The 288,358-nt window shown below is 47.3% G+C and overlaps 1 protein-coding gene across 6 annotated transcripts; it reads right to left on the reverse strand.

The window, feature by feature from the left end:
• Window positions 1-16,085: 16,085 nt before the first annotated feature.
• On the reverse strand, window positions 16,086-139,501 carry U2AF1 (U2 small nuclear RNA auxiliary factor 1). 6 transcript variants are annotated; one of them, XM_078656389.1, is made up of 9 exons: window positions 139,379-139,501; window positions 131,036-131,123; window positions 104,248-104,314; window positions 77,607-77,678; window positions 76,843-76,892; window positions 75,810-75,908; window positions 74,590-74,723; window positions 48,630-48,722; window positions 16,086-16,466 (listed from the first exon to the last, which is right to left on the reverse strand). In XM_078656389.1, the coding sequence occupies exons 1-9, from the start codon at window positions 139,420-139,422 to the stop codon at window positions 16,328-16,330; spliced, it is 786 nt and encodes a 261-aa protein (XP_078512515.1). In that variant the 5' UTR covers window positions 139,423-139,501; the 3' UTR covers window positions 16,086-16,327. The 6 variants fall into 6 exon arrangements, with proteins under 6 accessions (XP_078512515.1, XP_078512516.1, XP_078512517.1 ...); XM_078656390.1 differs by lacking the exon at window positions 104,248-104,314 and adding an exon at window positions 105,802-105,868; XM_078656391.1 differs by lacking the exon at window positions 104,248-104,314 and adding an exon at window positions 109,156-109,241.
• Window positions 139,502-288,358: the final 148,857 nt, after the last annotated feature.

The following is a 288,358-nucleotide window of genomic DNA, read 5'->3' on the forward strand; positions in this document are numbered from 1 at the left end:
TCCCAAAAGTCTGAAAGAGCGACCCCTGACACGTTGGAGTTTCGTGCGGGGGACCACTACTAAATGTTGACCTAAGGAGCAGAGATTGCGCTGGGGGGTGGAGGGTGTTAGAAGCGGACGGAGGAGTTCAGGGCCATCAGTTTTGAGGATTTTAAAGGCAGTGGTGAGGGCCTTAAATTGGATTCGGGCTTCCACTGGAAGCCAGTGGAGTCTTTGTATGGTGGCTCTAGCAGAGCATCTTCTAGGAAGGCCAACTATTGCCCTGGCCGCAAAATTCTGAATTCGTTAAAGCCTGGTTGTCTCAGCTTTGTTAGCGCCCAACAGTAGGACGCTAGCATAGTCTAACCGGGAAAGGATGGTGGATTGGACTATGAGCTTCCGTGTTTTGGGGTCGAAGAACCCTAGAATGGAATTAAGGCTTCTCAGCAGCCCGATACACGTAGCTGCTACTCTTTTGGTGTGAGTTTGGTAGCTCAGCGAGGAGTCCAACCAAACTCCCAGGTTTTTTACCAGAGATTTAGAAGGAGGGATGGGGCCCAGCAAGGGGGGCCACCAATGGTCACTCCAACAACTGGGGTTCTTACCCAGGAGCAGCACCTCGGTTTTCCCTGCGTTCAATTGTAAGCAGTTAGCCGTCATCCAATGGGCGACTGCAGCCAGTCCATCCCTGAATCTCGTGGCAGAGGTTGAGGGCGACTCAGTGAGGGTAATTGCCAGCTGTGTCGTCGGCGTACGACACCAGCGTGAGGTCCTATTCTTTGGCCACTGCCGCGAGAGGCTGCACATACAGGTTAAAAAGGGATGGACTGAGAGCCGAACCCTGCGGAACTCCTTGGCCGATAGAGTGTGATCGGGAGGTGAACAGGGGTGCTGAGACACGGAAGGATCTGCTCGTCAGGAACGAGCAGAACCATTCGAGGGCCAGATCACTGATCCCTATGTTTTTCAGGCGACTCAGTAAGATATTATGGGAAACCGTGTCAAAGGCTGCGCTGAGATCGAGGAGTATCAGCGCAGCACTTTGACCGGCATCTAGTACCCTCCAGAGATATTCGGTGGTGGATAGAAGGGCGGACTCCGTACTATGCCCTGGCCTGAACCCGTGTTGGGAAGGGTCCAAGATTTTATTTTGGGCCATGTGGTCTGATAGTACGGTGTTAGCATGGGCTTCTGCTAGTTTGGACACCCAGGGGAGCAGTGAGATGGGCCTATAGTTCTCCGGCTTTGTGGGGTCCAGGGTAGGCTTTTTGATAATGGGAGTGACTCATGCCTGTTTCCAACATGTAGGAACGGTTGCCGAGGAGAAGGAGAGGTTGAGGAGTGTGGCCAGGGATGGAAGAAAGAAGTCCAGAGCCTCTAAAAATTTAGCCGGTCTCATGGGATCTGAAGGGGCACCGGATTTCACCTTTCTACAGAGTTTAGCTAGATCCTAGTGAGAGATAGCAGGTAAACAAGTAAGTCTGGTGCCTCTAAAGGGGGAGTTGGAGGAACTAGTGCAATCAGAAGGATTCTGTGAGAAGGTGTTATCAATTTTCCTCACCTTTTCAATAAAGAAGGTGGCGAGGTCCTCACACTGCTGAGTGGAAGAGATACACGAGGCAGGGTTGCCACAGTTTTGCAGCTTTTGAACCAGTTTAAAAATGGTTTTCGTAGGGTTGGAGCTGGAGTCGATTTCCTTGGCATAGAAGGATGCGCGGGCCGCGCGTATAGCTTTATGATATGATTTAAGTTTGGACAGGTAAAAAGCTTTGTCCTTGTCCTTATAGTCTTTTCTCCAGTAACGTTCAGCTACTTTGCATTCCTTTCTAAGAAGTTTCAAATTTTCATCATACCATGGATTAGAGGGGGTGCTACGTCCTCTAGTCCATTTGGCAGGTATGAGGGCGTCGAGTCCTTTAGTGATCCAATCCTGAAAGGAGGCATACGACGTATTGATGTCGTTAGTGGTTGCGAGGTTAGGTTCTCCTAAGATAGCGGAGAGATCCTTATTTTGGAGTTTATGCCAGGGCCGTTTAATACAGGAGGAAGGCGAAACCTTGTTGGATTGGGTATCGGCAGATATCACAAATTTGATGAGAAAGTGGTCAGTCCAACCGCTAGGAGATTACTGATGGTAGGATCCGAGGTGGAGTCAAAGTGGAGGTTTAGGTCTCCCAAAATAGTAAAGTTGGCGGAGCTCATAACCAGAGCGTGAGCTACCTCTAAAAGTTCCTCCGTAAATTTAGAGGTGGGCCCCGGGGGTCGGTAGATGAAAAGGCCAGAGAGGGAGAAATGAGGGCTAGTGGTAATTTAGAAACGGGCGCACTCACATCCCGTGATGTCTTCCTTCAGAAAGGAGCAAGAGTATGGCGTTCTGTAGATAACGGCAATGCCGCCTCCCCTAGAGTCTCTATTGATGGATATCATAGAGAATCCATCCGGCAACGTAAGGTTAGGAATGCTGGTTAGCTCGTCCTTGATCCAGGTTTCGCACAAGAATAATATGTCTGGGTTCTCATCGGTCAATAGAGTATTTTCCTCAGGATGGTGCTTTACCAGGGACCTGACATTAAGCTGAAAAATCGTGAGCAGCGTATGTTTTCTTATACTGGCTTTGTGTCGAAGTAGGCTCGGCTTAGATATGACTAAGTTACAGGATTTACAATGAAGATCAGTCTGTCCAATGCAGCCCACTAGCTTGTCACAGCGTTGGCCCGGGTTAAGTGCAAGGAGATAGTTTTTATCATAGTGGTATGCCGTCCGTGTAATTTGAGCATGGGGACCGGCGAGAGGCGATGACTTGGCGATGACGGGCGAAGACGGGCTTGCCTTAGGCGCGCCTTTGGCACGCAAACGGCACGCCCGCTGCGCCCGTCCGCTGCACGTACGGTGAAAGCACATACTTTATCGAGGGAGAGGGGGCGATGGGTGTGGCCTCCAAGGGGGCATGGCCTATCTGCACGCCAGCAATGGCGCCGTGAATTGTTTGTAGTTTGTAAGTCCGCTGACAGCGCAGAGACAGCTGTGCGGTGTGCTCAGGATCCGAGTCCTGTGGTGCCTGGGCAGGTAGGTGCTTTTAAAATCAGCAATATTTATAAGTGACACACAAAATTTTAAAAAGAATTACAGCTAACTCCCGGCTTTCGCCTCAGGAGGATACGAGGTTCTGGCAGACAGCGCTTGAATTCAGCGTTATATACCGAGCGAAAAAGGGGGCGTGGCCTCCAAGGGGGCGTGGCCTATCTGCACGCCAGCAATGGGGCCGTGAATGGTTTGTAGTTTGTAAGTCCGCTGACAGTGCAGAGACAGCTGTGCGGTGTGCTCAGGATCCGAGTCCTGTGGTGCCTGGGCAGGTAGGTGCTTTTAAAATCAGCAATATTTATAAGTGACACACAAAATTTTAAAAAGAATTACAGCTAACTCCCGGCTTCCGCCTCAGGAGGATACGAGGTTCACAAGCTAGGATTTGATTTGAAGGAAGATGTATTGTCTGCTCCAGTCTGTTTGGAGCCTCCTCTATAGAAGGAGCGACAAAAAAGAGCTTCTAGCTTGTGTGGATTGCAAAGCTCCCATAGATTTGGCTGTATCGGTATCTTTCTTTATTTTCTCAAGTGCTGTGTCTACCTCTGGTCCAAACAATTGATGTTGGTAGAATGGCTGATTTAAGATGGTAGTTTGAACTTCCTGCTTCAATCCTGAAATGCGTAGACACGCATGACGTCTAAGTAGGACACTAGTGTTTACAGCTCTAGATGCAGTGTCTGCTACATCAAGTACGCACTTGATTGAGGCATTTCAAATTAATTTGCCTTCTTGTATAAGGTTGTTTACCTGCGCCTTATATTGGTCATGTAGATGTAGTAATGTCTCTAACTGATCCTAGTGAGCCCTGTCATATCTTGCAAGGAGGGCTTGTGTGTTAGCAATATGCCATTTATTGGTAGCTTGTGCAGCTATCCTTTTGCCTGAAGCATCTATTACCTTAAGTTCTTTATCAGGGGGTGGTGCTTCACCTGATGTCTGAGTTTGCTCTTTTTCTAGCATTTGACACGACTAGGGAATCTAATAGTAGCTGTCCTTTAATGTAGGCTGGATCCCCAGGTGCAGGCCTGTACTTTTTCTCAATTCTAGGGTTTAGAATCATTCCCGGAAAGAATCTTTAAATACTTCTGGAACATGTTTGATGACCCCTTTAATCAAAGGAAGAATTTGAACAGACCTTTGTGATTGTTCAAACTTGTCTAATAAAAAGTCTTCCTCTGCCTCATCTGAATGCATGGTGACCCCATGATAGATGGCAGCCTGTAAGAACTGGGACCACCAGTTCCCCGGGGGTAGCTTGGCTCGAGCAGGTAGGCAACAAGGGGCTTACGTGTAAAGTAGCTACACAACACATTCATCCACTGAGACAATATGTGTGCGCAATAATGGAGACCACACCAGTACTTTTGACTAAAATCAGTAGCTTTTATATAGGATTCCAGTCGGGTAATCAATTCATCAACATTTCCTAGAATACTTCTCTAAAGTATTTTCATCATGGGAGCAAAGGTAACAATTCATCAAATAACATAGCCTGTCGCAATAACCTTTTCATCACGTAAAGTGGGTACTTCCATCAATCATGCACCAGCATTTCATGTAGTGAGCATGAGCACTGCCTTCTATATGAATAAACAGTTCATTACAGGTGAATCATTAAATCATTGCATGGAGGCTGACAACCCCCTTGTGTAGGACTAACCACTTCGGGATGAATCAACAAGACTTCAGGCATGAACAATTGATTAGACATAAGTCTGTCACCAGGCATAAACGGTCAATTAGGCCTGAATCACCTTGTTATCACACAGGGCCTAAACAGTGAATCAGTCGTAAACAGTTAATTAAGTATAAACCTGTCCCCAGGCATAAACAGTTAATTAGCCCGAGTAACGCGGTTGTCAATCCAGGCCTCACAGTCACTAGAAGGTTCATTGGGGCCCAACGGGGCCCAGTCACCATTTCCCCGGGGGAGGGGCGAACTTGGCGCCTTGTCCGGCCTTCCGCCCTCCTCCTCTGGGGTTACCTTATGTCTTCGGCCCTCCGGGGCCCTTGCGATGGCTCTGGGGATTGGGGAGGGGCTCCGGCCCTCCCTTGGGCCTCACTCGGCCCAGCACTGTGAAGGGGCAGATGCGGGGCGCCGGCGCCCGTGGGGGGGCAGGCCCAGCGTGTGGGGTAGATGGGAGGGGGCTCTCGTGCTCCTCGGCCCCCTCCACGACGAGTCTGGGCTTCCCTGGGTGCCGGGCCTCGCTGCGAAAGGCGCGGTGCTGGCAGCCAATGGCTGCGCGGTTCTGGCGGGGCCGTGGCCAATGACGCGGCCGGCGTCCCCCGTCACGTGCTGCAGGCAGAGGATGACTTCGGGCCTAGCGCGGCCTGGTGTGCTCGGTGCGGTGGCCCTCTCCTGACATACGGGGGCCGCCGGGGGGGGCGGAGCACGATGACGGCGCGGCCTGTTGAGGATTCCGGCGGCCCTCTCCTGACACAGAGGGCCGCGGCGGGGGCACAATTGACAGCGCTGGAGCCACGGGCAAAAGGATCGGCTTCAAAGGGCGCCTCAGGAGGGCGCGAACAGCTCCGGGCCGCGGCGGTGAGTCACCTGGCCAGCGCCTCACACGGGGCACACACGTGGGGCGATCTAGCGCTGGGGCCACTTTACAGCGCTCATGGCAGGCATGACATGGGGGCACACCCAGCCATTCTTGACAGGACAGGCAGTCTAGGTCACAGCGCTTGACAGGGGAGCAGATTACAGCGCTTCTCAGGCAATTCGAGGGGATGCAGGCAGGTCAGGAATCAGAGCAATTCAGTCAGGGGGAGGCAGGCAGGACAGCATAGGCACAGATGGAGGCAGGGAGTAGCCGGGGCATCCCAGTCCAGCACCTGGTCGATCCCCCAGTAGGCTCTGTAGGAAGGGCAACTAGTCTTCTCGGCGCTTGGATGGTTCTGCGCCCTTATGAGGTGGTTTCTTGAAGAGGGGGGGGGGGGGGTCTTGAATTGGAGGTTTACAAGTTTCCTCAGGTCACTGAAGATGGTCCCTGGGTTCCCCTACCGCCGGGCCAGATCGGTGGGCTAGCCTAGGATACCTCACTCAACTTAAGAGGCAGCACCTAAGTCCTGTCACTCCCAGTGGCATAAGTCCCTCACTAGGCCCTACCGCCTAAATCTCCTGCGTGGGTCCCCCAGGTCAGTGATGCCCCAACTGACTAAAAAAGTTCCCTCCCTTGCTTAAGTATGCCCAGGTCAGGTGACCACTTTTCTAAGGCGGCAAAAATAGGCTCCGCCTTTCTTCTGGAAGGTTCCAGGAGCTTCCCCACTCTACCTATGGGCAGGCGATGGCAGGCTGGCATTGCAACAATGTATGGGGTCCCAGCCAGCTCCTGGCAACTAGGGTGCTACACTAAAAGACCACGCTGCAGTAGCAGGGGCCAGTGGCAGCCATGTTTGGAGTAGAGAGCACCTGCACCCTAACATGGATTGGCCATGGAAAGGTGCCCGGAGACCTAAGGGCCAACAAAAAGAAGGTGGGAAAAATGAGGCAAGGGAGAAAAAAATAGGGAAAGACCACCCTAGGGCTGACAGGTCTAACAGGCGTCCCCCCCAGCCGAAAGACGGGAGAGCTACCCAGCCTCTAGGGAGTTCTCGTCACTAAGGCGGAAAAACCGGGAGAGACCGTCAGCATTGGCGTGGTCAGCTCCGGGCCGATGTTACACCCCAAAGTCCATCCCCTGTAGGGAAATGGACCACCTTAGCAACTTGGGATTTTCGCCTCTCATTTGCATGAGCCAGCGAAGGGGACGGTGGTCGGTTTGAATTAGGAAGTGAGAGCCAAAAAGGTATGGCCTCAGCTTCTTCAAGGCCCAGACCACAGCGAAGGCTTCTCGCTCGATGGTATTCCATCGCCTTCCCGAGGTAAGAGTCTTCTGGAGATGAAGGCCACAGGTTGGTCTTGGCCGTCATCGTTGAGTTGCGAAAGCACGGCGCCTACACCATGCTCTGAGGCATCCGTCTGCACGATGAATTCTTTTTGGAAGTCCGGAGTGGCCAGCACCGGAGCGGTGCACATCGCGCGCTTCAGTGTTTCAAATGCCTCCTGGCAAGCAGCCGTCCAGATCACCTTGCGTGGCTGCTTTTTGGACGTCAACTCGGTCAAGGGGGCCACGATGGTGCCATATCCCTTGACGAACCTGCGGTAGTATCCAGTGAGGCCGAGGAAAGCTCGGACCTCAGTCTGAATTTTTGGCCTGGAGGGGCTGCACCTTACCCCCGCCCACCAGGTGTCCCAGGTAGACAGATCCCTGTCCAATCTGGCACTTGCTAGCCTTGATGGTGAGGCCAGCAAAGCCTGCAGCACCTCCTGGAGATGCTGCAGATAGTCCTCCCAGGTGTTACTGAAGACAGCTATGTCATCCAGGTACGCCGCTGAGAAGGACTCCAGGCCAGATAGCACCTGGTTCACCAACCACTGGAAAGTGGCCGGAGCATTCTTGAGCCCGAAGGGCATCACTCAGAATTGGAAGTGGCCCTCGGGGGTGGAGAACGCTGTCTTCTCCTTCGCTCCATCGGCCATGGCAATCTGCCAGTACCCTGATGTCAAGTCGATGGTGCTGAGGTACTTGGCTGCTGCCAGCCGGTCAATCAACTCATCTGCCCATGGGATCGGGTGAGCATCTGTCTTGGTGACAGAGTTCAATCCCTGATAGTCCACACAGAACCGAAGTTCTGGTGTGGTGCACGGCGGGGCCGCTTTTGGTACCAACACGACCAGACTAGCCCACGGGCTGCTGGAGGGTTCGATCACCCCCAGCTCCAGCATTTTGGCCACCTCACCCTGGATGCTGTTCTTCACCTTCTTGGACAGCCGGTAAGACCTGTTTTTTACTGGCGGACTGTCCCCTGTGTCCACATCATGGGTACACAGATGTGTAATTCCAGGCGTGAGGGAGAACAACGAGGCGTGCTGTGCCAATACCTGGCGGCAGTCCCTCTGTTGCTCTGGGGTCAAGGATGGGGAGAGGACAACTCCCTCCACTGAACCATCCTTCTCCTGGGCCGCCAGAAGGTCAGGAAGAGGCTCACTCTCCTCCTCCTCGCTCCCATCCGTCACCATGAGGAGAGCAAACTCTGATCGCTCATGGTGAGGCTTCAGGCGGTTGATGTGGAGCACCCGATGGGGCTGACGGGGGGGGGGGGGTCTTCAAGTCAACGACGTAGGTGGTCTGGCCTCGATGTTCCACAATCTGGTACGGACTAGTCCACCGGTCCTGGGGGGCACTAAGCTCCCCAGGCTCCATGACCCACACCTTCTGTCCAGCGTCCAACTCCACCGTCCGAGCGTTGCGATCATACCACTCCTTCATGACAGCTTGGCTAGCCTCTAAGTTGTCTGAGGCTTCCTTCCACAGCTTCGCCATCTGGCTGCGGAATGCCAGCATGTAGCTGACGACATCACGGGGAAGCTTCTTCGAAGTCTTCTCCCACCCCTCCATAGAGCAGTTCGAAGGGGCTGAACCCGACTCCCTTCTGTGGTACCTCGCGGTACGAAAACAGCAGGCAAGGGAGGAGGATGTCCCATTTCCGCCTCAAGTCCTCTGGCAGGTTCCGGATCATCCCCTTCAAGGTCTTGTTGAAGCGCTCTACGAGCCCGTTAGTCTGGGGTTGGTAAGGAGTGGAGTACCGATAGGTCACTCCACACTCCTTCCACATGGCCTGCATGTAGGCCGACATGAAGATTGTGCCCCTGTTCGACACCACAACCTTGGGGAATCCCACTCAGGTAAATATCCCCATCAGGGCCCGCGTCACCACAGGTGCAGTAACAGTCCTCAGAGGAATAGCCTCCGGGTACCGAGTGGCGTGGTCCACTGACACCAAGATGAACCGGTGTCCCGCAGAGGTCGGAGGGTCCAACGGCCCAACAATGTCGATACCGACCCGCTCAAAAGGGGTCCCAACCACCGGGAGCGGTTCCAATGGGGCCTTCACTTTGGTCCCCGTCTTGCCACTTGCCTGGCAAGTCTTGCAGGTCTTGCAGTAGGTGTCAGAGGAAACTCATCCTGGGCCAGTAAAAATGTGGGACTAGCCACGCAAAGGTCTTGTCCTGGCCCAGGTGTCCAGCCAAGGGTATCTCATGCGCCAATTCCAACAAAAAGGCCCGGTAGCACTGGGGGACCACTAAGCCCCTCAAGGATCCATGCTCCGGAACCTTGGACTCACTGTAAAGGAGGCCATCCTCCCAATACACGTGAAAACTGCCGGTCTCCTGATCAGCCGCTTTGGCTTCGGCCTGTCGCCGCATGCCTTCAAGCGTGGGGCACTCCTTCTGCGCCCGACAGAATTCCTCCCGGGTAGGCCCACCTTCCACATGACACTCGGCAAGGGTCGGCAAGTCCCCCACGGGAACGACATCCACCTCCACGGACTCCGGGGGTGTCCTCCACAGCACTCTCCTCTTCACGACCAGCATTGGGTTGGGCCGTTGTCTCAGGCTCCAACCCGGGTTGAGCTTCTTGCCGGGCAGCCATGGACCGCGTGACCACGCAAGTCCACCCTGGTAACCCCAGCATCTCAGTGTGGGCCTTAAACTCCACTTCCTTCCAGGCGGTATGTTCTAGGTCATTACCCAGCAGACAGTCCACAGGCAAGGCAGGGCTTATCGCACTCTCAACGGGCCTTTCACTCCTCCCCACTCAAAGGGAACCTGAGCCACGGGATAGTAGCTCATACTGCCGTCAGCCAACACGGCCGGATGGAACACATCAGGTACTACTTGCTCAGGGGATACCAGCCGCCTCACTAAGGTGGTCATGCTGGCACCTGTGTCCCTCAGAGCGTCCATCTCCTCCCCATTGACCTTCACCCTCTGCAGGTACTTAGCAGTATTCGATGGTAAGGGCGTCACTGGGACCATCTCTCTATCCCCGAGTGAAACCAGGGTCAGGCCTGTCCACTCCCCTTCCCTATCTAGGGGCAGCTCCATCCCAAGCGCTACACTGGCCACCCCGGGACTCTTGCCACCAGTGGGGGCTGGGGGTCGTTTGCGACACTGGGAATCTCCCTTGTAGTGTCCGACCTCTCCGCACTCATAGCACCGGACCACTTTTGGCTGCTGACTCTTGTCAGGGTAAGTGGGTTTTGGGGAACGGGACTGAGGTGGGGTACCTACTCCTCTCCCAAACTGCCTAGTTTGTGGGCCTCGTGAGAACTCCGTCTTTTAATCTCCACCCTCTTTCTTCTGGGGGGCGCCCTGTCCGCCTTTCAGGCCATCTCCCCCTGGGCCCTTGTGTAACACCCGGGTGCTAACCCAGATATCCGCCTCCTCCGCAGGCTCACGGGGATCAGTAAGCTTGCGGTCCACCAGATGTTGGCACAGCTCCGGAAAACACTTATCCAAGAGGTGCTCTCAAAAAAAGATTGTACAGGCCCTCATAATCATGCACCTCGCTGCCACGCACCCAACCATCCAGAGTCTTATGGGCATAGTCAAAAAAATCCACCCAATTCTGCGTGGACAGCTTGTGGCTGCCACGGAACTTCTGGCGATACCTTTCGGGGTTGAGGCCAAACTTTTTAATGAGCGCCTCCTTCATGGGGGAATACCTGAACTGGTCCGCCTTATCCAAGTACAGGAGGGTGTACCTGACGTCGGGAAAAATACAACAGTTGAGGCCACCTCCCCAATGTTTCTCGGGCACTCCATGGGCGGTCAAGGCCACTTCATACGCCTCCAACCACCTAGCAATGTCATCCCCCTTGGTGTAGCTCGCTATCACCTCCTTAGGTAACCAGAATCTGGGCTCCTGCTGAGCCCCTGGTACGCTGCCACCATTAGGACTTCCTGGCGCACCCAACTGTAATGCTCTCAGCTCCATTTCCTTGAGCTGAAGCTCGTGCGCCAACTTCCTTTTCTCCATAGCTAATCTTTCTCTCCAAAGCAAGCTTCTTATCTTCCCTTTCTCTCTCCCTCTCCCTCTCGTGCTCTAGCTTGGCAAGCTCCCACTTCATTCGCCTCTCCTCCCTCCTGTCCTCATACTCCTGCGACGCCACACTCCCCCTAGACACACTACTCCCTGCCCCGGAACGTCTTCCTGGCAACACATTGTCGGACATATCAATGTTGAGCAGGCCTGGGTCTTCCGAAGTGTCCGCCTCCCTTTGTGTGACCTGTCCCTACTGTTCCCCATCCTCTCGCTCTCCTGGGTGGGCCCTTACCCATGCCCTCAAGGCGGTGCGGAGATCTTCCTTTGCGGCTCTCCGCCCAACCGGCACCCCCATCCCCTGACAAAATTCCCTTAACTGCACTACCGTGTGCCTATCAAGGTCAGCCAGCTGGAACTCCATTTTGTCAGGTGGGGACCCAGGTAACTTGAAGGAAAGATGCTAGGACGTGGGTAACATTGCTGGGTCAACACAGGTCCCTACACAATCTGCAGGCTAGACAGTAGGGGGGGGGGTCAATTGAGTAAGCTTGTAGGCACGATAGGTGTCCAACTAATTGCAGCGCACTCTGTCCCACTGGAGGGTGCTGGGTAGCTACAGGTCCTGAATCCCACCGCTCGCCTCCAATGTAAGAACTGGGACCACCAGTTCCCCCGGGGGTAGCTTGGCTCAAGCAGGTAGGCAACAAGGGGCTTACGTGTAAAGTAGCTACACAACACACTCATCCACTGAGACAATAAGTGTGCGCAATAATGGAGACCACACCAGTACTTTTGATTAAAATCAGTAGATTTTATATAGGATTCCAGTCAGGGTGATCAATTCATCAACATTTCCTAGAATACTTCACTAAAGCATTTTCATCATGGGAGCAAAGGTAGTAATTCATCAAATAACAGCCTGTCGCAATAACCTTTTCATCACGTAAAGTGGGTACTTCCATCAATCATGCACCAGCATTTCATGTAGTGAGAATGAGCACTGCCTCCTATATGAATAAACAGTTCATTACAGGTGAATCATTAAATCATTGCATGGAGGCTGGCAACCCCCTTGTGTATGACTAACCACTTTGGGATGAATCAACAAGACTTCAGGCATGAACAATTGATTAGACATAAGTCTGTCACCAGGCATAAACAGTCAATTAGGCCTGAATCACCTTGTTATCAAACAGGGCCTAAACAGTGAATCAGGCGTAAACAGTTAATTAAGTATAAACCTGTCCCCAGGCATAAACAGTTAATTAGCCCGAGTAACCCGGTTGTCAATCCAGGCCTCACAGTCACTAGAAGGTTCATTGGGACACAACGGGGCCCAGTCACCGTTTCCCCGGGGGAGGGGTGAACTTGGAGCCTTGTCCGGCCTTCCGCCCTCCTCCCCTGGGGTTACCTTATGTCTTCGGCCCTCCGGCGCCCTTGCGATGGCTCTGGGTATTGGGGAGGGGCTCTGTCCCACCCGTGGGCCTCACTCGGCCGAGCGCTGTGAAGGGGCAGATGCGGGGCGCCGGTGCCCATGGGGGGGCAGGCTCAGCGTGTGGGGCAGATCGGAGGGGGCTCTCGTGCTCCTCGGCCCCCTCCGCGACGAGTCTGGGCTTCCCCGGGTGCCGGGCCTCGCTGCGAAAGGCGCGGTGCTGGAAGCCAATGGCTGTGCGGCTCTGGCGGGGGCGTGGCGATGACGCGGCTGGCGTCCCCCGTCACGTGCTGCAGGCAGAGGATGACTTCGGGCCTAGTGCGGCCTGGTGTGCTCGGTGCGGCGGCCCTCTCCTGACATACGGGGGCCACCGAGGGGGGGCACGATGATAGCGCGGGACCTGCGAGGGCGCCGAGAGGCAGGGGGACTTCGGGCCCAGCGCGGCCTGTTGAGGATTCCGGCGGCCGTCTCCTGACACCGAGGGCCGCCGCGGGAGCACAATTGACGGCGCTGGAGCCACGGGCAAAAGGATCGGCTTCACTGGGCGCCTTAGGAGGGCGCGAACAGCTCCGGCCTGCGGCGGTGAGTCACCTGGCCAGCACCTCACACGGGGCACACACGTGGGGCGATCTAGCGCTAGGGCCACTTTACAGCGCTCGTGGCAGGCATGACAAGGAGACACACCCAGCCATTCTTGACAGGACAGGCAGTCTAGGTCACAGCGCTTGACAGGGGAGCAGATTACAGCGCTTCTCAGGCAATTCGAGGGGATGCAGGCAGGTCAGGAATCAGAGCAATTCAGTCAGGGGGAGGCAGGCAGGACAGCATAGGCCCAGATGGAGGCAGGGAGTACGCAGGGGCAGCACGGTCCAGTACCTGGTCGATCCCCCAGTAGGCGCTGTAGGAAGTAGTCTTCTCGGCGCTTGGATGGTTCTGCGCCCTTATGAGGTGGTTTCTTGAAGGGGGGGGGGTCTTGAGTCCTGGGTTCCCCTACTGCCGGGCAGATCGGTGGACTAGCCTAGGATACCTCACTCAACTTAAGAGGCAGCACCTAAGTCCTGTCACTCCCAGTGGCATAAGTCCCTCACTAGGCCCTACCGCCTAAATCTCCTGCGTGGGTCCCCCAGGTCAGTGATGCCCCAACTGACTAAAAAAGTTCCCTCCCTTGCTTAAGTATGCCCAGGTCAGGTGACCACTCTCTAAGGCGGCAAAAATAGGCTCCACCTTTCTTCTGGAAGGTTCCAGGAGCTTCCCTACTCTACCTATGGGCAGGCGATGGCAGGCTGGCATTGCAACAATGTATGGGGTCCCAGCCAGCTCCTGGCAACTAGGGTGCTACACTAAAAGACCACGCTGCAGTAGCAGGGGCCAGTGGCAGCCATGTTTGGAGTAGAGAGCACCTGCACCCTAACATGGATTGGCCATGGAAAGGTGCCCGGAGACCTAAGGACCAACAAAAAGAAGGTGGGAAAAATGAGGCAAGGGCGAAAAAAATAGGGAAAGACCACCCTAGGGCTGACAGGTCTAACACAGCCCTATTCAGTAAGTGCCCAAAACCAATGTTGTCTTCTAGGGGAGAAGGTTTTGATGGATATGAATGAGGGTCAGGAATATCTGGCACATCTTGTGGGTTTGGGTACTCCCAATCTGGATCATCAACAGGGTAGGGAAAAGGCTCATCTGGGTCTCCCCCTCCCCCTATGCTATACTCATCATTTGGAGGTGTATGTGGTGAAGAATGAGGAGGAGAGTTTTCAGGAGGTTTCAGTACTGAAGAAATTGGCTTCGGAGTGGAAGCTGGTCTCGTCGGCCTCGAGGCGTCAGACGCTGGCTTCATATTTTTGTCTTTAAAAGTCGACTGTTTCGGAGCCAGGACTTCTTTCGGTGCAGAGGGAGCTGGTGGGATCGGCACATGCGGCTTGCTCGGTAAGGAGCTACCGGAAGGCTTGAGTATTTTCTTCGGAGCCGGGCTCGATGGCGTGGCTTTAGAAGTGTTTTTTCGGTCACAATTGGTTGAGTGTTGACCTTTGCCTTCGATTTGGGTGGTGGGTATGGGGCAGTAGTACTCACGCGCTGACCCGATAGTATGGAGTCATCGGAGTCGTCTGCCTCGGATACGATTTGGAGATAGTCTGAATCTTCTTCGGGAACGAGCGGAACTTCTTCATCGAAGATATCCACTGATTCTGGAGCCGATCTCTGCATGTCGTGTCGACGGGATCGAAAGGACGCACAGGCTGTGCAGCTGGATTAGTCGTGTTCTGGCGATAAGCACAGGTTACAGACCTCGTGATGGTCACTGTGTGAAAACTTTGCTCCACACTTGGGGCATCTTTTGAATGGCGTCCTTTCCATGAGGTGTAGGCCTCACGGCGTGGATAGGCCCGACGGCCCTCGTTGACGACCGGAATCGAGCTGATGAGTCGAGTCGACGTTTATCGTTATCGAAAGTAGTTTGGTGAAGTTTGAATACGTTTTTACCCGTCGAAGTACTTGAAAAGTAGATTTCGAACCGGAGCGGAAAAGCTTCATCCGGACCCAGTGGCGGAAAAAAACAATCGAAGGATGGAGCCCATGCGCACTATCGTCCAAGGGAGGAGTCACCTTTCTCGTGACTACAAAAGACTTATTACAAGACGACAACAACATGCAAACATTCGAGCCCAACACCAGGTGGCGATCTAATGCTCCGTATACATTCTGCAGCACATATGCCTCGAACACAATATTTTTATACAAATAAGTCTGAGTTCCGTCCTTGAGTGTGTGACATCATTTCTTGCCTGAGAGCGGACCATAAATGCTTAACACTACCCTCTGATAAAGCCTTACTGCTCGCCCACACTACGACAAATAGAGAGTAAGGTGCTATCTACTTTTACATCTGCCTACCTTTGGGGTTCCACTGGACTCTGTGAACACTACACCTCATTTTGGCATAGTGTATACAGAGGCAACTTCCTACTTGTGCCCAAGGCACAAAAAAGGTTGAATAGCTGCAGGCAGCATGACCGACTGAGAATGTGCGTCACCTATGCTGCCCCTTATTTAGTAGTGTCACTGAGCATCTGCACTATCTTACCTGCACAATCACATCGAGCGTATCCCTGCAGATCCCTTTCTAACACTAACAAGACACTTTTGTACATGTTGATATGATCATGAGCTCTCATTGTGATGAAAAAAACATTACTCAACTTTTTGAATGGAGGTCATTTTTGGCACTTATTATCAGACTCCAGAGTGCTTTACAGTTGGCCAGCTTTGGAAAAGATGATTCCATGTGCACTTATCAATTTGACCAGTTCTGTCATTTACCTACACACTAAAGTTTTTATCTTGTAGCCACCTATTCATGGACTTATGAGGTCAAATATTCGTTGGAGCTTTTCCCAGTTAGCGTGCATTTTAATAACTCCTAATTTCCTTTTGAATACATGTATAACTGTTCTCTTCTCTCAGAGTGAAAATCTGGGCTTGGCTCAGCTGCCGGGAATAACATGTACCCAAGTGTGAGTCAAGGAGTCGATGATGGGGTAGGGCTGGGACCTCTCTGAAAGACATAGCTCTGTAACCTTCCAGTCCTGAGACAAGAGGTCAGTCACTATTGGGCATGCACATGCTGGCGGTGTGTCTCCCTCTTTCAAGACGGAGTAACCTGCCAACACCAAGTTTGCAGTACATACTTCTGGATGAAATCAACACTTTAATAATAATGCTTTTATGTGTAATAATTTTAATGCAAAAACATACATAAAGGAACAAATATGACATTAAAAAGGTTCAAACAAGAAAAAAGATTGCACAAAAAATACGGGATCACTACAAAGATTTTATTCAGAAGCCCATCTTTAAAAAAAAAAAAAAAAAAGCCTGGCCCCTTCCCCTTTTACGAACTGGTTTGGTCGCAGACTACAACAAATTCTAGCAGACACATGGTAAAAAAAATTGACTTGGCTCAGAACCGTCCCGATCGTTCTCTGGATCGCCTTCTGTCCCGGTCTCTTCCTCCAGGGATACCCCCAATGCCGCCGCCTCCTCGGCCGCGGTCCCTTGACCTGGTGCGGCGCTCACGAGACCTCGACCTGGTTCTGTGTCTGTTAAGAGATGAGACATATCCAACACGTGAGCAAACGGAGAGGTCAACCCTGGGTGATTTTGTACTTCATCCTCCACAAGTGGCAAAGAAAAAAGAAAAGCCCGAAAACTTTACTTACCTGCAACACTATTTTGTCACTGTGAATATCTTCATTAAAGACTGAATTGATCTTCTGGGAGGCGGAATTCGGAAGATCATTTGAAACAGAAAACTCTCTCTCCAAACAATTAAGAAAAACCAAGCTTTGATAACGGCAGGGCTCGAAAAATCCAAAAACTTGTACTAGTTCTACAGGTCTAGTACCTTGAAAAATCTCGACTTAACTGCAAGCTACTTGACCTCCATCTCTGAAAGCAAAGCAAATGTGACTAGATAACAAGATTGAAAGGCATCGTTATTGCTAATTAACTATGTGAGCAATAAAAATGCCTTTAAATATTTTTATCAGGTCACATTTGCTGTTTTCTGAGACAGAGGACAAAAGTTAGTTTGTCTTCCTACTCACCAGAAAGGGCAAGTAGGACCTAAAAACAGCTCGCCCTCGTTAAATTTAGCTCGCATATGCGAGCGGTCGAGTGGATTTTTCGAGCCCTGAAAGGAGACCTCTGCTTTGCATAGAAAACGTTTTAGGAAATAAATATAAAAATAGCAGCATTGGTACTGAACATTTACGAAAGGGAACACTAGCCTTGGCAAAGTCTATAGGTCAATGTTTTTTAGCCATATTGCACAGAAGGAGATCCGCATGGCTGAAAGGAAGCAACATAAAAGATATGGTGCAATCAACAGAGGCCGAGTCAACTTTTATTTATTTCTTTTTTAAGCGTTTTTTACATGTTGCACAGTAGCCGATTTCAAAACATGGCTGATAAGAAAATAAATAAATAAAAAGCACTGATGTACCCAGTGTTGACTGAGTAATAGCTCTTATTTTCTTTACGTTCAGCCATGATGCACAGCGACTGCGCTGCAACATGGCTAAAGAAAAAAAAAACACTGGCAAAGCCAATAGATCTTGCATAGACGAGACCTTTTGGCTTTGACAATGCTTGCTGCTTGGCCTTTGCAGCTCAAGTAAACACTGCTTATTGACATCTTACTTGCCTCTTAATGAAGATGACATGAGCGCATTTCTCTCTCATTCTTTGTTTTTCTTTTTCAAACTAGCTTATTTTTTCTCAATTCCAACACAGGCTTTCCTAGCATTCCGCAGAATGGCAGGACCGGATGTAGAATACGGCGCTGTACAAGGACGGCGCCTATCCTCATCTCGTGACACTACCCTTTGAAGGGTGGACAACATTGAGCTGTCCCAGTGGAAACCAATGAATTGCTCTGTTGGGAAAGTCGTGGGAGTTTCTTTGTGGGCAAGGGGAGGCTTGGTGCCTGCCGTAGGACCCTCGTGGCAAGTTTGGGATTGTGGAAACATGACAGCTAGGGCTCTCCTACCAATCACGTGTAATTTCTGAGTTTCTGCTCAGCGCGGGGACACACCGTTGGTGAAACCAGGCGCAAATGCTGATGATGATGTTGGACAACAATTACTGCCGGCTTTTGTTGATTATATGCCCCAGCCTAAAGCCCGTAGCAAAAATAACACGTAAAGCACAGGCTAATGCAAATGGACAGGGAAGAGGAGTGTGTTTGGAAGGAAGGTTGAAATGTCTTTCATGGAGCCCTTTATGCAGCAGATTATTAACCCCTTCCGTGCGGGGCTGTTCCCCCCGCTGTGCTGGGGGGCGGGGCGCGTACAGCGCCCCGGTGCTCGTGACGAGCTGAGCTCGTCATGGCCACACCCGTTCCAATGGAACGCTCAGCACTGCAGGGGAATCAGCTCAACATGCGAGCGTTCCACGGAACAGGCGCGGTCATGACGAGCCCCCCCCACCACAGTTTAGAACTGGTTATATGCAAATCGGTCTTGACCCTGTGCCTCATGAGAACAGTCCAGCCAAACTGCCAAGCCAGGTCTTCACTGGACCGGAATCAACCTTACGTATAAAGTTTTGATTGAGGGACGCATGGCTGCCAATATGATGGCAATTTCAAGGTTCAAAGTACTCCTCTACCAAGCCAGTGGTCCCTGGACCGGAAACAAGCATCCTGGGACAAGTTTCAGGGTAACAACCCATATCAGCCATGCTAGCTTGAATCCAGTGGCAAAGTGAGCAAGGGACCAACGTCTGGGCATACCCTGTCAACTTAGGGCGAACAAAGCAAACACAAGGAGATGGTGGATGGAGCACTGAAACTTTTCAATTACTCTCCCCCAGTCACAGATCTGGATCGAATCCATCATCATTTTTTTCCACACTTCGCCACCCAAGATCAGACCCAGCCATTTGCATATTAGTTTTGACCCTGTTCTCATGGGAACAGTCCAGCCCAAACTGCCAAGCCATGTCTTCCCTGGACCGGAATCAACCTTACGTATACAGATTTGACTGACGGACGCATTGGAACAATATGATTGCAATTTCAAGGTCCAAAGTATTCCTCTACTGCTGCTCAATCTCAGACCAGGGAGGTGTACGGTATGCAGGATTAGGGGCAGACCCCTGTCATGATGCGGAAACAGTAGACCCTCCTGAAGGCCCAGTGTTGGACAGGCCACATGAAGGGCTCGCTCCCTCCCCGCAGGACAGGGCCCGGGCCACCGTCAGCACCATTGCCCGGCCCAGCCGCCATCTTGGACACGGCACAACGCGGCCGCGCGGCCTCAGCCCGACCCCAACCCTGGGCCTGGCAAGGCCCCGACATCCCGGCACCACCCTCCACCCAGGAGGTGAACGGCCCACTTGGCAGGTCAATGGGAGTACGAAGTGTCGATGGCTCTCCCCCGCCAGGTGCCGAGCACCCCCAGCCTCCTCGGGCGCTGGCTCCACCCCCCTGCTGGGTGTCTGGACTCCCTCATCCCAGACCTCCCGACCTCCAAGAGCGAGGGTCCGGACATCAAAGGGCGCCAGACCTATAACTGAGGCAGCCCCAGGACAGGAAGGCAGTTGTATCCTGGAGTCGAGAGACACCGCGACAAACTCATCCTTGACGGACTGCTGGCGCTGCCACAGCCCTGCCTTGTGAACTATTGTCCGGCCTGCTGGCGCTGCCGCGGCCCTCTGCAACCTTCATCCTCGTGGGACCTGCTGGCGCTGCCGCGGCCCTCTGCAACCTTCATCCTCGTGGGACCTGCTGGCGCTGCCGCGGCCCTCTGCAACCTTCATCCTCGTTGGGACCTGCTGGCGCTGCCGCGGCCCGTAGTAACTTTCATCCTCGTGGGACCTGCTGGCGCTGCAGCGGCCCGTTGCAACCTGCATTCTCGTGGGACCTGCTGGCGCTGCCGCGGCCCGTTGTAACCTTCATCCTCGTTGGGACCTGCTGGCGCTGCCGCGGCCCGTTACCACCTACGACCCCTTCGGGACCGGCCGGCGCTGCCGCGGTCTGACCCATCCGAACACCGAGCTCGAGGATTGTGAGCTATCACCGTTACACCTCCGTACCCGTGGGTACCAAGACTGTCCCGCTACCCCCTTCCCTTACTAGAGACTAGAGTTGAGAGGATCATCGTGTCCTGATCGCCTTGTATCGTACCACTCTACTACCAGAAGTGCCTATAAAAGGTGTTACCCTGATCTTTGTGTGGTGTCCATCTGTGGGGGGGAAGTTACCTGTCTGTGCGATCACTGTGCTCGGCCGACCCTCCAGGTCCCCGTCTAACATTGGTGGCTAGCGGCGCGATCCGAACCAACGCGTACCGTACAGACAGTAACTCACCCCACGACTAAAACCACAATGACGACCAAAGAGAGCGGATCGGCGGAGAAGTTCCAGATGGAAAAGCTGGAGGAATACAACCACCGAGAGCTCAAACAATTTTGCATGGACTTAGGCATTGCTACCACCGGGCTAAGCACAAAAGAAGACTTCAAAAACGCCCTAGAAGCCTGGACAGAGACAAATACCGCCACCCCCCGGGACCCCGCAGCCCCGGAAGTCAACACCACCCGGACGGAGGAACGGAGAACAGGCCCCTCCCGTGAAGAGATCCAAGAGCGGGAAAAAAATAGATTACACGAGTTAGACTTGGCACGACTCAGATTAGACGGAGAATTGAAACTGGCGGAACAAAAAATTAACTTAGAACACTTACGGCTCAGAGAAGAGCGAGAGGAAAAACAGAGACAGAGAGATCTCGAAGAAAAAAGACTGGCATACGAGCACGAGTGCAAACTAGCAGAGATAGAAATACGCAAACTGAACAAAAACCTAGGGGTGCCCGAGCAACCGCACTCCCCGGGTCCTACCGAGCAGAAGGTCCACATCCCCAAGGATGTGGTCCGAGAATATCACCGGAACGACGACATACAGCAGTGGTTCAAGGCCTATGAGATTGCCATGACCGCCCACCGGGTCGCTCGAAGTGACTGGGGAGCCGGTCTATGGGGGAGATTCATCAACGAGGGTCGTGATGCCCTGCTGCAGCTTCCGGACCATCAAATGACGTCCTATGACCATATGAAGGCCGCCCTCCTCAATCGATATGGGCTTACACCCGAAATGTACCGCCAGAGGTTCCGCAACTGCACCCGGATCCCAGGTACAACGTGGTTGGAATACGTGAACTATTTCAGCCGAGCCTTCGAGGGGTGGATCAAGGGTAACAACGTAACCACTTACGAACAACTCTTCAATCTCATTGTGTGGGAGCACCTCTCCAACAACTGCTTCGTCGAGCTCAGGCAGCACCTCCTCGACAGTAAACTGACTGAACCCCGGCAGCTCGCCACCGAGGCTGACCGGTGGGAGAGCACCCGAGTGACCCGGGGTGGGCCGAATGAGCAGAACAGAACCAACCAAGGTCATCATCGTCCCCGAGGAGGAGGAGGAGGCCCGGGCCGGGGCAGAGACGCCGTCCCGGCCGCACCCACTAACGCCACCCCGGCCCCAGCAGGCCGGGGAAACCCCCCGATGCGCCCGGGGTTCCGAGCTAACGTGACGTGTCATCGATGCCAGCGAGTCGGCCACTACGCCAGTGACCCGACCTGCCCGAAGAACCAGGCCCCCGGGCCCCGCCAGATGGCGGCCGCCGCCCTGGGAGAAGAACAAGTCTCCGAAGACACGGAGACCTATGAGTCGGAGCAGTTCGAGTGGGAACCCGCCGCCATGACCCTGGCATGCCTAGGAGGAAGAGACATGGTCCCGCGGACTCCCCTGCCCGCCAACACTCGGAAGTACAGCCAATGGGTGAGCATCAATGGGCGCAAGGCCGAGGCCCTGCGTGACACCGGGGCCAGTGTGACGGCCGTCCGCTGTCACCTGGTGACCCCAGAACAAATCCTACCAAACGTACTTTGCCCCGTCCGATCGGCAGATAACTCGGAGAGCCTGTGTCGGATGGCCTGCGTCCCCTTCGAATAGGGAGGAGTGTCCGGCATGCTGAAAGTAACTGTCCGTGACGATGCCCCCGTAGACTGCCTCCTGGGGAACGATCTCGAGAGCTCCCCGTGGGCCGCTGTGGCAAGAAGAGAGCATCTGGGGATGTTGGGTCTCCCGGACTGGGCGTGCGTAACCACCCGGTCCATGGCCACCCACACCATCCCTAGACCAGAAGAACCAGAATGGGCAGCACCTCCGCCCTCGATCACTCCGGAAGAAGACTTCCTCCAGACCGACCACCCGGACCCCACCCCAGAGGGGTCCACACAGCCCCCCGAGCTTCCCGACCTGGCTCAGTGGCGTCAAGAAGGGGGGCCCACCCAGGAACAATTCCGGCAGGAGCAAAAGACCTGCCCCTCCCTCGAGGGATTGCGACAGCAAGCGCTCGCCCAGAGCCAAGGAGACACCACCGGGGCCCACTGGGTTTATTGGGACAATGATCTCTTGTACAGCGAACAGAAAATCGCAGAACTGGGGGCCGGGCGAGTGCTGGTGGTGCCCCTCCACTTCAGAGACTTCCTGTTGAACCTAGCCCATGATGTCCCCCTGGCCGGGCACCTGGGCCAAGACAAGACCTACCACCGCCTGGTGACTCACTTTTTTTGGCCCAAAATGAGAAATGACGTATCCAACCATTGCCGGTCCTGCCCGACCTGCCAGGCCAGTGGGAAGAGCGGCCGCAAACTCAAGGCACCCCTACAACCATTCCCCGTGGTGACCACCCCGTTCGAAAGGGTGGGAATAGACATCGTGGGGCCCCTGGACCCCCGAACAGCACAGGGGCATCGCTTCATCCTGGTCCTGGTGGACCACGCCACCCGCTATCCTGAGGCGGTCCCCCTTCGTACTATAACAGCCCCAGTAGTGGGTCGAGCCTTGATGGGGATCTTCTCTCGAGTGGGCTTCCCCCGGGAAGTCGTCAGCGACAGGGGTACGAACTTCATTTTAAAGTATATGAAATCCCTCTGGCAGCAGTGCGGAGTCACTTACCGCTTCACCACCCCCTATCACCCCCAGGGGAACGGACTAGTCGAGCGGTTCAACCGCACCCTCAAGGGGATGATCATGGGGCTGGAAGAACCCCTACGCCGCCAGTGGGACGTGCTACTACCGTGCCTCCTCTTCGCCTACCGAGAAGTCCCCCAGAAGTCCCTCGGCTTCAGCCCCTTCGAACTCCTGTACGGACACCCCGTTCGCGGGCCTCTCAGCCTAGTGAAGGAGGAATGGGAGATGGCCCCCCTAAAGACCCCCCCGGACGTCTACAAATACCTCCTGACCCTCCGCAATCAGACCCGGAAATTCAGGGAAATCGCTAAAGCCAATCTGGAGGCCAGTCAAGAGGACATGAAGAAGTGGTACGACCAACATGCCTCCTCCATCGAGTTTGAACCGGGTCAGCAGGTATGGGTGATGTCCCCCAGCGAGCCGTGTGCCTTGCAAGACAAATGGACGGGGCCCTTCAAGGTGATCGAGCGCAGGAGTCCCGTCACCTATCTCATCGACCTGGAGTCCCCCAGGAACCCCCTCCGGGTCCTCCACGCCAACAGGCTCAAACCCCACTTCATGCGCTCAGAACTCAGCCTGCTGATGGCGACCGACAGTGGTACGGAAGGAGACTCCGAGCCCCTCCCTGACCTACTGAGGACTCGGGAAAGGGATGGCTCGGTGGACGGGGTCCGACTCTCCGAGGCCCTGACTCCAGAGCAGCGTCAAGATTGCCGGGCCCTCCTGCTGCCGTTCGCAAACCTGTTCTCCCTCGCACCCGGAGTCACCTCCTGGTGCCTGCACGACGTGGACACGGGGGACAGCCCTCCTGTCCGACACCGGGCGTACCGAGTACCGGATCGGGTACGTACATGCATCCAAGAAGAAGTCTCCAAGATGCTCGCCCTCGGGGTCATCGAGCCTTCGGACAGTCCCTGGGTCAGCCCGGTCGTCCTGGTCCCCAAGGCCGCGGCACCGGGCACCACACCGGAGCTCCGATTCTGCATCGACTATCGGGGGCTGAACGCGGTCACCCGAACCGACGCTCACCCTATCCCCCGCGCAGATGAACTAGTCGACCGCATGGGGGCAGCCCGCTACCTAAGCATCTTTGACCTGACAGCGGGCTACTGGCAGATCGGCCCCACCCCCAGGGCCCAAGAACGTTCCGCTTTCTCCACCCCGGACGGACACTACCACTTCAGAGTGATGCCCTTCGGCATGAAGAACGCTCCAGCCACCTTTCAAAGACTGGTGAACCAGGTATTGGCGGGCCTCGAAGAATTCAGCGCCGCCTACCTGGACGACATCGCGGTATACAGCCGCCACTGGGCAGACCACCTCCACCACCTCCGAGAGGTCCTGCAGGCCCTCCAACAGGCCGGCCTCACCATAAAGGCCAGCAAGTGCCAAATCGGCCAGGGGTCCGTAACCTACCTCGGACACCAAGTGGGGAGCGGTCTGGTGCCCCCCCTCCAACTCAAGGTAGCTGCCATCCGGTCCTGGCAACCCCCCGAGACACAAACAGAGGTCCGAGCCTTCCTGGGGCTCACCGGATACTACCGGCGGTTTGTGAGGGACTATGGCAGCATTGTGGGGCCCCTCACGGAACTCACGTCCAAGAACAGCCCAAAGAGAGTCAACTGGACGCCCGACTGTCAAGCAGCCTTCGAGACGCTGAAGGCCGCCATGTGCACCGCTCCTGTACTCCAGGCCCCCGACTACAGCCGCGAGTTCATCGTGCAGACCGATGCCTCCGACCATGGTATTGGGGCCGTCCTCTCCCAACTGAACACCGAAGGGGTGGACTAACCAGTGGCCTTCATCAGCAGGCGCCTACTGCCCCGAGAACAGCGCTGGAGCACCATTGAGCGAGAGGCCTTCGCTGTGGTATGGGCCCTCAAGAAGCTCCGGCCGTACCTCTTCGGAACCCATTTCCGGGTACAGACGGACCATCGGCCCCTGCAATGGCTCATGCAGATGCGGGGGGAGAACCCCAAACTATTGCGATGGTCCATCTCCCTGCAGGGGATGGACTTCACTGTGGAGCATCGCCCTGGCCAAGACCACGCCAACGCGGATGGCCTGTCCCGCTTTTTCCGCCTCGACGAGGAAAGTCCCCAAGAAGATGGGTGACTCTCCCCGCCTTCAGCTGGGGGGGACGCATGTTGGACAGGCCACATGAAGGGCTCGCTCCCTCCCCGCAGGACAGGGCCCGGGCCACCGTCAGCACCATTGCCCGGCCCAGCCGCCATCTTGGACACGGCACCACGCGGCCGCGCGGCCTCAGCCCGACCCCAACCCTGGGCCTGGCCAGGCCCCGACATCCCGGCACCACCCTCCACCCAGGAGGTGAACGGCCCACTTGGCAGGTCAATGGGAGTACGAAGTGTCGATGGCTCTCCCCCGCCAGGTGCCGAGCACCCCCAGCCTCCTCGGGTGCTGGCTCCACCCCCCTGCTGGGTGTCTGGACTCCCTCATCCCAGACCTCCCGACCTCCAAGAGCGAGGGTCCGGACATCAAAGGGCGCCAGACCTATAACTGAGGCAGCCCCAGGACAGGAAGGCAGTTGTATCCTGGAGTCGAGAGACACCGCGACGAACTCATCCTTGACGGACTGCTGGCGCTGCCACAGCCCTGCCTTGTGAACTATTGTCCGGCCTGCTGGCGCTGCCGCGGCCCTCTGCAACCTTCATCCTCGTGGGACCTGCTGGCGCTGCCGCGGCCCTCTGCAACCTTCATCCTCGTGGGACCTGCTGGCGCTGCCGCGGCCCTCTGCAACCTTCATCCTCGTTGGGACCTGCTGGCGCTGCCGCGGCCCGTAGTAACTTTCATCCTCGTGGGACCTGCTGGCGCTGCCGCGGCCCGTTGCAACCTGCATTCTCGTGGGACCTGCTGGCGCTGCCGCGGCCCGTTGTAACCTTCATCCTCGTTGGGACCTGCTGGCGCTGCCGCGGCCCGTTACCACCTACGACCCCTTCGGGACCGGCCGGCGCTGCCGCGGTCTGACCCATCCGAACACTGAGCTCGAGGATTGTGAGCTATCACCGTTACACCTCCGTACCCGTGGGTACCAAGACTGTCCCGCTACCCCCTTCCCTTACTAGAGACTAGAGTTGAGAGGATCATCGTGTCCTGATCGCCTTGTATCGTACCACTCTACTACCAGAAGTGCCTATAAAAGGTGTTACCCTGATCTTTGTGTGGTGTCCATCTGTGGGGGGGAAGTTACCTGTCTGTGCGATCACTGTGCTCGGCCGACCCTCCAGGTCCCCGTCTAACACCCAGCCTGATCCCAAGACCGATGCTCATTCCCTGGAGTTCGGGACACCATATTCTCCATGCCCGATCTGGAGCCACTAGGATGACCTGGCCCGGCAGTCCTGATCTTTATCAATACTCTGACACACAGAGGTATTGTCAGGAAGGTATATAAAAGTCCTGGGGTCCACTTTACATGGAATAAATCTGAGTAAGACACCTTGGAAACACCAACAAACATAAGTGCTGATATTGTGTGTTCTTGGCTGTGGCACAAAGATCGGGCCACGGTTCTCCCCACTAGCAGAAAAGCCCCCGCCCCACCTGCAGATGAAACTTCTATTTGTGATCCTTAATGCAATTGCTCTCACATTCAGGTATCCCGCAAGGTGGCCAGTCACCAGAAAAATCAGTTAGCAGTCCAGTCATGTCCAAAGACGCAAAGCCTCAAGGCACATGGTACACAACCCCACCCTGCTTGTTGCAGTACCATATTGCTGCTGGGTTGTCCGTGAGCGCCTGTACCAGCTTTACTTTGATGGAGGGCAGGAAGTCTTTAAACACTAAGCGGATGGCTTTCAGCTCCAGGAGCCGGGCCTCTGCTGGAGACGAGATGCCTCTAATCTTCGCCTCTTCCAGATGGCTACCCCGATCTAGAAGCAATGCATCAATCAGAACTGTGTGTTCCAGGTGGGGTAACAAGAGGGGCCTGTGGTTAACCTAATCACAGTTTTGCAGACATCACTGCATTTCCACTTCTGTCTCCCCAGAAATCTGGACCGGATCAGAAAGACCCTCCTTGTGCGGAGCCCACTGGGAGTTTAGATCTCACTGCAGATCCCACATATCACACCTGGCATTGCTTGACCATCTTGATGCAGGTGGCCATCAGTCCCAGCAGCCAAACAGTCATCCTCACTGAGATAAAGGACAGAGGCCGAAACATCTGGTTTATAGCCCATTTGTCCTGCCTCTCTCCGCTCTGGGAGATGGGTGCGATTATGCACCCTGTCCTGAATGGCTCCAGTGAAGTGGAGTATCTGGGAAGGAGTCAAGTGAGACTGCGACACACTGATAGTGAACCAAAAGGATTGCAGGAGGTTTGCCGAAGTGTAGAGATGTTTGACGACTGCCTGGGGCGAGCCTGCCTTCAAGAGCAAGTTTTCGATGGTAGGGGAAAGATTGAAATCCCGACCTCTGAAGACGTGCTGCTACCGCTGCCATCACTTTCATGAACACTCGAGAAGTGCCGGCACAGTAAATTCTAAATGCTTGTGGCCTACTGAACACAGCAGGTAATACTCCTAGGCCTGTACGACAGGGATCTGGAAATAAGCGACCACAAAGGCCCTGGGATGGCGTAAATTATACCAGGACCCATTTGTCATCTTGATTGTAATACAAATGGTCTATCTCTTTCTACACATTCTCTAGGGATCACCGCCTCCTCCTCCTTAATTACAAATGCTTTAGCAGCCCTTGGTTCACGCATGTTCAGGCCTCCTTTGTTTCTCCACCTCCAGGGAACTCATTCAGTATCAGGGGTTGCGATTGGAGATGAGCACCCTGAACCAGTCTTTTCACAGAGTCTTTTCATAAGTAGTCTCAAATGGGACAGAAGCGACCATCCTATACCAACACCACAAAGTACCAAGAACAACTGCAACCAACTTCTGGTGAAGTGATCCTCCATCAACTGGTTCGGGGATGGTGGAAAGTGCGGAGAGATCAAGAAGTTGTAAATCGTCACCTGCTGATCAATTTGAAGGAACCCTCTGCCTGAAGTTACTGCCTGCAATCCTGGCAGAACGTGTTGGGTTCGGCCCTCAATCGGGTGGCTGTGTGTTATAGAAGGCACGCTAAAAAGTAATGGATGGGACAGGAGCTGGAGAGCAGAAGACTGGGTCACACACTGTCCATGTTGCTCTTTTCTAGGGGTATGACAACCGCGGCCACGAAAAGGCTGGGGAGATTGTGGCACAAGCTGAGGCTGTTGGCGATAAAGGAGACCCCTACCAAAGCCACAGAGGGGGCAAAACCGCTGATTCAGTTAACATGGAGCAGAAAAGCCTAGAAGGGGTGCTGTAGCCCTGCTATCTTTGAAGCACCCCAGGGCAGAGTCTGCTTTTTTACCAAAACCCGGGAGCAATTGAACGGCATGTGCTTGAGACTGGCCCGGATGCCTCCTGCAAAGCAAGTGGACCACATCCAGGCATGCCTACAAATGGCCAAAATGGTACCAATAGCACTGCCAGGTGAGTCCGTCGCATCCATTCTGCAACAATTGGTAAACATGGCCATATTAAAATCCTCCTGCATGGCCTGGGAAAGTATGGGCGGGCTTGCGTACATCATGGACAATGATTGAAAAACTGAGTCCCAAATGACAGTATCGGCATAAGATGCAGCTGCCATACTTTGTGGGAAGCTTGTTTCCGGTCCAGGGAAGGCATGGCTTGGCAGTTCGGGCTGGACTGTTCCCATGAGGCACAGGGTCAGACTGATTTGCATATGGACATGTCTGAACTGGGGTGGCAGAGTGCGCTAAAGAACGGTGATGGATTAAACCCAGATCTGTTGACTGGGTGTGAGTGTTTGATTGGTTCAGTTGCTCCGTCCATCACCACCCCCTTTTGTAACGCTATGCTTTGAGCGAGGGCTAAACCGGTAGAGGAAAAAAAATAATTTGCCACAACAAAAGCCGAGACATGCCTAGAAGGGCACAACTCTGAATGAAAAAGCACCACACCATGTGATGCAGGAAGGTCTTATTTCGGAGAATGTCAATGATATAAAATTCACTACAAGGATGCGCAACAGAAAACTAAAGCGAGAGAACACTAACGGGCATAGACGACTCACCCCCCCCCCCCCCCCCCAACCCCCTATGGCCGCCTACTGCACTGGGGTTCCCAAGCGGAAATAGGTCACTCTTACCTGGGACTCCTTATGGCAGGGAAATCATTGAACGTGCGGGAATCTCCTGAACATTGAATGCTGTAGAGAGGCCTGTAGCAGTTACCCAGGAACCTACAACTAAAATGGCTCCACTTGTAAATGGAATGAGTGCACTGGATCTGCATAATCCCTCTTGAGGATTTAGCCAAATTGTGATCATCCTTGGAGTGACCCCCACTACTAAAGTGCATTCAGAAACCCGCCAAGTATGCAAAATTCTTCAGGTACCACAGGACCCCAAGCTATCGGCTCAGGTGCTTTACCGGCTATGTCTCCGTAAAACCATATTACTGAATTCCCACCGTGGATGGGCAAGCGATGGCCCGAGGAGGAGAACGCTGCACTGGAAGAGACGAGTGCTGTGAACCTGAATGCCATGACTATTATCCAGTCCTATAGGTTAAGTGAGAAGACCTCTGCCCCACGATGAAATAAGATCTGCATGCAGTAACAGTCCCTTCATTGCCAAGATTCGGGAACAGTTCATTTAAAAGCCTCAGCCAAAGTATATTACAAAAACTCAGCACATAGTCCAATAAAAGTTTCCCAGAAAAAAACACAATTTGTGCAGATCAGTTTAAAAAAACTGTTGTCAGAACTTAAACGTTTTGCTTGTATAAGGCAGACGAAACACGTTTTTTAACCAAATAAAAACATTCAAAATTTTAGAAAGGTTATTTAAGTAAGACAATGAACAAAACAGCCCTGCCCCAAAAAACTGAAAAAGTGTCACAAGTAGTTTATCCTTATCGGATAGGAAAAATACTGAACTTGGTCAGAATGGTTGACAATGCATGGAGAGGGGAACAGAAGGAGAGCGTTTTATTTTGGAGAATTTTGTTTTTGATCCTGCCTGGGAATGCAGGCAATTTCCATTCAGTCGGGAAGGTGGGAGAGAAAGCCAAAAAAGACTAAGAAGAGAAACTCGCATCATTCGAGATCTTTCAACAGGGTGTAATCATGAGAGGCAGCCCTGGTGCCGACAGGACACCAGAGCAAATGAGTCAATACAAAATATTGATCCAAGTGTGGTCAGATCGCAAAATATGCTTTTTTTTTTGTATATGCCATCGCACACAAAATAACCAACGTCTACTTTAAATTGATATGCCCAAATAATAAATATAAAAGTGAAAACTAAACTGGATATTAAAATTACTCAAGCTGATCTTATTGAAGTTACATTAAAACAAACAAAAGGTGACCTGTTTAAATAGCTTCCTAACTAAAATAGAGTTTAGAAAGGGGGCTTATCTGCAAATAGTATCCTTTACCAGGACAGTACGGGAGGATCTTGTTCGGTACAGTGAGGGTAAACCGCTCAGATCATGGACACAGGGGCTGTACTGGGAGGGTTGACTGCTCAAACGTGTTCATGTGGATGCTAAAAAATATTGAGAGGGTAAATTGCGCACAACATAGGCTCAGGTGAGGTTCTAAGATACTTCTGAGGGAAGACTGCGCACAACATAGGCTCAGGTGACGTTCTAAGATACTTCTGAGGGTAGACTGCGCACAACATAGGCTCAGGTGACGTTCTAAGATACTTCTGAGGGTAGACTGCGCACAACATAGGCTCAGGTGATGTTCTGAGATACTTCTGAGGGTACACTGCGCACAACAAAGGCTCAGGTGAGGTTCTGAGATACTTCTGAGGGTAGACTGCGCACAACATAGGCTCAGGTGATGTTTTAAGATACTTCTGAGGGTAGACTGTGCACAACATTGGCTCAGGTGATGTTCTGAGATACTTCTGAGGGTAGACTGCCCACAACATAAGCTCAGGTGATGTTCTGAGATACTTCTGAGGGTAGACTCCGCACAACATAAGCTCAGGTGACGTTCTAAGATACTTCTGAGGGTAGACTGCGCACAACATAGGCTCAAGTGATGTTCTGAGATACTTCTGAAGGTAGACTGCCCACAACATAAGCTCAGGTGATGTTCTGAGATACTTCTGAGGGTAGACTGCGCACAACATAAGCTCAGGTGATGTTCTGAGATACTTCTGAGGGTAGACTCCGCACACGATAAGCTCAGGTGACGTTCTAAGATACTTCTGAGGGTAGACTGCGCACAACATAAGCTCAGGTGAAGTTCTAAGATACTTCTGAGGGTAGACTGCCCACAACAGAGGCTCAGGTGAAGTTCTAAGATACTTCTGAGGGTAGACTGCCCACAACATAAGCTCAGGTGATGTTCTAAGATACTTCTGAGGGTAGACTGCGTACAACATAGGCACAGGTGAAGATCTAACATACTTCTGAGGGTAGACTGCGCACAACATAGGCTCAGGTGATGTTTTAAGATACTTCTGAGGGTAGACTGCACACAACATAGGCTCAGGTGATGTTCTAAGATACTTCTGAGGGTAGACTGCGTACAACATAGGCACAGGTGAAGATCTAACATACTTCTGAGGGTAGACTGCGCACAACATAGGCTCAGGTGATTTTCTAAGATACTTCTGAGGGTAGACTGCGTACAACATACGCTCAGGTGATGTTCTAAGCCTTCTGAGGGCAGACTGCGCACAACATAGGCTCAGGTGATGTTTTAAGACACTTCTGAGGGTAGACTGCCCACAACAGAGGCTCAGGTGAAGTTCTAAGATACTTCTGAGGGTAGACTGCCCACAACATAAGTTCAGGTGATGTTCTAAGATACTTCTGAGGGTAGACTGCCCACAACAGAGGCTCAGGTGATGTTCTGAGATACTTCTGAGGGTAGACTGCACACAACATAGGCTAAGGTGATGTTCTAAGATACTTCTGAGGGTAGACTGCGTACAACATACGCTCAGGTGAAGTTCTAAGATACTTCTGAGGGTAGACTGCGCACAACATAGGCTCAGGTGAAGTTCTAAGATACTTCTGAGGGTAGACTGCGCACAACATAGGCTCAGGTGATTTTCTAAGATACTTCTGAGGGTAGACTGCGCACAACATAAGCTCAGGTGATGTTCTGAGATACTTCTGAGGGTAGACTCCGCACACGATAAGCTCAGGTGACGTTCTAAGATACTTCTGAGGGTAGACTGCGCACAACATAGGCACAGGTGAAGATCTAACATACTTCTGAGGGTAGACTGCGCACAACATAGGCTCAGGTGATGTTCTAAGATACTTCTGAGGGTAGACTGCACACAACATAGGCTCAGGTGATGTTCTAGGATACTTCTGAGGGTAGACTGCGTACAACATAGGCACAGGTGAAGATCTAACATACTTCTGAGGGTAGACTGCGCACAACATAGGCTCAGGTGATTTTCTAAGATACTTCTGAGGGTAGACTGCGCACAACATACGCTCAGGTGATGTTCTGAGATACTTCTGAGGGCAGACTGCGCACAACATAGGCTCAGGTGATGTTTTAAGATACTTCTGAGGGTAGACTGCGCACAACATAAGCTCCGGTGAAGTTCTAAGATACTTCTGAGGGTAGACTGCTCACAACAGAGGCTCAGGTGAAGTTCTAAGATACTTCTGAGGGTAGACTGCCCACAACATAAGCTCAGGTGATGTTCTAAGATACTTCTGAGGGTAGACTGCCCACAACATAAGCTCAGGTGATGTTCTAAGATACTTCTGAGGGTAGACTGCGCACAACATAGGCTCAGGTGATGTTTTAAGATACTTCTGAGGGTAGACTGCCCACAACATAGGCTCAGGTGATGTTCTGAGATACTTCTGAGGGTAGACTGCGCACAACATACGCTCAGGTGATGTTCTGAGATACTTCTGAGGGCAGACTGCGCACAACATAGGCTCAGGTGATGTTTTAAGATACTTCTGAGGGTAGACTGCGCACAACATAAGCTCAGGTGAAGTTCTAAGATACTTCTGAGGGTAGACTGCCCACAACAGAGGCTCAGGTGATTTTAAGATACTTCTGAGGGTAGACTGCGCACAACATACGCTCAGGTGATGTTCTGAGATACTTCTGAGGGCAGACTGCGCACAACATAGGCTCAGGTGATGTTTTAAGATACTTCTGAGGGTAGACTGCGCACAACATAAGCTCAGGTGATGTTCTAAGATACTTCTGAGGGTAGACTGCCCACAACAGAGGCTCAGGTGAAGTTCTAAGATACTTCTGAGGGTAGACTGCGCACAACATAGGCTCAGGTGATGTTCTAAGATACTTCTGAGGGTAGACTGCGCACAACATAGGCTCAGGTGATGTTCTAAGATACTTCTGAGGGTAGACTGCCCACAACATAAGCTCAGGTGATGTTCTAAGATACTTCTATGGGTAGACTGCGCACAACATAGGCTCAGGTGATGTTCTAAGATACTTCTGAGGGTAGACTGCGCACAACATAAGCTCAGGTGATGTTCTAAGATACTTCCGAGGGTAGACTGCGCACAACATAAGCTCAGGTGAAGGTCTAAGATACTTCTGAGGGTAGACTGCCCACAACAGAGGCTCAGGTGAAGTTCTAAGATACTTCTGAGGGTAGACTGCCCACAACATAAGCTCAGGTGATGTTCTAAGATACTTCTGAGGGTAGACTGCGCACAACATAAGCTCAGGTGAAGTTCTAAGATACTTCCGAGGGTAGACTGCACACAACATAGGCTCAGGTGATGTTCTGAGATACTTCTGAGGGTAGACTGCGCACAACATAAGCTCAGGTGAAGTTCTAAGATACTTCCGAGGGTAGACTGCGCACAACATAGGCTCAGGTGATGTTCTGAGATACTTCTGAGGGTAGACTGCGCACAACATTTATTTATTTATTTTTATTTTGAAAGTTTTATATAGCGCGGACAAGATCTTCGCAGATATCAGAGCGCTTTACAAAGAATAGTACATGAGGGAGTATAGTCAGACAGATAAATCAATAGGTCAAAACAGTACAACTAGGTGGCTACAAAGCCAATCCTGTGAGTAATAAAACAGCTAATACAAATAATCAAAATAAACAAATCGATGCAGAGTATTAACAGTGTCTGAGATAAAAGCTCAAGTGTATTTTGCCATGAGGATAGTTTTTACTTCATTTTTAAAGAGTGTAGTGGAAGAGATAAGCCTGATTTCGGGCGGGAGTGAGTTCCAGATCCTAGGAGCCATTCCTGAGAAGGAGCGCTTATGTTTTTTCCTTCCGGAATCTTCGAGGTTTCAGCAGAAGATTGTTTGTGCCTCTAGTGTTTCTAACTCCGCCAGAGATTGTCAGTTTCTGAGCGAGGTATCCGGGTGAGTTTAGGTGTACCGCCTTGTGTGTCATGCAGGCGATTTTCAAGTGTATTCAGGCTTCAAAAGGCAGCCAGTTCAGGGATTTCAAGTCAGGGGTAATATGGGAGTGCTTTTTTGACCCAGTGATGAGTCTCGCTGCAGTGTTTAGAGAAGCTCTCAGGGGTGCGGTTGTAGTTAGTGGGAGTCCGCAGAGGGCGGTGCTGCCGTATTCAATTCGAGGGATGACTAGTGCTTGTACTGCCGTTTGGAAGTCTTTGGCTGGGAGGAAGGGTTTAAGTTTCCTCAGAGTATTGATCTGGAAGTTCGCTCCCTTTGTTGCCTTGCTGATATGTTGCTGCATGTTGAGATTGGTGTCGAGTGTTATGCCTAAAGATTTTGCTGAGTCCACGATGGTCGGTTGGACATTGAGTGCGGTTAGGTGTTTAAGCCAAGTTTGAGTGGTGGAGATCTTCGTTGGAGGTGAGATCAGCAGGAACTCTGTTTTCAGGGCATTGAGTTTGAGATGATTATCGGCAAGCCAGGATTGGGTGCATCGGATCGTTGAGTTCAGGAGCAAGATGTCTTTGGGGGACTGTACTTTGAGATAAAGTTGGGTGTCATCAGCGTACATGTGAAACTGTACATTGGATGCTTGTAGCAAGGTGGTGAGCGGTTCCATGACTAGGTTGAACAGAGTTGGGGATAGAGAGGATCCTTGGGGGACGCCTAGCGTTACGGGTATTGGCGAGGACATCAGGTTGTTGCTCTTGAATTTCTGCGACCTGTTGTGAAGAAAGGAAGTGAACCACTTTAGAACAGTTCCAGATAAACCCATTCTAGCGTTTAGTAGTTCTAGTAAGTTCTCATGTTTAACGGTGTCGAATGCTGAAGAGAGATCAAGGAGGATGAGGAGGCAGGTCTCGTTTTGGTCTAGCATTTGAAGTGCGTCGTCAATTATGTGGGTCATAGCAGTTTCTGTACTGTGTCCTGCTCGGAAGCCTGATTGGTGAGGGTTGAGGAGATCAAATTGTTCAATGTGTTTAGTCAATTGTAGTTGCGCACATTTTTCCAGCAGTTTGGCGAGAGTGGGAATATTGGTAATGGGACGGTAATTGTTGAGATCAGAGGGGTCGGCTGTAGGTTTCTTTAGAAGAGGTGTGACCTGGCCAACTTTAAGGGAATCAGGTATGCTTCCTTGTTGGAGAGAACTGTTGATAATTTTAGTCCAGAGAGGGAGCAGCAAAGGGGTGAAGTCTTTTACTGCGTTAGCTGGAAGGGGGTCCGTAAGGTGATTGGATGGTTTCAGGGTGCTGAGCAGTTTGCCAATTTCTCCTTCCGAGTATGTGCCAAAGGTTGACCAAGTAGCATTGTTTTTTGGTTCAGTGGGTGCTAGGCACTGGGGTTTGGAGTAGAGGCTTGCATCAATGAGGAGATCGCTCTTTATGTTGTCAGTTTTTTGGATAAAGAAAGCAGCGAAGTCTTCACAGGAGGGTGCCTCACGCCCAGTGTTGAGTGGTTGGGGTTGATCCTTGGATTGTGTTCTAATTAGCTCAAACAGTTTTCTCGGGCGGTTTTTTGCTTGGTCGAGCTGGGCTGAAGAAGTCTGATTTTGAGCGTTTTATTTTCCTGAAGTAGGCGTTTCTCTTTTTCTTCAGATCTTTTAGGTGCATTGCAGAGGGAGCTGATCTCCAGGTACGCTCTGCCAATCGCATGTCTCGTCTATCCTCATTGAGACTCCCGTCGTACCATGGATTGGAGATTTTAGTAGAAGCTCTTTTTAGCTGCAACGGTGCAGCCTCATTAATTATTGAGGTCATAGCGTTGAGATAATGGTCAGTCAGGGTTTGAACGTCCGTAGGGCCTGTCGGTGGGAGTAGGAGGTTGCAACTGTTAGGGGGCAAACTTCCTGCTTTGAGTTTTTTCAAGTCTCTTTTCCAGACTTTGGGCTTGGAGAGTTGAGCCGGGTTAATTTTAACTTTTTCATTGATAAAGAATGTGACAATATGATGATCTGACCAGTCACAGGGTTGGATGGACTCGAGTTGGATAGAGTCCTCTTTGGAGATGATCAGGTCGAGGATAGAACCTTTCTCGTGGGTCGGGCTGTTGCATATTTGGGTGAGGTTAAGGGCATCGAGGAAGTTTTTAAGACTATTTACCACCGCGTCATTGCGATCGTTCCAGTGGAGGTTGAAGTCACCAAGATATATTTGGGTGAGCTGCCTTCCGGAATTGGTTGAGATCATATCCATGATTTGTTGGGAAAAGGAGAAGTTGTCCCTGGGTGGGTGGTAGATGCTGTGAAGCGAGCATATCGGTTTGCCCTCACTAATAATGTCAAGGCAGATGTATTCGCAGCATGTTGGGGATGGTAGGGAGGTGGAATTGACTTTCTTAACAGAGAGGTTGTTCCTGTAGATGCACGCAATTCCACCACCTATTTTGCCTACTCTGTCGAGCCTGATAATGTGGTAGTTGGGGGGAACCAGAATGTCCATTATAGGTGTCGAAGATTCAGTTAGCCAGGTTTCAGTCAGAATGATTAGGTCAAGGTCCAGCGATAAGAGGAGGTCAGCAATGGCGGCGGAGTGTTTCGTGGCCGATCTGCAGTTGAGGAGGGTGCATTTGAGACGGGGTGTATTGAGGGTAGTAGATGGTTCTAGAGAGAGAGGGACTTTTCTAAGGTTATTGGGGATGGAGAATCTGCTGTTTAGTGTGGGGGATCTACGGAGGTTTGAGTGTATCGTGGGAATGTTGAGGTGTGGGGTGGTTGTGTTATTTTGGGGTGCTGTGTTATTTTGGGGGGCTGGGTCATAGGAGCGGAGAAGGGTGAGTGTGTCGAGGTCAGAAGTTGCGTTGTGTGTGCGACGAGGGCGACTGTTGCGATTGCGAGCTGGGATTGAGGTCAGGTTGGGGGAGAGTTTAGTGAGAGAGTTAATCGGAAGGGTGGGGGACAAGTTGTGCGGGGAGGTGTATTTGTGTGAGGGGTTGCAGGGGCGGTGAGGGGGACGAGGGCAGTTACTGCGCCTCTGACCAGGGATTGACGCCCGTTGTAGGGCTTGTTGAGTGACGGAGTCTGCCGGAGGGGTAGGGGACAAGTTGGGAGGGGAGGTGGGTGTGAGTGAGGGGTGTAAGGGGTGTGTGGAGAGTAGTTCTTTGATGATGTGTATGTCTTCTTTGATCTGAGTGAGGGTGGCCATGATGTAGTCCATCGTGGGGTAGGTGTTGGAGGGGGTGGTGGGGGACAGAGGTGAATGGCTGACCCGGGAATTTGTGTGCAGGTGGGAGAGTAGGCTGGTGTTCGAGCAGGTCTGCGTTGTGTTGGTGTACGGGATGGTGTTAGGGAGGTGAGATGTTTTTGGCGGGAGGGGTGTGGCTGGAGTAGGAAGGAGGTTGGTGGTATGAGTGAGGGCATTGATGGTAGGCGGGGAGGACAAAGTGTAAGCTGGGAGAATGTTAGTCGTGGTGAGGGTAATGAGGGCTGAGAGTAGGAGGGCCCAAGATGGTCCTATTGTGGGGAGGGGGTGTTAAATTAAGAGGGGAGGTGAGTTCTGCGTAGTTGGTTGGGGGGAAATGGGGACTCAGAATGGGGGGGTGTAAAGGGGGGGATTTGTCTAGGTGCGTGATGTTCTGGTGCTGGACTAGGTTAGGTGTGTTGTGGGTGGGAGCTGTGCCGTCAGGGGTGAGCCGAGTGTTAATGCCCGCTGTAGGTGTGAGAGGGGTGTTGATGGTATGTGTGGAGGTCCGAGGGTTGGTAGAAGGGGTGGGAGTGTGAGTGGTGTATGAGGGGGAGCGATCTGTGTCTGTGTTTGAGTCGTATGTTACATCTGTCTGGTGCTGAACTGGGATAGAGGTGTTGTGGGTGGGAGATGCGAGGTCAGGGGTGGTAGGTGTGTCCCTGATTGAGGAGTATGTAGCTGTGAGGTCATGGTTGGTGCGACTGGAGGAGATATGAGTGTTGGTCCGTGATTTGGAGAGGTGCTCTTTAAAAGTGGGGAACAGATTGTCTATTAGTTCCAGGTTCCTGTCTGTGGATTGGGATAGGACAATCCCGTTATTGTAAATGGTGATGGTGGCTCTGCCTGGAAAGAATAGGGATGGTGTGATGGAGAGAGTTAGGCTGTGAGCGGATTTCCTGGTGGAGGAGACGGTGAGTAGGGTGAGGAACGCTTTTCTCCATTGAGCTCTGCGTGAGGTGTGGAAGATGATATCAGTGTTCAGGGATCCATTGACCGGTGAGAAGGAGGTGTCAGCAAAGGGGGTTTCAGGGTGTGACCTAAGGAAGTTGTGTTTAAAGCGTTTAGCAGCTTTTTTGGTGAGTGACGGTGGGTAGTTGATTTTATATGTGTGATTGCCGATAGGATCCATGTCGCAATGATTGTTTAGTTGGGTATGGGAGAATGCACTATAGTGGTACACATGTGCAGAAAAACCAGGATCTACAGTAGGTTACACAGTACAAACTTACACAGTATAGAGTAGTACTAGTGATCCATCAACATAACCCAAGTGTAAGAATGTGCGAGGAAACAAAAACATACAGAAGTTGTAAAGTACAGGTTATAAAGTACACGAGTGGCACTAGTGATCAACCTTTGCATGAATCAAAAATCAAAAATCAAACGTAACATTAGTTAGCACCCAACATATATGAGGTAGCAATCTGTGCATTACAAATGTTCAGAATACAGGTAGAAGTGACACTAGTGAGCAATCAGAAATATATGGGGTAGCAATCGGTGATTTACGGGAGAGAGGAGTGAGAATGGATGCAGGTTGCAGAACTGTGCAGAATAGTGTAGACTGCAGAGGAAGCATGCGATATATGAGGAAGCAATCGGTGCATAACAGGAGAGAAAAATGGGGATGGGTGCAGGTTGCGTAAATGTGCAAAAATAGTGCAGAATACAGGTGTGAGTATACTACTGGTCGAATATAAGAACAGAATACAGGTGTAACCAGTGTTGTGCATGAATAAAAAATGACATTAGTTAGCAACCAAGGTATTTGAGGTAGCAGCCTGTGCATTGCAAGAGTTCAAAATACAGGTAGCAGAATAATACTGCAATAATAGGCAGACATTCTTTCATATATGAGGTAGCAATCTGTGCATTACAAGTGTTCAAAATTTAGGTAGAAATATAATACTGCAATAATAGGCCAACATTCTTTCACAAGAAGGTCTAGATACATAACTGAGCATAGTACTCGGTAGTTGAGCTTAGTCAAAGATGATAAGTTCTTAGTGTGTGATCAGATAATGATGTAAATGACTAGTCCAGGATGGCCGCCCAGGAGAGAGACTAGTCTAATCTAACATGGCCGCCAAATAGGTGTAATAGAGCCAGTAGTCCTCTGTTTGTTGCTGTTGCTTAGATAGCAGAGAGGAGCAGTTTCCCTTCAATCATGCAGGCAGGGAGCATAGGGGCGGGGATTTCATTTTCTGTTTGAGCAAGCAATGCTCAAGGCTAGCTGGGAGGAATTCTTATCTCAGTGTGGGGGAGTTAAGCTGAGGAGCCTCATGGACATCAGAGGTACGAGGGGATTTATTGCTACAGCTTTATGGCCCCAGCCATTTTAGGGAGGTAGTTATTTTTTAAAAAGTGAGCAGGCGGGTGGGGGAAATAAATACCTTAAGTCTCTGTGTGCCTGTTGAGTCTGCCAGCAGAATTTTTCAGCATTGTTTTAGACCAAGATTGGCTCAATACCTTCAGATTCCTTGATATATGTGAATTGCAAATTGTATACATTGAATTTTATGTGTGTGATCTCAAATCAGGGCTCCAAGCCTGTATTACCCTGAAGACGTAGACTCTCTCAGCCCTCCGGTGCTGTGGAGCGGAGCGGGCGGGGACCGTCGTCGTCGCCACGTCCCGGCCAGGCAAAGCACCCAGCGACCAGCGCCTTGAAGCGGGCGGGAGGGGGGGCCTCTCTCGGCCCTCCGGTGCTGTGGAGCGGGCGGGAAGGGTCCGTCTTTGTGTTCTCGTCACTGCCCGGCAAAGCGCCTAGCGTCCAGCGCCTTGAAGCGGGCGGGAGGGGGGGGCCTCTCTCGACCCTCCGGTGCTGTGGAGCGGGCGGGAGTGGGGGGGGTGGGGGGGGGAGGGTCCGTCGTCGTGGCCTCTTCCCGGCCTGGCAACACAACCATCGGTTTGCAGGCAGGCTCCTGGACAGCCCCGGCCGCTCAGCCCAGCACTGTCTCGCAAGTGCTCCGGTGCAGCGGGGAGGTTGGGCTCCAGGCGTCGCAGCCTGCGTCCTCTGCCATGAAGCTGATGGGCCACTCTCTCAGCCCCCCGACGCCGCAGGGGCTCTTCTGTTGTGGCGCGATCCGGCCGCTGGCTTAGTGCAGGCTCGGCAGGCTCCCGGGGCTTGAGCTGCACAGTCCAGCAGCGCAATGGGGGTGCCTGAAAGCGCACAAGGCGGCTCACGGTGCCTGCTCCCGTTGCAGCCTCATAGTCCAGCAGCGCGATGGGGTGCCTGAAGGCGCACAAGGCGGCTCACGGTGTCTGCTCCCATTGCAGCCCCTCATCCACGCCTGACCCCTTCCTCCTAAGCCGTGTGCATCGCCCGAAGACTGGTGGGCTCCGGACCTCCGTCCCAGGTCCTGTGTAGAGGCGCAGCAGCCAGGCGAGGCGGGGCAGATTCAGCTGCGACCGCTCAGTCGTGTGTGGATCCCTCAGAGCTCCGCAGGCTCCAGCCGACTCCGACCCTCCGCACCGACTCACCAATCAATCCTCCGTCCCCGAGCTCCAGCTGCCCAGTCTCGGCAAGGCGATGGGGGGGTGTCTGCAGGCGAGCGTCCAGGAGCAGATCACAGGTCTTCACAGGCTCCCGATCTCCGCCGTGCAGGTAAGCGTGAAAAACCAGTTACTTTTCAATCCAGTTACTTTCACCATCCAGTTACTTTTGGTAGTGCAGTTCCTTGAGGCTGGTGGGTGCTTAGCAGGGATAAAGCCCGAATTGGGATCCCAAGCACCGGGAGCTCTTTACAGGAGCTCCTACCAGGCAACCCCCTCTCTTCAAGGGAGGAGCTCAGGGATGTTTTTTAATTTGAGCACATGGGCATTTTTATCTCACACTCATGTTAGCACTGCACTTTTCACTCATTCACACACCAAGCTCACACAGGCTCACACATAGGCTCAGGTGAGGTTCTAAGATACTTCTGAGGGTAGACTGCGCACAACATAGGCTCAGGTGATGTTCTGAGATACTTCTGAGGGTAGACTGCGCACAACATAGGCTCAGGTGCTGTTCTGAGATACTTCTGAGGGTAGACTGCGCACAACATAAGCTCAGGTGAAGTTCTTAGATACTTCCGAGGGTAGACTGCGCACAACATAGGCTCAGGTGATGTTCTGAGATACTTCTGAGGGTAGACTGCGCACAACATAGGCTCAGGTGAGGTTCTAAGATACTTCTGAGGGTAGACTGCGCACAACATAGGCTCGGGTGATGTTTTAAGATACTTGTGAGGGTAGACTGCGCACAACATAAGCTCAGGTGATGTTCTGAGATACTTCGGAGGGTAGACTGCGCACAACATAGGCTCAGGTGATGTTCTGAGATACTTCGGAGGGTAGACTGCGCACAACATAGGCTCAGGTTATGTTCTGAGATACTTCTGAGGGTAGACTGCGCACAACATAAGCTCAGGTGAGGTTTTAAGATACTTCTGGATGGATGGATGGGTTTTTATATAGCGCAATATCACCGCCAGGTCTCAAAGCGCTTTGCATTGGGAACCCGTCCTGGTTTTTCCCTGTGAGATAGCCCCTACTGGGTATCCCCAAGGTGAAAGCCAGGCATCCCGCCGCGGGGGGGCGTAGTGGAGATTAAGCAAGCTATTGCCCAGAGTTGCAGAGTGTGAACCTGTGATTCGAGTAGGCACCGAAGCGAGAATTACCAAGTCCGTGGACATTTTGGGCTCAAGACCCTGCCGCGTCGGAAATTGAACCCTGGTCTGATCTCAGCGTCCGGGTCTGCCTCCTCTAACCAGTGAGCCACGCAGACTGCGCACAATATAAGCTCAGGTGATGTTCTGAGATACTTTTGAGGGTAGACTGCGCACAACATAGGCTCAGGTGATGTTCTGAGATACTTCTGAGGGTAGACTGCGCACAACATAGGCTCAGGGGATGTTCTGAGATACTTCCGAGGGTAGACTGCGCACAACATAAGCTTAGGTGATGTTCTAAGATACTTCTGAGGGTAGACTGTGCACAACATAGGCTCAGGTGATGTTCTAAGATACTTCTGAGGGTAGACTGCGCACAACATAGGCTTAGGTGACGTTCTAAGACTTCTGAGGATAGACTGTGCACAACATAGGCTCAGGTGATGTTCTGAGATACTTCTGAGGGTAGACTGCGCACAACATAGGCTCAGGTGATGTTCTGAGATACTTCTGAGGGTAGACTGCGCACAACATAGGCTCAGGTGATGTTCTGAGATACTTCTGAGGGTAGACTGCACACAACAGAGGCTCAGGTGACGTTCTAAGATACTTCTGAGGGTAGACTGCCCACAACAGAGGCTCAGGTGAAGTTCTAAGATACTTCTGAGGGTAAACTGCGCACAACATAGGCTCAGGTGATGTTCTAAGATACTTCTGAGGGTAGACTGCGCACAACATAGGCTCAGGTGATGTTTTAAGATACTTCTGAGGGTAGACTGCGCACAACAGAGGCTCAGGTGATGTTTTAAGATACTTCTGAGAGCAGACTGCGCACAACAGAGGCTCAGGTGATGTTCTAAGATACTTCTGAGGGTAAACTGCGCACAACATAGGCTCAGGTGATGTTCTAAGATACTTCTGAGGGTAGACTGCGCACAACATAAACTCAGGTCTAGCTCGAAGATACTTCTGAGGGTAGACTGCGCACAACATAAACTCAGGTCTAGCTCGAAGATACTTCTGAGGGTAGACTGAGCACAACATAAGCTCAGGTGATGTTCTAAGATACTTCTGAGGGTAAACTGTGCACAACATAAGCTCAGGTGATGTTCTAAGATACTTATGAGGGTAAACTGTGCACAACATAAGCTCAGGTGATGTTCTAAGATACTTCTGAGGGTAAACTGTGCACAACATAAGCTCAGGTGATGTTCTAAGATACTTCTGAGGGTAAACTGTGCACAACATAATCTCAGGTGATGTTCTAAGATACTTCTGAGGGTAGACTGTGCACAACATAAGCTCAGGTGATGTTCTAAGATACTTCTGAGGGTAGACTGTGCACAACATAAGCTCTGGTGATGTTATAAGATACTTCCGAGGGTAGACTGCGCACAACATAAGCTCAGGTGATGTTCTAAGATACTTCTGAGGGTAGACTGCGCACAACAGAGGCTCAGGTGACGTTCTAAGATACTTCTGAGGGTAGAATGCGCACACATAGGCTCAGGTGATGTTCTAAGATACTTCTGAGGGCAGACTGCGCACAATATAGGCTCAGGTGATGTTCTAAGATACTTCTGAGGGTAGAATGCGCACACATAGGCTCAGGTGATGTTCTAAGATACTTCTGAGGGCAGACTGCGCACAACATAGGCTCAGGTGATGTTCTAAGATACTTCTGAGGGTAGACTGCGCACAACAGAGGCTCAGGTGATGTTTTAAGATACTTCTGAGGGCAGACTGCGCACATAGGCTCAGGTGATGTTCTAAGATACTTCTGAGGGTAGACTGCGCACAACATAGGCTCAGGTGACGTTCTAAGACACTTCTGAGGGTAGACTGTGCACAACATAGGCTCAGGTGACGTTCTAAGATACTTGTGGAGGTAGACTGCGCACAACAGATGCTCAGGTTAAGTTCTAAGATACTTCTGAGGGTAAACTGCGCACAACATAGGCTCAGGTGATGTTCTAAGATACTTCTGAGGGCAGACTGCGCACAACATAAGCTCAGGTGATGTTCTAAGATACTTCTGAGGGCAGACTGCGCACAACATAGGCTCAGGTGATGTTCTAAGATACTTCTGAGGGCAGACTGCGCACAACATAAGCTCAGGTGATGTTCTAAGATACTTCTGAGGGCAGACTGCACACAACATAAGCTCAGGTGATGTTCTAAGATACTTCTGAGGGCAGACTGCGCACAACATAAGCTCAGGTGATGTTCTAAGATACTTCTGAGGGTAGACTGCGCACATAGGCTCAGGTGATGTTCTAAGATACTTCTGAGGGTAGACTGCGCACAACAGATCCTCAGGTGAAGTTCTAAGATACTTCTGAGGGTAAACTGCGCACAACATAGGCTCAGGTGATGTTCTAAGATACTTCCGAGGGTAGACTGCGCACAACATAAGCTCAGGTGATGTTCGAAGATACTTCTGAGGGTATACTGCGCACAACATAGGCTCAGGTGATGTTCTAAGATACTTCTGAGGGCAGACTGCGCACAACATAAGCTCAGGTGATGTTCTAAGATACTTCTGAGGGTAGACTGCGCACAACATAAGCTCAGGTGATGTTCTAAGATACTTCTGAGGGCAGACTGCGCACATAGGCTCAGGTAATGTTCTAAGATACTTCTGAGGGTAGACTGCGCACAACATAGGCTCAGGTGACGTTCTAAGACACTTCTGAGGGTAGACTGTGCACAACATAGGCTCAGGTGATGTTCTAAGATACTTCTGAGGGTAGACTGCGCTCAACAGATGCTCAGGTGATGTTCTAAGATACTTCTGAGGGCAGACTGCGCACAACATAGGCTCAGGTGATTTTCTAAGATACTTCTGAGGGTAGACTGCGCACAACATAGGCTCAGGTGACGTTCTAAGACACTTCTGAGGGTAGACTGTGCACAACATAGGCTCAGGTGACGTTCTAAGATACTTGTGGAGGTAGACTGCGCACAACAGATGCTCAGGTGAAGTTCTAAGATACTTCTGAGGGTAGACTGCGCACAACATAGGCTCAGGTGATGTTCTAAGATACTTCTGAGGGTAGACTGCGCACAACATAGGCTCAGGTGACGTTCTAAGACACTTCTGAGGGTAGACTGTGCACAACATAGGCTCAGGTGACGTTCTAAGATACTTGTGGAGGTAGACTGCGCACAACAGATGCTCAGGTGAAGTTCTAAGATACTTCTGAGGGTAGACTGCGCACAACATAGGCTCAGGTGATGTTCTAAGATACTTCTGAGGGTAGACTGCGCACAACATAGGCTCAGGTGATGTTCTAAGATACTTCTGAGGGTAGACTGCGCACATAGGCTCAGGTGATGATCTAAGCTATTCTGCAGGCAGACCATTCAAAACAGAGGCTCTGCAAAGTGCGCCATCACCTCAGAAAGCAGACTGCCCAGAGCACAGGGTCAGGGAGATACTCCAAGATACTGTGAGGGTAGACTGCTCACAGCTAGACTAAAGAGGAATGCTCCAACATACTGTGAGGGTAGACTGCTCACAGCTAGACTAAAGAGGAATGCTCCAAGATACTGTGAGGGTAGACTGCACCCAGCGAGGCTATCGAGGCATGTTTCAAGATACTGTGAGGGTAGACTGCTCATAGCGAGGCTACATGGGCATTATCCAGATATGGCCAGGGTAGACTGCTCACAGCGAGGCTACAGGGGCATGCGCCAAGATACTGCGAGGGTAGACTGCTCACAGCGAGGCTATAGAGAGATGTGCTATGATACTGTGAGGGTAGACTGCTCACAGCGAGGCTACAGAGAGCTGCTCCAGATACGGCCAGGGTAGACTGCTCACAGCGAGGCTACAGGGACATGCGCCAAGATACTGCGAGGGTAGACTGCTCACAGCGAGGCTATAGAGAGACGCTCTGTGATACTGCGAGGGTAGACCGCTCACAGCGAGGCTACAGAGAGCTGCTCTATGGTAATGTGAGGGTAAACCACTTGCAGCGTAGGCACAGGAGATATTTGACGGAACTAGAAGGAAAGACCATAGGAGCAGAGGCACGCTACAGGTTACTGTCAAGGTGGACTGCTCACAGCGTAGGTACGGGGGTGTTCTAAAGTGCTCTTAAATCATTTGAGGACACACCTCACAACATCGGCACAGGGTGGCGCTCTAATGAAGTTGAAGTGTAGAATACTTACAGGATGGTCACAGGAGAATGCTCTGGAACATGTGTCGGAGTATACTATGTACATCACTGCCACCAAGACATGCTGTGCGATACTTGGAGTGTAGATGCCTTCACCAAGGTTATAGAGACCTGCTCTAACAGACTGAGGAGGAACCACTCCCAGCAAAGGCACAGGGCGGGACGACCTACGATGTGAGGACAGGCTGCTCCCAGCAAAGGCACAGGGCGGGACGACCTACGATGTGAGGACAGGCTGCTCCCAGCAAGGGTACTGAAGCAAGTGATACCTTTAAAGATAGACTGCTCTAAGCACGGGGTCAGAAGGTATGCCCTACGGCAAGGAGGCTAGGCCCACAGCAAGGGTATGAGGAATGCTGTATGACATCTGTAGGGGTATACAACTCACAGCATGGGTAAAAGAAGATACTGCAATGTACTGTGAGGGTAGCCTCCTCACAGCAATCGTGTAGGGGGAGGTTCTAAGATAATGTGCAGGCAGCGTGGCCCTCTGCGGCCTCCCCCTAACGACAACTGCACCCCTCAGAGCGTCACTAAATGCGGCTGCAAGACTCATCACTGGATCAAAAAAGCATTCGCATATCTCCCCTGACTTCAAATCCTTGAACTGGCTGCCTCTGGAAGCCAGAATACAGCTGAAAATTGCCTGCATGACGCACAAGGCTATACACCTGAAATCACCCAGCTACCTCTCTCATAAGTTGACAATCTCCGGCGGGTCCAGAACTACCAGGAGCACGAACAATCTTCTGCTGAAACCGCGAAGATTCCGGAAGGAAAAAACTTACAAACGCTCCTTCTCTGGAATGGCGCCCAGGATCTGGAACGCACTCCCTCCTGAAACGAGGCTCATCTCTTCCTCCATTCTTTTTAAGAAAGAAGTCAAAAGTATCCTTATGGCTAAATACACTTGAACAATTCGTTTGATTTACATTGCGAACAGTACTATCAGTATTTTGTTATGATATAGCCTATATATTCCTATGCACGTGTGTTTTGACTTATATTAGACTAAAGTGCTTAGATCCTTGTTCCCTCATATCAGTTTTTTCTCGATGTCTGTATTATTCACAGCGTTTTGATGGCCTACGCTCCAACTATGCCTTGCTACCTCATACCTGTACTATACGTAATATTTTTTATAATAATAATATTCTGTATTATTTACAGCGTTTTAATGGCCTACGCTCCAACTATGCCTTGCTACCTCATACCTGTACTATACGTAATATTTTTTATAATAATAATATTCTGTATTATTTACAGCGTTTTAATGGCCTACGCTCCAACTATGCCTTGCTACCTCATACCTGTACTATACGTAATATTTTGCTATGTACATGAACTGGATGATCTACCTCCCTACTATGCCCCCTTGTTCCCCTACCCTTCCACCTGCCTTTGTAAAGCGCTCTGTTATCTGCAAAGATCTTGTTCGCGCTATATAAAACTCTCAAAATAAAATAAATAAAAATAAAATAAATGTGAGAGTAGCGATCAGAGGAAGGGTACAGGTGAAGCTGCATGCCCTCTATGCGCTACGGTACTATGAGGGTAGACACCGCATGGCAGGCTTATAGGGGGATCTAAGATAGTGTGAGAGCAGACTGACCAGCGCAAGGGTGCAGGTGGAGCGGTATGACACCTTGGAGGGTACATCGCTCACACCACCAGCACAAGGCGATGCTCTACGGTACTATGAGGGTAGGCGCATCATGGCAGGCAGGCTTAGAGGGGGGTGATCTAAGACAGTGTGAGAGCAGACGGGCAAGGGTAGAGGTGAGGCTGTACGATACCTGTGAGGGTATACCCCTCACACCACCAGCACAATACTATGGGGTAAACTGCTCACAACATGAGCTCTACAGGGCACCCTACGACATATGTGAGAAGTAGTTTGTCTGTCTGATGACATTTTCGCCAATGACAGCTGCACGGGCGCCTAACAGGGTAATCTATACTCTTTTCATCAGATTGACGAACATTGCTTAGTTTTTGATTTTCATATAAGTAGACAGCGGAAACGTTGCCCGAGCCGTAGTGACAGACTACACCTTCATGCTATCCCACAAGAAAGTACACTACTGATGTTACTATAGAAATATTAGGAAGATAGAAGCGTCCCATTATCTTCACCTGAATACCTGACTGATTGGTGGCCCTTAACAGAAGGCCTCATATGTACCTTTTTCCTCTACACATGGTCAGCTCAAAGCAACCTCTCACCCCTGATTTTACACTCCTGGTAAACTGGCTCAGTACTCACTTCTTGCGTCGGCGACCATACAATTCACGGCGAAGCTCTCTGGAAATAGGTTTCAGGTGCATGAAGTTGCAGAACCCTCCTCGTGTGCACTCCCTGCAGAGCAAAGAAAGACTTGTGTCAGAAAACATGACAGCGAGCTCATGAGCATTTCACGAGGATAAGATATATTCTGCTATCAAAGGAGGGAAGCGTATGTAGGTGTATTTCTCTACAGGGACAAGTGCCGGGAGATCTACTCTTTGTGAAGAGAATTTTCAAGTGAGCCCAATAGCATACATCACAAGACAGATCAGGGCAGTGAGATTATCTCCACTTCCCGTACACACAGAAGCACAAGGACATCAGGTTAGGTCACTTCAGAAATAGGACAATCCGGGGAGCATGGGTACCCTCTGCACAGTGCAAGACCACCTGTGCACTTTCTGTGGAGATAAAAATGCATGAAATTTCTGTGCAAATAGGTTACTTACCTTTAATCCTAGTTCTACAGTCTGGGTACTTCTGCTGTGAGATTCTTCTGCCACCTTGTGGTCAAGTCTGGAATCATTTTTCAAAATGTACTTTCAAGAGGTTTATCTATGACTGACGCAGATCCTGGACAGAAAAATGTCTTACGTGTGTTTCTGGTAACCTGAAAAAAGCACATGTGCTGAGAGTTACCAGGCATGCTCACTGAGGGGAGCATCGCCGGCACCTTTCTACCGCCTGCTCAGTTCTAACGAAGCTATCTCTGAAACCGTAGGACTATCGGCCAATGCACATTGAGGAGAGCATCGCTGGCACCTTTCTACCACCTGCGACGTTCTGACAAAGCTATCTTTGAAACGTTAGGACAATCCTTCCATGCTCCCCGAGGAGCGCATCCCTGGCACATTTCTACCTTCTATGCAGTTCTAACAAAGCTATCTGTGAAACCTTAGGATTATCCTCCCATGCTTACTAAGAGCATCCCCATCACCTTTCGACCAGCTGCACAGTTCTAACAATGCAATCTTCGAAACCTTAGGACTATGCATCAATGCTCACTGAGGAGAGCATCCCTGGCACCCTTTTACCACCAGCTCAGTTATAACAAAGCTATCTTTGAAACCTTAGGACTATCCATCAATGCTTCCTGAGGAGGCATCACTGGCACATTCCTACCACCTTCTCAGTTCTAACAAAGCTATCTTTGAAACCTTAGGACTATCCATCAATGCTTCCTGAGGAGGCATCACTGGCACATTCCTACCACCAGCTCAGTTATAACAAAGCTATCTTTGAAACCTTAGGACTATCCATCAATGCTTCCTGAGGAGGCATCACTGGCACATTCCTACCACCTTCTCAGTTATAACAAAGCTATCTTTGAAACCTTAGGACTATCCATCAATGCTTCCTAAGGAGAGCATCACTGGCACATTCCTACCACCTTCTCAGTTCTAACAAAGCTATCTTTGAAACCTTAGGACTATCCATCAATGCTTCCTGAGGAGGCATCACTGGCACATTCCTACCACCTTCTCAGTTATAACAAAGCTATCTTTGAAACCTTAGGACTATCCATCAATGCTTCCTGAGGAGGCATCACTGGCACATTCCTACCACCTCAGTTATAACAAAGCTATCTTTGAAACCTTAGGACTATCCATCAATGCTTCCTAAGGAGAGCATCACTGGCACATTCCTACCACCTTCTCAGTTCTAACAAAGCTATCTTTGAAACCTCAGGACTATCCTTCCATGCTCACTGAGGAGAGCATCACTGGCACATTCCTACCACCTTCTCAGTTATAACAAAGCTATCTTTGAAACCTCAGGACTATCCTTCCATGCTCACTGAGGAGAGCATCCCTGGCACCCTTTTACCACCTTCTCAGTTCTAACAAAGCTATCTTTGAAACCTTAGGACTATCCATCAATGCTTCCTGAGGAGGCATCACTGGCACATTCCTACCACCTTCTCAGTTCTAACAAAGCTATCTTTGAAACCATGGGACTATCCATCAATGCTTCCTGAGGAGGCATCACTGGCACATTCCTACCACCTTCTCAGTTATAACAAAGCTATCTTTGAAACCTTAGGACTATCCATCAATGCTTCCTGAGGAGGCATCACTGGCACATTCCTACCACCTCAGTTATAACAAAGCTATCTTTGAAACCTTAGGACTATCCATCAATGCTTCCTGAGGAGGCATCACTGGCACATTCCTACCACCTTCTCAGTTCTAACAAAGCTATCTTTGAAACCTTAGGACTATCCATCAATGCTTCCTGAGGAGGCATCACTGGCACTTTCCTACCACCTTCTCAGTTCTAACAAAGCTATCTTTGAAACCATGGGACTATCCATCAATGCTTCCTGAGGAGGCATCACTGGCACATTCCTACCACCTTCTCAGTTCTAACAAAGCTATCTTTGAAACCTTAGGACTATCCATCAATGCTTCCTGAGGAGGCATCACTGGCACATTCCTACCACCTTCTCAGTTCTAACAAAGCTATCTTTGAAACCATGGGACTATCCTTCCATGCTTCCTGAGGAGGCATCACTGGCACATTCCTACCACCTTCTCAGTTCTAACAAAGCTATCTTTGAAACCTTAGGACTATCCTTCCATGCTCACTGAGGAGAGCATCCCTGGCACCCTTTTACCACCTTCTCAGTTCTAACAAAGCTATCTTTGAAACCTTAGGACTATCCATCAATGCTTCCTGAGGAGGCATCACTGGCACATTCCTACCACCTTCTCAGTTCTAACAAAGCTATCTTTGAAACCTTAGGACTATCCATCAATGCTTCCTAAGGAGAGCATCACTGGCACATTCCTACCACCTTCTCAGTTCTAACAAAGCTATCTTTGAAACCATGGGACTATCCATCAATGCTTCCTGAGGAGGCATCACTGGCACATTCCTACCACCTTCTCAGTTCAAAGCTATCTTTGAAACCTTAGGACTATCCATCAATGCTTCCTGAGGAGAGCATCACTGGCACATTCCTACCACCTTCTCAGTTCCAACAAAGCTATCTTTGAAACCTCAGGACTATCCTTCCATGCTCACTGAGGAGAGCATCCCTGGCACCCTTTTACCACCTTCTCAGTTCTAACAAAGCTATCTTTGAAACCTTAGGACTATGCTTCCATGCTCCCCGAGGAGGCATCGCTGGCACCTTTATACCACCAGCTCAGTTCTAACAAAGCTATCTTTGAAACCCTAGGACTATCCGTCCATGCTCTCAGGAACCCTGGTGACTGACCTCTAAACAGTCACGATGTTCAAAGGCTCCCGAAGTCTCAACTCCTCCAGATGAAGAAAACCCTGCACCAAATGCTTTGTGTCCCGAGAAACACGTGGGTATAAAGCTCCTATGGCAAGGAGGGTCCTCTGGATACATAAATGATTTAGCCAACCTTCTGAATCAAGGAAGCGCAGAACAACTACGATCTAAACATACTTGAGCTCCTGGGGCTCAAAGGGACATGTCTTGGGTATGGAATGTGCTGGTTTTTCAGTTTGGATTGCCCCTCTCAGTAGAAGCTTGATCCTCCTTGGACGATTATAGCCCCCACCTGCCCATGGCGCTACAAGAGGTTTGTGATACAGGGCAGATTTAGATGGGCGGACCCGCTATCAGGACTGAGGAGCTTGTCCACTTCTTTGTCTCCTACCTCATTTGAGACTTTCAGGAAATATGAAAGTAGAGCTGGAAGATGTGTGTTAATGTAAGCTGCCACATACACCACTCTATGCGCCTCGGTCTTTACAGGTCAGAGGACTGCACACAGCATTCACATGAAGCATGGATTGGCTTATGTTCAAAGCCAGGTCTAGACACTGAATCAAGGGTCGCCATCCGAGGAAATGTCAGAAAGAGCTGTAAACGCAGAGCGTTGAAGCAGCTCTGGCCTCCTTGAAGAGAGATCTCTTCTGGAATGGGGGAGAATGGAGTGCAGTTTGTCCCCGTGCTTATGGTTAGAGTGCGCTTGGTTGGCCACCTTGGTCACTGCACCCATTCAAGGACGGGATAGGAGGGCCAAACAGGCAATTGCACTTTTTTGCACAAATGATTGATGATCCTTCTCTATTTTTGTAGTGACCTTCTCAGCACAAGCACTGAACATTGCTAAAGAAAGCAGCACTGTTAGATTATGGTATGCAGAGACCCTGTTGAGCTTTGGTATCGTTCCTTTCAAATCTGACATACCATATTATTCTTAGAATATAGCAGAATCGAGAACCATCGTGAGAGGTCCCTTTAAGTCCGTTTGTTTACGATTCAACCCATTTGTTACATACGCCCTTGTTAGTACCACGCCCCTTGTTCACCTTACACGTCACACGCTGGCTTCCCCGCGTGATCGACAATGGCGGCAGCTTCGCTCTAGGAAGCAGCCTTGGAATACACACGGTAAGAATTGAATCTAATATAAGGCAACTACATTCATGAGCCGTCATAATCCTCGATAGATTTGAATTTATGTGGTATTTTTGTAGCGAATGTTTACTTCATATTACTCACTATTTACTATCCAGCAGACAGTAACAGCTTGATATTGCATGAACTGTTCGTATATTTATGATATACAGAATGTTTGTTTCTTCTTTATAAATAGGACAAAAAGCTGAGATTTTTGTTACACATTCATTAGTTTGTCGAATTATTTTTAATAACTGCGATTCAATGGTTCATCTGATACATTACTGATTTTATGTTTATCATAGGTCATTAGTAATAGATTTGCAATACTGATATGAAGGTGGTTATTATATCGTTTATATTGAGTGTATTGAACATCCATAGTTGACGATTATATTATTCTTTGTATGCTATAGAGGAGTTACAGTTATATATTTTACATTACAGACTTCCCTGATGAAGGCAATGAGCCGAAATGCATTGGACAGATTGTTGTGATTGATCATTTGATGAATTCGAGAATTATGAACATTTAACACACAGTGCTACTTTGTAGAAGTATGAATAAAATACTTTGAACAGATACAAGAAGTCTCTCCAAGGATACTTTATTTGGATAAAAAACTTTATTGATAAATGTTTGCTGGACGTTTCCAGCACTTGAATCAGTGCCCTAGGAGACACCCGCACATCTCGTGTCGGTGCTATCTTGCGCACTATATGTAAGGGGACATGAAGGGGTGAATGTCTTTTGTCACCTTTTCATTTTGCCAGTTACGCAGTGACCTCCCAGCGAGAACCCCTCTGGTGGAAGAGTTGTGGCCTATACCCATTTCCTATGCCCTATGACTGGCTCAAATGGCATCTCCATCCAGGAGTTCTGAAGTCACAAGACGCTCGTGTGTCACACAGACCCCTAACAATGGAGCCCTTCACATACAATACATTCTGTGACATCAACATGCGGTGGGACTTAGAAAATACAGGAAGAGATCGTTTAAATCTGATCTATAAAGGAACGTTTCAGAGATAGGGCTGGGAATAAGGACACATTGCTGCATCAATCAGTTACCAGTCTTCAGTGCTTAATTTGTACAAGAATAAGTGCCAGGGCCCAAAGTTCTATTCAGAAGCCTGTGGCTGGCGCTACTGAATGTTGAAGGTGCTGAATCAGATGACCGCTCCATCTTGATTCTACCTCATGTCTCTTTAATCCAGCACCTACACTCCTTGCCTCTTTATCTCACTCTCACTAAATCCTTTTCTGTTTGGGGCAGTCCTTTGGAAGAAATCACCTGGTGCTTGCTGTTACCATTGTCACCGACGCCCAAGCCGCCACTTACTAATCCCATTCCCGCAGTAGTCCTCCCGCCGCCGCTCTCTCCATCAGCGGCCGCCGAGCGGAGGACTACATCTCCCTGGGGGCATAGCGGCAGGAGCCGCCAACGTCATCTCACGGCACTGGAGGCGCCACAAATAGCACGCACTACCAGTGGAGCGGGTGAAATCCTTTTCTGTTTGGGGCAGTCCTTTGGAAGAAATCACCTGGTACTTGCTGTTACCATTGTCACTAACGCCCAAGCCGCCACTTACTAATCCCATTCCCGCAGTAGTCCTCCCGCCGCCGCTCTCTCCATCAGCGGCCGCTGAGCGGAGGACTACATCTCCCTGGGGCATAGCGGCAGGAGCAGCCAACGTCATCTCACGGCACCGGAGGCACCACAAATAGCACGCACTACCGGTGGAGCGGGTGAAATCCTTTTCTGTTTGGGGCAGTCCTTTGGAAGAAATCACCTGGTACTTGCTGTTACCATTGTCACCGACGCCCAAGCCGCCACTTACTAATCCCATTCCCGTAGTAGTCCTCCCGCCGCCGCTCTCTCCCTCAGCGGCCGCCGAGCGGAGGACTACATCTCCCTGGGGGCATAGCGGCAGGAGCCGCCAACGTCATCTCACGGCACCGGAGGCGCCACAAATAGCGCGCACTACCAGCTTCGCAGGACGCGTGTGAGACACCGGGCGAAGCCCGGGCTAAGGGCCCTGAGGAGACTGGACTGGGCCAGGAACCCTGGTAAATTAATCTACTTATTGACATTTATTACGACCTACGGTTGTTATTGACATTTCACTTTCCCCCTCACCAGCTATTTGCTCCATTTCACCGAGTAGGATTTTTATTACCCCTGTTGTATTGTACATTCACCTTAGATTGTTATATAGATATGGGGAAGAGGAAACATTTGAGCCCCAAATGCCCAAAAAACCAGGAGACTAATTCTCATCCCTCCACTTCCCAGCAAAGCCTTCTCTCGTATCTGACAGGGGCGGTTGGGGTAATCGACAAACAAATTCTATCTGTCGAAGAATTTATAGAGGGGACAACTACGAGATTGAGCCAAAACTCTGTTACACTTTCTACTGGCGAAAATGACTCTAATCCAGGGCGATCCTTACCTCCGTCCTTGAATGGCTGTGTTTCTAATGTTTCCGATGAAATAATAAGTTTGGATAATGAGCTCGATCCGCAACCCCCCACCAAAAGATCTAAAATCCCTCACCTACCCACAACTAATGTCCCAGTTACAGATCCCTTGGTAACCACAGTACCTCCCCGTCCTCTCCCAAAACCCAAAAGTGCTGTACAACAGCCTCCCAGATCCAAATCAAAACCTATGGGCGCTCAACACAACTCCCAAGCCCATCTCATCACAAATCTCCAGAAGGAGTTGCAGGTATTGGTTGCTTGTGTAGAGCGATTGGAACTCTTTGTTAGAGTAAGATTTGACCAACTAACCAGCAGACTAACCCAAATCGAAACGCTTATACAAGATAACAGCACTAATCAGCCGAGGGTTGGTTCAGTTATAAGTAACAACCCAGCCACAATCCCTCCCACCAACGTTAATGCCCTTGCTGCTAACTCCTGCGCCTGGATAAATCCTATTATTGAGGTACCCTTATCCCGCCCCCTGTACCCATGCCTGCTCCAATTCACACTTCGGATCCATCAAGGCTCCCACATAATGCGTGTCCCAAAACCTTAGCCAGTAAACAAGAAATTGCTCAGAAAACAAATATGGGAGGAGCTTGGCGGGCATCCGTGATGGCCGCGTGAGCACAGCGCTCTCCGGACCCCCGCCACTCCCGGCATGATATCCTGAACATATCCTGATTCTTCACGAGGATTTATGTAGAGGACGCTGGGCTGATCTTCCTGGGATTTTTGGAATTTGATTTGGACCCGGGGCGCCGAAGATACGGCGATTCGAACTTTCGGGATCCGCCCTTGAGGTGCGCCCGGGACTGGGTGAGGCTCTCTGGCCGTCTCGGAGTTGAACAACAGCGGCAGGGGGATTGGACTTCTGGGTCCCCCTCTTAAGTTTCGGTTTCGATTCTGCCTCAGACTGAGACATCTGGCAGGGGAGTCTGGCCTGGGCTGGGTCCGGCGCACGAACGGCTGTCGGGCCTCTGGCTGGCTTATTCTCCTTTCAGGCTGGTCCTCTCCTGGTGGTACCCTTGCAGCGGCCTTTTGGTCCCGACGCCCTACTTTCCTGTGGCCATTTCCATCGGGTCGAGTGAGTCTCCTGGTGACGTGGTTTCCGACATGGCAGGCAGAGGGGACCGAGAGACACGTAAGACCAAGACGCCCCTGCGTGGGGGCCCGGTCCAGTCTAACGTTATGGACCGTTACACCCATGCGAAGGGGTCCCCCGGGGCCGCCCTGCCTGGCCCAAGTGCGGTTGACCACATTGTGGACGCGTCAACGGAACCGTCCTTGCAGGACATCATGGGCGCCATTTCTGGCATGAAGGAGACGATAGGCCAACAATATGAAGCTTTGGCCCACAAAATCGACACCGTAGCCATTGATGTGAACTTGATTCGGGCCGACCTATCTAAAACCAATGAGAAGGTGAAGTCATTGGATCTCAAGTCTTACAGCCTCACGGCAGATGTCTCGGAGATACAGACGGAGATTGGCAATCTCCGTAGGGTGAACGATTTCATGACCCGGCGCTTGGAGGACTTTGAGAACAGAGCACGTCGCTGTAATGTGCGTGTGGTTGGCGTTCCGGAGAATCCAGAACCGCACTCTGTTGATCTCCTGGTCGAGGACCTGATCCAGAAGTACCTCTCTCCGTCTGGGCTGAGTAAATTCTTCGCAGTGGAGCGTGCCCATCGTGTTCCGGGAGGCCAGGGTAAGCCAGGCGCCCCGCCGAGGCCTATTGTTGCGAAACTCTTCCACTATAGGGATCGGGACGCTATCCTGCAGGCATCACGTGTGAAGGGCCCGGTGGCCTTTGAGAATGCCACGGTGAACTTTTATCCGGACTTTTCTCAACAGGTGCAGAAACAGCGCATGGGCTTCCGTGGAGTCAAGAAGCGTCTCCGGGACATGGGATTGCGCTACGCTATGCTTTTTCCGACCAGGCTGCGAGTTGAGTACAATGACCGAACCTTTTTCTTTGATCGGCCTGATTCTGTGAATGACTAGCTGGACTCTCTGCCGGACCGACCTCCTGCGGCTGAGTCCGCCGCCCACCCGGGTGGTGCCGAGGGTGGTGTAGAGAGCTGAACTATTTGTCTATGCCCGGGTCCTCGTGTAAAGTAACTTCTTCTGGGATTCTATGCCTAAGTGCCTCTATTGTCTGTGTGTTTTCCTTGTTATTTGTCTTGTTGGGGTGGCGGGTGGGCCAGAGCCTTTCCTCCTCCGGGGTCTTTTTGTAGAATGGGGGTTCTTGGGCGACAGGCACACTGCATGTTGGGGTGGCTTTTTAGCTTCTTGCAGGGGTGCAGGGTGGGGGGTGTTTCCGTGATTGTTGGGGGGGTGGGTGGATGGGAAGTTTTATGTTTGTGTGTTGTGTTTTCAAGGCGATTCTATCTTGCTACTGATGTATTCGATGTCATGCTCATTGGAGGGGGGTTGCGGCGTTGCTGTGTGGGATGGGGGGTAGCGGGTTGAGGTTTATTTCGTGGAATGTTAATGGTCTGGGGGATCGTATTAAGCGGGGTGTGGTGTTGCGATATCTACGACGTTTGTCTCCTGATATTGTTTTTCTACAGGAGACTCATTTGGTGGGCAATACATGTCGTGCAATGAATAGGTGGGGCTATCGCCTCGCCGCACATTCGGGGTTTACCACGGGTTCCAGGTGGGTGGGTATCCTTGTTCGGGCTTCCCTCCCCCTAGCGATTGATGATGTGATCCTTGATGATCGGGGGCGTTATGCCGTCCTCGTGGGTCGCTATGAGGGTCGGACCCTTTCCTTGTTTGCCGTTTATGTGCCCCCCGGTCTACAGACCTCTACCTTTTCCGATTTGGGCCGTGTGTTGTTGAACCTCCCTGATAGTACTCTCTTCATAGCAGGTGACTTTAATTCTGTGTTCTCCGGTCTACATGATCGTCACCCCCCTAGGGACACCCCTTTGGCCCAACAGTGGCTGGGTGGGTTTCTGGATACGTTCGGCTTGGTGGATTGCTGGAGGCTTATGCATCCTACTCAGCTTCAATACACTTTCCACTCTGGGGCCCACGGGAGTCTGTCTAGACTGGATTATTTCCTGATGCCTGCGGCGCAGTCGCCGGCGGTTCGTGAGATTAGACACCTCCCCCGGGGCATCTCTGATCATTCTCCGCTCTGGCTTTGTTTTGATGTGGGGGTGGAGGCGGCGGGCCGGGTGGCTCCTATCAACCCATGGTACCTCACCTCCCCTGAGACCCGCAATCTCTTGATTAAGTCTTTGGACAATTATTTTTTAGACAACGAGGGTTCCGTCTCCTCTGCGGTATCCCTGTGGGAGGCCTTTAAGACAGTGATTCGCGGGCAGGCCCTTTTCCCTTATTGCTGAATCCAAAAAGGCGGGGAATCGGGAGGTGGTGGACCTTGAGAGGGAGATTGCTGAGATAGAGGCTGACCTAGAATCGGATGTTACATCTGATAAACTCCACGCCCTGGGTCTGAAACAATTTGCCTATAAGTCTTTGGTCACAGATGCGGCTAAACCGATGTTTCGGGAGCAACAGGGTCGTTTGTATGATGTGGGGGACAAAGCGGGTAAATTACTGGCATGGTTGGATAAGAAGGAAAGGGCGAATCGTGTGGTGCCTGTGATTCAGACTTCGAATGGTGTGAGAGTGACAGACCCGGTTGGAATAGTTGAATGTTTTGCGGATTATTTTCGTGTGGTTTATACCCCAGTGTCTGAACGGGATGTTGATGACTCTCGCCTTTTGTTGCGTGATATAGCTCTGCCCAGTGTTTCCGATTTAGACCGAGTCTCTTTGGAGTCCCCTTTTACTACGGACGAGATAGCGACGGCCATTCGCTCACTCCGTTCGGGCAAAGCTTTGGGCCCGAATGGATTGCCAATTGAATTGTACAAGCTACGTCCTGACATGGTGGCGCCCTATCTTCGTACCATGTTTTTGGAATCCCGCGAACGGGGTATTCTCCCATATGATCAGCGTCTGGCTACGATAGTTGTTATTCCCAAAGAAGGTAAACCTCGGGACCTTTGTTCGTCTTACAGGCCCATTTCCCTGTTGAATGTTGAACCCAAGGTCCTGGCTAAGCTCCTGGCTACCCGCCTCTTGACGGTCATTAGTGGCTTGGTTCATCCGGATCAATCCGGATTTATCCCACATCGCAACACAGCTCTTAACCTACGTCGTGTCCACGGCGCTGTTGCGAGGGCGGGGCTTCTGACGGAGCCGGCCATTTTGGCTTCACTAGACGCCTCGATGGCCTTTGACACGGTAGAGTGGCCCTATCTTTGGGCAGCTCTTGAGAAATTTGGTTTTGGGCCTGAGTTTATTGGTTGGGTGAAGTTGTTATACGTCGAACCCTTGGCACAGGTAGTGGTAAACGGTCGGGTTTCTGCCCCCTTCTGTCTTGGTAGGGGGACCCGTCAGGGGTGCCCCTTGTCTCCGTTGCTTTTCGCGCTTGCTCTGGAACCGTTGGCTGCGTGGCTTCGATGGGAACCTTCACTCAAAGGGATCCGTTGGTCACCGGATTTTGAAGACCGCGTCTCGCTTTACGCGGATGACATTCTTCTGTATCTTACTTCCCCGCGTAAATCTTTAAATGTCTTATTTGACGTTCTTACTTCGTTTGGTGCTAATTCGGGTCTGGTTATTAATTGGGCTAAGTCCTGTGTGTATGTTCTCTCGGGTGTTTTGCCCCCTTTACCGGACAGGTTTCCTATCCAGGTTGTCCAATCTGGCTTCAAATATTTGGGGATCTTTATTACGCTGGACTCCTCACTCCGGTTCGAGCGTAACCTCCTCCCCCCGCTTCTTCGACTGCGACTGGATGTGGCCCGTTGGCGTAAGCTACCCCTGTCTCCTCTGGGCAGGGCTGCCCTTTTTAAAATGATGTCTTTGCCGCGATTCCTCTACGCGCTTCAAAATTCTTATGACGACATTCCCGCTACCTATTTCCGAGAGATTGAGAGTCTTCAGAGGCAGCTGATCTGGGACGGGCGTCCACGTATTGCCCTTGCGAAACTTACTATCCCTTGGTATGACGGGGGCATGGCGCTCCCCGATAACAAGAGATATTATTGGGCTGCCCAGCTGTCTGCCATTAACCACGCAATGTATTCCCCGGGTCGAGATCCGGCCTTTGAGATGGATAGACTCCAGCTGCCGGGGAGGGATTTTAATAGAGCGCTTTATTCCAGATCGGCCGGGCGCCATCTTGTGGGCCCGGCCAGGACCGCTGTCAATGTGTGGCGCGCCGCGAATGTGAGTTTGGGATGGGAGAACCGACTGACAATGGCGACTCCGCTTTATGCTTCTGAACGTTTGGGGTGTCTCTGGTCTACTAAGGGCTTTGACCGCTGGGATATGATTGGTATATGTAAGGTGGGTGACGTCTGTGTGGAGGGTAGAGTGAAGTCTTTCCAGGCCCTTAAGGCAGAATATGACTTGAGAGATAGGGAATTTTTTCGGTATTTGCAGGTCCGGCATGCCCTGGCCTCAGTTCTGACTCCTGATGTGACCCTGCCCGAGTCCTCCCCTCTTGAGGATCGCATACTGGATGGACACCTGCCTGATAGCACTATCTCCCTTATTTACAAGAAACTGATTAATAATCGCGCTGACTTATTGGTCCGACTTAGGGAGGTTTGGGTCGGTGACGGATTGGACTTGGATGACGAGGATTGGCAGTCGGCACTCTCTTCTCCGAAAGAGGTCGCCATCCCCGCCCGTCTCCGTTTGGTTCAACTTAAGATCCTCCACCGGGTGTATGTAACTGGTCCGCGTCTGGTTGTGATGGGTTTTTCCCCAGATGGCTTATGCAAGCGTGGTTGTGGGATGAGTGCTACATTTCTGCATATTCTTTGGGAGTGCCCGGTGGTAGCAGCCTATTGGATTGATGTGCTTGCGGTGATGACTGATGTGACTGGTATTACCCTGCGGCCTGAGGCCCGACGATGCCTGTTGAACGTGTGGGAACCCACCGACTATTCTGTGGCCCAGACCAGATGGGCGACCTTGGGATACATGGTCGCGAAGCGGGACATTGCGCAACTTTGGGGCGCATCCCGACCGCCCGAGGTCTCGGTGTGGGAGGATAACATGGACTGGTCCATGTTCCGAGAGAAGACCGTCTATGTGGCTAGGGGCAGACCCAGGGCGTGGACGAAGATTTGGGGTCAGTGGAATGCGTATCGTGGAGATATTTGTACCCCTCCCTTGGTTGACACTCCAGATGTTACCTTATCTCCCTAGGCTGACGTTCCCAAAATTTTCTCATGTTGTTTTAAGATTTTCCTGCCCTCCCCGCTGGCCCCCCCCCCCCCGGCCTTGCAGAGTCCCATTGATTTGCTTTTGTCTTCCTGATTAGTGGCCTTCCCCTCCGCCTTCTGGGCTGACTGGATTAATGTGCATTCGCCTTGTTTAGAGTTTGTTGTTTTTATGATTAATATAGAAAATTTTATGTCCTGTCCTTTGCTTTGAGCAATAATTGGTATATGATTTGTGCCTGGCCACAAAAGTGATCGTTTGCTTCTTATGTTGTGCGTTGCTATTAGCATCCAGCCCGTGTGGTTGTGGGCCCATCTGTGTAATTTTTATTTGATTGCTCAATAAAAGTCTTTAACAAAAAAAAAAAAAAAAAAAAAAGAAAACAAATATGACAATAGGTTCTATAGGAGCATTTCCCCCAGCTACTAGTAATGATCATTTACATTTACCCCCAGAAGCTACACCATTTACAATAGTACTGGCAAATGTTCCCCAACACCTAAATTCGGATAGCGAAAATTTGACCTCGCTAAAAAACAAATCCTTACACTGGCTGGCTTCCAGGGTTGGTTTAACTAGGTTCCTCTTTGAGGAATTCAAAATGGTGAGGCGTGTAAAACGCCTAGGCTTTAGAGAGGTCGTTCCTGGAGGGGATACTATAGTTCTTTCCTTTGCCTCCCCCTTGTTGGTCAAGGAAATACTGAGAGCAGGAGCTAATGATTACCTAGATTATCAAGGGATTAACATCTTGCCCGTGGGTTTCTTTTACCCCCCGCAATGGCATAATTCCAATACTCAGAAACATAGGTTTACCCACAGACCAGTTACTCATTCCCGTCCCCCCCCCGATTTCTACGTGGAACAGATATAGATCTTGTCGGGGCTCGACGAAGTGGAATGACTAACAGATTCACTTCCCTGTCCAGTTGTGCCAAATATAACTTTGTTAAATAGGGCCTCGGAACTACCCATAGTTTTATATCCTGAAGTAGGCTTAAACAATCTAACTGTTGATATTGCCGACTTAGGCCTGATTAAAGAAGACCGCCATAAAAGTGACGCCCATAACAAATTAGCCTGTAATTCACTGCTACCTGCAAAATCTTCCCATAAAGCTGCGTTGTTACCTCAAGATCCCCCACTCTTAACTACCACATCTCTAGAGTTTTCCATTTTATTTTGGAATGTAGCGGGGCTCCGCACCAAAATGACTGAGGAATCGTGGCTAGAAACAATTAATGCCCATCATATAGTGTGCCTACAGGAGACATGGTTGATTACACCTATCCACCTACTAGGCTACAAAACTTTCTTTGCTCCTGCAATCCCTAGCACCTTCGGTAGATCAAAGGGTGACTTAGTAGTGTACGTATCAAACACTCCATTACGGACCTACTTGAACTTAAATGCGAGGAGAATTACCAGATCTTAAAAATAACAGTAAATATTCATATGGTGTTCTATCTGGTTAATTTCTACAATAATCTTCTCTCAGCTGATTGCGTTAAAACCTTAAAGGAAATTACTCACTTTTTAACTGAACAGCGGGACCAACATCTTTCCTCCTCCTTAAACGTGATTTTAATAATTCACATCTTTCCTCCTCCTTAAACGTGATTTTAATATTTCACTGTGTTGCAATTATAAAAACGGTCTCTGTGGTCTCATGGATGAAAACGGGTCCCTTTTATCCCATTTTTTACATACGAACAGTGGCAACTGCCTGAATGATTGCCTCTTTTCTCTTGAAATGGATTTTGTAAATGAGTTGATTGACCCCCCTATTGATTTTTTTGCCAACATTTCATGGCAGGGGTCTGTCAAGTGTTATCGATTATATTTTGTCCTCTCAGAACATGAAGGGCCACTTGGTAACCTCTAAAACAGGTTATGATCCAAGTGGTGATCACTTTCCCAATAGTGCGACATTGATAACTAAGATTGTTCCGTCCGAAAGGAATCCTCCTAGCCTACTAACGCAACAATCTCTGAGTATGGAAAAACTAAATGGTTTTTCAGTTAAATGGGCCAAAATCGACCCGGTAGCACTCTCTGGTAAAGTAATGAAGAGAGCACTTTCTTGGGTGTATAAATGTCTTGCCATAGAGTCTGGTCCACAGTTGATTTTAACCAGTTTTATTGAAATCTTAAGGATTATTAGAGATGAGTTGTCCTGCAATCAAAAGTGCAAAATACCTTCTAAAAATGGCTGGTTTAATCCACAATGCCGCAAAGCCCTTTCAAACCTCAAGGCTGCTCGCCGCAACCCTGTCAGAGATAAACTCGAGGTTAATAAACTTAGAAAGGATTATAATTTAGCACTAAAAAACGTAGACCGGAAATAAAGAAAAACTTGTGGGCCCAATTACACGAGAGCTGCCAACTAAAGGATAGCTGCATGTTTTGGAGTGTAGTTAAATCCCCCTTTTTGGTTGATGCACCAATTACTCAACATCTAGATGTTGCAATAACAGCCGCAGAGTGGGTAACTCACTTTTCTAAGATATTCAGTGGAAACCACTCAGAGATCAATCGTGAGGGCCTGGTGGGAGGTAGCCCGTTGGGGGACCAGATCTACCCAATCCAGCTCTCTTTTTCCCTTGATGATGTTACCAGAGCCATATCAGCTTCTAAATCTGGAAAAGCCCCTGGCCCGGACGGGGTACCACTGGATATCTTTAATCATAACCAGGAATTATGGTCCCCCTTAATAACCCGTGTTTTAGCAGCAGTTACATCTTCTGGTCTAATTGATTCTTGGTCCACCTCCCTTTTGCTCCCAATCTTTAAGAAGGGCGACCGAAATGACCCTGCCTGTTACAGGCCCATTTCCCTCCTGGACTCCCTAGGTAAAGTTGCAGGCCGGTTGATACTGGAGCGCCTCCAAGATTGGGCGACCACAAATAACATCATGACCGACCTTCAATATGGGTTCCAGGAGGGATTGGGAACTGTTGAACAGGCACTAAATCTTGCCCTCTTAATAGGTAAATATGCAGGAGCAAAGAAAGGGCATCTGCACGTAGACCTTAGTGCAGCTTTTGACTGCGTCTCGCATGCTAGACTGTGGACTATTCTTAGTGAGTTGGGGGTTGATCCCCCCCCCTTGTTACTTTTCTCCGCGAACTCTATTCTGGCGCGACTGCTCGCGTCAGATATGGGGTAAACAGCGAGCTTTCCCCCTCATTCCCCATCAATAAGCAGACCCCCCAGGATATAGCGGCATGGATTAGCAAATTTAGCGGCACAAAAATGGAAATTTAGCGGCACAAATATGGAAATTTAGCGGCAATTTTGCAGCATTTTATTTGGCCATTTTTCCTACAACAAAGGGCTCAATAGCGTGGAGAGTGAGTAGCTGTCAAGCAGGGCATAGATCGGAGATTAGCAGAATGCCAAAAGGGTAAATAATGATAAGCCCTTAACAGTACAGTTAACATATCTCTCAATGCGCCTCCTGCAGAAAATTCCGGCCTGTAATTGCTAGCGTCTAGGATGCAATTATATTGGGTCGCATTAAATAAGGAGAATTGAATTCATCCGATTTTGTACAACTGCCGGCTGAACCTCCTGCTCACTCCTCTCTACTTTTCTCCACCTTTCACGTTCATTCGCCCAGTTTCTCTCACCCCCTACTACCCTTTCCTTCTTTCCCACCTCTATGACTTCTTTGCTCACTCCCCCTCTTTCACCCCTTCTTTCTCGTCTCACCTGCCCCATACCCTCAGTTTTCATTCTTGCTCCCCCTCTTTACCTTTGCACTCTACCTTTCACCTTTATCCTCCCATTTTCTTTCACCCCTACCCTTTCCTTCTAAACCCACCACTCTCCCCTGCTTTCACCCCTTTCCTCTCCTCACACATGTGCCCCCAGCCACTCTCCCTTGGTTTCACCCCTTTCCTCTCCTCACACATGTGCCCCCAGCCACTCTCCCTTGGTTTCACCCCTTTCCTCTCCTCACACATGTGCCCCCAGCCACTCTCCCTTGGTTTCACCCCTTTCCTCTCCTCACACATGTGCCCCCAGCCACTCTCCCTTGGTTTCACCCCTTTCCTCTCCTCACACGTGCCCCTAGCCACTCTCCCTTGCTTTCACCCCTTTCCTCTCCTCACACGTGCCCCCAGCCACTCTCCCTTGGTTTCACCCCTTTCCTCTCCTCACACATGTGCCCCCAGCCACTCTCCCTTGGTTTCACCCCTTTCCTCTCCTCACACATGTGCCCCCAGCCACTCTCCCTTGGTTTCACCCCTTTCCTCTCCTCACACATGTGCCCCCAGCCACTCTCCCTTGGTTTCACCCCTTTCCTCTCCTCACACACGTGCCCCCAGCCACTCTCCCTTGGTTTCACCCCTTTCCTCTCCTCACACATGTGCCCCCAGCCACTCTCCCTTGGTTTCACCCCTTTCCTCTCCTCACACATGTGCCCCCAGCCACTCTCCCTTGGTTTCACCCCTTTCCTCTCCTCACACATGTGCCCCCAGCCACTCTCCCTTGGTTTCACCCCTTTCCTCTCCTCACACGTGCCCCTAGCCACTCTCCCTTGCTTTCACCCCTTTCCTCTCCTCACACATGTGCCCCCAGCCACTCTCCCTTGGTTTCACCCCTTTCCTCTCCTCACACATGTGCCCCCAGCCACTCTCCCTTGGTTTCACCCCTTTCCTCTCCTCACACGTGCCCCTAGCCACTCTCCCTTGCTTTCACCCCTTTCCTCTCCTCACACGTGCCCCCAGCCACTCTTCATTTCTTTCACCCATTTCTTCTCCTCACACGTGCCTCCACCCCCTCTTTCTCTCTCCCTCCGGTCTGTGGTCCTCCGTGCACAAAGCCGATGGTAACTGCCACTCGCATCCTCCGGAGAGAAACCCCGGGGTCTCGCAGAACGACAAAGATCTGACACTAGCGCACGAAAAAAGAAAAGCCCAAAATAAACCAGCTCTAGAATGAGGCCTGCAGAGACTTAGAGGAGCGGACCTACCAAGATGGTGTCTGGAGTCTCCCACCGTGCCTGGCTGAGTCCCTGCAGCACAACCTCGGTGTGCGGCGGGGACAGACAACTGACCTCGGCACGTGGCTGAATGGGAGTCACTGCTGGTGCAGACCCGATGAGATCGCGGCTGGGTGAGGAAGCTGGAGACCTTGGACTACCCCTGAGAGGCCTCTATCTTCAGGGCCACTACGGTTGAGCTACGCTGTGCTGGGGTGCCTGCAGGAGTTGGGCCCCTGAGCGACTGCTCCGAGGGGCATCCTTCATTAAGGTGCTGTGAGGGGCTCGATTCTGAGGCCCAGGATCTAGAGGTTGCAGCCCCTGGGCAGGCAGCAGGCCTCTGCTCTGAGTCAGAGGGAGCACTGTAAAGGAGTGACTGGCGCCAAGGCAACTACAGCGATTTACCCCTGATGAGTGAAAAGGCAGGTGATAACTGTGCAGCAATGATGGGCCCCAACTGTGAGCCCATGCTGGGGGGCATGAATCAGCGTGGAGAGGCCTAGAGGCGACGCGGTTGAGCCACCTATATTACTTCAATGCGGTTAGGAGGAGGGCGCCTCGCGCTGAGATCGCTGACAGAGGGGGACTCGGAGTCCATCCCCCATGAGGGGACTGCAAAATCTGGCAGCCAGTAATGTATTCTGCAAGACAATTGAGCTTGATGAGTGCTGGAGTCGCCTGCCTGCCGGGGGGGACCAACTGTACGCGTAGAGATGTAACTAAGGAGCTGTCACGAAAGAGATTTGTGGGAGTGCTAAACTGAAGGGGGAACGGTGAGCTACTAAACCACCTATAACCCTCCTGAATTCAAGACACTCGGGGACTCACTGGGAGATCAGGCTCCCCCACCTTCACAGACCCCCCAGGATATAGCGGCTTTTGTAAAAATGCCGCGCGATTTCTACAAAAGTGCCAATTTCGCGGGCACTTTTGTAAAAATCGCTGCATTTTTACAAACGTGCCGATTTCGCGGCAAACCGCGAAATCGCGATATCCTGGAGGGTCTGAATAAGGGAGTTAGACAGGGGTGTGTCCTGGCTTCCTTCTTTTTTAACTTGTATACAAATGGCCTGGAATTGGCAATGTTGGAAGGGTGCCAGGACCTTCCATCCATTAATCACCGCCCATTCCTACATTATTATATGCGGACGACTGTTATTTTAGCTAGAACTCCAATTCAACTGCAATCTCAACTCAACAAATATTGCAATTATATGGCAACCCTGGGATTAAAAATGAACATTAGAAAAACCTATGTCATGCACTTTGGGAATGGCCTTAAGAAACCAAAATCAATCTATATTGAAAACAACAAGCTGGATTGTACGAAGGTGTATCCTTATCTGGGCATCGTTATGGACGACAAACTCTGCTGGAAACAGGCTATGAGCAGTCAGAAACTCCTCTTCCAAAGAGCCACTTCGGCGCTTGTCTCCTTCGAGGAAACAGGGGAAACCAGCCCCGGCAGAACTATTAAAAATGTACTATGCTAAGTGCCATAGCGTAGCAGTCTATGGTGCAGGGGTCTGGGGTTACGCCGACATAGCCACCCTACAATTGGTTGAAAACGGATTTATAAAATATCTATTGGCAGTTCCCCAAAGCGCACCAACTTTCGTTTGCCACATTGAGTTGGGTATGGATTACCTAAATCGATAACATCAGATGCCAACCCATTCTCTTGTGGCACCGAATCTGGACGAAGCCACAGTGCCACTTAACCCGTTCACTCATAATGGATTGTCTGGGCCTGGTAAATTGGTCAAAAATCTCTTGGCTTACATATGTGAGGAATTTTTTTAAAGACTTGGACCTCATCTCTCTTTTTGTGGAGCCTTCTGCCCTGATGGATATTTCAAGGAAAGACCTAAAAAAAAGCTATGTCTAACTCACCTAAGGGCACTGCGCCTATCCCAAGAATTGCACAAACCCTCGAATTTCCAGATTTTAACCATACAAACTGCACCAGGTATTCAATCCTATTTAACCTTTCATCTAAGTTCCCATGAAAAATACCTTCTGACAAGGTTCCGATTCAATTCTTTTTACCGTATAGTTTCATTCCCAAGACAGCAGGACTGGTCAGCATCTCTTATGAAATGTCCATGTGATGGTCTTTCTTCCCAGTCAACGCTTCATGTAGTGCTGTTCTGCAAATACTACGAGTTTCCTCGCAAGCGCTGGATTATTCCTCTGCTGCGTAAAATGGGACTGAGAACTTGCCTCCCGGCTTACCTTGCGATGCAATATTTGGAATAAGAATACCTAGCTAAGTGTGTAGCCAACTTCTTAAAATCATGTATCAATTATCGGTGTAACCTTTGATTAGTGCAACCCTCACCTTCTTAATTCCCCAGAGTGTGTCAATGAATTTTACTTTGTTGAGTATTTTTTGTAACATTTTCTTTTTAAATTTTGTATTCTTTGATGTAACTATTTTGCCCGCTGTCGCTTTTTATTGTTAAGTATTGCTTGATTTATATGTTATATGTACTTTTTATGGCTACAAAAAATTATGGTAACCTAATAAAGAATACAAAGATGGCCGCCGGGTAGGGAGCTCCTGTGAGGAGCTCCCGGTGCTGGGGATCCCATTCGGGCATTATCCCTGTCAGCACTCACCAACACGACGGAACGGAAGGAGAAAGAAGAACGGAACGTAAGAGTAACTGGATCGAGTAACTGGATTGGATTAATGACCCCTGAAATGCCCCGAGCGGACCTTCGATTCTGACACCCTCAACGCAAGGCGGCATAAGAGATGAGCATCAATAGGGGCGGCTGAAACTACAGGAGCCTAGTCCAGACAGCTTAATGACTTCGCTGAGTTGGAAGTGGTTCCCCGCTACAAGGCGGAGGAGGGCACTGGAGCTCGGTTGAAGCTCCAGGAGCCTAGTCCTGACAGCTTGACGACGTCGGAGAGTTGGACGTGGTCCCCCGCTACAAGGCGGAGGAGGGCATTGAGTTCGGTTGCTGACCCATCCCTAGAAGCTCAAAGGCACTCACGGTTGATTTGGCGAGCACCCTCGGCAGCACAGGATCGGTGACGCTGAGGAAGGGGGTCGGCGTGAACAAGCGCCCCCCCCCCTCTAAGGAAGGTTTCAAGACGGAGCGGTCGATGTCTGGAGCGGCTCCGGTGTGCCCCTTGGTGTGTTTTTAGCAAGGATTCGACGGAAGACCGCCCCCTCCCCCCCCCCCCCGCCGTCCAGTGGTTCGGTGAGTACCGAATGGGGGCATCTGGAGCGGCTCTGGTGCGACAGTGTTTGGATGTTTGTGGCAGCGTTTTGGGCGGGAGGCTTCCCCCCCTCCCCCCCTCACACGGCCGGTATGCTCTGTTTACCGGTGTGTTGGGGGCACCCTCTGCGCAACTTGGGAGAAGCCTGATGGGAGCAGCAGCGTCAGTGGTGATTTCTAAGGTAACTGTACGCTGAGCTATCCACCAAAGTTCCATTGCAGGTCTTTCCACTCCCTGCCTGGAATACAGCACACAAAACTATTTAGACAGCCTTTGGGGCGACGCGAAGGGCAAATACCTGTATTCACATCATATCAAACATTCATGCAGGCTTTGTTTTACGCTTTGCCCGGACTTCTATGTGACTGGTATTTGCGCGGGCTTTTCACTCTTCATTGCTAACCTGGCTGGGGCCATAAAGCTGGAACCATAAATCGCCCCCCTGCCCACCATGAAGCTACATACCAACGCGGTCAGGGAGCAGCAACACAGAGATAAGCCACCATCTAGCAGCATAGAAGCTGAACTCTGCTCCCCCCCTCAATCAACATGGAAGATGGACTAATTCGACATCCCCAGAGTAGAAAGAGAAACCAAACTCTGGAATCCTTGCATTTTGGCTGCCATCTTAGACTGGTCTCTCCCTCTCTCTCTACCTCTGTCGGCCATTCTGGACTAGTCCTTTTCACCACTTGAACTCACCCTTGGGAAACACTCATTAGGCTAATTTTAACTAGCGAATGTCTGCCACTTTGCAGTAACATACCTCCAATCACTCTTAATGCACCGATAGTTAGCCCATATAGCATCCTAAGAAATATTACTATTAATTAGAAAGACTACTATTAATTAGCGTGTGAATGCCTTTTATTGTAGTACTATACTTCTATTTGTTTATAATGCACCGATCGTTAGCTCATATAGCACCCTAAGAAATGGCCTATGTTAGATTATTATCAACTAGTGAATGTATGCCTTTTATTGCAGTATTATACCTCTATTTGTTTTTAATGCACAGATCATTAGATCATATTGCACCCTATGCATGACTTATCTGATTGTACTGATTGCTTCTTTTGATTTATTTGTTTGACGATGTTTTATCTCTGAACTATGATCCCTCATGTACTCCTTCCATGTAAAGCGGTCTGATATCCGCAAGGATCTTGTCCGCGCTATATAAAACTTTCAAAATAAATAAATAAATAAATAATAAAAGTTTTATGACTGACACTCTTGTAGATTCTTTTTCATACCTGCTTTCTCCCTTTGTTACTATTGTTCCATCTTTCTCTTCAATTTTCCCCCTTTTGTGTTTTTCTCTCCCTCTTGCTTTGGATCAAAGTATATTGAAGAACAATAAGTCCTGGCCCCATAAAGTAAGTGCCAGTGGGCCCTACCTTCAACCACCAGCTCAAATTAAGCAATGCCCTTCTCCATTAAGCAGGAAACTTGATATTTTTCAATGACAACAGGTCAGATTAGCAGAAGGCTTCTAGAGAGTAAAACTACGTCATGTTTGTCTGTCTAGTGGGAGAAGGCCACTACAATTCCCCAGACCTTCCATCTCTCGTAATAGTGGCACTTTCTGTGGCCTAATACTTTAGATGCATTGCATCTGAGTGTATCGGGTTCATAAAAGACAAGCGTCACGATTGATCATTATGAAGTTAAAAATTGATTAGCTACTTCACGATCACTGCCAACCAATATATACAGGATCTTCACCACCTGCTCAGAGCATCACAAGGGACTGTTGACACTACTGTTCAATTTTCTCATGTGTCCCCTTTGCTCAGGTCTAGCACAATAAGGAGTACAGTTTGCAATGTATGCAGACAGCATCCTGATATTGGACTACACAAATCTAAGGAAGGCAACCTTAAACACATGGTGGATACAAGGTAATGTCCCTCGAGGGGACAGAATGCTACGTGTGTACACTGCCTACATAAAGAGTCTATATTTTCACTACACTTTTAGACTTTCACTCGCCTGTGTGTAAAGAAACCCAAACGAGGCTGATTGAGCACCACAAAAAACAGCTAAAACAAAATAGCATTCCACTCTTAAGGAAAGGGCTACATCCTTAGCACTGGCCTGCTGGACCACTGTAATGCGATTAATAACGGATTTACAAAAAACACAATTGCCTGAATAAATGCAATCACTGCAGAATACAGCAGCCAGACTGTCACTGAATCTAAAAATATCACAACGTAGAGCTAGTACTGAAGAAACCTCATCAGCAGCTGTCTGAAGAGACATCCATGTTAAAGTTCTCTGCAATGTTCAAAACGCCTACTGGGAGAAAACCGAGGAACATGCAAACCTTGACACCTACTACGTCCAGTCAGTCGCACTGCAACAGATTTCCCAAAACAATTTCAAGAGAACAAAATAGGAAGGCAGATTTTTAGAAGCACAAGGACCAAAACTGTGGAATGCATCGAGCCCAACCTGGAGGGCAGACTCAACTACTGCCCTTCGGAAAACCCCAAAAAACAGTTTTCCAGATTGTCCTTTGACTAGACCAGAGATCTGGATGGAGAAAGTGAAGAATCGACCAGCCCAGTAACTACAGAAACTGTGCTGACACTGCAAGATTTCAACGAGGATCAGAACACTGGAAGACCTATGTTGAGAACACTTCTAGGAATAGAGACTGACCTGGAGCCACAAGCTACCTGCAGCCCAGTTGGCCTGCAGGAATACGACCATCCCAAAGAGTATCATCCAGGTCATGGCGCTACAAAGAACCCTGTCTTCGAGTGAACTGCAGGTCCTTAGCCCACTGCAGACCTTCAAAAATAAGATGCTGTTCATCTGTGACTGGATGAACGGCAATCATTTCAAATTAAATTCAGACAAAACAAACGGTCATCAACAGAAGCAACGTATTTTAAAGAACAATGGTCCCTATTTTGGAAGGAAAAATAGAGGAACACAATAATCATACGCTTAAATGTATCGTATGTCTTTTGTTCAGCCGGACAAGAATTTATTTTCATATAAGTTCAATTAATTGTGATTCAAAACATTAAATAACAAGTGGGCACAGCCGTGACCCACAGAACACAAGACAAACCAACGAAAAACAGAATGGCCAAAGGCAGGGTATAAGATGTGTCTGTATGTTTGTAATCACTTATGACAGACTTAGATAACCAGTTACACACCATTGATCATTACAATATTATAAAATCATATTGCATATGGTGTTTTTAGTGTCGACGACGTTTCGATGCTATTCACAACAGTATAAAGCATTATCTTCAGGACAAAAGATAAATCATTGTTGTCTTAAACTTAATCACATGTATTGCCTATATCGCTTTACTGTATCAACATTAACAAGGGAATAAACAGGGGGAAGGAAAGATACAAAAAATTAGAAATAAGTAAAACTGAATTGCTAGACATCTGATAGGTGACTTAAGTGAGGGTGAAGGATATCTGCTTTTGAACTGGGATCTAATCGCGCAGTCCTCGTGTGGCTTTTGAACTGGGATCTAATCGCACAGTACTCGTGTGGCGCAGTGGTTTATAGTTTAAATCCGGCAGTGGAGATTGAAGCCGTGATTGCAGTGAAGGCGGCGAGGTTTAAAAATGATGGGGGAACCAGTGGGATATCAGCGTATCATTCATGAGTGGTGAATCACAAGTGGCGGTGGAGGGCGACGCGATGCAAGTGCGGTGAAATTTAAAAAACACAACAACTGATAGTGCCTTGGATTTATTAATAATCGAAGCAAGCATTAATGTTGCTACTGTTGGCCATGTACTATTCGGTCCGATACAGAATTTAGAACAATCCTTACGTTTGAAGGAGCAGGTAGATGTACCAACAGAAGCAACTCTGACTTTCAGAATACTTCATTCTGGCCTCCTGCGCGAGCCGTTCCTCCCTCGCCCAAGAAATCAGTGAAGAGCCTCATTGAGGAGGAACTCTCTATGAAACCCCAACTAGGAATAGTTACTTCTTCCTGTGTTCTTCTACTCTGTAGAATAAGACAATTGGTAAATTCCTCACACAAGAAGCCCCTCTTCAAGTTATAATTGCCCTAGTAATTTCCAGAATAGATTACGACAACTACCTCTACTTGGGCCTCCCATAATGCCGCAATCGCAGGCTCCAAATGGTCCGAAACCTAGAGACTAGACACATAGACCTTCCCTCTCGAGATCAGAACAGCTCCCAGCTAAACAAAATGCAGACAATTCCTAAAAACATGGCTCTTTAGACAAACATTTCTGAAACCCTGAGGAGTTCGACCAGTTCCTGTTACCCTAGCGCCAAGAAACCGACTGGTGTACGTGTTCCCAACAAATATCAGTAACATAACATACCCTAAGGGTGCCCCAGATAAGCACCATGGCTGTCCCAGGGGACCAGAAAATCACGTGCCCTCTGACTAAAGAGTGGCATCCAGTTCAGTTGGCTACAGGGGGCAGTTTCGATTGTAGAAAGCACTAAGCTCTGCACTTAACAGGCAGCAGCAGCTTGCGTGTTTGCAGTTGCATATCCGAGTCACCTGCTATGCTCACAGGTACGTGCACTTTACTTGCTTACAGCATGCTTACCCCATTTCGTACTGGCGGCAGCATGCTTCCCGGAAGTCTGTCACAGGTGAAAGCTCGGCGTGGATGGGTTGTGCGTTGAACCAGCGGTTATTGAGATCCATGACTGCTTTTTCTGCATCTTCTTCTCGACGAAACTAAAACAAATATAATTTAAGGTTTAGCAACAGGCACTTTCACACAGGAACTTTATTGTTGTCTATTGTAGGAGTGAGAAATACTGTAAGTTTAGTTTCAAATTTGTTTTGGACAGTTCCTCTGTCTATGCTGCAACACGTCCGTCCTGTTGTTCGTCTGTATGCTGAATTAAGGGACAGCTTCACTAGCTCTCAGCCCAGCTGCACTTAATTAGGTTCCAGTTTCATCAGCTTAGTGACCTCTTTACTTGCTTCGTAATGAATTTTATGGAAATGATATATACTGTTAATTGTGTCTGGCACTTTTGGTCGCTTGAAATAGACAGCCTAGTAAACATAATAAGAACAAAGTTCTCCAAGTTCACCTAGCGCAGTACCATCAGATAAACTTTGTCCATAAGGTAAAAGTTTTACACAATCAAGTACCTATTGTATAAAAAGTTATAAACCTATTTCAGGTGCTAGAGCACACAAAAGGTGACAGCACCTTCTGGTTTTTGGTGTGTGGATCATATCTTCCACTCTTCTTTTATTTAGCTGAAAATAATAAGTGTCGTGGATACCCTATGCAAGGAACTTAAAGCAGCGTGGCCCTTTGCCTTCCTAGGGACTGTTACCAGTATGAGATGGCGTTGCGAAACATCAAGTAGAACATCTAACCTCTCAGATATGCAATGACAGGACAAAGAAGCAGATGGGGGTCCCTTAAATCTCCTGCGGGATCGTAAATGAAGGGTAATCAATTGTGGCGAGCCTGGGTGCTGTAAGCTAGGTTGGCTTTTAGCCTCAGAGAGAAGGGAAATAGGTGCATCAATACCATGTATCCAGGATAAATGATCTTGTACTTAGGCACAATCCAATGTTTTTTGTAACAAATTCAAACAAAGCCACAGGAGGAAACATGCATCTTAAGACTCCTCGGAGCTCTCCATCTATAATCAGCATCTTCACCGTGCATTGTACCCTTTCTGCCAGCAAGTCTACCAAGCACTACCAAGCTATGAACCACTCTCTATATTATACAAGATCCCTTTGTATGAAATGTCACTGCTCTCCGGGATCACAAAAGACAGCTACAAACCCTACCTTCACGTAGACGTTCCCCACGAGATGATCCCCAAGGTTATCGCAAACATTCATCTCCTCCACTTCCCCGTACTTCTCTTCCATTTCCGTGAACACTTCCTGCAAACAACAATGAACAGAGTTTAGCACTTCTAGAAAACATGTGCACCACTTTACAAAAGAAGCTTGGGTACAACGTGTGGTTGGGTCCTGCACTATTCCTTCAGTGTCCACCACTGGACGGCTGCTTCAGATCAAACTATCCACAGGGCTCGAGAATTCATTTCCAGCAGACATCCTGGCCCCATCAAGCACTCAGAGTTTGTTCGGTGGAGGCGGACAAAGGACGCAGAGTGCACAACCGACTAGCCTGTTCTCTTCATCTCTAAGAACATCGATGAGGTCTGCAATCCCAGTATAACTCAGAGCTTTACATTTCAAATCAAACTGCACCACACTACTGCAAAGGAGCCGGTGAACTGTGACAAATGCACTGTGGCGAACGCAAATTAAGTTAACAGATTGTTCAAACATATTTGGTATGAAGGGTAAAAACAAAAAAAAAAAAACATTTGAAAGAAAATGTCATTAGGACTTCAGTGTTCATTAGCAAAATCGCTAGAGTAAGAAACGGAATGAGGGTTTTTGCCCAAAAGGTTTTAGCTTGAATTAGGAAGAGGAACAAATGGAACACTGAAAATTACTCTTGGGATGGGTCTGAGCCTCATGCAGGAAAATACTCCTCAAGACTGAATCTCAGCCTGCCAGAGCAGGTAGTGGTGGTAAAGTTATAAATGGAAAAAAACTTTTAAAAAGAAGGATGTGTTAGATTAAGATGGCATGAACGATCTGGTGTGCTTTATGTTCAATAAATACAGCACAGCTAGAAATATGACCATGCTGCACGACACTGATCGAAGAAAGGCTTATTTGTACAAAACATAAGAAGGCTGAAACAGCTGGTTTCATCCGACACCAGGGGCTGGACTCCGCCTCCCCCTGAATCGCAGCGCAGTATTTCTGTGACCGTACACCACGGGTCTGTCGCACCTACCTCAAAGAATTCATCGTAGTGCTCCTGCATTTCCACATCGCTCACCGCACCTGTAAACAGTACAAGATAAGAGACCGGTCATGGTGAGGAACAGATGTGACATTGGCACATACAGCTGATGACGCGGTTACTCTGCAACAAAATCACCCGTTCCCACACAGTGCCAATGCACATGAGTAACAAGGCTCGTACAGTCCAAAGAAGACACAATTCGTCTAAGTGTTGGGATTTGGGGGCTTCCCTCATAAGGATACCCTGACAATCTCCAAGGAAATCCCAACGAACAAGAGATTCGGCGCTCCGGTTACAGTCTGCAGCCGAATCCCTCTGGCCTGCATGGCCAGTACTCCAGTGCCTGCAACCAATTGGCACATTCCCATGTAGGGGCCATGCTCTTGGTACAGTCCGCACCGATGTCCCTCCCCTCCTGATGGCTACGAACCAGTAAGGGTCTCAGCCAGCAGCTTCACCCACAAAAGGCGAATGCACTTCTTAAGCCTACCCCATGCATCCCCAGATATGGCAGAAGCACCTGCCAACATCGAACACTATAATCAAGCCAATACATTGATCGACGCTACTAGCGATTCCTGCTGTAAAGCGGAGTGGATGCAGCTAGGAACGCAACAGGTGGATTCTCAGTTACAAAAATAAATTACGTTGCAAGACAAACTTAGGAGAAAAACCTACAACATCATTTGTCATTCCTAGTTCTGCTCTGCCCATGAAAAGTGTCCAGTACGCGCGGGCCCACGCAGTCTTACCAGGGTTTAGCCGCGTCCAGAGCTCAGGGCAGAGACTTTGATTCCTCTCTGTAGTGACTGGGCCATCAGCGGCTGAAGCATAGAAGTTGAGAGCTTGTCAATATTTTCAGGCACTCAAAGAGGGTGTGCAATGCTATACTTAAATATTGCGTTTTGCACAATTTCTATGATTTTTGCACAGTATTTGAATATTTTTACAAGTGGAAAAAAACATCAAAATAGAACTGTGCAGATAAATTTTCCACTGGAAAATGGTACTGGCCATTACAGAGATAACCCTCTGATGCGAGTGGGCGATTCAGAGGAGAACCTTAAGAGACAGACTAAAGGTGAAACAAGCTAAAGCCTACCCTGGAGCTATAGCTCTGCTGTCTAAGTGGCAAGTCTGTGCGATCTACCTTTACTGACCGAATCGATTGCCTAGCTGCCTACCCCCCTCCAGCTGCAGCATGCATACATAGCGCTCTTTCTAAAGAGCTTGGCTAGAGAGTGGGACCTGTAACCTTCTAATCCAGTGAACAATTAAAAAGTTGCAGTTGCCAAACCAATTGCTCATCTATGGCTTACACTCTCACATGAAAGAATCCTGCAGAGAATAATGCAGACAAAGTCAAACCCAGATGGACTGTAACGCCTTGGATCAAAAGAGCCTCTATGCACTGAGAGATAGCTCTGCTGTTTGGAGTAAATCTATTTAACCCACTGATAAAAATGGACTTCCTAAGCAAGATCTCCCATGTCTTAGGTAGTAGCCCAAGGAATAAACTGAACTCTTCAACCTCACACTCCTTCCCCAATCCCACCTCACCCTCTTCAATCCACCAAGAGAGCAGCTTCAGGTCACATCCAGATTGTGCACAGAGTGGGAGACTCCGACTAATCCATAAGCTAAATGCATCTAAAGACTAATCAACTGTATCAATACACAGCAGAGAACATTCATAGACCCGAGCAGAAGGCACAGACCACGAGGGAAGAGCTCCAGCATCCTTAGATTCTACATTGAGCAAGAGCTTCGTTGTCGGAACTATACAAGCTCCGATGTCTATGAGCTGTTGGCTTTCGAACAATCGATCATGGTTCCAAGACTCGCATCTTACAGCCAATCCATGGAAAGTGTGCATCCTGAGCAGAACAAAGTCTCTTGGCACAACAAATATGATAGAGTTGGACTTGGGAAATGTACTCACCTGTGGTCATATCGTCTATGCTGCCATGTCAATGTTTTCTTCATTATGCTTGTTTGGAAATAGCCAGCTCAGTGGCAGTACGTGAGAATATACCGAAGAAAACACCCATAGCAGACTGGCCCAGAACAACCCGCCTGTTGTATGTTCTGTACTAGCTTAACTGGGCCAGAGCTGTGGGGGTGGACAGGGGTTTGTTGTGAACAGAGATGTTTAGGGAGAAAGTACTGAGGCAAGTGTGGAACAAATTCTTTCAATCCAGGGATGTGTGATGATAACCGCGTAAGAATGAACAAGGTAGAACAGCAGCAGAGGAAGTCGGGGTGACTCAGGCAAAGTAATTGAGGATCACCTTATGCGACTGTTCACCTGCTCTGGGACATGCGTCTAATGGCAGTGTTATCAGTACCAAGTGAAGGAGCAAACGCATGGCTCATCAACAGGAAAATTTCTATTCAACACAAATCAATCAGCCTTACTGCTCAGCAAATACACCTTATTTTATTGGAGGCATTTATAAAGCTTGAACTTAGATCCAAGCGAGTGATGCCAACAACATGATACAAAGCCAACATATGAGGTTAGAGTGACAGAGGTACATTGAGAAATCAGGGCAGTGAATTCATACAGATGCAGCAGAAACATAAAAATAGGGTGAGGTAAGAGAGTAAAAGGACAGTGGAAGATACTAAGGAAGTGGGCCTAAAGACCTTTCCTGAACTGCTCCACTCTAGAAGCAAGTGGGAGGTGCAAACAGACAACATTCCAGAGACTGGCCCACTATGCTGTTACGGAGTGCAGGGAGGCCGCTTCGCATTACGAAGGTCTGTCAAGAAGCCCAAAACCTACATATCAAGAGCAGACTCTACGATTCAGAAGAAGTAAACTTATGGCGATGTCTTAAGCCCAGTCAATATCCAGTTGTGACTTGCAAGTAGTCCTAAAAACAGGCTCCTTGACAGGCTTTTTTAGCTTATTATATTTTACTTTTAAATAAGACGGTGGCTCCAACGAAGGTCCTCATATCTTGAGTATTTCTCTCACCGGTATATACCTGGGGTGAGATTTTAAAGAAACGTTATCTCCACTTCATTATGCCTACATGAATTCTAAATCCAAATTGGAAGTAGTCATAGCCTTTTTGAGAAAGAAAAAAAACTGTCCTGAAGAAGGTGAACATCCTTTGAATCACCGAAACGCAGCGTCGACTTTGTTTTCTTAAGTGTTATCATGAAATGTTTTTATGTATGTTTTTAGGTGGAAGAGGTGTGGCGCCGCGGCCAGGGCGACTGACGCTGGAATCTGGGGACCACGGTTCGATCCCCGGCTCCGGCGGCAGTTCAGCCCAGCACCATGTGACTCTGGGCAATAGCTCGCTTAATCTTCCCGACGGCCCCCCAGCGCCTAGAGACCCTTACGGGTGATTGTGCGCTTTACAAATGTGGACTTTACTTTATGTATGAATTGTTTTAGACCTGTATGAAATAAATTGAAAACTTGCTTTTTATATATCCTATCCTTTGGCTTTTATTGGTTTATGTTTGCTGACGTACTGATCCTCTTATGATATAGTGTCAATATAAAGTTTAGTGTAATTAGTGTTTGCCCAAAGCGGATGCACACTTGTGTTTGTAATTTGGGACGTTTTTGTCTTGTCCATTACATCTACCTTGTCCCTATTCTCAATAGTAGGGTACCTCCCTTCTTTTTGAACATACATCCAAAGAGAGCCATGGTCTTCTGACACCATCGACCGAATATTTAACACACACACAAAGAGGGCTCAGATACCTACATCCTCAGAGAGCATTCCAATGTCGCTTTCCATAAAATCTGTCGCACTAAAGATCAAATGCCTTCGGAGGTCAGGCACCAAGCTGTAATGCTCGAAAACGAACTTCAAAGTCTTCGTATACCCCAAGACGCAATCATTTCTTCTACAACCAGAGGCAGAATCTGAACACCGTGAAACAATTCTAATGTCTTCTGAATAGCCTATGACAAACGTACATGCAGGTCTGTACACACAAGAGCATTCAAAGGAAGCCATACAAGGAACCTCTACATCCTTAGAGAATTACATTGTCTAAAGTCATCCACAGAATCTCTAGATCTCAGGAGCAATGATAAATTCTGAGGCCCTTCACAGGAACTATATATATATCCCATGAAAGAGAAATAGTCTCTAAAAGCATTAAGGGAACTCTACACCCCAAGGGCGCTAATCTCTTCTGTAACCATGAGAAGATTTGGGACCTCCTGACAGCTGCAAAGTGTTTTTGAACTATACACATCATTTGCACATCCTGAGGGCAGTGTTCTCAAACTATCAGCAGAACATGGAAATAATGATTTCAGAAATCACACACTAAACCCTAAATCAGAAGCGGTTTTCTGAAACCACTGACTGAATCTATGCATCCTGAGAGCGCTCAGTCGTCTAAAATCACCCATAGAATCAGTACGCCACGAGATTTAAGGCTTTTCAAAACTATCCACAAAATCTGTTCATCCCAAGAGCACCGATTAAATCAATTATTAAATCAATTACATAACGTGAAGCTCTGATGCAGAAAATGGTGTTCCGAGTGCAGCATGCCTCCCATAGCCTTGCGCGTTCAACTAGTCAAAGGCTGGCTGCATATGTACAGTAGACTTATTTGCATTTTAAAAGCAATGAAAATTGATCATATACAAGTCTAGAAAGGATATGGCAATCTCCAGAGAAGGTATAGGGTGGCTTGCTAATCTCTTCATTAGAGGTCATGGCCCGGTCATTTGATTCTGCCTCTTGCAGGGGTCATCGTTTAGTGGGGAAGAATCCAGAGCATATGGGCTATTTACATACAGAAACCGAATGGGAAACGTATGTTCATCTAAAAGCACCTGCCTACCAAAATCCGCCTCGGCATTGTTTCACATGAACACAGATCTACAGCAATAGCAATATGAACCTGCCCCTTGGTACAACGAGGTCTTCAGCAGCTCACAAAAGTAAAGGTGATCACTTGGGTGACCGTGCAAAGCAAGCCAGAGCACAGCTACTTCAGTGCCAAAGCAAGGACTGTCCAACGCCATGCATTTAATTTAAGGTAGTAATAGTAGCCAAGTAGTATTGGAAGATTAATGATCATGCCTGTAATGTGTTGATCAAGAAGATAAGGTCAACACTGGAAAGAACCTTTTGAAGATTAAATAATGTGAGCAGATAAACTTGTAAAGATTGCATTTGGGACAGAGCATAATGTTAAATCGGCGACATACTGAAAACCAGCACAAATGGTAGTAGGAGGAAAATACCTTCTTATTGACCAGGGTTGTGCCTACTCCACACCTGAAATCTGTAGGTTCCTGTATCAAAGTTAGCATATGTTGAGGGAACCCAAGGGAGATGCCTCTGCAATGATCTAAGGAGGAGGCAAAAATGGCTCTCACAAAAAAGCTACACTTTAATTCAGATATAACAGACCGAAACGAACTGAGAATCTGTAGAAGATATTGTCAGGTCATTAACAGAATGCCCCCATGATGGGATGTCAAAGATAGATTGTGATCAGTGACAATTTAAAGACTGTGCAATGCCTGTAGTAGAACTAAGCAAGATCAAAATGCTTAGAGCCAACAATTGAGTCCACATTTACTTCCCACTGTAAACAAGAACTTTGCCTTCAGACTCTCTGGCCTGGACACTCATAATTCCAGTGGTAGTGTGCCATCATTTTAAAGGATGAGGGGGCGATCCACAGTATGAGGGGGCGGTCCACAGGATGAGGGGGCGGTCCACAGGATGAGGGGGCGGTCCACAGGATGAGGGGGCGGTCCACAGGATGAGGGGGCAGTCCACAGGATGAGGGGGCGGTCAACAGGATGAGGGGGCGGTCAACAGGATGAGGGGGCGGTCAACAGGATGAGGGGGCGGTCAACAGGATGAGGGGGCGGTCAACAGGATGAGGGGGCGGTCAACAGGATGAGGGGGCGGTCAACAGGATGAGGGGGCGGTCAACAGGATGAGGGGGCGGTCAACAGGATGAGGGGGCGGTCAACAGGATGAGGGGGCGGTCAACAGGATGAGGGGGCGATCAACAGGATGTATTCAGCTTGGCAAAACGCGATCGGAATGCAACAAGTAGTTCTCACTGCATTGAGGTTCTAATTCTGACAAACCCAGTGGTACACAAGGCAAGCAGATGTCCAGAAAAAGTCACGGGAGTAGCAGAAAATGTCAGTTGACAGGAATTTAAAAGAATCTACATTAACAGTAGTGCTTGTTAAATCTTAGCTATTTATTAAGGGGAATCTGTCTGTCTGACTAGATTACCTAGAAAAAGATTAATGAGCAGACTGCATTGGTAGAACAATGAGCATTTATAAAGAATCCTTTACCGTGAACCCCCTACAATAAAAATGTTCTACATTCGACATACTCTACAACAAAAAGGTCTCTTGCAACTCCAACACGGACATTAACTACAGCTCTTCCCTTAAACCCAATTGCAACTCTATCTCACAACCCATATAATGCTCTCCCTAACCCTACACCATACCTCAAACCCTGCAACTCATTTTATGTCTAATGCTTACCTGAACTATCACTTTTCTTTACCTTAAATGTAATCACCATAATAAACCTAAACCTCTCTAAATCTTATCCTAGCCCCCCACGCATGCCTAAAGCAAAAGCAAACCAATTAATCTCCCCCTTATAAGTGGAACATAAAAATGCACAAATATATCCACAATAGAAAATAACCATTCACCTCAAATCAAAATGAAATGTGGCAACTTACCTATACAATTCCTTAAAAGGGCTTTTCATTGTGGGAGATTGTGCTGTAATGTACTTGTGGTCATGACAGTCATGAAAAATCCAAAGAGCACTGCTTACCTAACTAGTTGTTGGCGGAAGGGGTCCCCTCACCAAGTCTCATTTAAGTGAAGTTCAGATTTTGCCACATGCAGCGCCTGTACTATTCTCCGGAAACGGAAGCCCTTTGGCATGCCACAGACACTGCATAAGCTCTGGTTGGCTATGATGCATTAGCCACCAACAGAGCCTTTACCTTGGTCAAGCAGCAGTGTGCAATGCACAGTACGAACATCTTAAAAAGTACAAGAGGCTGGTGAATGTGAGGGGGGGGGAATAGAAGGGGGGAAGTGGGGGTTCAGAAGAGTAAGTTACGTTTACAGCTGTGAGAGTCCAGTTTGTCAAATCAACCCTGCAAGTAAAACGATAAAATATAGCATTCTTGATACGTGTGTGAACTAACGATTTCTAAGGTACAGTTGACCGAGAACCCACAAGTGAACATTATCCGCTGTATTTCACCTTTTGCATCTATAATTTTATGTTGAATGTGGGTTCCCAACCAGTTCACCTTTGTGAACAGACTTTTCAAACTGTGGCATTTTAACCAGAGAAATGAACATGGAATGAAGGAGACGGGCTCCAGCCCAATAACTGAGCATTGACAAAAAGCAATGGAATTCAGGCGTCTCATTACGGAGGGGTAACTAAAGTGAGTAACAGTATTTTAAAGAGTCTGTTTGAGATAGTGAATGGTACTAAATTAAAAACAAATGTTTTTAATACAATGGTGTTCGGCATTTCACAAAAATATAAATCACTATACTCAATGCCACTATATATCCTGCTAGAACCATCCCAGGAGAGCCTGCATTTCCTCAGCTGCCATTGGAAGGATTGGCCCTGGAGACAGAATCCACATCAACCAAGGGAGGGTTTCTGTGCTAACATCTACTCTTTGGAAGATTCTCGGTCACAGTCCATCATGTAGGTGTAAATAGTCCCTAAGGGGAAGAGTAAAGGAGATTCAACGTCAAGTGTTTCCTCCAAAATCTGAACAACACAAACAAGATCACTTGAGGGTTTTTAGGTCATCACAGACCTGATGTTGATAAGAAGCTTATTTCAGAGTGTGGGTCATCAAAGGATTTGAGAGGTCATCTCACCCTCGTTCGGCTGGAAGAGCGGTTGAAACATGATGGTAATGTAGTAATTTCAGATCTGGTGATTTATTGTTAATTACCAGCTGACCGACACCTTTCAAATGTTTTTAAACATATCAGAGGTACTCACCAAATAAAGGAATCTCTTGAGTATACCTCTAGGTATATTTGAAACCCTTTTTGCTTGTCCACAAAAACCATGACCAAGTGCTTTGTCTTGACCTTAGATTTATAAGAACTCCCAGGGGGAGAATAGCTTCCTCTTGTTGAGTCTGCAGGGGTGACACTGTTCCTACACCTGGTGTGAGAGGTAGTCTAATAATGATGAAGCCTGCCTCGATAAGTTGAGGGTGAGACGACCTCGAAAACATCTTTTGCTAATAAACATTAGGTCTAGGATGACCTAAAAACCCTCAAGTGATGTGGTTTGTGTTGTACATCATGTAGATGTAACATGAATAGGGCTCCCGGTTTTATGGTACTTATTTCTTTGTCATTTCCGTCTGAATTCATCCATATTTATTTTGCCAACTTTATCTTTATTTATCCATATTTATTATGGGTTTTGTCGAAGAACAAAAAAGCTGAAACTGGATATATTTCCACATTTGTTTAACCAATACATATGCAGTCATGCTTCAAAACCTGCTATGTTTCAGTGATATGAACACCCGCAGAAGATCAATCAATGCACTTTTATGAAAATATGCACATTTCAGTATCAACCTTGTGCATGATAGGGGCGTGGCTGAGTCGGCGGAGAAGCTGGCCGCCTGCGAGTGAAGCTCGAGACACCAGCCGGCCTCCTTAGCGATTGCACGCATTTTCAGGATTAGTCCGACTCACCGGATGGCACAGACGATGCGGTACATGGCGATGTGAGTGCCGGGAGGCTATATCCTTTCCAGGCAGAGTATCGTTGTAGCGAAGACGGTGTGGGGCTGGCCGAGCCTGGCGTCCCGGAGGACCATAGGAAGCGCACGCCCATCACCGCGAGTGGCTCTATGCAACTCCAAGGTTCGGCGGACTGGGTGAGTCGGGCCCGCGGTCATTGCGCTCCCCTCCCCCGACCCTTGCTGTTTCAGTCCAATGCGGTAGTTGGGCCGGCTGCTGCGCCCCTGCTGCCTCGCTTCACAGGGCTTGCGAAGGTGATAGGGCCCTCCACACACTGTCACTGGGGGCTGAGCGCTGGCCTGTCGCTGCGGCGGCCGCGGTGGGGGCTGGTGTGTGCTTGGCGGCCGCCCGATGCCGGCAGCGGCCACATTTGCATGCGGTGCTTACATGAGACGCCTGATGAGTCCACATGAGAGAGGCTGACGTCCACTGCTACTACTACTCCATTTTCTGTAAATCCCTGTGAACAGGCCTAGGGAGTGTGCCTGGTAACTGCTGAACTGCGGGCCCCTGCTAGCAAGGTCTGACATTGTGCATTCATATCCCGCTGACACAGGTGACCCCGCAATTGTTACAGTACCTCGCAAGCTCGCAAGTGGAGGCACCGCCATTTTGCTTTGCCCGGCTGGCGGGACACAGATCATGTCCAACACACGCGCAAGCTCCATCCTTCTCCCCTGCATTCTAGGGCTCCCGAGGTCTGTGGAATCTGACGCCTGCCCTCCTGACTGAACACGGTACTGCCCAGTCCTCCACCTCCCCCATTACGTCGCCCTGCATTCACGGGATGGGATGCAAAGACCCCAAGCAGAGAACCCTGCCTTTTGAAAAAGTAGCCGAAGGAGCACCGTCACACAACACTGAAATGGCTGAGAAGGATCCAGTTGCATCACGTCCTGAGACCTCAGACGCCTCCGTCACCTCCCTAATGCTGGAAATGAAGGCGGGATTCAAGGCGCTGGACTTCCGCTTTGACTCCTTAGACCAGACAATCGCATCCTTGGGCGCCAAAGTGCAGGGCCACGACAGACGCCTTGACGCTGCGGAGGGGGGCCCTCTGATCTAGAGGACGGGACGGCTCAATCCCTGAAGCGGCTGGAGAGGGCAGAGCGGCTACTAAAGGAAGTGGCCATAAAAATGAGGACTTGGAGGCAGGCGGACGCCGCAACAACGTTCGAATCATGGGGGTTCCGGAGACGATGTAAACAGGCAGAAGGGACCTCTTTGTGGAGAAGCTGCTTACGGATTTGTTCGGTGGAGAGGCCTTCACACCTGGGTTTGTGGTGTAGAGGGCCCATAGATCACTGGGCCCCAGGCCCAATCCGGGCCTCCCTCGCAGACATATCATACCGCGACTCGTAAACTTCAGGGACCGCAACACCGCACTCCGACTGGCAAGAGAACGCTGAACGGTCCAAACTGGCATTTTATCCTGACTTTACTCCAATGGTTCAAGAGGCGCGCCGTAAATTTCTAGGGGTAAAGGCTACGTTACGCAATCTTTGACTCAAGTATGGCATGCTGTACCCAGCAAGACTAAAGGTGGATGTGGGTGGCAGGTCTCGTATATTCGATAGCCCAGGAATTCTGCAGCACACACAAGACATGAAACTCACATGTCTCGACGGAGGGTGCACTGGCCACATGACAGCGGTTCTGACGCATGTGCGTATCTATTTTTGAACACTGGTGCTGAATGAGGATGTCTTCTATTGCCTTATATGATCCACATTTATTATATTGGAGATCGCTTAGTTAATGTTGTTATTACTGTATAGATATGTCACTAGGCCGGTCTGAGTCTGGGCCGCCACCCTCCTCTCGTGTATCCGCTAAGTTGGGTTTATTTTCTTTTGAGTCCCACTTATTGGACCACAAACAATTGCTTGGCAATCACTATGATTCCCGAGCATGATCCCTTGCTAGGGGTTGGCCACCTAAGGGGTTGAAGGCGGCTGGGTGGAGAGATGGGGGTGAGATCACGTATTGCGAAAGTGTTTGTTCACACTTTAGTTTCACATTGCAAGTGGCCCGGTGGCAGAGGGCTGGCTTGCGGATGCCGAGAGAGCTCTTTTCTTAAATATCCTGCACTTCGCCCCGCTGATTGCGAGCGGAGGCGCTTTTACGCTGCGCATTGATTTTAAATGTAATTTCACTGTATTTTTCGTTATGCAGGTTACTAACCTGAGTTTTGGGTTTCAGAGGTGAGCTGCTGGCTGGGGGCTGATCGTGGCCGCGGGTTCCCAGCGGTAGCGGGCGCCATCTTTGCTTGGGCTGACCTCCACCATATTCTATCCCTGACAATCCACCGACGCTCCGCCCTATTTAAGAGCGCGACTTTCCCTCGCCTAGTGTTTGCAAGTGACCCGGTGGCAGAGGGCTGGCTTGCGGACGCTGAGAGAGCTCTTTTCATAAATATCCTGCACTTCGCCCCGCTGATTGCGAGCGGAGGCGCTTTTACGCTGCGCATTGATTTTAAATGTAATTTCACTGTATTTTTCGTTATGCAGGTTACTAACCTGAGTTTTGGGTTTCAGAGGTGAGCTGCTGGCTGGGGGCTGATCGTGGCCGCGGGTTCCCAGCGGTAGCGGGCGCCATCTTTGCTTGGGCTGACCTCCACCATATTCTATCCCTGACACTCCACCGACGCTCCGCCCCTATTTATACGGGCAGTATGTGTCAGCGCAGCGGGCGCGACGAAGGCGCGCCGGAGTTGCGCCTGAGTTAAGCCCGTCTGCGCCCGTCCGCGGCCGGCCGGGGCAAGGGGCACGCCAGTCTGCCTCTCTCCTCACATATTCCCGCTCCTCCCTTATTATGTGTCATGACCTCGCACTCCCTTCTCCCGAGTCATCTCCTAGGCTCGCCTCACTCGGCCTGCTCACGGCCAGAATATCCTTTCCAGAGATCATTCTCCCCTCACCTACCGCCAGGTTACCAGCCCCGGGGCACAGGTCCTGTACTTCTTCATCGGTAAGAGCCTTAAAATCCTCTCTGTCAGTGATGTACCTTAACACCCGGTCCCTGGTCAGCCACCAGTCAGATATTTTTTATCTCCTGGGGTCGGAAGAGCCGGACATTTTGTTTCTGACCGAGACCTGGCCACAGATGACTCTTCCCCCGACATCCTGGCGGCCATCCCCTCGGGATATTATATACTGCAAGTCAATCGTTCCTCTGGCAAAGCTGGAGGGGGGGTTGCAGCCATTATTAAGCACCCAATTTGTTTCTCCCCGGTGCCCACTACCAGTATCCCCATGACGGATTGCCTGGTACTTAGACTGGATCAGCCAGGGTCATCTCTCATATGCGCCCTGGTCTATCGCCCCCCTCAATCCATGCCCAGTTTCTCGGCCCAGTTTGGTGATCTTATCTCCCAGCTCACTATCAATAACGCCAACGTTTTGGTCCTGGGAGACTTCAATTACTGGCCGTCGGATGCTCATGAAACCCCAGGCTCACTGGCCTTCTCAGACCTCATGCTAGGCTTAAACTGCACTCAACACATACACTCACCTACTCATGTCAAGGGTCACACTTTAGACCAGGTTTGGACCTCCTACCTGGACATTTCTGCACCCCTTATTCTCCCCTGCCTCTGGTCAGATCATTTTTTAATTACTTTCACTTTAGCTATGCCCTCCCCTGTTACCAAGGTCCGAGAAACCAATTTCTTGGCACGCAATTGGAACAGGGCTGACCTAAACGAATTTACCTCCCTTCTTAGTTCATCTGTCCCACCCACCACTGGATCTTCTGTTTCTATCGATTCTCAGACACAGGGTCTTACTCACTGGCTTACCTCTGCTGCTGACTTGGTGGCACCCTTAAAACTAGTCAGAGCGAGGCGCAGTCATGACGCCCAGAGGTGGTTTACCGAGGATCTCAGAGCCCAAAAACTTGGCCTTCGTCAGGCAGAACGGCGCTGGCGCCGGGGGTATTCCCCCGAGACCAAAGAGATATTCTCCTCCCTGCTTAGAGAGTATAAATCAGCCATAGCTTTGGCTAAATCCCTCTATTTTTCCAACAGAATTTTGGACTCCTCAAACAAATCCAAGGATATATTTTCAATTGTTGAGGAACTGTCTAATCCGGTGAGAGTCACTATTGTGCCCCTCCCCTCCCAATCTCTATGTGATTCCCTGAACCAATTTTTTGTGGAAAAAATTGTTAAGATTAAAACTAGTATCTCTGTCCAAGCCCCGCCAGTCCCCTCTCCGCTTATTGATTCCTGCCATCATCTCAATACCCATATTTTAACTCAGATTCCCCTCATCTCGAAAGTTAACTTTCTTTCACTCTTGCACAAAGTTTCTTCTGGTTCTCCTCGCGACTGTTGCCCCCCCTCGGCCCTTCGGGAAGCTTTTACTTCCTGCTCTGAACCCCCCTTGGCCCTTTTAAACAACTCTTTGGCCACTGGGGAGGTTCCTTGTTCCTTTAAACAGGCCGAGGTGGTTGCCATCCTGAAAAAACCCTCGGCAGACCCCTCCATCATGAGCAACTATCGCCCTATATCCCTCCTCCCCTTCCTTAGTAAAGTCCTGGAGTCGCATGTAACCCATACCCTTAGCACTTTTGTTGAGGACTCGTGCGTCTTGGACCCCCAGCAGGCCGGGTTTAGACCTGCGCATTCCACAGAGGCAGTTATCCTCTCCGTGATGGAGGAATTGCGCAGAGGGGCCGACGCCAACATCTGTCAGGCCCTGGTCCTCTTGGATCTGTCGGCCGCCTTTGACACGGTCGACCACGGTATTTTGGTCGACCGTGTCAGAGAGGCTGGCATCCAGGGTACCGCCCTGGACTGGGTTCAGTCTTTCCTGACTAAACGCCAACAAGCCGTCAGGCTGTCCCAGTTCTCCGCTACTCAGGTCGAGTTGACCTGTGGTGTCCCGCAGGGCTCCTCTTTGTCCCCCCTCCTTTTTAATTTGTACCTGGCTCCTTTCATCCGTTCCCTTCGCGGGTTGAGTGTCACCGCGTTTAATTACGCGGATGACATTCAACTGGTCTTTACCATTGATTCCTCTGACGAATCAATCACTACTTTTCAAAACACGCTCTGCTTTATTAGAAATTGGATGAGCTCAAACCATCTGAAGCTCAACCCCGACAAGACAGAGCTGGTTCTTGTCGGGGGACTTTCCAATCCTTGGCAACCTTCCTTTTGGCCGGCAAGTCTGGGCAGCCCTCCTTGCCCAGTTAATTCAGCCAAAAGCCTGGGAGTCGTCATTAGTAACGATCTTTCTATGACACCCCAGATCAGCGCAGTAGTGTCCCCCAGCCATTTCCAACTCAGGAAAATCCGTAAAATCTCTCGTCTACTCACTACCGAAGCTCTTACTTTGGCCTTGCTTGCGTTAGTCATTTCTAGGCTTGACTACGCAAACGCACTGTGTGTAGGCATTCCTGACTACCAACTTAAGAGACTTCAGTTGATCCAAAATCAGGCTGCTCGCCTGATTTACCACCAACCTAGAGATCAACACGTTCGTCCTCTCCTAAAAAGTCTCCACTGGCTTCCGGTATCTGCTCGCTGCAAGTTTAAGTTAGGCTGCATTATTTCAAAATCTCTTGCAGGCCAAGGTCCCCTTTTTATTTCCTCCCTTCTCCACCCGTATGTTCCTCATCGCAATCTCCGGTCATCCCAGATGGCCCTGCTATCAGTTCCCAGATTTAAGAGGAAAAAACACGGTGGCCTTAGGTTTTCATTTCTAGCTCCATCTTTTTGGAATTCCCTTCCCCTTTCTCTTAGGCTGCCTTCTCCATACTCCAGGTTCAGATCCCTCCTTAAAACCTTCCTCTTCACTGAGTCCTATATTTAGTGTCTGCTCTCATGCTCTTTTCACTGCTCCCTCAGCATAAGCGCCAAGAAACCTAATGGTGTTAGCCGCGCTCAATAATTTTTTTTAACATAACATAACGCTGAGTTAGCGTCACTTTGTAGTCCTGACAGAGCTATATTTCCAGTGTTTCAATGCCGCAATAAGGTAACATACAGGGGCCATCAGCCCTCACACTAATGACATGGAATGACCGTGGCCATAATAATACGCACAAGAGGCGCCAGGTGATTCACCACCTCCTTTGGCACAAGGTCGATATAGTGTACTTACAAGAGACACACCTCCCCCTACTGATTCGGCTCGCTTTGGCGCCAGCTGGGGCACACACATACTTTGCAAATTATAGTAACTACACTAGAGGCACGGCAATACTGATACACAAGAGAATTCCCTTCACCTCCATTGATGTGACCTGGGACCCGGCGGGCAGATACATAATAGTCACGGGATCTCTGTATGGCCATAAAGTTACTTTGGTTAATGTATACGGTCCAAATGACGACTGCCCTGATTTCTTCCACGAACTGAATGCCCGGATTGTGAAGCATGACCCACCAGGCGATATTTCTTGGGGGGGGACCTAAATTTGTTAATAGACTCCGTACTGGATAGCCCGTCTTACGCGCCGGATGCTAAACCACGGATGAGGCGCACTCTGCGAGATCTTTGCGCTCAACACACACTGATATTTGGAGACAGCGCAAACCCACCCTCACAAACTACACTCATTACTCTAGCCCACACGGTACCTGGTCACGAATTGATTACTGGCTGCTTTCTCCCAGCATAGTGGATTGGTTCAGTTCCCTCGTCACACTCCCCAGTGCATGCTCAGACCACTCCCCGGTGGTCTTACATTTGTTACTGCCTCGTCTAGAGGGGTATGAGCGGCAATGGAGATTCCCCAGTAGGGCCCTCCTAGATGAAGTGTTCAAGGCAGAAGTGGGTGAGGCAATAGAGGATTACTTCGACCTCATCACAGGCTCGGTGGACACAGGAGCGGTACTGCGGGAGGGATTTAAGGCGGTTATAATGGGGGTGTGCATGTCCAAGCAGGCCGGAGTACTCCGAGACCTTCGCCAAACATTGGCCCGTATTGAACAAGACATTGCCAAGATAGATTTGCGGTTCGCCAACCTCCTGACTTCACATAAGGCAGAGAGGCTCGCCCTCCTGGTGGAATACAGACACACAGCGGGTAGGGAAATACTGTACATGGGGAAATAGACAGATACGGTGAGGGCGAGCGCCCTGGCACAAATGCTGAGACCACCCTACAGCAAATCCTACATAACGGAGTTGCAATCGCCTTCCGGTGACATGATTACCACCACTTCGGCCAATAGGGATGTGTTCCTAGAATTTTATTCCACACTATACTCCTCAAGGGCAGACACTGATGGCACTGCCCAGACTGCTTATCTGGACGAAATTGCTCTGGTGTTCCTGGAGAAATATATGCTCGACTTTATGGCAGAGCCTATCTCAGTGACCGATTTTACGTTAGCCATAGAAACCTTGCAAAGCTCCTCTGCCCTGGGATTTGACGGCTTCACTGGGGATTTTTATAAAGAATTCAAGGACATACTGGCCCCACAAATGATTGAGGTGTATGCAGAGGCATTGGGGAAGCAAATTCTCCCCCCCACACTGCGGGAAGCAGTAATTATACTCCTGCCGAAACCCGGCAAAGACCACAAGCAATGCAGTTCATACCGACCGCTGTCTTTATTGAACCTTGACTATAAAATACTAGCTAAGGTACTTGCTAATAAACTATCACAGCTGATGGAGTATATTATTTCCCCAATGCAGTCTGGCTTCGTCCCCCGGCGTTCCACATCCCTGAATCTCTGCACATTGTTTGCTGTGCTTCACAGAATACAGCCCGAGATCCCAGCAGCTGCGGTATTACTAGACGCAGGGAAGGCGTTCGATTAATTAGAATGGCCTTTTCTAGTGGAGGTGATGCAACGCATGGGATTGCTTTATGGTTTCATCTTCACAGTCTCCCTATTATACAGTAAGCCATTGGCACGGCTCCGTCTGAACGGTACCTCGTCCAGGCCATTTCTGTTGTTTTGTGGGACCAGGCAGGGCTGCCCTTTGTCCCCGCTCTTATTTATCCTAGCCATGGACCCTTTGGTCAGGCACCTCCAGGAACGCTATCTGCATAGAGGACTGCAGTTCAACACAGACCGTCTGCTTGCTTCTCTATACGTTGAGGATACCATCCTTTATGTCCGTGGGCCGCACATTAATCTGTCTTCCCTTATCAAAGAAATCATTCGCTTTGGCAGATTTTCAGGGCTTGGGATAAACTGGCACAGGTCGATCATATTCCCGCTGACGGTCAGTACTGCCCGATGGAACTGCGAATTCCCCCTCGAATGGTCAGACTAGAGCTGCTCAAACTGAAAAAAGACAGTGGCTTTAAAATATAATTCAGAATACATTGCAGGATTCCTAGTATAGTTGGCATGAAACGTTCTGGTATGCAGAGGGTCCGACTATGTATGGGTGGGCCTTCATGCAAGGTGAAACAATTCAACGAATATCTGTCTGAAGGCCCAGTTTCTACTGAGAATCAGGGGGTCCTTGGGTTCCAGGTTGGGTCAAACTCTTGGTGATTTGCAATTGTCCACGTCTGTAAAACATGCCCCGCAAAACGAGGTGTCCCCTTTAGACTTACTGCGGATCCTAGCTCACTCTCAGAACCGGTAACCTTGTTGGAAGTGGAAACGGAGCCCCACCGGAACAGTGGCAGGAATGCCTTTCAATTGTGTTTGGGGCCAGTGATCACTGAGTTCTTCATTTTTAGACAGACTTTTTGCACCATAAAACCACAAATGTCACTTCTTTGGTGGGTTTTTGTGGTGTTAAAGATATGTTTGAGTTTTTCTGCATTTTGTCAGTCTTGCAAAACACCACCAAAAGAAAATGGTTGAGGTGGTAGTGGCACGGAATTAGCCTGATATCACAGGTCTTGGAGGGCAAAATGGAATATCTGGATATTCTTCAGGCATTTCCTGTAGCTCGTTCTGTTGCATCGAGGATATGAAACATTTGTATCTGGCTCAGTCTTTTTTGCCATAATGTCTACAACTTTGAAATGATAGAAACACATTTAATGCAAATGTATAGCATTAGCTCCAGTTTTCATTTAAATGCCTGTAAATTCAGAGTGATTCATTTGCAGTGCTATAAGCGAGCCAGGCTAATTTCCTGGATATGCCCTGTAAAGCTGCTGTATTATTTACGGGGGCTGGGTTTTAAATCACCATGCCTGGTTTGGATCGGACGGTTTTCATTATGACTATCTATGAATAGATATGAACTGCAATATGAAACAGCAGACATATACGTTCGACTACTAATAAATATTTACTGCTGATAACGGCACACAGGGATTGTGTCTATTAAGATATAAGTGGGGGGGGGGGGGATCAACACCATATAATTACTTGTGCCTTAGATATCCAACATCAACTACAAAGGACTAAAGTATGGAAAAACTATATGTATTTGATTTACATCAGTTACAAAATCCCAAAAATCACCATAGGTGTTATATCGAAGGATGTGTAACATGTGAAATATGGTGGTGTAAGATAATCAAAACGTGAGAAAGAAAAAAAGAAGTCCAGGAGCAAGTTAATGTTAGGAACTTAGAGGGGCAGAGACAAGTTGTCTTATAGGCTATCTAGGGCACTGGTAAACGTGCATACAGTACGTAGATTAGTCAAAGTTTCACCACATTGATAATGACAACCTCTTGAGCGCTCATAACGAGGTCAGCTCGTCATGAGCACCGGAGCGCCGTGGCTCATGACGAGCTGACCTCGTCATGAGCAGGGGGACACTGTACGCTCCGCCCAGCGGGGGAATCTCGCCAGCGGCGAAGGGGCTAATACTCAGCTGTTAAAGCCAACTCGTGCATCACAGGCAAACGGAGAGAAAATGCCACACGCCGAGGGTTCTAAACATCACCCGCGGGAGGAGAACTAAACAATATGCCAATGAACTAGACATCTATCCTTCTGAAACAAGGAGGAATCCATATCACACAATGGAAAATAATGTTGAAGAAGCGCAGCGAACAGAGTACATGAATATGTTCAAATGACTAGTGTATGTGCAAAGCCATAATGATTAGTTTGTTCCAACAAGTATGATCTTTGGGACTTCAGGTTGCGGCATTTTTTTTTTAATCACCCTGGAATATGCATATTGTGAGAAAATACATCGTCAAGGTGAAGAACCCAGGCCATGCATGACCCATGTGGAAAACCCAGAGGCATGCACAACACAGCCAATCAAGTACCCGAAGGAAAGTCACCCCACTCTGTTCAGATCAAATGGAAGCAAGGCGTGATTCTTCGATATACATCACAAGAGGCAGTCTGCCACACTATTCTCTTAAACAAATTAATATTTCAGTTTAAAAAAACTTAATGAGTTTGCAAAACAAGTTACTTACCTTCGGTACAGCAGATTCCTTATCTTGTAAATAAATCATCCGCAGGTGTCGGACTGGATCCAGAAGCCTTTACAACAGTTCTCCTTTGCGCCGCTAGCAGTTGCACCCAGACGTCAGTTATTTTCTGGGCTGTCCACGCCCTCAGACACGGAGCACACCAGCAAGTTGTTCTGACCAGTGTCCAGATGTTATTTTAAGTGTATCTGAAGTGCGAACAATCACCAGGGAAGGTATCCTGGCACGATGTATGAGCAGTCTGGGCCTGGCCGAGTTGACGGCCATGTCTTCCAAAGTTTGTGAAATGTAAGCATAGAGGAGAAGGCGGTTATGCAGGGGCAGGCCATTCTAGGCGTTAGGAGCAAGGCAGAAGACATGTCTGCTGGTTCTGATGCTATGTGCAGGGTGTGTGTGTGTGAGTTGGAGTCTGGCTGTGCGGACGTGGCGGATACCTTTGCAGAACTGGGGCAGTTGTTGAGTTATGCGGGCCTATGTTGTGTAAGGCTTTCAAAGTGTGCATGAGGTGGTTCAAGCGTGCTGTTTTGAGGATGAGAAGCCAATGGAGCTCTTGGAGGTGACGGATGATGTGCATGAGGGGTGGGAGGTTGAGGGAGAACCTTGCTGTGGAGTTCTGTATGGGCTGGAGTGGTCTGGTCAGTTGAGTGTTGATTCCGCAAGAGGGTTAACTTAGTACAGTTTGCTGGTGATGAGGGCTTCAGTGATGCGTCTGAGGGTGCTGCTGGGGAGCCATTTGACAATCTCTAGATTGGTACCTGTTTAGATGGAAGAGAGTCCAGTACACAGAACGTGGAAGTGGGAGGGTCGGTGAGGTAATCTGCGCAAGAGAAATCACCAGAAAGATCATTACAGCAGGTAAGTAACTTGGACTTCTGATTGATACTTCGAACCACAGATTCCTCATCTTGTGAAGAGATACCGTAGCAATACCTCCCAAAGCGTTGCGTTTGTGAACTGAGTCAAGGCAGTAGTGCTTCATGAACCTGTGTACCGAAGAGTAGGTAGCCACATGTCCGATGTCCAGGACAGGCACTCCACATGCTAACAGTTTTGGCCCTCGTAGAATGAACCCACAAGACATCTGGGGCAGCTTTTTTTGCTGTAGCAGATCTACATGTGGACAACAATCTAGCAACAGAGGGTTCTTTTTGACCCTTCTTTGCCCTAGAAAACTCTACAAAGAGCTGATAGTTCACTTGATGTTCCATGGTACAATCGATAAACTCATGGAGTGTCTCTTCCGTCCTAGAAAAGTAAGTAGCGGGAATAACACCCAGTTCCTCCTTCCGAGGCTGGAACCATATTTATGGACCTTCTGACCAAAAGGGGCTGCTCTGCCTGCTGTAAGAAGTACAAAAGGACTCAGCCACCCTGAAGGCAGAGAAGAAATGAATGGCATAGCCCCAATGCACATATTGACTCACTGGTCGGTCATAGGGGCCTGCCACACTAGCAGGAAATATCCGACCCTGCCTCCGACATGAGTGTCTGTGCGGCTGCAAGGGGGTCTGAGCTGCATGATGTGCTAGTTTTCTTTACGCGCCGCAGACTTTACCATGAAAGGGCTGACAAGCCTATTGAGCTGGACGAGGAAGTGCAGAAGGGTGGGGAAACATCAACCATAGCCATGGAGAGGACAAAATTGTTGAAGGAATTACCCCGTGGGGCAGGAAGGCTCTAAGAGCATGCTGTGGCGATGCTTTCATTGAAACGCTCCAATGCAACGTTCCTTTGGTCACCAAAAAGGCGAGAGCCGTCAAAGGGCATGTCCATTAAAGATGTCTGCAAGTCCCCGAAAGAGCCGCAGATTTCATCTAGGGGTGGCGTGGAAGGGCCACGATGGTACGCTCACCATATTCCAGACAGAAGTGCTTATACCTGAGCGTATCACAAATGTTGCAGCATCCTGGCTGCTGTGAGTAGCACGAGTAAGAGATGCCCGAAGACTGTCTGGAATAGTAGGTAATACTGAGACACAGTACCTGCTGAGGCATTTACTGATCTCAGAGCGAGCCTCGTGGAGGAGAAAATTCTCTTGTCCAACGTCTCTTTTCTTTTGGACTCAAATCGGAGGGTGAGTGGCGTAGTGGAAGGAAATGAATGGAGGTTGACCCTGCCAGGGGATGTACCACCAGACTTTCCAGAGTTGGAGGCTGTGTTAGGAAAGCGGGATTGCCAGGTGCAGAGCAATGGTGACGGCGACAATCAGCCTGTCTTGACAGGTAGCCCTGAAAAGGGATTCGCCACGGTGGCCAAAAGGGTGTCAAGAGCCTTGTTAAGTGGTAACACTGGCTCAATGGCCAGTTTGTAGACCTTTCATCAATACCTTAGTTTTCTCTTCCATGGTTGGTAATTGTAGATCTAAAACTTCATCTGACCTTCACATCACTACAGAAAAAGAGGCTCTTGCCTCTGTAGCAGTACCCAGGGGAAACCCAAGACTTATTAGGCGAAGGGTCAAGACCGCAGGCATTCTGAAGCTCTTCATACCAGTTGGCCTCATCTTGGGGAACATAATGGTCCCAGTCATCATAGCTGTGGTTTTCAGAATTCGTGCCAGAAAGATTATTGAAAGTCTTGGCCCTACTGTGTGAAGAGGTTGTGCGCCTGTCAGTCCCAGGCGCAACTTTGATCGAGGTCACAGAAGATTCAGGCTTTATATTTAATCCATTGTGAACTGCGTTGATGTGAATAAGACTGACATTGGGAATGGTGCCAAAGCGGAACTAGGAACTGGAGTCGGTGCTGAACCAGATAAAGTTCCAAAGAGCACAGATGGCGCTGAGGGCAGACCTGCCAGTGGAAGTCTGATTGGAGGTTTATGTGGATCCTTGGGGCCCGAAGGTGTCTCACAGGGAGCCGTGAAGTGCAGAAGATATGCAGAATAACTAACCTGAAGGCTTCTACATGCTGCAACATCGCCAGTGGTTCTGGAAACTCAGGGTGCGTCAGGAGCAGAGACTGATTCAGGTCTGACGGACATTAGGAATGAGACCAGAAGGCACGTTGATGGTGTCGTGCCATCTCTAGAGTTCGAGACTGCCATGACGTGGCACTTTCAGCTTGGATTTTTGTGTTTTATCTTCTTAGCCAAAGTGTTTAAACGGTGTGACGCCCTGCCGCAGTAACTACTTCGGAAGCGGGAACATGACCTTCCTTTTGACATCAACCGATTACGCTGCAGAGTCTTCTTGTGTATGGAAATGTAGAGTTTGGATTTGCATTCCCATATGGCCTTCAAGTTCATCTGAGTGCAATCACCACAGGCCTTGGAGTTGTGATTCCACCCATTCACCACAAACCAACTTAACGAGGATCAGTCAGACATCGGTGTGCGACAGTCCCTGCATGGTTTACACTCTGTGGTTTTAGGGGTTGGCATTTCTCTTGCACACTGGATATATTTTGTCAAAATATCTGGTCAAAGACAAGGGAGAAGCTCCGGATCAGCACCAGAGGGCGCAGACAGAAAGGAACAGACGTCAGGGATGATGGGTGGCACTAACGCAGCTCTGCTGGTCACTTCCGGAGCAGAACGAGTTTGGTGTGTAGCTGTACGATGTCAGCTGGTGGCAAGCAGGATAACTGCTTTAACAGTCTCCAGATCCAGTCTGATGCCCGGGCATTATTCACAAAGTGAGGCATCTGAGGTTAGTAGCCTCCATCAAAAAGCAGATCTACACAACCAATATTAGCATGCTAGTAAGGTTTCCACCACCCATCATCCTGGCCTTAAGATCCTACTCTATTACAGCAGACTAAGTCCTGTTACCACATGCTGCATCAACAACCTGCAGTCCACAATACGTTATAACAGCACAACCAGGTTGGCATCCAAAAAGAAAGCATCTAAATCATTGCCTTGGGTCAAGGAGATCATTCCACCTCCTAAACTGCATATAGATCCCATTTCAGGGATCATGTGTCTGCTTCGAAACACCACCTATGCAAAGTGCTTAGGTATAGACACTTAAAAATGCAGCTCAAACAGCATTTAAATCTGTGTTAATGCAACTACACTGTTTCTACAAAAGTTGCCAACCTGCCAGAGATCAGCCACCGCATATAAAGATTGGAATTCCAACATCAAAGACAGGAACCATGATGGGCTAAACATCTGTGGGTGGCAAAGGTTATTCTAGGACACACACCATTTAAAGTAACATGCAGACAAGAGTGGGGAACAAAAACGAGTGCATGTCGCCCTAGAAAACTGCAGCCAACAGATCTATGCCAGTCACTAGGTCCACGCCAGAGACCAATGGTGAGCGAAATATTTACCTGCTTGAGTATTTGTATAGGGCGGTTCAATTGTGAAACACCGTAGCCAACGTGATGGTAAAAAGCAGCTATATATAGGCCCTCGAAACAGATGTAGGTTCCAGCGCAAATAAAAGACAACATGGGTTCATACTAGTTTTAATGTTTTGCTTTAGAAAAGCCACCACAAGAAAACTACGGCAAAATGATAAGCTCATTTATAACGAGAATTTTGGTGCTGGCCATAGAGTTTATGTGGGTGGACTGAACGGTATGAGGAGTACAATCAATGAGTATTAGATTTCAAGCACGCCAACAGCTGAGCAAGGGCTTGATATTAGTCGGAGCGTGTGAGGGACCAGAGTTGTCCAATTTATGGCACAGCTCAAAAAGCTTTGGGGCTTCTAAGAGTTTGTATGGTTTCATATAACTGACTTGTGGAACGTAGGCATGGAGACAGAACTGTCGAAAGATTAGGAAAAGGACTATAGTTCACGGTTTACCGTTGCCACATGGCAAAGAATTCCTTCACAAATTCACCTAAATGTACGTCACCTTCAATGTGTAAACATAACCTGGGTAGGAGGCTGCAATGTTCACCTCTTAGGATAGACATGGGATCATACATTGTTGGCTCCTCTAGGGGTACCCTCTGGAGCAACCTGGATTTATCTACAAATTGTCAAAAACAAACTTTGTCTTCATATCTGTGCAAAGGTTTGCCTGAATACCATATAAATTATGAAGGTCTTTGATGTTGGGTTCTTTTGCAGTGCCCCATCAACCCTTCCCATATGGATTTCTTCAAAGCAGTGTAAAATGCTAATTTCTCTTTTCTTCTCAAATGGATTTTGCAATTTTTATGCTACCCTAGGCCTTGTACAGTAACAGTCTCAAATAATGGCTCAGCATTTTGAAGTTATATTTAAGGACAGCCTTAGAGGCTGTTCTCGCTGACTAATAGGCTATAATTTCTTGCTCATGCACTGTTTTTGTTGTAGTTATGGTATGGCTTGAAAGCACAGCCGTCGCCAATTATGTGAGAATCACCAGGAGAGTGGCTTGGCTTCGCCCACTTGTTGGGAGCTAGGCGTACGTTTTGCTTGAGCAGAAATGAATAGCCACCATCCACGAAAAAGTACTTACCCTTCACACAGCTGTGATTATTTTGTTTTTTTACATTTTTTCAGCTGCCTGAGGTTGAATTTTCAGGGACACACCTGACATTGTAATGCCATTAAAGTGTCTTAGATAACTAGATTATGTATGGTGTCCTGCCCTCCTCCCATCCAGGCTGCTACCAGAGAAGTTCTTAGGATTTTTAGGTATGGCTTGACAGAGCAACTGCCACCTGACTTGCTAACCTACATCCATATTATTAGACAGTACGATTTAACATTTTTTGCATTTTGAGCGAGTAGTGGCTGTGTCAGTCTGGATGAACTGTATGTACTTGTCCGTTGTAAACGCCTGCCAAAGCTGTATTCCATCTTTGCAGCGACCATTCAGATCATCTGATTACACCTGCTGGCCATGGTTGGTGCTCTAGAAGATCAGCATTCAATATTAGTGGTGAGAACGGTGTTAAAAGATCTGTAATTTATTTCTACGGATAAAGCCATAATTGTATTTTTTTAGCCATATCCGTAAATATTTCTTTTTGTAGCTCCCACGCAACAGACTAGAAGCTGAATTCCCTTCATTTATTCATTTATTGACATTTGTTGAGCGCGGCGAATACCCGTAGGCGTCTCGGCGCTGACTTAGGGGATGGATCAGTATTTAAAAAACCTTACAGGAGTAGAACTATTGGTCAAATAACCAAGTCTTAAGTTGTTTGCGAAATATAAAGAGGGAAAGGCTAGTCCTAATGTGAAGAGGAAGGGTGTTCCAGAGTTTGGGGGCGGCAACCAGAAATCGCCTGTCACCCCAAGTGACTGTTCTAGTACGAGGCACAACTAGGTGATTGTGATGAGAGGAACGAAGGGAACAGGTTGGGATATAGTGATAAAGATTGTGTTTAAGAAAGTGGGGGCCTTGGTTATTGAGAGCTTTGTAAAGAATGCACAATGATTTAAATTTGATGCGGCTGCGTATCGGCAGCCAGTGGAGTTCCCTGATAGTGTTTGAAACCGATGCAAACTTGGGAAGTCCCGCCAGCATCCGGGCAGCAGCATTTTGAATTGACTGCATCTTATTAGTCACCCGGGATTGTGCATTTAGGAATAGAGCATTACAATAGTCCAGTGCGGACAAGACTAATGAGCTGACCAGAATTCTCCCAGCAGTGTCAGGTAGGTATGGTAGTATTTTCCTGATCATTCTGAGTTTCATATGGGCAGTTGCAGCAGTCTTGTTGGCGTGTGCCATAAAATTTAGACCTGCATCAAAGGTGATGCCCAGATTTCTGACTTTAAGAGCTGGGCTGGGAGGAGTTCCGAACGATGTTGGCCACCATACTGGTGACCAGCCCGGAGAGAGGTGACCGAAGATGACCACTTCAGTTTTATCTGAATTAAGTTTGAGACAGTTCGTGGCCATCCAGTCACCTATGGCCACCATTCCCCTGGTAAATAACTTGGCCACTTCTTCCCCGTCCCCTTTGATGGCCAGTACCAATTGGGTGTCGTCAGCGTAGGAGGTCAGGCTCATCCCAAAAGCTTTGATGACACTAGCAAGGTCCGACACGTAGATGTTAAAGAGTGTCGGACTTAGGGACGAGCCTTGGGGGACCCCACATGGCAAGGACACCTTGGAAGATTGGTATGGTCCAAGGGAGACCGCCTGAGTTCTGTTGGCCAAAAATGATACAAGTAGGTCCAGCGCTGTTTCCTGGACACCTAATCGTTCGACACGGTCGGCCAAGATCTTGTGGTCGACCGTGTCGAAGGCCGCAGAGAGATCCAGCAGGACCAAGACTGCTGTCCCCCCCTGATCTCGTATAGCTCGGATATCGTCTGCCGCTTTGAGGAGGGCGGTCTCCGTGCCATGACATTTGCGAAAACCGAACTGAGTGTTGTCGAGCAGCTGGTACCGCTCAACAAACTCCGACAATTGTTGGTTCATACCTTTTTCTATGACCTTGGCCAGGAAGGGGAGACTGGCTATCGGCCGATAGTTTTTTAGTTCATCTTTGTTAAGATTGAATTTTTTTAGTAGGGGTTTAACCAACGTGTGTTTCAAGGAGGCAGGGAAAATGCCCGATCTGAACACAGCGTTACAGACCTGTGTAATGACCGGAATCAGCGTGTCCATAACTGGTGTAAGCACTTTAAGCGGGCAAGGATCCAGTGCTGACCCTGTTTTAATCCTTGAAATTAGGCTCTGCGTCTGGTCCATACATGCAGCAAAGAAAGCTGGAAACAGCAAACTGCTTTTAAGGACACCAGAAAGAGAATGCGGTGACGGCCAAAATTATTTGAAAAATCAAGATCTTGATAGTATGGTGTGCAAAGAGCTACACATTGCTACACTAACAAAAAGAATAAATAATTTGTCTCCTTCAGAAAAGACTGGAGAAGGGCTGGCACATTAGCATGCCGCTCCAGGTACTGCGTAAGGACAATAAGAGAATGCTAAGACCTTGGAACACGTGAAACTACAGTTTAGTCATCGGAAAGAAGTTATCAGAGATCAGGACGAACGAAACCGCAACACCAGGAACCAAAAACCTACATACACCACTGAGGTTACTACTGCAAGCTGATTATGGTCAAATCACCCTACATTTCTCGGTCATGACTGGAGAATATAAAAGAACTCCAGCAATGTTTATTACACATGGTACATGCGCACCACTCCAGACTACAGGCCCGGAGCGGAAAATAGAGGAATTGTTCGCAAAGGTAACATTAGCTTCAGCAAGTTTATGAAAACGGTCGGTGCAGACCCCAAAATCAAACAATTAAAAAACAAAACACATTTCTCAAACTAGATCGGGTTGACTCAGAAGGCCACTGAGCACGGTGGGGGAATGCGTGAAGGAAGATGGAGGAACTTACAGCGCAAACCGTCGCCAGACTGGGAAGAGTTTTGAGGGTTACGATATATGTTCAAGAGTGCAATTGTCTGAAATACAAAATGTAACATCTTTATATTATAGTAGAAAACTTGTGAAGTCATAAGAACACAACCAGTTTTCTGGCGACATCTCTAGACTATCTATGGAGCTGAAAAAGAACAGGTTAATGCACAATTTAAAGCAAACTCAATGGTGAGGGGTTGCCAAGCCTTCCTTGTTGCGAGAGCCCCTGAGATCTCAGCTCAACCACCACTGCATCAAATGGAAACTTTCAGACAATTGTCAAATGCAACACCCAAGTTGTGGAATGATGAAAATCCCCTCCCACAATAATAAAAACAATTACATTCTGGGTGAGCTGCAGTCCCAGACAGTTACAAGGTCTCTGTCCGCAATCAACCCATCAGCTCAGGACAAAACTACATTCATATATGTGCTCAATGCAGAAGGGGTAGGATGAGATCTCGATGTCCTCGCCACACAAGCTAGGAGGTAGGGCTACCCCGTTCAGGCGACTTACCTTGTAAGGATTGTGTGTTCAAAGGCACAGATATCAGGAACTTGACAAATACTGTCGTCTTCTGCATTTGGGTCAGCTTTAAGTGCTGAATTGGGCTTTCACACTTCTTCGGTATCATGGCCAAGACACAAAGGTATCAATTCCTGGTGGCCCGATTAGATTGTATGCCAGGTCCAACTTCCACCTCAACTTGGCTGTCCCTCATCTTTTTCCCAGCAGTGACCTCCAAGCCACTCCCCTCTTTCTGCTATGTAAATAACCTTTTCTTTGCATTTTTCAGGTTAATTTAACTGGACCCACAATGTGTCACAAGTCCTTCATCAGGGTACACTGCCCACCCCACTAGTATTAAAAGGGTGTCAGATGCACAGCTTCCAGCCAAGGCAGCCCCTTGTGCTCCCTTCCTCTATTGCCTGCTGTTAGAAGGCTCTAGATGAGACCACTTAAAACAGAGCTCCTGTTCCCGCTACATCACTCCTATGTCCCACTAGGGAAGAGTGAGAAGGTGCCAAAAGGTGGACATATATTAAGCACCTCTTCACTAATCTCTTTTCATAAAACATTCTATTAAGATTAGACCACTCCACCCCAGTTCTTAACATAAACCTGGGTCTCACACAGTATGCACTTTAAGGCTCCTACTCATCCAAAAAACATCTGGTTTGGAGCCCTTAGATTTCTGCGATTCCACAGTGATAATAACTAACCTCTGCAGGTTGCTTTTGGCTCTCCTATCCTGGAAGCAAGATTACCTATCCTCAGTCAAGCAGCTGCACCTGGAAACCCTGCTCACTCACTGAACAAGAAAGACCATTTTAGTCTATCACTAAGTCTAACGGATTGCAGATCGTTCCTTTGTCAGGTTCCTGATATTCGTTTGATATTACACCGACCATCTTGTTGGTGCTGCTCACTGGCAGCACCACAGGAGCGAACGCTTTCTGGGTCACATTAGGAGTGGGGGTCTCTAACACCAAAATCTTATACATAATGTCCACCTGCATCAGGACTTACAGTGGGAGCCGTCGGCCGTCTGTGCACTGTTTTGGGGATTACGATAGATGTTTTGGATCAAGATGGTCTGCGAGGAGAAAAAAATAAAAAAGGGGAATTCTACTGGCTGCTGTGCATTTAAAAGACAATTAAAAAGATGTCTTACAAATGGGACAGTCTGAAAGGTGTGAGTGGGGAAAGAGGTTACTTCCAAGTTTCTGCTGAATTTACATTTGCCAAGGAATTTAGCTGCAGGACGGCTGAAGTAAGCCTACGTGGACCTGCAAACAACCCCCTGGCAATCTGTTTCAGCCAACTCCTTTCAGGGCAGACAAATGTACAGGGTAGTAGCAAGGGAATTACTTCTGTGAAGTAGGCTTCACATAACAGTCAAGCCATCCTGCCCCTCAAACATCCACACAACACCACAGCCTCTTGCAACTCTTCTCGGTCTACGACTGGTTGGAAAGATCTACAAGGACCGGACTTAAGAGGCTGCGATTCAAACCCAGCTCTTTTGAGCAAAAGTTATACTTACTGCTAGGATAATCGTATTCAGCAAACATGGCAGGGGCGTTTAAAATGACTGAAGAAGGACAAAGTCCCAAAGTAAATGTCTACTGGAACTTGTGAAGCAATGAGGCACTTTCTAGAATGGTACGTTTGTCAGCCTGAAGCGAGTGAACGTGACCTCATCACATCACCCACTTTACAGAGAGAGTCTGAAGTTTGCCAATGCATCCCTATTATAATGGCAGCACCCACGGTGATGAAGGTTGCAAAATGCTTAAAGATGGGCAGAGAAGGTTGGTGGAGAACCAGCACTGCTTGTTGAGAGGCTTCCAAAACTGTGTAGTTGGGTGATTTTCGCTCATTTGTCTGGCCTGCCACACGGAACAGACTTTACGGTAAAAAGAAAGGCCGAAGAACGGAACAGGAATCTGGGAAAATAGACATTAGCGGTTTGAGCTCCTCTACTTGAAAGACATGGACCAGACCGTGGCATGTGGATTCAATGAAGGGACGGGTTTTCAAGATCATGGGAAGCTGTAAAAGAATCAAGGAATTTTATAGGCCATGGGACGCTGTAAAAGGATAAGAAAACCAATTACGCACAAACACAGACATCAGAATACTACACAACCTACATATTATAGGCAATGTGTATTTTTCGAACCACATTACAGAGAAGATTGAGGCAACCAGTTGCCAAACGCAGCGTTTAAGCAAGCAAGCAGCTGGAAAGGCAAACTATAAACATTTTTCATTTAACAAATGGTGCCATAACAGGGCACAATATGAATATATCACGAGGTATACAATACTATGTTACAGTGTCAGGGGCTAGTCAAGAGCATGGTTCAAAAGCGAGGAAATGGATTAGCAGTAAAAGCCATGCCGCTGAAGTCTGATCGATGCAAACCACCTGGTGTAGACGCAATTGTATGGGCGTCTCCTCCCAAGCGCTGCAACCATAGCTCTGGCCACATGTGTGCTAGCAAAACAGTCACAATAGTACTCAACCTCCTTGCTGAGGCAGGGGAGGGGTCATCCTTTGATTTCCTTCCAGCTTTCCATTATGCTGGTCTACCCCTGAGCAATGTGTGCTTGTTTTTAGTGGACCTCAGGCCTCTTCCTCACATTGAGTGAGAAAATCAACAGGATTTACAATGGATTAACACCACAGCGGGGATTGCATGCTAAGAGTGCTGTGGCACTGTTTGTGTGAGACTGCATGTTTAAGGCACTCAGTTCCTCGCCCTTGAAGCATGCTCATAAAACCACAAGAGCAAATTCCCAAATTAATTTTTTTAAACTGCCACCAGCCAAAGGAGGTTCTGCTTCACCAATCCAAGCACAGGAGTTTGGCTTTATCTGGGAATACAAGGAAACTGTGGCTTTGTCAGCGGCACTTTCTTCTTTTAATGTTGACAGAAATTTTGCAAAAAACTTTGGTGTGGATGACCTTCTTGTGGACTTGACGAAAACAACTTTGTCTATGAAACATTAACATACAATTCAATGAATTGTAATTTATATCGCGTGATTGCATATCACTTTCAAAACTTTGCTGGTTTATCAAATGTGATCTACTTTAAAAATACTGTCAGTCCACAGATACAAGGTCATCGATGTGCAAGAGCTCAGCTTTTTTGGACGTCTACACTAGTTTTAAATGAGCTTTGATAATATTTAGGAGGCTGTACACCCCCACAAGCTGATCTTCTCGCTTCTTGAGAGGGTTTCTCTTTGGCTTTGTGTGGTGTGTACTGTACTGAAAGTAGGGAATCTGAAAGAGATAGGAGCACTAGGTGGCAGTGATCAGGTGGGGATGTTAGAGACACTGTGCAGAAGCCCTTCAGCCTCCGGTTCTTCAGTTTGCACACAAGACAGAGGATACATTCGGGCTTTAGTATGTGATCTGTCTGTGCGTATTTTACAACCACATTTTCAGAGTCATGGTGAAGTATCTACTTGAACTCTTGACGAAAACCACATCTCCACACTGCATATACTTTGTGGAAGAGCATGTCAGGCTGCTAAAGGTAAGCAGGGGTAGGTGGGGAATGAGAAAGAGGAGAAAAGAGGGAAGATGGGTAATAGGAAGAGAGAGAGATAAAATGAGGAAGAGACAAAGCCTGCCACGACTGCCTGCTGGACAGAACAGTCTAGACAGAATGGGTAGTTCTGGGTATCCTTTTTTATCAGTCACCCTGCTCTCTGGCTGCAAACCAGCCCCCTCTATTACAGTGTGCCAATGACCACAGCAAGTTCCTGTTCGCCTTTTTGTTTAACGGCACACGAGGTAATAGTGCAGAGACTCATCCTTTCAGGTCATAATCCCTCTTTCGGTCAACACACATCGGCTAATGGCACTGCGTGACACTACTCTCTTGCGAGAAGTCTTTCTAAGCAGCCTTCAGCCAGGCTAGAAGCCTTTCCATCAATGTGGTTGTAAGTGCAACTCCTGCAGTCTAGAATCACAAGAGTTGTGCTGGGAAGCCTCTGGGTCTTTCCCTGCTCTAGATTTGGTAGCTCTCGTTACAGTGTCTCTAAATTGGAGAAGTCCACTGAGTGGTAACAATACCTAGACCACTCAAGTCATTACTACTAACAGATGATTCTTCTGCACCAGCAACTTGCAGATTGAGATGCTCACATCATTCCTGAGAATCTTTTACATATAATGTAGTCAAATTGGTTTTCACGTTCTAAAAATATTCAGTTTTGCGAACCATCCAGTAAGAAAAACATGACTCTTCGAGTTCTTTGGCCATAGGTTGACCACGTCCCATCAGACGCGGGGCATTCTTGGGCGTGCGCATGTGTGTACAGTTAAAGAGCTGACGCAGTGCAAAGCGTGCAAGGACATACCTGTGTGCGGGCAAGTCCGGCTGGCTGCCTTGTCCCCAGGGGATGGATCCAATAAAGGGATTGAAGCACAGACCACAGAGCCGGATCTGCAGCGCAAGGCAGGGAGAAAATTTGGTCAGGGCATGAGAGGAAAGGATGTATATGTGTGATTCCTCTATTCCTACAAACAGGGTGCAACTGAAATGAGGGCTAGGGCCAGGATTGGCTCTCAGGCCAATGACTACTTCCCCAACGCCTGTACAAACAAACATTGGTTGCATTACTATCATCACTGTAAAGGGGCTGCCAAGAAAGAGGGGCAGACATAGGGCCATAGACTCTCACACCAGGCTGACAAGAACCTTCAGTCACAATAAAACTATCAAATACACACAGCTCATGCACATCCTGCAGTTGCATGAAGCAAAGGAAATCTCTCAGGCTCCAAACTCTGAAGACTTGTTCCATTTGGAGGTGGCCCCTAGTACTGCCATGTGCAGGGAACAGCTGGCGACAGGGGCTGGCTACTCTAAACAAGTAAATACAGGGCCTTCAAGGAACGTGGTCAATACTGTTCATCTCCAGGACGAAGTAGAAACTTCTGTAAAGTTTAGAACGGAGTCACTACATCTATTGTGGGGACCACAAAACTTTGGGCATAACTTTGGGCAGCTGAAAGGACAATCTTACATGAATATGTTCGCATCAATGCTAGCTACTGGAAGGTGCAGAGGGACAATCATTCACTCACTGGAGGAAGATTTAAGGTGGCAGGACACAGGAAAACATGCAGTCTTGCAATTGTCACATTTAAATGGCTTAATACTTTATATATTTTTACTGTAAATAAAAAAAACACAGCTGTCATAAGGACAGATTGATGGTGAGGGAAGAGAAGGAAACAAGCGTCTGATTCCTAATCCTTCCATTGTTGTGCATCACCCTTGCCATCTAACCCGGAGGTGGATTCAAACGAGTACACTTGAAATCTGTTTACTTATTGCTTTGTAACCTATTCATACCTCTGGGCACTTAAACCATCACAGCAAGTCTTTGTCTCTGATGCATTTAAATGGCACCCACCAGCTCCCATTCCTCTGAAGTAATATTGAGCTCCTAAGCCAGAGACATGCTGATACCCCACACAAGAGCCAATACAAAGAGGGGTACGGATCCTCTGCCATTTCAGTGCTCAGGAAGCAGTCTTCTCCATGCCATGTGAGGGAGGACACAATTTACAGTATTCACAGCATGATGGCCACAACCCTGGACCTCTTCCCCCAAACCCACCACCTGCATTGGTTTTGTTTTCTGGGAGAAAGAAGGCATCCAGGCAGGAATGCCTTTACTATCATACCGCTCTTCTTAAAATTAAGGTCTGAAAAAACAAACCGAATTGGCAGTTAGTATAAAGTAGTTCACTAGCCGAACAATCAGTGAGCAGCAACCATCAATAAACCAGCATTTTAACTCTGAGACACTCACACACCTGCCTTGCTAAAGACTCAGCATTGCACTCTGTACAGAACAAGCAAGGGACAGAGGGCATTACTGAAGTGCAGAATAAGATTATCTGTTATAAGTGGACTACGTGTGCAGGGGGAACTTGCAGGACAAGTACTGGAGCATCCGGCCACATTGAGCAGCATGTACGTCATTACACCAAATGCTAGCATGTGTGATCCAAGTCTTCCTTGACATCTGCCCTTGATTATATTTTACACCAGACGCAATAACTAAATGCACAACTGCCAGGGTTATGGACAGGAGAAGCTACCTGCCCTCCATGGCACCAGCAGATGCCTCAATGAAAGTCAATGGTGATTCATGAGGTAAGTAACTCATTATTTGGTGATGTTTGAATGATCCCCATGTCAAAGCCATTCCAAACACGTTACACACTGAACATCCTCTGGGTACCACGGACTCGCACTGTGTCTCGCTCACAGAGATGGGGAGAAACTGGCATATTAGATCAGAGGTATCTCAATTACACAGAAAAACTCATAGTTCCCGACCTGTAAACTATAATCCTTTTTTCAGATCTCAGATGTACTGGGAGCAAGTGAACTGAAGCATGGGCGGCTCCCAAACATATCCCATGAACACTCAAAAGTATGGCACAGGTCAGCACTCGCTATGTTTTCCACAAAACCCTGTGAAGGAGCAGGAAGTCCCCATAGCACAAAGCTAGTCCTTGCAACTCTTTGGAGACTGTGACGTCTTAACAAGTGTTTGTCAGGGTGCTTCCTCTCACCCACAAAACATGGCATTGAAGAGACGATCCATTTAAGTCAAAATATACAAGCTGCAGCATAGCCTCATTCTTAGAAATACCCAGTGCACCACTGCACACACTTAATGCCCACCTTCGGACACCTCATATCTGCCACCATGGAATGCAAGGAGGTCATTTACACTGTTGGAGGCAAATCGGCTATCTTTGCTTGCGTATTCAGGCTCAAGCAAATTCTATTATGAGCTACCCTCATCGGCAAGGATTAGATGGGCAAAACAAATCCAAGGATTTAGCACATGCTTTGGGGAGTCCACCCGCGTCAAAGTCCAATATAACTAAGAACATTCAATTTCTTGAAAGCTAATTCAGTTGCTGACATCTGAAATTCCAAAATTAAAAGTATTGACTAACCAACAAACTCTGGCAGAAACAGACACCAGAAGTCGCCACAAATATGTTCACATCAATTCTGAATAAAAAGCAGAGAATTATGCCTTGAATGTCATCTCATGCTTTTTGTGATACGGTTCATCACATGATTTTCTCCTCATTCCCCATTGGTTCTGTCAAACATTTGCTAACTTCACAAACCAAATGAGCACAAAGTGTGTGGGCACTGTCACCCATCTTTCACCACGTCCATATGTCCCCAGTAAAAAAAGTAAACAGTCCTAAAATCTAGGCTTCCAAGCGAGTACCAAGAACACCCAAACCCACGTCGATCAACCAGATGGCTCTGGGATCCTGGGAACATTTCAGGCTTCATTGGAAAGATTCAAAAATGCTTGCAACAGAGTTAACTTTGCTTGAGACTCTCTACCCCTCAAATCGCCTTCCTCCCACCAAAATCGTTCACACTTGTGACCCACCTCTTACTGGAACTATTCCCACGAACCATATCACATTTGTGCTCGCTGTCATTTCTAATAAGGGGTTCTGCAACCGTAAGTACTAGGACCTCCATGCCAAAACTCTCAAATATATACTACAGAAGTGATGAAGCAGATCACTTTTCTGATCTTCAGTTAGAATGGTCTTATTCCCTTGTCTCGCAACCTGAACCAGGCGTGTGGCATAGGGCACTCAATTACTTTATTAGATAACCTCTAGGAAATAGCCACATTCACAATCGTCTATCTAGTGCACTAGGTTATCATTTGTTCAGCACTGGGTTAAGGCTCCAAATGGCTCTGTCCTCACAGTTATCAGATGCCCAGGAACAACCTACCACAGCCACCTGTACATACACACATCCAGAGGAAGTTAGCGAAAGAATCCAAAAACAATGGGCCAGCGCAGCTTCAAACCTAAAAATAGAAACTTGTTTCCCCCAATATCATCAGGAATTCTTTTTTTTTTTTAAAAGAACTTCAGACAAAGATATTCTTTGTGGGCATGCTCAATTTCGTACCCCTATCTGCCTTCAACAGGTTGGGCTCTCTAAGTGGCAACGCTACTTAATATAATCAGGTTTAAAATGGGTTGTGGGGAAAAAGATACCTCAGAAACAATCGTGAGAAGAGCATGTATGGTGCAACGTGTTTGTAACGGTTTGAGCGGCCAAGAGGCATTCCACGGAGATAAGCAATGCCGTGCTTGTCTCTCCCCCTTCTGGGTTATATACAACGGTGATAGTTACTCCACCCTGAAAAAAGCCTTGGATCGCACAAAGCCAATGTGAACAAATGGCCCCAATAGAACATTTACAAAGTGATGCACAGGAGATCTCCACTACAAATATTCAACTTTAGGTAATCAGAATGAGGCAACAAGTGGCATTTGACACAGAAGACATCTGGTGAAATCATGGCCCTCAAGCGTGTGAATTACTTTGTGAAACTGCACACTCAGGAAGCACCAACTAACACGGACCACTAAGGAGGGTGATACAATTTACAAACTATCACAGATCACTCAAGTAAACATTCTGTGAACTGAGCTCAGCTCCACTGCTAGCAGAAGGTTTAGAAACGTCAGATTTAGAGGAAATGGCATTCAATCACATCAGAACATACCCTCAAACAGCGATAATACTTAGCAGAAAAGGTCAGCATTTAGCTATGTTTTCAGTCTGTGATGTAAAAGAAACACACAAACAGCAACCCGAAATGCAGAACTGTAAGCGTCACTTCTACTGTAGGAGAGTCATTACTGAATGAAAGGAGAGGGAAACATGCCTCGGAAAGCACGTTATTTAAGTAAGCAGACACATTGTGCTCTTCTGCAGCACTGATCTTTTATCAAGATTACAAACTGTATGACAAACAATGAACACAAGGGCCCACAAAACCGATTCATAAAGTTTATTTTAGTAAGACCTCACTACAACTCTATCTACTGCAGATACTCTTCAGGAAAAATGAACACAAAAAACAATCAATACTAAAGGGTTTAAAAATATAAACGACAACAAAAGACTCTTGAAATACTCCTCTGCTTAACATATCCGCTGTAGTCTTTAAGAGCTTTGGGAAGCACTGCTCTTTTAGAAACACATGCAGTCCTCGTTTCTGGTTCCTTCTCCAATGTGTGCAGCAAACACGACTCCAGGCATCGGAAAGCATCACCACATATGCAAAGCCTATGCCAGCAGAGCGACCAATTCCACAGCCAGAACCACCCCAGGCAGAAGCAGCACCAAAAATGCAACATCTATGTCACCAGAAGTACAACCTCCACAGCCTGCACCACACCAGCCCGACCAAACATGCAATGCCTACGCCACCATAAACACCACCTCTACATTCCGCACTACTCCAGGTAGCAGCAACGCCACACATGCAAAGCCTATGCCACCGTAACCGTCACACCCACTGCCCACATAACCACCACTGATGAAACACCTATGCCACCAGAACTACCACATCCACACCCCGCAATACACCATGTAGCAGCACTACCGGAAATACAGTGCCTATGCCACCAGAACCACCACCTTCACAGACTGCACCCCTGCCACACATGTACCTCCTGTGCCAGCAGAACTACCATCGCTACAGCTCGTATCACACCAGGAAGTGGCACCGCCACCAAAAATGCAACATCTATACCACCAGAAGTACCAACTCCAAATCCCGCACCACAGCAGCCCCGCCAAACATGCAATGCCTATGCCATCAGAAACACTCCCTCCATAGCTCACATTACTCCAGGTAGCAGCACCACCACACATGCAGCACCTATGCCATCAGAAACACAACATTAACAGTCTGCACTCACCACTGGAAGCAGCACCACCACACATGCAATGCGTTTGCCACCAGAACTACCACATCCGCAGGCAGACTTACCACATTTACAGAGAGAACCGCCACAAGAAGTACCACAATCACACATGCAACATCTTGTCCCCCAGAACGAGCACAACAACCACGCATGTAACCCCCATGCAACCAGAACCACCACCACCACATGCCGCATCACAACAGGAAGCAGCACCACCACACATTCAACGCCTATGGTACCAGAACCATCACATCCACAACCCTCACCACCACAGGAAGCTGCAGTACCACCACAAATGCTTTGCATATGATATTAGAACCATCACCTCCAGAGACCGTAACCCTCCAGGCATCATCACCACCATAAATGCAATGCCTATGGCACCAGAACAATCACATGCAACAAGTGTGGCAACAGAAGCACCACATCCAAAGCCGACACCACAGCAAGCAGCTGCAGCATCACCACACATGCAACACGTATGGCACCAGAATCACCACATCCACAGCCCACACCACAGCAAGCAGCTGCACCACAACACAAAAAAAAGAAGAAAGAAATATATAAAAAAAGCTTTTGTGATACATATACAATCTCTATGAAAAAAGAAAATAAAATTTGACAATTATAAAGAACACTTGTCCCCTTTTTCATACTGCTGCACCACAACACATGCAACACGCACAGCACCAGAATCACCACATCCACATCCCACAGCAAAGCAGGCAGCTGCAGCACCACCACACATGCAATGCCTATGGCACCAGAACAATCACATGCAACAAGTGTGGCACCAGAATCACCACATCCAAAGCCAACACCACAGCAGGCAGCTGCAGCACCACCACACATGCAACACGTATGGCACCAGAATCACCACATCCACAGCCCACACCAAGCAGCTGCACCACAACACATGCAACACGCACAGCACCAGAATCACCACATCCACATCCCACAGCAAAGCAGGCAGCTGCAGCACCACCACACATGCAATGCCTATGCCACCAGAACAATCACATGCAACAAGTGGGGCAAATGAATTACCACATCCAAAGCCGACACCACAGCAGGCAGCTGCAGCACCACCACACATGCAACACGTATGGCACCAGAATCACCACAACCACAGAAGGCAGCTGCAGCACCACCACACACAAACTCTCACTGTGCTAAATTGCCATCCAATACAGGCTTCTCTATTTACAAAGATGCATACTAGCAAAAAGACATATGAATGTAAAACCTACTTCTTTCTACTAGTCCTCTGTTCATTTAGTAGATGATGGTGTATAGTAGTAAGGTAATGTATCCCAATAACATACAGTCCCCATCCATTCCTATCCACTCGTCATCCTACTCCTCGCCCCAGACTGTTGCCCACACTACCATACCAGATGTCTCATCATCTCAGAACAGTACCCCAACTCGGATTGGCGATGACCATTCCTCCAACGCTCACCTAGTCAACCCTCATAGCCAACCTAATAACAAAATAATTCACAACCCTGCTCCCTCTCAGCTTGGGATACACAGCTCCCTCAGTCAGCAAACCACTATCACTACACATGCAGGGGCCCTAACAAACCACGTCTCCCACTTCCTCAGCCTTTACAAGCTCCTTTCGCTGACATCAATGCTTCTGGATGGCTGCCTCTCAACATTCTCTCCACCTCTTGTCTCTACAACCTTTCCTCTTGGCGTCCCCTCACTCCTCATCACCTTATGGTGTCTGACCATAATCCCATCACCTTAGGTAGGGATACTTCTAAGACTATTAACTATTACTCCAAACCAAAGAACCCCTCCGTCACATGCAATATTTTAGATAACTCTCCTCCCTATCACTTCTCTGCCGTAACACCCCCACACTAATACCCCAATACTCTATTCTACGGTGGATACAATACAATCTGATATACAGTTGTTGCGGGCTGATATCCTTAGTCTTCTACGCATCACCTCTAATGTAGAACTCAGTATGTCAAACCTTTCAATATACCACCAGCACTGAAATCTTCCCACTCGCCCTCCCAGAGTTGGTGGTGCATACTCCAGATCTCAACCTAGATGGAGATGCAAGCCTAATCTAGACCATTCCACCCGACCCAACAGGCTTGTCAAATACCTTTCGACTACAGATATCCTCTCCTTTCTCTCTCTTTATGATCCCGCCCACCACATCCCACCTCCAGTTAGGATTCAAACCATTATCACCCAACCGCAAAGGATACCATATAAAAACCCAGACTCATCAATAAATCTAACCTCAAACTTGTCCCCAATCTCACACTCTTCCATTACCAAAACCAACGTAAAATGCTCACTACTCAAAAACAGATCAGCAGTGAAACACGCGGCCGACATACAGAACGTATTACTAAACTTGGACCTGGATCTACTCATTCTCACTGAAACTTGGCTAAATGATTCCTCTTCTACTATACTAGACAGCCTGGTTCCACCCAGTTACTCGATCATCCGTAAATGATCGCACTAGCCGTCTTGGGGGCGGTATTGCTTGTATTTATCTATCAAACCTCTGTTAAACAATCACTTTCCTCTCCCACATCTGGCTGTGAATATATAATGATCAATATCTCTACCAAAGACAACTCCACCCACACTCTGCACACTTTCTACCATCCCCCAGGTGATAACCTTACCTTCATTGAACAAATCATGGAGATCATCTCCACCAACCTTACCCCACGCAACAACCAGATTTTCCTAGGTGACTTCAACATTCCCTGGAATGACACGAAGGATCCACTAGTGAATTGATTTAAGGCTTTCCTCCAGGACCTCAACCTGACCCAAGTCTGTAATCGTCCTACTCATATAAAAGGGGCCATCTTAGACTTAATCATAGCCAGGAAAAATACCATACTGTTGGATTCTATTTCACCCTGCGACTGGACCATTCATTAGTGCATCACCTTATCCATTGTTGTAAAGGCAATCATCCACAAAGGCCAGCCTGTGAACGCTAAACACTGGATCAGAAACACCCTCAATCTCAATCCAGACATATCTGCCACCAGCCTTAACCTCCTGTCTCCTCCCCTGAAATGGTTGATGCTCAAGACCTCACTAAGCACTACCTTAGCTCTCTGTCTAACATCATGGACTGCCCCAATTAACTAAGGTGAGTCTCGATAAGTAAAACCAATACCTCGTTCAACTGTAGCCTGAATGCGGAACGCCGTGCCGTTAGACTTGCAGAAAGAGTGTGAAGACGGACCCCATCTCTTTCAAACCTTAAACTCTTGTGTAAAAAAAGAAGGAACTACAATAGGTGCATCAGAAGTGCCAAACATAATTTTTCCGTCAGCAACTGGACACAGCCTTCAACCATCCCCAAAAAAACTCTTTACGCTGGTGAAACAACAAACTAATGGGAAGCGTAAATGCTCCACATCTGACACTACAACGCTACCTAATATAATACTAAGTCAACTGACAACGCGCTCCGCATTGCTGTGAATTGTTTACCGCCTGAAACCCAGTCACAATGCACCTCCACCTCGCAGGAAATTTGTCCTAGCAACCTTCTCTTTAAACCTAAAAATAATACCTCATGGTCCATCTTTCAGACATTTAAGGACACTGACATCTCAAAACTACTGGCTTCCACTACACTTTCCAACCACTTCAATGACCCTCTTCCCTCCAAATTCCTCAAGGACACTACACTCCTCCGGATACCCCTATGGACCAGAATTATCAACGCCTCTCTTACGCAAGGCACCATGCCGGACTTTCTAAAAAGTAGACAAGTCACACCTATACTATAAAAGCCAGACTTGAACCTTTGTGATCCCAACAATTTTCGCCCCATTTCGAGCATCCAAACCTCAGCCAAGCTCCTGGAAAAATGTGTTCATCAACAATTCTGCAATCACATTGACCAGCACCAACTCCTCGACCACTGCTAATCTGGTTTCAGACCAGGTCACAGTACTGAAACCGCCATGGTCCACATTGACGACGATGCTTTACACTTTCTCAAATCATAATGAATCTAATCTTTTATTCCTTCTTGACCTATCATCAGCGTTTGACACAGTCAAACATGAAACCCTCCTGAACCTCTCAGAACTTAGTACCAGAGCGACCCATCCTGTCTTAAAATGGTTCTGCTCATTCCTACAAAACAGATCTCATCGAGTCCTAATCAATCATGACTTATCCGATCAGACACCGGTCACTATCGGCGTTCCCCAAGGTTCTTCACTTTCGCACACCCTGTTTAATCTTTTCATGGAGACCCTAACGGAAATCCTCAAACACGAAAATTACTTCTCCCAACGACATCAGCACTCTCAATAACATATTGAACAAAACTCAACACTGGATAACACTTAACCACCTCAAAACTGAATGCCTATAAATCTTGCCTCAAAACCCCACCTCTAACATCAAAGACTGGCTCCCACTACTCACTACCTTGAACTGTACCCCACACATTGTTGATTCAGCAAAATACCTAGGAATAACACCAGGCAACAACCTCTGCATGATGAATCACATCAGCTTCACAACCAGAGGGGCCAATTCCCATCTCTACTTAGGAAAACTAAAGCCTTTCCTGCCCTATGCAGATCTCAAGATGGCGGTCAGGCTCTTGTGATATCCAAACTGGACTATGGGAATGCTACCCTTGTTGGCCTACCGAAAATAAAACTAGCACAGTTGAGGGCCACCCTCCATGCTGTTGCACGGCTCATCACAGGTGCAATATGGGGGTCATGTGATCATCACCCCAGCCCTCCACGCTCTGAACTGGCTACCTTATGAATCTAGGATACACCTAAAAATAGCATGCATGACATACAAAGCCATCCACCACAACACTCCTCGCTAGCTGGCTCCAAAACTGGTGCTAACCGGAAGTAATAGAGCTTCTCGTAGTAGATGCTCCCTACTGCCGAAACCCCCAAAATTTCAAAAAAAGAAAACCCATTAGAGATCTTTCTCTGGAATTGCCCCAACAATTTGGAACTCACTTCCCCCCAGAGATCAGGACCATCTCTTCATTTGTTCTTTTAAAAAACGAGACTACTGAATAATCTCCTTCCTAGCTGAGGTGACCATCCATGCCAATTTGATTTCTTTGCTGATGTTTTCACTATGTCTCTTTGTATTATCTTTTTATGCTGTATATTCTATATTTTGCTCCTTGTATATTTAATGCAATTTATTAGGTTGTACAGCGCTCCGATACCAACATTTTGGTCAAATTCGCGCTTTATAAAACTTTATAAATAAAATAAATTAATTTGTTGTTACCCACTCTCACTCTTGATACTCGAGAGAGTACTATCCCACCAGAAGCCAGAGTTCACGATGAGTCACTGCTGTGCAAGTTAGTCAGAGAGAAGCTCCTCAACTCCCATGGCTGCCTGTATCAAAAGAAAGACCTGCAGCATTACCAGGGGTCCACTCCAGCAGCTACCATACCTCATGGCCAAAATAAAAACCCCGGAGGAGCACGTGCATGATGAAACAGCAGCATCCCAAACAAAAAGCAGGATAACAAGACATCAGTACATGCGACCTTAACCTTTACCCCTTTCCCAATTCCATCCTTGGTATTTTCTAATCCTGCCACAAAGCTGTCTGTTAAGGCACCATTTTAGTCATGCAGTCGGTTGCTTTTAGCTATGAACACACGTCATAAGTCAATGGTCATTCTTCTGTTCTCATTTTCAGCAGCAGGCAAAAACCCTTCCTCTTGAACATCCCTCTTCAGCGAGTGGCAGTGGATGGCTTGGGCATGGCTGCTTAACACTCATCAACTAACTGTAAATTGTAACCAACAAAGACTACCTCAAAATCTCCTCTAACCACCTCAAGCCTTTCTCAGACTAAAAATGTGCTGCAAGCTAAGCACAATTGAGGTCAAGCAGGTTTGAATTATAACACAACAAACAACCACAGATTCACACATGGCTAGTCGACAATGAACCTAGACGTCTTCAAGTTGAGAGTCAATGCAAAGATCATTTGGACTCACCCTCAAAACAGGCCAGCTCTTCAAAGAACCCATCGCCAACTTCCCTCTCCCCGAAAAAAGTGAAACTCCTCCCTCATGAACCTGGGCGCAGGACAACAGTGCCAGTTCTCTCTCAACTGGACTGAGGCAAAGCTTTTCTTAACACCAGTCTGGCCACCCACAAAGACATTGTAATTTCTGCAGCACGTCTCATCAGGGTGGTAAGAGAAGTTCAAACAAATTTCCTCAACACTGGAAGAAGTACCCTTTCTTTCCCACCAAGCCTGAAATATTTTTAGGACCAGGCTATGTGACACCACGCCCCTACACAATGTCAAGAGTAATTAAAGCCAAGGTGGACAACATTACATCAAGAGCCAGGACTTTAACAGACTTTTGATAAGGAAATGCAAGAAGCAATGGACTTAAAAGACTGGTCTATTCTCCATCTACGCACCACGATCTGTGATAGGCCCACTGAACGCAGTACTGCGCTTGTAATTCAGGCATTAACTGAAGGCACATTTATCAAAGACTACTACCACCCTGCATGATCAAACCTACACTTTACCTACTTCATTACAAACGACCCCACCTGCTGTTCTACTTATGCAGCACGCACTTTGAGGCTTTATAAAAACTGCCTCAGAAGAATTTTCAGCTCTATTGTGAATAGAAGGAGGGACTTGTCATAACCTGGACATGGTTGCTCTGAGTACTTCATGAAAGAAGCTTGAGTTGATAAGCAACTGTTCTCAGCTGTTCGTGTGGAGCTAAGAAAGAACAAGGCAGAACTGAGTTTTAGGAAACACTCAGAGACCTTCCTTTTTAGTTAGTCTTATTGATGTTAATTGGACTTTATGACTCGCGATGTGTCTTTGGCGCTGGGAGGCCTGTTGGGCAACTACGTACTTTTGAAATTTCATAGAACATGTCAGGCTTTACAAAAGAGAATGCTAGTTTTCATTGCTCGTAGAGCGTCAAGCTAATTGTACAAAAACTACTGTTGCCAGTTAATTTGACATGGAGGTAAGCTGCCGGATAAATAACTAGAGGTTCAATTGTGCAAGCAATGACCAGTGACCAATAAAGTCTTGATGTGGTCAAGCCTTTTACACTCACAATAATATGGGCTGCTGAGGTGAGAATGGCTCGTGTGTGCCGTGCCGGATATGGATTAGGCTCACGAGTCATGCGATCTCCGAAACCTAACTAGGACAGAACAAGGACCAAGGCCTCCCATATAAACTCATTTGATTGGACTAGGTCTTTCCGCTTCTGAAAGTGAAGTTCATAAGCGGCATCTTCAGTCAGCTCTGTGACGGGAGCATAGAGTGCACTGTAGATCTAGTGTAAAACAAAAGGAACTTACATAGTGAAAGTAATTAATTGGGGTGAAAGGGGGCAACTACAGTAGAACAAGAACAAAATCAGCTTACGAAGTAGTTACCTTGCGAAGTAAGATATAAGTCCACCGAGTTGATATCGTCAGAAGAGCAGTGTCATCTACGCTTTGATGAATGAGAACAAAATAGTCAGCTAGGATCCAACATCTCCATATAGGGTTTGTGGAGAAATTGGGACTGGGACTGATCCTTATGGAACACTGCATCCCTCAGGGGAACATTCAAGCTTCTCACAGAGACCATCCAGTGAACGAATCCAAGCACTGGCTTCCGTGCATATCCAAGTACAGAAGCGACAAGTGTTTGACAGAGCGTAATGATTGAAGATACTGAACGCTCCCGGTAAATCAAGAGGGACCAGTAGGCAAGCACCACCATTGGCAAGGATGCAGTGTACCACAACACCTGCAAGGTTGTCATGCCTCCATACCTCATAGTGAAGCCTAACCAGATGGATCTCAGAAGGATATGCTTGGGTAGGATCATGTGCTGAACTGAACTCAATTCTGTTATTTTTACTAATTTCCCAAAAAATAAGAGAATGAAAAAACTCAATCATGGTGAAATATCAAAATGTTAAAATACTGTTTCCACCAAAATAGTATGTTTTTGTGGACAAGTTATATCCATATTTTGAAAAAGAAAGGAGGAGAGCTGGAGAGGGGCAGTACCAAGATGGAGGGGTAGGTTGAGAGGGGGGAAAAGGGGACACTATCCCCTCAAAATAAAGCAAAGGTTTACAGGGGGAGAAAGGAACAAACATTTTTTTTAATTAATGTGATGTTTTTTAAACTGATAAATAAAAGGCATTGTCACTTACAATGCCAATAACTTAAACTGTCGCAAATGCGAATCCTATTGCATTGCAAATGTGTGCTGTGCTATAAAAGAAAATGTAAAACGTTAGGAGAGAGCGTGTGACGCCTGCCTCAGCAGGCAGGACAAAGCTATTTGAGAAAATAGTGCTCGGAAGCTGCAATTAAAGCCTACCAAGTAACAACAGACGTACCAGGGGGTGTTGCCACGAGAGCTTACAAAATTAGAGAATGCGGCACCAAGGAGGGAGTACTAAGCCTATTGGCCAATGAAAAGCCACAGTTTACCATGGACAATAACACAAGCCAATGGACAAATATGGGCGGAGAGTCGGCGGAGCTTCAAGTCTCTACCTGAATATAGCATGCATTGCATTAAGGATAGCAGTGTAACTGGAGTTAAGCCAGGGTATTTCACAGGATAGCAGCATAATAGGGTTTTTAAAGGCAACACTTTCTTACATTTAGTGGAGTATCAGAATGCAAACATACACAACGGAGACCGACTGCCCTCCTGCAGTGCGAATTGTCAAATGCAAGGCTTCCATATTACCCAACACGTGACCCTGCACTCTCATTAAGTGTGATTTACTGCCACTTAGGAAGTCAATTTACAACAACAGAGGCAAAAAAAGAGACCAAAGCATCATCTATAATTGGAAAGCCTGCCAGAACAACATTAATTGATTTAATTTTTATAGAGATTGTGTCCAAGAGATGGCATAAACCAATAAAATCGATAAACTTGAGCAGCAGATGGAAAAAGGAAAGGAGGCCAAGGATTGAGTTAACGAAGAAGCATAGAAAAATAAACATGGACCATGAGCTAGTAACCCCTACCAAGAAAACAAGTGTAGGCTATAAGAAGACATTTATGGATGCAACTGCCCCATCAGTCCAAGAAGGGACAATCACAGTAATAATAGGTAGTAAGGTTAAGAGAGGGACTGCACAGGCTGATAGAATGCAGACTTGTGTGCCAACTACTCGCCAATGGTAGAAGAGAGTAAAGGATGTGACAGTCATGGTTAGTCTGGTGAAGATGATCAGGGAGATTTGAAGAGAAAGGCACCCTCCCACCCACAGTAGCAAGGGTAAGAGGCAGTAACCATGCAATGAATACTGAAGACTAAAAGGTAAACAAAAAAGTTACCTAAAGGAAAGAAAACTACAACAGTTAAAGATGACAAAGAGAATTAGTGGATACAATAAACAACAATGACGGAAAGGTTGCAAAGTTGAAAATAACATGGAGTTCAGGCAGGTCAGGCTGGGAGAACATAGATCGACAACAGGACCTGAAGAAGGGAATGAGGAGGAAAAAGCTTAGACAATGGAGGGTAAAGGTGGGATAGCAGAAAAATGAGGGTAGCAACGCAGATTAAAGGATAAAGGCTAAGGATGCAAAGCTGAACAAAGAGGAGCCAAAGCAAGCAGAAGTAGGAGACTTGAGAGCGACCGGTGGATTGGATTAAAAAGAAATGGAGGAAAAGAATAAAGCACTGAACAGAGCAAGAAGTTGAAGCAGCTGTGTGTGGGACAAAGAAATCTCTACATGCACTGTGGAGGGAGGGAAGGAGAAGGGTGCCAAGGTGAACACAACCTGGAGACAACGGAGATCAAGAGAGGAGTACAGGAACAAGTTATTGGCACGGCCATTGGAATGATGCAATTGTGTGGCTGCGTGCGTTTTTCACAATCATAGATTTGACAAATAAACCGTCACCTGCGGCATATTCTGCAGATTGTAAAAGCAAAAATGTTTCTAGCTCAAACGGTTCAAATGTTGCTAAAAACGCAGTAACGTGTGTTGGTAAGCAGCGGAAGGCCCTTTGGAAAGGTTCACTGGTCATCTTTTGATTGCTTGTTGCTATATTTGGGTATTACAATGGTACTAATGAGGTGAAACCAATGCCCAGACCAGGTTAAGGGTAAAAATGAAAAATAATGATGTAATACAATAACAAAATATGCCACACTACGCATAATTCAAGTGTCCCTAAATATTAGGGCTGGAGGGAGTGAAGAGAGAAAAACTGCAGCAGGTAAATCTGAAGAAATACCTACACGAGGCACAAAAACAGCCAATCGTTAGTTTTGGTGTGTAGGCCCAGAGGGTGGGGGGGTGGAGTAGTGGGGAAGAGCATGCACCAATAAAGCCCACAGAAACGGACAAAGTGACACCCAGTCAGGATTGCCTGCCCATTCATATAGAAAGACCCCAAGCTAAGACACCAAACAAACGATGACCAAAAGCATATTATTGCGTAAGAGCAAAGCTAATACAAAGAAACCGGAACAATTACCTTTCAGAGGAGGGCCTCTCCCAGCAGGACAAGTAGTATCACCTCAGCACTTGACCCCACTGAAATACACCACCAATATTTTATACACTTCACCGTAGAACACAAATTTGCAAGTTACTCTTCAGAGTTTGATTTTGTATTTCATTTACATGCGACACAATCTGCAAACTGTTCATTAAAAGGACAGACACATTTAATAAGTCTTGGTGTGTCTGTCCATGAAGATGCTTAAATAAGATTTTCTGACAGATATTCAGAGTTTGTTCTTAGCATATGGTCTAGAACGGTTCTGGGCACAATGTGTCACCAACAGATGTCTCCTCTTCTTTCACCACAATCTAACAAACACCACAAAGGGGCAGATGATGTGTTTCAGATATTGATGTCACCAATGAAGGTTTCTCCAACTGACTGGGTAAGACAAAGCAAGGGAGTGGTATAAGAAGACTACTGGGCTAGTGATGCCAAATCATTCAGACACTGAGACAAGTATGTAAAAATCTAGTCACCCCAAGAATAAAATTCTAGGAAGCTGCATCATATCCATTTCTTACAGGTATGTGCAGCATCAGTTTGTGCAGCCGAGCAAAGGGATTCCCAATTCAAGAGGGAGACACAAATCTTTGGGAAATGTTTGTGAAAATAGCTTGCCATCTTTAAGATATTGGTGAGAAGAAAAGTGGCTCCGATTTCAGACACTTTCTCAAAAAGGTTCAAAACAGCCCAGGCAAGTAGATGCAGGCATGAAGGCCCCATTGTGCACATGTTCAGAGGCATTGCGATGCAATTACCTTTACAACGCTTAAATACGAAGCACCTTTTTCTCACTTTATTAAAGTGTTAAAACTATTAACTCTAACCATTCTAGGGGCCACATTGAGGGATGCAATAATTATTTTCTGCACTGAATAAAAATAAACAATGACAACAAATCCCAGGACTGTAAATCCTTACATCTGAGAGAAGGTGGTGTGGGTAAGCAAACTATGAAAATTGAGGCTTTTTTCAAGCCTTCATATTCAGCAAGTGGATTCAAAGAAGCTTGTAGTTGACACAGCAGTGTTTAGAGTTCAGTACATGATATGACTCCAACTGCATCAAAAAATACAGCAGCCTGTGGTGGGTGTACATGATTGGTACTGGGACCTTGGAGAAATAGCTCTCCTCAAACAACAAGTTTCTTGAATGAAGAACCTTACTTGGTCCATTTAGTTTCTTATGTATGTTAACAAGAAATGCTGTTTTAGCCCTGGAATGACTAAAGCACACACAGACGTTAATAGAGCATTTTGGATTCTTTTTGTGCATTATGGCTACCTTGCTACGATTTTCCCTTTCTGCAGGTACCCTTACTACATAGCGGACAGTATATAACTTCCTTCAATGCATAAGCATTGCTGGCCAAAGGTTGTCTTATACCTTGCTGCTCACAGCAGTAGAACTGACCAACAGGGACCATCTTAAAGTCACTGCAAACAGCAGGGAATAAGGTTGTCTGCAGATTATATTCCAGGCTGCTAAACGTCCACCAGGAGTTGTTGCACCTTGCTTGGCAACAGGAATGGGGTCAGACCTCTACTCAAGTTCTGGATAGCCCTGCAGGAGCAGGCTCCCATGACCCGGGCATTATAACTGCATAAACCTCTTGGACTTCAGGGTATAATATTGGAAAGGACTGTTAGCATGACAAAACCATAAAATGTGATATGCGCTTTAGTGTCGCACACAAAAGACAGCAAGTTATTCCCCGTAGCCACATATACTTATGGGAACTACCAATATTAGGTTATGGCCAAATAATTTCTGGTTTGCCTCCTAATAAAACGGCAAGAGGGAATGTGAACTTCATAACTTTGTTCATGTGGACACCGCCTGGACACCAAAGATCCCCATCACAAATAGTATCCCCCAAGGTGCTATACTGTCTCCTACCATCGTCAACTTTTACCAGGAGGTGCTTGGTGCTCCACTCACAGGAGACAGAATCAAGATTTGACAATACAAAACCAAAACACACTGCTTACTCATTAACCAGACCTGATGTCCAGTGCCTGCCCGAAGCTCAACCAAGACTGATTTCGTATTTGCCAAGGACAAGATACAGTACAAATCTTGCTCCTTGCCTGGAAGCATGACCGTTTCAAACCCACACTCTGACCGCCAAATTACCAGGATTCCCCCTGGACATCAACCACTCCCTCAAGGAAAACACCACCCTAAAGCTCGACAGTTTTGAACGCAAATTCTCCTCAAGTGCCAAATCACCCTGGACACCAACCTGTCCCTCTCAGACTGCACTGCTAAAAATAAATAAACACACAAAAGTTGAGCCCAATAGGTGATCTTTCTTTCAGAAAGCGAAGTCAGGTCTGCTGTTCAAACCTGTGTACTTTTACATCTGGATGGTGATAACCCCTTACACACTGTAGCATGTCTCCGCCAGGGCCTGAAGAAATATGATCACCTCACCCCTATCCTGATTGAACTCCATTGGCTCCCTTTGCCAGCCGTACAAAGGCATTCTTGCCATTGTATTATTACCTTGTAGTCTATGTTGCTTTGTAAAGATTATTTTTGTGATGCAATTCCGCACATGTTTTATAACAAGAAGAGCATCTTTGATTCTTCAGGCGTCATGCATTGCATTAAGGAAGTTAGCACTAGGAAGGCATAGTGGTTTCGATGTGAGAAGTGTGTGTAGTCTGTTCTGCACAAAGCAAAATCATTCTGAACTGCCAGAAATGTTGCCTTTTTTCTGCCTGATTGTGTATTGACCTATGTTTATTATAGCCACACTCACACTAACCTTTCCAGGACACTGGTTCTTGAAGGAGTTTAACTTATTGGTGCACTAATGACTGACGTCATGTGCAGAATATTTCTGATGCTAAATTGGCATGCCATGGTTGATGTACACATTGCAAGCATCGTAGAATGCGGGTATTCAGTTCAGCACCTAGTCGATTTCTAACATCCCTTTTCAATACGATAAAGCCTGACTGACTCAAACTAGGACAAGTCCCTCCTTTGCTTAAGAAACCAGGTGCTGACCAGGAGGACCGCAACAAGTTCAGGTCCATCTCTAACCTCCCTTTCTGGACTAAAATACTTGAGAAATGAATCCTCTTCCAACTCAACCAACACATCAACTCCAACAATCTTCCGACTCTTTCCAATCAGGTTTAAGAAAAGAATGTAGTTGGAACAGCCTTACTTAATAGAGCAGATAACATTCACAAGTTGCTGGATTCCGATAAATGCTGCCTACTCATCCTCCTTGACCTATCAGTGGACTTCAACACAGTCGATCACAGGGTGCTTCTTGAATCCTTTCCAATGTGGTTTGGAGAGATTGGCCTGGTCGTGAAATGGTTCACCTCATATCTTTATGATCGCTCCCAACTAATCAAAATAAACAACTCAACTTCTGACACACCCACCATAAACAGGGTTGTCCCCCAAGATCGGTCCTTTCACCTACTCGCTTTAATATTTACATGGAACCTCTCGCCCCTATACCGAAATAAGCAAACGTCCTCTACCACCTCTATGCACACAACACCCAATCCTAGCTAGAAGTTTCCTCACTAGAAGACATACAAAAACTAAACCAAACACTCACAATAGCCCAAAACTGGCTCTCTCACAATCACCTGAAACTCTTCAAAGATAAGATGGAAATCCCGTTCCTAGCCAAAAGTAGAAAGACAACATAAACCCAAGAGTTGCATAAACACCAATCGACGCTCTGAATTGCAAATTGTGGCTAACTAGATCCGTCAAATCTCTGGGGATCACCCTGGAACCAAATCTGAACATGAACCAACCCACAAAGCACAGCCATGAGCGCTTTCCACAACCTAAAACTCTTACACAAAATCAAACCCTTCCTGTCCCCGAATGACCTAAAAACCGACACACACGTTGGTGCGATCTAAACTGGTTTATGGGAAAGCCACTCTCACTGGCACCACAAAGTCACACCTAGCCCTCTCAAGAGGCACACTAAATTAAGCAGCAAGGATGGTAACGGGAGTAAAAAGACACAATCACATCTAAAAAATCTCAAGTGGCTCCTGATCAAAGCCTGCTGCAGCTTCAAAACAGCCTAGCTCAAGCACAAAGTCCCCCAAAACCACGAAACCAGCCTACCTTGCGGACAAATATCAAAAGCAGACCAGTCAAGAAATCTAAGAAGCACCAATAGTCTTCTGCTCATCCCACCAAAAAGCTCTTGCATGCTTCTTTTCGGGCAAAGCTCCCAAAATCTGGAACAGCCTCCCAGTCCAGATTAGGATGAACCCCTCCTTTAGGAGCTTCAAAAGGCTACTAAAAGATCTTCTCCTTAATCAACACCTAGCCTGCTACATACTGTAGGAAGGCTCCTCTCCAGAACTTCTGTGACCAAACGCTGAACAAGTCCGTGATTTCTGAATCTCAGGTTTCCTCAAAACTGTTTCGATCATGTCTGTAAAGCACTCCGATACCCCTGGGTCTTGCAAGAGCTATATAAAAATCTAAATAAAGAGTTTACAAAGCCATCACTACCGGCACCAACCCAATAATCTTGCAGACAAGCTCACCAACGTTGTGGTTCCCAGCACACCAGCAACCTGGGCACAATCAGACAAAGAAGTCGAATAAAGGATAAACAAAACAGGTCCGCTCAATCTAGCCACCCAGGATTTGGCAAAATATCCCTGTATCAGCCAGGACCCAATGCTGTCCCAACTTAGGAAAGATTTGAAGTCTCGCCTCTTGAAATAAATTATATAACCAAGGTATGTTCACTCTATTTAAATTGAATCAAAGATTCAAGTTCCAAAACCCTAGTTGCATAACCCTTTAGGTTATAAAAGGGTCTTCATCCTTAGGCCCTCACCCCAGGAATGACATTAGGGTGGGCGCAGCAATTGATTTGGGAGCGCTAAAAGATTGTAGGGACGAGAGGAGATAATAATCACCTAGGATGTAATCAGATATCCATTATTTAATGATGGTCATCCTGGAAAGGTTAACTATGGTAGTACCTAGGTGGACGTCTGGGGTGGTAATGTCCTTGTCTATATGTCAAGGCCATTCTGAGTTTCCAAGAAGGGACATGCGACCTTTGTCGGAATCAAGATATCCCTAAAGAATACGAGGAGGAATATACTAAGTTCCCTGTTTTGGTGTTTTTTTTATTTTTATAAAAGTGCCAAACAGCATGCACACAATCATGCAAACTCACAATTGCAGGACACACAGTCACCAGTGCTAAAGCATAAAATAAGGTTGTGTGTGCGAGGACCCTTTTCCATTCTCAAGGGATATGTGAGCAGGTTTTGGAACTTGAATCTTTGATTCAATTAAAATAGAAGGGAGCTACCATGGTTAGTTAATTGTTGCATCTGGGAGATAGTATGGCTCCCCTGAGCTTTCGCCTACTCTCCTTTTGTTGAAATAGCACCTCTTTAAATGACACAATCACAAAGCAGTACCCAACAACAACTCACTTTCTTCTCCTATTACTCTGTGACTTTAAGCTTGCCTTTGACCACGTGTAGTGATTTGCTGCCTTCTGGCTAGACTTGCGCTACAGAAATACAATATACACACAGACATACCGTTAGAGCATGGCTAATGAAGCAAGGGATTCGTCTATAGACATGGACGACAAACTGGATTTCTTTACCAATAGCTATCTTACAGTAGAAGTGCACGATCACTTAGTTCTGCATTTGTGGGCAGCAAGTAACAAGCAATACTAACAGGCAGCTCACACACCGGCAGACCACTTGATCAAGCTTTGTCTTGAATTGCAAACCAGATATCCAGTGTATGCACCAAAGTTCCGCCAAGTTGCACAAGGCAAAACACAGAAAGATCCAGAATCTACCATAAACGGAATGAAGCGTCCAGGAGTAACTTACCTGGCTAAATGTTGGCTTATTGTGTAACCGTGAACATCGGTCTCCATGACGGCATGCTCCAATCTTGAAATAGAAGGAACAGTTTACTCTGAAGGAGGAAGATGAAACAATCATTAGGAAAACTATTAAGGTGGAAAACCTAGAACAAACATGAGAAGACTGAAAAGAAAATGCATTGAACCCCAAAAAGACTCACCCTCAAAAAATACAAACATCAGCAATTATCTCTCAAGCACCAACACACGTTGAATGGAAGAAAAGGGAGCTTTCCTTCAAAGCATTGATACAGGTATATTAATAGTTTTTTAAACATCATTTTTTTCAAAATAAAGCACCTAAAATTCTCAGAATTCAGAATATTCCAGAGGGATGCACACGGACCAGGGGTATGGGATTTAATAAAAGATCTTCTTGTCCATGGGACAGGTTCCTCTAGTAAACTACTTGACCGATAACAAAATCCACTTGTTCGTTTGATGCAATATAGTGCGGTAACAAATTATGGGAGCAATCTCATTATATGTGACCTCTGATCAAAGCCTTTATGATTATGCCAGTGCTTATACCATAGTAGTGTTTGAGTACTAGCAATTCTCTTATTTTGCCACCTTTCCACAGTTCTACATAAGGGGGCTGAAATTTGGGGTAAGCAATAGTTCCCAATTGTTAGAAAGCGCTTTTGAGTCTGCAAACCTACTACCTTGCACGTTTCATGAGTTCATCAACTGGTCTTCAAAAATTCCCAAAGAGAGAAAGGTTGGAAATGTACTCCTGACAAGGGCAGAAGTCAACTTATTCCAGGGTTGGGGAAAAACAGGTTGGTGGGAAAGTGAACCTATGGATAAGGAAAGAGTACTGTCTGCAGTTAAGGTAATATTTGTGCCCATATGTTAATACTGTTTGAGCTTGCATGTATGGTTCACTAATGCAAAGCTTTAATTAGGGTGAGCACTCTATGCAAATGTTGTAAGCTCGGACTCCACTGACAGTGGTTCCAGTATAAAAAGTACACATGTTTGCAAAGTTTAACTATATGATGCTCTGTATAACGCTCCCAGAATGCTCTCCGAGTAGATGAAAATGTTTGAGGAGTCTCTGCTCTAAAATAAAACGTTCACAAAAAACGCAGTCACAAAATAAACGTTTTTTCTAAGCCAATGTGACATTTTAGGTTTCATTTCTTCGAAGCGTGATTTAGTAAAATATGTGGTTGCACGATACTATTCACAAAAAAAATTCAGAATGGAAAATCAGTGCACACTGTTGCGAGAAGATTAGGGAAACATGAAAATAATCAATCACTGGCAATTCCAATAGGTCTGACATTAGCGGTCAGCCTTTTAGTTTGTCATGTTTTGCTTTATTGGACACGTTTTTTTGTAAAACTGTTGTGGGAACTGCCAAGCCCTCACCATTATACCAACCACTGACAAAAAAAGAATACTTTTTTTGGGTCCCAAAAAACACACATTGCCACAAAAACCACTGGCACTGAACAAAACTACTTTGTGTGCCGATATGCTCCTTGGTAAAGGAGAGAACGATGTTACTTACAGCAGTCAGCCTACAGACGGAACCAGAATTTCGATATAAACAAAGGGTTTTGGTTAATTCAAGACCCAATTGGGGGCCCAATTCTTAAATTAAATCACAATAGTGCACCCAGGGTATATATCCTTGCGGTAGTCCGGATTTATGGCTTTTGTGAATTCACAATAATTTTCAAAAGTAGGCCAGGAAATCGTACGTCTTAAAAATATTGGCAAACAGCATTTTAGCACAAGCAAATATGCATGTTTAGATTTGCTCATGCAAAAATCTGTTGGGCACTTACAAGTTCACTTTTCCCCCAACATCTTTTTTCCCCAACCCTGGAAAAAGTTTTACTTATACCCTTGTCAGGAGTACATTTCCAGCCCTTCTCAGTATAGGGAAAGATTGGAAAAGAGCTGGTGAAATCCCTTAAAACATGCAAGTTAGTGGGTTTGCACAGACTCAAGTGCAGTCCAACCCTATTGCTCAACACTAACTTCAGCCCCAGTACGTAGATATGCGGAAAGGTGGCAAAATAAGGACATTTCTAGAATTCAAACCATACTATAGTATTAGCTGTGGCATATTCAGACAATCTATTATCAGAACTCTTACATAATGAGATAGCTGCTATCATTTTTTTGCCACTTTACGTGGCTTCAAAGTGGATTACTTTACCGGACAAGTTGATTTATGAAGCAACCTGTCCCACGGACAAGCGATTATTTGATTAAATTCCACACCCCTGGGAAGTCGGATTGTAAAGACCGCTTTAAAACTGCCCCTTTTTAGACGGGTGCCCTAACATTTAAATATGTGATGGCAGAGGTAGATGCCATGACACCTTTATAATATTCTAAACAGTGTTCAACATAACTGGGAGCAACAAATGCACCATAGTGTGCACCAGTGGTTTAAAAGGAAATACAGATAGAACAGGTACTCGCTATTTAGAGTAACAGTTCGCTCCCGAGAAGTGCCAGTGGTCTCCCATTAAACAAACTGCAAGAAGGCAGAGAAGTGCAGGTGCTTTCCCTTTCAAATTAAGACCCTACCTGCCAATTTCAAGCATTGGTGTACACATATTCAAGACAAGGTTCTCTTCTAACACCGGCTCTCTTGTTCGTCCCACAAAGGGCAATGTCTATCCCTTCTTTAATCCATACTTTAAGTGAAGCATAAGCACTACACCCTCCAAAGCGAGCAAAATTAGATCTCAGGAGATTTAGGTCTTTCAGATTCAGTGCAAACAATAGATAATTAAACCCCCATGTCTATGATTTTCTCATGATAAAGGCAGTATTTGAATAACTGAATATGAAAGGAAAACACCTCATCCTGGACCAGCCCACAGAGACTCCAAATACGTTTCAAACCACATTTCAAGTACGAGAAACATCAAGCACTTCAATCCATTTGTAAACAAGCTCTCTTACATTTCTAATAAGCTTGGCTGCCCTAACCTTATGGTCGAAGATGTTCAAATCTTCAAAGCTAGCATAAATAGATCGTCCACACCTATAATTGGGTCTTCTGCAGAATCCTGTAACAGGCCTGATTAAGTTTGTTATCCAGCATGGCTGTTTGCACATATAGCGCCTGATTACGATGTCAGAGGCTTTCCGACCGACATGGTAGGTTTAAAGTCTGACCGCGGCATTATGACGATAGCAGTCGAAGTTTAAACTGGCAGGGGAATCCGACGCTGTTCCAACGGGCTCCAGGAGCCTATTGGCCAGTCAGTAAGCCCTCATAATCCACGAAGGACAGCGTTCCGCCATTGGAATTATGATAAAAGATGGATCCATTTAAATCCGTGTTTAATAAATTAGGCATGTCATATTTTGGACTGCTTCCACAAATCCTCAGTAAATGGGGCAACAAGACCACTCACAAGTAACCCAGGGTCTCCTGACGGATAGCCATTCCATCCATGAGGCCCCATTTACATTTTAATTATTTTTATCCAATGGCCATCTATTAATGGAGGGAGAAGCAGTTTGATTAAAAACGATAACTACGCTTAACAGCTTTCTGTAAAGCCTTCAATTGGTTTACGATGTTTTGGAAAGACACTGAAAATCCAGTTCCTTGCAAAGTAAAGTAGTGGACCAATTACACCTAGATCCCATTTAAGGACGTGGGGCCATTATTCTGATGCTATCCCATCCTGGCAGTACTGTGCCATCCTGGGAACACAGTGCCTACACGACCACAGCCAAATCACCAACGGCAAGGCTGGAACAAGGAGATTCACAGCAAATCACCGCCATCATTTATTTTGTAAACTATCAAATGCACAAAGGAGCATTAGTGGTATAGACAGGCATTCCTCCAAAACATGGATGTCTCCTAAGATGCATTTGGTAATTAAGAATAACCCACAAATGTTTATATTGTATGGTAGCCAAAAAGAAAGAAATTAGTGACAAAAGTTCTTATACTGCTGGGGAACTGGAAATATTTCACCCAGTTGTTATTTTTGAAAATCTTTAAGCCTGCATGTTACACTCATAGTACTTCTGTCATGCACATTAGCACACAGCGATTCTCTTGCATCTTTCAAATGCAAATAATGCACGCCTAACAATCATTTCATTTCAATTAGGCTTATTGCAAGAAATGGGGTTATTAGTTGAGGAAAGCGAGAACCCACCTCAAATCACAATCCTTGTCACAGACAAACATGTCCAACTAACAAAGAGGCCTACATGCCCACCTTCAAAATTACACCAGATTCAAATGACATGAGACATTCACCCAAAAGCAACTGCCATACGCTTCCAAGCCTATGGGTATGGCAACCCCAATATTAGGTGTTCTAGAATGTAATCCTCAGTGGTTTAATAAAGCAAGAGTGACAAAACGTATAGGGCTGGCTTGCAATTTGAGCTCTAATTAAAACATTTAAAAAAGCATGCTTCATTGGGAAAAGCAGAACATATTGATGTCTGTATACAATATATCTACAGGTTAAAGAATGTTATGTCTGGTGATTCAGGGTGCCTTTGTGGATAAAATAGTCCCATTAGAGTCAGAATGATGCACTAAACATCCAATAGCATGAGGTGTGAGGGCAATACTCCTCTGGGCAGAGCCAAAGCCCAGTATATGTATATGTTAAAGAATGGGGGACAATGTATTCACAAAACAGTGGCCCGGTCAGGGCAGACCAATAATACGAGTGAATTTAGTCCAAGTTCTAACACAAAAGGGGACACTTTGACTCGGAGTTAATTCTTAAATGTAACTAGTAAACAGCATTGCTTTTCACAACAACTGCATGTGGTTTCTGCTCAGTCAGAAAAAGACTTATAGAAAGGGTGCTCTTCAATCACTTATCACAGCTGCCTTTACCTCTGGAAACCGAAAGCTACAGCTTGGAGAGCTTGTACAGTTCAATGATATCAAATAGAAGGACATGACAGGAGAACAGGTGAGAACACCAAGTGAACCACATAATACAATAGGAGAGAGAACAGGTCATTGTGGCCAGTCAGAGCCCAACAATTCACTAGCCTTCCTATCACAAAGCAAATGAATAGCAGCAAATATCCAGGGAAAACACAAAAATACTTTTATGCAGGTGGTGCCTCTCAGGCTCACTGAAGAAACTCACTGTAGTCAAACATTTCTAGCAGTCAGTGTATGGTTAGAAAATGATAGACTGATAAAGCAGGAGCAATTACGACAGAAAGACATAGGTTTCCTTTTTCTATAATTATCAAAATGTAATTTATTCTCCTACCACCGGAATTAAGGAAGCAAATTCACAGAAATGGGGTATGTATATACGAAAAAAGAACCTAGTTTCTATATTGCATGATCCGAAGGTAGAAGGAAATATATATATATATATATATATATATATATAAGCATTGCTATGACCACTAATTCCATGTGTTAGCAGCCCACAGATCATCGAAAGTATGTGCAGGGATGCGAGGTATTTATGAAGCAGTGTAAGGAGGACTTACCCTATCTGTGTACTGTTTTTTATAAGTATTTATAAAGCCAGCCCAAGAAAGGGTGTGCATGGCTAGTGTGAAAAGAGGGTATCTGTGAAGCCACAGCAGGGTGATGGGAAAATTTAGAGCCAATAGAGTGGCTTCCAACAATTGCAGTGGCTCCCGATTTGGAAAAGAGCAGTCTTTAAGCTGCTGTGTATAGTGTTTAAAGTCCTCCATGGGACGGGCCCTGCGTACCTAATGAGCACACTAAAACCTTACATCCCGTACGTTGAGATCGAGTATTCTGAAATTGCTCTGCACATGGAGAATTAGGAAAGCTAAATTGGGTGGTCATGCCTTTTCCCATCTAGCCCCCTCCCACTGGAATCGACTGCAGGATGAGATTCGAGCCTGCTCCAACTTAGAACAGTTTAAGAAACAGCTGAAAACCTGGATGTTTTAAGGATTACTCTCAATCAGTAGTTTGCTACCCAGGCGCCGAGAGATCCCCTTGGGGAAGATTCGTTGCGCCAGACAAATCTTAATAATAATCGAGTAAGGGACATTTATGCAGCTAGTGGCTGGGCATGTGTGCAGCCAGATGAGTGAGGATGCCTTTGTGGAACAAGTGAAGGGACACACATGAAACTAGCAGAGAGGTGGTGTTCATGAAGCTACTGCAAGGATGGGGGTATTGATGGCGCATGTGCAAAGAGGCAAATTTATAAAGACACAAGTAGAAGTTACTGGTGGACCAAATAAAAGGAGGTGATCTGTATGGATCCAATCACAGTGTGTGGGACGAGGTAATTATGAATCAGAACAGGAGGAAGGCATGCATGGGAAAGGTGGTACTGCGATGAGAGGTACCGAAGAAGCCAGTCAGGGGAGGGGTATTTGTGGAGTCAGGGTAGGGAGAAAGGGGCATCTGTGGCGCCACAGTAGAAAGAAAGAAAGAAAGAAAGAAAGAAAGAAAGAAAGAAAGAAAGAAAGGGGCATCTGTGGAGCAAGGGTAGGAAGAACGGGGCGGGGTAGGAAGAAAGGGGCATCTGATGTGAGAGGGTAGGAAGAAAGGGGCATCTGATGAGCCAGGGTAGGAAGAAAGGGGCAACTGCTGAGCCAAGGTAGGAAGAAAGGGGCAACTGATGAGCCAGGGTAGGGAGAAAGGGGCATCTGTGGCGCCACAGTAGAAAGAAAGGGGCATCTGTGGAGCAAGGGTAGGAAGAAAGGGGCATCTGATGTGAAAGGGTAGGAAGATAGGGGCATCTGATGAGCCAGGGTAGGAAGAAAGGGGCATCTGATGAGCCAGGGTAGGAAGAAAGGGGCAACTGATGAGCCAGGGTAGGAGGAAAGGGGCAACTGATGAGCCAGGGTAGGGAGAAAGGGGCATCTGTGGCGCCACAGTAGAAAGAAAGGGGCATCTGTGGAGCAAGGGTAGGAAGAAAGGGGCGGGGTAGGAAGAAAGGAGCATCTGATGTGAAAGGGTAGGAAGAAAGGGGCATCTGATGAGCCAGGGTAGGAAGAAAGGGGCATCTGATGAGCCAGGGTAGGAAGAAAGGGGCATCTGATGAGCCAGGGTAGGAAGAAAGGGGCATCTGATGAGCCAGGGTAGGAAGAAAGGGGCATCTGATGAGCCAGGGTAGGAAGAAAGGGGCAACTGATGAGCCAGGGTAGGGAAAAAGGGGCAACCGATGAGCCAGGGTAGGGAGAAAGGGGCATCTGTGGCACCACAGTAGAAAGAAAGGGGCATCTGTGGAGCAAGGGTAGGAAGAAAGGGGCGGGGTAGGAAGAAAGGGGCATCTGATGTGAAAGGGTAGGAAGAAAGGAGCATCTGATGTGAAAGGGTAGGAAGAAAGGGGCATCTGATGAGCCAGGGTAGGAAGAAAGGGGCAACTGATGAGCCAGGGTAGGAAGAAAGGGGCAACTGATGAGCCAGGGTAGGGAAAAAGGGGCAACCGATGAGCCAGGGTAGGGAGAAAGGGGCATCTGTGGCACCACAGTAGAAAGAAAGGGGCACCTGTGGAGCAAGGGTAGGAAGAAAGGGGCGGGGTAGGAAGAAAGGGGCATCTGATGTGAAAGGGTAGGAAGAAAGGAGCATCTGATGTGAAAGGGTAGGAAGAAAGGGGCATCTGATGAGCCAGGGTAGGAAGAAAGGGGCATCTGATGAGCCAGGGTAGGAAGAAAGGGGCAACTGATGAGCCAGGGTAGGAAGAAAGGGGCAACTGATGAGCCAGGGTAGGGAAAAAGGGGCAACCGATGAGCCAGGGTAGGGAGAAAGGGGCATCTGTGGCACCACAGTAGAAAGAAAGGGGCATCTGTGGAGCAAGGGTAGGAAGAAAGGGGCGGGGTAGGAAGAAAGGAGCATCTGATGTGAAAGGGTAGGAAGAAAGGGGCAACTGATGAGCCAGGGTAGGAAGAAAGGGGCAACTGATGAGCCAGAATAGGAAGAAAGGGGCAACTGGTGAGCCAGGGGCCAGGGTAGGAAGAAAGGAGCATCTGTGGAGCCAGTTCAGGGGAGGGGGCATCTGTGGAGCCAGGGTAGGGTGTTTATGGAGTCAGGGTTGGGTCTGTGGCCCCTGTCCAGTCAGTGTAGGGTGTCTGTGGATCCAGAGGCCTCTGTGGGACCAGGGCAGGGGCCCCTGTGGGGTCAGGGGGCCCTGTGGAGCCAGGGTAGGGTGCCTGTGGATCCAGGGGGCCTCTGTGGAGCCAGGGCAGGGCCCCTGTGCAGTCAGCCCTCTGCTGGCCCCGCTCACAGGGCTGGAGCCTCCCAGAGACAGCTGCCTGGCCCCGGTGGCCCCCAGAGCTGGGGTCCATTCATTGTCTGCCCCCCAGTGGCCCCCAGCCGCCCCCCCGCACTCACTTGTCCTTCTCGGTGCCGAAGATGGAGGCCAGGTACTCCGCCATCTTCCTCCGCCCGGCCGGACAACTAGAACACTCCAGGCGCCGCCGCACGTCAGCGCGTCATCAACGGCGGCCCGTGCGCAGGGTCAGCGCGCGCCGCACACGTCACAAAGGGCAAGGGGCGGGGACGTCACAGGTGCGCGCCGGGGAACACCGGCGACGTCACGGGGGGGGGCGGGAGCAGCGACGCATTGCCGAGGAAGGCTCAGCGACATAGAAGACGGACAAAGCGACACAGCAGGAAGCTGCTCGCGCCTGACTTCATTTATTATTTACTTGTTCATTTATTTGTTTATTTACTTATGCATTTTTCTATAGCGCAGACTTTACCCGAAGGTGTCTGAGCGCGTCACAATAGGAACAGAAACGTTACATAATGCGAAATGTACAAGTGTGCAGACATGGCTGCCATGGTTTCCGATTGCTTATGTGTGACATTTTCATAATTTCAGTGTAATTATGAGTGACATTTCAGCAAACCTAAGTGACACTTTCTTGCAAGGAAAAGTCGAGCAATGAAGATGAGGGAAATGTGGTGACGCAGGTCACCGGGGCAAAGGAAAACCTAGGCCTCAGGTTTGGGCCTTTGCAAACTAAATAATGCACACAGACAGTTGCTATTCTGGGCCCAGTGGTGTAGCTAGAGCTTGTGGCGCCCGGGGCTATTCCTCAGATTGCCGCCCCTAGGGGGGAGGCGGTTTGCTGGGGAAAAAGGACGGCAAGCACTTGAAAGAGGTCCGAGGGACACGTAGTATCGCCGCTAATAGTTACCCTGCAAGTTACATGCACATACATGACACGGTCCAAGGCTACACAATTGAATACACCGGTGATCGGCAGTACAAAGGAGAACACATAGACTGCATGATCTATCTTTAGGGTGACCAGACGTCCGGGTTTTCCCCCCGGACAGTCCCCGTTTTTGGGTTTCGCCTGCCGAAAGGCTGCGCTCTGCGCAGCTTTTCAGCGCAGGTGAAATCCTTTGTTGACTATAAGGACTTCTGGAACGTCCCCCGGCTCTCATTGGCTAGCTCCATAAATGGAGGCTAGCCATTGAGTGCCGGATCTGTCCGTCAAGGCCGGACCAGATTCGGGGGCGTTCCTGAGATTTTTTCCCTGGGCGGAGTTACGTTTTTTCCCGTTCCCTCCCCTTTCACTAAAAGTGATTTCAGATGCGCTGTCCATTCCCGCCCCCTCCGTGTGCCTTTCCGCCCCCCCCTTGCTGTCCTGTGCACGTTTCCCGCCCCCTCCCGCCGTCCGTGTCCCCTCCCGCCGTATTTCAGATGCGCTGTCCATTCCCGCCCCCTCCGTGTGCCTTTCCGCCCCCCCCTCGCTGTCCTGTGCACGTTTCCCGCCCCCTCCCGCCGTCCGTGTCCCCTCCCGCCCCCTCCCGCCCCCTCACGCCGTCCGTGTCCCCTCCCGCCCCCTCCCGCCGTCCGTGTCCCCTCCCGCCCCCTCCCGCCGTCCGTGTCCTCTCCCTTCAAGAATGCTTCGAAGGGCTCAGGTGCCGCGGCGTCAGGCAAGTCAGCAGAGTCCTGTGCGGCAAGGGAGGGGAAACGGGGGTTAGGGTGAAGCACCGTTGGCATGGTGCGTGGGAGAGAAGGCCGGAAGTCCCGCCCCCGCCCGGAGACGCATGGAGCCCCGGAGGAGAAGTGCTGGATGGTGCGGGGCTCCCGTGTGCTGAGGGAGCCCCGGGGGAAGAGACGGCAGGAGCGGAGTTGTGTTCCTCCAGCTGACGGAAGTCCCGCCCGGAGACGCATGGAGCCCCGGAGGAGAAGTGCTGGATGGTGCGGGGCTCCCGTGTGCTGAGGGAGCCCCGGGGGAAGAGACGGCAGGAGCGGAGTTGTGTTCCGGCATCCATCTTTGAGACGGTGGGCTCAGTCCTTTTGGGAGCCAAAGTCAGCGAGACCATCCGCAAAGGGTTGATTGATGTCGAAATGTACAACACCACCCAAGAGCTACTGATGGCAGGATCTGTGAGTGCCATGTTTGGTAAGTTTGTTTCTGTCAAGCTTTTAAGTGTATGCCCAAATGTGCTTTTTGAATTGAGCCAACATTAAGCTCCCGAGTCTGAGATTCGTTCCCCCAAAAAATCTCCACGTAATCCTTTGATTTAGCATCACAAAATAGGAACTCTTTTTGACAGTTGTCCATAAAGCCCATCTATCAGTTTTTAAGCACTTGCGTCCTTTGTCCAACACTCAATTAAAGTTAAGCCTGTATGTCAATTGTATGACTTTGCTATGGCATGGAAACTGCTGCACAAACAAAATCCACTTTACTTTCTGCTACTTTGAAAAGGTATCTAAGGAGGTCGCTGCCTCCGGGGTGCCGAGGGGTGCGTAGGGTGCCTGCATTGACTTACTAAGCATATCATTCAGGCGGTGTGTCCCCAGTCTCAATAGACTGCTGGTGTGTGTGTGTCCCTTATGGTGTCATCTCAGCTGAGACTGCAGACACCTCCCGCGCATTCTGAGTGGGGCCCCGGGGCCCTCTGCAGCAGGCTGTGTGTCCGCAGTCTCAATAGACTGCTGGTGTGTGTGGTGTGTGTCTCTTATTCTTCTCTTTGCTTCTCTCTTCCTCCATCATTCGACCCCCTCCACATTTCTCTCACCAGTGTGTTTTTCTCGCCGGTTCTTTCCTTCCCTCATCCATTCCATTGCCCTCCCGATGTTGCTGTCTCACTTTGCCCCTTTCTCTCTCTTCCTGCTTTGCACGTTTCTCTTTTCTGTGCCTCGCCCTCGTTTCTCTGCTCCCCGTCTCCCTGCCTGTCACCCTCCGTAACGTGCCTCTCCCTCCTCATGCCTCACTCTTACCCTCTTCACTGCCCTCTCCCCCTCTACTCTCTGTGCCCCCCCCCCCCGCAGGCACCCCTCATTTTCCTCTCTCACTGCCTGTTTACTGCCCCTCGCTTTCTCGGTCTCGCCCTGCTCTCTGCCTCTCCCTGACTCTTTTCTCTGCCTCTCCAAACTGTCCCCTGTGCACCCTCTGCCTCTTTCTCTCTTTCCACTCCACCTCACGTCCCTCTCTTTCTTTAAATCCAGTGTTGTCTGAGTTTCCTCCAGTCTCCCCTTTGAATTTAATGACCCATAAATGCCTACTTTCTCTGCCTTTCCCGTTCTCTCCCCTCCTTGCTGTCCTTTCTTCCTCTGCCCCCTCGTCTGTTTCTTCCTCCCCGGCCCTCTTCACTGTTTCTCTCCCTCTCCGTGCCTCTCTGTGCCTCTCCCTCTCTCCGTGACTCTCTGTGCCTCTCCCTCTCTCCGTGCCTCTCTGCGCCTCTCCCTCGCTGTGCCTTCCCTCTCTTTGCCTCTCTCTGTCCAGGCTTTCTCCCTTGCCCCATTCCCGTCACAGCTGGCCAACTCGACTGCGCGGTTTGATCTTCAACGGGCTGGCCATGACCTCAGTGGTCGTGACATCTCTGCCCTGCTGTGTTCTCTAGCTCCGTGACCTCAGACGCCAGCAGCCCCGTTGCTGTGGTGATCAGAATGCCACCTACAGACAGGTTTGTGGCCGTTGTGGAGGGTTTTGCTGGACTTCACTTTCGGGTTGTGTAAGAAGCAGGACCCTCCCATCAGAGGCCGCTCCGCCCGATCACAGATCATACCAGCGAGTGGTCACACTGAGAAGAAGAACCCGGAGGAGTGTGCAGGTATGGGCGTGAGTGCAGCAGCGTGTGACTGTTGGATGAAGTAATCAGAGCAGAGAAATAGCCTTCTCTGGGGGTGGGGGCAAGAAGTAAATCGTGTAGGCTGGGCCTTTAGTGGGATGAAAAAAACTGGGGGTCTCTCCAAAGGGCATGACCAATATAATTAAGGACGTGGCTTAAAAACATGTAAACTAAAAGTCTGTGCTTAATAGTATAGTGTGCCGCTCGGCCTGTATTTTGCTGTTTCTGTCATTACATCCAGATATATATAAAAGTAACATATCTACAACAAGTCGAGACTATTGACTTTGTCAATAGTCGTTAGTTGCATAAGATAAATAAGCAGCAACTATGGGTTGCATATAATATTGGAAAAGCTTTGACTTAAAGCCCTGGTGACACAAGACCATGACCAAGACAATGTTGCTGCTCCTTCGTTTCAAAAAGAGAAGGGAAATCCAGAGAGAAAATTACTCTCTTTAAAGGATTCCCCTTCCCCTACACCGCTCACCTGGCATGTCCTCATGCCGTAACTTCTCCACTAGTGAGAAGTGAACAGTGTGAGCACGCGCATATCAATGCTCTGCTATTGCCATTGTAAATGATTGCAGAGTGATTGCAGAGTGCTAGGGAGTGCTAGGGAGTGCAGAGTGACTAGGGAGTGCTAGAGAGTGCAGAGTGACTGCAGAGTGCTAGGGAGTGCAGAGTGACTAGGGAGTGCTAGGGAGTGCAGAGTGACTAGGGAGTGCAGAGTGCTAGGGAGTGCAGAGTGACTAGGGAGTGCTAGGGAGTGCAGAGTGACTAGGGAGTGCAGAGTGACTAGGGAGTGCAAGGGAGTGCAGAGTGCGAGGGAGTGTGAGGGAGTGCAGAGTGACTAGGGAGTGCTAGGGAGTGCAGAGTGACTAGGGAGTGCTAGGGAGTGCAGAGTGCTAGGGAGTGCAGAGTGCTAGGGAGTGCAGAGTGACTGCAGAGATTAAGCTAATGGCAATGTAAATGACAATGCCATTTATTTATCTGTTTTCAAAACCAACACATAAATACACATTTTGTCATTTACAATGCCAATAGCTCTAACTTTTCCAAAGGCGAAACCATTGCATTGTAAATGCTTGTTTGAAAATTGTCCCGGTGTCCCGACACTTTTCTCTAAAGTAGAGAAATGTCCGGGTTTTGCAACAGCGTCCGGGTAAAACATTCAAATGTCCCGGTTTTAGCATACCCCCGCCGTGGGCCTTCCAGCAACAGGCAGAGTGGCGCTGCAGGGGCTTTGATAAGGGGTGAATAACAACAAAGCCTCATTAGCACTAAAATGGTATTTTAAAGACCTCTTAAGTGCTCGGGTGCGGCTGTGTGTGTGTGTCCCCTGGAAGCTGTCTCCGCCCAGGCACACACAGACGACGGAGGGGGGTGGGGGGGGGGGGGATTCAGAGGGTCTTCTATGTGAGAAAAAAATATAACCCAGTGTTATTCTCAGCGTTGTGCATCCCCAAACCACTACAATATCACAATTATACACCATTAAAGATTTTCTTTAAAAAAATTCGTGGTGCTCGGCAGCCGTCAAAGGTAAACCAAAATAACAAAACATTTCCCAGAAGAACTTGTGGTCTGGTTTATGCATGATTAAAGGAAAAAGTGGGTTTAGAAACGTAAAATGTTTAACATCACGCTTAACATCACGCAAATTGGTTTGGTCTGTCAGAAAATCCATAAATTCTATGAGCAGTAATGTACACACAGCAAGAATGTAGAGGTCAGATCCATTTAACTCTGACACTACCCAGCTTTGCTGCACCCTGTGCATTTGTTGATAGTCCTTTTGGCAAAGGGCCCTTCAATGGGTGAATACGGTGGGTTATTGGGTCCAGTGTGTTGGCCATGGGTTTGCAGCAGCGCCGGGATCACGGTGCATTGGAAAGAAAAGCTGCCAAGAAGCCCTATAGAAGCTTTGACATTTACATCATTCTGCACACTGTGGCTTGTAACCTCTACGAAAACAAAACCTAAACAATTCAGTTAAAAGGAAAATGCCCTTGTGAGCCATGGGCATGGAGAAGTGCTGGGGAGGGAGTGGAGCGGGGCATTGTGCACCTGGGCACCACCAATACAGGAAAATATTAAAACGATTTAAGAATGAAAGCAACATTTTTTCTTCTTTGTCACAGACCCTTATGGAACCCACAGAATGTTGGTCGGGGGAGAGGGAGACAGAGGGAGGGAGACGGAGACAGAGGGAGGGAGACAGTCGGATGGAGGGAGTGAGACAGGGAGGGAGTGAGACAGAGAGGGAGGAAGACAGAGACAGAGGGAGACAGACAGGGAGGGAGACAGGGATAGGGAGTGAGACAGAGGGAGACAGACAGGGAGGGAGACAGAAAGAGTAAGACAGAGGAAGGGAGACTGAGGCGGTTGGGGGGAGGCAGTTGGACGGAGGCAGTCGGAGGGAGGCAGTTGGAGAGGGAGACATTCAGAGAGAGACAGATGGAGGGAGAGGCCACCTCCGCCACGGATTCCCTCACTAGTACCCTTTAACAGTGCCCCTCAAGTCTCCATAACCACTGTCTCTCAGATTTCTATGTCTGACAGCTGTCACATAGTCCTACTTTTACGTCGATAGTTACTGCAAACTGTAGTCCTACTTCTATGTCTATGACCTGTCCCCGTTTTTTGTTTTGAGAATCTGGTCACCCTATCTATCTTGGGACTCAGAAAAACCGCATGTGACATCCATCAGAGAGCTGCGTGAACGATTACCTGCTAATCCCCGCAGCACAATGCAAACATGCACATACATGACACTGTTCAGAGATCCATCATCTACAGCTGAGTAGTAGTGGAAGGCTAGAACAAGACAACAGAGACAATGCAAGCAAGAGACAGGCCAGTTCCAACTACAAGGATACAGGCAAACAAGAACCTAGGGTGGAATGTTTGTATTAGACCTTAGATGAGGAACAATGCATACCAAAGGAGAAATATAAAATCAACAAAAATGTTACACTAGAATGACTCTTACATAAACCACCTGTGTCATTTAGAAGGGCAAATGGCACTACTTTCCAATAACAACACTGCCGTAGCTGACACTAATTAGGGGGAAGGATTCAATACCCTAATATCCTTTGTAAATCACCATGCAGAACCCCCAAACACACTCAACATTAACACAGGTTAGGCTGGAAAGTGTCAAGAATCTCTCCTCCCTGTGGAGCCATATGCTCAACTTGACAAGACATCAATTGTGGATCGATGCTATGTATTAGGCACTGAGCAAGTTTATCTGATAATATCATGAAATTAATACAAACATGCCCCTGGTTGTCAGTACAATATAACTAAAACTCGAAGGGCGAGCTAGTAGGTTAATGTACATGCTGCAGTGATGAGTGTAAGTCAGTGCAGAGAGAGTGCATGACACACCTGAGTAGACTGTGCCACCCGAAGTACCAAGGAAATGTTTCTGCCAGGATGAGCGCTTGCCTTGAGCGTTTTCCAAGTTCTGCAGCTGGGGACAGGCAGGGGCCACCAGACTGCAGGAGAAGGTAGTGCTAATTAATGTAAGGCAAAGAGCTACTGACAGTCTAGGCTTGAGCAGCCAGAAGAGTTACCTATGCAGGCAGGAGAGGAAACATTCCCCCCGCCAGGGCCGGACTGAGATTGAAATGAAGCTTGAGCACAAAAGTCAAAGTGCCCCACATTAGCAAATGAGACAGTTAAAGAGTGGCCTGAATTTGCACATTGGGATAGCTTTGAACACGGTAGTAGTGTTTTCAATTTATAAGAGAATCCATGTGTGTAAGCTTGCTTATGCTGCACGCACTTGTTGTATTTTTAGGCACATGCACAGTAGAACCTGCTGCACACCTAGCTTTAACTTCCCTGGGCTGGGACTTCTACCCTTATATCACAGGAAGGGCTTAAACAGTCCGACTAGACTCTGATCCATACCAGGCCAATCACCAGCAGGTGCTCTATAACCCTGTATCACCAGCCAGTGCAGATCTTCCGTGAGACAGGAACCAAAGCGGCACTAAAGAAGGGCATCACATCAGCAGAGCTCATTGAAGTTTAGGGAAATCAGCTGACAGGTTCCAAAGTGAGGATTAGCAATACCCCGGGGCACTGTATCATGTCTGTGAATTAATGCCTTAGGTCTTAAGAGGTTCACAAACAGACCAAAAAAATATCAGCACACACACTGACCCGTTGCACAAATACATCAGTCACATTACTGGGCACCAAACTTACACTTGCGGGGGTTGAGAACGACGACAAGGTGATGTACTGGCGGAGGGCAGGCAGGGCAAGGAAAGAGAAAGCTGCCTCCTCATGTGATGTTTACATGTTTTGCAAGTGATGTGAGTCTCCCATCCATTTAAACTTGATGCAGGCAACGTTTTTGCATTAGGACAATCAACAGCACCTAGGCTGACAGTGACAAGCCCACAAAATAACAAAAATAAAAACAGCCTGGACAGTCTGACCTCTCACACGTCGTGTGCCTTCTGGAGACAGGGCTGCACCGATGCATGGTAATGAAACAGAAACTGCAGCCTGCAGACTTGGCGCATCCATGGACAAATTCAGCGTGGGTCTCAGCTATATGCCAGACGCGCTGACAAATCCAAGTGGTATCTTTCACGCGGGAGGCCAGGTTCAGCTTAATTGAAGCTCAATGCTGCTCCTGCTACGGTCGCTTCTGAGCCGCCCCCCATCAGTCTCACTCACTCAGCAGGAACAACTCAGGTGCACAGTGTTGTTCTTCAGCGGCCGACGGGTCCGTGATTTGGATCACGGGGTCATTTATTTCAATTTAGCGCCGAGCAGCGCCAGCGCTGCCAACATTTGCCGGCCTGCCACAGTTTCTCAGGTCCTCCTGCGCCCCACCCCACCCCACAGGCACATTGGAACCCAGACGCCACTGCCGGCGCACAGTAAAAACTTGCAGACGCTCGTACAACGTCACGGGCCTATGCTAGGTGCAGACAGTAGTTGCTGTGTTGTGTAATAGTTGCAGTAGTTGTGGTAAATAAATAAATAATACCCTATTTTTGACTAGACATATATCATAACAGATAGCTCAATAAATAAGAGTCAAGATTCGAGGTAGTAGGAGTTTTGCAGGTTTATTACAGCATAAAGGACAGGAACAGGACAACCTGCATAGGAATAGGATGACAGGGCCCAGCAGCTGCTGGGGCTGGGTCTGGGATGAGCGCGCTGACTTTTAATAACAATACATGAGCATATATACATAACGCAAACACATAGCATTACATTGCAGTAGGCGTAGCAGTGGGTGGAGCAGAAGGCGTGACGCGTAGCAGTCGCGATAGATAAGAGTAAAAAGAAGGTGTAACTCAGACATGTGATGCAAACGTAACAGAATATGTCATGAATGGGCGGAAACATAGGAGGGGGCTACCTAAGGAGCCGGGACCTCTAACCTGGTGGTGCGCGCAAACTGGCAATGACGTGTTACGAGGAGAAGCTGGGGGCTATGAACTCTGTGCTAGGAGCAGAGACTAAAGTCTGGAGGGTCGGAGCGACATGTACCTAAACCCTATCTAGTATCTGATGTTTAGGGAACATGTTGATATAAACTAGAAGTCATGAGGGGAAAAGCTAACTGACTCTAAGACTAGAGCATGCATTTATTCTACATGTAGTGCGTGATGAAGAATATTAAATGACCATTAAATACAGTATTTCTCTTAACATGGAGCCGCATAGGCTAGACAATGACGGAAACTATTGATGCAGTTCAGTAGCTTAGGAATGCAGAGAAGGAGGACTAAACTGATAGCTGGAATCACAACATAGTCTTGGCAGACTCAGAGGCAGAGCCAAGCTGCACCGGGCACTGCGAGGCAGGAAGTAAGTGGAAGGTCGAGGATACAGGTGGGGGCTGTATCGCTCCTCAGCGAGGCTTCAGGAGACAGGAGCTGAATCTGGTGTCCGGGCCCTTCTGAGGCCTAGAAACGGGGACTTTATAATAGAATAACGTGCACACTGAGAAACGTGGCATCGTAGCTTTACATAGGCCTGATATTCGTAGTATTCACGAGGACTGGAAACTGGCATACTAGAGGAGGACACAACTGTAATTGCGTCTTGAATCGGACATGGGGAATAACATACGCATATTGGTCATGCACACATAACATATGATGGATGACACGTAGGGACACAGAACATGGCAAAATTTACTTTTCCACATTCCCTCCTTGTCACTACGTTTCCATCAGGAAACATCAATATTCATGATACCATCTATCATTTCATACAGTACCATTTGTTCATCTCGAATTGTCTTGGAACGGGATTTAGAACGGGGTTTGGGACTAGGAATACAAGAGGTAGCACACATGCCGCAAATCGCAGGGCCACATTGTATACAGAGGCAGCAGCTGAATATGATCGCTACTGCGATACCTAGAAAGGACAGGACTTTCCATCCCCAGGCGGAAATTATATTCCAGAACCAACCGGACCATGTCCAGGTGCCTGGATCCTGGTGTAATAGATGGGCAATTTTATGGAGTCTGGTTATAGCTGAATAAACAGACGGCGCGTTATTTGGAATGAAAATGCAACAACTGGATCCGATGACTCTACAGGCCCCGCCCCTATCGGCCAGTATGACGTCAAGGACGAGACGATTCTGGAGCACAACAATTCTCATAAAGGATTGCTCTTCGGTTAAGTTACCTAGAGCGGAGGCAGTCTCATCTACTACAGCTTCAAGGGTTCTTGTTAACCTACGGATTAGCTTACTATTTACAACTGTACCTAAATAAGGGAACACACCTTTATCAATATCAATGAATTGCTCTGCAGCAGTTTCAGTATAGTCGACAATCGGGAGGTTTCTCTTGTGTCTAGTATGTACTAGGAAGGAATTCCTATGGTAGTCAGGTGGGGCTAGGAAAACAGGTGGCAGTAGGAAGGCAATGTAACAGGTTCCCTCCCAATCGAGGGGCAGACGAACATATGCAGTTTGACCACAAACAAAATAAGAATGACGTGAAGCTTTAAAAATAGATTTCCCACTGTCACTATACTGGATAATAGTAGTACAATCACTATGTCCTACGTGTACAGAACCATAATTACGAACACATAATTCGCCTTTGACTGGTAATACTGAAATAGCAGGTGAGTCTGGAGTAGTATCAGACTGAACATTCAGGACCATGAAATTCGAAGAATAGTTACCTAAATTATACACTTCATTTTCTAGATCTAAACCTGTTCTGTGGGGGAAACCTTGCTTGTCTGGGAAACATGTACTGTTAAGAAAAGACATATCTGTTAAGGAGGACGTTAACGTGGACCATGCTCCACACGAACCATTATGTGAAAAAGGATAAGGAAAAAGTGGCAGAACTCCCTTCGGGGTCTGGAAAGGGGGGAGTCGACCACACACCCAACAATTAGTGGCATTGCTGGTTTGATGTGAATAATGCAACATGCGGATAAATGTATTGTTACGCATAGCGAGGCGGTATGAATATTCGTGAGGAGGCAGATCACTAAACGTGTGCTCTACTGTAACATTAGAATGCTTATTTACATGAGGAACTGGAAAACACAGGAAAAATGCGTAACTAGTGCAGGATATCAAAAGGCTGAGAAATAATATGAAACTTAGAAAAACGATACATCGGTTTGAGTTTTGACTGACTCTCTCACTATGGGGGTCTATTTTATACATGTCAGAAACAGTCTAACCGTTTCACCTAGGGGAGGACTTAGACAATCAAACTGGCTGACTTATTTTACTAGACCTTAATTTCTGTTTATACTCCTGTTGCGGAGTTTTCTCTAACAGGGGAGGGGTTGTGTCAATGTCATTTGCGGGACAGTCCTTAGAAACAATGTTTTGACAAGTCTTGATATCCTGGGAAATGTTCTTAGAGACCGGCTTTAATCCGTAGAATTTCTTGACGTGCGAAAGGTGCACCCAGCCGCGGCGTCCTTCCAATTTCACAGCTGTACGGGTGGTGAGGAGGACCTGACGGGGCTCCTTCCAACGTGGCTCCAGCGGACTTGATCTGTCGAAGTTACGTACGAGCACCATCGAACCTGGAACGATTTCATGCGGTGCCACCTCGGTATTGTCTGGAAATGCGGCGGCAACCTGTGAACGACATGAGTTGAGGGCAGACATCAAGGAAGCTAGGTAATCTGTCAGCATATTACATGAAACATCAGTAATACTTCGGGGTCTAGGAGTACCCCACATGTTAGGGGGACGGCCGAATACGACCTCATACGGGGACAGACCTGATCTGGAATGTGCGACCATGCGCATATAAAACAAAGCGACTGGCAGAGCTACTAGCCAGTCCACACCCTTATCTTTACATATTTTGGCAATTCGAATTTTCAGAGTCTGATTATGTCTCTCGACTAGACCGGCTGCTTCAGGATGGCGTACACAATGAAACTTCCACTGGTACCCTAACAACAGGGAAACGTGCTTCATCAACTCAGATGAGAATGGCTGACCGTTATCAGAAAATACGACTCTAGGGAGTCCATATCGAGGGAAAAACTCACGAACCAACTGCTTGGCAGTGGTCGCGGCTGTGTAATCTGGGACTGGATATGCTTCTGTCCATCTGGACAAAGCGCATACAACTACAAGGACATACTTGAAACCTCGACATCGCTCCATCTGAATATAATCCATCTGGAGGACCTCAAAAGGGTGGTCAGGGGGCTGGAAACCACCTTGTTCCACCGGGACACTTTTACCTGGATTAAACTGACAGCATATCATACAGGTACGGACTTTCTGCTTGGCTGCAGCTCGTAAATGCTTGTTGAACCAAATGTTCTGGATACTGTCTAACATAGCTTTTTCTCCTAAATGTGCTGGACTATGTGCGGTATTAATGATGACTTGAACCATAGAGTCGGGGAGAAACCATGTGGTCCTACCCTTCGTCACCCATCCTTGATCTGTCTGGACCCCTCCTTGTTCGGACCACTTCTTGATTTCTTCAGGAGTAGCATGTAACTGGATATCTATGACATCTTGTGTAGGGTCCTTAACTGTCATACATGTAGTCAGATCTGGAGTGTGTGTCATGTTAACTGGACTGTCTAGAGTCTGTGCTGTAAGCTTGGCTGTGCGATCTGCTAGATCATTACCTTGAGAAATAATGTCAGTGACTTTCGTATGTGCTTTGCATTTCATGATAGCGATGGATGTCGGTAAATGTACTGCATCTAACAGAGCTTGAATAAGGAGACCATGCTGAATCTTGGTTCCATGAGAAGTCATGAAACCTCTCTCCTGCCAGAGCACTCCAAAGTCGTGTACAACTCCAAATGCGTAACGTGAATCTGTGTAAACATTAACTTTCAGGTTCTTGGCGTGTATACAGGCTTGTGTCAGAGCAACTAGCTCTGCTGCTTGAGCGGACAGAGTATCAATACGGTGTGTTTCAATAACTTCAGTGTCAGTAGTCACTGCATACGCGGCGACTAGTTCTCCTGTACTAGTTCTCATACATGAACCATCCACATAAAGTGTCAGGTCGGGATCTAGTAACGGAATGTCTGTCAGGTCTTGTCTTGGCTTTGTCGTAATGCTGACTACTTCCACACAGTCGTGTGCGGCAGGATTTGAACTAACTGATGGTAACAGTGTAGCAGGATTCAGGATGTTGCAGCGTCTAATTTCTATGTGTGGTTGGAACAGTGTCAATTCATAACCTGTTAAACGTGCAATTGTCAAGTGCTGTGTTTGTGTTCGGTTTAAAAGAACTTCCACGGAGTGTGGGACTTGTACTGTCAAGGTATGTCCTAAAACTATGGAATCACTTTGTCTGATAGCTAGTGCTGTGGCTGCAACTGACTTGAGGCACGCAGGCAGAGCCTGGGCTACAGGATCTAGTGTGCTCGAAAAATAAGCACAGGGCTTGTATTGTCCTGCTTGATCTTGTGTGAGAACAGATAATGCTGTACCTTCACGTTCAGTAACGAAAAGTGTAAAAGGCTTACTGTAGTTCGGTGTAGCTAGAACTGGAGCTTGGCATAAAGCTTTCTTTAACTCGTTGAAACTAAGTGTATGTTCCTGGGTCCAAGGGAGGACAGTCGATGTGGCTGCCTCCTGTGTCGTTAACTGTATCAGTGGCTTGGCTAGAAATGCATACTGAGGGATCCATTGTCTGCAGTAAGAAGTGAGGCCAATAAAAGCACGTACCTCCTTCTGGGTTCTGGGCTGAGGAAGACTCACTATTAACTGGATACGGTCTGGTGTCAACTGCCTACCCCTCTTGGACAGTAAGTGTCCTAAGTAGACCACTTGCTGGACACAGAATTGAAGCTTCGAAGGGGACACCTTGTGCCCCATCTCGGCTAGGAAATACAGAACCGTCAGTGACGTTCGCTCGCAGTCACGTTCAGAACGGGCTGTGATCAGTAGATCATCGACATACTGGAGCAGGGCAGTGTCAGTTGGCATGTGAATATTGTCTAGTTGTCTCTTAAGTGCTTGACTGTAAATACTAGGGCTTTCTGTGAAACCTTGAGGAGCTCGTGTAAACATATAGCTCCTTCCATTTAAACAAAATCCGAAAAGAAACTGGCTGTCTGGATGGATGGGAACACTAAAAAATGCGTTCTTGAGGTCTATGACAGTGAAGAACGTGGCTTCGGAATCAATAGCAGTTAACAGGGAAGAGATATCTGGGACAACTGGGTACTGCGGAATAATACATTTGTTAAGTTCCCGTAAATCAATCACTAATCGATATACTGGGGGTGCATTTGGATCAGTACGTTTCATGACTGGAATGATCGGAGAGTTACATACATTGGAGTCAGTTTCTACAACTACTCCTTGAGCCATGAGCTCGTCTATAATTTTGGATAAGGCTGCTACAGCCTCAGGTGGCAATCTATACTGCCTGATTCGTGGTAACACTACACCTGGTTTGAGAGTCACACGATGGGGTGTGATTTGCATATAACCTACATCAGTTGGACCTTGCGCCCATAAATGCTGCGGAACTTTAGACAGTCTTGAATCAAAATCTCGTAATACATAGTGACCCTTAAAGTCACGTAGGAACAATCGTATTCCCTCTGGGGAACAACATATAACTGCACCTAACTCTTTCAGTGTTTTAATGCCTAATAGATTTTCTGGACATGACTTAGTAAGTAACAGATCAGTAGTGCGGGACAATGGACCTACTTCTAGAGTGACTGGCTTTGAAATCTCATTAACGATAGGCTTTCCTGAAAATCCAAGGGAAACATTTCTTGAGCCTGAGAGCGGAGCCCCTGGAACTTCGGCATGACTAATTGTGGTCCTACTTGCCCCTGTATCAATCAAAAACTTTCTGTCTTTCCCTAATACTTGACTGTGAACATAGGGACCTTCTTGATCTACAGGTATCTCGATGAGAGGCAAGCCTACCTCCCTCTCTAGGCTGTTTCATGAATATGGCTGGTACTCTGGATACTCAGACTGTGCATACTGGTACATCTGCGATGTAACATGCTGTGTTGCAGCAATAGGCTGCGGTACTGTAACTGTCTGTTGTGCATTCTGTGGCTGAGGAATCTGTGAAACTTGTTCCTGTCTAGGCGGACGTGGTCTTTCCTTAGTCTTACCAGTAGCTATGTTATGTTTCAGAACTGCACACTCATTTATAAAATGACCTGGCTGTTTACAATAATTGCAGTTCCCTTTAACGGGAGCTGCAGGATGACTGGCTTGATTCGGACCCCTCTTCTGACTGTCTTGAGGAACAGATTGTGCAACTAGTACTCTTTCGTGTCTTTCATACGTTTTCTCTCGTGTTCTTGCTCTTCCCTGATTCTATTCTGGTGGTACTGGAGCATCTGGAGCATCTGGGACGGAGTATTGGCTTGCCAGGTACTTTCGACTTTCAGAACTCGGTTTTTAATTGGTGGACTTGAATTCTCGACTAATTTGGTAACGAAAAGGTGAGGGTATGACTCACTACTTGTCTTGAGGCCACTGTTGATACTAAAGCACTTTTCAAACCTAGAATAAAAATCACTAATATCTTCATCTTGTTTCTGTTTACAGGCTGAGATTGCATCCCAGTCTTCTTTTCTAGTTGTTAATAATCTGGGTAAAACTTGAATTAATAATTCTGGTAATTCTTTACATTTCTCTCCAAGACCAGTACCTGGTACACGTATCTTATCTTCTGCTTCTAGGACTGCCCAATCTATCTTTTTCTCTCCCACCTCCCATTCTTTTTCCTTTAGCTTTTCATACACCCCTGCGGGCAGCAGAACCTTTAACATTTTAATGATATCTGGGTAAGTGTATTCTCCCATACGGAGTATGTCTTTTAATTCTCTATGGAACCCTGCTGGATCTTTGTCATGACAGGGAATTAATTTCTTCATTTCGAGGAGTTCCATCTTTGTGATCGGAGTGTATACAAACACTCGCTGCATTTCGCCACCCGCTCCTCTGACTGGGTGGACTTCTCGTAACGGATTCTGTCTGTCTATGTAGAATGATTTACTTTCTGGGGGTGAGACATGAACAAAATGCGGGTTTAAGAATGTTCTATATTTGTGGCGTTGTTCTAGAATGACACTAATTAAATCGGTACCTAGACCTCTCCATTTGTACTGGAGTAACTCGTTCAAGATATCATGTAACGGGCCTGGATCAGAATGTTGACCCTCATACAGAGTAATGAGGTGCTGAATCATATACATACCCACCAGTCGCTGCTCGGCTGGGGGCATTTTCAGAAACATTTGTGCCACTATTTCGTCTGGAAAAGTGGTAGAATCAGTAATCCATCTGACTGCTGACCGAACTATTTCTTGTTCATGCATAGTACTTAACTCACTATAACCGATTCGTGATTTCAGAATGTGATCGGTAGCTTGAAATACTTGTTCTAGGGAACCTTGTTCTGGTGCTGGATGATGGAAAATTGGCTTGTGTTCTAGACGTAAATGGCGATCTGGAAATCTAGATTTTCCTACATACGCTATTCTGGCAGTATTCTCATCGTCTTCCTCTTCAGGATCAGAGATACTTTCTTTCTCGCTTACTTGTGCTGCTTTACGCTGTTCGTGTATCTTTATTATCTCTCTACGGATTTTCTTGTACATACTTTCCATGGCACCAATGGTATTGTGCTTTCCTTCGGCTATATTATCACTCCACTTTGTTAGAGTTTTCATTTCTTCCGGGTCTTTAGACGGGTAATCTTGTTCTCTTATTAGACAGTTAATTAAGAACTTTAATATCATGCGCTGAATCTCGGCTTTCCTTTGAGACATGGCATCACTAATACTTTGTGGGTCATCCCCTGTACGGATGAAACGATATATCCTGTCTAGATCTTCTTTCATATTCGGCAGGGTGACTAGATACTCGGTCACTCTCCTTACGCGTACGGAATATAAAACCATATTAAACTCGCCTGGAACTGGGTCATAGACACATTCGCCAAGGGTTTGCCTGATCTCTGCAACAGACTTATTACTTTTAGGAGTACGCTGTGATGCTTGAGCATGTAATTCGAGTGCTGATAAACGCTTGTATGGCGGCGGAGTTTGAGGAAGACCTCCTCCTGCGGCCCCTAAACTAGAATCATCAACTGATGCTTTTCGTCCTGGCAGGGTCGGTAATTGTAACGTGGGCTGGACTTGTATGGCGGGCTGACCCGGGGGGGCTGTTAAGGGCACCCCGGTGTCTGGAGGAGCAGGAATTACCTGATTTACAGGGACTGGCGGAGCGCGAACAGGATTTGCATATTCAGGGACTGTGTCGTCCAAATAGGACGAAATAAAAATATCAGCTGCGGTCGGTTTGTGACGTAGCTTGGTCGGAACTAATGGTGGCGGGAAATTACTGGATGCCTCCGGGGTCGCTTTTGGCAAGCCCTCGGCAAGAAGAGGATACATACCCTTAATGAGGGCATTCCTCTGTCTGTCTGATTGCTCAGTTCTAACTCGTTCACCTATCTCGATTAATTCTCTTTCTTGGGCTCGTTCTTGGGATTCTCTACTTAGTTCTGTCTTTCTGATTTCCTTTTCGGTTCTTTTATGAGCTTCTTTACGCCATAACTCGATGGCATCTTTCTGTGACTGTCTGGCTTTCTTTTTCCATAATGCTTCTTCTACTCGCATGATGCATTCGGCATCCCATGTACCCGATACGGGCCATCTATACTTTTCTTCTAACTGTTTGGTATACTCTACCCATAAATCTAGATACAATATGGCACTTATGCCATGTTTCTGATACATAAAGTGACCTGGACTGTCCCTGGGCGGGACGGGAACTGCTGCTTCCAGCAGACCCTTTCTAGTTTTTAACTGACGTAATTTTGAGAAGAGCGGCATGACTGGACTATAATCTGGACATAATACAATACACAATGAAAACACGAAATCACGTCGCACTCATACCACAACATTAAAATACATGAAGAACATTATGAATAACAGTTCGAACAGAATACCACCTGAAAATACTTGAAATTTCTCGAGAACAGAACTGACTAGAACAGAAACTAGATGCACTGCTGAAACAGTACGAAACTTACCGGTCTCTTTAAAGAGACACGTCAGGACCCGCATCCACCGAAGTGGACACTTCGTTTGTGGGACTGTGTACCACCAACCCACAGACCAGAGTCAATTAAATTGACCCTGTCTAGATACCACCCCAGTAACGGTACTCACCGGGCAGCAAGAACGGAAGGCCTCGGACTGGACTGGACTGCTACGACGATGACGACGAACTTCGGACTTCGGACTTCAGTTACGGGTGGACCTCCGGATACCTCGGACCTTGGACTCTTGGCTTGGGCTCTGGTCGGGACTCGCCGCGTTCCTCCACCGTCTCGTCTGGATGCTGGACCGCCTCCTCCGTCTCCTCCGTGGGCCTGAGGGATACTTGAGCAGAAATATCTGCCACTGCGCAGAAGAGTTCCGTCACGACTGCAGAGGGTCAGGGGGTCGGCGTGGCTTCACCGACGCGTGGGGAAAGGGCAAGTCCCTATTCGGGCGCCATTATGTGGTAAATAAATAAATAATACCCTATTTTTGACTAGACATATATCATAACAGATAGCTCAATAAATAAGAGTCAAGATTCGAGGTAGTAGGAGTTTTGCAGGTTTATTACAGCATAAAGGACAGGAACAGGACAACCTGCATAGGAATAGGATGACAGGGCCCAGCAGCTGCTGGGGCTGGGTCTGGGATGAGCGCGCTGACTTTTAATAACAATACATGAGCATATATACATAACGCAAACACATAGCATTACATTGCAGTAGGCGTAGCAGTGGGTGGAGCAGAAGGCGTGACGCGTAGCAGTCGCGAAAGATAAGAGTAAAAAGAAGGTGTAACTCAGACATGTGATGCAAACGTAACAGAATATGTCATGAATGGGCGGAAACATAGGAGGGGGCTACCTAAGGAGCCGGGACCTCTAACCTGGTGGTGCGCGCAAACTGGCAATGACGTGTTACGAGGAGAAGCTGGGGGCTATGAACTCTGTGCTAGGAGCAGAGACTAAAGTCTGGAGGGTCGGAGCGACATGTACCTAAACCCTATCTAGTATCTGATGTTTAGGGAACATGTTGATATAAACTAGAAGTCATGAGGGGAAAAGCTAACTGACTCTAAGACTAGAGCATGCATTTATTCTACATGTAGTGCGTGATGAAGAATATTAAATGACCATTAAATACAGTATTTCTCTTAACATGGAGCCGCATAGGCTAGACAATGACGGAAACTATTGATGCAGTTCAGTAGCTTAGGAATGCAGAGAAGGAGGACTAAACTGATAGCTGGAATCACAACATAGTCTTGGCAGACTCAGAGGCAGAGCCAAGCTGCACCGGGCACTGCGAGGCAGGAAGTAAGTGGAAGGTCGAGGATACAGGTGGGGGCTGTATCGCTCCTCAGCGAGGCTTCAGGAGACAGGAGCTGAATCTGGTGTCCGGGCCCTTCTGAGGCCTAGAAACGGGGACTTTATAATAGAATAACGTGCACACTGAGAAACGTGGCATCGTAGCTTTACATAGGCCTGATATTCGTAGTATTCACGAGGACTGGAAACTGGCATACTAGAGGAGGACACAACTGTAATTGCGTCTTGAATCGGACATGGGGAATAACATACGCATATTGGTCATGCACACATAACATATGATGGATGACACGTAGGGACACAGAACATGGCAAAATTTACTTTTCCACAAGCAGTAGGTGGCGGTGCGCTTGCATTCAAACAGGGCCGCGCCCGCGGCACTGGCGGCCCGTTGCAGCGGCCTTTATAATTTATTTGGGGACACTGACTAGTAGTGTCCCCAAATAAATACATTATAAAGTGCCGCGCGGCCGCCGCCCCAAACATAGTGCCGCCTGGGGCGGACCGCCCCCCTTGCCCCCCCCTAGCTACGCGCCTGTCTGGGCCGAAGACCACGAGCGGTCTCGCGCCCGTTTTTATACCCATGGGCGGGCCCGCCCTCGGGGTGTATGCGTGCGTGCCCTCCCTCGGGGTGTATGCGTGTGTGTGTGCGTGAGTGGACGGGCCGGGTGGCTCCGTCATTACATCCCTCCAATCTTTCGGATGCATAAGCCATCCTCCGGGGAGGACTTAGACTTTGTGCGCACACCATGCAAAGTCCTTCAGTCTCTGACTCTGGGTCGGGTTTGGCCGGAGGCCATACTTCTGGCTCCGGGTGTTCTTGCTTGCTCCCGACCCGGCCGGGTCCTCGGCGGAGATGGTCTCACACGCCGCGGGTTCCTTCCTGGTTACTGTCCCTTCTGGTTCTCTTGACAGTTGCGTTGGTCCTTCCTCCTGTCGGCTCGGTGAGGTCGCTGCAGAGATGGTTTCGTCTCCCCACCCTTGCTCTTCATTTGGTTGGTCAACATCCCTGTAATCCCTGGGGACTCTCTTGAACCAGGATGTATTTCGTGTGACTACTCGGGTGCCGCTCTTGGCTGTCACCATGGTTCCTTGGGTGTTGACCACTTCCCACACCTCCGGTTCATACGCGGTGCGGAACTTCCAGTTTGGGTGGCGATCTTTCATTATTACTCTGTCCCCAACTACGATGTTCGTGGGTTGGGCTCTCCGAGCCTGACTCGCTTTGTCGTTTGACTGCTTCCTTCTTCCTTGCGTGGCATTCTGGTCTAGCTCCGGAGGACTCCAGGGTGGGTCACCCGGTACACGGTCTCTGGGGGTTCTTCGGAACAGCAGGTGTGCTGGGGCACACCGAGTGGTGCAATGTGGAGTCTGGCGGTAGGCGCTGAGGAAATGTGAGAGACACTGTTCGGGGTCTCCTCCCTTTTCCACCCCGATGCGGAGTGCCCGGTTCAGCATCCGCATGAACCGCTCCACCTCCCCGTTTGCCTGGGGCCACTGTGGAGTAATCTTCCTGTTCTTGATGCCCCAGGAGGTCAGATAGGTCTGGAAGTCTCAGCCCTGGAAGGGCAGTCCGTTGTCTGATCGGATCGCTTCAGGCTGACCCATCATAGCAAATGTGCGATCCAGCACCGCTTGGACATGGGCGAATGCCGTTGAAGGCCCCACTTCCACCACAGGAAATCGTGAGTGTGAGTCGATGAGCACCAGGGTGTTCCGTCCATCTGGGAAAGATCCAAAATCGATGGTCAATTTGGACCATGGGTCCGGGCATGGGTCTTCGGTTATTACGGGGTGTGGCACTGGGTCTCCACTTGTGATGTTGCATGAGTGGCAGTTGCGCACCACCTCCGCCACCATGGCGTCCATCCCAGGAAACCACACCTTGCTTCGAAGTCTGGCTTTGGTTTTGGATGCGCCTTGTAGCGGGAGAGCGACAGGACAAGCTTCCAGTGAGATCATCTGCACAAACTCTTCGACATCATCTACATCCATCGGCATTTCGGGACAGCATGAGCGCGCCTGGATGACGCAATAGGAAATCAGCCGGATTGTTGGCTCCTGGTCGGAAGTGTACCTCGAAACGGTATGTCTGCAGCTATACAGCCCATCTCTCAATCCGGGGGGGTGCAAGCCTGGTGGTTCCAGTGAACAGTGGGATGAGGGGCTTGTGGTCCGTGATCACCCGAAATTCATGGCCGTAGAGGTATAGGTGGAAGTGTTGGCACGCCCACTTTATGGCCAGTGCCTCTCGCTCTATTTGGCCATACCGCATTTCTGTGGCAGTCAGCGCCCGACTGGCGTATGCAGTGGGTACCCAGTCCCTTGACTCCGTTTCTTGCATGAGGACAGCTCCCAGGCCGACGGGGCTGGCATCCACCACGATCTCTGTGCGTCTGTTCGGGCGGAAGTATGCCATAACCCGGTCGTCGATCAGCGCATCTTTGACCGCCTGGAACGCCATGTCTTCCTTAGCTGACCAGGTCCATGGTTGTCCAGCTTTGGTTAGGATCCTGAGTGGTTTGGAGAGGGATACGAGGTTGGGAATAAACCGGCCACAGTATGTGGCCATCCCCAAAAAGCTTCGGACTTCGGTAGCTGTCGTCGGTCTTGGTGCTGACCGGATGGCCTCCGCTTTCCTCGGGTCAACACGCAGGCCATCCCTGGAGACGATGTAGCCAAAGAAGTCGACCGACTCCTTGTAAAAGGAGCACTTTGCTCGGTGCAGGGTAAGTCCATTGTCCGCCAGACATTGCAGTGTGTCCCTGAGGTGTGTATGGTGTTCCTCGAGGTTCTTGGAGAACACAAGTATGTCGTCGCTTAAGTTGATCACCCCAGACAGTCCGGAGAGCGTCTCCGTTATGGCGTTTTGGAATACCTCTGCCTCTGATGAAACACCAAAACTTAGCCTTTTATAGCGACGTAGGCTGACGTGCGTGGAAAATGTGGTGATGTTGTGGCTTTCGGGGTGGAGCTCCAGTTGGTGGTATCCCTCATTGAGGTCCAGCTTGCTGTACCACCTGGCACCATTTAAGTCAGCAACGATGTCATCCATCGTAGGCGTGAGATGACGCTCTCGTTTCACGGCCTTGTTCGGTAAGCGCATGTCGACGCACAGTCGAATAGCTCCTGGTTGTTTTGGCTTCGGGGCGACGACAAGGGGTGAGACCCACAGGGTTGGGCCCGACACTTTTTCGATGACTCCCAAGTCTTCCAGCTTTCGGAGTTCTTCCTCCACCAGCGGCCGCAGGTGGAACGGTACTCTCCGGTGCCTCAATGCCATGGGCCTGACCGTGTGGTCGATATGTAGCTTGAAAGTTTTTCCCTTGACACAGCCCAAACCCTGAAACAGCATGGGGAAGTCTTTGAGCATTTCCCGTGCATGCAACTTGTGTACTTGATTGGCGAAGAACACCAACTCGAAGTCCTCTGCGGTGTGGCAACTGAGGAGGGTCCCTCTCTTCTCCTCCGTGATGTGGAATCTTGTTCGTAGGCTCTGGCCATTGCTGGTGACCTCCACCTCCATGACTTCTCACAGAGGTGAGGTTCCGTGGGAATTGTTACGGTGTTCCGGGCATGAACGAATATGGGCAAGTAAGGTATCTATGAACCGTAAATGACGAGTTCAGTAAGTGTACACGTTTTCGCTACACTACCTGGCATGGTTCGCCTTATTTACGTGTTTCTACATCTGAACCCTTGGGTTCCATTTTAGATACGGCATCCATTTTGTTTCTTGCCCTCACGTAGTCAGCGAACAGGCAACTGTCCGCACCGTGACCTTTTAGTTCCCAAGCTTTACGGAAGAAGCATATTCCATTCATGCGTCTTTTATGACTAGGGGAGGACACTGCTAAAGCAGTTGCCTCCGCTCGGAGGTGATTCTGCCGTGCCGGTCTATTGTTTCAGGCTCGCACGTGCTGGGATCAAGTCCTTTTAGGCTACGATTACGCATCCAATATTAGCCTCACACTCCCTCTTCCCTGCTGTCTGACTTCCTTGCAGCTGTTCTTGTCTCTTTCTTTTGTTTATTTACAACTCAAGTGGAATGTGCCTAATGGTGGGAAGATGTGCTTTTACAGTTGGGAACCGGCAATGTTACTGTGATTATGTTCCGGGGTTCTATAAACATGAAAGCGACCCTTTTGAAGTCTTTATGTGGGAACTGGGTTGTAACCTTTTGTTCACATGTTGTGCAATGGTAAAATCTTGTATAAAAGAGAGCGGCTCACATATGCAATTTGAAGCAGACTCTCAGAACCTACACTCAGCTGTACTTCTTGTGACTTTTGCCTCCCTGCAGTAATAAACTCTGATCTTTGACGCCGAAGGAAGTCTCCCGTGTCTCTGTCTTTAGTGCGCCAGAACAGGTATCCCACGAAGGTTTTAGGTGTTGTCCCCTGGCACCGCTGGGCCTTAAATAGCCTAGTCCTTCAGTTGGCGCCCAACTCGGGGCGACATCGGCGGTACCGGTCCAAAGCCTGACGATTGTGAGGAACTTCGTGTCAAATCTCCGAGGAAAAGGTGCACCCCGCTTCATCGATCCTGTTGTCGAAATAAGTGGTCCGAAGATTTTTCCCGCGAAGATTCCAGCCTCCTGACGGCTGCGACGGACCGATGCCCTGACTGTCGACCTGTTTTTCGATGCCTGGCGTAGACCTTTCGTACAAGCGGGACAATAGACGGGCCTTCCTGGTGACGCCATTGTGCTCTCAGTTAAGTATTTGTGGGTCGCTCCCAGTCCTTAGTGGTTGTTGCAGCTTTTTGAAGCTTTGTTGTATGCATGGTTCCATTGCATTTGTGGTTCTTAGTTGTTGGTCCTTAGTTGTTATTTGACAATTGCAATTGCCAAAAACCGAGGGTTTTGTCTTCCACAAAGAATTAGTGCTTCGGTAACCCTTGAAGTTTGATACTAGGTTAGTGTGCACGATGCCTAGCCATAGTGGATTTCTTGGTTTTCTTAAATGTTGCAACAAGGATTCCCGGTTGGAGGACTCGTGTCCGATACCTCCGGTTGGAACTCCGATATATGAGCTCTATAGTCGACATGGTGTGGGTCCTATTATTTATAATAAATATTGGGTCCGTTACACGAAAAAAGATGATGTCCTTAGTTGGCCATCGCATGGAAGTTTTGAACTTACAATTTTAGATAATCTTGAAGCTAAATTATTTAAAAAGAAAGCTAGGCCAGCTATGTTTGATTCTTTTCGGTTGTGGCGTAAAGAGGCCAAGCAGAAAGAAATCAAACAGCTTAAAAAGGATCGAAGAGAAGGGTTCGTTCCGATAATGCAAGTTGTACAACAATGTCAGCGAGATAAAGAAGAAAAAGAAATAGAAGTTTCTACTAGATTACATCACATGAGGATAGACAAATGTTATCCGGTTTTACCAACTAGTCCTGATAAGAAAAAGGAGGATCCGAAGGAGGATCCCCTGTTAACGTATTTCATGAACTCGCCACCTCCTTATGCACAGGGTGCTACAGCTCCTGTAGTTTCTCCTGTGGTACCGCCTGTAATTCCTCCTGTTGTCCCTCCTGTTACTCCAGCGGCTGCGGGTCAGCCCGTTGTTGGTCCTACGTTTGTCCCACCACCTGTCTCTATTCCTACTGCTCCTGTGCTTGTACCTCCTCAGCCTCTTATCCCTGCTACCCCGACTACCTTGCCTGCTTCTACTACGCCTACCTTCACTTCTAATGTTGTTGCTCCTGTTCTTCTTTCTTCTTCTCCTTCTGTTCGTAATCGTATCCCTAATGCTGTTGCTACCCTTTATTCACCGCTTACTGGTCAGTTATTACCACTTGATCTTTCTGAAACTCCCCAGAGACGGAGTCAGATCCCTAGTGGAAGGGAAAAAGAGACGTTAGTGACAATGGCACGTAGGTGGATAAGACACCCTGCCAACTACCCTCCACGCATGGTTTTCGAGATGTTTTCTCAGTTTAATGAGCCTACGCAGAGATCCTTGTTTGAAGAAATGTGTAACTTTTTGAGGGAAGAATGGTATAATGATGATTTAGATAATGTACCGCCCGATGTGACTGAGCTTCAGAGTCAATTCTCGAACGGTATGGTTGTGGGTGGAGATGTACGGCGTGCACTAGAGCGACTGTTAGCCCATAGGTCGACAGTGCCTTCTCGAGTGTCGTTTGATGACGACTCTGAAACTTGGAGAGCGGCTCCTGGTCAGTATCCTATGAGAGAGGTTCCGCCACTTTGGGTGCCAGGTGATCCACAAGCTCACCCTCCGGCTTTACCGCATTTCCGAAGAGTTTGGATACACCTCCCATGGAAACGATCCGAAGTTTTGCAAGTGAAGCAATCTTTGCCTGATCCGCGTAAGAATCCGGCTGGTTACTATAAGGAGTTATCCCAATTGGTGGACGCTTCTGTTATGAACCTTGCCGACATCGACATGCTGTTTGGTAGTGTCGTACCGCAACCGGTTTGGGCGAAAATTCGCCAAGCAAATCATGCAAACGAGTTAGGTGGTGATTGGGCAGCACTATTAGCGGCTGATGGACTACAAGTTGGTGGGGCTAAGCCTGATCAGTTAATTTTAGATTTACCTCAGAAAATCATTACACTTATGAAAACTCTCATGCCGGCGATGAAGGTGAACTGGGATAAATTATCAGCCTGTAAGCAAAAGAAAAACAAGAGTGTCTCGGATTTCTTTACAAGGTTTGAGGAAGCGTTTGTCGACCACAGTGGTCAGGACATGGGCTCCGAGGGAGGTCAGCGGTTATTTGTCGATAAGTTTGTGTTGAATTTGTTGCCTGAACTATGCAACAAATTGAAGAATTCAGAAAGTGCATGGGCTGTTTCGACCACCACACAGATATTAGCGACGGCTCAATACTATGAGAATAGGGAAAAGGAAGAAAGTGATCGTGCAGATAAGAAAACGAAGGAGCTCAAAACGAAGGTTTTGTTGCAGCAAGCGTATCCTCCACGATCAAATCAAAATGATTCACAACAGCAGTATCGACCACGAGCACAGCCCAATAGGATGCAGCCGCGCTCTGACAACTTTGACTATAGATCTTCACTTGGGTATAATCAGTGCGCATATTGTAGGCGAGAGGGTCATATCAAGTATGATTGTCCTGCTCTACATGACCGCCTTAATGGTGTGTCGACTAGAGGGGGTCATGGTGGCCCCCAGCAGTCATCTCGAGGTAGAGGCCGTGGTATCGCTCAAAGTCAGATCGAGCGCCCTAATACGTCCTCGGACCCGAATAATTGTTTTGACCAGCGAAATGTAAGGTCCGATAATTCAGTGCAGTATTACGCGGACGACTATTACGTTGAACATGAGACTGTTGTAAACGACCGTTACTAGGACAGCCACCGACAGAGAGAGGGAGTAGTATCAGTTCCGGTTGATCAGAGTGGGCCTTACGTCGCAGTTGCTACATCTGGCGTAGTTGAGCCTTTTCTGTTAGACACTGGTGCGACGAAAAGTTCCATCATGCATTCGAAACTCCCTGGCGCACCTTTGTCTGGCTTAACAAATGTTTCCGTTGGATTCTCTGGCGCCCCGGTTAGCAATCCTGTCTCTAGCCCTTTGCCCCTTACTATTGGCCCTCGTGAGCTGGAGGCTCCATTGATTCTATCTACTGGTTGTGGTGAGAATCTTTTGGGTCTGGATTTGCTAAAACGGTTATATGCGACTTTGTATTGCTCTCCTGAAGGAGTGGAGCTTACATTAGGTCGGAGAGTAATCTCTCCTATGTACTTGTCGATCGATAAATTCCCACCGGAATTGAGCTCCCTTCCTGCATCTCTATGGGCCACAGGTCCCAATGACGTGGGTCTCTTGGACATCCCACCTTATGTAATCAAGCTGAAGCCAAATGTGCGATTGCCACGTATACCACAGTATCGTATCTCCATTGAGGGAGAACGGGCGCTATTAGCGATTGTACACGACCTGATCAAAAAGGATGTCGTTGAAGAAACTCGAGGAAATGTGTGTAATAGTCCTGTACTACCAATTTTAAAACGCACTGATCCATCTAAACCTCCTGTGTATCGTTTCATAATTGATTTGAGAGAAGTGAATAAAATCGTGATCCCACAGTTTCCCGTGGTCTCTGATATAACGGCTTTGTTGACCCTGATTCCAGCTTCTGCCTCCTGGTTCACGGTGATCGATCTAAAGAACGCTTTCTTTAGTATCCCGATTGCTGAGGAAAGCAGAGATCTATTCGGATTCTCATTAGGTGATCGCAGTTTTAGACTGAAACGCGCACCACAGGGCTATTGTGAGAGTCCGTCGATCTACAGTCAAGCCCTTAAAACTCAACTTGATTCATTTATATTACCAGCAGGCGCAGCCTTGATTCAGTACGTTGATGACCTATTGGTCGCCGCTGATACCGAAGATATTTGTAGAACTGCTACAGTATCATTGTTGCGGCATTTATGTGACTTACATCACAAGGTGTCACCTTCCAAGCTGCAATATTGTTGTCAAGAAGTAACCTACTTAGGTCACTTATTATCAAAAGAAGGGAGAAGGTTGACCCCAGAGAGAATTGCAGCGATTACCCGAATGACTGTGCCAAAAACTCAGAGAGATGTACGTGCCTTTCTAGGTATTACGTCATACTGCAGACAATGGATCCCAAATTTTTCACTATTGGCGAAACCATTGTTAGCTCTCACGTGCAAGGATGTTCCGACTCCTTTGCCATGGACTGAAGAGTGTCAGAAAAGTTTCTCTGAATTACGTGATGCGTTGTGTTCGGCTCCTGTGTTAGGTACTCCCGATTACAGTAAGCCGTTTACACTGTACGTTCACGAGAGGGATGGTTGTGCGTTGAGTGTTCTGGCGCAACGATTTGGTGACAAACAGCGCCCATGCGCATATTTTTCTTCGACCTTAGACCCAGTAGCTAGAGCTTTGCCGAGTTGTTTAAGAGCAACAGCGGCAGCTGCGGCGTCCATTCGACAGTCCGCAGGTCTGGTCATGGATAATATGCTCACGGTGATGGTTCCGCATGCAGTTGACACTCTCTTGAACCGAACGAAAACTCAACATTTGAGGAGCGCAAGGTTGTCTGGGTATGAGCTAACGTTACTGGCTAGTCACATAAGGATAAAACGATGTAATGTGTTGAACCCAGCAACATTGTTGCCGATCAACACGGAGTCAAGTGATGTAGCACCACATGACTGTTATCTAAGAACCGAAAAAGAGACGAAGGGTCGTATTGACCTAAAGGATATTCCATTCGTAGATCCCGATGGTACTTTGTATGTTGATGGTTCCTGTTTTAAGTTACCGAATGGTGATGTGACGACTGCGTATGCTGTAGTGACGTTGAGAACGGTTGTGGAATCTACGAGATTAAATCAGAACTCGGCTCAGGCTGCTGAGTTGATCGCCTTGACGAGAGCGTGTGTGTTGTCCAGAGGAAAGCGGGTGAATGTGTTCACAGACAGTCAGTATGCTTTTGGTGTGGCACATAGTTTTGGGCGATTGTGGAAAGAAAGAGGATTCTTAACGTCGCATGGCACAAAGATTCAGCATGGACAGCTTGTGAATGACCTTTTAGATGCACTCACATTGCCTAAACAGGTGGCCATAATTAAATGTAGTGCGCATCGAAAAGTGACAGATGATGTTGGTCGTGGTAATGCGTTTGCAGATGAGACTGCTAAGGAGACAGCTAAAGATCTGACAAATCGAATGTATGTTACAAGTTCAGTGAGATGGCCTGCGGAGACTAGTATGTGTGAGGACACAGTGGAGAGTGTGAAGGAAATACAGAATGAGGCCACTGAGATGGAGAAGACTAAGTGGAAAGAAAGCACGGGAAAATTAGATGAGGATGGATGTTGGGTTGATTTGTCAGAGAAACAGAGATGGATGTTACCGGATGCATATGTGCTTGCTGTTGTTACAATGGCCCATGGCACAGCACATATTAACTCGAAGGGCATATGCAAGTTGTTGTCCCCGGTATGGAAGAATGATGGGATTACTAAATGTGCAGAGAGAGTGGTTAAGAATTGCATGGTATGTTTGATGCATAATCCCGGTAAGGGCACCCCCACTCCACCTGGTCATTTTGGCCCTCCTACATGTCCTTTCGAAGTTATCCAATTGGACTTCATCCACATGGAGAGATGCAATAATTTAAAGTATGTGCTGGTTGTGGTTTGTGCGTTCTCCAGATGGATTGAGGCTTTCCCTCTTAAGGATAATACTGCCCTGTCCACAGCTAAAATTCTGCTCAAGGAGTATTTCCCCAGGTACGGCATGCCTCGGATTGTATGGTCGGACAACGGAAGTGAGTTTGTGGGAAGTGTAATGAAGAGTGTGTGCCGTGGCCTGGGCATAGTTCAAATATTCCATAGCGCTAATCATCCTCAGTCAGCGGGTTTGGTGGAAGGATACAATGGCACCCTGAAACTAAAACTTGCTAAAATTCAGGCAACAACTGGTTTATCATGGCCCGACGCTTTGCCTCTAGCTCTCTTATCGACCAGGTCTACTGTACACTCTCGAGTAGGGCTTAGCCCATATGAGATTGTGTTCGGCCGCCCTGCGAACATTTGGGGGGTTCCGAGACCTAAAGAATTGAACAGACTTGAATATCCAATGTTAATTGATTATCTATATGATCTGACTGCTAAATTGAGTTTGATTCATCAACAGGTCTTTGAAACTCTGCCGTCACAAACAGAGGGCCCTGGTCATCGGCTCCAACCCGGGGACTGGGTCCTCACTAGAAATTTCGGACGAAAACGCCATCTTGAGCCGAGATTTGTGGGACCCTTCCAGGTGCTACTAGCGACGAGGACGGCGGTTCGGCTAGAGGGACGGAAGCACTGGGTGCATGCCACCCACACCAAGAAGATTCCGCTTCCTCTGCCGGCAGACACCTGGATACGTAAAGGTTTTTCCTCGTCTGAAACTGACGTTCCCCAACGCTTTGTCCCATTTAGCGAAGCTCAGACCATAGGGAACACTCCAGTTTTATCTGACACCCCTGTTGATTCCTCTCAAACAATTTCCCTTCCTTCAACATTGGGGAATACAAGTACTGAACAATTGTCTGGACAATCGGACACTCTTTCGCCATCCAATTCACTGTTTGAAGATCAGACTCAACCCGGGAGAAGTCGATACTTTCTTCGACCGCGCGTTAAGGACAAATAAAAGAGTTCTGTTTTTTATTCCCTTTTTAGGTCTCGCCTAGACGAAAGCAAAAGCGAAGCTTTTGCTGTCTAGGGAGACAATTTATGTTGCCGCTTTCTGGGGAATGAAGGGGAATGTGGACAGCACACTGTTACGAATTTCTTCTGCTGGAGATTTGACCTCGTGAGCGCGCCTTGACTGCATCTAATGCGTGTGTGTTTTTTTTTTTAACGTGGGCCGGGCGCTTGCTTTAGTCAGTTTCACTTTGAAGTGCAGGCGTCAATGGGTCTGGTAGTTGTTCATGTGGAGTGCCTTTTGACCTCGTGAGCGCGCTTTGACTGCATCTAATGTGTGTGGCTTTTTTTTAACGTGGTCCGGGGGTTGCTTCAGTCATTTTTTTCACTTTAAGGAGCTGGCGTCAATGCGTCTGGGATTTGGGGATTGATGTACGGTGTGAAGTGGCGGGCGCGCATTACATGTTCATTTATTTGTGGGGGAGGTATTCGAAAGGGGCTGGCGTCGATGCGTCTGTTAGTTACTAAGGAAGCCTGACTTAAATGGCTTGTTAAAGTGCTGCTAAATAGCCGGATCTGGGGACTTGAATCAAGTAGGCTCGCGCAGGCTTCCAGGGGGGTCTCCAAAGCCACTTTCTTTCGAGAGACAAAACCTACGTTTATACAGTGAGAAAAAAAACGGCGTGCTTTAGGGATTTAAAGCCCCTGCTTACAATGACCATCATAAATCTGCCAGTTCACTTTACACGCTCGGAGAATCTGCAAAGCGCTTCCCAGCCGCCCTCCTGCTTCCCCCACCTCACCAAAACCCCCACCCCTTACACTCGAGCATATTGGCGACATACGGGACATTTGGTGTGTATTTGTCTTGTTTTCTGTTTGGTAACAATCTGAAGCAACGCGTTTGTTTGAAAAAACATGGTTACCAGGGTGGGTGCGCGCTAAGCTCCTAATGTCTTTGTAATATTTTCATATAAAGAAATAGCATGGTGGGAAACGCTGTACATGGCGTAGGGGGCGTGTTATATTACTGGTGTTAGGGACGCGGTATATTTGTTCACTTTTGTGGGCTCAATGGGTTTTGCGGGGCTCAATGCGTATAAGTAGGCAGGCGCGCTATATTACTAGTGTTGGGGGCGCGGTATATTTGTTCATTCACTTTTGTGGGCTCAATGCGTTTATTACTTAAAAAACACAATGTACATTATGTAATCTTTTAATGTACATGCATATTTGAAATATGTTGTGCACATTTAAATTTCGGCGGCGTACAGTATAGCTGCCTACGTTATAACTTACGAACATTTTTTTGATACAAACTAACGTTTTAAAAAAAATGGTTACCAGTGTGTGTGCGCACCAAGCTCGTAATGTCTTTATTTTTATACAAAAAAATTGCGTGGTGGGAAACGATGTACATGGCGTGGGGAGTGCAGTATATTTGTTCAGTTTTACGGGCTAAATGCTTTTTGCGGGTTAAATGCATACAAGTAGGCAGGCGCGGTATGATGTCTGTATTTGTTTTAATAAAAAAACATAGCGTGGTGGGAAACGCTGTACATGGCGTGGGGAGCGTTGTTTGATATTGTGTATACTGGGCCCTGCACTTTATCTATAGGACAGAAAGGAAAAAGTTAGGAGTTGGAAGGGAGTAAAATGCAAAAATCAAAATCCGATTTCTCTGCTCGCTTGCCAAATGGTAATTCCCCTTAGTACTATTTACCATAAAACAAGCCAACCACCCGGTAGTGTGATGCAGGTCCAATTCTTTTTTATCAAACCCAATAAAAAGATCAGCGCCTGCACTTCCTTCTCAGAGGGTCGGAGATGAAAGACCCGGAAGCTGCCAGCTCTTGTCATCAAAAAGTCTAATGTAGAACTGGGGCGGGAGACTATGGCACTGGTCGCTGCCACTGAAGGGAGAAAGTGATTCCGATGACTCACCTCCTCCTCCTTCATCTAACAAAGATCTTACGTGTTGTTATCCGTAAAACCAATCCATGGCGCACTCCAATAAAGCAGCATCACTGGAGGTTTTAAATGAGCATCTTCGCATGTAACTTTCTGTCACGTGGTAAGCATTTCCTCACAATTTACTTTAATGCAGTTGGTAATGCACAGAGTTCTTCAAATTACAGCAAAGGCAATAAATACCATGCATACAAATGAATACTTATACAGAGTATTGGATTGGGAGACATTTGATCAGGGCTTTAAGTGGGATGAAGAAAGTGTGTGTGTGGTGGCGAGGTCTCTAAAAGGGGCATGACCTATGTAGGTAAAAGCATGGCTTAAACATGTAAACTCAGTTTCTCTGAGTCTCGTTCTGTGCTACGAAATTAGTATTTTGGTTTCTCTCGCAGATACTGTTATTGCATTCAGATACAATAACACAACTGACTTACACCTAAAACCAGCCTGGGCTGTTGGCTTTGTCAGTGGTTGTCTTTATGCGCTCTGTACAGAAGCCAACAAGTGAATAACCATGTATTCTTAACACCCTTTGACCAGCTGATATGTCCTGACATAAACTCACACTGACTTCAGCCCCAACTCTAGAGCTCTCAATTGTGTCCGTTCTAATACCAAGGGGGGACTCGTTTCAAATCATGCCTTGTACAAGAGTAATATTGTGATTGTAATTGCATTCATATAGTGCTTACTACCCCTGGTGAGGCGTTGAAGCGCTTTTCGGTGAGTAGCACGCTGTGAGAAGTTGGCCTGATAGGTGATGTTTCCAATTCTGGAACCACCTGTTATCAGACCAAACAATCCCTTATGGTGTCTGGTTGTAAGTCAACCTTATTAGACAAGCTATCCTAGGGGTAGCATGGACTAAGCAGCCTAAAGGCTTAACTTAAGAGGTCGTGTTAAGCGAGCTGTTTTACCACATACAATCCTGTAGTACCAAATGAAAGGACACCACACAAGTATATATTATAAAAATATATGTATTTATTACTAAAAACAATCCCCAGTATTCTTTATGAATAAAGGGGCACAAGCGTTAAATCAAAAGCACTGTTTAAACATAGAAAGTTGCACAATTATGGATGAGGGCAGGGGGCCACTTAAACCATATACTAAACAAGTGGTATAAGAGATGCCACTCGAGCAGTGGTTAGGCCTAGGGCCTAGGGAATCGCTGGGAGCAGTCAGGACAAGCAATGCTGAAGTCGGGAATGGCCCTCGGGATTCGGGAGATGTGCGGAAAGCGCACGCATGCACCAATGTTAACCAATGGTGCGTAAAAGTTGTAAAGTTAAAGTTAAAGGACACTTCCGCTGAACCTAGAGGAACAAAACTTAACACACAGACCCTAGAGGTGTGCACCAGTGTGGGAACACCGGCGGAGCAAAGTTACCTCACCCACAGGAAGTGGGTGCACAGGGTCGAAGTGGCGTCGGGTTCTGACACGCAGGCTCTTGGTGCTTGAAGCTGAAAGGGCTGCAGGCGGGTTAAAGATGAAGTGTCCGGTGGAGTCCAAGGGTGGACTCAAGTCGAAGGGTACCTGAAAGCAGAGGGGACAGAGTCTGGGTCACTCAGCAGTGACCAGGGTGGAACCAGGACGGAACCAGGCAATGTCGGGCGCAATCAGGTGGTCGTCGAGGAGCTTCTCTCCGCTGTCACGTGGGCTCTGGGGCATCTGCGACGTCCAGGAGCAGGTCACGATCTGTCCCACGCAGGCTCTCACCGTCGGTGCAGTCGGCTTCAAGTTTGGAGCAAACAAGCCTTGGCAAGAGCAATCCACGCGGGATCGGAAGATTGCTTCTCACTCGGACCAGGAAGGTCAGAGTCGGGGCTCCTTTTCAGGGGAGCTGGTGTGGATCTGGAGCAACCAGATTCACGAGTCTTCTTAGTAGTTTCGTCGGCACAGGGACCACTAGCCAGCTGGCAAGTGACCGGGCCAACGCGTTGAGCCAAATGGAGCAGAAGGGCCCCACGCAGCACTCGTCAAGTGTGGAGGGCTGAACTTCGGCTCAGGAGTAGCTCAGGGTGGGGGCTTCTCAAACCCCGGTGTACAGCTTCGAGGGTCACTCGTGGGCTGCACGGTCAGCGTCTCGTGGTCAATTCAAGATGGCGTGCCCCACGCTTCCGGTCGCCTCCACGGGTCTCAGCTTTGCAGGGACTGTGGATCGGGCTGTTGGAAGGCAGGCAGGCTTGATCTCGTCGATCTCAGTCGCTCGAGTTCCGGCGGGAACTGCAACTAAGTAGACGTCGAGGGCTGGATGGTGCCTGCTGCTGCAGGGTGGTCACTCCTTGACCACAAGGGAGATTCTTCGGGCTTCCACGTTGAGATGGAGGGCGAAGGGTCCAGAATTTCGTTTCAAATGTTTCTTCCAGGAAATCTGATGTGCATTGGCACTGCTCCCACTCTTATTCGAATCTGGGGGGCGTGATTACCTGCTAGGTCCCCCCCTATGGGTGGGACCCAGGAAGTGGGTGGATACACCCCCTTCCTTTGATCCAGGCCGCCCTGGCACGAGGGCTGGAGTGCCCCAGAACCGGTTTGGCCGGATTATGCAAGGGGCAGCCTTGTGCGCCCCAAGCAGTGTCTGGTTTCTTTCAAACCTCCCTGCTACAATCCACTATCTCCTGTCTGGAGGGCGGTGACACCCTCCTGTGACAGGAAACCCTTTGTCCAGGACCCATTTGGTTGAGTTTCGGTCAACTGCAGGGGTCCAGACATTTGTCTGTGGCAGAGGCATCCATTTTGTGGATCTAAGGTCTTTGGAGAAATTAACCGCGTTTAAGTAAAGCAACATGTCTTACCCCTCTAGAGGGGTGGAATGCCATCCCCGTCGCCAGAACTGGCGAGGGGATGGTATTCCAAATCGTATGACACCTTACACGACATGTTTTGATAAAGCCAAACCAAAGTTGCTATTTAACCGCGAGGATTATAAGGCACTTAAGAGTATATGGTATGGCATTATCCTGAAACAGCTTAGGGAGTTGTTCCCGACAGCTGCAGACAGGCTCAGCTCATGCTAGAGCTCCATCTCACATAAAACCACGCACTCTGCCTCCAGGATTGATGAGGCCTTCCATAGGAGTGGCTCACAGGTTTACATGTGTCCAGATATAGGTTTAGATATAGGTATACTATATCTAAGCAAGGGGTGTTTACACCACCTTACCCCAGCTGAGTGATCAGCCAGTTGTGTCAATTTAAGAACCAGCCAGGGGTGGCAAAAGATATGCTGCAGCCCCTGGTAGGCCTTGGTGGCCCCTATGCCCTGGGCACCTATAGTGCATTATACAGGGGCTGACAAGGAGTCCATTTCCAATTGGTATGTGCCTATAGCACATGTGTCAGTAATTTAGTGAGAGAACAGCAGGCTGGGGGTCTGATCAGCAGGCCCACAGCCTCAGTAGTCGAAAACCAGTGAAGCAAAAAGCAAAAATTTGGGGTGACCATAGGATAGCAGACCCTACTCTCCTACACAACCCCCCCCAAACGCAGGGACATTAAACTAACCTTGACCAGATAAGTCTTCATGTTCTAAGTGGAAGTACCGGGAGAGACCATCTGCATTACCATGGTCAGTCCCTGGGCGGTGCTCCACTGTAAAGTCCATCCCCTGTAGGGAAATGGACCACCTGAGCAGTTTGGGATTTTCACCCTTCATCTGATTAAGCCATAAGAGGGGCTTATGGTCTGTTTGCACCAGGAAGTGAGTTCCAAACAAGTAGGACCTCAACTTCTTTAATGCCCAAACCACAGCAAAGGCCTCCCTCTCAATGGCTGACCAACGTTTTTCTCTTGGGGTCAGCCTCCTGCTAATGAAAGCAATAGGCTGGTCTTGACCATCTTGATTAAGTTGTGAGAGCACAGCTCCAACCCCCAACTTAGAAGCATCTGTCTGTACAATGAACTGTTTGGAGTAGTCAGGACTCTTCAGGATAGGTGCAGAGCACATGGCCTTCTTCAGGTCATCAAATGCCTTCTGACAGCTAACTGTCCACTGAACCTTTTTTGGCATCTTCTTGGATGTCAAGTCATTTAATGGTGTCACTATAGACCCATAGTTCTTCACCAACTTCCTGTAATACCCAGTCAGGCCCAAGAAGGCTCTGACTTGTGTCTGGGTAACTGGAGGAGCCCAGTCCTGTATGGCCTGGATTTTGCTCTCCAGTGGCTGAATCTGGCCTCCACCTACTAGGTGGCCCAGGTATACAACCTTACTCTGCCCTATCTGGCACTTAGTGGCCTTGATAGTTAGGCCTGCTTTCTGCAGGGCCTCCAAAACTCTCTTCAGGTGGATCAGGTGATCCTCCCAGGTGGAGCTAAAGACAGCAATATCATCTAGATAAGCTGCACAAAAGTCATCCAACCCAGTAAGGACTTGGTTCACCAACCTTTGGAAAGTGGCAGGTGCATTCTTCAAACCAAAGGGCATTACCACAAACTGATAATGTCCACTAGGGGTAGAGAATGCTGTCTTGGCCTTTGACTCCTCAGCTAGTCTGATTTGCCAGTAGCCAGCTGTCAGATCGAATGTGCTCAGAAACTTGGCAGAAGCCAATCTGTCAATGAGCTCATCTGCTCTTGGAATGGGGTGAGCATCTGTCCTAGTGACAGCATTGAGACCCCTGTAGTCCACGCAAAACCTCATTTCTCTCTTTCCATCTTGGGTATGAGGTTTTGGCACCAGGACTACTGGGCTGGCCCATGGGCTCTCTGATGGCTCAATCACTCCAAGCTCTAACATCTTTTGCACCTCAGCCTTGATGCAATCCCTGACATGGTCAGGTTGCCTGTAGATCTTATTCTTCACAGGCAGACTGTCACCAGTGTCCACTACATGGGTACACCAGTCAGTCTGGCTGGGTGTGAGTGAAAACAAATGCCTGTGGGCCTGCAAAACTTGTCTGCAGTCCATCTGTTGCTGGTCAGTGAGGCTGCCTGCCAAGGCTACTCCATCAACTGAACCATCATCAGGGTTCTGAGAAAGCAGGTCTGGGAGAGGGTCACTCTCTTCCTCCTGATCCCCATCTGTGGCCATGAGCAAGCTCATGTCCTCCCTGTCCACAAATGCTTTCAAGCGATTCACATGGATTACCCTGTGAGGGCTCCTGGGTGTTCCAAAGTCCACCAAGTAGGTGACTTCCCCCTTCTTTGCAATAATAGGATAGGGTCCACTCCATTTGTCTTGGAGTGCTGCTGGAGCCACTGGCTCCAGTACCCATACCTTCTGTCCTGGTTGGAACTCTACCAGCACAGCCTTTTGGTCATGCCAAGCTTTCTGTAATTCTTGGCTGGCCTCCAGGTTTTTAGATGCTCTTTCCATGTACTCAGCCATCCTGGAGCGGAGACCAAGTACATAGTCCACTATGTCTAGTTTGGGTTGTTTGAGAGGTAACTCCCATCCTTCTTTCTCCAAACACAATGGACCTCTCACAGGGTGGCCAAACAAAAGTTCAAAAGGGCTGTAGCCAACCCCCTTCTGTGGGACCTCTCTGTAAGCAAAGAGCAGGCAGGGTAAAAGAATGTCCCATTTCCGCCTGAGCTTCTCTGGTAATCCTTTTATCATGCCTTTAAGGGTCTTGTTAAATCTCTCCACAAGCCCATTGCATTGTGGATGATATGGGGTGGTAAACTTATAGTTTACTCCACATTCCTTCCACATTGCTTTCAGATAGCTAGACATAAAATTCGTGCCTCTATCTGATAGTACCTCCTTAGGAAAGCCCACTCTTGAGAAAACTGCAATGAGGGCCTTTGCCACCACAGGTGCTGTGGTGGTCCTTAGGGGAATAGCCTCTGGATACCTGGTGGCATGATCCACTACCACCAGTATAAATCTGTTCCCAGATGCTGTTTGGGGGTCCATTGGACCCACAATATCAATTCCAACTCTCTCAAAGGGGACCCCCACCACAGGTAGTGGTATTAGGGGGGCCTTTGTTGTGCCACCTGACTTACCACTGGCTTGGCAAGTGACACAGGAGCGACAAAACTCCTTGACATTCTCTGACATGTGAGGCCAGTGAAAGTGTGAGACAAGCCTGTCCCACGTCTTGTTCTGGCCTAAGTGTCCTGCAAGGGGAATATCATGGGCCAAGGTAAGAAGGAACCCCCTAAACTGCAGAGGTATAACCAACCTCCTGGTCATGCCAGGCTTGGGGTCTCTAGCCTCTGAGTAAAGGAGTCCATCATCCCAATACACAGTATGGGTACCTTGGGCATCCCCAGCAGCCTCAGCAGCAGCCTGCTGTCTGAGGGGTTCAAGGGAAGGGCAATCTAATTGAGCCTGCCTCAGGTCTGCCCTTGAGGGTCCCCCTGTCCCCAGAAACTCAACCTGGTCGGGTTCAAGCTCCTCAGAGACAGTCTCCTCTTGGACTGCAGAATCAGTTTCCTCTGAAACTTGATCCTCAACCTGGGGCAAGGTGGAAGGCTCAGCCTTTCCTCTCTTGCTCCTTCTCTTGGGTTGTGGATGGTCTATTGTTCCAAGATCCACCACTGGTTCAGGAAGGCACTTCTTAGCCTGAGCCCTTGTCATGGCAAGGACATGCTCTGAAATCCCTAGCATTTCTGCATGAGTCCTGTACTCCACTTCTGACCATGCTGAGCTTTCAAGGTCATTGCCTAACAGACAGTCTACTGGTAGGTCTGCACTCACCACAACTTTCTTTAGGCCATCAACTCCTCCCCAGGAGAAGTTCACAACTGCCACACTATGGGAAGTAGTGGAGTTGCTTGCATTGGTTACTAGGTAGCTCTCACCTAGTACAATCTGTCCAGGGTCCACAAAGTCAGGTGTCACCATTGTGACACTGGCACATGTGTCCCTGTAGGCTTGAGCCAGTTTCTCATTAATTAAGGGAGTCTGCCTGTATTTGCCCAGGTTACTGGGGCTCACTGCAGTGGGCAACTCAATGTCCACATCATACAGGAGAACTGCCTGTGTAGGGATTCTGACTAGGCCAGATCCTACTTCAATACCCAGGGTCAACCCAGCTACACCATTGGACTGTGTTCCACCACTGCTTACTGTACTTGGGGTTGCAGTTGCTTTAGGAGCTGTAGTGGTGGGAACTGGATTTGCCTTGGTGCACTCACTGCCCCAGTGTGAAACTGATTTGCAGGTATTACACCAAGGTGTCTTTGGACCTTTGTTCTTCTTCTTCTTGTTTCCATTTTGGGAACCACCCTCCTTACTATTAGTTTGGGGGCCTGAAGACTTCTGGTCTTTTTCTTTATCTTTCTGATTCTGATTACCACCCTTCTGGTCTGTTTTCTTCTGGTCACCACCTTGGTTCTGGGGCTTCTGCTTAATCCTTGTTCTGACCCATTTGTCTGCCTTCTTTCCCAATTCTTGGGGAGAGGTCAGATCAGAGTCAATAAGGTATTGATGCAACAGCTGGTTCGTGCAGTTATTAAGGATCTGTTCTCTCATCATAAGATTGTACAATCCTGTATAGTCTGAAACTTTACTTCCCTGCAACCAACCCTCCAAAGCCTTAGTGGCACACTCAACAAAATCAGTCCAGTCTTGAGTCTGTGCTTTTTGGGTGTCTCTGAACAACAACCTGTATTGCTCAGTGGTTAGGCCAAACCCATCAATAAGAGCACTCTTCAAAACAGAGTAGTTTTTGGCATCCTCAGGTCTAACTGTGAGGAGCCTGTCCCTCCCTTTCTCAGAAAAGGAGTACCACAAAATTGCAGCCCACTGATCCTCAGGAACCTGCTGTACCATGCAGGCTCTCTCAAGAGCAGTCATCCATTTGTGGATGTCATCCCCTTCCTTGAAGGGGGCCACAATTTTTGTCAGGTTTCTATTGTCATAGGCCCTGTCTTTTTCTCTTGGAAATTTGCTGCCACCAGTGGCATCTAAGCCACTTAATTTCTGCTCTCTTGCCAAGGCAAGTTTAGCTTGAGCTAAGGTAAGTCTAGCTTGACTCAGGGCTACCTCCTCTCTCTCTATTTGGAGTTTGACAGCCCTCATTCTAGCCCTATGCTCAGCTTTCTGAGAAGCAGTCATGCCTCTCTCTGATTCTCTGGAGGCACTAGAAATATGAGAGTCCCCTGAGGGAGATCTCACCCTTCTGTTGCCTGGGAGAATCCCATGGTGGGTTCTGGGGAGGTGCTGTCCCTCTCCATTCCCCAGTAGGTCCAAGTTGGCCTGGCTAAGCCTGGCAACTGGAACCTGGCTACCCCTCTGATCCTGATCTTCTAAGTCCTCAACTTCTGAGTCCTCCTCCTCCTCTTCTTCTTCCTCATCTTCCTCCTGAGGGGGGTCAGTTACAGGGGGGTTCCCTCCATTTCCTGTTTCTAGGAAAGCTTGCTTTGCCCTTTCTAAGTCATCCTGCTCTAGGATTTCTACCAGGATTTGGCAGGTGGGGCTTCTGCCCCTTTTTAACCCTCTTGCTTTGCACAAGGCAATCAAGTCTCTGCGGGTTAGTTTGTCATATCCAAAAGTTGCCTGGGTAAGGTCAACTGTCACAGGAGTAGACCCTGAGGCTTTTCCTGTGTCAGACATGGCTGCTAGTGAGGTGTAAGTGGTGCACTTACCTACACTAAGTGTTTTCCTACTGTACCTTGCTAGTGAGTTGTAGTCAGGGTGTGCTACTCCCTTTAATCTACAACTACTAAGTTCAGTAGAACTTAATATGCTAAGCTTTTGATTTATATGTACCTAGAGGTACTTGATGTGATCTTTCAATTTGATACAAAGATTGCAATGGTAAAACAACAGCAAGCTCAAATCCGCACCGCTGCTCACCAATGTGAGAAGTTGGCCTGATAGGTGATGTTTCCAATTCTGGAACCACCTGTTATCAGACCAAACAATCCCTTATGGTGTCTGGTTGTAAGTCAACCTTATTAGACAAGCTATCCTAGGGGTAGCATGGACTAAGCAGCCTAAAGGCTTAACTTAAGAGGTCGTGTTAAGCGAGCTGTTTTACCACATACAATCCTGTAGTACCAAATGAAAGGACACCACACAAGTATATATTATAAAAATATATGTATTTATTACTAAAAACAATCCCCAGTATTCTTTATGAATAAAGGGGCACAAGCGTTAAATCAAAAGCACTGTTTAAACATAGAAAGTTGCACAATTATGGATGAGGGCAGGGGGCCACTCAAACCATATACTAAACAAGTGGTATAAGAGATGCCACTCGAGCAGTGGTTAGGCCTAGGGCCTAGGGAATCGCTGGGAGCAGTCAGGACAAGCAATGCTGAAGTCGGGAATGGCCCTCGGGATTCGGGAGATGTGCGGAAAGCGCACGCATGCACCAATGTTAACCAATGGTGCGTAAAAGTTGTAAAGTTAAAGTTAAAGGACACTTCCGCTGAACCTAGAGGAACAAAACTTAACACACAGACCCTAGAGGTGTGCACCAGTGTGGGAACACCGGCAGAGCAAAGTTACCTCACCCACAGGAAGTGGGTGCACAGGGTCGAAGTGGCGTCGGGTTCTGACACGCAGGCTCTTGGTGCTTGAAGCTGAAAGGGCTGCAGGCGGGTTAAAGATGAAGTGTCCGGTGGAGTCCAAGGGTGGACTCAAGTCGAAGGGTACCTGAAAGCAGAGGGCACAGAGTCTGGGTCACTCAGCAGTGACCAGGGTGGAACCAGGACGGAACCAGGCAATGTCGGGCGCAATCAGGTGGTCGTCGAGGAGCTTCTCTCCGCTGTCACGTGGGCTCTGGGGCATCTGCGACGTCCAGGAGCAGGTCACGATCTGTCCCACGCAGGCTCTCACCGTCGGTGCAGTCGGCTTCAAGTTTGGAGCAAACAAGCCTTGGCAAGAGCAATCCACGCGGGATCGGAAGATTGCTTCTCACTCGGACCAGGAAGGTCAGAGTCGGGGCTCCTTTTCAGGGGAGCTGGTGTGGATCTGGAGCAACCAGATTCACGAGTCTTCTTAGTAGTTTCGTCGGCACAGGGACCACTAGCCAGCTGGCAAGTGACCGGGCCAACGCGTTGAGCCAAATGGAGCAGAAGGGCCCCACGCAGCACTCGTCGAGTGTGGAGGGCTGAACTTCGGCTCAGGAGTAGCTCAGGGTGGGGGCTTCTCAAACCCCGGTGTACAGCTTCGAGGGTCACTCGTGGGCTGCACGGTCAGCGTCTCGTGGTCAATTCAAGATGGCGTGCCCCACGCTTCCGGTCGCCTCCACGGGTCTCAGCTTTGCAGGGACTGTGGATCGGGCTGTTGGAAGGCAGGCAGGCTTGATCTCGTCGATCTCAGTTGCTCGAGTTCCGGCAGGAACTGCAACTAAGTAGACGTCGAGGGCTGGATGGTGCCTGCTGCTGCAGGGTGGTCACTCCTTGACCACAAGGGAGATTCTTCGGGCTTCCACGTTGAGATGGAGGGCGAAGGGTCCAGAATTTCATTTCAAATGTTTCTTCCAGGAAATCTGATGTGCATTGGCACTGCTCCCACTCTTATTCGAATCTGGGGGGCGTGATTACCTGCTAGGTCCCCCCCTATGGGTGGGACCCAGGAAGTGGGTGGATACACCCCCTTCCTTTGATCCAGGCCGCCCTGGCACGAGGGCTGGAGTGCCCCAGAACCGGTTTGGCCGGATTATGCAAGGGGCAGCCTTGTGCGCCCCAAGCAGTATCTGGTTTCTTTCAAACCTCCCTGCTACAATCCACTATCTCCTGTCTGGAGGGCGGTGACACCCTCCTGTGACAGGAAACCCTTTGTCCAGGACCCATTTGGTTGAGTTTCGGTCAACTGCAGGGGTCCAGACATTTGTCTGTGGCAGAGGCATCCATTTTGTGGATCTAAGGTCTTTGGAGAAATTAACCGCGTTAAAGTAAAGCAACATGTCTTACCCCTCTAGAGGGGTGGAATGCCATCCCCGTCGCCAGAACTGGCGAGGGGATGGTATTCCAAATCGTATGACACCTTACACGACATGTTTTGATAAAGCCAAACCAAAGTTGCTATTTAACCGCGAGGATTATAAGGCACTTAAGAGTATATGGTATGGCATTATCCTGAAACAGCTTAGGGAGTTGTTCCCGACAGCTGCAGACAGGCTCAGCTCATGCTAGAGCTCCATCTCACATAAAACCACGCACTCTGCCTCCAGGATTGATGAGGCCTTCCATAGGAGTGGCTCACAGGTTTACATGTGTCCAGATATAGGTTTAGATATAGGTATACTATATCTAAGCAAGGGGTGTTTACACCACCTTACCCCAGCTGAGTGATCAGCCAGTTGTGTCAATTTAAGAACCAGCCAGGGGTGGCAAAAGATATGCTGCAGCCCCTGGTAGGCCTTGGTGGCCCCTATGCCCTGGGCACCTATAGTGCATTATACAGGGGCTGACAAGGAGTCCATTTCCAATTGGTATGTGCCTATAGCACATGTGTCAGTAATTTAGTGAGAGAACAGCAGGCTGGGGGTCTGATCAGCAGGCCCACAGCCTCAGTAGTCGAAAACCAGTGAAGCAAAAAGCAAAAATTTGGGGTGACCATAGGATAGCAGACCCTACTCTCCTACACACGCTACTCCGAAACTCAGAAAGACTTAGTGGCGAGTAAGTATAAGAAAATATTAAATGTATTTGACTGGTGGTAATTTGTATCTGTTATTTGTGTAAATCATCTCGAAAATAGCTAACTCTTTAATGGAGTGTAAGATTCAGAACAATATGTGAAATATGAACAGGAACAAAGTCACTGACCTGGATAACCTCAACACTCATTACATTAATTGTTGAGAAATCACCAGTGTTTCCCCATTAAAAGTTAAGGCCATGAATATAGGCCCTGATAGGGACACGTTTCAATATCTGTTTTAAAATACTATAGGAACACAAAAAAGATGTTTACATTAAACCCAGATCTGTGACTGGGGGCGAATGTTTGCATAGTCCAGCATTCCGTCCATCAATTGTTTCTTTTGCATATAGCTTCATGATAGCCACATACGATATAACTATAACACATCTAGTTTGGAGTCATTTACAAAAGCACAGCTTATCTTGAAACTTGGCAAGAATTTGTCCCTCCTGGACCTACGTTGGATGCCCGAAGGGCAATAAGATGCTTAACCCACAATGTGCAATTGCCCTGACCTTGTGAGAAGCAAACGTTTTAGGGAACATCATTAAACCCACAAAGCTCGTTCCTCACTGCCTTTACCTTCTTCTCTACTTCACCCAGTGCTAATCCTTTTCGAATCTCTCCTGATCCCTTCAGCACTTTAAAGCATCCTTAATGTGGCACGAAGTGCTCAACAACAATTTATCTTACCCCCGAACTCCCATCACACTTTTCAGTGTTTGAGACTCCTTAGAATGTCACTCCACTGAATTCTCAGGCCCACTCAATTTCTAATACTTAAGTTCACACCTATTGCCAATATTCTCATTGTCTCTTGTATACACCTGCCGAACATACGACATTGCTTTCTTTGTCAGAACAATACCCTCTTGGGCTCGCCATCCTGACCAGTAAATTACCAGAAACAGCATGCTTAAAATAAACCAGCGGCTAGCACCTCAGTCCACGCCGGAGACAAGGAAGGGTGGCTCGTGTTTGCGGACGCTTGGCTCGCCAGTAGCAACAAAATAAACAAGTAGGCAGGCGCGCTATAATGTCTGTATTTGTTTTAATAAAAAAACATAGCGTGGTGGGAAACACTGTACATGGCGTGGGAGCGCAGTATATTTGTTCAGTTTTGCGGGTTCAGCGTGGTGGGTAGATTTACAGCGCAATAGCAAAAAGGAGGCGCTTTTATAATTTATACGTTCTTTATGCTGTTTAACATTGCGGCTAAAAGGTTATAGCACTTTTTAAATAAAAATGCGTTGTGTCCTTTTACATATTTTTACATTTGTGCAAATTTAAAATTTCGATTGCTATTTTACGCTAACATTGTGCTTTTTTCATCCGCTATACGTTTCTTAGCATTTCACTACATTTCAAGAAACGAAACTGAAACACTTTAGATACTATAGCTGACCTTTGATCTTTCATTGACATTGACGTTTAGCAGACCACTTCCTGTCACACGTTGACATTTCCACAACAGATTTATGCTTTTGTTAGCTTTCCTTGCATTTTATTGCCCAGAAGATCTTATTTGATGAGAAAAAAACGTACTTAACTAGAGACGTTTCTCTTCTATAAACACATCGCTACTTGGCCACCGCTGAACTTTTCCACGTTTGCCATCTCTTTGCAAAAGGTACGTACTTGTCCTTCATTATTAACATTTGTTAATGTATTTTTTGCGCTAATTTTACAATTTATTTCAAAGTATTAATGCGTCGCGGCTAGGGCAACTGCCTTCGTAATATGGTGATCACGGTTCGATCCCCAGCACCAGCGGCAGATTAGCCCAGCAGCATGTGACTCTGAGCAATAGCTTGCTTAATCTTCTCAACGGCCCCCAGCGCCTAGAGACCCTTACGTGTCATTGTGCGCTTTACAAATGTAGATTATTATTAGTTTTATTATTATGTACTTAATTTTAGCATCACATTATATAATGTTTCCTAAACACACAATGTATACATTTCCATTGCTCTTTTATGTACAAATATAATATATTGCTGCTTCTTTCACAGAATAATTTTCCTGCACACTTCTTAAAATTGTTGACGGAGAAGACTATACATACATAGACATAGGAGTTTGCAGTTGAACTCGCAATATCAACGTAAGTACTATCCTAATACATCAATGTGCCTTGGGAAATTTTGTCATGCTTTTTTTTGTTCATATGTTTTTGCTCGATTTGCTAATACCTGGGCATATATTTACTGGCAACATTTAAGTCTATTTGCTATAAATTCGTTATCTTACGCATTCGTTTTACTAATATACAAGTTAACCGAAAGAAAACCATACTGGTAACCTGCGCACTTTCTTTGTATGCTCCGCTGGTATACACTGAAAGTGCGTAATAATAAATAGTTAAACGTTACATTTTAAATCACGGCTGCAGTTTGCACTATTCATTTGCATTTAACTTTCAATCGTCATCGTTCACATGTTACACGCCTTTAAACGTTCAATTAAATTATATACTGCCGTTGCATTATTAACACGTATTATTAGGAAATAAAACAGCAATAATATTAAAAAGCGGCTTCAGTAGCATACGTTTGTATTCTTTAGCCGTGTTTCATTGAACAACATACAAAAAGTCTTGCTGCTTACGTTGCAATTAATTCCGATACTTTACAAGCTTCCTAAGTAGAAAAGTGTTGACTAATTTGCCAAATTCGTGCGCATATTATTTGTGTTCACATACATATAAATTACCGTATTTTTAACGTTTTGCTGCAGTCAATGTAATTTATAAAATGCTGCTTTTATATTAGCGCTAGCCATCAATTTATAAATTACCCACCAGTTATATATAGAATCGGCTTTTGCAATGCATAATTTCAATTACTGGTATATTAGCGCTAGCCATCAATTTATAAATTACCCACCAGTTATATATAAAATCAGCTTTTGCATTGTATAAAATTATTTTTACTGGCCTCCAAAAAAGTCTTGCTGTTTACGTACGCCGTTACAATTCAGGCCGCCATTTTACAAGCTAGAGTGCATTAGTGTTAAGTTACTTCCCAAGTGCGTATGCATTATATGTAGCACATTCATATGCATTATCTTTTAATTTCATATATTCTGTTTTGCTGCAATTAGTGTAATTTACTCAATGCTGTTTTTTGAATAGCGCTTGCCTTTTATTAATAAATTACCCAGCAGTTATTTGCAAAATCGGCTTTGAAACACACTATTTAATTTACTGGCCTTCGAAAAAGTCTTGCTGTTCGCGCGCTCTTAAAAGTACACGTTTGTGTTCCTTAGGCGTGCTTCAGTGAACAACATACAAAGAGTCTTGCTGCTTCTTAAGTACAAGTGTTCACTAACTTGCCAAATTTGTGCTCATATTATTTGTGTCGACATACATGTAAATTAACGTAATTTTATATTTTACGTTTTGCTGCAGTCATTGCAATTTATTAAATGCTGCTTTTATATTACCACTAGCCTTTTATTAATAAATTACCTAGCAGTTCTGTTTTTCAAAACCGGCTTTTGCTATACACTATTTAATTTACGAGCCCCCGTAAAAGTCTTGCTGTTCGCGCGCTCTTAAAAGTACACGTTTGTGTTCCTTAGGCGAGCCCCCGTAAAAGTCTTTCTGTTCACGCGCGCATAAAAATTCATGCCGCCATTTTACAACGTTTCAACATAAAATTTTGTTAATTAAGTGGCCAAATGCGTGCGCACAACTTTAATGGGAACATGTTACACGCCTTTAAACGTTCAATTAAATTATATACTGCCGTTGCATAATTAACACGTATTATTAGGAAATAAAGCAGCAATAATATTAAAAAGCGGCTTCAGTAGCATACGTTTGTATTCTTTAGCCGTGTTTCATTGAACAACATACAAAAAGTCTTGCTGCTTACGTTGCAATTCATTCCGATACTTTACAAGCTTCCTAAGTACAAAAGTGTTGACTAATTTGCCAAATTCGTGCGCATATTATTTGTGTCCACATACATATAAATTACCGTATTTTTAACGTTTTGCTGCAGTCAATGTAATTTATGAAATGCTGCTTTTATATTAGCGCTAGCCATCAATTTCTAAATTACCCACCAGTTATATATAAAATCGGCTTTTGCAATGCATAATTTTATTTACTGGCCTCCAAAAAAGTCTTGCTGTTTACGTACGATGTTACAATTCAGGCCGCCATTTTACAAGCTAGAGTGCATTAGTGTTAAGTAACTTCCCAAGTGCGTATGCATTATATGTAGCACATTCATATGCATTATCTTTTAATTTCATATATTCTGTTTTGCTGCAATTAGTGTAATTTACTCAATGCTGTTTTTAGAATAGCGCTTGACTATTATTAATAAATTACCCAGCAGTTATTTGCAAAATCGGCTTTGCAATACACTATTTAATTTACTGACCTTCGAAAAAGTCTTGCTGTTCGCGCGCTCTTAAAAGTACACGTTTGTGTTCCTTAGGCGAGCCCCCGTAAAAGTCTTTCTGTTCACGCGCGCATAAAAATCATGCCGCCATTTTACAACGTTTCAACATACAATTTTGTTAATTAAGTGGCCAAATGCGTGCGCACAACTTTAATGGGAACATGTTACACGCCTTTAAACGTTCAATTAAATTATATACTGCCGTTGCATAATTAACACGTATTATTAGGAAATAAAGCAGCAATAATATTAAAAAGCGGCTTCAGTAGCATACGTTTGTATTCTTTAGCCATGTTTCATTGAACAACATACAAAAAGTCTTGCTGTTTACGTTGCAATTCATTCCGATACTTTACAAGCTTCCTAAGTACAAAAGTGTTGACTAATTTGCCAAATTCGTGCGCATATTATTTGTGTCCACATACATATAAATTACCGTATTTTTAACGTTTTGCTGCAGTCAATGTAATTTATGAAATGCTGCTTTTATATTAGCGCTAGCCATCAATTTATAAATTACCCACCAGTTATATATAAAATCGGCTTTTGCAATGCATAATTTTATTTACTGGCCTCCAAAAAAGTCTTGCTGTTTACGTACGATGTTACAATTCAGGCCGCCATTTTACAAGCTAGAGTGCATTAGTGTTAAGTAACTTCCCAAGTGCGTATGCATTATATGTAGCACATTCATATGCATTATCTTTTAATTTCATATATTCTGTTTTGCTGCAATTAGTGTAATTTACTCAATGCTGTTTTTAGAATAGCGCTTGACTATTATTAATAAATTACCCAGCAGTTATTTGCAAAATCGGCTTTGCAATACACTATTTAATTTACTGGCCTTCGAAAAAGTCTTGCTATTCGCGCGCTCTTAAAAGTACACGTTTGTGTTCCTTAAGCGAGCCCCCGTAAAAGTCTTTCTGTTCACGCGCGCATAAAAATCATGCCGCCATTTTACAACGTTTCAACATACAATTTTGTTAATTAAGTGGCCAAATGCGTGCGCACAACTTTAATGGGAACATAAATTACAATAAAATATAAATTACTATATCGCGTTGTTACTATATGCAAAGTAAAAGTAACAACATTCGTTTACATCTAACTTTCGGCCGGCATTTTACGCTTTATAAAGTATTGCTGTTCACGCGCGCTCTAAATTAACACCACCATTTTACAATCTATTAACGTACAGTTTAATCGAGTAACTTGCAAAATGGTGCGCACTTCCTTAATGGCAACAGTCATGTTTATTAACTTACAAATTGCAATATCGCGTTATTATATGCAGAGTAAAGTTCGCAGCATTCGTGTACATTCTACTTTCTACCGGCATTTTACATTTTCTGTTATTGTTTTTATTAAAAATCATTCTGCTATTCCATTTCTATTTGTACTTGGAAATGCATGCGAAGTAAGGTTTGCAGCATTCATGTACATACAACTTTCAGCCGCTATTTTGAGTTTCTGGGATTGTTTCAATTAAGTATCATTCTGCCTTTAAATATACATAATATTACTTATCATAATATAAGCAGTAGTTAGATAACAAATTATATTTAGTACCACACTCTTTTTAAAACTCTGCCATATTAAATAACATGCCATGGCTAAAATGCCCTTTACATAGACTTGCTCGCGCTATGCAGCAAACTTTATAACATCAAAAACTCATTTTCTTTTAATATAAACAATTATCGTAAACATGGGAACATCTTTGTAAAAGTATACCACATTGCCGCTTTCTTATTTGTTATAACTATATTTTTGGTGCTGTTTGCGATTAATTATAAATTACCTTTTCGAGCTAGCTTTGTCATCACTTGAACACCCTCTGCAATGGCTACCAAGCAGCTTTTGCTCATACATACAACAATGTTTCAGTTACCTCCCTTCATACCAATACTGCATTCCTATTGGTCCTTACCAAACCCCTATCCTAACGTTCAAACAACAGTATTAACTATTTCATAGCTAAAAATAAACCGCACGTAAACAGTTCTTTATTTCTCAGTACAGGCTATATTTTCGGTATTCACATTATGTTCAAATTATTTTACATTAGATAAATAGCGCTATTATGATATTTGGTAAAATGTCAGTCTTTAGCGTGTGTTTAAACGTAACATATGTGTTTTATAAATTGAGTAAGTTAGGAAATAATTTATGTTTAGTTTATCTTTTCAAAATTAAGTGCCTTGGGTAATCAGCTTGCCATTTCACTGTATGCCACGTGCACCTTTTGTGCGAGCCTAATAACTGCTTAGCAATGTAATGTAACATTTATCAACATCGTGATTTTTTCCTGACTGTTATTTAGTGTATGTCAAATATAAATGCGGTATGTACATTACATATTGAACTGGGTAAAAAGTGAGGGTAGTACTTAATTTGCTAATTTATGTACTGATTTATTTTAGCAATTTTATATAGTGCTCACTTTACACACTTGTGTCATAATATTTTACAATACAACAACGTATATTACATAATCAGCTTTATACCATCAGAAAAATGCCAAGCAGTTGTAACAGACATAATAACTGATGTCTTAATTTTACAAGTTTCTTTACAAGGAGAAATATTTAAGATTTGTTTTGAAGGTCTGCTTACAAGTGGTGTTCATTAGCCTAATTGTTTGCAACAAAGATATATTCCAGCCTTTGTAATGTATGCTAAGGTGACCTAACTTGAAGTCTATATTAATACAACTAAAATAATTTTACTTTTGCTGCCAGGATATTAGTTTCTTCAATTTCAATTTTTTGATAACAGTACAAAGTAATTGCACTAATTGTAATTAAAAAGAATCAATTACCTTCAAGTGTCAATTGCTACATGTAGGATAATTTGCACTCTGCACTGAGTACACTGCATTTACTAATGTGCACTTACTACTCGCTACTCTGCGCTTACTACTCTACACTCACTATTCTGCACTCAGTACTATACACTCACTATTCTGCACTCATTGCTATGTACTAACCACTCACTACTCGGCACTATACCTACAAAGTAGTACTGCCCTCAATATTCAGCACTGTGCGCTCACTACTCTACACTCTGCTATAACTACTATGCACTCTGCTCTCACTACTCTGCACTTTGCCCTCACTAGTCTGCACTCTGCCCTCACTACTATGCACTATGCACTCATTACTCTGCACTATGCATTCACTGCTGTACACTCTGACCTAAATACTCTACACTGTGCTCTCACTACTCTGCACTCTGCACTTACTACTATGCACTATGCACTCATTACTCTGCACTATGCATTCACTGCTCTGCACTGTGCCCTAAATACTCTACACTCTGCTCTCACTACTATGCACTCTGCCCTCACTACTATGCACTTTGCCCTCACTACTCTGCACTCTGCCCTCACTACTCTGCACTTCGCACTCACTACTCTATGCTCGGCACTCATATTCTGCAATCTGCCCTAACTACTATGCACTCTGCACTCACTACTCAGCACTGTGCCAACACAGTAGTAATGCCCTCACTACTCTGCACTCACTGCTTCACACTTTGCACTCACTACTCTGCATTCTGCACTAATTACTCTGCACTCTGCCCTCACCACTATGCACTCTGCACTTACTACTCTGCACTCTATACTCACTACTCTGCAATCTGCCCTCACTACTCTCCACTCTGCATTCACTACTCTGCACTTTGCCCTCACTACTATTCACTGTACGCTCACTACTCAGCACTATGCACTTACTACTCTGCACTATGCACTTACTACTCTGCACTATGCCCTCACTACTATGCACTATGCACTCACTACTCTGCACTCTGCCCTCACTACTCTGCACTTTGCACTCACTACTCTGTGCTCTGCACTCATACTCTGCAATCTGCTCTCACTACTCTGCTCTCTACCCTCACTACTCTGCATTCTGCCCTAACTACTATGCATTGTTCACTCACTACTCTGCACTCTGCACTAACTGCTTACACTCTGCACTCACTACTCTGCATTTTGCACTAATTACTCTGCACTCTACCATGACTACTCTGCACTCTGCCCTCACTACTATGCACTATGCACTCATTACTCTGCACTCTGCCATCACTACTCTGCACTTTGTACTCACTACTTTGTGCTCTGCATTCACACTCTCCAATCTGCCCTAACTACTCTGCTCTCTGCCCACACTACTTTGCATTCTGGCCTCACTACTATGCATTGTTCACTCACTACTCTGCACTCTGCACTCACTACTCTGCACTATGCACTAACTACTCTACACTTTGCTCTCACTACTCTGCACTCTGCCCTCACTACTATGCACTATGCACTCACTACTTTGCACTTTACATTCATTAGTCTGCACTCTATGCTTAGTACTCTGCACTCTGCACTCACTACGCAGTGCTTACTACTCTGCATCCACTGATATGCAGTCTGCAGTTACTACTCTGCACCCTGCCTACAGAGTAGAACTGTCATCACTACTATGCACTCTGCAGTAACTACTCTGGACTCACTACTCTGCACTTTACATTCATTAGTCTGCACTCTATGCTTAGTAATCTGCACTCTGCACTCACTACGCAGTGCTTACTACTCTGCATCCACTGATATGCAGTCTGCAGTTACTACTCTGCACCCTGCCTACAGAGTAGTACTGTCATCACTACTATGCAATCTGCAGTAACTACTCTGCACTCACTACTCTGCACTTACTACTTTGCAGTCACTACTCACTACTTTGCACTCACTACTCTGCCCTCTGCACTCATACTCTGCAATTTGCACTCACAACTCTGCACTCTACCCTCAGTACTCTGTACTCTGCCCTCACTACTATACACTCTGCACTCACTACTCGGCACTGTGTCCACAAACTAGTACTGCCCTCACTACTCTGCACTCAGCACTCACTGCTCCGCACTCTGCACTCACTATTCTGCATTCTGCACTAATTACTCTGCACTCTGCTATCACTACTCTACACTCTGCCCTCACTACTCTGCACTTTGCACTCACTACTCTATGCTCGACACTCATACTCTGCAATCTGCCCTAACTACTCTGCTCTCTACCCACACTACTCTGCATTTTGGCCTCACTACTATGCATTGTTCACTCACTATTCTGCACTCTGCAGTCACTACTATGCACTCTGCTCTCACTACTCTGCACTTTGCCCTCACTAGTCTGCACTCTGCCCTCACTACTATGCACTATGCACTCATTACTCTGCACTATGCATTCACTGCTGTACACTCTGACCTAAATACTCTACACTGTGCTCTCACTACTCTGCACTCTGCACTTACTACTATGCACTATGCACTCATTACTCTGCACTATGCATTCACTGCTCTGCACTGTGCCCTAAATACTCTACACTCTGCTCTCACTACTATGCACTCTGCCCTCACTACTATGCACTTTGCCCTCACTACTCTGCACTCTGCCCTCACTACTCTGCACTTCGCACTCACTACTCTATGCTCGGCACTCATATTCTGCAATCTGCCCTAACTACTATGCACTCTGCACTCACTACTCAGCACTGTGCCAACACAGTAGTAATGCCCTCACTACTCTGCACTCACTGCTTCACACTTTGCACTCACTACTCTGCATTCTGCACTAATTACTCTGCACTCTGCCCTCACCACTATGCACTCTGCACTTACTACTCTGCACTCTATACTCACTACTCTGCAATCTGCCCTCACTACTCTCCACTCTGCATTCACTACTCTGCACTTTGCCCTCACTACTATTCACTGTACGCTCACTACTCAGCACTATGCACTTACTACTCTGCACTATGCACTTACTACTCTGCACTATGCCCTCACTACTATGCACTATGCACTCACTACTCTGCACTCTGCCCTCACTACTCTGCACTTTGCACTCACTACTCTGTGCTCTGCACTCATACTCTGCAATCTGCTCTCACTACTCTGCTCTCTACCCTCACTACTCTGCATTCTGCCCTAACTACTATGCATTGTTCACTCACTACTCTGCACTCTGCACTAACTGCTTACACTCTGCACTCACTACTCTGCATTTTGCACTAATTACTCTGCACTCTACCATGACTACTCTGCACTCTGCCCTCACTACTATGCACTATGCACTCATTACTCTGCACTCTGCCATCACTACTCTGCACTTTGTACTCACTACTTTGTGCTCTGCATTCACACTCTCCAATCTGCCCTAACTACTCTGCTCTCTGCCCACACTACTTTGCATTCTGGCCTCACTACTATGCATTGTTCACTCACTACTCTGCACTCTGCACTCACTACTCTGCACTATGCACTAACTACTCTACACTTTGCTCTCACTACTCTGCACTCTGCCCTCACTACTATGCACTATGCACTCACTACTTTGCACTTTACATTCATTAGTCTGCACTCTATGCTTAGTACTCTGCCCTCTGCACTCACTACGCAGTGCTTACTACTCTGCATCCACTGATATGCAGTCTGCAGTTACTACTCTGCACCCTGCCTACAGAGTAGAACTGTCATCACTACTATGCACTCTGCAGTAACTACTCTGGACTCACTACTCTGCACTTTACATTCATTAGTCTGCACTCTATGCTTAGTAATCTGCACTCTGCACTCACTACGCAGTGCTTACTACTCTGCATCCACTGATATGCAGTCTGCAGTTACTACTCTGCACCCTGCCTACAGAGTAGTACTGTCATCACTACTATGCAATCTGCAGTAACTACTCTGCACTCACTACTCTGCACTTACTACTTTGCAGTCACTACTCACTACTTTGCACTCACTACTCTGCCCTCTGCACTCATACTCTGCAATTTGCACTCACAACTCTGCACTCTACCCTCAGTACTCTGTACTCTGCCCTCACTACTATACACTCTGCACTCACTACTCGGCACTGTGTCCACAAACTAGTACTGCCCTCACTACTCTGCACTCAGCACTCACTGCTCCGCACTCTGCACTCACTATTCTGCATTCTGCACTAATTACTCTGCACTCTGCTATCACTACTCTACACTCTGCCCTCACTACTCTGCACTTTGCACTCACTACTCTATGCTCGACACTCATACTCTGCAATCTGCCCTAACTACTCTGCTCTCTACCCACACTACTCTGCATTTTGGCCTCACTACTATGCATTGTTCACTCACTATTCTGCACTCTGCAGTCACTACTATGCACTATGCACTTACTACTCTGTACTTTGCCCTCACTACTCTGCACTCTGCCCTCACTTCTATGCACTATGCACTCACTGCTCTGCACTATGCATTCACTGCTCTGCACTATGCCATTAATACTCTCCACTCTGCTATAACTACTATGCACTCTGCTCTCACTACTATGGACGTTGCCCTCACTACTATGCACTATGCACTCACTACTCTGCACTCTGCCCTCACTACTCTGCACTTTGCACTCACTACTCTATGCTCGACACTCATACTCTGCAATCTGCCCTAACTACTCTGCTCTCTACCCACACTACTCTGCATTTTGGCCTCACTACTATGCATTGTTCACTCACTACTCTGCACTCTGCAGTCACTACTATGCACTATGCACTTACTACTCTGTACTTTGCCCTCACTACTCTGCACTCTGCCCTCACTACTATGCACTATGCACTCACTGCTCTGCACTATGCATTCACTGCTCTGCACTCTGCCATTAATACTCTCCACTCTGCTATAACTACTATGCACTCTGCTCTCACTACTATGCACGTTGCCCTCACTACTATGCACTATGCACTCACTACTCTACACTCTGCCCTCACTACTCTGCACTTTGCACTCACTACTCTATGCTCGACACTCATACTCTGCAATCTGCCCTAACTACTCTGCTCTCTACCCACACTACTCTGCATTTTGGCCTCACTACTATGCATTGTTCACTCACTACTCTGCACTCTGCAGTCACTACTATGCACTATGCACTTACTACTCTGTACTTTGCCCTCACTACTCTGCACTCTGCCCTCACTTCTATGCACTATGCACTCACTGCTCTGCACTATGCATTCACTGCTCTGCACTATGCCATTAATACTCTCCACTCTGCTATAACTACTATGCACTCTGCTCTCACTACTATGCACGTTGCCCTCACTACTATGCACTATGCACTCACTACTCTGCACTCTGCCCTCACTACTCTGCACTTTGCACTCACTACTCTATGCTCGACACTCATAATCTGCAATCTGCCCTAACTACTCTGCTCTCTACCCACACTACTCTGCATTTTGGCCTCACTACTATGCATTGTTCACTCACTACTCTGCACTCTGCAGTCACTACTCTGCACTATGCACTCACTACTCTGCACTTTGCACTCACTACTCTATGCTCGACACTCATATTCTGCAATCTGCCCTAACTACTCTGCTCTCTACCCACACTACTCTGCATTTTGGCCTCACTACTATGCATTGTTCACTCACTACTCTGCACTCTGCAGTCACTACTCTGCACTATGCACTCACTACTCTGCACTTTGCCCTCACTACTCTGCACTCTGCCCTCACTACTATGCACTATGCACTCACTGCTCTGCACTATGCATTCACTGCTCTGCACTCTGCCATTAATACTCTCCACTCTGCTATAACTACTATGCACTCTGCTCTCACTACTATGCACGTTGCCCTCACTACTATGCACTATGCACTCACTACTCTGCCCTCACTACTCTGCACTTTGCACTCACTACTCTATGCTCGACACTCATATTCTGCAATCTGCCCTAACTACTCTGCTCTCTACCCACACTACTCTGCATTTTGGCCTCACTACTATGCATTGTTCACTCACTACTCTGCACTCTGCAGTCACTACTCTGCACTATGCACTCACTACTCTGCACTTTGCCCTCACTACTCTGCACTCTGCCCTCACTACTATGCACTATGCACTCACTGCTCTGCACTATGCATTCACTGCTCTGCACTCTGCCATTAATACTCTCCACTCTGCTATAACTACTATGCACTCTGCTCTCACTACTATGCACGTTGCCCTCACTACTATGCACTATGCACTCACTACTCTGCACTCTGCCCTCACTACTCTGCACTTCGCACTCACTACTCTATGCTCGGCACTCATATTCTGCAATCTGCCCTAACTACTATGCACTCTGCACTCACTACTCAGCACTGTGCCAACACAGTAGTAATGCCCTCACTACTCTGCACTCACTGCTTCACACTTTGCACTCACTACTCTGCATTCTGCACTAATTACTCTGCACTCTGCCCTCACCACTATGCACTCTGCACTTACTACTCTGCACTCTATACTCACTACTCTGCAATCTGCCCTCACTACTCTCCACTCTGCATTCACTACTCTGCACTTTGCCCTCACTACTATTCACTGTACGCTCACTACTCAGCACTATGCACTTACTACTCTGCACTATGCACTTACTACTCTGCACTATGCCCTCACTACTATGCACTATGCACTCACTACTCTGCACTCTGCCCTCACTACTCTGCACTTTGCACTCACTACTCTGTGCTCTGCACTCATACTCTGCAATCTGCTCTCACTACTCTGCTCTCTACCCTCACTACTCTGCATTCTGCCCTAACTACTATGCATTGTTCACTCACTACTCTGCACTCTGCACTAACTGCTTACACTCTGCACTCACTACTCTGCATTTTGCACTAATTACTCTGCACTCTACCATGACTACTCTGCACTCTGCCCTCACTACTATGCACTATGCACTCATTACTCTGCACTCTGCCATCACTACTCTGCACTTTGTACTCACTACTTTGTGCTCTGCATTCACACTCTCCAATCTGCCCTAACTACTCTGCTCTCTGCCCACACTACTTTGCATTCTGGCCTCACTACTATGCATTGTTCACTCACTACTCTGCACTCTGCACTCACTACTCTGCACTATGCACTAACTACTCTACACTTTGCTCTCACTACTCTGCACTCTGCCCTCACTACTATGCACTATGCACTCACTACTTTGCACTTTACATTCATTAGTCTGCACTCTATGCTTAGTACTCTGCACTCTGCACTCACTACGCAGTGCTTACTACTCTGCATCCACTGATATGCAGTCTGCAGTTACTACTCTGCACCCTGCCTACAGAGTAGAACTGTCATCACTACTATGCACTCTGCAGTAACTACTCTGGACTCACTACTCTGCACTTTACATTCATTAGTCTGCACTCTATGCTTAGTAATCTGCACTCTGCACTCACTACGCAGTGCTTACTACTCTGCATCCACTGATATGCAGTCTGCAGTTACTACTCTGCACCCTGCCTACAGAGTAGTACTGTCATCACTACTATGCAATCTGCAGTAACTACTCTGCACTCACTACTCTGCACTTACTACTTTGCAGTCACTACTCACTACTTTGCACTCACTACTCTGCCCTCTGCACTCATACTCTGCAATTTGCACTCACAACTCTGCACTCTACCCTCAGTACTCTGTACTCTGCCCTCACTACTATACACTCTGCACTCACTACTCGGCACTGTGTCCACAAACTAGTACTGCCCTCACTACTCTGCACTCAGCACTCACTGCTCCGCACTCTGCACTCACTATTCTGCATTCTGCACTAATTACTCTGCACTCTGCTATCACTACTCTACACTCTGCCCTCACTACTCTGCACTTTGCACTCACTACTCTATGCTCGACACTCATACTCTGCAATCTGCCCTAACTACTCTGCTCTCTACCCACACTACTCTGCATTTTGGCCTCACTACTATGCATTGTTCACTCACTATTCTGCACTCTGCAGTCACTACTATGCACTCTGCTCTCACTACTCTGCACTTTGCCCTCACTAGTCTGCACTCTGCCCTCACTACTATGCACTATGCACTCATTACTCTGCACTATGCATTCACTGCTGTACACTCTGACCTAAATACTCTACACTGTGCTCTCACTACTCTGCACTCTGCACTTACTACTATGCACTATGCACTCATTACTCTGCACTATGCATTCACTGCTCTGCACTGTGCCCTAAATACTCTACACTCTGCTCTCACTACTATGCACTCTGCCCTCACTACTATGCACTTTGCCCTCACTACTCTGCACTCTGCCCTCACTACTCTGCACTTCGCACTCACTACTCTATGCTCGGCACTCATATTCTGCAATCTGCCCTAACTACTATGCACTCTGCACTCACTACTCAGCACTGTGCCAACACAGTAGTAATGCCCTCACTACTCTGCACTCACTGCTTCACACTTTGCACTCACTACTCTGCATTCTGCACTAATTACTCTGCACTCTGCCCTCACCACTATGCACTCTGCACTTACTACTCTGCACTCTATACTCACTACTCTGCAATCTGCCCTCACTACTCTCCACTCTGCATTCACTACTCTGCACTTTGCCCTCACTACTATTCACTGTACGCTCACTACTCAGCACTATGCACTTACTACTCTGCACTATGCACTTACTACTCTGCACTATGCCCTCACTACTATGCACTATGCACTCACTACTCTGCACTCTGCCCTCACTACTCTGCACTTTGCACTCACTACTCTGTGCTCTGCACTCATACTCTGCAATCTGCTCTCACTACTCTGCTCTCTACCCTCACTACTCTGCATTCTGCCCTAACTACTATGCATTGTTCACTCACTACTCTGCACTCTGCACTAACTGCTTACACTCTGCACTCACTACTCTGCATTTTGCACTAATTACTCTGCACTCTACCATGACTACTCTGCACTCTGCCCTCACTACTATGCACTATGCACTCATTACTCTGCACTCTGCCATCACTACTCTGCACTTTGTACTCACTACTTTGTGCTCTGCATTCACACTCTCCAATCTGCCCTAACTACTCTGCTCTCTGCCCACACTACTTTGCATTCTGGCCTCACTACTATGCATTGTTCACTCACTACTCTGCACTCTGCACTCACTACTCTGCACTATGCACTAACTACTCTACACTTTGCTCTCACTACTCTGCACTCTGCCCTCACTACTATGCACTATGCACTCACTACTTTGCACTTTACATTCATTAGTCTGCACTCTATGCTTAGTACTCTGCCCTCTGCACTCACTACGCAGTGCTTACTACTCTGCATCCACTGATATGCAGTCTGCAGTTACTACTCTGCACCCTGCCTACAGAGTAGAACTGTCATCACTACTATGCACTCTGCAGTAACTACTCTGGACTCACTACTCTGCACTTTACATTCATTAGTCTGCACTCTATGCTTAGTAATCTGCACTCTGCACTCACTACGCAGTGCTTACTACTCTGCATCCACTGATATGCAGTCTGCAGTTACTACTCTGCACCCTGCCTACAGAGTAGTACTGTCATCACTACTATGCAATCTGCAGTAACTACTCTGCACTCACTACTCTGCACTTACTACTTTGCAGTCACTACTCACTACTTTGCACTCACTACTCTGCCCTCTGCACTCATACTCTGCAATTTGCACTCACAACTCTGCACTCTACCCTCAGTACTCTGTACTCTGCCCTCACTACTATACACTCTGCACTCACTACTCGGCACTGTGTCCACAAACTAGTACTGCCCTCACTACTCTGCACTCAGCACTCACTGCTCCGCACTCTGCACTCACTATTCTGCATTCTGCACTAATTACTCTGCACTCTGCTATCACTACTCTACACTCTGCCCTCACTACTCTGCACTTTGCACTCACTACTCTATGCTCGACACTCATACTCTGCAATCTGCCCTAACTACTCTGCTCTCTACCCACACTACTCTGCATTTTGGCCTCACTACTATGCATTGTTCACTCACTATTCTGCACTCTGCAGTCACTACTATGCACTATGCACTTACTACTCTGTACTTTGCCCTCACTACTCTGCACTCTGCCCTCACTACTATGCACTATGCACTCACTGCTCTGCACTATGCATTCACTGCTCTGCACTCTGCCATTAATACTCTCCACTCTGCTATAACTACTATGCACTCTGCTCTCACTACTATGCACGTTGCCCTCACTACTATGCACTATGCACTCACTACTCTACACTCTGCCCTCACTACTCTGCACTTTGCACTCACTACTCTATGCTCGACACTCATACTCTGCAATCTGCCCTAACTACTCTGCTCTCTACCCACACTACTCTGCATTTTGGCCTCACTACTATGCATTGTTCACTCACTACTCTGCACTCTGCAGTCACTACTATGCACTATGCACTTACTACTCTGTACTTTGCCCTCACTACTCTGCACTCTGCCCTCACTTCTATGCACTATGCACTCACTGCTCTGCACTATGCATTCACTGCTCTGCACTATGCCATTAATACTCTCCACTCTGCTATAACTACTATGCACTCTGCTCTCACTACTATGCACGTTGCCCTCACTACTATGCACTATGCACTCACTACTCTGCACTCTGCCCTCACTACTCTGCACTTTGCACTCACTACTCTATGCTCGACACTCATAATCTGCAATCTGCCCTAACTACTCTGCTCTCTACCCACACTACTCTGCATTTTGGCCTCACTACTATGCATTGTTCACTCACTACTCTGCACTCTGCAGTCACTACTCTGCACTATGCACTCACTACTCTGCACTTTGCACTCACTACTCTATGCTCGACACTCATATTCTGCAATCTGCCCTAACTACTCTGCTCTCTACCCACACTACTCTGCATTTTGGCCTCACTACTATGCATTGTTCACTCACTACTCTGCACTCTGCAGTCACTACTCTGCACTATGCACTCACTACTCTGCACTTTGCCCTCACTACTCTGCACTCTGCCCTCACTACTATGCACTATGCACTCACTGCTCTGCACTATGCATTCACTGCTCTGCACTCTGCCATTAATACTCTCCACTCTGCTATAACTACTATGCACTCTGCTCTCACTACTATGCACGTTGCCCTCACTACTATGCACTATGCACTCACTACTCTGCCCTCACTACTCTGCACTTTGCACTCACTACTCTATGCTCGACACTCATATTCTGCAATCTGCCCTAACTACTCTGCTCTCTACCCACACTACTCTGCATTTTGGCCTCACTACTATGCATTGTTCACTCACTACTCTGCACTCTGCAGTCACTACTCTGCACTATGCACTCACTACTCTGCACTTTGCCCTCACTACTCTGCACTCTGCCCTCACTACTATGCACTATGCACTCACTGCTCTGCACTATGCATTCACTGCTCTGCACTCTGCCATTAATACTCTCCACTCTGCTATAACTACTATGCACTCTGCTCTCACTACTATGCACGTTGCCCTCACTACTATGCACTATGCACTCACTACTCTGCACTCTGCCCTCACTACTCTGCACTTCGCACTCACTACTCTATGCTCGGCACTCATATTCTGCAATCTGCCCTAACTACTATGCACTCTGCACTCACTACTCAGCACTGTGCCAACACAGTAGTAATGCCCTCACTACTCTGCACTCACTGCTTCACACTTTGCACTCACTACTCTGCATTCTGCACTAATTACTCTGCACTCTGCCCTCACCACTATGCACTCTGCACTCACTACTCAGCACTGTGCCAATACAGTAGTACTGCCCTCACTACTCTGCACTCACTGCTCCACACTCACTACTATGCATTCTGCACTAATTACTCTGCACTCTACCATCACTACTCTGCACTCTGCCCTCACTACTATTCGCTGTGCGCTCACTACTCTGCACTCTACACTCACTACTCCGCACTATGCACTTACTACTCTGCACTTTGCCCTCACTACTCTGCATTCTGCCCTCACTACTATGCACTATGCACTCACTGCTCTGCACTATGCATTCACTGCTCTGCACTCTGCCATTAATACTCTACACTCTGCTATAACTACTATGCACTCTGCTCTCACTACTATGCACTTTGCCCTCATTACTCTGCACTCTGCCCTCACTACTATGCACTATGCACTCACTACTCTGCACTCTGCCCTCACTACTCTGCACTTTGCACTCACTACTCTATGCTCGACACTCATACTCTGCAATCTGCCCTAACTACTCTGCTCTCTACCCACACTACTCTGCATTTTGGCCTCACTACTATGCATTGTTCACTCACTACTCTGCACTCTGCAGTCACTACTATGCACTACGCACTTACTACTCTGTACTTTGCCCTCACTACTCTGCACTCTGCCCTCACTTCTATGCACTATGCACTCACTGCTCTGCACTATGCATTCACTGCTCTGCACTATGCCATTAATACTCTCCACTCTGCTATAACTACTATGCACTCTGCTCTCACTACTATGCACGTTGCCCTCACTACTATGCACTATGCACTCACTACTCTGCACTCTGCCCTCACTACTCTGCACTTTGCACTCACTACTCTATGCTCGACACTCATATTCTGCAATCTGCCCTAACTACTCTGCTCTCTACCCACACTACTCTGCATTTTGGCCTCACTACTATGCATTGTTCACTCACTACTCTGCACTCTGCAGTCACTACTCTGCACTATGCACTCACTACTCTGCACTTTGCCCTCACTACTCTGCACTCTGCCCTCACTACTATGCACTATGCACTCACTGCTCTGCACTATGCATTCACTGCTCTGCACTCTGCCATTAATACTCTCCACTCTGCTATAACTACTATGCACTCTGCTCTCACTACTATGCACGTTGCCCTCACTACTATGCACTATGCACTCACTACTCTGCACTCTGCCCTCACTACTCTGCACTTCGCACTCACTACTCTATGCTCGGCACTCATATTCTGCAATCTGGCCTAACTACTATGCACTCTGCACTCACTACTCAGCACTGTGCCAACACAGTAGTAATGCCCTCACTACTCTGCACTCACTGCTCCACACTTTGCACTCACTACTCTGCATTCTGCACTAATTACTCTGCACTCTGTCCTCACCACTATGCACTCTGCACTCACTACTCAGCACTGTGCCAATACAGTAGTACTGCCCTCACTACTCTGCACTCACTGCTCCACACTCACTACTATGCATTCTGCACTAATTACTCTGCACTCTGCCATCACTACTCTGCACTCTGCCCTCACTACTATTCGCTGTGCGCTCACTACTCTGCACTCTACACTCACTACTCCGCACTATGCACTTACTACTCTGCACTTTGCCCTCACTACTCTGCACTCTACCCTCACTACTATGCACTATGCACTCACTGCTCTGCACTATGCATTCACTGCTCTGCACTCTGCCATTTATACTCTACACTCTGCTATAACTACTATGCACTCTGCTCTCACTACTATGCACTTTGCCCTCACTACTCTGCACTCTGCCCTCACTACTATGCACTATGCACTCACTACTCTGCACTCTGCCCTCACTACTCTGCACTTTGCACTCACTACTCTATGCTCGACACTCATACTCTGCAATCTGCCCTAACTACTCTGCTCTCTACCCACACTACTCTGCATTTTGGCCTCACTACTATGCATTGTTCACTCACTACTCTGCACTCTGCAGTCACTACTATGCACTATGCACTTACTACTCTGTACTTTGCCCTCACTACTCTGCACTCTGCCCTCACTTCTATGCACTATGCACTCACTGCTCTGCACTATGCATTCACTGCTCTGCACGATGCCATTAATACTCTCCACTCTGCTATAACTACTATGCACTCTGCTCTCACTACTATGCACGTTGCCCTCACTACTATGCACTATGCACTCACTACTCTGCCCTCACTACTCTGCACTTTGCACTCACTACTCTATGCTCGACACTCATATTCTGCAATCTGCCCTAACTACTCTGCTCTCTACCCACACTACTCTGCATTTTGGCCTCACTACTATGCATTGTTCACTCACTACTCTGCACTCTGCAGTCACTACTATGCACTATGCACTTACTACTCTGTACTTTGCCCTCACTACTCTGCACTCTGCCCTCACTTCTATGCACTATGCACTCACTGCTCTGCACTATGCATTCACTGCTCTGCACTATGCCATTAATACTCTCCACTCTGCTATAACTACTATGCACTCTGCTCTCACTACTATGCACGTTGCCCTCACTACTATGTACTATGCACTCACTACTCTGCACTCTGCCCTCACTACTCTGCACTTTGCACTCACTACTCTATGCTCGACACTCATATTCTGCAATCTGCCCTAACTACTCTGCTCTCTACCCACACTACTCTGCATTTTGGCCTCACTACTATGCATTGTTCACTCACTACTCTGCACTCTGCAGTCACTACTCTGCACTATGCACTCACTACTCTGCACTTTGCACTCACTACTCTATGCTCGACACTCATATTCTGCAATCTGCCCTAACTACTCTGCTCTCTACCCACACTACTCTGCATTTTGGCCTCACTACTATGCATTGTTCACTCACTACTCTGCACTCTGCAGTCACTACTCTGCACTATGCACTCACTACTCTGCACTTTGCCCTCACTACTCTGCACTCTGCCCTCACTACTATGCACTATGCACTCACTGCTCTGCACTATGCATTCACTGCTCTGCACTCTGCCATTAATACTCTCCACTCTGCTATAACTACTATGCACTCTGCTCTCACTACTATGCACGTTGCCCTCCCTACTATGCACTATGCACTCACTACTCTGCACTCTGCCCTCACTACTCTGCACTTCGCACTCACTACTCTATGCTCGGCACTCATATTCTGCAATCTGCCCTAACTACTATGCACTCTGCACTCACTACTCAGCACTGTGCCAACACAGTAGTAATGCCCTCACTACTCTGCACTCACTGCTTCACACTTTGCACTCACTACTCTGCATTCTGCACTAATTACTCTGCACTCTGCCCTCACCACTATGCACTCTGCACTCACTACTCAGCACTGTGCCAATACAGTAGTACTGCCCTCACTACTCTGCACTCACTGCTCCACACTCACTACTATGCATTCTGCACTAATTACTCTGCACTCTACCATCACTACTCTGCACTCTGCCCTCACTACTATTCGCTGTGCGCTCACTACTCTGCACTCTACACTCACTACTCCGCACTATGCACTTACTACTCTGCACTTTGCCCTCACTACTCTGCATTCTGCCCTCACTACTATGCACTATGCACTCACTGCTCTGCACTATGCATTCACTGCTCTGCACTCTGCCATTAATACTCTACACTCTGCTATAACTACTATGCACTCTGCTCTCACTACTATGCACTTTGCCCTCACTACTCTGCACTCTGCCCTCACTACTATGCACTATGCACTCACTACTCTGCACTCTGCCCTCACTACTCTGCACTTTGCACTCACTACTCTATGCTCGACACTCATACTCTGCAATCTGCCCTAACTACTCTGCTCTCTACCCACACTACTCTGCATTTTGCCCTCACTACTATGCATTGTTCACTCACTACTCTGCACTCTGCAGTCACTACTATGCACTATGCACTTACTACTCTGTACTTTGCCCTCACTACTCTGCACTCTGCCCTCACTTCTATGCACTATGCACTCACTGCTCTGCACTATGCATTCACTGCTCTGCACTATGCCATTAATACTCTCCACTCTGCTATAACTACTATGCACTCTGCTCTCACTACTATGCACGTTGCCCTCACTACTATGCACTATGCACTCACTACTCTGCACTCTGCCCTCACTACTCTGCACTTTGCACTCACTACTCTATGCTCGACACTCATACTCTGCAATCTGCCCTAACTACTCTGCTCTCTACCCACACTACTCTGCATTTTGGCCTCACTACTATGCATTGTTCACTCACTACTCTGCACTCTGCAGTCACTACTCTGCACTATGCACTCACTACTCTGCACTTTGCCCTCACTACTCTGCACTCTGCCCTCACTACTATGCACTATGCACTCACTGCTCTGCACTATGCATTCACTGCTCTGCACTCTGCCATTAATACTCTCCACTCTGCTATAACTACTATGCACTCTGCTCTCACTACTATGCACGTTGCCCTCACTACTATGCACTATGCACTCACTACTCTGCACTCTGCCCTCACTACTCTGCACTTCGCACTCACTACTCTATGCTCGGCACTCATATTCTGCAATCTGGCCTAACTACTATGCACTCTGCACTCACTACTCAGCACTGTGCCAACACAGTAGTAATGCCCTCACTACTCTGCACTCACTGCTCCACACTTTGCACTCACTACTCTGCATTCTGCACTAATTACTCTGCACTCTGCCCTCACCACTATGCACTCTGCACTCACTACTCAGCACTGTGCCAATACAGTAGTACTGCCCTCACTACTCTGCACTCACTGCTCCACACTCACTACTATGCATTCTGCACTAATTACTCTGCACTCTGCCATCACTACTCTGCACTCTGCCCTCACTACTATTCGCTGTGCGCTCACTACTCTGCACTCTACACTCACTACTCCGCACTATGCACTTACTACTCTGCACTTTGCCCTCACTACTCTGCACTCTGCCCTCACTACTATGCACTATGCACTCACTGCTCTGCACTATGCATTCACTGCTCTGCACTCTGCCATTTATACTCTACACTCTGCTATAACTACTATGCACTCTGCTCTCACTACTATGCACTTTGCCCTCACTACTCTGCACTCTGCCCTCACTACTATGCACTATGCACTCACTACTCTGCACTCTGCCCTCACTACTCTGCACTTTGCACTCACTACTCTATGCTCGACACTCATACTCTGCAATCTGCCCTAACTACTCTGCTCTCTACCCACACTACTCTGCATTTTGGCCTCACTACTATGCATTGTTCACTCACTACTCTGCACTCTGCAGTCACTACTATGCACTATGCACTTACTACTCTGTACTTTGCCCTCACTACTCTGCACTCTGCCCTCACTTCTATGCACTATGCACTCACTGCTCTGCACTATGCATTCACTGCTCTGCACTATGCCATTAATACTCTCCACTCTGCTATAACTACTATGCACTCTGCTCTCACTACTATGCACGTTGCCCTCACTACTATGCACTATGCACTCACTACTCTGCCCTCACTACTCTGCACTTTGCACTCACTACTCTATGCTCGACACTCATATTCTGCAATCTGCCCTAACTACTCTGCTCTCTACCCACACTACTCTGCATTTTGGCCTCACTACTATGCATTGTTCACTCACTACTCTGCACTCTGCAGTCACTACTCTGCACTATGCACTCACTACTCTGCACTTTGCCCTCACTACTCTGCACTCTGCCCTCACTACTATGCACTATGCACTCACTGCTCTGCACTATGCATTCACTGATCTGCACTCTGCCATTAATACTCTCCACTCTGCTATAACTACTATGCACTCTGCTCTCACTACTATGCACGTTGCCCTCACTACTATGCACTATGCACTCACTACTCTGCACTCTGCCCTCACTACTCTGCACTTTGCACTTACTACTCTATGCTCGGCACTCATATTCTGCAATCTGCCCTAACTACTCTGCTCTCTACCCACACTACTCTGCATTTTGGCCTCACTACTATGCATTGTTCACTCACTACTCTGCACTCTGCAGTCACTACTCTGCACTATGCACTCACTACTCTGCACTTTGCCCTCACTACTCTGCACTCTGCCCTCACTACTATGCACTATGCACTCACTGCTCTGCACTATGCATTCACTGCTCTGCACTCTGCCATTAATACTCTACACTCTGCTATAACTACTATGCACTCTGCTCTCACTACTATGCACTTTGCCCTCACTACTCTGCACTCTGCCCTCACTACTATGCACTATGCACTCACTACTCTGCACTTTGCCCTCACTACTCTGCACTTTGCACTTACTACTCTATGCTCGGCACTCATATTCTGCAATCTGCCCTAACTACTATGCACTCTGCACTCACTACTCAGCACTGTGCCAACACAGTAGTAATGCCCTCACTACTCTGCACTCACTGCTCCACACTTTGCACTCACTACTCTGCATTCTGCACTAATTACTCTGCACTCTGCCCTCACCACTATGCACTCTGCACTCACTACTCAGCACTGTGCCAATACAGTAGTACTGCCCTCACTACTCTGCACTCACTGCTCCACACTCACTACTATGCATTCTGCACTAATTACTCTGCACTCTACCATCACTACTCTGCACTCTGCCCTCACTACTATTCGCTGTGCGCTTACTACTCTGCACTCTACACTCACTACTCCGCACTATGCACTTACTACTCTGCACTTTGCCCTCACTACTCTGCACTCTGCCCTCACTACTATGCACTATGCACTCACTGCTCTGCACTATGCATTCACTGCTCTGCAATCTGCCATTAATACTCTACACTCTGCTATAACTACTATGCACTCTGCTCTCACTACTCTGCACTCTGCCCTCACTACTATGCACCATGCACTAGAAAATGTTTAGACACATAAGTAACTATCTGTTGATACTGACATATAAAAAGTATGCATAAATACAAAATTTCATATACATTATTTTTTTTTACAGGTTCTTCTAAAAAGAAGAAGCTAACAACAAGGTAATATACTTAGTTCAAGTTTTTCTTAAAAATATGACTAATATCATTGAATGCATACATTATTAAAGTTGCTTTTCATAGTATGTTACAATAGTTCATCAAAACACTACTTGTAAGAAATTACTTTTTCATGATATAAAACAAAAATATTAGCCATGTATGCATAACTATACTGTAATATTAGCAAAATTACATATACAAGTTAATAAAAAAAAAAGTAACAGAATAACATATAAATCCTTGACTACAGTTTTACAAAGAGACAACATGATGTATAGTAACATACAAGCTCACTACAATCAAGCACATGACAAATTTTCACAAACTTCTAGAGGTAGACAATGCTTACCAAATAGTCTATTTGCCATAATTCACAATTACAATAAACAAGCAAACATATGGGATGCACAAGATTTGCATTATATAATGGATCTTGGAAATGCATTATATTTACATATGCATCAGATTAATAAACAAGAATTTATGCATCCTGATGAACTACCAAAATATGTAATGCATGAAAATAATATATATTCAATTCATCTTCGCCAACCATACTATGGTAATATATTTGAACGTTTTGATTTGTCATATCCAGACATTCAAGAAGCATTAAATATATCAATAACACATTCTGGAGTCTTAATATGCATGGATGTATATGTAATTTCTATATTTAAAAATGAAAATACATACTTTATCTTTGATTCACATAGTCGGGATCATAATGGTATGCCACATACAAATGGCACATGTGTAGTAATCATAAAAAAAAGTTTTCAGGATATAATGCATCATATTTGTAGTTTAGCAAGTTTTATAAAACCAGATAATGCAGTAGATATACAATTTGAATTAACACCAATAGATGTTATAAAAATACAACAAAAATCTTTTAGACAAGCATTACAAAAAGTACATACAATTGGAAAAGATGAAAGTACACTTTTAGTACATGATGCAAACATTTTAGAGCAGGAAATTAACAATAGTAGCAAAGTTGAGAGAGCAACAACATCTAAGTTACAATTTGAACAAACTAGTACTATTACATATACACAAGTTACAAGCACATTAATACATGCAGCACCTGAACATGTTACAAAAGAGACATTAAAAAAAAAAGGTGCAACACAGATAAAATTATTTCTAAAACTGCTAAAACAGCTAAAATTAGTGCTTTATTAGAAACAGAAAAATTGAGCAAAAAAATGTAGATCAGCAGACACATATTAATGTAGCTACAACAAATTTACCAGTAACAAAAGAATTGCAAATTGCTAAAAAATGTAACAAGAAAGTACTTAAAAAAAAAGGCATTAAAAAACATACAATTATTGAAAAGTCATTAAAAGCAAGTTTAATAACAGATAATAGTAATCAAAAACTCAAAAAAAGTAATAAAAAGAAATTAAATAAAAATACATTATTACAATGTACTATGCATACATTGGAATCACATGAAATAAATACTATTAATTGTAAAAATGACAATAGTAACATAGTAATAGAAGTTAATTGTAATTTAATAAATACACAATTGCAAGGAATAAAAATAGATAACACATACATTTGCAATCTACTTTTTGCTATTATTTATAGTCAAAATACAAATCCAACAAAATGGACTGCACAAGATATGCATAATATAATGCAACTTGGCAAAAACATGTATGTAGATATGACAACTTTCTATAAGAAACAAAACATACACTTTAAAAATATCCCTACTTATATTGAATATGATAATACAATATATTCAATAAAGATGCAAAAAGAGCAGTTCTATAGCATAGTAAAAAATAATACAGTACTAAAAAACATACACTTAACTATAACAAATGCTTTAGCTAAACATTATTGTAATATAATATTTTTACATTCAATTGTAATTATTATTATTAATAGACATGATACCTATTGCATTTATTACTCACAAACATCAAAAAGTAGTCATAAATATACTACTGACTACATTCCAAACAGTATAGAAATAAAAACATATACAGATTTAATGCAGTATATAATGACTATATGTAAAGATATGCTAGTCATTAATGAAGAATTACTATTAATAAAAGTAATACCTTTAACAGTGACTAAAATTCTTAAGTCTTCTTTTAAAAAAACTCAAAAAAGACTAGCTTTAAAAAAAAGTGTTGAAGATAATAAACAAATGCTTATACACTATAGCACACAATTAGCTTCTTCACCTACCACTTTCAAATCTGCAGTAATAACAAAAAAAGTTACAGAACTAAAAAATAATACAAATACAGAAATATCTACTTCGCAAACATCTATTGAACCTGCAGTTACTAAAAAAAATGGGAAAAATAAAAAATATACAAATAAAATTCAAATAAATAGTAACAGTGAGAATAGCATAGTACCAGAAATAGATAGTAATAATATGCATAATCTAACATTTGAGGAAAGCACTGCAAACGAAAATATCCCAATTAATAATATTAATAAAAATGCAATACCGAATAAAGATACAAATATGTTAACAATATCAAAAATAATAGAAAATTTTCATAATGAAATACAATATGGTCCAGAATATATATGCACTATTTGTAATCAAATGTGGCATAAGCAGACAGTAAAAAATATAGGACATATCACAAACCAAACAACATTTCTATTATGTAACATTAGTGATTATCAAACTAATTATATATGTGAAACATGCTATCACTACATAACTAAAAAAAAAATTCCACCATGTTCTGTTTACAATGGAATGAGTTTCCCTAATATACCATCTGAATTATATTTACATAATTTAGAGGAGAGATTAATATCTCCAAGAATACCTTTTTTGCAAATTAGAACATTGCCACGTGGATTTCAAAAAGCATTAACAGGTGCTGTTGTTAATGTACCAGCCGATGTTATGACCACGATTACAATGTTGCCAAGACAAATAAGTGATAATATGACAATTCCTATAAAATTAAAAAGAAAATTACGTTATAAATCATACACACATTATGAAAATGTAAGACCTAATAAAGTAAAAAATGCAGCTGTATATTTAGCTTGCAATAGTGAATTATTTAAAGAATATGGTATAACTATAAACTCAGATTGGCAATATACACCAAATCAAGAAACAAATGATACAAATATGTCTGAAACTAACAATACTTCAAGTAGTACAGATGAACTACCTGTAGGTAATTTAGATACATTATTAACAAATGAAACTATTCCAACAGAGAACATTAATGTATTAAGTTTAGCTCCTGCTGAACATAATACTCCGCGTGGATTATATGAAGACAAAGATTCTGAATACTTAGCATTTCCAACAATTTTTTGTGGTAAACGTAGAACAGCTAATGAAAATAGACATGTACCAGTACATTATAGTACCATATGTAAATGGGAATTACGAAGTTTTGACAAAAGAGTAGCTAATAATGTTACAAATCTGTTTTTTAAATTAAAAAGATTGCAAATTAAACAAATACAAGACAAAATTTATTTTTATATCACTTAGAAAGTATTTTACTAATGGGAAAGTTATTACAGTGAAAGATATAAAAGATAACTTAGACAGCATACTACAATACAATGAAGGTTACAAAATATTGAAAACAATACGGAGTTCTCCCCCATATTGGGAAAATTGTAAGAAAGATTTATTTGCAATGATAAGGCAATTGGGTATCCCAACTTTTTTTCTAACTTTATCAGCAGCAGAAACAAAATGGTACCATTTGATTAAAATACTATTACGGATAAAAAAACAAAAAGAATGTACAAGAGATGAATTCAAAAGTATGACATGGGAAACAAAATGCAGTTTAATACAGCAAGACCCAATAACATGTGCACGACATTTCGATTATCAAGTTAGAAAATTATTCAATTGTATTTTACTTCACAAATCAAACCCAGTAGGTAAAGTAATAGATTATTTTTACAGAGTTGAATTTCAACAGAGAGGATCACCACATATACATGCATTACTTTGGATTGATGATGCACCACAATATAACATACACAAAGATGATGAAGTTATAACTTTTATAAATAAGCACATAACATGTACAAAAACAGAAGACACACCTTTAAACAGTTTACTTCCATTACAAAAACATGGGCATACAAAAAATTGCCGCATGAAACATAAAAAAACATGCAAATATCAATTTCCAAGATATCCAATGGCATGCACAATGATATTAAAGCCATTACAACTAGAAAACACAAACAATATGTTTAAGCAACACATAGATATTATTCATGCTACAATGAATACAGAACAATTTGCAAATTACACATATGAAGAATTTTTACAACACATTCAAATAACAGAAGAACAATATATAACATGCATACAATTACAAATAACTAAAACTACTATATTTTTAAAAAGAACACCAGCTGAATGTTTTATTATTAATTACAATAAAGTAATTTTAAAAGCATGGCAAGCTAACATAGATATACAGTATGTTTTAGATGCATATGCTTGTGCTGTATATATTGTATCATATATTAGTAAATCTCAGCGTGGCTTAAGTAAAATATTAGCACAAGCTGCAAAAGAAGTTGGCCATAATGTAAAGATGAAAGAGCAATTAAAGTACATTGGTAATAAATGTATAAATTGCACAGAAATTAGTGCACAAGAAGCTGCTTACCTTATATTGCAAATACCCTTAAGGAAAAGTTCAAGATCATTTGTATTTATTAATACAAGTATGCCAGAGCAGCGTACATATTTAATGAAAGACATTAATACAATAAATATGTTACCAGAAACATCAACAAAAATACAATTTGACAATGTTATTAACAAGTACAGTAAACGGCCAATAACATTAGAAGAATGTACTTTAGCTGATTATGCATCAAACTATAATACCAAACAGAAAATTAACACCCAAAAAAAAAAATACTTATGATGACTTACTTTTAGAAACTAACTTTTATAGTTCAGATGAAGAAGAAGTTCAAATAGATGAATTGATAAGTAACAAACACAGCAAAATGTACACTGAACGTAGAAAAAAAATAATAATTAGATATAGACGTTTCAATAAAATTAACGACACAGAAAATTATTACAGAGAGTTACTAATGCTATACTACCCTTGTAGAATAGAAAACAATATAATTTCACCAAAAAGTACATACTATGAAAGATACCTACAAATACAAATAGAAGTAGATACTAACTATAAATTATATAATAAGCAAGATACAATAATTAATACTGAAGAAACACATAATAATGAAGAAATGAACACATCACCAGCATCACCTACAATATCAATAGTTATAGATAATCAAGAAACAACAACACCTGCATATCAATCAGATACACAATATGATCTAGGACTAGATTTAGGAATTAGAACAATTGCAGAAGAAGAATTATTAGTGAACAATATACTACCACAGGAGGAGTACAGTAGTATTATGCAAGATTTAACAATGGAACAACTAAGTTTTGTCTACCATCACTTAAACTGGCTAAAAACAAAAACAGAATGTTTTTTTACTTTTTGTACTGGCGGTGCAGGAGTAGGCAAAAGTTATATAATTACTGCACTATATCAAACTTTAGTACGATACTATAATACAAAAGCAGGAGAAAATCCTGATAACATTTATATATTACTTACAGCACCAACAGGGCAAGCTGCACATAATATAAATGGTCAAACTTTACATAGTACATTTAAAATTCCAATCTCACAAGCATTAACATATAAGCAATTAACACATGAAATTAGAAGTACATTACAATGTAAATTAATGCATTTAAAAGTTCTGATAATAGATGAAATATCAATGGTTGGCACAAATATGTTAAATTTTATACACAATAGATTGCAAGAAATAAAAGCATCAAATGAACCATTTGGAGGTATATCAATATTAGCCATTGGAGACTTTTACCAATTGAAACCAGTTTTGGATACATATATATTTGAAAACTCAAAAAATATGTATGGACCATTAAGTACTAACTTATGGCAAACACATTTTAAAATATTTGAACTTACCAAAATCATTAGGCAAATAAATGATATGCCATTTGCACAACTGCTAAATAGACTAAGGACTGGTGAGCAAACAATTGATGATATTCAAAAATTGAAATCCCGTGAAATAGAACCAGATTCAAGTATACTACAGTCTATACCATATATAATGTTTACTAACAATGAAGTTAATGAAATAAATCATAATGTTTTGATGCAACATATCAAACATTATCCAATGTATACTACAATAGCTATAGACACAGTACCAGGAGACTTAAGTCCAGAAGTAAAAGAAGCAATTTTACAAAAATTACCTACTAATACAAATCAAACTATGTCATTGGCAAAGATATTGCATATTGCAATTAAATTACGTTATGATGTAACTTCTAATATTAATGTGAATGATGGTTTAACTAATGGTGCAACAGGTATAATTGAATATGTCGAAACTACAAATAATATCCCAATTATTGTTTGGATGCATTTTGACAATCAAAAAATAGGCACACAAACAAGACAACAAAATACACACCTTTACAAAATAAATATTTCTAAAAGTTGGACACCAATATTACCGATTTCTCGTAATTTTCAATATAGCAAAAAATTAATAACAATAGTACGAAAACAGTTTCCATTACGACAATCATCTGCACGTACTATACATAGAACTCAAGGTCAAACAATAGAACCATTATATATACATTTCGGTAATACCAAAACACATCACTTACATTATGTAGCAATTAGCAGAGCGTCTTTAAATAACATATATATTAAAAACTTTAAAGAAGATAAAATATTAACACACTTTAAAGTGCACGAGGAAATGTTTCGCATGAGAACAAATATGTTATTACAAATTTCAATACCACAAATACATCAATACAACAAAAGTTTCACACTAATAGCACATAACATAAGATCACTACAAAAACATTTCAAAGCAATAAAATCTGATACTAATATATTAAATGCAGACGTGTTGTGTTTAACTGAAATAAATATAACACACAAAACACCTAACGAAACATATAATATTTGATCATTACAATTGTCTATTATTTGACAAATTTTACAACATACACACAAAACATGGAATAGCTATATATTACAACAAACAACATGTTATAAATGCAATTTTTACAACAGAAGAACAAATTGACATTTTACAGTTCACACAAACAATTAACAATACACAATACTTAATACTAATTATATACAAACCACCAAAAGTTGCAATACAAACATTACTAGCAATTTTAAGTTCTACATTAAATGCATATCCACATCATAAATATGTCATAATGGGCGAATTTAACATTGACCTACAACAAACAACATACAGTAGCAAATTACTACAAAACTACATGAATTTTTTTTAATTGTGAGCAGAAAATTAACACACCTACAACAGATTACAACTCTTTACTCGATCACATTTTTACAAATGCACATCCTACAAATTACGGAACATTAGAATCATATTACAGTGATCATAAACCAATATGGATAGCTATTTAATGTACTATTTAATAATGTTACCCTATCAAAGTACTGTCTTTGCATAAATAGCAATATTGATTATTAATATTTACATATAATTTTACAGATGATTTCCATTGAATGTACTGCTTAAGAATGTTACCCTATCAAAGTACTATCTTTGCATAAATAACAATATTGATTATTAATATTTACATATTATTTTACAGATGATTTCCATTGAAGAATTAAAGAGCACCAAACAATTTGATTCCAAGCCATACCAGAAAGCACTACGAGTCAACATCATCAAATGTTCAGCAAAAACTTATTATCGCAATTCAAAACAAGAAAATAAAGTTTTGTATCATATGGCATTAGCTGATGAAACTAGTACTATTAAAGCAACATGTTATAATGAGGATTACTATATGCAAACGAAAGAACAAAATGGATTAATTATTCGCAATTACATTTTCAAAAATGATATATTACTGTTGACAAAGCAAACGAAAATAGCAAGAATGCCACCACTTACAATTTCAGCAGGTATTATCCAAGAAGCAGAATGCATCCTACAGCCGCCAGCCCCACCAGTATCTCCGATAAAAGCTGTTCGAGGAGCTGCTGTAAAGACACTCCTGAGTGTGTCAGGAACAATTACAGAAGTAAGCAGTATTTTATTACTATTTTACATGCAACTATTTGTCTTAGTAACTAATTTTACTACAAAATGTTTGCAATTGTACAGTTATAAGTAATTATCATTATTATAAATAAAATGCTATATTCATATGTATACAATTTTACAACTTATAATTTTGATATAATCATATTAAAAGAACTGTTTTATGATATTACTATTGCTTACATGCCAATATTTAGATAGAACACTAAAAAATGACATTAAAATATGTAAAACAAGTATTATCCATTAATACAAAGTAAGTAAATTGTTTATATACATTGCAAAAATCCAAAAAAATCTATAACCTATACAACTTACCTGCAAATAATTTACTTGTTTCACATAACTACTTGTACAAAAAAGAAAATGTACAATGCTATCTGCAACAAGTAATTAATATACAATTATTTTCTTAGCAAATTTTAATAGAAACTATTTTATTATGTTAATTATACCCTCCAAAGCAAAAAACAGCTACTAATATGAAGTAAGTAAATAACTTTATACATGTTACAAAAATCCGAAAAATAACAACGCACAATACAAGTTACCTCCTATTAAGACATTGTATTTATAAACTGTTTTATAAAGTTGCCTGTATCCTCCATATCAAGCAATCGCAAACTAATACGAAATAGTATATGTTTTTATATATGTTAGAAATAAAATAAAATTGGAATGCACAATACAACTTACCTGCCAACATTTACTTGTTTTAAAAATACAAGTACAACAAAAAAATTGTACTGTCTATCTAAAACAAGTAATAACTATTTAATTATTTTAGTAATAAAACTGTCCAATGTTTGTTAACAACATGTTAACTTATAAATTTTACTCAATTCCATTATTTACTGTATAAATACCATGTCTTTGGTTGCAAACTATCACATTCAATACTAGAACAACTCAAAAGTTATTTTTAAAAAATAGTTACGCTTAAATATTGCTAATATTGATATAACTTTAACAAACAGCATTTACTTGTTTCAAATAGATACTTGTACAACAAATAAAATTGTACAATAATATCTGAAACAAGTAATTACTGCATGTTTCACAATAGCTAAAATGTAAAATATATCAAGTACACCATCAACAGCTTATCACCTCTTGCTGGCCTTATTGTACTTTTTGCTCTATTTTGTTCCTCTTAACTCCCATCTCCCTTTCTACCCCTATAACTTCCCTTTCGTTATATGTGTACGTAGGGCAATCTTGCCTTATGGAGAAAACTCCTAGCTGAAGAGACACTTCCTAACTCACAGTGGCTGTTACAATTCCATGGGACATGTTGCAATTGTATGAGCTTTGTAGAAGAATTTTATGTACCTATACATACAACTTGAGTACTCACAATTCTCCATGGCTATTTCATGTTTTATTGAGCAGACTACTACCCTAAGAAGGAGAGACTCCTACCCTCCAAACTTCCCTGCACCCCCCCCTGCCCTTGCTTACAGCTCCTGTAATGCACTAGACCCAAGGGTGTCCAAAACAGCTCCAAGAGGGCAAGAAGCATAACAAACTTTTACTTAAAACAAGAAAGCTCCTACCCTTCAACACTTCCCTGCCCCCCACCACCTACTAAGAGCTACTGTGTTACACTAGACACAAGAGTGTCCAACGCAGATCCAAGAGGGCAAGAAGCATGGCACACTTCTACCCAAAACAGGAGAAGCTCCTACCATACAAATCTTACCTGACCCCCCCCCGCCCCCTGCTAAAAGCTACTGTGTTGCACTCGACCCATGGGTGTCCAACGCACCTATAAGAGGGCAAAAAGCATAACAGACTTGTACACAAAGCAGGGAATGCTCCTAACCTTCAGCACTTCCCTGCCACCTCCCCCCCACACCTGCTGACAGCTCCACCCAAAGCAGAAGAGGCTCCTACCTTCCAGCACTTCCTGCCCATCCCTGCTGGAAGCTCCTATGTTGCACTCGACCCAGAGGTGTCAAGCGCAGCTCCAAGATAGCAAGAAGTATGGCAGACTTCTACCTAAAGCAGTAGAGACTCCTACCTTCCAACTCTTACCTGACCCACCTGCTAGGAGCTCATCTATTACACTCAACTTAATAGTGTCGAATGCAGCTCCAAGACAGCAAGAAGTATGGCAGACTACTACTCAAAGCAGGAGAAATTCCTGCCCTCCAACTCTTTTCTGTCCCCCCTGCTGACAACTCCTGTGTTTAGATAAAACAGTAAAAAATGATATTAAAATATGTGAGACAAGTATTATCCATTAATACAAAGTAAGTAAATTCTTTATATACATTGCAAAAATCAAAATAAATTCTATAACCTATACAACTTACCTGCAAATAATTTACTTGTTTCACATAACTACTTGTACAAAAAAAAATGTACAATGCTATCTGCAACAAGTAATTAATATACAATTATTTTCTTACAAAATTTTATTCGAAACTATTTTATTATGTTAATTATACCCTCCAAAGCAAAAAACAGCTACTAACATAAAGTAAGTAAATAACTTTATATATGTTACAGAAATCCGAAAAATAACAACGCACAATACAAGTTACCTGCTATTAAGAGATTGTATTTATAAACTGTTTTATAAAGTTGCCTATATCCTCCATATCAAGCAATCGCAAACTAATACGAAGTAAGTATATGTTTTTATATATGTAAGAAATAAAATAAAATTGGAATGCACAATACAACTTACCTGCCAACATTTACTTGTTTTAAAAATACAAGTACAACAAAAAAATTGTACTGGGGGGGGGGCGTGGTTTCAGCGCCGACCGGGATGGCTGCGTGAGCGAGTTGCTCCGCGCCATGCCCCGTCTTTTCTCCTGCTGACCGTCGCCCCGAGCTGCCTGGCGGCTGGAATCGTGGTCCGGGGGGCTGGTGACCTGTTGAGGAGCGTTTGACTCCGTCGGGACCCTGGCCGGTGGACACGGGCGGACCTGGTGCTCGGCGTGACCTGGCGAGCGGACAAAGCCAAGATGGCGGCGCCGACTGCCTGAGAGCTCCGGGAGCGGAGCGGTGTGGGGCACCGGAGCGGCTGTAGGCTCCTGCGGGGCACTTGAGCGGCAGTGAGCAGAGCGGGGGCCCGTCGGAGCGGACCCCGCGCCGCGGAGGAGGCCGGCGGAGATTTACCGGCGTGTGCGGCGTGTGTGGCACCCCTCCCCCACCCGATCCTCGGACGGCAGAGGAGCAGAGCCTGCATTTGCGCTGTGCCGGCGGAGGCACTGCTGGACTGGGAGGCCGCCCACCCCCTGGCTGACCCGTCATAGGGGCCGACGGGACGCAGGGGTGAACTGTGAGCTGGTGGAGGACTGGGGGGGCGGCCGCCCAAGGCGCCTCGACATCCTGGGGCCCGGCAGACTAGGAGGTGGCTGTCGGCCCGATCGGTGGCGGGGGTCCCGCCCGCTGGACAGCGAGGACGCGCCGGGCTGGCGGCGTGGTGCTGAGCCCCGCGGCGCATGGTGTCTTGCGGGGGCCAGTGTTGCCCAGGGCCTCGCCTGATTCACTGGCCGCCCCCTCAGTGGACTTTGCCCCCCCTTGCCCTGGTGGGCCTTGCGGGTGTTTTCTGAGTGACTGTGGGGCGCCGAGGAGCGCACTTCCGGACTGGATCTGGTCGGAGGATTGTGCGTGGGGTGCAGTTGACGCCGCGAGCTCCCGCTTGTCCTGAGGATTGGTGAGCCGCACTGGTTGGGGTGCTCCACTGGGCGTTTCTGTTGGGCCTCGCCTTTGTCCGAAGGGGCTGCTCGAGTGGCTGAATATCTGCATACAGGATGGCCGCGCAGGGAAATGGCGACGCCGTGCCGTCTGGACAGGGAAGCCGGAGGCCGGAGGACGTGACTGGCGGCTTCCCGACGGAGTCCTCACCGCAAGAACAGAGGCTCAACCTCCGCCTTGATGCAATCTTAGCCGCGATAACTGCCACGAAGGAGGAGCTGCACCAGGATATTGCGCAGGTGGCGTCCGGGCTCGGCCTGCTGAGGGCGGACCACGCCAAGCTCTCGGACCGGGTGAAATCCAATGAACAACTGCTCCAGGAGCTGAAACCAGCGGTGGTCACGGCGGAGCATAAACTTGATGACGTTGTCCATCGACTGGCGACTTTGGAGCGTAGGGTGGAGGACGCGGAAGGTCGCAACCGCCGGAACAACGTGAGGGTGGTGGGGCTTCCGGAGAAAATAGAGAAGGATGATGCAGTGGCCTATTTGGAGGACTGGTTCCGCACAGTGGTGGCGCCTGAGGGTCTGTCCCCCTTCTTCTCCCTGGAAAGAGCGCATAGGGTGCCCGCGAAGCCTCCCCTGGAGGGCCGACCGCCCCGACCGGTGGTGGCCAGACTGCTGCACTACAAGGATCGGGATCTGCTGATCCAAAAGGCGAGAGATCGTGGGCCCTTCCAAGTGGACAACAGCAAGGTGACAATATTTCCGGACTATACGCAGGAGGTGCAGCGGAACAGGGCTTCTTTTCTGTCGGTGAAAAAGGAGCTGAGAGAGGAGGGGATTCAATACTCCTTGCTTTTTCCAGCCAAGCTGCGGATCATCGTTGACGGCAGGACTCAATTTTTCCAAACACCCGATGCAGCTTGGTCCTGGCTGGAACTGTATCGAGCAGGGACGGATCGGGCGCACAGGCCAGCCAGAGATCGGGAACAACCGGTCAGGGTCAGGAAGTCGCAGCGCATCCGCTCCCGGAATCGACGTCAACGGGCCGAGCGAGAGGCGCAAATGCTGGCCGATAGACGGAGTGCGTTGGAGGCCACAGCGAGCATAACGGGATCGCAGCAGGAGGACGCCTCCAGGGGTTCGGCTTCGGAGAGTGAAGGTTTGAAGACTGGCGATGAGGACTCGGAGGTGGGGGGTGCACAGGGGCCGGAGGTTACTCCACAAACATCTGATGGTATCTTTAATGGGTGAGGCTTGTGGCGGCTGGACTTTGGTATGGCCTGGACGCTCCTGACTTCTACTGGACTGCCAGGTATGGGGCTGCATTGGCAGCACGGGGCTATGGGCGCGGGGTGGTTGCTCTGTCGTCCTGGTTCGGGGCTCCATAGTCCCCATCGGACCCTTAAGGTCTTCTGTGGTGTCGACCACAGATTAGTGTGATGTGTGGGGTGTTTGAGGTTTGGAACGGGGCTGAAGCTGGGTTACTAGGCCCTGTCCTGGGGAGGGGGAGGGTGGGAGTTGCAGGGGATGTTTTGAGGGGGTTGTACAATTGCTGCGATGCGGGTCACATTTATTGGCGTGCGCCACTGTTGGGATTGATGCTCTATGGGGACGTTACCTAATTTGAAATGCATCACATGGAATGTCCGGGGTATTCGTACTATGGTCAAGCGCTACAAGGTGCATGCCTACTTGGTGAGGCGGGGCGTTCAGATAGCAATGCTTCAAGAAACTCACTTGACACAGCAGGAATGTGGGGCATTGCAGAGGAGGTGGCGGGGTCAGGTGTTTGGCACGACTTACTCAGCATTTGCCAGGGGGGTGTTGATATGGGTCAGAGCAGGCACGCCATTCCGAGTCATGAGTCAGAAGATAGATCCGGAGGGTCGTTATGTAGTGGTGGAGGGACAGCTGTATGGAAGGGACGTGGTGCTGTGTAACATCTACGCCCCCAACGCTGAGCAGGCCCACTTCTTTGAGAGCTTGTCGCGCTCACTGGCGTGCTACTTGGCAGGCCCTATCCTCCTGGCGGGGGATTTTAACTCCATTACGGATGTGCAGTTGGACAGGTCACACCCGCCTTTGGTGGACTCCCCAGTGCGCAGACTTGCGACCCATAGGCGGGACTGGCAGGGGAGGTGGGGCTTGGTGGATGTCTGGAGGGCACAGCACCCCGAAACTCGGGATTACTCCTATTTCTCGGCGCTGCATGATCTGCATGTTCGTTTGGATTCGGTGCTGTGTTGTGAGTCTCTGGCGAAGGTGATGCGGCACACTGAGTACTTGTCTAGAACCATCTCGGACCATAACCCGCTGCTGATTTCGGTGCAATGGCAGTTGGCGAGATCGGCGGTCCCCACATGGCGACTCCGCCCGGAGACGCTGGAGGACCCAGCGTTCTGCGACACGGTCCGACAAAGCATTGACGACTATTTCGCGATCAATGCTGGGTCGACGGCGACCAGAGCGAATGAATGGGACGCGATGAAAGTGGTGGTGAGGGGGATTTGCATGGGCCGGTTTCTGACTGTGAGAGGAACCGTGCTGTCTGACCTCGCGAAAGCGGAGACGGTGCTAAGAGGGGTGGAACAGCAGCGTCCAGAGAAGCCGGAGCTGCAGGACAGCCTGTTGCGTGCTAAGGAAGCGGTGGCGACTGAGACGGAGAGACTGCGGTGCTATGACTATAAGTTGTATGCGGTGAAAGTGCATGAAGAACGTGATAAAGTGGGCACGCTCCTTGCAAAGCTGGCTGATCCGAACCCTAGGGGTTGTCCGGTGCTGAGTGTACGAAAGGAGGATGGGATGGTGGTTTGCTCGCAGTCCGCGGTCCTGGAGCGCTTTCAATCCTACTACACAGGCCTATATACCAGCCACCTCGAAGCGGAAGCCACGGACATTAGCGATTATTTAGATCAGATTCCTTTGCCGGTATTGGATGAGGAGGAGGCCCGGGATATGGGGGGTCCTGTCACCCTGGCCGAAATTAGAGGGGCGATTAGCCATATGGCGCGGAATAGAACCCCTGGGGTGGATGGGCTGCCGATTGAGTTCTACGCCAAATTTATGGAAGTGCTGGCGCCCAGACTGCAGGCTGTGTATGCGGAGGCGAAACAACTGGGGCGATTGCCTGACTCTATGACGGAGGCGCTGGTTGTGCCCCTGCTGAAACCGGGCAGGGATGCTTTAGATGTCGCTTCTTTTCGTCCGTTGTCTATGTTGACTGTGGATTATAAGATTTTGAGCCGAATCCTGGCCACCCGGCTCCTGCCACTGATGACCTCTTTGGTGCATAGAGATCAGGCGGGATTCATCCCCTCCAGGAGTACCTCGATGAATATTCGTCGGCTGATTGGGGTCATTGATAGTGCTGCCTTGGCGGATCCGGGCCCGGTGGTGCTGGCGGTTGATATTGAAAAGGCGTTTGATAGTTTGGAATGGGATTTTTTAGATGGTGTGCTGTTGAAGTTCGGGGTTGGGGAGGGGTTCCGAGGCTGGACAAGAGTGCTCTATTAATCGGCTAAGGCGCGGGTGCGGCTAGGGACGCTGGTCTCCTCGGTTTATCCGGTCTGTAGGGGCACGAGGCAGGGCTGCTCGCTATCCCCTCTGCTCTTTGCTCTAGCGATGGAACCCTTAGCGGCACAGGCAAGAATGGGAGTTGTTTTCGACGGGATTGCGCAGGGACTTGACTCGCATTATATATCGTTGTACGCTGACGACTTGTTACTGTACCTGGCGGACGCTGGAAGGGCTCTGGAAGGCGCGGTGGATATGCTGGGCAGGTTTGGGAGGCTTTCAGGCCTCAGGGTGAACTGGACTAAGACTTGTGTGTTTCCGTTGCGGAAGGCCACGCTCTGCCCGCAGCTCACGAGGCCGGTGGTGTGGGAACCATCTTGTTTTCTGTACTTAGGGGTGCGCATCTACCATGACACGGCGGACCTCCTTGAGGGGAATGTGTGGCGCTGCATTAGGGCGTTGAGAGGCAGTATGGACTTCTGGGCCTCCCTCCCGCTGTCTGTACTGGGCCGAGTGGCACTGTTGAAAATGGTGGCACTCCCGAGACTTCTCTATTATTTTAGAACGCTGCCGGTGTGGATCCCGCAGGGTATCTTTAGGGAGCTGAGGACGTTGGTGACTGGTTTTCTCTGGGGCCACGGTCGCAGACGGGTGGCACTGACCACCCTGCTGAGACCCAAGTGTGAGGGAGGGATGGCCGTCCCCGACTACGAGTTATACTATCTGGCAGCGCAGCTCCAGGTCCTGACGCAGGACGTGGCCAGAGAATTCAGGGGGCCCGAGGATGGCCGGAGGGTCGGCGTTCAGAGGCATGTCTTGTCGTCTATCGTGATGCAACAGAGACTGGCCAGTAGGGAAGTCACGATGGAGGAATGGACACTCAGATTGTGTTGGAACAGATATATGAAGAGGGCTGGGAAGCGCCGGCCGTACGCCCCGGAGATTCCGTTGGGAATGCTCACTGCCTTACCGCACGGGGGTGATTGGTCCCAATTGTTGGAGTGGGAGGACCTGGGCTTGCAGATGGTAGGTGACCTTTATGTGGATGGGGCGCTGGCCCCGTTCCAGACCTTGCAGGAGCAGTTCGGCCTGCCGAGTGGTTCCTTCTTGCTGCATGCGGCGGTGGTCGCGGCTCTGCGGAAGCACTGGGGGGGCGGATTGGCTGAACCGGAGGTGTCGGCGGTGTGCCAATATGTGGTGATGGCTGCGGGCACCGTCAAGGCGGTGACCTGCCTCCACAATAGGATGCTGAACGAGGGTCTGGCTCCGTTGGTCGAGTTGAAGTCGCGCTGGGAGGCCAGCATCGGTAGGCCAATTCCAGACTCTGTTTGGGGTCAGGTGCTACACAGGGCCTGGAAAGAGACAAGGAATGCGAGATTCCAACAGGTGCATTATTTTGTGCTCCATAGGGCATATTTGACCCCGGAGAGGTTACGTCGTCACTTCCAAGTGCTTGACGCCATGTGCCCGAGATGTTTGGAGCCCGAGGCAGATCTTGACCACATGCTGTGGGGTTGCCCGAGGTTGGGGGACTACTGGTCCGAGGTGGGAGACCTCTTGAATGCTGTCACAGATCGGGAGGTGGACTTTGATATGGCCGCGTGCCTGCTTCTTTGGTTCCCGCACACCAAAAAGACCAAGGTGACGAGTAAATTCATTGGGTTGGGACTGATACTGGCGCAGCGGGAACTCACTTGGCATTGGAAATCTAAAGAGGGGCCGTCTGCACGGAGGTGGAGGAACGAATTGGTGAAGTGGTCGGGCTGTGAGAGTGTGTCACGAATGCGCCAGGCGACTAGAACGGGTAATGAAAAGAGCTTGGACCTAGCACGGTCATGGGAGATGGTGGTGCAGGCATTGAGGGACCACCTAACTGAAGGCGACGAAACTGATCAGTTATGAACTGGGATTCCGTGTGACCACTTGTTTGTTACAACTTCCTGATAGTTGTCCACCTAGAGCAGGGGGGGATTGGTGATACCCGCGTCAGCAGCAGTTGGGGGGGGGGGTTTAGAGTAGGAGTTGTGGGAGGGGGGGGTTTGCCGGCTAGCGGCGACTTCCCGGAACCGGGTGGCCCAGGAAAGTAGTCGTGCTGATTTCGTGGTATGACATTGAAGTGACCTGGGATTGGATGGGGGGGAGATGGTTGGTTGTTTTGGGATAAAAGCAGATACGAAGTGCTACACTTGACCCGTGTCCCGCATAGGGCATGCACCGAGGTACCTCCAGCGAACTGACTCATTGACACGCCGCCCAGCCTCCGGGATGTGGGCTAATCGGCTGTGTATTGCATTGCTATTGTGCTGTATGATGGGACCCGCTGGTGTATGGGTTGGTTTGTTGGTTGTGTTTCTTCCTGATTCTGCAATAAAAATATATTTAAAAAAAAAAAAAAAAAAAAAAATTGTACTGTCTATCTAAAACAAGTAAAAAGTATTTTATTGATTTTAGTAATATAACTGTCCCATATTTTTTAACAACATGTTAACTTATTAATTTTACCCAATTCCATTATTAACTGTATAAATACCATGTCTTTGGTTGCAAACTATCACATTTAATACTAGAACAACTCAAAAGTTTTTTTTTAAAAATAGTTAAACTTAAATATTGCTAATATTGATACAACTTTAACAAACAGCATTTACTTTTTTCAAATAGATACTTGTACCACAAATAAAATTGTACAATAATATCTGAAACAAGTAATTACTACATGTTCCACAATAGCTAAGATGTAAAATATATCAAGTACACCATCAACAGCTTATCACCTCTTGCTGGCCTTATTGTACTTTTTGCTCTATTTTGTTCCTCTTAACTCCCATCTCCCTTTCTACCCCTATAACTTCCCTTTCATTATATGTGTAAGTGGGGACAATCTTAGCTTATGGGGAAAACTCCTAGCTGAAGAGACAGTTCCTAACTCACAGTGGCTGTTACAATTCCATGGGACATGTTGCAATTGTATGAGTTTTGTAGAACAATTTTATGTACCTATACATACAACTTGAGTACTCACACAATTTTCCGTAGCTATTTCATGTTTTATTGAACAGCCTTCTACCCAAATAAGAAGAAGCTCCTACCCTCCAAAACTTCCCTGCACCCCCCCCCCACCTGCCCTTGCTGACAGCTCCTGTGGTGCACTAGACCCAAGGGTGTCCAAAACAGCTCCAAGAGCGCAAAAAGCATAACAAACTTTTACTCAAAGCAGGAAAGCTCCTACCCTTCAGCACTTCCCTGCCACCTCCCCCCCCACCCCTACTAACAGCTCCATCCACAGCAGAAGAGGCTCCTACCTTCCAGCACTTCCTGCCCATCTTTGCTAGGAGCTCCTATGTTGCACTCGACCCAGGAGTGTCAAGCACAGCTCCAATATAGCAAGAAACATAGCAGACTTCTACCTAAAGCAGGAGAAGCTCCTACCCTACAACTCTTCCCTGCCCCACCTGCTAGGAGCTCATGTATTACACTCAAATTAATAGTGTCCAATGCAGCTCCAAAACAGCAAAAAGAATGGCAGACTTCTACCGAAAGCAGGAGAAACTCCTGCCCTCCAACTCTTCCCTGCCGACCCTGCTGACAGCTCCTGTGTTCCACTCAACCCAAATGTATCTAACGCAACTCCAACAGAACAAGAAGCATGGTGGCTTCTACCCAAAATAGCACAGGCTTCTACACTCCAGCTCTTTCCAGCTGATGTATTAACATTGATACTATTATAGTATAATATCAGCTTATGGAAAACTCTGTATACCATCAATAGACTTGCTAAATACCCAAAATACAAATGTAAAAAGAAAAATAAGAGAGTTTAATCAAAAGCAAGATAAAATATACTAGCAATATACCAATGGATCAGTAAACTATCAACAGCAATACAAAGTAAGTAACAAAAATTATATACATTAGCATTTGTACAGAGTTCAAAAGTAAGCACTACTTGCATACCAAATAATTAATAATTTTTGTTTCCATTAATTTTATGTTGAAAATATTAAAAATGTCTATAGTATGTATTCGAATAATTCTAACTGTACATATACCACAAAGCACAAACTTATTGTTTAACATTCATTAAAGTATAAAAAACTGCAAAAAATACCTACTTTACATACCACAGGCAGAAGATACTAAAAATATACTTGTTGGAGGTCAAGAAACTAAAATACGAAGCATTACAATTAATGATGCAACAGATTCAGTGAAGATAAGTCTATGGAGAGACGCCACTGATTTTACGATTGAAATTGGGAAATATGTACAGCTTACACATATGGCTGTACATGAGTTCAATGGAGAGAAGATATTGAACACAACTAGACACACTACAATACAAGTAAGTAAATATTTATAGCAATATCATGATGCAATCAGAAAATTTAGAAAGTGTACTAAAACACTATTTCCATAGGTCATACAACCACCGAAAGAAAACATAACTGTAACGTTATTTGGAATGGAAAAAACTTACCAGGAGCAAAGCACAATGGTGGTGCAAATAGAAAATAATGAAAACTTGCAATCAATGGACATCCATAATACACCTTTAATGGACTACTTAGGCATTGAAACTGACACAGAAGATTTTGAAAATGCTTTAATGCCATTTTTGCCAATAACACTTAGTGTACTGTTTTGTAATGGTTGCATTACAGACATAATTAGAGAAATATAACTGCAATATAAACAATTGTTGCTATACCACGTACAAAAAATACTAAAAAGTAACGTGAATAGTTTGCATACTACTACTGATTACCTATGTTTCACTTTTTCAGATAGTTATTTGTATACAAAATTGCATTTTTTGTTCATGTAACAGTGCTAAAATATATTTTTTTGTTTCAAAACTGTGCATTTCTTTATTGATTGTTGCATTATTTAAAATACTGCACTTTATCGTCATTATACCTTAACAAATTCTTGCAAAAGTGTATATTAAAAAACACCAAAAAATTGCACTATCTTTTGCTATAATTAATCTTAAATAATTGTTGCCATACCACTACAAAAAATACTAAAAGTGACGTGAATAATTTGCATGATACTACTGATTACTTATGTTTGATTTTTCAGACACTTATTTGTATACAAAATTTCATTACTTGTTCATGTAACAGTGCTAAAATACTTTTTTCATTTGCAAAACTGGGCATTTCTTTGTTACTTGTTGCATAATTTAAAATACTGCACTTTATCGTCATTATACCTTACCAAATTGTTAGTAAAGTGTATATTACAAAACACCAAAAAATTGCACTATCTTTTGATATAATTGTTACGTTTATTTTACTTCATATCCTACAAAATAAATACTTGTTACATTGTTACTACTTGTTTTGATAAAAGAATGTACATCAGATTATCATATTATTTACAAAATAATACCAATTATATGTACATTTGAGTATATATTTCTTTGTATCATAAAAAAAAACTTTTTATACCACACTGTAGTTTGCCTGATTATTTTCTACAAACAAAATGCTAACTATAACATATCTATATAATTGTTGCATAAATGTGTGAAATAAATGTATGTAAATCACATAAATACAAAATATATTGCAGAAGAACTACAATATATGTAACATATGCAAAAAATAAAACTAATGCCATTACCAATAACATAACTATTAATTTGCAGAATACCAACAACAACACATAAATAAAAAATAAAACATTTGCAATGTTAATAGCTTAATCTTAACTAAGGCGAGACCTATTGCATTGCAAATGCTTGTTGAATTTACAGTACCTCTTACTGTTGTCGTGAACATTGTGGACATTATATATTGTGTTTACCTTTTCTTTTCATGCAGCTAAGAGACTATTATTGAATTGATTCTAATGCATTAACCTATCATCTGGGTTGGCCGTAGGGCCGTGCGGGTACTTCCTTCTGTTTAGCAGCTATCGACACTAGGTCGGTTTCTTTTGTCGATTTCTGGGAACTCCTGGGAATTGGCAATCGCTACTCAGAACGAAGTGCGTCAAGAACGTCACGGACGGTTTTTAGAGGATGGACTTCTCGAAGCTGTCGGAAAGAGAGAAAATGTTGGCGCAAAGATCAAAAGTGTTTTGTACAAAATGTTTTCTATTTCAGATCTTTATGTTGTTCCTAACAGTTTCAATGCTACTGGTGGGTGGGGTATATTTTGGGATTCAATCATTATTACCTTCCATTTCACCTACTCCTCCTTCTCATGATCTAAATTTCGTCTCTACTGTTTCTCCACATTCTTTTCACCTACTGCCTCAACATGAACAAGTCAGACGTGCGGAATTTAGGAACAATTCCTTTGTGCAACTTTTGCATCAGCATCAGTTGGTGGTAAATACTACAAACTGTTGGGTGTGTGGGCTAATGCCACATACCATGGACAGGGGTATCCCATATTTGGTTCTTCCGTACAGCCCCCAGGGGTCAGCTCGGGCATTCCAAACCATGTTCCGTAGTGCCCTAGATTCCTACCCCCATCGAGAGCCACGCTCAGCAAACTTTGGTCCTGGCCCGTATCACAAGTCTCTAATGATAGCTATTGCCGATCTAGATAGAGATATCTTCGATACGTCACTTATCCCAGAAGAGGAGGTGCAAACCTATAAGCACCTTAGTGAGGCTGAGTACAGTATATCAGTGGGTGACAGGCAGCTTAAAAGCTCATCTCCAATCTGGATTGTACCTCACCTAGGCCACTTTTGTCTGCAAGGTCGTGGCCGAAATCCAAGAGCCCAGCTTGGGAAGAGTGCTTGTGTGGATACCTACGTGCTACCGATGCTCTCTTCCCCTGTCTTTCTGACTGCCAAGGGTACCTATTTTGTATGTTATGACCGAGCATATACGTGGTTACCACATGACTTCTCAGGTACCTGCTATATTGCAAATCTCTTGCACCCGACTTTCACTGTTGCTGCCGACTATCACAAAACCAGAGTTGTGAGAGGTGTCTTTAGTAAAGAGGATACTTCCGGCCAAGAAGCAGGAGACTTCTTCAAGGGTTTTCTACCGTTTTGGGGCCCTATGGTCAATAGCAGAAATCTGAGACAGTTAACTCGTGTAGTAGAGTCAACTGCTAACATAACTGCAAGCGCCCTTGGTAATCTGACAGCAGAGCTTCAAGCGGATAGGCTTATGACGTTACAGAACCGTATGGTTCTAGACGTTGTTCTAGCGGATAGAGGTGGTGTGTGCAAGGTCATCCATTCGAGCTGCTGCATATTCATACCTGATAACGCTCCAACGGTTTATCAAGCCATCTCCAAGTTGCACAAAATCTCGGAGTCCATACACGAGGACGAGGGAGATTGGACGCTTCTAGGATGGTTTTGGGGTCTAATGTCGACTTGGGGTTAGAAGATTCTGATGATCATAGGGGTTGTTGTGACATTTCTGTTCACGTGTTGTCTGTGTGTACAGTGTGGTCCTGCCTTATGTGGCCTTTGCGCTACAACGTGTATAAGAAGGCCACCTGTTACCAGAGAGGCATTGATGGATAGAATTATGCTCCAACAACATCTGAATGACCTGATGAATATCGAGATCGACTCTGACTTCGACTAGTTCTTGCCTACATGAGGGCAAAAGGAGCGTCTGAGGTTCCGTGGGAATTGTTACGGTGTTCCGGGCATGAACGAATATGGGCAAGTAAGGTATCTATGAACCGTAAATGACGAGTTCAGTAAGTGTACACGTTTTCGCTACACTACCTGGCATGGTTCGCCTTATTTACGTGTTTCTACATCTGAACCCTTGGGTTCCATTTTAGATACGGCATCCATTTTGTTTCTTGCCCTCACGTAGTCAGCGAACAGGCAACTGTCCGCATCGTGACCTTTTAGTTCCCAAGCTTTACGGAAGAAGCATATTCCATTCATGCGTCTTTTATGACTAGGGGAGGACACTGCTAAAGCAGTTGCCTCCGCTCGGAGGTGATTCTGCCGTGCCGGTCTATTGTTTCAGGCTCGCACGTGCTGGGATCAAGTCCTTTTAGGCTACGATTACGCATCCAATATTAGCCTCACACTCCCTCTTCCCTGCTGTCTGACTTCCTTGCAGCTGTTCTTGTCTCTTTCTTTTGTTTATTTACAACTCAAGTGGAATGTGCCTTAAGGTGGGAAGATGTGCTTTTACAGTTGGGAACCGGCAATGTTACTGTGATTATGTTCCGGGGTTCTATAAACATGAAAGCGACCCTTTTGAAGTCTTTATGTGGGAACTGGGTTGTAACCTTTTGTTCACATGTTGTGCAATGGTAAAATCTTGTATAAAAGAGAGCGGCTCACATATGCAATTTGAAGCAGACTCTCAGAACCTACACTCAGCTGTACTTCTTGTGACTTTTGCCTCCCTGCAGTAATAAACTCTGATCTTTGATGCCGAAGGAAGTCTCCCGTGTCTCTGTCTTTAGTGCGCCAGAACAGGTATCCCACAAAGGTTTTAGGTGTTGTCCCCTGGCACCTATTTGGGGACACTGACTAGTAGTGTCCCCAAATAAATACATTATAAAGTGCCGCGCGGCCGCCGCCCCAAACATAGTGCCGCCTGGGGCGGACCGCCCCCCTCGCCCCCCCCTAGCTACGCGCCTGTCTGGGCCGAAGACCACGAGCGGTCTCGCGCCCGTTTTTATACCCATGGGCGGGCCCGCCCTCGGGGTGTATGCGTGCGTGCCCTCCCTCGGGGTGTATGCGTGTGTGTGTGCGTGAGTGGACGGGCCGGGTGGCTCCGTCATTACATCCCTCCAATCTTTCGGATGCATAAGCCATCCTCCGGGGAGGACTTAGACTTTGTGCGCACACCATGCAAAGTCCTTCAGTCTCTGACTCTGGGTCGGGTTTGGCCGGAGGCCATACTTCTGGCTCCGGGTGTTCTTGCTTGCTCCCGACCCGGCCGGGTCCTCGGCGGAGATGGTCTCACACGCCGCGGGTTCCTTCCTGGTTACTGTCCCTTCTGGTTCTCTTGACAGTTGCGTTGGTCCTTCCTCCTGTCGGCTCGGTGAGGTCGCTGCAGAGATGGTTTCGTCTCCCCACCCTTGCTCTTCATTTGGTTGGTCAACATCCCTGTAATCCCTGGGGACTCTCTTGAACCAGGATGTATTTCGTGTGACTACTCGGGTGCTGCTCTTGGCTGTCACCATGGTTCCTTGGGTGTTGACCACTTCCCACACCTCCGGTTCATACGCGGTGCGGAACTTCCAGTTTGGGTGGCGATCTTTCATTATTACTCTGTCCCCAACTACGATGTTCGTGGGTTGGGCTCTCCGAGCCTGACTCGCTTTGTCGTTTGACTGCTTCCTTCTTCCTTGCGTGGCATTCTGGTCTAGCTCCGGAGGACTCCAGGGTGGGTCACCCGGTACACGGTCTCTGGGGGTTCTTCGGAACAGCAGGTGTGCTGGGGCACACCGAGTGGTGCAATGTGGAGTCTGGCGGTAGGCGCTGAGGAAATGTGAGAGACACTGTTCGGGGTCTCCTCCCTTTTCCACCCCGATGCGGAGTGCCCGGTTCAGCATCCGCATGAACCGCTCCACCTCCCCGTTTGCCTGGGGCCACTGTGGAGTAATCTTCCTGTTCTTGATGCCCCAGGAGGTCAGATAGGTCTGGAAGTCTCAGCCCTGGAAGGGCAGTCCGTTGTCTGATCGGATCGCTTCAGGCAGACCCATCATAGCAAATGTGAGATCCAGCACCGCTTGGACATGGGCGAATGCCGTTGAAGGCCCCACTTCCACCACAGGAAATCGTGAGTGTGAGTCGATGAGCACCAGGGTGTTCCGTCCATCTGGGAAAGATCCAAAATCGATGGTCAATTTGGACCATGGGTCCGGGCATGGGTCTTCGGTTATTACGGGGTGTGGCACTGGGTCTCCACTTGTGATGTTGCATGAGTGGCAGTTGCGCACCACCTCCTCCACCATGGCGTCCATCCCAGGAAACCACACCTTGCTTCGAAGTCTGGCTTTGGTTTTGGATGGGCCTTGGTGGCCCTGATGCGCCAGGCGGATCACCTCATTCTGCAGGCTGGTCGGGATCACAAGGGACGTTCCTCGGAGTACCACCCCATAGGGGCCTTCGCTGAGCTCACTTTTGGCTTTCCATACTTGCTGTCGAAAACATTGTTCCTTGGCTGTGAGGGAGCTGACGCCATCCAGGAAATGTCTCCAGTTTCGGTTGGTCAACGTGCTCTTCACTCTCGTGAGGCATTCATCGGACTCTGTGGCCTTCCCTACATCTTCTAGCGGGAGAGCGACAGGACAAGCTTCCAGTGAGATCATCTGCACAAACTCTTCGACATCATCTACATCCATCGGCATTTCGGGACAGCATGAGCGCGCCTGGATGACGCAATAGGAAATCAGCCGGATTGTTGGCTCCTGGCGGAAGTGTACCTCGAAACGGTATGTCTGCAGCTATACAGCCCATCTCTCAATCCGGGGGGGTGCAAGCCTGGCGGTTCCAGTGAACAGTGGGATGAGGGGCTTGTGGTCCGTGATCACCCGAAATTCATGGCCGTAGAGGTATAGGTGGAAGTGTTGGCACGCCCACTTTATGGCCAGTGCCTCTCGCTCTATTTGGCCATACCGCATTGCTGTGGCAGTCAGCGCCCGACTGGCGTATGCAGTGGGTACCCAGTCCCTTGACTCCGTTTCTTGCATGAGGACAGCCCCCAGGCCGACGGGGCTGGCATCCACCACGATCTCTGTGCGTCTGTTCGGGCGGAAGTATGCCATAACCCGGTCGTCGATCAGCGCATCTTTGACCGCCTGGAACGCCATGTCTTCCTTAGCTGACCAGGTCCATGGTTGTCCAGCTTTGGTTAGGATCCTGAGTGGTTTGGAGAGGGATGCGAGGTTGGGAATAAACCGGCCACAGTATGTGGCCATCCCCAAAAAGCTTCGGACTTCGGTAGCTGTCGTCGGTCTTGGTGCTGACCGGATGGCCTCCGCTTTCCTCGGGTCAACACGCAGGCCATCCCTGGAGAAGATGTAGCCAAAGAAGTCGACCGACTCCTTGTAAAAGGAGCACTTTGCTCGGTGCAGGGTAAGTCCATTGTCCGCCAGACATTGCAGTGTGTCCCTGAGGTGTGTATGGTGTTCCTCGAGGTTCTTGGAGAACACAAGTATGTCGTCGCTTAAGTTGATCACCCCAGACAGTCCGGCTAGCGTCTCCGTTATGGCGTTTTGGAATACCTCTGCCTCTGATGAAACACCAAAACTTAGCCTTTTATAGCGACGTAGGCTGACGTGCGTGGAAAATGTGGTGATGTTGTGGCTTTCGGGGTGGAGCTCCAGTTGGTGGTATCCCTCATTGAGGTCCAGCTTGCTGTACCACCTGGCACCATTTAAGTCAGCAACGATGTCATCCATCGTAGGCGTGAGATGACGCTCTCGTTTCACGGCCTTGTTCGGTAAGCGCATGTCAACGCACAGTCGAATAGCTCCTGGTTGTTTTGGCTTCGGGGCGACGACAAGGGGTGAGACCCACGGGGCTGGGCCCGACACTTTTTCGATGACTCCCAAGTCTTCCAGCTTTCGGAGTTCTTCCTCCACCAGCGGCCGCAGGTGGAACGGTACTCTCCGGTGCCTCAATGCCATGGGCCTGACCGTGTGGTCGATATGTAGCTTGAAAGTTTTTCCCTTGACGCAGCCCAAACCCTGAAACAGCATGGGGAAGTCTTTGAGCATTTCCCGTGCATGCAACTTGTGTACTTGATTGGCAAAGAACACCAACTCGAAGTCCTCTGCGGTGTGGCAACTGAGGAGGGTCCCTCTCTTCTCCTCCGTGATGTGGAATCTTGTTCGTAGGCTCTGGCCATTGCTGGTGACCTCCACCTCCATGACTTCTCACAGAGGGAGTGGCTCATCGCTGTTGTACGTGTATATTTTTGCATTGGATGGGTGGAGTGGCGGGCGAGATGCCAGTTTCTCGTATTGGATGCTGTCCATCACGTTGACGGACGTCCCCGTGTCTTTCAGAGCATGTACCAGGGAACCTGCCACGGTGATGTCACACATTGGTGGTGGCCGTCTCTTGGAGCCTTCTCTGCCAACGAACGACACGAAGAATATCTCATCGTCATCTTCTTCGAGGTCGAAATTTGATCGTGAGTTGTCGCTGCAGGGACCTCCAACGATAGTTGTCGCACTCCTTGTGCAGATCCACGCGTTCCTGTGGTATTGCGCTGCCCACCACTGCTCCGGCAGACTTTAGCAAAATGGTTGTTCTTGCTGCATTAGGAGCACATTTTCCCCCTTGCAAGACACTTTCCACCTCGGGATGATCCATGCCACAGTTACCGCACATGGAGGCCTGTGGAGTCTTCGCTCCTCCTCTTGGCTGTTGAGGCCGTCTGCGGATCGTGTCTACCTTCTCCACCTTGATAGCAGGTGTCTGTGGTGCCGCTGAAGGACGATTCAGGGCCGCCTCCATCTCGTCAGCCCGAGCATTGGACAGTTCGTGAGACCTGGCAAGGACCAAAATTTCGTCGAGGGAAATGCGAGGCAGCCGAAGAATGAGACGTCTCAGTTGGACCGAACGGCAGCCTTGAATGAGTTGTGCCCGGATTTCGAATCTCTGATCCGGTAATTCACATGAGGTGGCCAATTTTCTCAGCTGGGCATAGTAGACGTCCACTGTTTCCGTCTCCCCCTGCCGCGCTTGCCATAGCTTAAACCATTCGTAGTCCGGGTTGATCTGCGGATCAAAATGGCGATTTAGAGCAGCAACCGCCTGGCATAGTCATCATCCTCGCCTCTGTCTGGCAAAGTTTCGAACAGATCGTGTAATTCAGCTCCACCATAGCACATGAGGAGCAATCTATTCACCCTTCCATCCGTCTCCCTGACGCCCACGAGATAGTGGTCAAGACGACCGATCCAGGAGCGCCACCTTGCCGCAGTGGTGGACGGGTCCGAGAGCTCGCTAAATGGTGGCAGCGGGGCGGCTGTACCGTAGCTGGGTGGGTTGGGGACGTGCTGAGCTGCCTGAGCTGGGGCAGGAGCCTGGTGAGCTGCGTGCTGCTGAGCTGGGGCCTGGAGCACGGCCTGGGGAGGTGCCAGCGCTGTCGAAGGGGCACCACCGCCGGCGGCGGCCGGAGAACTCATCTTTCCTGGGCGCAGGCGGTGTTGGCACAGTCCCCACTGGTATGGGCGCAGTCCCCACGGTGTCGCAGATGTCCACGGTGCGAGGAACTTCTCCCCCTTCAGCGGCCACCCCTGGGCGCAGTCACGTGCCAGCAAGCGCAGCCAGTGCGTCTGGGCTTCACCTGGCTGAGGGAGGACACCGCCTGAGTAGCTGCATGCTCCTAGACCCATGAGTCCCTGGGGCAGAAGGGCCACAGTGCAAGGGCCACTCGACGGTGGGGCCCAGGCAGCCCAGTGGTTGGGAGCAGTCCAGAGAGCAGATGAGCCAAGAGCTGTGGCCTTTTGTGCTTCTCCCCCTGTGATGAGGAGAGAGGTGCTGGCCAGCAGGGGGCTTAATGTGAGGCTTGTGGGGGCGCGCGATGCCAAGCGGGCCCCCACAATGCGTAGCAGTTGCTCCGCCCACGGCGAAATCTCATGATCCTACATTAGGGCTTTGGTTACGCCTCTGTCTCCCATTGGCTAGCTCCATAAATGGAGGCTAGCCATTGGGAGACAGAGGCTGTCAATCACGCTTTCCTGTGAAAACGCGATTCGGGGGCGTTTCTCTGGCTTTTTTAAGCCCCGCCCCTTTGTCCCGGGCCGCGCTGTCATTGGCTGCCGGCCCGGGACACCCCGGTGACGTCAATCCACAGGCCGCGCTGTGATTGGCTGGCCGGCCCGGGACCTGACTTGTTTTTATTTACCTTGCGTTTTGTAAGACAATATTCACGATCGCTCAGTTAAATGTCTATACAAGAAGAATGTTGCTTGCATTGAGAATATACACAAATCCAGCTAGCACCTCCACTTTACACCTTATTTTAAGAGCCCGTGAAATACAGAAAAGAGTTAATACAAAGAGCTCTCCGCCATTTTGAAACGCTACCGACTCGCAGCAGTCCATAAAGATCGGTATTGTGTGGCAGAAAGGACGGAGTCTGCACACAAGTGTAACTCACACAAAGGTAAGGGTTTATCAGTCACAGCTTTCGCAGATAGCTGCAAGAGACTTGCAATCAGATGGTCTTAATCTTGGACGAGATGTGCCACAGACAGCTTGAAGCGCAAATCAGGCGGAGCCAAAATATGCAAAAGGAGGAAAAAACAGCGAAAAGTCCGTTTTCAGTCTACATCTAAATCTGTAAAGCACGGATGTTCTCTGACTGCAAACATGTATCAAGCAGTCCCAACCCACTAATCGCGGCTCAAACCGAAGCTGCGCGCGTAAAGCCTTGCGGTGGGCACACTCATTGGAAGTGGAAGTAATACCACGGAAAAGCTCACAGTGAAAAAGAGCCCAATGTAGGCACCAAGCGGAACCATCTCTGCTCTGGGCTGCGCTTTCAGGCGCCTTCAACAATCGCAGACGCTTCTCGCCCACTTTCTGTACTTCATGTCCTGCACAGCACCGGACCTCACAGAAAGGGTGACTTAAGGCCCCCGTAGAATATACGTCTGAACATTAATGCAACAGTCTCGGTTGAGGCGGGAAACGCAGCTGCAGGAAAGGAGCAGCCCGACTTCAAAGCCCGCACCGCCCACATCTGTCCGGGGTTATGCGGTGTATTTAACGGGCCTTATTTGCCGGGCCATAATTGGTCTGTAGTACAGTGTTGTTCTGTGGTGCACCCCGACCACTCCTGCGTGTGCACAGTGTAACGAGGAGCAGTTCTGAGCAATATGGGTCAAATATTCAGTTGCCCGCATTTACGACTTGTGGTTATTGATACGTCATCAGCGGGGATTTGTGTATTTAAATTCAAAAGATAACAAACTGTTTCAGTAACTTTACTTAAATATGATGGCGTTGTTTTACATTATCGTAGCTGTGACAGAACAGATAGCACTATAGAAGAAAAGTGCGTTTCCACACCAGAAAGACACGCCTGTTGGAGTTAGCATAGGTTTATCACATACAATGTCTACTTGCTCGAATGCAGGCATCGCGCAGTGCTACCAAGATCTGCATTTTCAGAGCCGGCGCCCTCTTTTAAACGAAAAGGTGGTTTGCACAAACTTGATGTATGCAAAACATGGCGGCTGTATGCCTCTCACAGCGAGATTTTGAATATTCAGCCGTGGGACATTTACTATTCTTTGTGATGTTTACAGGGTGCGAGGGTCTGACTGGGCAAGAGAATGCACTCTCTTAACAGAAGATCCGTTCCCCGCTCTGTGCCAGCGCCTAGCGCCTGGCCTGCACTGCAAGGAGCTAAGCCTTTCCTTAGACTTCTGCTGCAAAGCACAGGAGCATAAACCAAGCACAACGCTGCCAGGCCCTGGCTACCTGCACTTCTACCATTCAAAGGGAGAAGGCCAGAAAGGTTGCAGGACTAGCAGGGAGTACAGGCACTTCTCAGCAGCAAACACTTACTGGCACTGTGGGTTACTTCTCTTCAGGTGCCGAGTACAAGGCCGCGCAAACACCCAATGCAAACAGCCCCACAGGAAGCAGCGCCCACGGTGGTACAGGGCAGCCATCTTTCCACAAACACTTGGGAGCGAGGGTGCACCCGCCCTTTTCTTGTCTCTGCTGTTGCATGACCTTAAGTAAGACACAAGGGACATATCGGGAAAGCCATTTTAAAATGCATAAAGCTTTACTCTACATTATCGCAGCTGTGACAGAACCAATAGCACTATAGAAGAAAAGCGTGTTTCCACACCAGGACCCAGGCAATTAATACTCCGATGCAGAGCTATGCGGGGTATACGCTCTCATCAGCTATCTCGGTAAATGTGGGAGGGAGCGCCCAAAACCTCTCTCGCCGCTACCCCCTCCAAAAACGTGCCAGTCTGACATCCAGACATCTTCTCGGAAGGGCTTGTGTACTCTGAACGAGAGACCCGTGATTTCACAGCAGTGCTGCCCGTGTACATGGGTGTGGATGAATCTGTGTGTGTGGGTGCGTGCGTGTGTGTGTGTGAGAGAGACACAATATTTGTTTGTGTATGTGCATGTATATCTGTGTGTGTATGTAAGGTATTCCTGGGTGCGTGCGTGTGTGTGTGAGAGAGACACAATATTTGTTTGTGTATGTGCATGTATATCTGTGTGTGTATGTAAGGTATTCCTGGGTGCGTGCGTGTGTGTGTGAGAGAGACACAATATTTGTTTGTGTATGTGCATGTATATCTGTGTGTGTATGTAAGGTATTCCTGGGTGCGTGCGTGTGTGTGTGAGAGAGACACAATATTTGTTTGTGTATGTGCATGTATATCTGTGTGTGTATGTAAGGTATTCCTGGGTGCGTGCGTGTGTGTGTGAGAGAGACACAATATTTGTTTGTGTATGTGCATGTATATCTGTGTGTGTATGTAAGGTATTCCTGGGTGCGTGCGTGTGTGTGGGAAAGAGACATAATATTTGTTTGTGTATGTGCATGTATATCTGTGTGTGTATGTAAGGTATTCCTGGGTGCGTGCGTGTGTGTGTGAGAGAGACACAATATTTGTTTGTGTATGTGCATGTATATCTGTGTGTGTATGTAAGGTATTCCTGGGTGCGTGCGTGTGTGTGTGAGAGAGACACAATATTTGTTTGTGTATGTGCATGTATATCTGTGTGTGTATGTAAGGTATTCCTGGGTGCGTGCGTGTGTGTGTGAGAGAGACACAATATTTGTTTGTGTATGTGCATGTATATCTGTGTGTGTATGTAAGGTATTCCTGGGTGCGTGCGTGTGTGTGTGAGAGAGACACAATATTTGTTTGTGTATGTGCATGTATATCTGTGTGTGTGTGTAAGGTCTTCCTGTGTGTGTGGTTGTTGTTGATTGTATTCTACGACACGCTTGCTTGAACACCAGCCAAATGCAAGTTCATTACCTGAGATTTTTTAAAGAATGACAAATAATAACTTGCAATTATAATGTGTCACGAGGACGACTTGCCTACCTCGGAGGTGCTTCCTGACTGCACCGGACGGGGTGTTTCAGCTAACGTTTCTCCATTCTCACCCCGTCCGCAGGCTCCCTTGGACGTTTCATGGGGTTCACCGGCCTTGCCTTCACTGACTCCACCGTTCTGCCTGCCTCCCGTGACGGTGGGGGTGTGTTCCACGGCAGACTCTACTGGGGGCCAATCGGCTGAGCGGACGTCAGCCGCATCCGCCCAATCAGAAGTGCAGGGGGCGTTTAAGGAAGCAGCGTCCCCGTTCACCTGCGCGGAATCCCGAGGAAGCCAGCCGGTCCACGAGGAGAACGCCACGGACGGAGAAGAAGGAGAAAACGCCGAAGAACCGCTGCTCGACGCACTGGAGCTGAGACCCGACAAGCCAGGAGGCCACCGGTACCACGAGCCGCCCTGCCACACTTCCAGGGGAGAAGTGTGGCTCCGCAAGGTACGGGGCCGATTCCAGAGGTTATTTAAAGCACAGGGTGGGACGGAGTAGTTCGAGGGTGGTCACTGTGTTCCGCGCTCCCTTCACATCGACCGCTGGTTAGGTGGGGCTGCTATCCCGGTGTTCCCTCACTCCCCTACCCACCTCCCCTTTGAGTATCTCGGTCCCAGCCCTAACACGGCTATTTCTTTTCTTTCTTTGAGCCTGAAGCTGTGAACCACTAGACGTGACCCGAGGACGCCCTGCAGCCCTGAAGCCGGAATAAGGAGCACACGCCCGGACCTGACCTGGGGGACCTTCATAGACACTTATTGTTGACCTCGTTGTGTTTGACCATCCTCAGTTAATAAACACCCTAACTCTGACTATCGGTTTCAGCGTACTTCGCTTATCCCCCCCCTAAACCCCCACATAATGATAACTCGCCATCACGATCCTTCTGAGCTTGCAGAAAATAATTCAGACTGGCAGTAATTAGCATTGTGATGGCTGTCAGTTGATGGTTTTATTACACTGGGATTAGCACCGCCTGGGTGAGAGCGCTCAGCAAAGCGGTCCAAAAACATTAGTTCACGAATCACGTAAAATGCCCATTACAAAAGAACTCAGGGCACAAAATACATAAATTGCCACCAGCGGTCCGAGAAACTTTAAGAGAAACTTTAAAGAATGGTTAAGGATTTACTAAATTATTGGCTAAAAAAAACATGCCCCTTAAACCACGGTATGCTACACTGCTGAAAACGTTTACTTTGCAGTTAAATCGTGGTCCCTCTAGCAAACTAAAATACAGGCGATCGGTTTAGTATATAATAAAACAAATATATTCAGAAAAGATTACCACAACGAGGTTGTGCTGTATTTATAGTCAACGATACAGAAAAGGGGGTGGTGATGAACAGAGTGTCTGAATTAAGCAGACCACTCTTACCCAGTCCAAAGATCAGGGCTTGATCCATCACCGTTATTTAGCTCACTGCCCCATCCCAGCTCAGAACCTGGCTATATGCAAATTAGTCTGTCCCTGGCCCAGTGCATCATGGGAACAGGGCAGACCAAACTACCAAGCCAATTCTTCACCAGAAAGGAGACAAGCTTCCGGGGACCGGTTTCTGCCATTTCAGGCGTCGTCGGCCCGGCTTGCTTGAATCCTGATGGAGCAGTGAGCAAGGGACTCATGTCTGAGTATACCCTGCCACACCTATAGTGGCCAAAAACAATACAGAAAAGGGGGTGGTGATGAACAGAGTGTCTGAATTAAGCAGACCACTCTTACCCAGTCCAAAGATCAGGGCTTGATCCATCACCGTTATTTAGCTCACTGCCCCATCCCAGCTCAGAACCTGGCTATATGCAAATTAGTCTGTCCCTGGCCCAGTGCATCATGGGAACAGGGCAGACCAAACTACCAAGCCAATTCTTCACCAGAAAGGAGACAAGCTTCCGGGGACCGGTTTCTGCCATTTCAGGCGTCGTCGGCCTGGCTTGCTTGAATCCTGATGGAGCAGTGAGCAAGGGACTCATGTCTGAGTATACCCTGCCACACCTATAGTGGCCAAAAACGATACAGAAAAGGGGGTGGTGATGAACAGAGTGTCTGAATTAAGCAGACCACTCTTACCCAGTCCAAAGATCAGGGCTTGATCAGTCACCGTTATTTAGCTCACTGCCCCATCCCAGCTCAGAACCTGGCTATATGCAAATTAGTCTGTCCCTGGCCCAGTGCATCATGGGAACAGGGCAGACCAAACTACCAAGCCAATTCTTCACCAGAAAGGAGACAAGCTTCCGGGGACCGGTTTCTGCCATTTCAGGCGTCATCGGCCCGGCTTGCTTGAATCCTGATGGGGCAGTGAGCAAGGGACTCATGTCTGAGTATCCCCTGCCACACCTATAGTGGCCAAAAACGATACAGAAAAGGGGGTGGTGATGAACAGAGTGTCTGAATTAAGCAGACCACTCTTACCCAGTCCAAAGATCAGGGCTTGATCCATCACCGTTATTTAGCTCACTGCCCCATCCCAGCTCAGAACCTGGCTATATGCAAATTAGTCTGTCCCTGGCCCAGTGCATCATGGGAACAGGGCAGACCAAACTACCAAGCCAATTCTTCACCAGAAAGGAGACAAGCTTCCGGGGACCGGTGTCTGCCATTTCAGGCGTCGTCGGCCCGGCTTGCTTGAATCCTGATGGAGCAGTGAGCAAGGGACTCATGTCTGAGTATACCCTGCCACACCAATAGTGGCCAAAAACGATACCGAAAAGGAGGTGGTGATGAACAGAGTGTCTGAATTAAGCAGACCACTCTTACCCAGTCCAAAGATCAGGGCTTGATCCATCACCGTTATTTAGCTCACTGCCCCATCCCAGCTCAGAACCTGGCTATATGCAAATTAGTCTGTCCCTGGCCCAGTGCATCATGGGAACAGGGCAGACCAAACTACCAAGCCAATTCTTCACCAGAAAGGAGACAAGCTTCCGGGGACCGGTTTCTGCCATTTCAGGCGTCGTCGGCCCGGCTTGCTTGAATCCTGATGGAGCAGTGAGCAAGGGACTCATGTCTGAGTATACCCTGCCACACCTATAGTGGCCAAAAACGATACAGAAAAGGGGGTGGTGATGAACAGAGTGTCTGAATTAAGCAGACCACTCTTACCCAGTCCAAAGATCAGGGCTTGATCCATCACCGTTATTTAGCTCACTGCCCCATCCCAGCTCAGAACCTGGCTATATGCAAATTAGTCTGTCCCTGGCCCAGTGCATCATGGGAACAGGGCAGACCAAACTACCAAGCCAATTCTTCACCAGAAAGGAGACAAGCTTCCGGGGACCGGTTTCTGCCATTTCAGGCGTCGTCGGCCCGGCTTGCTTGAATCCTGATGGAGCAGTGAGCAAGGGACTCATGTCTGAGTATACCCTGCCACACCTATAGTGGCCAAAAACGATACAGAAAAGGGGGTCCCTTGCTCATTGCACCATCAGGATTCAAGCAAGCCGGGCCGACGACGGCTGAAATGCCAGAAACCGGTCCCCAGAAGCTTGTTTCCTTCCCAGTGTAAGAATTGGCTTGGTAGTTTGGTTTGCCCTGTTCCCATCATGCACTGTGCAGGAACAGACTAATTTGCATATAGCCAGGTTCTGAACTGGGATGGTGCAGTGAGCTAAAAAACGGTGTTGGATCTAGCCCTGATCTCTTGACTGGGTGAGAGTATTCTGCTTAATTCAGAAACTCTGTCCATCACCACCCCTTGTTGTTAAATATTTTGTCCACCCTAAGCATGGAAGGGTATACTCAGATGTGAGTCCCTTGCTCATTGCACCATCAGGATTCAAGCAAGCCGGGCCGACGACGGCTGAAATACCAGAAACCGGTCCCCGGAAGCTTGTTTCCTTCCCAGTGTAAGAATTGGCTTGGTAGTTTGGTTTGCCCTGTTCCCATCATGCACTGGGACAGGAACAGACTAATTTGCATATAGCCAGGTTCTGAACTGGGATGGTGCAGTGAGCTAAAAAACGGTGTTGGATCTAGCCCTGATCTCTTGACTGGGTGAGAGTATTCTGCTTAATTCAGAAACTCTGTCCATCACCACCCCTTGTTGTTAAATATTTTGTCCATCCTAAGCGTGGAAGGGTATACTCAGATGTGAGTCCCTTGCTCATTGCACCATCAGGATTCAAGCAAGCCGGGTCGACGACGGCTGAAATGCCAGAAACCGGTCCCCGGAAGCTTGTTTCCTTCCCAGTGTAAGAATTGGCTTGGTAGTTTGGTTTGCCCTGTTCCCATCATGCACTGGGACAGGAACAGACTAATTTGCATATAGCCAGGTTCTGAACTGGGATGGTGCAGTGAGCTAAAAAACGGTGTTGGATCTAGCCCTGATCTCTTGACTGGGTGAGAGTATTCTGCTTAATTCAGAAACTCTGTCCATCACCACCCCTTGTTGTTAAATATTTTGTCCACCCTAAGCGTGGAAGGGTATACTCAGATGTGAGTCCCTTGCTCATTGCACCACCAGGATTCAAGCAAGCCGGGCCGACGATGGCTGAAATGCCAGAAACCGGTCCCCGGAAGCTTGTTTCCTTCCCAGTGTAAGAATTGGCTTGGTAGTTTGGTTTGCCCTGTTCCCATCATGCACTGGGACAGGAACAGACTAATTTGCATATAGCCAGGTTCTGAACTGGGATGGTGCAGTGAGCTAAAAAACGGTGTTGGATCTAGCCCTGATCTCTTGACTGGGTGAGAGTATTCTGCTTAATTCAGAAACTCTGTCCATCACCACCCCTTGTTGTTAAATATTTTGTCCACCCTAAGCGTGGAAGGGTATACTCAGATGTGTGTCCCTTGCTCATTGCACCATCAGGATTCAAGCAAGCCGGGCCGACGACGGCTTAAATGCCAGAAACCGGTCCCCGGAAGCTTGTTTCCTTCCCAGTGTAAGAATTGGCTTGGTAGTTTGGTTTGCCCTGTTCCCATCATGCACTGGGACAGGAACAGACTAATTTGCATATAGCCAGGTTCTGAACTGGGATGGTGCAGTGAGCTAAAAAACGGTGTTGGATCTAGCCCTGATCTCTTGACTGGGTGAGAGTATTCTGCTTAATTCAGAAACTCTGTCCATCACCACCCCTTGTTGTTAAATATTTTGTCCACCCTAAGCGTGGAAGGGTATACTCAGATGTGAGTCCCTTGCTCATTGCACCATCAGGATTCAAGCAAGCCGGGCCGACGATGGCTGAAATGCCAGAAACTGGTCCCCGGAAGCTTGTTTCCTTCCCAGTGTAAGAATTGGCTTGGTAGTTTGGTTTGCCCTGTTCCCATCATGCACTGGGACAGGAACAGACTAATTTGCATATAGCATGGTTCTGAACTGGGATGGTGCAGTGAGCTAAAAAACGGTGTTGGATCTAGCCCTGATCTCTTGACTGGGTGAGAGTATTCTGCTTAATTCAGAAACTCTGTCCATCACCACCCCTTGTTGTTAAATATTTTGTCCACCCTAAGCGTGGAAGGGTATACTCAGATGTGAGTCCCTTGCTCATTGCACCATCAGGATTCAAGCAAGCCGGGCCGACGACGGCTGAAATGCCAGAAACCGGTCCCCGGAAGCTTGTTTCCTTCCCAGTGTAAGAATTGGCTTGGTAGTTTGGTTTGCCCTGTTCCCATCATGCACTGGTACAGGAACAGACTAATTTGCATATAGCCAGGTTCTGAACTGGGATGGTGCAGTGAGCTAAAAAATGGTGTTGGATCTAGCCCTGATCTCTTGACTGGGTGAGAGTATTCTGCTTAAATCAGAAACTCTGTCCATCACCACCCCTTGTTGTTAAATATTTTGTCCACCCTAAGCGTGGAAGGGTATACTCAGATGTGAGTCCCTTGCTCATTGCACCATCAGGATTCAAGCAAGCCGGGCCGACGACGGCTGAAATGCCAGAAACCGGTCCCCGGAAGCTTGTTTCCTTCCCAGTGTAAGAATTGGCTTGGTAGTTTGGTTTGCCCTGTTCCCATCATGCACTGGGACAGGAACAGACTAATTTGCATATAGCCAGGTTCTGAACTGGGATGGTGCAGTGAGCTAAAAAACGGTGTTGGATCTAGCCCTGATCTCTTGACTGGGTGAGAGTATTCTGCTTAATTCAGAAACTCTGTCCATCACCACCCCTTGTTGTTAAATATTTTGTCCACCCTAAGCGTGGAAGGGTATACTCAGATGTGAGTCCCTTGCTCATTGCACCATCAGGATTCAAGCAAGCCGGGCCGACGACGGCTGAAATGCCAGAAACCGGTCCCCGGAAGCTTGTTTCCTTCCCAGTGTAAGAATTGGCTTGGTAGTTTGGTTTGCCCTGTTCCCATCATGCACTGGGACAGGAACAGACTAATTTGCATATAGCCAGGTTCTGAACTGGGATGGTGCAGTGAGCTAAAAAACGGCGTTGGATCTAGCCCTGATCTCTTGACTGGGTGAGAGTATTCTGCTTAATTCAGAAACTCTGTCCATCACCACCCCTTGTTGTTAAATATTTTGTCCACCCTAAGCGTGGAAGGGTATACTCAGATGTGAGTCCCTTGCTCATTGCTCCATCAGGATTCAAGCAAGCCGGGCCGACGACGGCTGAAATGCCAGAAACCGGTCCCCGGAAGCTTGTTTCCTTCCCAGTGTAAGAATTGGCTTGGTAGTTTGGTTTGCCCTGTTCCCATCATGCACTGGGACAGGAACAGACTAATTTGCATATAGCCAGGTTCTGAACTGGGATGGTGCAGTGAGCTAAAAAACGGTGTTGGATCTAGCCCTGATCTCTTGACTGGGTGAGAGTATTCTGCTTAATTCAGAAACTCTGTCCATCACCACCCCTTGTTGTTAAATATTTTGTCCACCCTAAGCGTGGAAGGGTATTATCAGATGTGAGTCCCTTGCTCATTGCACCATCAGGATTCAAGCAAGCCGGGCCGACGACGGCTGAAATGCCAGAAACCGGTCCCCGGAAGCTTGTTTCCTTCCCAGTGTAAGAATTGGCTTGGTAGTTTGGTTGGCCCTGTTCCCATCATGCACTGGGACAGGAACAGACTAATTTGCATATAGCCAGGTTCTGAACTGGGATGGTGCAGTGAGCTAAAAAACGGTGTTGGATCTAGCCCTGATCTCTTGACTGGGTGAGAGTATTCTGCTTAATTCAGAAACTCTGCCCATCACCACCCCTTGTTGTTAAATATTTTGTCCACCCTAAGCGTGGAAGGGTATAGTCAGATGTGAGTCCCTTGCTCATTGCACCATCAGGATTCAAGCAAGCCGGGCCGACGACGGCTGAAATGCCAGAAACCGGTCCCCGGAAGCTTGTTTCCTTCCCAGTGTAAGAATTGGCTTGGTAGTTTGGTTTGCCCTGTTCCCATCATGCACTGGGACAGGAACAGACTAATTTGCATATAGCCAGGTTCTGAACTGGGATGGTGCAGTGAGCTAAAAAACGGTGTTGGATCTAGCCCTGATCTCTTGACTGGATGAGAGTATTCTGCTTAATTCAGAAACTCTGTCCATCACCACCCCTTGTTGTTAAATATTTTGTCCACCCTAAGCGTGGAAGGGTATACTCAGATGTGAGTCCCTTGCTCATTGTACCATCAGGATTCAAGCAAGCCGGGCCGACGACGGCTGAAATGCCAGAAACCGGTCCCCGGAAGCTGGTTTCCTTCCCAGTGTAAGAATTGGCTTGGTAGTTTGGTTTGCCCTGTTCCCATCATGCACTGGGACAGGAACAGACTAATTTGCATATAGCCAGGTTCTGAACTGGGATGGTGCAGTGAGCTAAAAAACGGTGTTGGATCTAGCCCTGATCTCTTGACTGGATGAGAGTATTCTGCTTAATTCAGAAACTCTGTCCATCACCACCCCTTGTTGTTAAATATTTTGTCCACCCTAAGCGTGGAAGGGTATACTCAGATGTGAGTCCCTTGCTCATTGCACCATCAGGATTCAAGCAAGCCGGGCCGACGACGGCTGAAATGCCAGAAACCGGTCCCCGGAAGCTTGTTTCCTTCCCAGTGTAAGAATTGGCTTGGTAGTTTGGTTTGCCCTGTTCCCATCATGCACTGGGACAGGAACAGACTAATTTGCATATAGCCAGGTTCTGAACTGGGATGGTGCAGTGAGCTAAAAAACGGTGTTGGATCTAGCCCTGATCTCTTGACTGGGTGAGAATATTCTGCTTAATTCAGAAACTCTGTCCATCACCACCCCTTGTTGTTAAATATTTTGTCCACCCTAAGCGTGGAAGGGTATACTCAGATGTGAGTCCCTTGCTCATTGTACCATCAGGATTCAAGCAAGCCGGGCCGACGACGGCTGAAATGCCAGAAACCGGTCCCCGGAAGCTGGTTTCCTTCCCAGTGTAAGAATTGGCTCGGTAGTTTGGTTTGCCCTGTTCCCATCATGCACTGGGACAGGAACAGACTAATTTGCATATAGCCAGGTTCTGAACTGGGATGGTGCAGTGAGCTAAAAAACGGTGTTGGATCTAGCCCTGATCTCTTGACTGGGTGAGAGTATTCTGCTTAATTCAGAAACTCTGTCCATCACCACCCCTTGTTGTTAAATATTTTGTCCACCCTAAGCGTGGAAGGGTATACTCAGATGTGAGTCCCTTGCTCATTGCACCATCAGGATTCAAGCAAGCCGGGCCGACGACGGCTGAAATGCCAGAAACCGGTCCCCGGAAGCTTGTTTCCTTCCCAGTGTAAGAAGTGGATTGGTAGTTTGGTTTGCCCTGTTCCCATCATGCACTGGGACAGGAACAGACTAATTTGCATATAGCCAGGTTCTGAACTGGGATGGTGCAGTGAGCTAAAAAATGGTGTTGGATCTAGCCCTGGTCTCTTGACTGGGTGAGAGTATTCTGCTTAATTCAGAAACTCTGTCCATCACCACCCCTTGTTGTTAAATATTTTGTCCACCCTAAGCGTGGAAGGGTATACTCAGATGTGAGTCCCTTGCTCATTGCACCATCAGGATTCAAGCAAGCCGGGCCGACGACGGCTGAAATGCCAGAAACCGGTCCCCGGAAGCTTGTTTCCTTCCCAGTGTAAGAATTGGCTTGGTAGTTTGGTTTGCCCTGTTCCCATCATGCACCGGGACAGGAACAGACTAATTTGCATATAGCCAGGTTCTGAACTGGGAAGGTGCAGTGAGCTAAAAAACGGTGTTGGATCTAGCCCTGATCTCTTGACTGGGTGAGAGTATTCTGCTTAATTCAGAAACTCTGTCCATCACCACCCCTTGTTGTTAAATATTTTGTCCACCCTAAGCGTGGAAGGGTATACTCAGATGTGAGTCCCTTGCTCATTGCACCATCAGGATTCAAGCAAGCCGGGCCGACGACGGCTGAAATGCCAGAAACCGGTCCCCGGAAGCTTGTTTCCTTCCCAGTGTAAGAATTGGCTTGGTAGTTTGGTTTGCCCTGTTCCCATCATGCACCGGGACAGGAACAGACTAATTTGCATATAGCCAGGTTCTGAACTGGGATGGTGCAGTGAGCTAAAAAACGGTGTTGGATCTAGCCCTGATCTCTTGACTGGGTGAGAGTATTCTGCTTAATTCAGAAACTCTGTCCATCACCACCCCTTGTTGTTAAATATTTTGTCCACCCTAAGCGTGGAAGGGTATACTCAGATGTGAGTCCCTTGCTCATTGCACCATCAGGATTCAAGCAAGCCGGGCCGACGACGGCTGAAATGCCAGAAACCGGTCCCCGGAAGCTTGTTTCCTTCCCAGTGTAAGAATTGGCTTGGTAGTTTGGTTTGCCCTGTTCCCATCATGCACTGGGACAGGAACAGACTAATTTGCATATAGCCAGGTTCTGAACTGGGATGGTGCAGTGAGCTAAAAAACGGTGTTGGATCTAGCCCTGATCTCTTGACTGGGTGAGAGTATTCTGCTTAATTCAGAAACTCTGTCCATCACCACCCCTTGTTGTTAAGCATTTATAGTCAAATCACACTTAGATTCAGTATTAAATCCTAGAAAATACAAACCGGGATCTTCTAGGTTTGTCTCCTATTTTAGAAAAAAATAGTCTAGTGTCCACTTGTTTACGTTTTACAATTCTGGAACAAGGGTGGTTAAACGTTAAAAAGAATGTGTGTTACATTGCCATTATCCCTGTGTTTGCTCTAATAATCATTCAGAAATGATTTAGACAACTCTGAAATACTTAATGCGATTTCTTAGCATTTTCTGTTTTAGAGTAAGTTTCAGAAGGGACAACATTCCAGACTCTACTGCTGTTCTTTCTCATTATGTTTTTCGACCTGAGTTTATAATACTCGTCAGCCCAATAAAAAAAAGCATTGGCATAGCCAATAGGTCTCATTTATTTTTACAGCGACCGACTACAAGTATTTGTGTCTTGTCTGGGTTGATGGTAAGAGAATTTGCTGCACTATATTCCTGTAGTCTGCTCAATGCTCATTGGATGCCACTTTGGTGTGGTCCATAATAACTATATTGTTATTAAAGGCGAACCCGTTGCATTGTAAATGCTTGTTTTAATATGTTTTGGCTTCGGAAATATATAAATTAATAGCATCGTTATTCACAAAGCCAATAGCTTACACTTTCCTAATGCGAGTCCTATTGGCTATGGCAATGCTTGTTGGTAGCAAGCAAGGAAAGTGTGATTGTGGTGCTGAGTTATGTGGTGGTGTATTAGAGTGTTGTGGTGGTGTATTAGAGTGATGTGGTGGTGTCCCTGAGTGATATGGTGGTGTCCCCAGAGTGATGTGGTAGTGTCCCAGAGTGATGTGGTGGTATCCTGAGTGATGTGGTGGTGCCCCTGAGTGATGTGGTGGTGTTCGTGAGTGACGTGGTGGTGCCCCGGAGTGGTACCCCTGAGTGATGTGGTGGTGTCCCTGAGTGATGTGGTGGTGTTCCCCGAGTGATGTGGTGGTGTTCCCCGAGTGATGTGGTGGTGTCCCTGAATGATGTGGTAGTGTCCCAGAGTGATGTGGTGGTGTCCCCGAGTGATGTGGTGGTGTCCCCGAGTGATGTGGTGCTGTTCCTGAGTGATGTGGTGGTGTCCCTGAGTGATGTGGTTTTGCCCCTGAGTAATGTGGTGGTGCCCCTAAGTGGTGCCCCTGAGTGATGTGGTGGTGCCCCTGAGTGATGTGGTGGTGTCCCTGAGTGATGTGATGGTAATCCTGAGTGATGGAAGGTGGAGTTGGAGGGTGGAGTTGGAGTTGGAGGGTGGAGTTGGAGGGTGAAGTTGGAGGGTGGAGTTGGAGTTGGAGGGTGGAGTTGGAGTTGGAGGGTGGAGTTGGAGGTGGAGTTGGAGGGTGGAGTTGGAGGTGGAGTTGGAGGGTGGAGTTGGAGTTGGAGGGTGGAGTTGGAGGGTGGAGTTGGAGGGTGGAGTTGGAGTTGGAGGGTGGAGTTGGAGGATGGAGTTGGAGGGTGGAGTTGTAGGTTGGAGGTGGAGTTGGAGGGTGGAGTTGGAGGGTGGAGTTGGAGGGTGGAGTTGGAGGGTGGAGTTTTAGGGTGGAGTTGGAGGATGGAGTTGGAGGGTGGAGTTGGAGGGTGGAATTGGAGGGTGGAGGTGAAGTTGGAGGGTGGAGTTGGAGGGTGGAGTTGGAGGGTGGAGTTTTAGGGTGGAGTTGGAGTTGGAGGGTGGAGTTGGAAGGAGAGCAAGGAGTAACAGAAAGAGCTTGGGTGCGATAGCGAGAAAGAGACGTAGAGAGAAGGGTAGGAGGAGAAAAAAAGTGGTGGTGCGCACATAGAAAGTTAAAAAAGTTTAGTTAAAAACACCTGGCGACTGCTTATATTTTTCAATATTCAGCATTGAAAGGGAAAGTAGGTTAGCGAGAGGGATGTTACGGGGAGAGTGAGGGAGAGCGCGAGAATGAGAGAGAACTACAAGGGAGGAATGGAGATAAAGAGAGCAAGGAGTAACAGAAAGAGCGTGGGTGCGAGAGCGAGAAAGAGTCATGAGGAGAGCAGCTTTTAGTGAGTGGCAAAAGGCCCACTGGTGAGCTTTAGCTAATGCATGGCGAGTGTAGGGCTAAAAGAACAAGATAGCGGGGAGTGCATTCCTTTGAAGTCTGATGGGGGGGTGGCGGGGGAGCGGCAGCCTTTGAAGTCTGATGGGGCGCGGGGGAGCAAATGGTGAGGCACATGCACTGGCCATAATCCGCATTCCAAAGCCCTCTGGCATCAAAGGAAGGGTGGGAGGGAATGATCATATGGGGTGTGAGTGATAACAAAAGTAAGAGGGGGAGCAGGAAGTGAGGCCGAGCGCGCGCTGGCGAAAGCAGTCCAGATGCCAGCTTCGTGCTTGAATGCCTCACATGCACTGGCCATAATCCGCATTCCAAAGCCCTCTTGTTAGGATTTCCTGGAGCCCCTACATAATTTCTCGCAGAAGCAATGCGCAAGCGCACTGGCTACAGCGAGACCTAAAAACGTGGTTGACATCCAGTGGAGCCTGAATGACAGAGAATTAAAGAAGCACATGAATACCATGCATTGGAACCAGAATAGCATGCAACTAACCCTATCAAAGGTGTGTACTGAAATGCGAGTGTGCCATACATTGAAACGAGACTGCCATGCATTCAAACTTCTGAATGGCAGGCAATGAAACATGAACAGCACGACACGTGGAATGAAACTTGCGAGAGCCAGCCTCACCAACTCACGCTGAACTCAATTTAGTGCAGATTGGTAGGGACTGCAATTATGCAGATGATCTCAGCTGTATCTTTACTTACCGTAATGGGTGAATGATGACACTTCTCAAGAACTAGAATAATTAATATGGAAGACGATAGCTCAGTGACACTAACTTACAACTTTGTGCAGACTTCAGACAGATTAGTAGTGACTGCAGAGCACAATATGGGGAGAGTGAGAATAAACTGACAGATAATAAGACAGGAGAAAGAGAGAGCAACGCAAATGAAATATGGGAGACACAAGGATGTGAAGTACGGGAGTAGGCACAATAAAAGACGCAGGAAGAGACAAAGATGACGAGAGATGGGTGGACATCAATACAAGAGAGGGTAGATGAATAAACTAAAATACAGAACTAGCAGGAAGGAGAGACAGAAGAGAGACCACAAAGTAGAAAAAAATTGAGAGAGAGCAAGACAGAGAAAGAGACGACAAGGGAGATGAAGAAGATGTCTGAGGGAGAGATGAAAAAGAGGAACGAGTGAGACATGCAAAGAAAACACTACAAATGGGCTAAAGTGAAAGAGGGGAAACTAGGGAAGATATAACAATGCCAGGAGGTGTGGGAGGAAGGAGAAACATGCCAAATGTGAGGAAGGATGAGCCAAAGGAAAATACAGAAGCGGGAGAGGGGCGGAAAGGAACAGCGATCATAGAGGAGCGAGCAGGAGAGGCCGAGAGACCAATGAGAACATAGAGGGAATGGGTGAGAGAGACGGGAAGCAGAAGAACAATAGACATGGGGCGAAAAAGAGATGAGGAGACAACAGATGAGGGGAGAAAGTGAAAGAAGAAAGAGAATAAAAATCAGTGTCACTGGAGCAAGGTGTCAAAAGAGACGGGAGCGGAATTGATATGGTGGCGTTTTAACAGAAACGATTAAACAAAAAATATGCGCGCAGGCAAAGAGAAAGATTATTAGAACATTGGAATGTTGGGAGCTCCATTGAAAACAATGGAGTGCTTCGGGCTTCTAATGGCCGGTCTAAGCCCAAAGCTCCAACATTCCAATGTTTCTTTGTTCACAGCTCTGGCTGTGAACAGAGGCTTCAGGGAGCCTGAGGGGATTCCAATCCTCTCGCGCTCCCAAAAGGCTTTGTTTTTTTTTTTAGAACATTCTGCCCTCTAGTGACAGAATGTTCTAATAGCCTTATAGCCCTTCGTAGATGGGCTATACCGCTATTAAAGTCCCTCTCCCTTGTTAAAGGCCCTCGCCTTTGGCTCGGGGCCTTTAACGCTGGAGAGGGCCTTTAATAGCCGGGATAGCCCTCTACGGCGGGCTATAAGGCTATAACAGTAGGTGAGAAGGTGAAGAGTCGGTAATCTGTCGCAAAGAAGACGGGTGTCCCCTCTGGGGAGGGAAACAGTAGCGGAGAAAGCACAACGGTGTGGGGACGGGAGTGAGAAAGGTGTGCATGAGGAAAGGAAGGGAGTGAGCGTCCGAGACTGCGCAGTACAGACAGTGTGAGTCTTTAAACTCTGGGCCAGGTCATGTGAGACTGAGTGTGGAGGACTGAGTAATTTGCAGGGAACGACCAGAAAGTAATTGGGTGGCATACTGTTGGCGATTGCTTGAATTTAGTTTGTCACTAAAAATAATGGGCCAGATGTATCAAGATACCCTTTTGCGATTCCTAAATAGCGATTTTTAAGGAATCGCTATTTAGAAATCGCAAAATGGTATGTATGTAGAAATTCGCTATTTTTTAGCGATTTCTTAAAATTCCTTAATTGCGATTAGCAAATTGCGAATCGCAATTAAGGAATACTTTCCCATTCATTTCTATGGGCCTGGAGGCCCATAGGAATGAATGTGAAATTATTCTCAATTTGCAATTCGCAATTTGCTAATCGCAAATTGAGAATAATTTCAAGGGTGCAAGGGTGTCTCAAGAACACCCTGCTGCACCCCTGAAATTGACATGTGTGCGCATATGGCGCACATACATGCCCTAAGGGCATGTATGAGCATCACATGCCACCTTTACAAATTGCATAAAGTGCATTTGTAAAAGAAATCGCAAATTATCACCAACTACAAGTTGGTGGTAATTTGCGATTTCTTAGCCTAAATTCGCAATTCTTAAATGGTTGATACAATGCATTTAAGAAATCGAAATTTGCGATTTCTTAAATGCTTACGCAATATTAAGGAATCGCAAAATTTGCGATTCCTTAATATTGCGCGGCATTTTTCGTCATACATACCATTTTACTATTTTTTAGTCGCCAACGCTGTTTTTTAGCGAATCGCAGCGTTTGCAACTAAAAAATAGCTTGATACATCTGCCCCAATATCTTGTGTAAAGGGGCTAACAATGTTTCCTAGAAAGTTCCAGAAATTTGTTCACAAAGTGCCCGTCACAACAATTTGATTTAATGTTATTCTCATTTGAGCCCAGAAATTCACCTGTTGCCCATTTACAGGAGACTTTATGCATTCAGTATAAGAACATCGTAAGTTATGGGCTTAGTTTTAAAGGGAAGGGCTGCTCTGCCAAGAACCAAACCACCCGCTGAGGCTCGACAGGTTTGTAGCACTTTGCTTTTCAGACTCACCCTGCAGAAATAGAGGAACAACTATGTGGGTGTACTTGTAAAGCGCACTGCGACTTCATGGAGTATCCTGGCGCTGAAGACCGCTGGGGAACCCGTCCTGGTTTTCCCTGTCAGATGGTCCCTTTCTGGGTATCTCCAAGGTGAAACCAGGCATCCCCGGCGTCTGTGGGGGGCCGTTGTAGAGATGAGGCAAGCTTAATGCCCAGAGTTGCCGAGCGTGATCCCTCGTTAGAGTAGGCACCGAGGCGAGAATTATCGAGTCCGTTTTGACCCTGGTCCACGACCCTGCCGCGTCGGGAATTGAACCCTGGTCCCGGGCCGTTCTCTGCTTACGGGTCTGCCGCCTCTAACCAGTGAGCCACACCTCTCCACTAGCGTATTATTGGGCACAAATGGCGTAGCAGTCAACCATTTTAAAAGTTCTTATGAAGAAGTTAAAAGGTCATGAGTCAGAGTGGCACTTACTTTGAGTCAGGAGCGCCTGATGGTCACAGAACTGTAAGAGCAGGCCGCGACGTGCTCTGGGCTGCACTGGGCAGCGCGATCGCGGTCCAGAAGAGGACTAAACTCGCGCTGCAGTGCCATATACATGACTAATGTCTGCAGTGGACTGCAGGATGTAGAGCGATCAGGTACCTGAGGGTAAACGCACCCATTACGCCCGCTATGCCCCGATTTGGGCCGCACGACTCAACGTGGTGTGAGCTGCAGGCTCACGGCGGCTGCACAGTGGCTCAGACTGCTAAACTTTTAAACTGTGCCCGCCGTCACGCTGCGATTGGACAAATTAGTGCTGGCGTTTACTGTCTCTAGTGAAGTCGTCAATCAGTGAATCTCAACTTGCCGCACCGCGGCCGAGATGATGTGAAAGTTACATTTGTTGCAGGTCCAGTACGCGCTGAGCGAGCCGGCCCCCACCCAACCCTGCTGCAAGCAGCGCATAGACGCGCTGCCAGTTAAGAGCTTTACTCTCCATGTGGTGCTCATTTAGCAGGCTCCGTCATGGAGAGGAGGCGCTATAAATGCGTGACAATGCATTTCAGTTCGGTGATGCGGACCACCACACTGAAATGCGTTAGAGTTACACCTGAAGCGTGATACTTCACAGGACTGTGCATAATGCAAGAACAATCATTACGTTACATAAGGGAAAAGTGACAAGTGTGCATGTAAAAGAAGCCCAAAAAATATAAGAAGAGGAGGCAACGGTTACGTTACATGAGGAACAAGCATTGGCATAGCCAATAGGTATCGCTATTTGGACCTTATAAGTATTTTGTTATGGAGCACAATATCCTTAGTGCAACAACAACTAAACAGCTAAACACTTATAAGGTTCCAAATGCAAGACCTATTGGCTATGCCAATGCTTGTTTATTTTGTGTCTTCCATGACTATGTATCATATCCGTCAGCCTTCCAGCTGGCTCTGCGAGGCAGATTGTGGCATCTAGGATGGCAGTGAACTTACTTTGCATGCGTGCATATGTAGAAATAACATAGGGCTGCCCCATATGATTTTATTTGTTTCCACATAGTTCATACTTTCATGTGACAAGGGCACATGATGTATCCGTGCACAGCATCTGGACCTATGGAATGTAGCAAAGGACCCAGCCGCATAATATGATGGTAGAACTTAAGCGGCTCAATGTCAGTTGGCCAATCAACCAATGCAGTGAAGAGGGAAACATGCCTGCTCTGTGACAGTGATGATAAACACAGGCTGCCACTGCTACCAAGTTCGTATCAGCCGACAAAGATAGAGCGAACCTCTAGAGAAGGACGGCATACACGGGGCACCTGTCTAGACCACAAAGCCCCACTCTGGCCTGGGTTTCAAATGCCAACTACTTTAACTCGGATCCACACCCCAAGATTTTGTGGCCTGGGTTGACTTATTTTGGAGAAAAGAGCACAATTGTCTATATTTTAGCAGCATTCAGGAAATGTGATTGATATAAAAACACTGCTTGTCCTGTGGTCCTTCGCTGCTGGAGATTCTGCAAAGTCACAGTGCCCGATTCACAAAGATAAAGTTAGACAAAAGTCTACATTTACGACTTTCAGTATTCACAAAGGACATTTGCATGCAGTAAATGCCTTTTGTGAATACCGAAAGTCATAAAGTGAGACTTTCGTCTCACTTTATCTTTGTGAATCGGGCCCACGTTTTTTTACCTGGCTGAGTCTCCAGCAGCACCACATCTCCGAACAGGAAGGTCTCTGCAGCCAGAGAGTGCAGACTTCAGTTTGAAAGTGCTGCTCTCTCTGACACCAGACACCCTGTTCTCCAGCTGTGGCAGAGCTAGGGCCGCGTGGTGTGCGGGATGGGGCCTGGAGCCACAGCAGAAAGGGTCCTGACGAATCACCAGGAGAAGGTGGGCCATAATTAGTTTCAATAGGAGGCGTAGCACAGGAGTCAAATAGGGCAGAGGAGTCACAGGGCAGCAGGGTACCAGTGATACAGAGAATGCATGGGGAAGGTGGCCTCAGGAGACACAGAGATACTGGGGACTGAGGGCTAGAGGCGACATAGCGTAGCAGGGGGAGAGATTTCAAAATGGTACATCAGAGTCCACAGGGGTCAGGCCCCTGTGGGTTAAATGGGTGTTGCCTAAGAGACTGGATCGTGCACATACCTGCAGATCCCAGTGTCTTGCAGTCACCTCCTCTCCCCCTGAATCTTGAGCCAGGCTGCAGGCTGTTGGCACAGGAGGGTGGCCCTGTGCTTTTGAGGTGGCGTTACCAGACAGGTAACAAATGAAATACAAGCAAAGGCTGCGCAACAAGCAAGACGTGCAGCCGCGAATGGAAGTTGTGTGCGCGCAGCTGAGCAAAAACAATATTTTTTTAAAAACATGCGAGAGCGAAAACACGCGAGTGGTGCATGCGCGCCCTGTGAGAGTGAGAGGAAAGCCAGATGGCGCCTGTGCGCATAACCGCAAGCTCCATGCCACCTAAAAAAAGCCGTGGTTGGACTTTAAAAGCCCACTCACTAAATGTCTCGCCAGAGTAGCGCATGCGCTGGCTCAGGCGAGACCTAAAAAGTGACAAGTGTGCATGATATAGCAGCATAAAAGATACAAGAAGGTAAAATACTGCAATAAGTGGCAGTCACTCAAACACAAATCTGTATGATATAGCAGCATACAAGGTACAAGAAGATATAATACTGCAATAAGTGGCAGTCACTCAAACACAAATGTGTATGATATAGCAGCATACAAGGTACAAGAAGATATAATACTGAAATAAGTGGCAGTCACTCAAACACAAATGTGTATGATATAGCAACAAACAAGATACAAGAGGGAATACTACTGCAATAAGTGTCAGTCATTCAAAACTCAAGAACACATTAGGAAGGCACTTCTGTAGGTATGGAATACATAATTAGCTATAGAGAGAGAACTTCCTTGAGAGGGCGTGCATTAGTTCTGGAAGTGTCTTTGGAAAAGAAGAGATTTGAGGTCAGTTTTGAAAGTCCGGGTAGAGGTGGTGGTACAGAGCTGAGGCGGAAGTGAGTTCCAGATTCTCACCGCGTTGCCTGAGAAGGATTGGGCCATTGATCTTTCCCTTTTGAAAGTGGGAGGTTCAAGCAATACATTTTCCGCATTACGAGATGGTCTAGCGCCTCCAGAGAGTTTTAGTTTGTTCACAAAGTATCGAGGAAAGGAGGTATGCAAGGCTTTGTGGGTGATGCAAGCAGTCTTGTAGATAGATCTTGCCCCAATGGGAAGCCAACGGAGGGAAGGTAAAATGGGTGTGATGTGGTCGCTTCTTTTGGCCCCAGATATGAAACGAGCTACTGAATGGAGAACAGATTTAAGGGGGAGACAGGTGGGATTTGGGGAGGCCAGTAAGAAGAGAATCGCAGTAATCCAGTCTCGAGAGAACCAGCGATTGGACCAGGGGTTTTAGGTCTTGCTCCTTGAAGAAGCGTTGAATCCCCCAAAGAAGACGTAGTTGGTATCGAGCAGACTTTTCAATGGAATTGATGTGGAGGAGTAGATTGAGTCTTTTGTCAAGTATGACACCAAGGGATTTTGCGCTGTCGACAATGATGGGTTTGTTGGTAAGTAGGTTCATCTGGTCCATCCATGATTGCACTGGAGGAGGAGAGAGTGAGGAAGAGAGGAGGGGGAATTCCATTTTGGAGGGATTCAGAATGAGTTGGTGAGTTAACTTCCAATTTTGAATGGAGTCGAGAGTAGAGTTGAGGATGGAGAGATCGTGTGTGGAGGACACCTTAAGGTAGATTTGGGTGTCGTCCGCATAAAGATGATAGATGATCCCGGATTTACTTAAGAGATTTCCCAAAGGTTCCAAGTAGAGGTTGAATAAAGTGGGTTCAAGGATAGAGCCTTGAGGGACACCTTGACCTACCACCAAAGGAGTTGAAAGACTGTTAGCTATTGTGATCATTTGGGATTTATCTGGGAGGAAGGAAGCAAACCATTTAAGCACTGTGCCTTCCACGCCCATTCTCTGTTGAAGAGTGTTAAGGCAGCTGTGGCCGGTAGTGGGAGTACCTGCCGGGCGGTGATGTGGGGAGGGGGAGGGGCAGGGTGGGGGTAGTAATGTATGGATTACGGAGTTTAACAGGTAAGTAAACATATAAATAAATAAAACTAATTTTGTTGCGCGCACTGCATCGCATTTGGGGATGCAGTGCATGCAACGAAATTCGTTTAATTTATTTATATGTTTACTTACCTGTTAAGCTCCGTAATCCATACATTACCATCCCCACCCTGACCCTCCCCCTCCCCAAGTCACCGCCTGGCAGGTATTCCCACTACCGGCCGCGGCTGTGTTAAGGAGAGTGTTGTGATTGACAGTGTCGAAGGCTGCAGAAGAGTCAAGAAGAATTAGAAGACAAGACTCCCCCGAATCGAGTATCCGCAGCGCGTCATCAATCACATGCAGCAGGGCTGTTTCAGTGCTGCAGTTTTGAATGAAGCCAGACTGGAAATTGTCAAGAAGATATTTGTCCTTGATATGACGGGAAAGTTGTTTTGCTACACATACTTACGTACTAATGTGCTTTTATAGCACCCATGCGGACCTTACCCTGAGGTTCTATGGCGCTTTCGGAAAGAAATGTGTTACATTGTATTACTCGAGTATATATTGGGGCAGTTACAATACATAAAGAGTATTGAAGCACACCAGCCAACCTTTTGCATTGTTTATGTGTGACTTTTCCATGGTTTCAGTGTATGAATGATTGAGTGACAATTTTCTGCTGACTGTGTGAACACTTCGAGTGACGCTTCCTCCTGAGTAAATCAATGACTAGTATTTGCGTGCCTGTGGGTTTTCATTGTATTGATCTGTCAGTGTGGAGATCCATCTCACCCATAGCACATGTCAGGGCTCAAGTTCTTAACAAGCATTGGCATAGCCAATAGGTCTCGTCTTTGGGATCTAAGTCATCAAAATGAAGATATAAGGGTTTACATTTACCACTAGTATGATAGTATTAGGATGCAATTGGTATAAAAAAGGGAAACAAAATGGTCAGTGTGGAAAGGAACCTCTAAAGAGGTTAAGAAAAGACAGTGTGCAGTGCAACTGAACGGATTTCCAACAGATTTGATTAAAGCCTGCATGTGAGGTGCGATACTATATTGTTACTTTTAGTCCCGAATGATTCTTTTTGTTAAATATTTCTTTTTGTTAACTGACAGTGCTCTGTGCTTCCTGCACTCAGCAGATAATTTGTTTTCAAGTTCCCGGCTCTGCCGGAGGCACCGTGATTAGCGCTGAAAATGTTATGGGGAAGGGCACTCCGGGTTTTAAACTTCTTCTTATCCTCTATTTAGAAAAATATATATTCAAAGCGTGCTGCTGAGGTGCGCGCAATGTCCTGATTGCGCCTGAAACATGAAATTATGGCCAAGCAAACCAGCTTGTCCTCTGCGCACTGTTGCTCATCCCAGTTGGGTGTACAGAAAGTTCAACAAATATATTTCAGAAAATTCCACTCATAGTTCAGTTTGAATTTAGATCAAAGTTTTTTTTACTAAACGTTGATAATCCATTGGAATATTATTCAATTATTCAAATTATTATTTTCACTTATTAAATTTCACTTAAGAAAAATGTACCATGCTGTTTAACCACGGCGTGTGTCCCTGGTCTTGATCGGCAACATGCCTTTGTTCATGAACGCGGCCGCCCGCATTGTGGCAAACACTCGGTGTGAAATTTACATCGTTGGATAGTCCGTTTCGAAAAAAGGTATAGCCCCTGACGAAGGGCCGTGGGGCCCGAAATGCATTGGGCTTCTGAGCATTTCTTGTAAAAAACACAAGCTTTGGATTTCCAAAAATGAATGCAATGTATATGCACATCGGATATTATGAATTTGAATAATATTCCAATGGATTATCAACGTTTAGTAAAAAAACTTTGATCTAAATTCAAACTGAACTATGAGTGGAATTTTCTGAAATATATTTGTTGAATTTTCTGTACACCCAACTGGGATGAGCAACAGTGCGCAGAGGACAAGCTGGTTTGCTTGGCCATAATACCGTGATTAGCGCTGCCTTAAAAACTTTCCCGAGGCAGTCCGGCTGGCTGAGAAACTCTTGGTTACTCAGCGAGTACGTTTCATTTTGCAACATTTCTTTTGTCAGTCTGTTAATTATTGAATTCATTTATGAATTATCAGGCTGACAGAAGAAATATTGCATAATAAAACTGACTCTCTGAGTAACCAAGAGTGTCTCAAAAAGCCAGTCTGCCTCTGAAGCCTCTGGAAAGTTAATGAAGGGATTAGCAGAAGGGAGCTGCAAGTAGATACAGGCAACCCCAGCTCCAGCCCTGCCCCCTCCTCCAATGGCCGCTCCACAGAGCCCAAGAGACAGCAACAGAGGAGCAGGAACTATTTGCAGACTAGCCTAGCCCTGAATTTCCCTGCTCCCATTAAAGCGCTCAGTGAGGCTCGTGCCTGATTTTTTAAAATCAAACAAAGCGCTCCAATCCTTAGAAGGCGAGCTTCTTGAGCTGCTGTAGGCTATAATGGTTACCGCATACCTCTGCCAGGGATGACTACCATGAAGATAGTATTCAAGAGTAGGAGTACAGTGGGCAAGATTTATATCACACAAAAAGGGTCTAATTTGTTGGGGTGGAAGCACCAAAGAGAACTGGGTATCAGGTTAGATCCCAACAGTCCTAATCAGGTTCTCTTGGTGGATCCATCAGTTGGAGGCATGGAGGTTTGCAAGGACTTCCTCAAAGTTTTCTCTGAAGAGTTGGGTCTGCTCAAACACTACCAACACTCCATCAAGCTCAAATCCAAAGCTAAACCCATTGCCCACAGAGTGAGGCCCATCCCACATATGATGCAAGCCCCCCTCCAAGCAAAGCTAGACAGACTTTTAACACTAAGGGGCCCATTATGATGTCGGGCGGATTGCTCCCGCCAGGCTGGCGGGGGCAATCCGCCTGACATTCGCATTCATTTTCCCCCCGCCATATTAGTATGGCGGGGGGGACCTCGGCGGACGGAAAGACCGTCCGCCGCTTTTCCGCCCCGGTCGCCTTGCGGCTAGGGCGTAAAAGGAATAATATGGTGGCGGTGTCTATCAGACACCGCCAGCCATATTATGATGGGCAATTGTGGATGCCTTTCCGTGGCGGCAATGCCGCCACAGAAAGGCAGGCGGAGAATCCCTGCGAGGGCCCGTTGCGGGCCCCCAGGGACTCCGGGGTGTGGGGTTGCACATGGAGGGTACCTATGGTACCCCCCAGCAGTTCCATGTACAGCATGGCAGGCACCGCGCGGTGCCTGCCATGCTGTGCATGGAAGTGCACAGCATGCTTTCCTGCCATTGTGGCAGGCGGTGCTAAGTGCACCGCCCGCCACAATGGTAGGAATGCGGGATGCGCCCGCCACTGTGGCGGGCGCATCCTAATGCTGCCAACGGGACCCCCACCCTTATGGCAGCGGTCCCTACTACCGCAAGGATGGCTCGTGGGCAAAGTCCGCCCGCCATCCTAATGGGCCCCTAGGAGTCATCAAACCGATTGAAAGTTCCCAATGGTTGGCCCCTATAGTCCTCACCACCAAAGCTTCTAGTAAGGACATCAGACTTTGTGTTGACCTGAGAGATTTAAATGATAACATTTTGGTAGACAGACATCCCCTGCCACGCATAAAGGAGCTCCTTACTCTCCTCAAGGGTGCGAGTTCTTTTATCATCCTAGACCTTTGCTCCGCCTACTACAAGGTAGAGTTTCACCAAGACTCCCGCCACCTTCCTTCATTTGTAACCCTCCACGGGGCATTCAATACATTTGCATACCTTTTGGGTTGGCTTCAGCGGCCGCTGCCTTCCAAAGGATTATGAAACACATGCTGATGGACGTTCAAAGAACCCTTTGTTTTCAAGACGACATCCTTATATATGGGAAAGATGTGGAGGAACACAATACCATGCTGAGGCACATGTTAACTAATCTTGAAAAAGCAGGTCTGACATTAAAAAAGGAGAAATGTCGCATCGGTGTGGGGTCTGTTGAATACCTTGGGCACACCATCTCTCAAGATGGTATCAATCCCAAAGTAGATCTTGTGGAAGCAATCCAAAATACCGCTGCTCCGACCTGTGTTGAAGACCTTAAATTGTTCCTGGACTTATCTGAATACTGCCCTAAATTTGTTGCAAATTATGCCAGCATTGTGGAACCGTTACGAAACCTACTGAAGTCCAGGACCCCCTTTATATGGAAAAATGATTGTCATGATGCTTTTGTAGCAGTGAAGGAGAGCATTGCTTCTGGCCCGTCCTCGGGTAGATTCGTACCCACTAAACCCACTGTTCTTTGCACTGACGGCAGTAATAAAGTACTGGGGGCTTGTCTTACCCAGTACGTCGATGGCAAAGAACAAGTGGTTTCCTTTGCTTCTCACACGCTTAAAAGTGCGGAAGCAAACTATTCAGTGGGGGAGAAAGAGGCACTTGCCTGTGCTTGGGCAATTAAATATTTCTGTTTCTTCTTGTGGGGGCTACCCTTTACTGTACAGACCGACCATATGCCTCTCATGTATGCGTTCACCACGAAAGGTCAAAACCACACAGAGTAGTGCTAGATGGATTCTGGGACTAGAAGCATATAATTTTAGAGTCAAATATGTACCCGGAACACAAAATGTTGTAGCCAATTTTTTATCTCGCTCCCCGCCTGAGGTTGATGAAGGTACTGACCATGGGGAGTCTGATGATGTCATACTTAAACTGTCTTGCTTGAATAAAGAGGAATGGAATAGTTGTTTACTAATTGATGAAGAAATGAATGCCCTCAAGGAATATATAAAAAGTGGTTGGCCTGCTGCCAAAAATGAAGTCCCAGCGCCATTGAGTAAATATTGGGATGTAAGGCTAGAATTAAATATACTAGAGGGAATTGTTTGTAGGGGGGAGAAAATCATTCTGCCAGTAAAATTGGGGGAAAATTGTTGATTTAGCCCACTATGGACATTTAGGGCGTAGTCTCACCAAAAACAAAATCTGCCTGGATTACTGGTTGCCAGGAATGGATGTCATGGCATACTACATTGTGAGAGACTGTCTGGAGTGTAGTCGCTCTGATCAAATGCACCAATCCCGGAAGCCTCACCCCATCTCCTGTTTAAGTCGAAGATTACCCATGGTCAAAACTAGCTCTTGACATTATTGGTCTCCTCAATCTTAACAAGTTAAATGAACGCTATATTTTGGTATTGGTGGACTATCACACTCGTTGGGTGGTTTTTAAGTGTGTGCACCAAATCAACACGGATGTACTCATTCAATTTTCGAACGGTGCCTTCTTTGATGAAGGTATTCCAGACGTCCTTGTTACCGATAACAGGGTGCAATTCACTTCAGAAAATATGAAATAATTTTTACCTGAAATCGGCATTGCCCATCACAAAACTGCCTTGTATTGTCCCAATGCATAGGGGTTAGTTGAACGGATGAACTGCCTGTTCAAGGAATGCTTACAGAGAGCAGAGTTACTTCCCTCGTGAAGATGCTTTACAAAATACTATATGGGCCTATCGTTCGATCCCCAATAGTGTCACAGGGGTTTCCCCTTTTACCCCCTTGAAAGGTAGAGTTCCTAAAACCAGACTTTCTCCTCCAGGGTTGAGGAAAAAGGGTATATGTGTAGTGGACTGCAATGAAATCACCAGGAGGGTGGATGAACACCAGTCCAAGTATAAGAAAAGGTATGATCTAACCAAACATGTCAAATCCAGAATGTTTAAAGAAGGAGATTGGGTCCGTATCGACCTTCCCAAATCACGCAGGAGGGAGGCTATTAGATTTTCTGAACCTGTCAAAATATCTTGGGTGGGCAGAAATGTGATCCATCTAGAAAATTGACAAACCTGGAGCATGGACTAGATTGTCCCTCACAAGCAAGTTGTGGGAACGGAAGTCATTCCTAATCAAGGGAGTGAGATGGAAATTGTTGTTCCCAGGAGATCTCAAAGAACAAAATCCACACCTGTGTGGGATAGAGACTATTGTGTTAAATGATTTTCTTTTGCAGCTTTTTTGTGCACTGTTTAGCTGATTTTAACTCTTCTGCTCTTTTATTTTGTCTTCTCCTCCTCTCTCTCTTTTTCTTCTCTCCCATCCTGTTTTTCCTTCCTTCCTTCTTTTGCCAACCTGGTGTAAGGAAGTGTGTTATAATTTGATATAATGGTACATTCCGTCACCCCTTCTCTCTGCCCCCTTGGTATGTGCCTAGAGATTGTTGTTGAACATTCCACAGCTGACTCTAGCTGACTGGAACCTGTGATGGTGAAAGGTACCAATAAAGAAGACTCCTTAAACCACCTACGTCTCATCTTCTTTTGCAACATAGGTAGTTACAAATTAAGTAAGGTGGCAGGAGTCTGGGTGAAGCTCTACCTGGTGGTAAGGTCTAGGTCGCTAAAACAACTCACACCCTGCAGAGTGAGAAGCTCATGTATGCGTGGCAGAGGATGTCTGTCTACCCAAATGTTATCGTTTAAATCTCTCATGTCAACACAAAGTCTAATGTCCTTACTAGAAGCTTTGGTGGTGAGGACTAAAGGGGCCAACCATTAGGAACTTTCAATCGGTTCGATGACTCTAGTGTTAAAAGTCTGTCTAGCTCTGCTTGGAGGGCGGCTTGCATCATATGTGGGATGGGCCTGACTTTGTGGGCAACGGGTTTAGCATTGGATTTGAGCTTGGTGGAGTGTTAGTTTTTGAGCAGACCCAAATCTTCAGAGAAAACTCTGGTGAACTCATTGCAAACCTCCATGCCTCCAACTGACGGATCCACCAAGAGAACCTGATCAGGATTGTTGGGATCTAACCTGATACCCAGTTCCCTTTGGTGCTTCCACCCTAACAAATTGGACCTTCTTTGTGTGACATAAATCTTGCCCACTGTACTCCTACCCATGAATCCTATCTTCATGGTAGTCATCCCTAGCAGAGGTATGGGGTCACCATTATAACCGCAAGACGAATATCTGGAGGCTGCATGTCATGTTCCCAAGAGGGAAACAGTTTGGTGAACATATCAGCTTCCACGAAGCTGTAGGGGGAGCAGCAAATACAGTCACAGGTTTATTATCCAAAGTGATCATGCATGAAGGGAAATTAGTAGCATTATCAATACCTTGTAGTTGGAATACTAACTTTGTCTTAGCAGGAGAGTTGTGTTCAGTAGACAATACTGACTTGGAATGCTGACCTCTGCAGACCCTAGCCAAGTGGCCCTTTTTACCACATTTGTGACATGTAACTGATCTAGCTTGGCAAGCCGCATTGTTAGCCAAATGGCTCCCACATTTGTAGCATTTAAGTTTGGTGCTCAATGGAAATGTGTTAGTGATTATATGTTTGCTCTCTTTTCCCACATTTTTTTATTTATTAATCACATTGACATCAGCTTGTTTGTCTACATCCCCTTTCATAGCAACCATACAATCTGCGGTATGTTCAATCCCAAATGCTACATCAATGGCTTCTTTGAGATCTGGGTTAGCCACCAGGAGTCTTTCTTGTATTTTTGGGTTGTTGGTTCATCTGACCAACTGATCCCTCATGAAGAAATGTTGAAGAAACTCAAATCTGCATGTGTTAGCCTGGCCCTTTAATGCAGCCACAAAAGGTTTACCTTTCTCATTTTTACCTTGAATTCTTGAAAAGAACTTATGTCTTTCTAGTACAACGTTAATTTTCCCAAAATGTTTTTCTAACTTGTTGACCGCAACTTTTTAAACATTATCCTCGTCTTCACTATCATCCTCCCCACCCAACGAGACAGAAATGTTGTCATATGTTTTTTGACCTTCGATACCTAAATTGTGGAGTAGGGTGTGTAGTTACTGTTTCCACGGTAGAAGAAATTCACATACAACATTAAGAAAAGAGGGAGTTTGCGACATGTTAGCTGTGGCCATATTGATGCACTAAGGTAGACTGATGTGGGGAAAATAAAATACAAATGCAGAAGAATGGATAACGGCGTAGAAACAGTTTATGAGAATGGTTCGAGGATTGCAGGTAGGTAATACTCGTAGCAGACAGTTACGCTGCAAGTTCAAATTCAGAAAAACTGTGCCTGTCAGTGTGAGGTGGACAAGCGGAGCAGCCTCACACTTTATGTTAATAGTAATAGCTGTGCCTATCAGCGAGATAACAGGCAGAATTGAACAAGGGAAACAACAATAAAGAAAAATAGTTCCAATGCGAGGCAGAAGAACATTAGAGTTAATTTGAAGTAGTTCACAGTGGAGTCAGGCTCCCACACTGTGAAAATGTTCAAGAGACAGCTTTTCCCATCCATCAGCATGCTGTGATTTTTTAAAATCAAACAATGTGCTCAATTCTTAGAAGGTGAGCTTCTTGAGCTGCTGCAGGATGTGAGCATGTAGAAAGTGTAGCCATTAGAACAAGCAGCGCTGTATGCCAGCCAGCGGGAAGGAGAGGGTGGTTAGAGAAAGTAGTGCACTTGCAGAAAACATATGGCCCATATCGAGAGGATCTGTGTCGCAGGAGCGAACGCCAGGGAGGGAACGCAACACCCACAAGGTGGGACAAATGTGTCCTATACACCAAACAACACTATGAAATTAGTGAAGGCTGACCAATGATTACTTTCTTCACTGTTTATTAACAGCACGTTCAAAGATAAACTAAAAAAAATGGCAACAGTACTACAAATCCCATGAACCACAGGGAGTAACCATGGCCACCAATAGTCCAATCAAGTAACAGTCCGTGAGTCTATATAATCCAGATCATGCCGTAGTCCTTCTTCTTTTTCACTGAAGGAATTTAAGCATGCTGGACATCATTCCGTCTTCGAATCCGAACCTAAGAGGATATGGAAAGAACGTTAACAATTTCCCACATAAAGTATCATCTATCATTAATAGCATAACAGGTCAAAAAGTCAACAACTATTAGGAGGAGAATAATTGATATGACAATCATTACAAGTCTGTTACATTAGGTGCTCCATTACCGCCATTAGTTAACGTCTTACACAACATGTCTGTCTGTCAAGTTGAAAACCAATGTTTCGAGAACAACAATACATAACAACATACTGTTATTGAGTATGATCCAAAGTACTTCCCTGTTGGATACAGAATCAAGTTTTCTAACTTCCAGAATTAATGTACAGATAACCCCATAAGTCCCCCTGGGAGGGCAGCATAAAGATAGCATGCCAGGGGGGATAATCCTCCCCTCTGCGTCCTTAATAGAATTGAAATTTTCCTTTATGTTAACTAGGACATTTTTCATTTTATGTCCAGACCAGAGGCGAGGATTAAGCATTTTTAGAGCTTACTTACTAAAAAGTGCGGCTGCGTCGTAGATTGGTTTAAAATAGAACCTTTTGAAAGTGGAATCAGAGGACCAATCTGCTGCATTCATGATACTCTCAAGTCTACCACCTACCTGGAGAGCCTTGTAAGCCATAGCCCCCCTAGTCGAATGAGCCCCAAACTCACTGGTATCAGGCCCCTGCTATGACCCATCTCCCCCTCCTGGCAATGGTCGGAGAGGACACCACCATGAAAGATTTTTTAATGGCAATCAACAGCTGCTGATCCCATGGAGGTTGAACCTTCATTTTCATGGCTTTGTAGGCCTTCAGGCATCTGGCCACACACAACTTAGGGGCCTCTGGGAAAGCTGGAAAGGATACCGATCTGGTACTTGTCTTCGTTCTCCCTGAAATGTTTTACGTAACCCCCTCTGGGGTAAAACTTCTATCAGACAGGTCTAATGCCCGCACATTTGAAGCTCTCTTTTAAGAGATGAGGCAGAACAACATTGCCAGTTTCACTGATATTTCCATCCTATAAAGGTATTGGTTGTCCTGCCAGGATGACAACAAGCGCAGGAACAAGTTGACATCCCAAAGACCCGCGTATCTGGGTTCAGGGAGACGAGAAATCCTGATGCCCTTGAGGAGTTTGCTTTCCTTGGGGTGCTGCGCTGCCGGAACATTATTCGCCGGTGTATGTCCAACTGAAATAGTCGACCTGAAGGAGTTGTTGGTACAATATGCCAGTCCCTCCTGGAAAAGTTCCACCAAGAAGTTCATTGTGTCAGTAACGTTGGTGCCCACGGGATCCAAGTGTCTCTCCACACACCAACAAACCCATCTCCTCCAACCCGATCTATACCTCTTGGTGGGCCCTGGAGACCAACCCTGCTGGATAAGGAGTTCAGCTCCCTGCAAAAGCTTGATGTCTTGCCAGCGTCACCTGAAATACTCAATGCTATGAGATGAAGATGGCCCTGAAGAACCGGGGTGTGTGGAAGGCTCAGTTGATCCGTCAGGATCTCGCCGAACGATCCAATCCAATCCAATCAGAAATTTGTATAGCGCGCTACTCACCCAGAGGGTCTCAAGGCGCTTAAGGGGGAGGGGTTCGCTATTGATCGAACAGCCAGGTTTTGAGTTGTTTTCTAAAGGACAGGTGGTCCTGGGTAAGACGGAGGTGGGTGGGGAGGGAGTTCCAGGTCTTCGCCGCCATGTAGGAGAAGGATCTTCCTCCCATGGTGGCTCTTCGGATGCGTGCAATCGTGGCGAGGGCTTGATTGGATGATCGCAGTTGGCGGGTGGAAGTGTAAAAGGTTAGGCGATTGTTGAGGTATTTGGGTCCTAGGTCGTGGAGGGCCTTGTGTGCGTGGGTGAGGAGACGGAACGTGATTCTCTTGCTGACGGGGAGCCGGTGTAGGTCTCTTAGGTGTTCGGCTATGTGGCTTTGTCGAGGTATGTCCAGGATGAGTCGAGCGGAGGCGTTCTGGATGCGTTGAAGTCTTTTCTGCAGTTTGGTTGTGGTTCCGGTGTAGAGGGTGTTACCGTAGTCCAGTCGGCTGGTGACAAGTGCTTGGGTGACCGTCTTCCTTGTTTCGATGGGGATCCATCTGAAGCTCTTTCGGAGCATGCGTAGGATGTTAAAACATGATGATGAGACAGCGTTGACTTGTCTGGTCATCGAGAGGGCGGAGTCTAGGATGAAGCCCAGGTTGCGAGCATGGTCCGTTGGTTTGGGTGCGCTGCCAAGGGCCGGGGGCCACCAGGAGTCGTCCCAGGCAGAGGGGGATGATCCTAGGATGAGGACTTCTGTCTTGTCTGAGTTCAGTTTTAGGCGGCTGTTCTTCATCCACTCGGCTACTTCTTTCATCCCTTCGTGTAGGTTGGTTCTGGCGGTGGTTGGGTCTTTGGTGAGGGAGAGGATTAGCTGAGTGTCGTCTGCGTAGGAGATGATGTTTAGGTTGTGTTGGTGTGCGATGGATGCGAGGGGGCTCATGTAGACGTTGAAGAGGGTGGGGCTGAGTGATGATCCTTGTGGTACGCCGCAGATGACTTTGGTGGCCTCTGATCTGAAAGGGGGGAGGCGGACTCTCTGGGTTCTTCCGGCTAGGAACGGGATGATCCAATCCAATGCCTTATCTTGTATCCCGACGTTTCTGAGGCGTTGTACTAGGGTGCGGTGGCAAACCGTGTCGAATGCTGCGGAGAGGTCCAGGAGGATGAAGGCCGCTGTTTCCCCGTTGTCGAGTAGGGTTCGGATGTCGTCTGTGGCTGCGATGAGGGCGGTCTCGGTGCTGTGGTTGGCTCGGAAGCCGGACTGTGAAGGGTCGAGGGAACCGTTAGACTCAAGGAAGGCGGCGAGCTGCTTGTTGACGGTCTTCTCTATGACTTTGGCGGGGAATGGGAGGAGCGAGATGGGGCGGTAGTTCTTAAGTTTGGTGGGGTCTGCTGAAGGTTTCTTCAGAAGGGCGCTGAGCTCAGCATGCTTCCAGCTCTCCGGGAAGGTCGCGGTGTTGAAGGAGCAGTTGATGATGTCCCGGAGTAGGGGTGCGATGGCGGAGTTGGCCTTGTTGAAGAAGTGATGGGGGCATGGGTCGGTAGGCGATCCGGAGTGGATGGAGTTCATCATGCGGATGGTGTCTTCGGTGCTGATCGGGGTCCAGGCGCGGAGGGTGGCGGTGGGGGGTTTCGGTTCAGTGGTAGGGGCAGCGGTCTGGTCGCCGAAGCTGTTGTGTATGTCTGCGATCTTGCTGTGAAAGAACGAGGCGAGAGAGTCACAGAGGTCTTGAGAGGGAGTGATGTCGTTGTTGCCGGCGCTGGAATTGGTGAGCTCTTTGACGATGCTGAAGAGTTCCTTGCTGTTGAGGGCGTTGTTGTCTAGTCGATCCTTAAATGCTGACTTCTTGGTGGTGCGGATCAGCTGGTGGTGTTTGTGGGTGGCGTTCTTGAGGGCGGTCATGTTGTCTGTGGTTGGGTTTCTTCGACAGGCTTTCTCGAGGGTGCGGCAGTTCTTTTTGGAGTTCTTGAGGTCATCGTTGAACCAGGAGGCTTTTTGGTTCCTGGCTTGTTGGGATTGTTTTTCAGGGGTGCTAGGTCGTCAGCACAGTGGGTGATCCACTGTGCGACATTGACGGCTGCTTCATTTGGGTCCGTTGATCTGGCGGGAGCGTTTTGGTTCAGTGAAGTGGTGAGCTGGTCGGCGGTAATTTTGTTCCAGTTTCTGCGGGGGACCTGTTGCGGGAAGTGGTGAGTTGTGTTCTTTTTGAAGCTGAAGTGGACGCAGCTGTGGTCTGTCCAGTGGAGTCCGGTGGAGTGGCTGGAGGAGATGTGCTTGCTGGAGGAGAAGATTGGGTTGAGCGTGTGTCCGGCGTAGTGGGTGGGGGTGTTCACCAGTTGTTTGAGTCCGAGATTGGCGAGGTTGTCCAGCAGGGTGGTGGTGTTGTTGTCGTTGTAATTCTCCAGGTGCAAGTTGAGGTCCCCTAGGAGAATGTAGTCAACGGAGGGGATGGCGTGTGGGCTGACAAAGTCAGTGATGTCTTCGCGGAATTGTGTGCGGGGTCCTGGGGGTCTGTAAATGAGGGTGCCTCTCAGTGTGGTCTTGGGGTCGGTGTGTATCTGGAAGTGAAGGTGTTCGGTGGCTGTGAGGGTGTCGTCGGAACTGGTCGAGATGCGGATGGTGTTCTTGTGGACGATTGCGATGCCTCCTCCTGTTTGGTTGATGCGGTCCCTTCGGATGATCTCGTATCAGTCCGGGATGGCTATGGCGATGTCGGGCGCTGATGAGGCGTTCATCCAGGTTGCCGTGAGAAAGGCGACATCCGGAGTTATGGTGTCGAGTAGGTTCCATAGTTCAATGGCGTGTCTGTGGACCGAACGGGTGTTGAGCAGGATGCACTTCAGGTGGTTGTTGTTGGAGCTCTGTTTGGCGTGTGCGGTTGTAGTGTGGGTCCTGATGCAGCAGAACTTGCAGGCTTGGCAGGTGAAGAATCCATGGGTGCGTCCTGGGGCAGCTCGGTGGCAATCGGGGAGTCGGCCGGTGTTGAGTACAGTGAGGGTTTTGGCGTCGTATGTTTTGCGGGAGGGATGGCCTCTGCGGGAGCCAGGGGGTCTAGCACTGGGCGCGGTCCAGGCGCGGACGGGCTTACCTTTGGTGCGCCTTCGGCGCGCATAGGGCGCGCCCGCTGCGCGTTTGCCACTCTGTCATAAGTGGAGCGTGGAGGGGGGCGGAGCGAGGGAGGAGCAGCTGGGAGGCGGGAGTGGGGTGGCGAGGTCCAGGGATGCTGGAAGGAACGGGGGTGCGGCCGCGGGGCAGCAGCGGCAGGGAGGGTTAAGAAGCACAACAAATGGCACCAAAACAATGCAGGCGAGATCACGGGCACAACCTGGCACAAATACAGGTTAATAAGCAATATCGATACGATACCAGGCACAATTGCAGGCGAGATCGGGGGGGCACAAGTAAGGCACACCAGGGAGCGAGGGGAGCGACTGGTTCTGACCAGGTCAGGACGGTCACAGCTCTTCACCTTGCGGGACTTCCCTTATGTTTACCAGTGGGAGGGAGGAGCAGCTGGGAGGCAGGAGCGGGGTGGCGAGGTCCGGGGATGCTGGAGGGAACGGGGTTGGGGCCGCGGGGGAGCAGCGGCAGGGAGCGGGGAGGGTTAAGAAGCACAACAAATGGCACCAAAACAATGCTGGCGAGATCGGGGTCACAATCTGGCACAAATACAGGTTAATAGACAATATCGATACGATACCAGGCACAATTGCAGGCGAGATCGGGGACACAAGTAAGGCACACCAAGGAGCGAGTGGAGCGACCGGTTCTGATGGTAGACGTACCGAAGAGGCCCTGGCTAGCTGAAGAAGAGAAGTGAATGAAGCTTCTGAGTTGCAGCCTACCTGCGTCCCAGATTGCAGTGAGGAGAGTCCAGGAAGTGGTAAGGAGACAGACTAGTGCTGGCTCTTCCCCAAAACAAAAGTTAAAAAAAACAAGCATTTGCAATGCAATAGGTCTCGCAGCATTAAAGTTTGAGTTATTGGCATTGTATATGACAATGTGTTGCATTACATTTTTAACAAAGTCTGTATTGGTGTATAAAGATGATTTGCAAGATGATAGCGATGGAGTGGGGATGGATGGATGGATTGATGGATGGATGGAGTGGAGGGGATGGATGGATGGATGGAGTGGGGGATGGATGGATGGAGTGGAGGGGATGGATGGATGGATGGAGTGGGGGGATGGATGGATGGATGGATGGATGGAGTGGAGTGGAGGGGATGGATGGATGGAGAGGATAGGTCTCATATTTACACTAGTTTATGCTATTGGCATTATAAATGACAATGCTTTTTATTTATGTTTTGGTTTTAAAACATAAAAGGCATTGTCATTTACAATGCCAATGGCTTAAACTTGCGTAAACGCGAGATCTATTGCATTGCAAATGCTTCTTTAATATGAGTGATTTAAAAGTCTGTGGAGGGCGTTGCCTCAGTTTAATGCATGACTCACTTAAACTTCTGTGGAAGGGATGCCTGTCAAGAGTCTGGGGAGGAGCTAGAGCTGAAATTATTGTTAAATGGAAAGAATGCTGTAAAAGGACGGAAATCCTGATATTGATAATTTCAAGAAAAAGAATGAAGTGAAAATGGCATGAATAAAGATTTTTAACGTTAACTTTTGGAGCCCTAATAAGAGATGCTTCTTTCTGGTTGTGCATGGGACTTTTCATCCAACAGTTGCTCGACAGAGTGGACTTTATACTTTGAGAGGCCCCAGCCGCCCTGCACGCACCCCAGCACCAATTGATTTTCGGTGTAGGCTGTTGGGAGGCACATACTACAGGATAGAGAGGTCTGTTTACAAAGGCATTTATGAGGCCAGGAAGTAGTAATGCACGAATGCTCTTTCACATGCTATTGCACTTTTGTGAAACGGCCCCAAACGTCCAATTCCATATTAGTGAAAGTGCACACACAGAGTGCAGAGCTTTTTATGTGCACCAAGTGTGTATCATTATTATTTTTTTTAATCTTTTGGAGACAGTTCACAATGGCATGTAAAAGTAATTACCTGCTTCATATATTCCAATATGCCTTTCTGAATATGTCCCTCTGTGTTCTGCCATCGGACAGTGGCTGACTTTGCCCCTTCTCCACAGGGGCGTAACACAGGCCCCCGCAGTGTGGGGGGGCCCCGGGGGCCTCGCGCTTCAGGGGGCCCCTCACTCAGCAAAGGTAGCAACCAAGCCTCTTCAGTGCGCGCATGCCATGGCCTCTTCATTAATGAAATGGTTGGTGCGCATGCGCACGCCCGGGCCCTGGCGTAACAGATGCCATTTCTAACTCAGGACTGGGCCCCTCTTCGCGCCGCCCAGATCAGACCGGGAATGAATCTCTTGAGGGGCCCCACGCCCCCCACATGCAGTGAGTGTGGCTTAGGGGAGCGGGAGGGAGGCTGCCTAGGAGCAGCAGGAGCGGTGGCACGTGATCCGAAGGACGCAGTTGGAGGAAGGTGTTAAGGTAAGTTTAGTTGAAATTGTATTTACATTACTCTGTCGCTCCCCCCACACTCGCGCCGAGCTCCCTCCCCCCCCCTTTACCCCCTCTTGCCGGCCGCGACGGGACTCCTGGAACGGAAGAACTCCGAGGCCCAGAGAACCGAAGGATGGAAGGAGAGAAAAAGAGAGACCCCATTTATTTCTTATTATTATAGACCCAAACGGACGTGAGAACCGAAATATGTAGCAAGATAAACGAAAGATGCAGGGGGGAGAACCAAAGGTTGCAAGGAGAGCAAGAGAACGGAAGAGTGGATGCGCTGAGAGAGGCGAAGAGAGAGTGAACCGTAGGGTACAGGAGGGCCATAGAACCATAGGGTGCAAGAAGGGACCCAGGGCCGGCGGGAGCAGAGATAGACAGACAGCCATAACAGGTCCCAGGACCGATGGGTGCAGGAGAAGAGAGCTGAAAGGTTCAGAGGCCCAAAGAAGCGCATGGCGCTGGGAGAGAGAGAACCGAAAGCCGCAAGGGCCCCGAGATCCAAAGAGTGCAGGGGCCAAGAGAACTGAAGGGCCCAGTGGTGAGGAAAACCGAAGGGTGGAGGGGCCAGAGAACCGAAGGGTGGAGGGGCCAGAGAACCGAAGGGTGCAAGGAGCAGAGAACCGAAGGGTGGAGGGGCCAGAGAACCGAAGGGTGGAGGGGCCAGAGAACCGAAGGGTGCAAGGAGCAGAGAACCGAAGGGTGGAGGGGCCAGAGAACCGAAGGGTGCAAGGAGCAGAGAACCGAAGGGTGGAGGGGCCCAGAGAACCGAAGGGTGGAGGGGCCAGAGAACCGAAGGGTGGAGGGGCCAGAGAACCGAAGGGTGCAAGGAGCAGAGAACCGAAGGGTGGAGGGGCCCAGAGAACCGAAGGGTGGAGGGGCCAGAGAACCGAAGGGTGCAAGGAGCAGAGAACCGAAGGGTGGAGGGGCCAGAGAACCGAAGGGTGCAAGGAGCAGAGAACCGAAGGGTGGAGGGGCCAGAGAACCGAAGGGTGCAAGGAGCAGAGAACCGAAGGGTGGAGGGGCCCAGAGAACCGAAGGGTGGAGGGGCCAGAGAACCGAAGGGTGGAGGGGCCAGAGAACCGAAGGGTGCAAGGAGCAGAGAACCGAAGGGTGGAGGGGCCCAGAGAACCGAAGGGTGGAGGGGCCAGAGAACCGAAGGGTGGAGGGGCCAGAGAACCGAAGGGTGCAAGGAGCAGAGAACCGAAGGGTGGAGGGGCCAGAGAACCGAAGGGTGCAAGGAGCAGAGAACCGAAGGGTGGAGGGGCCAGAGAACCGAAGGGTGCAAGGAGCAGAGAACCGAAGGGTGGAGGGGCCCAGAGAACCGAAGGGTGGAGGGGCCAGAGAACCGAAGGGTGCAAGGAGCAGAGAACCGAAGGGAGGAGGGGCCAGAGAACCGAAGGGTGGAGGGGCCAGAGAACCGAAGGGTGCAAGGAGCAGAGAACCGAAGGGTGGAGGTGTTTAGAAAACTTCAAAGAGAGCAAATGGAACCAAAAGTTGTAGGGGTGGGGGGGGCGAAAGCTGCATAGGCCCACTGTACTGAAGGGAGTGGGGCCACAGAGAAAGAAAGGGACTGAAGATCCGAAGGCTCAAGTAAGAGAACTGCAAGATGCAGAGGAACCAGAGGGAGGGGGTGAGAGAACCCAAGGCCAAGGGTGGAGGAGGGGCCTAGCGTACCAGAGGATGCAAGGAAAGAGAGAGAGTGAGACGAATGGGTCGTGGGCACAGAGAAATAGAGAGTACAGGAGGGAGACCGAACTGGAGGCCCCAGGGAGAGAGGCCCAAAGGGTCCCAAGAAGGAAGGCGCAGGGGCTAGGAGAACTGAAGGGCCCAGAGACCCAGAGCATCGCATGGTGCAGGAAGAGGTACAAGGACGCTGAGAATAGAAGGTTACAGAGGTCAGGAGAATCCGAGGGTGTAGAGGGGCACAGAGAACTGAAGCATAAAGGGCGAAGAGAAGCGAATAGCGCAGAGAAAAGCACAGGGAGGAAACAGTACGAAAGAGGGCAGAAGGGTAAGGACAATGGAACAAAGGGTGTGCGGAACAAGAGTTCTGAATGATGAAAGGGCACAGAGACTGGTGGTTTGTTTCCAGTTCAAACATGTCTGACTGCCGTCCACTTTTCCTAGTCATGACAGACTCACATGGATTCAGTTATCAGCCAGGGGGTAATACCGAAAACACGCACGCACTTCTGGCGTGAACAGATGCAGATTGTTCAGCATAGACTAGTGAACTCCGAGCACGCACAAGTGCGCTCCTAACAGCTGCTTGCACACAGGGATCTGAAATGAACCCCTTTTTCTGACACTATACTGAGCGGAATGTATGGAACACAAAATGATGAAAGGCTGAGATAAATCACCTCCATGATATCTTCAGACCCTGAGAATAATTCCAGATTCGAGCTCAGCTAACCGGTTTTATTGCAGAACGGAGGCGAACTGCAACTCCTAACACTTATACACTTTTGCAACTTAAGTAATGTTCTCGCTGCCGTGCTTTGAATGTGCTGTGTAGAGGTTGAGTGCTGTTGTATGGGAACACTGAAAGAAATTCAAATGTACTACAACAAGTTAATCTGCAATTGTTAAGGCTAATCTGCAAGTGTAAAGGGTGGTTGGGAGCTGGGTATTGGGAAATTGGCATTTATTGATCAAATCACTCCAAGGTTTGTGGCAAATATTTATTGTTTTTGAGCATCAGTGCAAAGAGTTGACAACTGAGCTGTAAAGTAAGTGTGTGCTTTTAATTGTAAGTGTATATATATATATATATATATATATATATATATATATATATATATATATATATATATATATATATATATATATATAGCCGTTACTACCCCATACCAGGTATGGAAGGGACAGTTATGTTAAAAAAAATGCATTAATAGTGCACTGTTAGCTCTGAATCTTGCGTACCCCAAACACATGATACATATAACTAATAAGGGAACGATTTTCAGTCTGTGTGGCTGACTTCCTTATTTATTTCTATATTGCTGCACTAAGCACATTACATAGATAGTACAGTGTGCAACTGTCTGTATGTGAGGCTGCACGTCACACACATATTTTACAGCATTTTAGTTTTAGAAACACGGGCACGTATGCTTGGAGCAGTGCGCGGCATGTCTTTGGGTATACTGAATAAGCAGCTACCTATGTTGTTGAGGGATATCTCTTTAATAATTTATTCAACAAAAGGAGGGACTGGGGGGGCGTGTTTAACGACGTCCATGTACAAGCCCCAAAATGACTAGTAAGCAAAGAGAGTAAGAAGTTCCTCTGTGTGTGGTTGGTAGAGGACCAAGAGGGGCCAAAGCATAGTGAGTCCAACTGGACCACTTCGTGTTTGCAGGGACAAGGGAGGGGGGATTCCCTTATCGTAACTAGGGCTCTTACACACCCAAAGCTAGGTGTCATGCTTCATCATATGAGCCTTCCCCTTGTCAGGTCGGCGCTGCAATACCTGATGGGCACCCAAACCTTTGGCTCTTTGTACCATGAGCTGTGGTGCATTGTACAGTAATATGTACTGTAAAGTACTGTATGTTATAGAGTGATGTGTATTATAGAGTGATGTATGCTGTACAGTAGAATGTGCTGTAGAGCGGTGTACGTTGTAGAGTAGTGCTTTGTAGATTGATATGTGCGTAAAATGTTGCACACTGTAGAATGTTTTGCACTGTAGTGTTGCATACTGTAGAGCAGTATGTGCTATTGAATTGTATGTACTGTATAGTAGTATGCACTGCAAAACAATGTGTGCTGTAGAAGGGCATGTTTTGTAAACGGGCATATGCTGTAATTAGGCATGCGCTGTCAAGGGGCATGCGCTGTAAAGGAGCATGCATTGTAGAGGAGCGTGCGCTGTAAAATGACGTGTACTGTAGTACAACATGCATTGTACAATGGTATGCGCTGTAAAAGGCTATATGCTGTAGAAGTTTATGCACTATACAGGGATGTGCACTGTACAGCATTGTGCGCTGTAAAGGGCTATGTGTTGTAGAGGACTGCATGTTGCAGAGCGATATGCGCTGTAAATTAATATGTGCTTTAGATTGGTATGCATTGTAAAGTGATATGTGCTGTAGATTAGTGTGCGTGCTAGAGTGGTGTGCGCTGTAAATAGGTGTGTGTTGTAGAGTAGTGTATGTTGTAGAGTAGTGCTCATTGTACAATTAGGTGCGTCGTAGAACAATGTGCGCTTTAAAGTGTGCATTGTAGAGTGCTGTGCGTTGTAGAAAATGTGCGATGTACAATACTATGCGTTGTAGAGTGGTGTGCACTGTACAATGGCGTGTGCTTTAGAGCAATGTACACTGTAAAGGGGCGCGCGCAGTATAGAGGCGCATGCAGTATAAAGATGCATGCAGTACCCAAGTGCACCCTGTAGAAGGGTGCATGCTGTAAAGAAATGCGCCCTGTAGAGACGTCTGTGCTATAGAGGGGTGCGCGCTGAAGTGTGTCATGCTGTACAGGAGTGTGCATTTTACAGTGGTGGTAGAGGCGTCTGTGCTGTAAAGGGCTGCGCGCTGTACAGTGATGCACGCTATAGTGTTACACGCTGTACAGGAATGTGCATTGTACCGGGATGTGCGCTGTAATGGGATGTATGGTGTAGAGAGATGCGCAATGTAGTAAGGTGCCTGCTGTAGAGGAGTAGGTGTTGCAGGCGTTGTGCACTGTACAGTAGTACACGCTGTAAAACACCATACGCTTCAAAAGGCATGCAGTGTAGAAGGGCATGCGCTGTAGAGTAGTGCATGCTGTAGAAGCGCCTAAGCTGTAGAGAGGTGCACACTGCAAAGGGGTGCGTGCTATAATGTTGCGCACTGTAACAGGATGTACGCTGTAGAGGAATAAGTATTGTAGTAAGGTGCGCATTGTAGAGGGGTGGGCATTGTAGGAAATTTCCACTATAAAGTGGTGCACACTGTCTAGAGGTGCACGCTGTGAGGGCGCATGCTGTAGTAAGATGCGCGCACACTGTAAAGGAATGTGCAATGTAGATTAGTTATAGAACAGTGTATACGTAATAAGTATTAATAACGTGTAAATGAATTGTACTTTTCTAACAATATGGCATATTAATTTGAGCATTAGTTGGTTTGTAAGACTGTTTGTGATTTAAAAACTGCGTGGTCATAGACTGCAATACAGAATAATAATGAGAATGTGAAGTTATTTTGTTTAAGTGAGATTGCAAAAGCACTTAATGAATAGGATGGAATTGCTAATATACCTTTCAGTTGTTTGAGCTTTTATTTTGTGTTTCTTTATGTATTTTGCAGCCGTGAAAGCGTAAACTGCAACACATAAAGAGAATGATATCTTAACATTTTTTGTTCAGAAGAATTGTAGTTATTTTTAAAGGCTATTTAAAACACACCTAATGTTCTAAGTCCTTTTAAAGAAAAATTAATGTCTGAGTTACATGTACGCAGTTTAAAAACGCTTTGTTTGTGCTAAAATGGCTTTTATGTTATAAGAAAGTTTCTACGAATATATAGCATCTAAATGGGCAAATGTTGTCGTTTGAAACAGTTTCGTGTGTCCAAATTGAAGCCAGCTGTCCATGCATGACTGAAAATGAAACTAAATGTGTAAGCACGGCTAAGAACGAAACTAAATGTCTAAGCAAAAACATATTTTGCAACAACAGGGAAGTGCCATCTCGATGTAAATAGCTGTATGCCTTACAATTGTTTAAGCATTTGCCCTTCATTGAAGCTATATGTGCCTTACTTAACAAACGTATTGTTGTTTTAGAAAGCTTTTTTATTGTCTCAAGAATTAGCTTGTAGTGTGGTGTATGCTGTAATAGATGGTATGTGTTGTAGTGGATGTCTGCTGTTGAGTTGTATGTAATAGAGCGATATGTATTGTTAAGGGCAAAGTACATAGTAGTGTAAACTGCAGACTGGTATTGAATGCAAAATGCACATTGTTGTTAAGTGCAGAGTGCCTATTGTTAAGTGCAGAGAGCAGTTTGCTGCTAAGTGCAGGGCACAGATTGTTTCTGAGTGCAAAGTGCAAATTGTTAATGAGTGCAGGGTGCAGATCGCTATTAAGTGTACAATGTTAAATGCACAGTGCATATTGTTGTTAAGCGCAGACAGCAGATTGTTACTGAATGCAAGGTGCAAATTGCCACTGAACACAAAGTGCAGATTGTTGCTGAGTGCAGAGTGCTACAGCGCAACGCTCCACTCTACAGCGCAGTGCTCCACTCTACAGCGCAGCGCTCCACTCTACAGCGCAACACTACACAACGCAGCATTCTGCTCTACAGCGCAGCGCTCCACTCTACAGAGCTGCATTCACTCTACAGTGCAGCATTCACTCTACAGTGCAGCGCTCCACTCTACAGCGCAGCACTCCACTTTACAGCGCAGCGCTCCACTTTACAGCGCAGCGCTCCACTCTACAGTACAGTGCTCCACTCTACAGCACTCCACTTCACAGCGCAGCGCTCCATTCTACAACGCAGCAGTCCACTCTACAGCGCAGAATTTCCCAGTATAGCACTCCACTCTACAGCGCAACGCTCCACTCTACAGAGCAGCGCACCACTCTACAGCGCAGCGCTCCACTCTACAACGCAACACTACACAACGCAGCATTCTGCTGTACAGCGCAGCACTCCACTCTACAGCGCAGCATTCACTCTACAGTGCAGCATTCACTCTACAGCGCAGCGCTCCACTCTACAGCGCAGCATTCACTCTACAGTGCAGCATTCACTCTACAGCGCAACGCTCCACTCTACAGCGCAGCATTACAAAACGCAGAACCCAGTCTACAGTGTAGCACTTCATAGCCCAGCACTCCACTCTACAGCGCAGCACTATACAATGCAGCACTCCACTCTACAGCGCAGAGCTCCACTCTACAGCGCAGCGCACCACTCTATAGCGCAGCGCTCCACTCTACAGCGCAGCGCTCCACTCTACAGCGCAGCGCTCCACGCTACAACGCAGCACTACACAACGCAGCACTCCACTTTACAGCACAGAACTCCCCAGTATAGCACTCCACTCTACAGCGCAGCACTCCACTCTACAGCGCAGCGCTCCACTCTACAGCGCAGCGCTCCACTCTACAGCGCAGCGCTCCACTCTACAGCGCAGCGCTCCACTCTACAGCGCAACACTAGACAACGCAGCATTCTGCTGTACAGCGCAGCGCTCCACTCTACAGTGCAGCATTCACTCTACAGTGCAGCATTCACTCTACAGCGCAGCGCTCCACTCTACAGCACTCCACTCTACAGCGCAGCACTCCACTCTACAGCGCAGCGCTCCACTCTACAGCGCTGCGCTCCACTCTACAGCGCTCTACTCTACAGCACAGCGCTCCACTCTACAGCGCAACACTCCACTCTACAGCGCAACACTCCACTCTACAACGCAGCAGTCCACTCTACAGCACAGAACTTCCCAGTATAACACTCCACTCTACAGCGCAGCGCTCCACTCTACAGCGCAGCGCTCCACTCTACAGCGCAGCGCTCCACTCTACAGCGCAGCGCTCCACTCTACAGCGCAGCACTCCACTCTACAGCGCAGCGCTCCACTCTACAGCGCAGCGCTCCACTCTACAGCGCAGCACTCTATAGCGCAGCGCTCCACTCTACAGTGCAGCACTACACAATGCAGCACTCCACTCTACAGCACAGAACTCCCCAGTATAGCATTCCACTCTACAGCGCAGCACTCCACTCTACAAAGCAGCGCTCCACTCTACAGCGCAACACTCCACTCTACAGCGCAGCGCTCCACTCTACAGCGCAGCGCTCCACTCTACAGCGCAACACTAGACAACGCAGCATTCTGCTGTACAGCGCAGCGCTCCACTCTACAGTGCAGCATTCACTCTACAGTGCAGCATTCACTCTACAGCGCAGCGCTCCACTCTACAGTGCAGGGCTCCACTGTACAGCGCTCCACTCTACAGCACAGCGCTCCACTCTACAGCGCAGCGCTCCACTCTACAGCGCAGCGCTCCACTCTACAGCGCAGCGCTCCACTCTACAGCGCAGCGCTCCACTCTACAGCGCAGCGCTCCACTCTACAGCGCAGCGCTCCACTCTACATCGCAGCGCTCCACTCTACATCGCAGCGCTCCACTCTACATCGCAGCGCTCCACTCTACAGCGCAGCGCTCCACTCTACAGCGCAGCGCTCCACTTCACAGCGCAGCGCTCCATTCTACAGTGCAGTGCTCCACTCTACAGCGCTCCACTCCACAGCGCAGTGCTCCACTCTACAGCGCAGCACGCCACTCTACAGCGCAGCACGCCACTCTACAGCGCAACACGCCACTCTACAGCGCAACACGCCACTCTACAGCGCAACACTCCACTCTACAGCGCAACACTCCACTCTACAGCGCAACACTCCACTCTACAGCGCAACACTCCACTCTACAGCGCAACACTCCACTCTACAGCGCAGCACAACACAACACTCCACTTTACAGCGCAGACCTTCCCAATTTAGCACACCACTGTACAGCGCAGCATTCCACTCTACAAAGCAGCACTCACTCTACAGCGCAGCGGTCCAGTCTGCAGTGCAGCGCGCCACTCTACAGCGCAGCGCGCCACTCTCCAGCGCAACACTCCCCTCTACAGCGCAACACTCCACTCTACAGCGCAGCACTCCACTCTACAGCGCAACACTACACAACGCAGCATTCTGCTCTACAGCGCAGCGCTCCACTCTACAGCGCGGCATTCACTCTACAGCGCAGCATCCACTCTACAGTGCCGGATTCACTCTACAGCGCAGCGCTCCACTCTACAGCGCTCCACTCTACAGCGCAGCGCTCCACTCTACAGCGCAGCGCTCTACTCTACAGCGCAGTGCTCCACTCTACAACACACCACCCCACTATACAGCGCTGCACTCTACAACGCAGCACTCCACTGTACAGCACAAACAGTTCCTAACATGCTCATTGTATTGAAAACACACACATTATTATTGTAGTTAAACACAAACACTTTTTTACGGACTAATTATCGAAAACACCCACTTTTCAACACACTTGTATTAAAACACGCACATTATATTAAAAAAACCATTAAAAAAAATTGTATGCAGAAGCTGTTTGCACACAGTCGGCAAGGGGAAACTGAAACTGACATGTTCTTCACAAACCAGCCTGCAACAAAGTAACAAAATGTAGAACTGCTCGTGTAAAACTGAAACTGACATGCTCTTCACAGTTGACAGATCTGCGCGTTCACATCTCTTGTCTCTTGTCTGTTCCCCTTGAGCCCTTGAAAACTGAAATGATCACAATAAGTCTCGCAGCGACGGATCGCTTTCGCGATCCGGTTCGCAGGTGCGAGACCTAAAAAACGATGTTCCCTTTCTGTGATTACTGTCGGCGCCTGTGGTTGTTACAGTTTAAAATTGTAGTTTTAATCTGCCTGTGATTGCATATTTGTGCTAAGACCTGTTTGTTAAAACAATGCACCCCCAGCCACCATTTTGTGTTCACAAGCCTGTGAAACCAGCCCCCCTGCCTCCTACCTCCAGCAACAGGGATTTTCTACATCAGAGGGTGCTTCTGTGAGCTTTAAACTGTGTTTAATAGGGACTGTGAACTTTTTGTTTTGGCCAGCATGGGAGTAAAGCTTTATTCAAACAGTATTGTTAGATTTCAAGTTAGTGAAGCCTTTACCTGCAGAAGTCCAAAGTGTGGATTGAGCCTGTCTTTCTCCTAGCGGATTCTGAACAGGAGAAGCAGCTTCCCAGCCCCCACCCCCAGGCCAGCAGACCATTGGCTACTCAGCTACCAGGCAACTCTGAGCTGTCCCCTCACACTACCCCAGGCCCCTTAGGGCCTTGCTGAGTGCACCCCAAATCAATCTCCTCCATCTTGTGAGTTGCAGCCTACATGTCCCCCAGATTGCAGCGAGCAGAGTCCAGGAAGTGGTAAGGAGACAGACTAGTGCTGTCTCTTCCCCATAACAAAAGTTGTTAAAGAAACGATATATATATATAAAATGCCAGTGTTAGAGCGCCTCAGCCCAGGCGTTGAGGCTAAGGGCAGAGAGGACAAGGGCCATTGCCTGTTTGAGCCTGTTCGAGACTGACCAGGGCCAGGGCCAGAAATGCTGCCCATTAACCCATTTAGCAATACCCAGCCCACACCATCCTCATCCTCAAACTTATGGTACTTATGGATCTATATATTTATCACTTTGTTCTAATTTAGCATTTCCAATTCACTAGCCTATTTCTCAGCCTATACTTCTCAATATATCTTCTAGCACAACCTTCTGACTCATCTCAAACATCTTTCTACTACTCTTTCCAATGCACTCCCCTATCCCTCATCCTATACAACTATCAATATATCCTCTACATCCACTCTCTAATTTATCCCAAACCCCATACCACTACTATGATCCCCAAAAAAACCCTTTCTAGACACTCTCCTACTCTACCCCTCCTTGCATCATCTGACACCTCTTTTACTACACCGATCCCCTAAAACAAACCTCTCTAAGCTCTTCCCTCTGACTCCTCCCCTCCAAAACTCCTTTTTACTCATCCAAAAGCCTCCTCCTACTGCTAAAACCAAAAAAAATACATCTTT

The sequence above is a fragment of the Lissotriton helveticus genome, chromosome 8 (assembly GCF_964261635.1).
Source record: "Lissotriton helveticus chromosome 8, aLisHel1.1, whole genome shotgun sequence".
NCBI classification, from domain to species: Eukaryota; Metazoa; Chordata; class Amphibia; order Caudata; family Salamandridae; genus Lissotriton; species Lissotriton helveticus.

Excerpts from the sequence above, each read along its gene's own strand:
- U2AF1 (XM_078656389.1), bottom strand. The coding sequence starts at position 139,422 with ATGGCGGAGTACCTGGCCTCCATCTTCGGCACCGAGAAGGACAA. Across the intron at positions 74,724-75,809 it reads TGGGGAACGTCTACGTGAAG|TTTCGTCGAGAAGAAGATGC; the intron begins GTAGGGTTTGTA and ends TATTTGTTTTAG. Across the intron at positions 16,467-48,629 it reads TATGGTCGCCGACGCAAGAA|ACACAGAACCAGGTCGAGGT; the intron begins GTGAGTACTGAG and ends ATCTCTTAACAG.